The following is a 288358-nucleotide window of genomic DNA, read 5'->3' on the forward strand; positions in this document are numbered from 1 at the left end:
GGTCTGTTTTTTGAATTTGGAGCTTACTGATCAGTTTATCCACTCTTTCAAAAGCAGAATATTCCTCTACACTTCCACAAGAAATGTGTTTGTGATTTCTTTAAGGCCAAAAACAGTCTCACACACATAATATAAACAATAATTAATAATTATATGGTGTTTATTTCCCAGACAAAACTCCAATTCCAGGGACCTGACTACCTCAGCCACTCATTCTTGAGCTACAAAATTAGCTCATGTGGGTTTTTGTTTTTTTTTTTTTTTTTTTTTACAGACCAAGTCTCGCTCTGTCCCCCAGACTAGAGTGCAGTGGTGCAATCTCAGCTCATTGCAAGCTCCGCCTCCCGGGTTCAGGCCATTCTCCTGCCTCAGCCTCCCAAGTAGCTGGGACCACAGGCGCCCGCCACCGCGCTCGGCTAGTTTTTTGTATTTTTAGTAGAGACGGGGTTTCACCGTGTTAGCCAGGGTGGTTTCGATCTCCTGATCTCATGATCCACCCGCCTCGGCCTACCAAAGTACTGGGATTACAGGCGTGAGCCACCGTGCCCCGCCCATGTGGGGGTCTCTTAAAGGGGAACTCCCACATATGGATTAACCTCCTCTAGACACATTCTACATATGCCCTGTCCCCCGCTCACCTAGCACCTTGTGCTTCTCCCTGCCCTGGCACTAGCGCACTGCACAGCCACCCCACACAACCAGCTATTTTAAGGCAGGATCTTAATCATCTGTGGAGCCCCAGTGCCTCCCACATTGCCTGACACACAGTTGGCACTCAATTAACGTGTGCTGTATGAATGAATGAAACAAAGTTCAGGACACCATGTCATGATATTTTAAGTCTGGTGCAAGTCCACAGTGATAAGATGAGGCTCATCTCCTTCATCAACAGGTGTTCTGTCTGTTCTTCCTTCTCCAAATCATTGGGTGCTGTTCTGAAGCCGAGTGAGAGACCCGCGTTGTACAGCCATATGCTCAGTGATTGATCTAGTGTGTAAGCTTCTCTGAATTGTAAGGACTTCAGGGGCAGGGACCACGCCTTGTTTATCTTGGATCCCCTACTGGTTTATAGCAAGTGCTTAATGGATGCGTATTAAATAAATCTGATCTTTTAATCTATAAAACATTATTAGACAGTATGCTTTATGCAATGGAATGAATGGGTCCTCTTAAAATTTATGTGTTGAGAGGCGGGGCACAATGGCTCATGCCTGTAATCACAGCACTTTGGGAGGCTGAGGTGGGTGGATCATCTGCGGTCAGGAGTTCGAGACCAGCCTGGCCAACATGGTGAAACCCCATCTCTACTAAAAATACAAAAATTAGCCAGGCATGGTGGCGCATGCTTGTAATCCCAGCTACTCAGGAGGGAGACAGAAGAATCTCTTGAACCTGGGAGGCGGACGTTGCAGTGAGCCGAGATCAAACCACTGCACTCCAGCCTGGGTGACAGAGATGAGGCTCCGTCTAAAAAAAAAGAAAAAAAGCATATGTTGAAATCCTACCCCCTAACGTAGTGGTATCAGAAGGTGGGGACATTGAGAGGTAATTAACTAATGAGGGTGAAACCTCATGAATGGGATTAGTACACATATGAAAGGGACTCCAGAAAGCTCTCACACCCTCCTTCCATCATTTGAAGATACAAGGAGAAGATGGCAGTCTGCATCTATCTAAGGTTCTATCTATCTAAGGTTCTATTCATCTTTCCAAAGCATAGGAAATTGGAAAGTTAAACTCTTTAAACTTTTTAAAAGGGATATTTTCTACAATAAGATAACATCTTTTAAGAAGACAGCATTCATCAGAACCTGACAGTGCTCGCACCCTGATCTTGGACTTCCATCCTCCAGAACTGTAAGAAATAAGTTCCTGTTGTTTATAAGCCACCCAATCTGTGGTACTTTTTTATAGAAGCCCAAACCGACTAAAATATCTTATAATACAAATGACTGAGAATTCACAATATATTCTTGACTGGAGAAGTGAACAGTGATTCTTCTACTTTTTCCTTAAAAGCCGGCCAGGTGCAGTGGCTCACGCCTGTAATCCCAGCACTTTGGGAGGCTGAGACAGGCGGATTACCTGAGGTCAAGAGTTCGAGACCAGCCTGGCCAACATGGTGAAACCCTGTCTCTACTAAAAATACAAAAATTAGCTGGGCGTGGTGGCAGGTGCCTGTAATCCCAGCTACCCAGGAGGCTGAGGCAGGAGAACTGCTGGAACCCGGAAGGCAGCGGCTGCAGTGAGCCAAGATCATGCCACTACACTCTTGCCTGGGTGACAGAGCAAGGCTCTGTCTCAAAAATAACTAAATAAATAAAAGCCCACTGGTGACATGGCTCTGTGGCCCCAGATTTCTCCAAAAGAAAGATAGAGTGAGATAGAGAGAGGAGGAGAGAAAAAAGGGGGGAGGAATGCGAGAGGAAAGAAGAAAATGAAGAGGAGAGGTTTTTCAAAAAGAAAGAAAGGAAAGAAAAATAAATAAAGAAACCCCATAGCTCTACGTCTAATATGAGGAATGGTGGGATAATAAAGGAAGTGATGTTGATGAATATAAAGTGATCAAGTAAGCACTATTTTTTGAAGATGAGACAAAGCAGGATTTAGAATTCTATTTCCAGCAACATGGCAGACTAATCCCTCCGGGCATAACTAAAATGCTGTATAAAATATTTAAAATGTCATTTGAATGCATGGCTTGGCTGGCAGGAAAATATATGGACGGATTGGAGGCTAGAGATGAAAAGTGTGAATCTAGAAAGATAAGCAAGCAGTAGAGAAGGCATTGAAGACCCCTCAAGTGGCCTGTAGATCATATTTTACTGGGCTCCCCCCGTACAAGTTGGGGCTTTAGCAAAGAAACAGGTCAGATTAAAGAGCTTTGGCATAAAACTGGTTCCTCCAAATATATACATTCTCAGAGTGTAGGGGGAAAATTATTCCACACACTGCAAAGGGAGATGTTTGGCATTTATGCTTCTGTTGATGTTGGCTTTGGATTTGAGTGAAGTAAAAAAATAAAAAATAAATTATACTGTCGCATTAAGGATTTCTAAACACAAGCCTTATTTATGTGAGTTTGATGTCAGAATTTTCGTTGTCTGCGTGACTCAAAAAAATATATATATACTAAAAACAATGTTTTCTCTAAGTGGTCCAGCCATCACATCCACATGCTATGAAGTTGTACACACCAATTCTGGCCAGAACTTAGTCACACGACCACGCTTAGCTATGAAGGATGCTGGAAAATGTAGTCTTTATTATAAGTTCCAAGGTTCTATTCATGAAAAGAAACTGAAGAATGAATATTGAGGGTGGGGAGTGGGAGTAAGCTCTGCCTTGATCTTCAAATTCTGAGACAACTCCCAAAGAGAGAATTAAGGTAATACTCTCTCCTTGGACATCTTTTTGTTTGGTTTTTTGAAATTTATTGTAGAATAAATCAGTTTGGTTTCCTTTCAACTTTTCATTTAAAAAGTATAAAAATATATATTTGAAATTGAAAATCAATTTGTTAAATAATAGGAAAAAGGAAAGAAGAATCCAGGAGCAAGAAATTACATAAAGTGCAGTTAAGTTGAAGTTAAAGTTCTATGTCTAGGGGAACTTTCAGTCCCTAGGGTAGACAAAGCTGATCAGAACCGAAGCAACCTTTCTATTTCTTCTCTGTTTCCTTCATTTTGCTTCTCATAACACAAGTTTCCTCAAAAGAGTGTAATGGTAAAACCCCCCTGCAAAGCTAGCAAAACAGAGAAGTAACTGGTTTCCTTTTAATGGAATGTTGTTTTTGTTCTTTTTTGTTTTTTTAGGTGTCTGACCAAAGCATAGGAAATTGGAAAGTTAAACTCTTTAAACTTTTTAAAAGGGATATTTTCTACAATAAGATAACATCTTTTAAAAACAGACACACAAGCTGGGCAAAGTGGTGTATGTCTATAGTCCCAGCTACTCAGGAGGTTAGGGTGAGGAATCACTGAGTCCAGGAGCTTGAGACCAGCCTGGGCAACACAGTGAGACCCCATATCTAAGAAAGTCATAATTATTATTTTAATAAAATTAAATTTCAAATTATTTAATTCATTCAAAAAATAAAAACACATACAGATAGCTAATGCTCTAAATGTCTTGGTGAAAGATGATTGTAAGTTTCTCTTTATAGGATTAGCTGTACACTATAAAAAAAATCAGAGCACCAAATCTGAAAGTCCACTGGAAGGCCATATGTAATTTCTCAGAAATAAGGAAAGTATTTTATTTTTGTGTAGTGATTACACTAATCTACAAAACAAAAATTAAAACTTGCTGTTGGGCAATTATCAAAATGACAATGACTGGTGGGAATGATTGTCCTGGGTAAGGCAAGAGTGGACTAAATTACTGGCTGATTTGGGGTGCATAGAGAAAACTTCTCCTGTTGAAGCCTCTCAGACATTCACATGATTCTTGCACACTTGTACATACACCCATAGACACACACCTGAATGTGAGTCACTACAACCCACTACATGAGCACAAAAGATTGCTGAATGATTCAGCCCTATTATCTGAAACCTCAGATTTCAGATCTATGCTTAGTCCATGAAAATGGACAGCAATGAATCTTTAATTATTTATTTATTTTTTTTTTGAGACGGAGTCTCGCTCTGTTGCCCAGGCTTGAGTGCAGTGGCGCCATCTCGGCTCACTGCAAGCTCTGCCTCCCGGGTTCACACCATTCTCCTGCCTCAGCCTCCCGAGCAGCTGGGACTACAGGCACCTGCCACCACACCCGGCTAATTTTTTGTATTTTTAGTAGAGATGGGTTTCACCATGTTAGCCAGGATGGTCTCAATCTCCTGACCTCGTGATCCACCCACTTCAGCCTCCCAAAGTGCTGGGATTACAGGCGTGAGCCACCGCGCCCGGCCATGGACAGCAATAAATCTATCACAATATAGTACTGCAAGAGGGAAGAAAGCAAACAAGAAAGGCTCTGCTAGAAATGGGATGCATTTTGAAGGGTAGACATGATCAATATATTTTCATGTGCATTTTAAGTGAATTGAGATTTCTTTAAGTTTATAATTTGGAGCAGATCCTGCAGCAGTCCTCTGCACTCCAGTCATCTTTTCTTTTCCTCTATTTTTGAGACTCCCTGGATCTGTGATAGTAAGGCACCAAAATGTAGAATTTATCCAATGGGCTTAACTTGCTGAAGGATTGGGATTATGAAAAATATTAAAGATATTTCACTAAGTCATGACTTGATACGGGTATATTTTTGAGGATTGTTTTCCATTCAATTTATAGATCCATATAAAAAGGTTTTAACCAAATAGGATTTTATTGTTCTTATGTAACAAGTCCAAGAGTAGGCCATCTTATTCTTTTTTTTTGAGACAGAGTTTCACTGTTGTTCCCCAGGCTAGAGTGCAATGGTGCGATCTCGGCTCACCACAACCTCTGCCTCCCGGGTTCAAGCGATTCTGCTGCCTCAGCCTCCCGAGTAGCTTGGATTACAGGCATGCGCTACCATGCCTGGCTAATTTTGTATTTTTAGTAGAGATGGGTTTCTCCATGTTGATCAAGCTGGTCTTGAACTCCTGACCTCAGGAGATCTGCCTGCTTCGGCCTCCCAAAGTGCTGGGGTTACAGGCATGAGCCACCACACTTGCCCTAAGCCATTTTATTCTATTTCTATCTTTTTCGTCTGCCATTTTTAGCCTTTTGCTATCATCCTCAGGGTCCTCATGATAGTAGCTATTCCTCTGGGCATCGCATCCACATTCCAGGCAGGAAGAAGAAAAAAGTGACAAAGAGGAAAAGGGTGTGCCAGTATCAGGAAAGCAAAACTTCCCTAGATATCCCTATAGAATTCAACTTATGCCTCACTGGCCAGAAGTGAGAGAAAAGCTGCAGGGAAGGCTGGGAAATGGGCTGTTTTTAGTAGACGCACTGTTACCTCAAACAAATCAAGGTCTTGATACCAATGATAAGAAAGAATGGCACGAAATTTAATGCCAAAATTCTAGAATTTCAATCCATGGGGACAGTAATTTGGCTTTTCAGAGAAAGGTGTAATATCATATTTACTTTTTGCTTTCCATGAGCTGACACACAGTATGCAGTCTTTCAAAAACTATTTATTGAGCTCCTATTATGTCCTGTGTGCTATTTTAGATGCTTGGAATATATCCAGATAAAAATTCTTGTCCCCTTAGATCTTCTATTCTAGCAAGCAGAGACAGATTATAAACTATAGTCACAATAAGTAAATAAAGTCTACAGTTTGTTCAGAGTTGATAAAGTCTATGGAAATAAGTAAAAATATAGCTGAATAAGGAGAATTAGTAGTGGTGGGTGGAAGGAATGGGTTGTAATAAAAACAACACAGGAATTATGTATTAATCTGTTCTTTCATTCCTTGAACCTTCTAATTTCTGGAGAGCACAGTGTGTTTTATCTTGAAAAAAAACATAGTTCATTATTTTTTCAACTCCCATTCTTGGAAGCGCTGAATCCACTGCTGTTATTTACACAAGAAATGTCAAGGATTGTTTCAGGCAGTTTGGTAGGCTAGACAATGCTTCACACAGGGGGGACTGTTGGCAATTTACTTAAAGGGTCTAATTCCATAAGGAAGAGTAAAATTCAGTGGGAAAAAAGGAGCAGTCAACAAAGAGAAAATGTTCTCTTGACCTTGAGCCTTTTGAGTGTCAGAAGCACGGTCTTTCTGAGGAATGTGGCTTTTCAATAGGCATAATGCTATCGGATTAACTCTTCTCTGCTTTAAATCATAAAAGTAAGAACTATACACACACGTACACACACATGTGCACATACACACACACGTGCAGAGTTACAGTTTAGAGTTTTTTTTTTTATTCCAAAATCAACAACTCCCAAGGGATTGGGATTTGATTGATTTTATTTAAAGTCTGGGTGGGTTTCTGACCACTAAATATTTGCTTAATTATCCCAGCAATGAAGAGTGATGCTCTCATTAGCAAGGGTTAGAAGCCCATCTGTGTTCTCTGGCGGTTTTTTGTACAGGACTGTAAACCTGCAAATTGCATGTACAGTTGGGGAGTCAGAAAACTGTAATTGCAGCTCTGATACTCATTATCCCATGAATTTGGGCAAAGTAATTTTTCCCCCCAGGTCTTGGCCTATCTGTGCATAAATTGTAGTTAATATTTTATGGTAAGCCAAAAAGCCTTGCCTTGTGTACTTCTCATTGGCAAAAAGTGATGCCCTAACAGATCCTGAAGTTGAAGTTATTACACAGAACCAAAGAAACTGCCACACAATTGGAAGGTACGAGGCATCTTATCACTTTGGAATTTGTAAACACAGAGATTACAACATGCCTGTCCATGTCCCTAAGGAAAACCAAAAGTGAATTCTTCTCCAGGAAGAAACACTGTGAGCTAAATTTCATGGGTGTTTAGGGAGATGAACTAACACAAATCATTTGATAGTTATTCCCAGCGGGAGCAAATCTAGATTTTGTGAGGTCTGAAGTATTTACATTTTTGTGAGGGAAAGGTGAGTACTCTTTAGTAAAAGGATTACTTAATAACTATGTCTTTAGAATGAAAAAAGTCACATTCTAAATTTTTAAAATATTAATAGCACAAATGCTACAAAATGCAAAAACACTTACATTTGTAACTGTCTGATACCCCTCTATATTATTTTTTCTACATTTTTTGGTCTGCATTCTTGACAATTGCTTCACAGAACGACAATTTTGAAAAAGTGTTTCCAGAAGTGGATTTACCATCAAACTTGAGCTTCAGGACCTCTCTCTCCCATGGGTCCCTTGCAAGCCCCTATACCAATCTTCTATTTTCCTCAATTCTCATTTAAAAAGAAAACAAGATGGTGTTTTTATAATTGTACATGTTGCACTATCCGGTTGTATTCCTGAGAAGAAAGATCTTCCATTTACTAGACTTCAATGAGAAACAAATATTCTACTTAGAGCTGACAATTGGTTGAATTTTCCATGTTAGCCACTGACTGTTCATTTCCCTCCATCACTTACTCACTTACAATGCTGGGCTCTAAAAGACATGTTCATAGCGCAAGAAAATTCTTCCCCATATCTTCATGGCACGATACTGGGTTAATTAACACAACAGGCAATAGGAGTATTTCTAGAAGCCATTCCCACATGAGGATACCCATCCTAATTATCATTCTAAATAAACATTCACTACATACTTCCAGAAAGTGACTGTGAACCACATAAACATATCCTGTTAACCTCAAACTACCTGCATTCCCAACTCAACTTCCTCTTACTTGGATTCCCAACACTCATGGCCATTCCAATGCCATCCTACATGAGAGAAAGAGTAGTAAAAGGGAAGTTGGAATGGAAAGAGACTGTGATCTTAAACAATATGTTTTCACTGTGATCTTAAACAATATGTCATACTTTTGCAAATTTTACAGAAACATATGACTTCGCAAATGAGTGGCCCTAATTTTTTTTTGTTTTTTTTTTTTTCTTTTTTGAGACAGAGTCTCACTCTGTCACCCAGGCTAGAGTGCAGTAGTGTGACTTCGGCTCACTGCAAGCTCCACCTCCCAGGTTCATGCCATTCTCCTGCCTCAGCCTCCCAAGTAGCTGGGACTACAGGTGCCCGCCACCACGCCCGGCTAAGTTTTTGTGTTTTTAGTAGAGACGGAGTTTCACTGTGTTAGCCAGGATGGTCTCAATCTCCTGACCTCATGATCTGCCCACCTCGGCCTCCCAAAGAGCTGGGATTACAGGTGTGAGCCACCGTGCCCAGCCAGGTGGCCCTAAAATTTAACCATCATTCATTCCATGATAAACCTTCCTGTGATCCTGAGTCTTGATGTCTCCACACCTGCTCCCATGATGGAGGTGATGCCTTTGAGGAAACAGACTGCTATTAAGGTGTCCAATAGGGTGAGCTTCAGGAGTAGCATTTTGACATTTCTAGCTCCCAAGAATATTGTGATATGGATAGTGTTCCAGACTTCAGAGAACACAAATTATTCATTTAGCTGTGGTTCACTCATATATCTATCAAGTTACCCCCAAAATACTCACTAAACCCTACCATCACTAAAAGACTATGCCAAGAGTTGTGGCTGATTGAAAAATAAGTAAGCCACAGTCCCTGCCCTCAAGGAACCTGGACTAATAAAGGAGACAAAACATACATAACTCATAGTGCAAGGTAGACTGCACTGGAAGAGCAAAGGAAGTAGATGTCTAAGTTAGAGTTCAAATAACCAAACTGTGGGCTTATTCCTGTGAATAGTTTTATAGCCTCTGATTCTCAGTTTCCTCATCTATAAAATCCAAGTAGTAATACTCATCTCACAAGACTCATATAAGAATTAAAGAAGATAAAATTAAGCAAAATTGACTAAACACAAGGTTTTCGGTAAATATAATTCCCTAGAGGTAAAAACAGTCTTATTCTTTTATATATCTATTTATATTCTATTGCCTAATAAACCTCTGTTGAAAGTGGAATTATGAAAAACAGGTGAATGAGATAAAAAAATTAAAAAAAAAAAAATGATGCAAGGGCTTCCCAGAGAATATCTGCCCTTACCCAAAACTTCAAAGAATATATTGGACCTGGGGAAAAAAAAAAAAAAAGAGGAAATGATTGGCTCTAGCTGAAACTAAGAAATCTAAGGGCAAATTTAGCTCTAGGTGGGCAGAGTCTTGGGATGTGAACAATATTCCCGGAACTAGTCTCTCTCCTTTGCTTGGCTCTGCTTTTCTTTGTGTTGGCTTTATTCCCAGGCAGCCTCTTCCCACGCCATGGCAAAAGGTCACCTGCACCTTCAGGTGTAGTGAGCCCAAATCTGCAATCTATGGTAGAAAGAGTCTCAAATTTGGAATATGTAAATGAGCTCACCCCTGGAGATAGTTGGAAGGGTGGCATGCAAATGGGGGAGGCATTTAGCTTAACTGTCCTCATGGGGACTGAGAATGCAAAAGGAGTGGATCCTTACAAAAGAAAAGTACTTCGGCAGCTAAGCAGAAGGAGGGAAAGAACTGCTGTGGAATTCTACAAAGCACGCTTCAGGTAGAGAAGAAAACGGGCAAAAGCACAAATGTTTACTGGGCACATAGGCCCTGGTGTCTGGGAGGATCCAAAGATTTGATTCTGGCCTCAAGCAGGGGAGGTAAGGCTTCTCTGAAAAATAAACAACCATAATCCAAGGGAGGAAGTTAGTAAAGCCCTAAAAGGGTCGATAAATGCCATTCATTCAGAAAAGGCTGAGATCTCTCTGAGCTGGAAGGATTGAAAACTTTTCAGAAAAGACGTAGCAACTGAATTGGATTTTGAAGGAGCTTGTAGGGAAAATAGCATTCATAAATCACCTGAAAATTAAAATATCTCAAAACCAGCCCTAGCCTTGGGCTTTGAAGCTGTAGAGTTATTTAAGGGTCTGCAGAATCAAAACATCCAGTCATTTCTCACATCATCCTCATGGTCAAAGATTAAAGTGGAAACAGAGGCAGATAAGAAAGGTCACAGGGGTGGTTTGTGGCAAGAGCTACACTGCCTAGGCTAAAGTTCCCATTTTAAATGTTAAGTAATTATATCTCCTTACATTTGTTCATTTATCAGTTTAACTAGATCTCCTTCTTTTATTGAGGTAAAATTCAAGATAACATAAAATTAACTATTTTTAAAGGGTACAATTCAGTGGCATTTATAGTACATTAACACTGTTGTTCAATCATCACCTTTATCTAGTTCCAAAACATTGTCACCTCTCCAAAAGGAAACAGTACCACTAAGCAGTCACTCCCTGCTACTCCATCCCCAACACCCCCAGCCTCTGGCAACCACTGACCTATTTTGTATTTCTGTGGATTTACCTAATCTGGATAGTTCATATATATGGAATCACATAATGTATGATTTTTTTGTGTCTGGCTTTTTTCACTTAGTATATGTTCTTGAGGTTAACCAGAACTCTTTCGATGTTCCTTTTCATATTGTGTAACATGGAGCTATAAAGACCAACTCTATACCTAAATTCCATACCCCAGCAGCCCCCTTGTGATGGGTCTTCTACACCCAATGTCCACTGACTCTTGACAGTCCATGTTTCGAGGGGCTATTTCTTAAGAACTCCTTAGGGTTCTTCTGTAGTTATAAGGAAGTAGTTTACTTGATATATAATGACTGGTGGCCGGGCGCGGTGGCTCAAGCCTGTAATCCCAGCACTTTGGGAGGCCTGAGACGGGCGGATCATGAGGTCAGGAGATCGAGACCATCCTGGCTAATACGGTGAAACCCCGTCTCTACTAACAAATACAAAAAACTAGCCGGGCGACGAGGTGGGCGCCTGTAGTCCCAGCTACTCGGGAGGCTGAGACAGGAGAATGGCGTGAACCCGGGAGGCGGAGCTTGCAGTGAGCTGAGATCCGGCCACTGCACTCCAGCCTGGGCGGCAGAGCAAGACTCCGTCTCAAAAAAAAAAAAAAAAAAAAAAAAAAAAAAAAAAAAAAATAATGACTGGTAAATTAGCTGGTTGACTGTTGAGTGTTTGTAGACTCCAAGGTAGATTCTTTGACCAAACAGAACTCTTTCCTCAAGAACAGACAGTCAAGCATAAGAAGTAGGCAGGCAGCAGGGTAAGGGAGCCTGACTTAGGACCAGCTCAGCCTTCCATCCTACCACAGCTTCTTACCCGTTACCATGGAATTTAATATCTGGAAGAGTTCTTGGAGAACATTCATTTTTTTAGATAATGAAACTGAGGCTCTAATAAGTTTTTTTTTAATTATCCAAGATCACACAGTGAGAGCACCAGAGCTCATATAAGAGCTCAGAAATTCTCAGGCTATACTCAGCACTCTGTGATACAATACGGTGTCCAGCAGTTTTCTCTCCAGAAACAAGAATGAAATGTAAGAAAGCAGCAGGTTGAAAGAATACCTCTGGCCAGGTGCAGCGGTGCACTCCTCAGTCCCAGCTACTCGGGAGGCTGAGGCAGAAGGATCACTTGAGCCCAGGAATTCAAGACTGCACTCTAACCTGAGTGACAGAGTGAGACCTTGTGCCAAAAAGAAACAAAAAGAAAGGAAGGAGGGAGAGAGGGAGGGAGAGAGGGAGGGAGGGAGGGAGGGAGAAAGGAAGGAAGGAAGGAAGGAAGGAAGGAAGGAAGGAAGGAAGGAAGGAAGGAAGGAAGGAAGGAAGGAAGGAGGGAGGGAGGGAGGGAGGGAGGGAGGGAGGGAAGGAGGGAAGGAGGGAAGGAGGGAAGGAAAGAAAGAAAACAAACCTCAAACCTCTCTGGACTTTAGAAAAGCTGAGAGGAGTCCTGTTCAGCAATTTTTCAATCTGTACAAATAATAAAAGGGGTGACATCATTGCACTTCACAAGGAAAGAGAAACTGGTATATCATAGCTGAGAGCAATTTTGATCTTAAATTACGAGCATATGAATGAATGGGCAATGCTTTCTATCATGTATAATTTGGAGCTTTCATTGGAGCTATTTTTCCCTGAGTGGGGTGCCTTCTTGTCAACATGGTCTATATCTTACTGCTTTATAGAAATGATGATCTGCATCGGACCATCTCATTTCAGATTTGTTCCCAAGAGTACTGAAAGTAAATGACCCAGTAATGGGATGGGGGTGAGGCTGGTGCCGAGGGGACAATATTTAGGATATAGCAGCACTGAGGGCATCCCACCCATTCAGAGCAACTAAGCTGCCCTTCTCCCTCTTCAAAAATACTGCTCGTAAATGGGAGCTCAGATCCTTCTAGGGAGAAATGCAAGCCTGTAAATACCATGTCAGGGTCTTTATTTTTTGTAACATAAAGTTAATGATGCTTAAAATATGCACAATATGTACCCCTGTGGAACACTGAATTATCTTGATGTCTGAACTTCTGGGGATGGCCTATAAAGAAAATGATTCAGAAGTGAGTAGAAATAGAATTGTAGAATTGTAAAAGGCAACTGGGGATTGCGGGGGAAGCCCCAGATGTATGTGCCACAGAACAGAGGGGAAGAAAAATAATGCTCAAATGCGCTCCTCTTTGTTTTTTAATCTCGTCTTTAAAAGACTGACTTCCTGGATTTTTGCCTTAGAGAGTCATGAGCAGTTCCTTGACATAATTTAGTTTTTCTTTTTAACTCGGGGAAAAAGGTGCTTTCAAAAACAAGCCAACTGGACTGTTTCCTCCCTGCAGAGGTACAACACTCAAACCTTCTCCAGCTAAAACAAACAAACAAACCAAAAAAAAAGAGAAGAAGGAAAAAAAAATCGTCTAACTAATATTTAAGATTTCAAAAGCAGGTTGGCTGCGAGCCTCACTAGGATAATCATTTGCACCCTCCTTCAGCCACATATAATACAGTCTTTATTCAGCAAATAGCAAAGTCGTTTCCCAGAAAGTCAAAGGTCAGTTTTTGCTGTATTAATAGCTGCTCTGGGAGGGTCAGTGTTGTGCTATCCTACATTTTTTCCAGGGCCTGGAGATGCAATTTCCTACAATCTGCAGGCAATTTCCCACCAATTTTCTTGGGGAGCTAATAGGCTGTGACAGGAGATGGAGCTAGCAAGCAGCAGGCGGCTTCAGAAAAGACAAATTGCATCTCTGCCACCTAACTGGGCAATCTAGATCGACACAGTTTATAGCTTTGTAGTGTTATCGGGCCTCATGCTAACAGCAAATCATTCACGCTGCTCGCTGAATTTCATATTCCCTTCCTTCTGAATTTGTTATTGCCACATATCACTTCGTAGCACTTTCCCTGGAAATGGCAGTAAAAACGGGATCACATATATATTAGTGACTTCAATGTCTCTTAAATGGCTTACCAGAAATTATTAGCATTCAATAATTTCTGTTTATAGAGTTAGGGCTAAGCTGGTAATTTTTAAGTCATGGGGTGGGAATGTTGGAAGGAAGAGCCAACATGGAAGGAAGAAGGCACCATGTAACAGGTTGCAACTCTCTGGCTAGCAAATACAGACTTTTCTTTTTTGGAGACAGAGTCTCGCTCGGTCAACCAGGCTGGAGTGCAGTGGCGTGGTCTCTGATCACTGCAAGCTCTGCCTCCCAGATTCACGCCATTCTCCTGCCTCAGCCTCCCAAGTAGCTGGGACTACAGGCACCCGCCACCACACCTGGCTAATTTTTTCTATTTTTAGTAAAGATGAGGTTTCAACATGTTATCCAGGATGGTCTTGATCTCCTGACCTCGTGATCCACCCGCCTTGGCCTCCCAAATTGCTGGGATTACAGGCGTGAGCCACCGCGCCCAGTCGAGACTCTTTCTTATATCTCCTCTGACCATGTCCTTGTGTACAGTGAAATGCATTTCAAAAAAATAACAGAAACATTTGCAAAACATGCTTACGACACTGATTTACGCTTTGCCTAGATTGTTTCTTGAAAGCTAACAGTATAATATAACAATGGAAATGTTTTCATAGAACGAAATAGAAACATCTTTATTTTGTATTTAAATCTTCTCTCATATTACATAAATAATACATGTTCAACCTAAAAGATTTAGAAAGGATAGATAAGGGAAGGGGGGAAAGTCTCATTAAAGAAAAAACGTAATCATTGTACCAACTCAGGCATTTTTTAAAAACTTAATTTATAAAAGACCTACTCTGTGCCAGACCTGGCACATCCTGAGGTTTACAAAGATGAATAAGACAGGATCCCTGCTGCTGGAGATTTCACAGCCTAGTGGAGAAGACCAGCATATAAACAGATAAATTGCAAGGTGTTGTGGCCACAGTCACCTGGATGCTTCTTTTGAAGAAAGGGGGAACAAACTGCCTACAAAAGTAAACTGAGGCGAGAAACAGAACAACTCAGATGGAATTAAACAGTGCAAGTAAATAAACAGCAGAGATTCAGTCAGCTCAGCTATCCTCATGTGGTTGTATTTGAAGGGACGATGGAAGGGTATGGAAATGGTAACCAATGCACTCTGTGGTTATCTGCGTATAGGGACTGTCACTGGAAAAGCAGATCCACAGGAATGTTTTGGACGACCTGATCTATGCTCTAAATTGCTCTCACATTAGGATAATTGCACACTCGTGCCCTAGCATATGGAGACTGGAGTGAGTCTCAAGGTTACAGGAGCCTACAAGAAGGGGTTAAGAGCAGAGTATGTGGCCGAGCGCGGTGGCTCACGCCTGTAATCCCAGCACTTTGGGAGGCCGAGGTGGGCGGATCACCAGAAGTTGGGAGTTTGAGACCAGCCTGACCAACATGGATAAACCCTGTCTCTACTAAAAGTACAAAATTAGCCAAGCATGGTGGCACATGCCTGTAATCCCAGCTGCTCAGGAGGCTGAGGCAGGAGAATCGTTTGAACCAGGGAGGGGGAAGTTGCGATGAGCTGGGATTGCATCATTGCACTCCAGCCTGGGTGACAAGAGCAAAACTGTGGCTAAAAAAAAAAAAAAAACCCCAGTATGTGCCAGAGAGGAATGCAGAACCCCTTGCTAATCTTGTGAACTCCATTTCTGAATAGTATCTATCTTCAAAGAACTTAAAGAAGGCTGAATTTTTTTTAAAGGAAGAAAGAAAATAAAAACTAAAACCATCACTTCCTAAAGATTAGGAAGTACCTAATCTTCCAGGTTAATAAACACTGAGGCAGAAACACCTCTCATCTCTCTGAACTGGATTAGCCTCTGGAAAGAATAGGTAGTCTCTGCTCTATTTGCTGATGTTGCTGGTACCTCTATGAAAAGTAGTATTATGGTGCTTTATTTTTGGCTCATTATCATACCAGTATGCGTAGCGGTACACCAAAAAAGATTACCTCAAAGAGAAAAAGGAACAAGTTTTGGCATGGAAATTTTCAAACCTTGAGATCTGCAGGGTTGATTTAAGCAGATTACCCTGGCTTGCTGGTGTGGACAGGCAGGGGAGGTTTGCCCAAGCAATACAAAAGCAGTAAGGTCTCTGCTCCAAACCATCTCTTCCGCTCGCTGGCTGTGGGATCTGAAGCTTCATCATCCACACTTATTCCTATCCTGAAAACTTATTCTGATGATCTTGAGTCTTGAAGACAGAATGTTTTTAATCTCAAACAAAGTGTCCGGAGCTAGGCCCCTAATAATCCTCCAAAAACACTGATTGACTAAGTGGAATGAAGAGGCCCTGAGTTAAAGTGCTAATACTTTCTGGTATAAACCAGTCGCTATCCATTCGCCCCCACCAGTATTTGAGAAGGTTCCAACTGAATAGGTCTCAGGAAAGACTCCTGGCATCTCCTGGTGAATTCTGCCACACAGCTAGGTTGAAAACCCCTGGGATAGGTATGCGGTGAGATGAATGGAACGGGACACCAAATGTATACCTCATAATGAATCTCTAAGAATGGCAATGACACTCTGTAGAAAAAGCATAGGAATGAACCCTCAATTTAAAGCCCCACTTTAAATCTTACCAGCTATGGGCATTTAGCCAAGTGAACTAGTTGTGACTTTGTTTCCTTATCTGTTACAGTGTAGGTGGATTACAGGAGGTAGTGCTCATGAAGCACCATGGAAGCAGTGCTTATGAAGAGGGCAGTGCTTACTCACCTCAGCCATTATGACCAGCACTGGCAGAGCACCTTATACAGGGTACACTTACAGAAAGCCCCTCCTTCCTCTCCTCCTTCTTCTACTCTTCCTCTTCCTCCTCCTCTTCCTATTCTGTTCATCCTCCTCCTCCTCCATCTCCCAGGTTGGCAACGGATGCTCTGCTCCCCCTGCTTAAGCCACCCCCTAATATATGAAGTGCAAAGCTTCCCCCAGGTCTCAGGTATCACTCGGAATCCGCCTAAGCACTGAGGTATAGTGTTTTCTCTTTGTTCTCCCTCTTCCCTTTCTCTGGCATTGCATGCCTCTTGGGCATAACTTCCAAATGGGTGAGCCATTATAGAACATTCTTGCTCCATGAATGGAGGCACTCAGTTCCTTCTTGTCATTTCTAAATAAAATGGTTTTGAATCAGATTCTGTACTACGCCTTATATGCTACATTCACTTCTCTTTCCATAAGTAACAGAAAAGTGAACCCTATAGTTAATACCATTGGAAATAATACACCAAATGGCACCCTTTGGGCTTGAAAGAGTCAAGGGGCTTCTGTGAGTGTTTTACTTGTTATTTCAAGAGCAGGAATTCGGTCAGGGAGAGAATTTGGCTCATTAAATTTCCTTCAAAGATAAAGACAAGTTAAGGACTTGTCCAAGGTCACATAGCATTCCATATATTCCTCAATCTCAAAATTAAAAGAAAAACTTATGGGGACATTTTCATGACCTTCATAAACTTAGATAACAAGAAGTACAGATTCTAAAACTTTTCTGAGGGCACATAAGAACTAGGAATGAACAGCCGGGTGTGGTGGCTCATGCCTGTCTGTAATCCCAGCACTTTGGGAGGCCCAGCACTTTGGGAGAATCATGAGGTCAGGAGATTGAGACTATCCTGACTAATACAGTGAAACCCTGTCTCTACTAAAAAATACAAAAAATTAGCTGGGCTTGGTGGCGGGCGCCTGTAGTCCCAGCTACTCGGGAGACTGAGGCAGGAGAATGGCGTAAACCCGGGAGGCGGGGCTTGCAGTGAGCTGAGATTGCACCACTGCATTCCAGCCTGGGTGACAGAGCAAGACTCCGTCTCAGAAAAAATAAAAATAAAAACAAAAATAAATACGATAAAATAAAAGAACTAGGAATGAACACGTAGAGGTCATGATGAGACAAAAAAAAAAAAAAAAGCTTTCAGTTATGCTTACCCTTTGATACTAAATGTGTATCAGTTACTAAATCTAAGAATATTTAGAAAGAAATGATGTTGAATAAAATTAGCAAGGTTTGCAATTTTTCATGATATGAATAAGTGAGATAGAATTAAAAATATTTCCTACTTAAATTAACACTGTCCAGTGGGAAAGAAAATTAGTTTATGCTTAGTATAAGGATACATAAAATTTTACTATAATTCAGCCCTAAGGAATTTTTTAATTACCTCAGTAATGAAAAATGTAAAATTACTATAAGCGTGTGTGCTGGGATCTTTCAACACCCACTCCTCAGCTTAAATCACTTGCCATTTTAATATCCAATTTCATAAATACAATATTTCCAAAATGGCCCTTCAGAACAAGGCAGGAGTGAATACATAATAACATCTAGCCATAACTTGCACTCAACAAGAAAAAAAAAAAAGGCAAAATCCATGGATTGTACAACTCCAACTGTGTTTAAATGCCAGCCAGTCATTTCTTCATCAGGAGCAGTGACAAAATCACAAATTCCATTGCTGCTCTGCCTTCAGAATTGGGTCCAACAAATCAAAACTAACAACCTCCACTAGTTTGTGTGGTCTGGCAAAAGATTAAGCCAAAAAAATTAAATATTTTCCCAATCAGCAAACGTTCCTATGAATGGATTGGCCAACAACCCCAAATGCATTTCTTTGAACTGTATCATGCATGCAATCCCATTTTTTCCCGTGATCCATTAGTTAACCAGAAATACTGCACATATTTTAATGGGTTAGGAGACCTTAAGGGAATTGATGCATCTCAAATGAATGCCTCAGGGGACTCTGGTTTATTACATCGAAGATAATTCTTTCCTGAAAAGGAGCAAGCTTCATTTGAAATTAAGATTTGGAGATCATAAATGGAATCAATTGAGCCAAGAAGTCTTTTGTAATGTATGGCCCATGGGAGACAAATAAGCCTTTGCAGCAGGTTATTCGAGTAGTGAGAGCAAGGGCTAGAGAGCGACACAAGCCTCTTCTCCTACCTGCCTCTCGTCAGAGCCTGTAAACACGGTATTTTGTGAAGGAGACTTAAAGGATTTCCCTGGTCAATGTGCTGCACTAAGAAGTTCTTTCTTCAAAGGGGCAGAGAGGGAGAGACAGAGACTGAGAGACAGAGAGAGAGACAGAGAATGAATGTTGGTTGTGTTCCAGAATATCTTGATGCAGTTAACCACAAAATAAGTTATTAGCTTATTGTAAGTGCAGCCAGTTTTAAAGTAATGGAGTAATCCACTGTGGATTGCAGCAAGGAAGTGGAACAAAGGGTGTGAAATGAACAGATGGATTTGATTTTAAACAAATTAGACCCATGACAAGCGATGTAACAAGTCATTTTTTAGTTTTCCATGCTATGGGTTAACTTTGCTTTGTGACCTTTCCAGCCTGTGAGCTCATTATTCCTCTACCAGGAACTCAGACCTTTCTGGGAGAGCAGCTTTCGTGCTCTGCAGTTGTAAACTACTGTCTCTTGCTTCTACTAAACTGATCAAACGAGGCACTACAGGGACTGCCACGACAGAATGCATGATTACTTAATCTTCAAACTATTTGTGCTCTTAATCTCGTACTCATTCTTGGACATGTTGATAAATACAAGAACAAATGTTCCGGAGGTGTCACACCTGTAACCCTGGGTTCTGAGAGCACTTGACAATCCCCTACTGGCATATCCATTCATGTGACTGATACCTACCCCAGGCAGACTTATGACACGGGCCATCTGTGTCCTTTTCACTCTTTCTTCAGTCCCCCATGTGCCTCCCTGTCCCAACTTCATGTGTTCAGTCACAGAAAACCACTGGAGACAGCCCTTCTGCAGTGAGGCATATCCCTCCACCGAGCCTGAACTCCCTCACAGCATCCACTGCCTCAAAACGTCCTACTGTCTTCTCACTGCCTCAGTAAAACCCTCTCTCCTTACTGCCAATGCATCTAGAGCTTTGGACAGAACTGATGGGTGTATAGGAATTCACACTAAGAGGTGAATGATTGGCCCCTTGACCCGAATTACGAATCTCTTGACTCATCCCTCTGCACAGAACCACTAGAGTGAACGATCTAAAATGATGATTCCCTGTGACGCACAGAAAATGTTGAAGTTCCCAACTTTACTCCTCCTGGATCCTCACCCTATTCAACCCATCTTTGCCTAGACATCAACCCTGCTTCTCCCTTTTCTTGTCCCAGAACCCAGATCGACATGATTACCTTTCTTCCAAACATTCTTAATCTAGAACACACTTGCTCAGTCACTACTGTTTAGCAACATCTGAGGCCAAAATCTTAGTTCAAGCATTACCTCCTCTAGAAACTTCCCTGACTCACACCCACCCAAGCAAAGGTGGTGGCTTACTTTTGGTGTCAAAATCTTACCTAGTTCATGACAGCGACTCTCAGCAACATTCACTTGATTTCTGCAAATTCAGCCCTACCCAAATTGTTCCCTTCGTGACCTCTAAAATGTGACTGACATGACGCTTTTGTATGAACAGAAAAACAAGGTAATTCAGTGTGTGCGTAAATGTTATCCAATGAGAGTGTGTGGTAGAGAGACGCCAACACAAAGAGGAGGCTTGCGATTTGTTCCTGTTCCCAGAATGAGGAATCCTGAAGCTGTATCCTTCAGTCTCGTCCCACAGTTACATGCCAGGAGAAAGGCCTAAAGGGACTGAGGTGGAGGAGATGCTACAGGGATCCGGAGATTACATCAACCCTGACAGCCAGATGGACTGGCAAGGACTGCCGGCCATTCACTTCTCCCAGATGTGCCCTCCAGATCCCTCTCCTCCCTACAGAGAAGGCTTTGTCAGCCTAGCTCTGAGTTTGTGGTCATGCAGAATCCAGAAAATGTGTGGCAGGAAGAGTATGAGAGAGGCAACAGGAATGTGGAATGATAACTGCTTGCGGGATTGGTTCTCAGTCTCTCATTTCTGTGAAGAGAAGCAACAGGGCAGAAAGAGCAAAACAAGAAGGTGAATGGGTCACAGGGAGTGAGGAGAGGAGGGAAACTGAAAAGGTACAGGAGTCGAGTCTAAGAGATTCTTTAAGTTTAGCATGGGAGAGGTTTTGAGGCCCTTCAGGGGAGAAAAAACTGAGCAACAGAGAAAGGGGTTGTTGGGAAGTGTTGCTGTGGATTTCACAAGAACATAAAAGCTGACTTCATTCAAAATGGTGGTTGCCCTGGGGTGTGGGTATTGATTGACTGAGAAGGGGCACAAAGGAGCCCTCTGTGGTTCTGAAAATGTTCTCTATCTTGATCTGGGAGGTGTAGGCGTGCCAGATAAAATACAGGATGCCCAGTTAAATATTTGGAACACACTGATACAAACAATTATTTGTTGTTTATCTGACATCAAATATAACTGGCCATCTTGTATTTTTATTTGCTAAATCTGGCAACCTGAGGGTAGTGGTTACATGGTATAGACCAGGGCTTCTCAACTGGGGGTGATTTTACCCCTGCAGACATTTGGCAATGTCTGAAGATATTTTTGGTTGTCACAACTGGGTGGGCATGCTGCTGGTACCCAGAGGGTGGAGGCCAGGGAGGCTGCTAAACATCCTGTATTGCACAGGACAGTCCGCCACAACAAAGAATTATCCAGCCCACACATCAGTAGTGTATACCTATGTAAAAACCCAGCAAGAAGGCACTCGTTCAAAGCACACTTGCTTTTACTGTATGTATATTATAATAAAAAAATTGATGACAAAAATAATTTTAAACCAACAAAACTCTTTACAGTATCAGAGACCTTAAAAGGGGTTAAAAAAATGAATTAGATAATGGGATAATGAATCCAAATAACATCAGAGAAAAATGGACCTCATTTTTAACATTTGTTCATTGGAATGCACTTTAATAAATTTGAGTCCCTGAGGAGACTGAGCAATATACGCTTGATGTGGTTTGACTGTGTGTCCCCACCCAAATCTCATCTTGAATTATACTCCCATAATTCCCACATGTTGTGGGAGGGACCCGGTGGGAGGTAATTGAATCACGGGGGCAGTTTCCCACATGCTGTTCTCATGGAAGTGAGTAGGTCTTACGAGATCTGTTGGTTTTATCAGGGGTTTCCACTTTTGCATCTTCCTCATTCCCTCTTTGCCTGCTGCCATCCATGTAAGAGGGGCCTCGCTCCTCCTCGCATTCTACCATGATTGTAAGGCTTCCCCAGCCACGTGGAACTGTGAGTCCAGCTACACCTCTTTCTTTTGTAAATTGCCCAGTCTCAGGTATGTCTTTATCAGCAGCGAGAAAACGGACTAATACACGGCTCCAGGATTTTTTGAGTTGCATGTTTTTTCAGTACTTACACAAGACCTCCTGGTTCCCTGTGGCTCCCCAGCAAACTCATACAGATACCATGAGATATTTTAAATTCTCAAGAGAAACACAGAGGTACTTAACAACTGCCAGACACTGTACAAACTGTACAAACTGCTAGCCTCAACTAGTTCAACTTTAACATGAGATCACAAAATTCAATAAGAAACAGAAAGTGAGGGATGGTGGTGCTTCCATAGTTTGAGAAGCTGTAAAGTTCTCAACTAGTGTACACAATCTCCTTAGTAAGTATGGTCATCTAAAAAATTTTTTTTCTTCCAATTTATGTGTATTTATTTAAATGTTTACTAAGTAATATATACGGCACAGGTATTATTAAGTTGTTTTAACCTAACTACTTAATAAGCAGAACTGGGCCAGGCATGGTGGCTCACACCTGTAATCCTAGCACTTTGGGAGGTCGAGAGAGAAGAATCACTGAGTCCAGGAGTTCGATACCAGCCTGGCCAACATGGTGAAACCCCATCTCTATCAAAAATACAAAACTTAGCTGGATGTGGTGCTGTGCACCTGTAGTCCCAGTTAGGAGGCTGAGGCAGGAGAATCGCTTGAACCCAAGAGGCAGAGGTTGCAGTGAGCTGAGATCACACCACTGCACTCCAGCCTGGGTGACAGAGCGAGACTCTGTCTCTCTGTCTCAAAAAAAAAAAAAAAAAAAAAGCAGACTGTAGATATTTTCTTTAGGCTTGGAGTGCCATGAAAACATCACTGGGTACCGTGAACAGAGAAAGTTCGGGAACCTCTGCCTAAGAGAACTGAATGATTGTATAAATTTAGCAGTATTTATACAATACATAGCACACTCATTTGCAGCTTTTGAAAGTAAGCGTGTTTCCTCCCCCTTGAAGAAAGGCATTGTCTTAATCATCTTTGTCTGTCCAAAGATAGAGAATGTTTGCTGAATGGCAGTTGAATGAAAGGGGGAAAATTAACAGCTTGTTACCCCCAGAAGAGCATGGCTAACATGTGATTTCAATTGACGGGATAAGTTTTGAAAACCCGCAAAAATAGAGAAGAAAGCGAGGAAATTTTTGTCCCTATCTAAAAATGTGAGGAATGGAGCTTTCCCCTGTGTCCTGACATGACAGAGCAGACACAATGGCCTCCTCTGTCCCTGGGAGTGGCTTGGCCTTCATGTGAACACAAAAGGCATAAGATAAAATTCTTTGGGCTGAACATTAGAGCAGTTGATGTCACCATATCTAGCTCATAATCACCAGTGGAAAACAGCCCATTCGCCTTGAGCAAGCATAGAATTTTTCAGTTGTGTTGAAAGCATTTCCACAGCCATGTTCATTTTGTCACCTGCTTCTTACTTAGTGAAATGCATGAACATCACTGGACTCCTGCGCCTGGCCCGGGTTCAAATTTCCTGGCTTTCCAAAAGGCATGCAGGCCTCTCTGCTTTTGCACAAGGCAGTAGCCCCTTGACCTTTTGCAGTTTTCCACAGTTGTGTCATATCCAGTCACTCACAGGCAAGCACAATTAGTGGTACTGCCAAGTGCCGGTGGAGAAATGCCAAGCCAGTGAGGAAGTGAATCAAAATGAATTGAAATTACCTGCAGAGAACTGATGAGGAGGACTCAGTCTGCCGCAAAAATCAATGAGTTCTAAAACAAAACCAAAAAAAGGTCTGCCTGAGAAAATCAATGAAACCCAAATAGGGTGACCATCGAGAAACATTCTCACATACACACAAGTCATACCTGACCTCAGTTGTGTCCAGCAAATCCAGCTCTTGCCCAGCTTGCTAAAGGGAGCGTAACCCATCTACCCTCTGCAGCAGGATTTCTCAAGCTTCCCTGGGTACGTGAGTCACCTGAGGACCTTGTTAACTTGCAGAATCTGATTTAGTAGGCATGAGGTGGGGCCTGAGAGTCAACATTTCTAACAAGGTTCCAGGAGACATTTCTGCTGCTGGTGTGTGAACCACACTGAGTGGCAGGCATCTAGAGGAGTGTGGTTTCTCAAAGGGTAACCCTTGCACCAGCATCATCAGTATCATCTGGGAGCTTGTTGCAAATGCACATTCTTGGACCTCCACCCCAGTCTAACTGAATCAGAAACTTGGAATAGGGTCCAGAAATCTGAGTTTTAAGCTCTCCAGGTGTTCCGATGCATTCTAAAGTTTGAGAACTGCAAATATTCTAGATTTACGTTTTCGTGTAGGTCCATGTCCATCTCTACAATAAAAATGTTTTATGCTAACCAAACCCTGAGGTCTCTTGCCTTCCTCTGAAATCATCATCCTGTAAATTTCTATTTTATGTTGTTAACTTTTCACACGGTCATATTTATCTCCCAAATAGCTATTGTCTTGTCTTAGAAATGATGTCGAGCTGCTTGAGAGCAGGGGCCATACCTTGTGTAGATCTGTATTTCCAGCTTAGCACAGTGTTTGCCACATGGCATGTGTTCAACAAATGCTTCTTGATAGGCTGACGGGTATTATGTTGAAGTCAAATATGAAGTGACATGCAGAAATTCATTTTCTAGTCTGAGCATCCTTTTCAACTGAATATAAGCATATCTGTGAATGTCTAATGCTCCATAACAAACCACCAAAAAACTTAATGGCTTAAAGCGACAATACTCATGTATTATCTCTCACGGTTTCTGTGGATGAGGAATTCAGGACACATGTGGTTGGCAGTTCTGGCTTGGCTTGGGGTCTTGATGAGGTTGCAGCCAGATATTGGCAGGCTAAAGTCAAGCGAAGGCTTGAGTTCCTCTCCACTGATGGCTGCTTGAGTGACCTCACAAAATGGCAACTGGCTTCCCCAAAAGGAAGCAATCCAAGAGGCCAAGGCAGAAAGTCTGAGACTGTCACTTTGTTTAGTATTCTGTTGCTCACACAGGTTAGCCCCAGTGCAAGGTAGGAAGGGACTGCACGAGAGCGTGAATAGCAGGCGGTGAGGATAACTGGAGGTCAGTTTGGAGGCTGGCTGCTGTAGTGGATATCTTCAGGTAGCCACAGACATTGCTTTTGCTTTCAAGGGGTTTGCATTCCTGAGAAAGACAACAAACAGTAAGCAAGTCCACAAATAGGGATTTAAGACAGAAATACATGTACGAAAAAAATAAAGCAAGCAGGCAACGGGGTGGGGTGGGGGTGTGACTTCAGATAATGAGGCCAGGGACTCTATGAGGTCATGATATTTGAGCTGAACGATGCGAAAGAATCTCCACGTGGCAACCAGACAGAGGGAACAGCTTGTGCAAAGGCACTGGGCAGGAGGCACAAGCTTGGCATGCTTCAGAAACAGAAAGCAGGCAAGTGCAGCTGGAGAGTAGTAAAGAAACAGGAGAGTGCCAGTGAGGAGAAGCCAGAATCCAGGGAGGCGGGAAGGGAGCTGGAAGGCTTTGGTGTCTCCAAAGCCAAGAAAAGAGCGTTTTTAGAAGGACAGAGTCATCCACTGTTCTAAATGCTGCTGAGAGGTTGAACAAGAAGAACATAAAGAATTGGCCAACGGATTTGGCAAGGAGTGCTTTGCAGACCTTGTCAAGAGCAGTTTCCATGGCGTGCTTGGGATTAAAAGCCTGATGAGTGTGTTGAATTGAAGCCGGGAGACGAAGACGTGGAGGCAAGCAGTGTGGAATAATTCTGAAAAGAACTGATGTCATGAGAAAACAAATGAGGCAGTACCTGGGGATGGGGGAGGGGAGGGGGACATGGAGTTAAGAAAACTTTGTTTTGATTTGATTTTGGTTTGGGGCTTTGGGTTTTAGGTTTTGGTTTTTGGTTTTAAGGTGGGAGATGGGACAGCTACATGGGTTGAAATATGCTGAAGAGAATGAGGTAGGATGAGGAAGTCTCTGGAACACAGCAGTCACTCAATACATGCGGTTCACATCATTACCCATGTGACTAAATTGTACTTTGACCCAACTAGCTCGAGATGGCAGACATGGCAATTTGGGAGCCTTCTGTTTACTTGGGAATTGTAGTTGTTTTGTTAACTCTTCTCATATGAAATTGCTACTTACACCTTAGTGTCTAACTTGTAAAGTTTATGGAAGTAGTAAAGCAATCTTTTGTTTCTAAAATATACAATTTTAAATTGCCATTGATTTAGACTTGTCTGCTTCCTTTCACTCTTCTGCTTATTCCTACTGAGTTTTTTTGTGGTTAAATATGATTGGGTGCAGAGACTCACCCCTGGCTGTGCTCTGCCTAGGGTGTTCCCAGTGATCTCAAGGGGTGTTGAATTTTTCCTACATTTTATTGAAACTGTCAACTTTCATTTACTTTAATTAAATATATAAGTTACAAAGAAGGGCTTTTTTTTTTTTTTAAAACAAATATACAAAACATCCCATTGTTGCCTTGAGGCACCCTGGGGAAACCACAAGATCCCCTCAGTGATCCATAGTACTGGCAGCCTCTGTCTTCCTTGTTGTATTTTATGAATATTTTCCTTTTTTGTAAGGGCCATGAACTGCAGAAAACTGGGAAAACTGATTTTAAAACTCTGGGTGGAAGTCACAAGTGACACAAGGCTTTCTTGCTTTCGCCTGGCTCCTCCGTCGTGGGACCCCAGCACCCTCCCATCCTCTATCACCAACTCTGCTTGTCTCTCTTGGAGACTTCCTATCCTCTTTCCATTCACCAGCCTTGTATAGGACCATGTTACACTTACCTTTGAGGCTGCTGCCGGGAGAAAGGGAGGAAACAAATAAAATCAGTGATCCACATGTATGTGCTAGTTAATGTCAATCTCCTCGGTTGCTGTGAGTTAGCACAAGCCTTACTCAGGAATCCCCACTCTAGGGGCAGATAATTAGGAACTGAGGAACCCTAGACAAGAGTCCATTCTCCAGATTCTGCAAATGCTCCAAACAGCATCCTCTAAATCAGCACCAGAAGGCTCCTAAATTAGCATATGGATGTTAGATTTAGGCTTTTCATTGCGAAAATGTTTTCAAGGTGTATAGTTGGCTAAAATGATTATGCATGCACCACCGCCCTGCAGTCCAACACCTTCAAAGCAGTACCCCAGTTACAGAACTCCATGTGGTCCTGAATGGCCCCATTCACAGAGGACTCTGCTGCCTGATCCAGCTGGAAGACTTGCTATATTCCTTCCCCGCTGGGGGCTGTTCTGAATGCCCAAGAAGACAGAGAACAGGGGCTGCACCAAGCCTAGAGAAAAGGTTGCATGATGCTTTTGAACCTGTTTTCTTACAAGTCTCTACATGTGAAAGAATTCTGAGACCGGCTTCCATTTTTAACCTGTTTCACTTATCTGCTGCTATTGACCACCCCCAAACCCAATGGCTTGAAGCGATAATTTAGTATGTTTCATGATTCTGTTGGTTGGCAATCTGGGTCTTTTTTTTTTTTTTTTTTTTTTCAGGGATGGAGCCTCGCCCTGTGCAGGTTGGAGTGCAATGGCATGATCTCAGCTCACTGCAGCCTCTGCCTCCCAGGTTCAAATGATTCTCCTGCCTCAGCCTCCCGAGTAGCTGGGATTATAGGCACCCACCATCACACCCAGCTAATTTTTGTAATTTTAGTAGAGATGGGGTTTCACCATGTTGGCCAAGCTGGTCTCGAACTCCTGACCTCGTGATTCGCCTGCCTTGGCCTCCCGAAGTGCTGGGACTGTCCTGAATCCCATGTCTGGCTGTTGGGGCCAGCTGTTGATGGGGGCACCTCTGTTAATGCTTCCCCGGGAGACAATGCTAAGCTTTGTTACAGCATGATGATCTCAGTCTTCCAAGGGCGTGAGAGTGGAAGCTAAATAGCCTCTAGAGGACTAGCTCAACATCACTTCTGACATATGCCATTGGTCAAAGTGGGTTACAGGCCAGCCAAGATTCAAGGGGGGCAGAGAAATAGACTCTGTCACTTGATAGGACTAGCAGCAACATCACATTGCAAAGAGGCATGGCCACAGGAAAGAATGACCCATGAAAGCCATTATTACATTGATCAGTTCCCTCATCTGGTAGTGAGATGGTGGCAGAGGAGGCAAAGAATTCCTACCCACCGCTGACCATTCAACTAAAGAATCCAACAAATTAGGTTGAAGTACATCCTTTGTCAGAATAGATGTAAACCCTTTTTTTTACAAACCGTCTTCTTGGTAATTTTGAATTTTTCTTTAGGAAAAACTTGTCAGGCCTAATGAAAACCTCACTTTTTTTTTAACCTCATAATTTGGCTGATGAAGAGTTTCAAGTATTCCAAATGGGAAAAGTGTCAGCATAGGCATTTTTGATTGCCTTATGTTTGCATGATTAGTATTATTCAACCTCCAGCTCCATTGCTGGAGGGTTTCTAAGCCACCTATACAATTGGTAACCGTTGCTAAAAATTGGGGAAGCTAATACAGAAATCTGCTTTACCTGAACATGAAATCTGCAACACATCATAATTTGCTAATAGAACACTGTCAACCCCTCTTCACTGTCCCTGCCATCCCTTGAGATACCTTGTGAACTGAATGTGACATGTGTCCTGCTGACATATGGATCAGGTAGGAGATATATTATCAAACCCGCTATTAAATAGTAGTAAGCCTTATTTTATTATTTATTATAGATTTTATATAACGATATATTTATATTTTATAATACATATATTATATATATTATATATTAATTATATATATATATACTGTTTTTTCTTCCTATGCCTCCAGGGATCATGTTTCACACATCTTTGGAGACTATAAAAGTTACCTTCATGCAATGCATAATTTATTACCTTATTTTATAATCGTGTATGTGACATCTACCATACTCAGGACCAGGACTAGGATGAAGAGAATAAGGCATTTGCCATGTGCACAAAATTTAAGGAAACACCAGAAAACCCTGTAATCAAAATAAGTACTATTTTAATGCAATATTTTAAAAATCAAAATAAATGCAAAAAAAAAAAAAATCCATGATGAACACAGTGTGAAAGTTTTAAGACAGCCTCCAACGGGGCCAAGATTAACATTAGGCGAGTGAGGCTGTGTGCAAGTTCAGAGTTGCACAGTCTTTATTCTACATGTTTTTTACTGTGTTCATCCATGAAACACAATCTAAGATACAAGATTTTTTAATAAGAGTTTTTGGATTCACAGCAGTATTGAGTGGAACATACAGCGAGTTCCCGTGCATGCCCCATCTCTACACATGCACAGGCTTCCTCACTATCAACATCCCACACCAGAGTGGTGCGTTTATTACAATCAGTGAACCTACATTGTCACGTCATCACCATTCAAAGTCCATCATTTCCATTAGGGTTCACTGATGCTGGTGTGCATTCTATGGGTTTGGATAAATGTATAATGACACATATCCACCATTATGGTATCACACAGAATATTTCACTGCCCTAAAAATCCTCTGTGCTTTGCCTATTGGTTCCTCCCTCTCCCCTAAGCCCTGGCAACCACGGACCTTTTTACTGTCTCTGTAGTTTTTCCTTTTCCAGTATGTCTATAGCTGGAATCATGCAACATGTGTCCTTTTCAGATTGGCTTCTTAGGCTAGTAAGATATAAATTTCCTCCATGTCTTTTTGTGACTTGATAGCTTGTTTCTTTTTAGTACAAGCTATGTGTGTGTATGTACATACATATGTATATAGGTAGGTAAAGAGGGTATGGGGAAATGGACTGATGATAAGGAATTGGCTCATGCAGTTATAGAAGCTGAGAAATCTGAAGGTCTGAGGTTGGCAAACTGAAACCCAGGAGGTCTGATGGTAGAGATCCAGTCCAAGTTCAGAAGCCTGAGAATCCAGAGAGCCCATGGTGTTAAGTTCCAGTCTGAGACCAAGTCCAAAGGCAGAAGAGACTCATGTTTCAACTCAATGATAGACAAAGCAAATTCTCTCCTGGCCTTTTTGTTCTATCCGGGCCATCAACAGTTTGGATGAAGTCCACCCACACTAGGGAGAACAATCTACTTTGCTCAGTCTACCAAATAAAATGTTCTTCACATCCAGAAGCACCTTCACAGACACCGCCAGAATAATGCTTAATCAAATATCTGGACACCCTATGGCCCAGTCAAGTTGACACACAAAATAAACCATCACATCTACTCACTTACTGTAGGATATCTTGGTAGTTTCCAAGTTTGGGCAATTATAGTAAATCTGCTATAAACATCCATGTGTAGGTTTTGGTGTGAACATAAGTTTTCAGTTCATTTGGGTAAACACCAAGGAGCGAGATTGCTGGATCCTCTGGTAAGATTTTGTTTAGTTGTAAGAAACCAACACACTGTCTTCCAAAGTGGCTGTATTTTGCACTCTCGCCAGCAAAAAATGAGAGTTCTCATTGCTCCACATCCTCATACATATTTTGAACTAATTTTCATTATTTTTAATATTGCAGTAAAATATACTGATCACTGCATTTTTTGGCACCACTTTAAATTTTGAGCCTAAGGCCAATGCCTTCCTCACCTCACTCTAATCCTGGCTCTTGATTTAGCTCCTTCAGGGCAGAAACCATTTCTTCTGATTTTTGAAAATATCTCAAGTAAAGTACTTAGTAAAGTACCTGACATATAGTAAGTGCTGGAAAAATGTTAATCATAGTAATTACTATTCTGAAATAGTGCCTACCAGAGTTATTTGTACATACTAAATGTTCAACGATGTAACTGCTTTTTATATAATTGAAATATCCTTTTACCTTTTACCTTTCACCTATTTTATTAATAAAAGCACATTGTTGCCTATTTTGTCCAGCTCAGCAAATTTGTCATTTGGGGCCTGTCCATATCTTTATATTCACCTCTAACATTTCAAAGGTTGCATTTTTAAAAGTCAAGCCTTGTGCTTTCAGGTAGAGCAAATGCTTCCACTGAATCCTGGAAGGAGAAAAGATTTTCTACTTAGGCTAGAAAAAAGGCAGTTTCCCTTGCTTTCCTTGTTATGGAGTGCAGTGAGGATACGCATTTGCTTTGAGATTCTACTGGTGATTAAAATAACATTATAATTCAATAAAAAGTGCACCAGGCAGCCTCTCTTCCAGATGATTACATGTCACTGTGGTTGTTTTCTATTTAAAGTTCAATAAAATAAAGTATAATTCAGTACTGACTTTAGGATTTGCTCCAATGTTTTTATCAACTGTAGTTTTATGTACAGAGATCAGCATTTATTTCTTCTGATTTTCCTCACATTCTAGAATCATTGAAGAGCTGGTCCAAATGACTTTAAAGATTTCAATTGCTGAGGCAGGAGGATCGCTTGAGTTCAAGACCACAGTGAGCTGTAATTGCACCACTGCACTCCAGCCTGGGCAACACAGCAAGACCCTGTCTCAAAAAAAAAAAAAAAAAAAAGATTTCAATTACTAGCAAATTACAGAATTGTAATTCTTAAAGTAGAAATAGCCATAAACCAGAATTCTCAATGTAAACAATAATGACAATTGAATCTTGTGAAAACAGCCTATGGAAAGGCTGGGAGAAAAATTTCCCATTCTGGCAGGATAGTCACTGATATTTTTCTAACTATGTCAAGAAGCTATCCCCAAAGTTCTCACAATTACATAAGGCGAGCCACTTAATAACCTGCTTTTGAATAGCTGTCAGTTGCCAATATAAAGAATCATATTTACCACAACAAAATTTCTGTTCAAATCAAATCAAAGGTTTATTTCCACACATTTGTGTATCTCCCTACCAAACTTAAAGAAATCACACATGCATCATGGACTTCAGTCAATCCTAACCCCGTTCCCAGTCAATTTGGGTAAAGACAGAAGCAGAGGGGAAAGGAAAAGGGAAAGTGATCGGTTTAATATTTTTTTTTAGCTTGTGATGATATTAGCTCACTGGTGATTTATCTTAATGTTTTCCTGCTCCCAGGAGTGGAGAGAAAGATCAGCAACAAAATCCATTCAGTACTTTTCCTTTTTTTTTTGAAATGGAGTTTCGCTCTTGTTGCCCAGGGTGGAGTGCAATGGCACAATCCCAGCTCACTGCAACCTCTGCCTCCTGGGTTCGAGCGATTCTCCTTCCTCAGCCTCCCGAGTAGCTGGGGTTACAGACATGCATCACCATGCCCAGCTAATTTTGTATTTTTAGTAGAGACGGGGTTTCTCCATGTTGGTCAGGCTGGTCTCGAACTCCCGACCTCAGGTGATCCACCTGCCTCAGCCTCCCAAAGTGCTCGGATTACAGACGTGAGCCACCGCGCCCGGCCCATTCACTAATTTTCTTATGTGAGCCATTCAACCAAGCACCTCACTCTCAGAAATGTGTTCAGTTGTGGCTACCAGGAACGCTTCCTTCAGCTGCTGATGGTAAGAGGAATGTGCCTGGCAAGGACAGTACGGCCATGGTGCTGAGCTCCTCATACTTGTGTGTAGCCTTAGATTTCTCTGACCACACAGGCAGGTCTGTGCTAAAAAAGTATAATTTATATATTCTGTACCACCATTAACAGGTAGCAATTGATACTTACTAAGTGCAAATCATCCATCGAGGTTTAAAACTTAAAGCAGAAAACTTCTAATAGATTTACTTTAAATGATTTAATTCTAATGTCAGTAGAGGAGGCCATAGTAGAGAGCATTCTGAATTGTATTCACTTTAACAAAAGACGGTTGGAAAGGCTAAAACTCATCTAAAATTCATGTGAGTGATCTGGCATCTCTACATGGGAAAGGCCCAGGCTGGAGTGCAGTGGCTATTCACAGGAATGATCAACACACACCACAGCCTTGAACTCCTGGTCTCAAGGAATCCTTCTGCCTCAGCCTCCTGAGTAGCTGAGACTACAGGCGTGTGCCACTGCACTCAGCTTCTTTTCCTTCGTTGAGTCCTTTCTGCTACGAATGTGTCCACGTTACTAAGAAATAATCATCCTTTGTTGAAATACTCAATTGAATTATGGCTGTGATGACACATTAGTATCTCACTTACCTGTGGAGGATTCTGCTCCACAGATGCAAGCAACAGCATAGAGTTTTTAATTATTTAGATGTGTACATTAGAAATTTCTAAATATTACATACTAAAAATCCATGTTGTCTAAAAGTAAAAACATCTAAAGTGGATACAAGCCGGGCACAGTGGCTCACGCCTGTAATCCCAACAGTTTGGGAGGCCAAGGCGGGAGGATTGCTTGAATGCAGGAGTTCAAGATCAGGCTGGGCAACATAATGAGACCCTGTCTCTAAAAAAATAGAAAATATTAGCCGGGCGTGGTGGTGTGTGCCTGTATTCTCAGCTACTCAAGAGGCCAAGATGGAATGATTGCTTGAGCCCAGGAGCTCGAGGGTGCAGTGAGCTGTGACTGCATCACTGTACTTCAGCCTGAGTGACAGAGTGAGACCCTGTCTAAAGTAAAATAAAATAACAAAATAAAATGAAATGGATATAAATTAGCAGACAAGATGACCAAGTTTTTAGGCACTAACAGAGATTTTGAGAAAAAAAGACAACACTAATATTTATGTTCTGTAAACTGAAGGTACAGGAGGTCTGCATCTTCCAAATCTCTGAGTAGATGGTTACCATGTTGCTAAGTACAGGTCCAGAAATGAGAAAGATAAACATGGTAGATGAGGAGTTTTGCACACGGACAAAGTGGATAGCACAAAAAGCAATAAAAGGCGCCTGGGCCATATTCCTGAATTATAATTTATTTGATAAAATGCTAGAAGGACAGACATCTTGGCTAGGTGTATTCTATTTTATTCACTCTTCAAATAAAGGAGTCTTTCCAGCCCAGTGATATGTCATGGGATTGTACAAATTGGCATTTGCGGATATCAAAAGGATGCCTGCCACCTAGAGAGACACGGGAGTTTGCCATCAGCTGCTGGCTGTCAGCGGCCTTTCTGATCTTGTTTCCATGGAAATTGACATTAGATAGGTGAGGGGGAGGGGAGAGTTATGGGTTGCGTTTTTATTTCATTATTTCAAATAAGATGTTTGAATCCTTTACCTTCTTTGCACCCATCTGAAACCGGTTTCCCTGACAATGGCATCAGGGATGCTGCCCTCTCAAGAGCTGAGAGCAAGAACTCTTACTTCGCTGGTCTCAGATGACAGCATTGAAGAGGACAATCAGCCCAGGCTGCAACTCCCTCAATCAGAAGAAGAGGGGGTCAAGAAGAAAAGGAATTGGAAATGACCTGAAACTTTCTAAGAAGGTTAAAAGAAATACAACAAGGTTTCCTTTATTTCAAAACTAGTCTTTCAAGTAAAACAAATACACAGGTAACGAGGCCTGGCTCAGACCTTAAAAACTGCCATCATGTGGATAACTACCTATTCCAGCTGGTCCTCACAGCTCCTCTCTCTGTGGCTTGGACCACCTGATCGTGCGCTGTCTAAGACATCATGCTCACTTTTCTTAGATAGAAAAAAAGAAAGGAAAATTCCAGACAAGGGCTCATTAGGTCATTTTCTTTCCCCACCAATCAATGTTCTTCACACTGAGGGATTTGCTTTCCAAGGAACTACAGTTGTTTTTCAAGGATTTTCACTGCAGAGGGTATGCTAAATGCAGAATGTGGTGGCACTACAATGGCTGTCTGCTTAAAAAAATAATACTATACAAGAAACCATAAGGGAAAGAAAAGAGTGGCCATTAAAGTAAACTATTAAGAATGGTTGCACTCTACATTCCAAATGTGAAGTTATGTATCAGGGCTATTACAATGGCAGAGAGCTGTGCAGTGGATTCAGTAGAATGGCCATGTAAATTGAAAAGCAAACTAATGTCTCTTAAAGCCTGGAAACCACAGGAGGAATTTGCTCCCAAGTGGAAAACTCCAGGCAATCAACCAATGAATCACTCACGCAAAGAACAAGAGCTTTGTCTTTCTCGACTGTCTTTTATGCAGGACACGGGTCACTTCACACAACATCAGAAGAAATCTAGAAGGGCACAGGCTTTGGCATAGGCCGTGCTTGGGTGTTGATGGTTTCTCTAATGAAAAGGGAAACAGTTTGTTCCTTTTCTTTCATTTTGCCGTATAAAACATTCTTAGGAAAGGCTATACCAAAAATGCTTGATAAATAGAAAACTCTTGATTGAGATGCCTGTGTCAGGCAGAGGTAACAAATTTTACTTCTACGTAAGCTAACAACAGAAATGGAAAATAGGCTTATGATATAGTCACACTCTATGATGTAGCAAGCCCATTCTTGTGATTAATGCAAGGTAATGGTTCATGAGAATAAAAAGAAAGTCCTATATATGGAGACTTTAATACAGTATTAGTTATTAGAGTTAAAATAACCATGCAAGGCCAAGCACAGTGGCTTGCGCCTGTAATCCCAGCACTTTGGGAGGCCAAGATGGGCGGATGTCTTGAGCCCACGAGTACAAGACCAGCTTGGCCAACATGGTAAAACCCTGTCTCTACTAAAAATACAAAGAAAATAGCCAGCCATGATGGTGTGCACCTTATAGTCCCAGCTACCCAGAAGGCTGAGATGGGAGGATCACTTGAGCCCAGAAAGGTGAGGCTGCAATGAGCTGAGATTGTGCCACTGCACTCCAGCCTGGGTAACAGAGTGAGACCATCTCAAGGAAAAACAAAACAAAACCATGCAAAATGGCAGTAGTCTAATAAATGGCATTGTATTATTTGATGGGGTCAATAAAAAGTACAGAAGACTATGCAGAAATAAAGGGGGAAATTTTGTGATAGCAAATGGAATGAGTGTTGTGCTTACATATGTATGCATGTATGAAGAAACAGATGTAAGGGAAATACACCAAAAATAGAAATACTAGGACGGAAGAGTTTTGTTTTTGTTTTGAAACAGGATCTCACTGTCACCCAGGCTGAAGTACAGTGGTGCAATCTTGGCTCACTGCAACTTCCACCTCCCAGGCACAAGCCATCCTCCCACCTCAGCCTCCTTAAGAGCTGGGACTACAGGTACCCACTACCATGTCCGGCTAATTTTTGTAGAGATGGGGTTTCACCATGGTGCCCAGGCTGGTCTCAAACTCCTGAGTTCAAGCAATCCGCCCACCTTGGCCTGCCAAAGTGCTGAGATTACAGGCGTGAGCCAAAAGACTATGCAGAAATAAAGGGGAAAAAATTTGTGATAGCTAGTGAGAGCAGAACACAAAATGGTGGTGTATTTACATATGTCTGCATGCATATACAAATAAATGTAAGGGAAATGCACCAAAAATGGAGATATTTTTGCCTGGCAGTTTTGTTTTTTAATACTTTGTAGCCTTTTCCTCCAACAATATATAAAATAAGGCAGTAAACTCAATGTTTGGGCCCTTCCTGCCTCACTTTTGCAAGTGGATTTGCACGTTGGCTGTTGCTTACTTCATCAGTTCGTGGCATGTAAGGTGGGTCATTACACTGGTTACTTCTCTAACTAGACTTAGCATAAGGAAAACAGGACAAATAGTAGCGTATCCTATGCACAGCAAAGGAAATGACCACTTACATCAAGAAATTGCTGAAAACCTAACAATTAACAGGAACATACAACAGATGGAAACTGTGCAAGCCTTAATAGAGCTCACTCATTTTGACAGAAATTAATATAAGTAAGTCTAGCCTTTAAATTCCAAGAGATAAATGCCACTTAACACTTTAAGGGGTATTGAAACATGCATTTTCTTTCTATGGAAAATGGTCTGAACAATCACTGTTCTAGGATAATGAGGGATACCCTCAAAACCTAGTAACTTACTAGGTAACCCATTTAATGACACCATCAGCATCTTTTTATAGAGTTGAGAGAAGCTATCCACAGATTGGGCAAACATAAGTTGATCATATCAGGACTCACACAAGTCAGCTGTAGCCCTACAATCCAGGCATGCTGGAAAGCATTACAAGTTTCTTCAAACATCACCTTTTCCGAAGGTAACATTTGAATGTTTTTTTCTAGGAAAAGATACCAGTTCAGAAAGTCCTGGGTGTTGAGGCCTGACTTCCCAGTCACCACCTTAAACAAACTAAACAAGAGTTGCTGACTGTGCTAGTTACACTTGGTACAAGCTTTTGTTAAAGTCTACCCATTTATTCACCACTCAAGGCAGTCCCAAGTAACAACCAGCTGGGAAGGTCCAGTGGCCAAACTGGGCCCAATGTGGCAACTTCTCAAGGAAATGCGTGACTAGCCCCCATGTTAAATTCTCAAAATGTAGTACCTTGTTTAATTCTGTTAACAGCTCTGTGAGGTATACACTTTTATTCCAATCTTGCAGCTGAAGATCCTGAGAAGGGCTGAGGAAGTTGCTCAAGGATATATAAAAAAGGTAAATACGTATCACACCTGCCATCTGTGCCTGGTCTGGAGTTGATTACAAATGCAGTGTCCTTCTTAACACACCACAGTGCCCATGGCATATTACTCATACAACTACAGAAGATCTTTTTAAATAATACTAATACAGGAGTAGGTTATAGATCCCCGCTCTTAACTTGTTAAGGTTTATCATCATGGGGGTTTCTAAATTACCCCTTTGCAGCAAGCAAATGGTAACAATGAAAAATAATTATCATGATCCTGGAAAACTATAGATTCTTAATATTGAAAATAGAACACACAAGTATATATGATAGAAACTGATCAAGAAAATTAGGCATTCACATTGTCTAAAAGAAGCTATCAAGAGTCTATGAAAGCTTTTCTAGGAATTGTTAATAAGACAGACATCCACTGTTCTTAAGGATGGTGTTAGACAGCCTATGAACTGACTTCAGGATCCTTTAGAAAATAACGAATGGAAGCTGGAACAAAACTAGATGGGAACATGATATATTTATTGCCTATCATTAGGAAATACTTTCTTAGAGTAAGAACATTAATGAGGTTGACCTGAGAAAAGCAGCCATTGCCATGCTTTGCTAGAGACAGTATACATAAGCCCAATATTTCTGGAAAGCAATTTGGCAGTTTACAATAACAAAGATCTGAAATATCTTATCTTTTGATGTGGTAATTCAACTTCTTAGGATTAATCCCAAGGAAAGGAGCAGAAATCAGGAAAGAAAATTATATATGAACATTTTCTTTATAAGGATTATAATATCTTAATGTTTAAAATGGCCTACATACCTAACAAATGAGAAATGGGCAAATTATAATATACCCAACACTGTAAATTTTAAGTAATAAAAAAAAGTGAGAAGCAGGTTATAAAACCTCATGGACAAGAAAGTAGAACAGAATTTAAACTTTGGAGTCTGAACATCTGAGTTAAAATGTGATGCCACAATCTGCTGTGTGATCTCAAGCAAGTTAATCTCTGTGCCTTGGTTTCCTCATCTGTTAAATAAGCATGAACCCAGTAACGACCTCACTGGGCTTTTGTGAAGGTTCAGTGAGATAACACAAAGTGCTTACCTCTCCTTTGGTAAGTAGCAAACACATTATTAATCATCTGTATTATATTTGGCATGATTGGCATAAAAAAGAGTACTTCCAGCCGGGCGTGGTGGCTCACGCCTGTAATCCCAGTGCTTTGGGAGGCCAAGGTGGGTGGATCACTTGAGGTCAGGAGTTTGAGATCAGCCCGGCCAATATAGCAAAACCCCGTCTCTACTAAAAATACAAAAATTAGCTGGGTGTGGTGGCACACTCCTGTAATCCCAGCTACTGGAAAGGCTGAGGCACGAGAATCACTTGAACCTGGGAGGCGGAGATTGCAGTGAGCCTAGATCGTGCCACTGCAGTCCAGCCTGGGCGACAGACTGAGACTTTGTCACTTAAAAAAAAAAAAAAAAAACCGCCGGCTCGGTGGCTGGCGCCTGTAATCCCCACACTTTGGGAGGCCGAGGCAGGCGGATCACGAGGTCAGGAGACCGAGAACATCCTGGCTAACGCGGTGAAACCCCGTGTCTACTAAAAATACAAAAAAAAAAAAAAAAAAAAAAAAAAATTAGCCGGGCGTGGTGGCGGGCTCCTGTAGTCCCAGCGACTCGGGAGGCTGAGGCAGGAGAATGGCATGAACCCAGGAGGCGGAGCTTGCAGTGAGCCAAGATCGCACCACTGCACCCCAGCCTGGGCGACAGAGCGAGACTCTCTCTCAAAAAAAAAAAAAAGAACAGAACAGTTTCTAGGTGAAACAATTACAGTGGGTTTTAATTTTCTTCTTTTCCAGATTGATAATCAGGTGTGTGAACTTTTTGATTTTCTTAAAAGTATCAATAAAAACAAAGAGGACTGTTTTTTATTATGTATATGAGCACATTCAGTAATTACATGCAAGAACATCTGGAAGCCCCTGGCACATTGCCTGGCATACAACAGTGCTTCTACTTGTTGGAATAGCACCATTGGGTGTTCTAACCAAGGGTCAACAATGCCAAAGTGTAATTCACATCCAAGACTGCTGAGAGCTGCCTGCCCATCATTCCTGTTGGTTTCCTTAGGGCCATGCCTCACCACATCCCCTCTACCACCATTAACAGATTCTTCCCCAGCTTCCCTCTTTGGAGTAACTCCATCTTAGTCACCAGCCCAGTGACCACCCTGCTGAAGTCAAATGGCTGATTGACTGAATCTAATATACTTTGAAGGACAACACTCTGTAAAGTCAGCAGCTTCCTGTTTTACACAGTTATGTATTCCAGCTTTCAAGGAATGATTTCTAACTCTGCATCACCACTCCAGTTAAACACCATGTACATTCTTGTGGCCTCCACATTAGGTCCTTGTGATATGTTTTCCAAACCTTTGCAGACTCACACTGATTTATGTCTAAGCAAGAAGCAACATTTTTAAGAACTCAGTTATTGTAAGGTTACTACAGTACTCTGCTTCAAAAGTTAGTTTTGGGCAAAGAGACAAAGAACAGATGTCAAGCAACTTCAAAACAGTAAGCCTTACACTTCATTACCATCTTCCTTTTAATCTTCAAACTCTCAAATACTGAGAGGGTTCCAGTCTTCAGGAAATTATTAATATACTCTCACAGTTTATTAAATCGATGGCTCTGTTGAAAAGATTATGCCAGATCAGTAGTTCTCAAAGTGTGGTCCCCAGTCCAGCAGTCTCAGGATCTAGGAACTCGCTTTAGAGATGCAAATTCTCCACTTTGGGAGGCCGAGACGGGCGGATCACGAGGTCAGGAGATCGAGACCATCCTGGCTAACACGGTGAAACCCCGTCTCTACTAAAAATACAAAAAACTAGCCGGGCGTGGTGGCGGGCGCCTGTAGTCCCAGCTACTCGGGAGGCTGAGGCAGGAGAATGGCGGGAACCCGGGAGATGGAGCTTGCAGTGAGCCGAGATTGCGCCACTGCACTCCAGCCTGGGCAACAGAGCGAGACTCCGTCTTAAAAAAAAAAAAAAAGAAATGCAAATTCTCGGGTCCCATCATGGCCTACTGAATCAGAAACTCTGAGACCAGGGTCCACAAATCTGAATTTTAACTAGTGATGCTGATGCAGACAACAGTTTGACAACTTCTCCAGAAACGTGAACCTGATTAAGAACAAAATATTTAACTGTTTATTAAGTGCTAATTTAAAATATGCAGGCAAATAAGTTTTGGATATCTGGATAGTAAACTCCCCAGGTTAGAAAAAGACCCTTGTATGAGCTTCATCTTACGCAAGGAAGCCTGAAATTGTGGTGATTTGATGATGTCACTGCCATGTGAAGAGCAGACATCCTTGAGAAGTAAACAATCCACACACCCGAGCAGAGTATGAAATGTCACCACTCAACTGCCTCGCCATGGGGACAGAGGCAGCAGTCTCTTGATGGAATTAAACAACATGCTGAAATTAAGAATCTGATACCTTTCTCTGATCTGTTGGAAAATCTGGGGAAAGTCAAAACTATTAGCAAAAGTGTAATCAAAAAAATCCCCATATGGGCTGGGCATGGTGGCTCACTCCTGAAATCCCAGCACTTTGGGAGGCAGATTACCTTGGTCAAGTTCAAGACCAGCCTGGCCAACATGGTGAAATCCCACCTCTACAAAAAATACAATAAAAATAAAACTCCCTTTGTGAATGTTCTCAGCTTTGGGGCAGCTGCTATTTAGCAGTCATATCTTAAAAGAGTTGGTTCATCAAAATCCCATCCATCAGCCACCACAAAAATTAGAATTTATGTCAAACTCCTACCCTACCACCTCACAAATAACAGAAACTTAATAAGTGGTAATTATATTGATGTAATATTTTGTCCTTATTATAAAATAGGTGCTAGAAACATCTAGCTATGAAAAAAGTATTACAAAACCAATCTCACTAGGATTTTGATTTTTCAAGCCAATTCCATAGAAGAGTTACATGGTAGAAACGTACATGTCAGGTATGAGTGAAGACTCTGAGTGATTTAAAAAACCAAGATTAAATACATATGATTTGTTGGTAAAGAACGAGGAAAACAAATATTTGCACAAATTAGGTTATAAATTAGTGAACACAAACATATCTATACACCTAATATTACATAGGAGTGCTACTTAAGGGAACCATGCAAATTATAAATATTTAAAATGAAATGAGGAGGGAATTTGGAGAGCTGGGGGGAAAACAAAAGTCACAGCCCACTCAGCCGGGCGCGGCGGCTCACACCTGTAATCCCAGCACTTTGGGAGGCCGAGGCGGGCAGATCACGAGGTCAGGAGATAGAGACCATCCTGGCTGACACCGTGAAACCCCGTCTCTACTAAAAAATACAAAAAAATTAGCCAGGCGTGGCAGTGGGCACCTGTAGTCCCAGCTACTCAGGAGGCTGAGGCAGGAGAATGGAGTGAACCCGGGAGGCAGCAGTGAGCCAAGATCGCGCCACTGCACTCCAGCCTGGGCGACAGAGCAAGACTCCGTCTCAAAAAAAACAAAAAAATCACAGCCCACTCCATGAAATGTGAAAGAACACAGACAAGGCTCATGGCAGAACCTGCATTTGGTCTGCCCTATGAGGCCACGGGGACACAGCTTCCCTGACCCTTGGTTATATGAGGATAATGATAACCACCTTCTGACATTTTTCTATGCAAAATCGCCACATAGCTCTTGGCACATGGTGACCGAAGAATCTGAATTTGTTGAAACTTACTTTGTAACCCATATTCAGAGCAAAAGGTATATAAATATTTGGCTTACTGGGTCTCAACAATCACATGATTACAATCTCCTGAGGGACAGGAGTGGTGACTCCTACGGTCACAGCGTAGGAAGAAATTGCTCTCCCACTTGTACTCGCATTTGTCAGACAGTCGCCACTCACAACCCTGTTCTCATCCCTCCCGCCATCCTCCAGACCCTGAAAGGTAGACACAAGTTTTACTGTTCCCATTTTCCAAGTGTGAAACACTCAATTGTCTGGGCAATTTGCCTAAGACTCTAACCCTTCTGCAGCTGGGCTTGCACTAGTCATCTCCAGGACTCTTGCCACCAACACAGTCAGAGTCTTTTCCAACGTCAAATAGAAGTGGTTCTGTCAGATTCAAGATGATCTATGAGTTGATAAAGTTTCAGAAAAATCCCATTACAGAAAGAATGTCAGAAGTTTGGGAACTATAAAGTATGAGGGAAAAAGAAGGGAGAAAATCCACTAACAGAAAACAGGAGTATCTCTTTAACCCACACACAAGCATCCCCCTTTTCCACAGGCATATGGCTGCAAAGCAAGACATCGCATTTCCAGTCTCCCTTGTGGCCACCATGTGACAAACTCCCTGCCAATGGACTGGCAAATAAAAGTGATGGAACAAGTTCTAGTCACCTGCTTAAAATCACATCCCTTTCCCTGGACTTCGGCCCTTTCCCAGCCGCTGGCTGGAAGTGGTGGCAACTAGAGAGGCCTTACAGGTGCACAGCCGCATTGTGGCCTGGGTCCCTGGGTTGCAGGTGGCGGGGAGACAAACTCTTATGGTCTTTAAGCTACTTCATTGTTGGTATTAGAGAAAATAGGAAAGTAAGGTGGGGAGGGAGAAAGAACAGAAAAGATAAACACTCCATTAACAAGTCATCTGAGTCCGTCAGATAGAAACCTATTTTGTTATACTAGGAAGGAATGACAGCAACATCAGCTTCAATAATTGGGGGTTTGCCATTCACTTAATGAGAAGTGAAAATATTTAACTCAGTACATAAACTTTTTTTTTTTTTTTTGGCAAAAAGCAAACAAAGTAATGTTTCTGGATATATAAAGAACAAGGTCTTGGTAACAAATGGAAAATATTAAGACAAACTGCCAACAACTCGCTGGATCATAAGAAAACAAGAACATTAAAAATTCCTTAGGTGCTATTTTTAAACAGCCAGGAACACTGCCTTAAAATTATCAGCTATTATTTTAGAAAATAATAGAAAATAACAGTATATAAAAAATGAGCCATGTAGCTTTTTCAGGAGGAAACATGGATGGCAACTTATTAAAAGCCCAGGGTTACAGATTTCATCTAATCAAATTAGTAAAAGCATGTCCACAAAGATAAAGACCAAAGCCTAATGATAGGTAATAGTGGCTAGAGCTACAGGGAGGGCCTTAATGAGAAGAATGGGGAGAAGTGCTGGGTATGGTTGGCTTAACTAAATTAGTATAATAGACCAAGTAAGTACTAATGAAGACAAAACCAGCTGGCTTTCCACCTTTTACAGGTTAATGAACTCTGCAGCTTTCTATGTATCATAGATCATAACACAAAACCCAAGTGAAGCTTGTGAAGAGAGAGAATACAGATTTGGAACTATTGGGGCCAGCATGTAGTTGGTCATGCCTTTAATCCTAGCACTTTGGGAGACCAAGGCAGGAGGATCACTTGAGGCCAGGAGGTCGAGACCAGCCTGGGCAACAAAGTGAGACTCTGCCTCTACAAAAAATGAAAATTAAAAAAAAAAAAAAAAAAAAAAAAAATTAGCCCAGCTATTCAGGAGGCTGAAGTGGGAGGATTGCTTAAGCCCAGGAGCTCAAGGCTGCAGTGGGATGTGATCATGCACTCCAACCTGGGTAACAGAGTGTGAACCCAAATCTTTAAACAAAAAAAGAGAGAGAGAGAACGAAAGAAAGAAAAAGAGAAAGGGAAAGAGAAAGACAGAAGAAAGAAAAGATTGGGCCTTCCTAGGAAAAGGAATATTTTGCCTTCCAATGAATCACCAGAAAAAAGCAGAGTTTTAATTTGTGACCTTGAATCACAACAGTATCATAACAAAAGAACAAATCTTGATGAAGTAATTTTACCTTCCTAAAGAAAACTGTCATTAGTAAACCTTCAATGACTCACAATTCCTAGTCTTGAGTTCCCAGTAACTCAAGCTTGTAAAGGATTAGGTTCTAATGCAAAAGGAGCCTACCACCAAATATATTTATAAAATAAGCAGTGCAGTTCAAAACTTCCTCTACAAATGTATAATCTTTGCTTATAAAACCCACATTGATGATCCCAAAGCTGTAATAAAAAACAAGAAAGAAAAGGAAAACCACTTATTGGTACTAAAGCCTTTACTGTAATAAACCAAATATATTTACAATTTATACAAATGTTTAACCTTCAACAAAAATACAAAAAAACATTTCACAAGATGCAAAACCAGGAAACAAGTTCATTGGAGACACCGCTGCTCTACAAAGGACGGAAAGTGAGGTGAACTGCAAGGAACAGGAAAGGTAATCTCACACTTGGGCAAGGCGTGATCCCCAGATCACCCAGAAAGAAAGAATGGGCTGTCACGTGAGTCGGCCGATTCCGTTCCTCAATCCCACAACCCATGGCCCCTCTGTCTGCCTGGCCTTGGTGCTCCATTTGGTCTATGTAGACAGGTGACTTTCTGCTGATGGACTTGTCGCCTCTTCTTTGTAGACTCAAAGTAGTTTCGTGTCAAGGTTTGGAAACAGGTGTTTGTATTTTTTTTTTTTCTCTTTTAAAGTTACAACTTTTCTATTTCTACAAATTCGAAACATTTTGGCCCAATTCAACTATAAATGTTAAACCACATAATGTTTTCAGTAGATGACTTCATAGACTGTAGCCTTCTTGTCCCCTGAGCCAGTAACTATGTACTTATCATCCACGGAGATGTCACAGCTAAGCACTGACGAGGACTCTTTGGACTGGAAGAGAAAACAATGGACACGTGTTTAATGTGGAACAACGGTACTCAGAGGCCCTGCTCCCTCTGAGGCACCTTCACTCCTGGTTTCAAAGGCAACACTGGGGTCAAATTGTGGATCTAGGTGAGGAGCACTTACTCACCTGGAATATGCTGGCTCCATAGGGGGTCCGCCAAGCATTGAGGAGGTTATCTTTTCCAGTACTCACAAACCATTTACCTAGAATTAGCAAAGGAACATCTAGTTTTCACAAGGTTAAAATTCCTACTATACAATTAGCAACTTGGACTTAATCAAACTAAGAACATTTTTAATGTATGAACCATCATGCCCTAAGGGACTGGTCCATGACATGAACAGTGGTTTTAAATCTGGGCTCCTCAGTGATTTATCAGTGTGATCTTGGGTATAATCTAAGAGGTGTCAGCCTCCTTAGTCACTGGATACAGGACTAGTAGCATCATATCCAACACAGGGTAACCCTCAAATATAGAATCAATGAAGAATGTCTTCTATTTTAGTCAGTCTCCCCATGATAAAATGGGAGCAGACAGGATTAAACATCCAACTTAAGTAAAATGCCAGTCACATCAAATAGTATGAAGAAAAATGTTCAATAAGTGATAGGCACTCATCCATCCATCCATCCATCCATTCATCCGTCTGTCCACCCACCTCTGCATCCTGTGAACAGATATCTGCCCATCTGCAGTGCACAAGAAGGGTCTCCACATGAACTTCTTCCCTCTTCAACCTCACTGTAGAGTGTAACTAAGTGTCTGGGTACACCTAAATATCCGCTTCTCTGACCCTGGATTCCTCATCACGGACAGCTCATGACTTCCACTGCCCCTCCCCCATTCTTCAGTAAATTCCCACCCACCCCTCTACAGAGTGGAAACTCATTGTCGTCTCCCAACCCCCACCGAAACAAACCTGTGTCCAAACCTTGTATTAGGCAATCACACTGCCTGCTGACTTTTCTCAAATTAGCAAAACAAACTGAAACAGACATTGCTGTGCTCTGAAGGGCATATTAAAACAATAGAATTATTGCATCCAGCTGCTCAGAGAACAACACTGTTTCCAGATATGATCTCTACCATATTTTTTTAAGAAGCATTTTCCATTTGGGCCATCAACGACTGCCAGTTTCCTTTCGGCTGAACTCACCACAGTAAGCAAATTTCAGGGACAGCACGCAGCTCTCGTGCAGGTGCAACTGGTACTTGTCGGGCTTGTTCACGTGCAGCACCTCCACATTGCTGCTCTCCATGCCCACTGCCAGCCACTCCCCGGTGGGGCAGTAGCCCAGGGAGAAGATCTGCAAGGAGCAGGACAGGCTCACTCATGATTCCGCCTGATACACTTAGGAAGGGAAGACGCAATGTGAAAGCGGGGGAAAGGAGCAAGAATAGGCAGAGGTAATCATCCGAGTCCAGACTGTGGGGAGGGCCACAGGGCAAGTGATCTAATGCAGATGAACCAAGTGTCAAAACCTTTAGGAAACTGGAAACATTTGAACCCCTCTGTCCTTTGGGATAAAATTAAGAAATGATTCCTAATAATAATGGCATTCGTGTGTACATTTTAAAGGAGGCCTTACCTTTTCGAGACAGTAACTGAAATACAATCATATATCACCTATCAAGGCAGATGTGTTCTGAGAAATGTGTCGTTAGGTGACTTTATTTATTTATTTATTTATTTTTATATTTTTACTTTTTTCAAGATGGAGTTTTGCTCTGTCACCCGGGCCAGAGTGCAGTGGCATGATCTCAGCTCACTGCAACCCCCACCTCCTAGGTTCAAGTGATTCTCCTGCCTCAGCCTCCTGACTAGCTGGGACTCCAGGCATGAACCACCACGCCTGCCTAATTTTTGTATTTTTAGTAGAGACGGGGTTTCACCATATTGGCCAGGCTGGTCTTGAACTCCTGACCCCTGGATCCAACCACCTCCGCCTCCCAGAGTGCTGGGATTACAGGCATGAGCCACTGCGCCCAGTCTTTTAATTTCTTTATTTTTTGAGACGGAGTCTCGCTCTGTCACCCAGGCTGGAGTGCAATGGTGCGATCTCAGCTCACTGCAAGCTCTGCCTCCCATGTTCACGCCATTCTCCTGCCTCAGCCTCCTGAGTAGCTGGGACTACAGGCGCCCGCCACCGCGCCCGGCTAATTTTTTGTATTTTTAGTAGAGACGGAGTTTCACCATGTTAGCTAGGATGGTCTCGATCTCCTGACCTCGTGATCCGCCCGCCTCGGCCTCCCAAAGTGTTGGGATTACAGGTGTGAGCCACCACGCCCGGCCTTGTTAGGTTACTTTATAGTGTGAACTTCACAGAGTGCACTTACACACACCTATCACTCGTAGGCTACAAGCCTGCACAGCATGCTACTGTACTGAGTACTGTAGGCAACTGTAGCATAATGGGAAGTATTTGTACATTCAGATATATCTAAACATTGAAAAGGTACAGAAAAATATGGTATTATAATCTTAAGGGATCATTGTCACATATGAGGTCTGTCCTTGGCCAAAAGGTTATATGGTGCATGACTGTGCTTATGGATAAAATGATATGCTATCTGGAATTTACTTTAAAATAATCCAGTGTTTGGGGATGGGGACGAGAGTTATCACACGGCCAAATAACTTAAAGCTGAGTGATGGGCATGTGGCGTTTATTGTACAATTCTCTGTACTTTCATAACTGCTTGGACATTTGCTGTACTCATATGTATTTGAGAATTTCTCTAAGAAGTTAGAAGAAAAACAAAAAAGGCAGACCAAAAATTGTATCCTACTTATGCTGGGAAAGAGGGAAAACAGCAAAACTCTAAGAAACTCAACAAAATGTTAACCGGAATATGAAATTTAGAAGTATATATGCTTGTTTTGTTTCTGTCCTAGTTTTCTGAGTAGAATTATTTTTATTACAAAACAAGGTAAAAAAAAAAAAAAAAGCCAAGTCATGATCAAAGCAACAAATCTACCACCAGAAAGCATTTAAAACGGCAAACACTGTTTTTTCCAAAACAAGTGTACATTCAGACACTGGGCATCAAAATATTTTTCACAATCTACAAAGCTGCCATTTATATATTATTTCAAAAGTCTGCAAATCTAGTCAGCCATGAGTTCATTTTTTAAAGGATGAGGAATAAAATGGGTATCACTGAGGTATTTCTGCAATTTTTAAAGCTCTCTGGTGCAGGGGAAATAAATGAACTTTCAGAGGAGCTGTGAGTTCTCTCCACTCCTAGTGACATTCTGCACATTTCTCAAGCTCTATTTATTTGGGAATCAAAAAATCACCTCCTACTCCTACATTAGATGGTGAGAATACGTACCACCGATCAAATACTGCCCAAGGAAAACTATATATTCCTCACCGCACAAATCCCTTAAACAAACTCATATATAAATATAACAGCGAACACCCCTTAACCTACAGGATTCTAAAAGCCACTCTAGGAGTTCTGGGGAAGGTAGGGGGGAGGGTCGTGAAGGAGGAGGTGGTGGTCGTTGTTTTTAAATTAGTTATCTCAAATTCAGCCCTGTCTGTTTGTCCAGCCACTAACATCCTGGTAAGGGGGGAGGGTGTGAGGAGGAAGACACACCCCAGCACCTCCCAGACTCTGGGGCAAGCGGAAGCCACTCAGTCACCTGGGAGGTGAAGTCGTGCTGCTGCAGCTGCCGCCCTTCGCGCAGGTCCCAGGACCTGACCGTGTTGTCCAAACCGCCCGTCCAGAGCTTGGTGCCATCATTAGAAATGTCAATACAGCTGGCTCCATCTGTGTGGCCCTGGAATTGCCTGATAAAACAAACCAGATTTAATAATGATTTCCTGCCAGAGCTCAAGGTAAACACTGTTGTGTTGTTAGTTTTGGACCCTGTGTGTGCATGTGTGTGTGTCATCCCGCCAGTGTCTGCTGATGTGCAAGATCAAACTAACCTTCCCCCCGGGAGGAGGGGAAACAGCACCTGCTGATTGTCTTTCCTTTTTTTCACGATCCAGGTGCTAAAGAAATGGAATATGCCACTGCAGGTCACTACCCAGAAGTTAAATACACTACTCTGACAAATCCGTCTGCAAGGTAAAATTCTTGCCAGCTCTGGAAAAGTGTTTAATTGTTAAATAGAAAATAAAAGACAAACACACAAAATCCCAATTGTATTCCTTACGGAAAGATAAAGGTCTGTTCTTTAATCGTACAGGCCTGAATCCATGAGAGAAAGAAATAGGGGACGTTACAAGCACAGAGTGGACAGAAGCATTCCTGTTTCCATGAGTGGATCAACACAGCAATGCCCTACATGCCAACAGAGCATGAGCTCATGTATTTACTCAACCTTGCTTTCTGTGTTAGAAAGAGCCCTGCATTAGGAAATCTGGACTCGCAGAGACAAAGGGTCACGCATGCCGGCCTCCTGACCTCACAGGCATTGGGCAGAGACAGAGGTAATTGCCATGGGCACCTCAGCAAGACTCTCCCTCCAAGCTGAGCACAAAGTTGTTCTTTAAAGCAGAACCTTGTGCTTCATTCAAAAATCGCCACCAGAAACAATCAGCCAACAGGGATCTGCTGAGCACAGACGCTGTGCAAGGCAATGACCAGAGCGGCTGAGGGGAGGTCAGTGTAAGCCCCAGCAGGGACGGTGACCGTCCTGGACTCAGTTCTGCATGCTGAGAGGGAGCTGGTGGGGGAGCAGCCAGAAAAGGTGAACAAAGTCTAGACCCACCCTCGGAACCAGGCGGGATCCAGTAAAGAACGGCGTGGGGATTTCAACACCGAGAGGAAAGTTTCCATGCTGCTTCTTCCTCCAGGATCCCCACACCTTATCATTCCCATAGAGCTCCAAACTTTTAACCTGCGCTTGGATTTTAAAGAGTGGAAGGGAAGGAAAAAGCACCACTACTGTCCTAAATTCTAAGCCAAGATGTGAACCAACACTTTAAACATCTTCTCTCTGCAAGCCATTCCCAACTTCTGCACGTTAGGATCCAGGCTGAGTCCGCTCTCCTCTACTGCGACTGTGCAGGTGGACCTCAAGTGTTTCTGCTTGCTTCCCAGACATCCCCACAGAACACCCAGGCTTGGAGCAGTCGCTGCGTCTCTTGGTGAAAGTCTTGCTTTTCTTCCCTTCAAACAGCTCTGGAAATCCAGTGATCTCTTGACCCTCTGACTTCTTTGGACCTTTCTAACTCATTAAACGCTGTTCCTCATTGACTGAAAACACCTTCCTCTGCTGACATACAGTACCTGACGGCTGCCCCCCATCCCTCTGCCCTCTCTCCACCCATATACTTCAGCATTACTCTCAGGCACATCCTATGACTGTTCAGAACGTGCTGGGTTACGGTGGATACAAAGACATGCAATAGGCTGTGCCTGGCCCTGTTACACGCGGCAGCCACTAGCCACCTGTGGGCGGTCCAGAGAAAGATTTGTAAGATGCTACCCCATCCTATCCAACAGGTATTTACTCCCCAGGAGCCGGCATGGAGCAAGGGATCGCAGCACAGAGAAGACAGCAGAATGCCTGGGCCCCAACTTGGCTCCACCACATCCGACTGTGCAACCTGAAGCCAGTAACTTACCCTCTCTGAGCCTCAGGCACTTCATCTATAAAATGGGGCAAATAGCAAGACAGTGTCATGAGGACTAAGTGGAGGAATATTTGAAAAGTGCTTGGAATTGATATTTTGAAAGTGCTACTTATGGAGTTTTAAAAAAAGAAAAAACAAGTCACTTTTGCTAGGATAAAAGGTTGAGAGGGCGTTCGGCTCTGGCTCCATTATTCCATTTTGCTCACCTACACTACTCAGCAAACGGAAGAGGAAAATAACTGCCGCACCGTCGCCCACATGCAGGGACCCGGCCCGGCTCAATGACACTTAATGGATTTCTACAGTGGAGGTTTGAAGAGAGTGAGCTGTCATGATGACTGCTGGAGCCCGTGCCTTCTCTGTGCAGCATGAGTGGGGACTTACCAAACAAGCCATGGACCCCAAACTGCACCATCCGCAGGGACGGCTTCCCAGCGAGGATGAAACAAGAGTAAAACACATGCTTCATTTTACCTTTCATGTTTCATTCGTGCTTACTTTAAAAAGACTTTTTGAGAACAGTTCTGGTGTGAGCACTGACTTCTGAAGGGGGCATTTGGTGGGGGAGCTGAGGAGAGACACAAGGGTACCAGAACTGCAGCTGCTGCTAAGGTGACAGGGCCGATGCCAGGACGCGAGGCAAAACCCTGCGGGATCCTGTGTGGAACCACCCCTGGGCAGGTCTCCTATTTCATTATTGAGATACTTTAAAACCATTTTGTGGGCGAAATTCATGGAATCTCCTCTTCTCATGTCTCCTTGTTGATTTTCTGTTATCTTTTATCAGTTGGTTCTTGTCTGCACCAAGTTCTAGCCAAAGCCCAAAACATCTAGTAGCAAGGGACCTTTGTGCTGCCGTGTAATCCACACTAGGCCACCCCTTGGCAAAAGCCAGAAGTATTTTTAGAACAAGTTTGGAGTCTGTATGTGGGCTGACATACAGACTGCAGGATATACAGACTATCTACAAGGAGATAGAACGTCTCGGTGACCCCAGGCATAGTAGCAAGACTGTAAGCCCCCCAAAGGCAGCAACACGGTTGTCTTTGTTCCCCCATCATCTAGCCCCACGCCTGGCATTCAAGAGGCTCTTACTGTGCGGGCCGCGGGCAGCCAGAGAGAAGCAGAGGTAATAGGCCCAGCTGCTCAAGAAGGGAACCCCTCCTTAGACGACTATCTTTGCTCACCTCACTAGTGTCTGGTTGTGCAGATCCCACACAGCGATGTTGCCATCGCTGCAGCATGAGAAGCAGACCTTGGAATCTGGGCTGATGGCCAGGGCGTAGCAGGCGGGGGCCGAGGACGTCAGCTCCGCCTTGATGCGTGGGGTCGGAGCCGCCAGGTCCCAAATGGACAAAGTACTGGCTTCCCCTCCCACTATGAGAGTGCACCCATCAGGTAGCAATTTACAGGAACGGATATAATTGTCTCTGTTCTGTAAAATAAACATAATTCATTGCTATAATGAATTACCGAGCAATCATAGCACCATGTTCTCTAATGGCTGTCTTGGTTTTTTGAGTTAAAGAGTGGCATTTCACGGACACTCTAACAGAGCAAGAGATCTCTAGTCAAGATTGGGGTCCAAGTACAACTGTCTCCTTCAAAACAGTAAACAAAACAAATTCACAGGAGCTTAGATAACTGTTTCTGGTGTCCTGCATCACAGAGCTGAAACTATCTAGGTATGAGGTACAGGTGTACACACAGTTCCCTGAGAAGAAACCACTTTTCCAAAGCTAGTTTATACATCTGCCTCATCACCCTGCATCATTTACTGCTTGGAAACTGCAGGCCCCCGTCTATGTTTTGGTCTTCATTATGCTGAGCACATTACTTCATTAGTCAGAGGGATTCTTGCTAATAATTTACCAGAGCTGCTTTCTCAAGTTGTCATGTGGCTGCTATTATATTTAAGCCCCAATGCAAAGGCCAAAGAACCTGATAAAAGCAGGCATCTTGCCATCAAAACCAATACATATGAAGGGGGTGGGGGTGGGGGACCCTCATAAGATCAACCCCTGAAAGATGCAGATATGGCTAAAGTTTGCTTACGTGCTTTTCACGATGGACTGTCTTTCAAAGATTAAAGAAACCTTAAACACGTGACTTCAACAAAGGATATTCCTACTGCTATAGAATGTTGGGCCATATTTAAATACAAGTTTCATGAATGAAGACATTTTGAAGTTATTTGTGTTTTTTTAAAAAGGCACTAATCACTACTCTAAAAACAAGTCTGTGTTTCAGAAACACTGCCACTCTGCTTTTTGGAAACACTCTCTCCAGAATCCTTACAATTTTCCAGGCAGGGAGTGGGTACACGGCACCATCTGCAACAGCAGAGTGCAGGCAGACCCCATGGCCAGGGCAGGGCAGGGCAGGGCAGGGCAGGGCAGCTCGGAGTCTGCTTAAGGCCAGTGGTATGTGCTCTGTAAATCCTGGGGTTACGGTTTAGAGACTGGAACATGTCCCAACATGTTTTATGTCCCTGAAAAATGCAAAATGGTATTCTCAAGCTCTGAGCGGACATGGCTTAGGTACTCTGGGAAAGCATTCTCACCGCTCTATTTTGTTGATGGCTGCCCCCGGCCTTTGCAGTGACAGCCTTTAACCCTTTCCTGAAGTGAAGGTCATAAAACCTAACCAGCCCTCTCAGGTCTCCCTTAAAAACACAGATCTTACCCTGTTCAGAATGGTTTTTATGCCATGTTATCAAATATTTACTATTCTATATTTATCTAAAGGCTATAGGGAAATTAAAAACTGAGTGGATGGCAGGGACCAGAGTCCAGGCCAAGCTGTGCTTTTGTCCATTAAATGGGAAACCCCCTTTTGTAATGTACATCCATACACAAGGAGAGCCTCTGTAAACCACTGTAAAATATTTTTTAAAAAGAAATCCATCAACTCTGGGATGTAGCCAGTACAACAGCAACAAATGAAACCTTCACATTTAAACGGGGGGCCGAGGGGGTTAAATACCCAACACAGGAAACAGAAGGGGCTTCTATTTCCTCATAATGGGAATAAAACCCAGGCCCACACAGCTATTTCCTTATTGAATCTCCAGGGAGAAATTGCCCTTGTGCACCAGTTCCTGTCCACTCACCAGACAGTCGAGCTGGGAGACAGGACTCTTATTGCCAGGGTGGCTGATGTCCCAGACCTTGACGCAGCCCTTCCCGCCCGTGTACACGTGTCTCGTGGGGTTGCTGATGGTCACCGCGCATACCACCTCCCCGTGGTTGAGGGTGTTGATCTGGCGAGCATGCCGGGGGATTCCGGGTCCGATGAGGGCGTCGGGGGGAAAAGGGACAGGCTGCATCTGACCATCTGCGGTAACGTGGAAGGAGTATGCACTTTTGGAAAAACGAATGGAGAGAAGACAGAAAACACATTTACAGAGGAAGCAGGCATTACCTCGGCAATGTGCTACGACTATGAAAACGATGAAAAAAAGGAAAGATTCTCTTGTATATTTTCCTTTCAAAACAATACAAGTTGAAGTATTTACTGATGGTGCAAATTTAAAATATTTAATAGCAGAAATCTGGCGTGTACCAAATGACATATACATAGAACTGTATTAAAACATTTTTTAAGGTATTTAAATCGTTCTTATCCATTCTATAAAGCATTCCCTCAAATCTCCTTATAAAACACTTAACGCACTTCCAAATGAACATAAAATACCTCCTTCCATGTATCTTGTGTAATTTTATGATTTCTTAGTATAATTTTAAATGATTATTTTCCCTGCTAAAGATGAAGCCCTTAAGAACTAATAATAATTAAACAGAGTAGACAGTGTATTTCAATAGCAAACACACCCCCCCCCCAAAAAAAAAAACAGCTTTCTAAAAATACCAGTTTATGGTTTGGACTTCAACTTTCTTTTGCTTAAGGAAGAGAAAATAACAGATTATTTTATATGGCTTTAAACAGGATTTTAGGTTTCCTACTCAACAATCTTCCTCGCCTACGTTGGTCAGGAACGCCATTATATAAGGCAGCAAAGTGCCCAGCTAAAAAAACTACTCTTCCTCACCCTCCTTTAGCCCGGCGTGCCTATGTTCTGACCAATGAGGTCTAAGAAGAAGCTGCTGGATGGCATTTTGAGGAAGTTCTGAACTTGAAAGAGAGGAGAGGGATGGGGGATATGGGAACTCTTCTGTAACTTTCCAATCTATTTTGCCTGGAACCCATAACTGCTCTAAAAAAATAAATAGGGAGGGAGCACACCTGCCCTCTTCTCTTCTTCCTTCCCACTGCCTGAGCTAAGAGGGATGACTGGTGCTCCTATGGCCCCTCTGGGCCACAGGTTGATTTCAAAGACAGAAATCAATTGCTGGATAGCAAAGATGTGGAACCAACCCAAATGCCCATCAATGATAGACTGGATAAAGAAAATGTTGCACATATACACCATGGAATACTATACAGCCATAAAAAAAAGGATGAGTCCATGTCCTTTGCAGGGACATGGATGAAACTAGAAACCATCATTCTCAGCAAACTAACACAGGAACAGAAAACCAAATACCACATGTTCTCACTCATAAGTGGGAGTTGAACAATGAGAACACGTGGACACAGGAACGGGAACATCACACACTGGGGCCTGTCAGGAGGTGGGGGGCTAGGGGAGGGATAGCATTAGGAGAAATACCTAATGTAGGTGATGGGTTGATGGGTGCAGCAAACCACCATGGCACGGGTATACCTATGTAACAAACTTGCACATTCTGCACATGTATCCGAGAACTTAAAATGGAAGGAAGGGAGGGAGGGAGGAAGAAGGAAGGAAGGAAGGAAAGGGAGGGGGGGGAGGGAGGGAGGGAGGGAGGGAGGAGGGAGGGAGGGAGGGGGAAGGGAGGGAAGGAAGAAAGGAAGGAAGAAAGGAAGGGAGGGAGGGAGGAGGGAAGGGGGAATGGGGGAGGGAAGGAAGGAAGGAAGGAAGTGGGGGGAAAGGGGGGAAGGAAGGAAGGAATTGCTGGGGGAGATAGAACAGAAAGACAGGATGCAGAGGCCCTGGTGACACTATGGGGCTGTCATACCTGCCCTGAGCTGCTGAGAGCGAGAGAGTAATAAACTTCCACATTATTTAAGCTACCATTTTATTCCCCTGTTAAATACAAACAAACCTAATCCTAGTTACCCACTTCTACTTCTACACCAAAATTCAAAGCATATTTTTTCCTCCAACAAACTTAATTTAAACTCCAAGAGCTAAGATCCTAGGGACATGATAAAACATAAACAAAGAAAAGACACTTTAGAAGATAGAAAAAAGAGAAGTGCTAATGTTTTCACTCTACATCAACTGATAAAATGATGCACATTCGGCTGGGTGCGGTGGCTCACACCTGTAATCCCAGCACTTTGGGAGGCAGAGGTGGGTGGATCACCAGGTCAGGAGTTCAAGACCAGCCTGACCAACACGGTGAAATCCCGTCTCTACTAAAAATACAAAAAATAGCTGGGCATGGTGGCACGTGCATGTAGTCCCAGCTACTTGGGAGGCTGAGGCAGGAGAATGGTGTGAACTCAGGAGGTGGAGCTTGCACTGAGGCGAGATCGCACCACTGCACTCCAGCCTGGGCAACACAGCAAGACTCCATCTCAAAAAATAATAATAAAATAATAATTTTAAAAATAAAAACAAAAGTAAAACAATTGAGTTGCACATGATTTATAAGGATGGTGGTTAAGGTGGGGAAACTGCTTCTCAAAGATCTCGGTGCTATGAGAGAAATGACATGTGAGGATTAGTTTCTCTCTGTGTACCACAAATCAAGCTGGGTGCCTCCAGGTAAGGCCGGGTTTCCATCAGGCACCCTTTCAGCAATCCCAGATTTTTCAGCGAAAGGAAATTTTATCTTCCTTCAACTGGAAGCCTGCTTATCATAGAGTTAAATGTTCCAGATTAAACAGATGCACCGAGTAACAGACGGGAGATCTGTCTGATCTTTGGAAGACACCCACTTCTCTCCCAGGTGTCCTCTTCTTTAAAACGCACAGGAGGCCTGCAATCATCATACGGAGGCAATTTAAAATTGATTCACAATGCAGCGAGCTGCTGTCAGAAGCTGTGAACACTCATCCGTCCCAGGGGAAACCCATATGGATGTTAATACATCAGTCACAGGGGGCCCCCGCAGGAAGCTGGTGCTGCCTGCTGTGCTGGAGAGCCAAATCAAATGCACACACCAGAGCAACGCAAAGGGCAGATGGGTCTTTAGGAGGGATCGACTGGAAGGAAAAAACCAGGGGAGGAAATTATTCACCTATAATAATAACAGGGCTTTTTCGATAAAAGGCCACACTGAGGGCTCATCGTGACAACTGTGAAGGGATCCCAGAAGGAAACTTAACTTTCTCTACTGGTTGAGGAACTAGGAAAAGTAAAACCAATCAGAAAGAGGAATGTATAAACAGATAGTGAGTATTCATGAATATCGCTCACACCTGAATTCCGAATGCAGCCAGATACAAAAGAACGGACATGGAAATGACTGCATTTCTAGAATTTCGAACACAGGCAAAATTCATCTGCAGTACTGAAAGTCAAGGTGGTGGTTAACCTTGGTGACTGCAAGGGGCATGGGATGGGTTTCTGGGCAATGATCCTGCTCTGCTCCTTGATCCAAGGGCTGGTTACACAGGTGGCTGCCTTTGGTGAAAAGTCGCTGAGCTAGACACATGTGATTCATGAACTTTCTGTATGTGTATGGTATTTCAATGTTTAAAGTTTAGATTCATTTAGTTATTTAGAGAGAGTCGAGGGGAAGGCTCTTAACCAGTTACCACATTAGATTAGGTCCACAGCCAAATCAAGTGCCCAAACTTTGCTGTTAAATGAACCTCTCTCTGGCTCTCTGGCCACATCAACCGTGGTCTTGCCAATCAGCCAGCCTGCAGTCTAGAATGTGTCAGTTTCGTGATCCTTAAGACAGGAATAACAATAAAATATAGAGGTTGCAGGGGTTGCTGTAAGGATTAAAGTGGTAACAGCTGCAAAACACTTAACACTGCACTTGACACCTGCAGTGAGTCTTCAGGAAATGACAGTATTGTTATCGAACCACCACGACTGAAAATGCTAAGTGAAGATACATTGAATTGAGGGCTTTATCTCAACCAGTGGACAAGTATGTGGGTCAGGGAATGCGGCACGGGAGGAAGACGCAGGGTGGGAAACCAGGAAAGCACAAAGGCAGTGACGAGGCAACGAAAAACACAAAATTCATAAAGCATCAAAGGTGAGAGTGGGGGAAATGGCATTCAGTAAAGACTAGAACGAACGCCCAAAGAGTAGAGATGGACGTTTGGATAGAATCGTGGCAAACTGCAGGGCAGAAAGTCAGTCCTGGATCCCTCGCTAGGGGCCACACAGTGAAGCCCACCTGCATCTCGGAAAGCCTCAGAACTGAGCCCCAGCCCCCACCTAGCTTTCTGAATCAAGCTCCTACAGATTAGGATTGTGTCTGATTCTGAAGTCCGGTGTCAGAATCAAAAAGAATAAAGCCCACTCGACTTCACAGATTCAAACATTGAATGAAATAAAAACCCATTAAGAGCAAGGGGCTTTTCATTTACTGGGCACACAGCAGAGGTGAAGGAACTGAAAGCAAAGAGTCCCCACTGGGCTCCTTCGCAGCCGCGGTGAACTGAAAAACAAGACTGTGTTCCAAGGGGGCAGGTTGCTTTTTCCTAGCAGACCAGGCTCCTCTTAATAAAACTATGCTGTGTTCTGTGGTCATAGGAAAACAGGTGTTTACAGGGTTGTTGGTTTGCTGGAAATAGGAACTGCAGTGGCAGAATCAAGTAAACAATAATGAAGAACCACAGACCCCGGAGATGACGGCTGTGGTCCAGCCCCGCTGCCTATGGATTTGGCACTCTGGATGTGACATTGTTAGCTATATCAACAAGGATCAAAAATCCGATCATGTCAAAAACCTTCATTCGCTCTTCAAGCTCTTTAGGGCTCATGAAGCCCTTTACAATTTAGTGTCAACAAGTCTTACTTCATGTGACCTTAAACTCCCAGCCACGTGGGACAACAGGCCAGTCCCCTAAAATACCACATGCTGTCACATCTCCGAGTTGTGCACAAACTGTTCCCTCCTGCTAGAACAGCACTGCCTGCCTCCCAAGTACACGCACTTCCTCCCTCCCTCTGACTGCCACGACCTCCCCAGCCTTGATGATTCTTTCCCAGGGTCCTAACCTTTCCTACTAACCTCTCTAAGAGTATTTCTCACACGGTGAACATTTCTGTCTTTCCCATTCCAGAGTTCTTCAGGGGTAGGCAGAGGGTTTCACCAGCCGGCACTCTCAATGGATCAGAACACAAGTTGTCTACTGTTACCTAATCACTTATATATTGAGACAGGAAAAGTTGCCATGGTAAGGAAAATCTGCTAAAAAAAAAAAAAGCTGGGCATTCCTCTCTAAACCCCTGGGTTATGCCAGCCAACTTTTCCCAGGCAATGTCTAGCAATTAACCAAATGTCACTAAGAGATGGTAACAGTTTTCCTAAGGGGGAAAGGCAGTCCCTGGAGAGCTGACTTAGACCACAAAAAAGACAATGAAAGCAATGACAATAATGAAGTGAAATCCATAGCTTTACCCTAAGTCAGCTAAATCCAGTGGACACTGGGCCCTTCCCAAGCAAGCTGTGGCAGAAGCAACCACAGGTCACATGGAACAAGCTCCATCCTGCATCCAGGCCTTGGAAAGCAGGACCCACACGGTCAAGTGCAAGAAGTCAGGAGGCACAAGCAATTGCTTCAGTTTAGTGACTAGTAACATGTGGGCACCATGCCTAACTAACTTGAGCCTCATTTCCCCATTTTTACAAAGTGCACTGACAAAACTTAGCCTATGAACAGGACCGCTGAGGTGTGAAGTAATGAAGCCACATGGGAAAGTACTTCAAGAAAACTATGAAGCGCAATATAGTCAACCTTTGCTTGCCACATCACAGGAGGGGCTCACTATCCCTTACTGTTTAGAGATGAGGGAAGGTGGCGCGGAGAGTCTAAGTAACTCGCCCATAACCACCCAGCTAACAAGCGGTAGAGCCAACTCCAGCTCAGCCCAGCTGCAAAAGTGGAGCTGTTAATCTTTACCTTAGCTTCCACGTCAGCACTACCTGTGACGTTATCCCCTCAAGAGGGACAACGTGGGACCCACCAGGACAAAGACAATTACCCCACACATCGTGAGCAACATGAGGCATATCCACATTGTGAGCGTGACTGTGGGGGCTGGGGGAACCGGGCTCCTTATAGAATGGATGAGAATAATGTAATTTATGATTCCAGAAGATACTCTTAGCCTGAAAACTAATAAAGGTGGTGGCTGAGGGGAATAGTGACATGGAGCTCATAAGAAAATCAGAGTCTCATTATTCTAAGATTTTAGAAGAAAGTATAATTTACCTGCTATAGGTAAAACCTCCCTCTGTCAAATTTTTTTAAGGGTCTGCACATCTAACCCATAACATCTACAAAACTTTTCCAGTTTTGCCATTCGCGTATTCTTCCAAATAGAAAATATGCAGAACGGGTATAATTCCTACCTTACTTGGAAGACGGCATTTCTATGTTAACAGAGGGCTTTATTACCAACTAACTTGTAAGTATCAAACTTCAAAGCATTAGGTTGGGAGACTCTTTGTTTCCTTGTTTAGATGCATACACTCTATTTTCATATATTTTTTTAAAGGCAAATACAAAACTTCCTAAAATGGATATGTAGAAGAAGATTACAAGCAAAGAAAACACGAAACAGATGACCTAAGTTGATAAACAAGGAGCTATTCCAGCCAAAGTCAACATTTAAGATTCTGAGTTCTAGGACCTAACTTCCTCTATCCATTATACATTTCCAAACTTCTCAGTGTGCTGGAGCAGGAACAAGGCTCCTCAACAGGGCAAAGATACAAACGGAGAAACTCTTGGATGAAAAGTAAAACAAAAAGAGGCTTAATATATCGCTATTTCAAAGCTAAACTAAAAAATTCCAGCAAAGGAACTATCACTACAGACAAAAACGAGCATCATCCAAGCAAGAAATATACACACTATATTTATATCCCATAAACCAAATGTCATTTCTGACAAGGCGAAGAGGGAGAGAGAGAAGTCCAGTGAGGAGTTATTGTAGCTAAACACAACTGACATCAAAAGGAGGGTCTTCCCAGCTACTCAGGAGACTGAGGCAGGAGGATCCCCTGAGCTCAGGAGTTCGAGGTCACCCTGGACATCCCCATCTCATTTTTCTTTTTAAAAAGGAAGGGCCTCACCTCAACTTAATCTCAAAAAATTAAACGGCATATTCCTATATTATCAGAAGGTAGAAAAACAGAAATTAAACTAATACCCACATGGCAAAAATAAGGAACAGAATGGGCATGTTATTTTTAGCATTTGATAAAAAAAAAAAAAAAAAAAAAACCTACCCAAATATCACTGAGATGGTCAACTTTATATGTCAACTTGATTAAATTGACTAAGGGACACCAGAGTGGCTGATAAAACATTATTTCTAGGTGTGTCTCTGGGGCTGTTTCTAGAAGAAATTAGCATTTGAATAGTTAACCTGAGTAAAGAAGGTCCCCTCACCAATGCAGGTGGGCATCACTGAGGGCCTGGACAGGACAGAAAGTTAGAGGAGTAGCAAATGTGCCCTTTGCTTGAGCCGGAACATCTACCTGCTGCTGCTCTCGATCATCAGTGCTCCTGGTTCTCGAGCCCCAGCCTGGAGTAGAACTACACCAGCTTTCCCAGGCCTCCAGCTTGCAGACAATAAATCATGGGATTTCTCAGTCTACACAGTCATGTGAGTCAATCCCTCCAAATAACTCCTTCTCCATATCCATATCTATGGTTTATTCATTCTATTTCTCTGGAGAACCCAGAGTAATACAACCCCATCAAATAAAAAGAGGGCTGAATCAATGTTCAAGTCCACTAAATAAGCGAGCTGTGGAATCTAGACACAAACAGAGAAACCGGAAGGCCAGAAACAGTAAAAGTGGGGTGAAAGGGGGAAGCCCCTGGCCACTGAAACTTTTTCTTGGCTAAAAGCCTGGAAAGGGTCTCTAATCACTGCTGCAAGTGTTTTCCTATGAGGCAATTTTACCCCAAATGTAGTTAAGATTTTTCTTTTCCCTTTAGGCTCTAAACCAAAAAGGTACTTTAAAGATTTATTTAAACACTAAACAAGTGGGTAGAAGATTTCTAAATTACATGTCTGGCATTAAAACACAGGGTGAAAGGACCTGTAACTACCCCAGACTCTTAAGCCAAACTATGATTAGCCTGAGTTATTACTGACCTCTAGGTGCTAATATATAAGGCAGGTAGAGCACAGCCCCCAGGTATTTAGAGGGAGAACAGCAGCGCTACAGTGCCAGGAAAAAAAAAAAAAAAAAAAAAAGTCTAACTAAACTTTGGAATTTCTCTTACCAGTGATCTCCGCAGAGCTCAGGGGAATAAATGTCCTAAAACCAAAAATGAATTCAAGTTATGCTGAACTAAACAATACCAATTAAATCCAGCCTTGAGGGTGTGAAAACAAGCCCAGCGTTACCTCTTATAAACCAACACTACTTAATAATTCGAAAATGCGAACCAAGGATCTCCTTGAGAAAAGAAGGAATCACAGGGTCTTACACAATCCTGGACCTGTCTCCCACCTATTCAAGGCAATGAACATTTGTTTCCTGGGTGTCTGTGCTCAAGGGACAAGACTTTGGGAACTTCCATCCTCCTGGGGAGGAAGTAGATAGAAACATGGCCTGTACACGATTATAATCCAAGCTCAAAGTGTGAGAAGTGTCATAAGATGTTTCATGGAGCAACTGGAGGGGGACCATAGATGGGAAGGCATCCATGAAAGCTTCATGAAGGAGGCAGCAACTCAAGCCGGCTTTGAAGGACAGAAAATACTTCAACAGGAAGAGACCAGTGAGAAGGGAAGCTGCTCCAGGGAGCAGGGGCTGGAGTCATCAGGGAACAGAGACTCGTCCCATTGGGTTAGCACAGGATGTAAAGCACACAGGACAGGACACCGGAAAAGCAGGCTGGGGCGATATTACCCACAGGCCTTGAATGGCATGTCGGTTTATACAGGTCGAACATCCCATATCCAAAATGCTTCAGAACCAGAAGTGTTTCCAGTCTCGGAATTTTTTCAGACTTCGGAATATTTACATAAACATAAATGAGTTATCTTGGGGATGGAACCCTATCTAAACACAAAATTCATTTCTGTTTCATACAGACCTTATGCACATAGTCTGAAGGTGATTTTAGTTTTCCCTTGGGGATGCCGAATAAACCGTGTGTTGTGTGTTTTGACTGCACCTTGTCACATGAGGTCAGGTGTGGAATTTTCCATGTGTGGCATGTCGGTACTCAAAAAGTTTCAGATTTTGAAGCATTTTGGATTTTGAATTTTTGAATTAAGATGCTCAATCTATATTCAACTTTTGAAGACCTCTGTGCAACACATGGCCCTGACAAGTGCTTTACAATAAAGAATAAACTGACAGCAATTTGGTGAGGAAGAAAGATAACACTCATCTAGGACTTTACTGACAAAACTGGGCATGAGAAAGGTGAGAATTTTAACAAAGAATAAGACTATTAAAAAAAAAAGTTAAATAGGGAAGAATCTAACACTAAAATTTGGGCTCAGATGTCAGAGGGAATGGGAATGATGCTTTAACAAAAAGAAGTCAAGGGAGGCTGGAATGGGTATGAGAGAGGAGGGAAGGTGACCAGGGTGGTTGGGAAACCCTACTGAGATCTTGTCATCTTAACATTGGAAACAAGAGTGTGGAATGCTAGCACTGCAAGTCATCTGCTCTGTTCCACTCTGATTGACAACAATGTGAAGCCACAGGGCCTTTGCACATGCTGGTCTCTCCACCTAGAGGTTCAGCCCCTGCCCCTGTTGGGTTAGTGCAACTCTGAAAACCCTTCGGCAGGGAATCCCTGCTTGACCCTCCCCAATGGGATCAGTCCCCCATGCCCTGTCATAGGTTTTCTAGAACAGTGCTCCTCTGTAATAGCTCTGTGGTAGCATGGGGGTCCACAATTCTGCCTTTGATTTTGTGATTACTTAACTCATGTTCCCCTTGAAGGAGTTCAGGATATGCCACAACCAAATATGCCCCTTTGGTATATTGGTTATTTTGAGCTGAAAACACCTGAGAAATGAGAGATCCAGGAAAGACTTCCTGACCTCTTTCTATACAAAAACAGGTCATAAAATTTCCCATGAGAAAGGTGCCCTCCCTGTACCAGAAACAGAAGAAGAACAGCCTTATCACCAGAGTCTGGGAATCAACACTAAAAGGGATGTGTACAAATAAACTTACCAAAATAACCTTTGTCTCCCACAAGTTTTCTGCCAATATATCTATCTCTTAGTTACCTAACCACAATTTACTGCCTCCATCCCAAAACTCTTTCTTGTTATGTCTTCACAAATTTGTCATTTCTTTGTATAAAAGTGATACAAGGCTGGGCATGGTGGCTCATGCCTGTAATCCCAGCACTTTGGGAGGTCAAGGCGGGTGGATCACCTAAGGTTAGGAATTCAAGACCAGCCTGGCCAACATGGTGAAACCCCGCCTCTACTAAAAATACAAAAATTAGCCAGACATGGTAGTGTACGCTTGTAATTCCAGCTACTTGGGAGACTGAGGCAGGAGAATCGCTTGAACCCGGGAGGCAGAGGTTGCAGTGAGCCAAGATTGGGCCACTACACTCCAGCCTGGATGACAGAACGAGACTTTGTCTCAAAAACAAAACAAAACAAAACAAAAACAAAAAAAAGTGATACAAGCTGCCTGCTCTGGACACTTCTTCGGGTCTTCATTTCCTTGTGAAGACTCCCATGTACACCAAAATTCTTAGTAAGACTTGCGTGCATTTCTCCTGTTAATCTATCTTATGTCAGTTTGATTCTCAGGCCCAGCTGCAGACTCAGAGGGCAAAGGAGAATTTTTCCTTCCCTGCACCCCATCCTAGGCTGTGAACTCCCAGTGGGGCCCCCTATGCCTATGCAGGAGGTCTCAATAAAATCCGTGAAAGTGTGGATGGAAAGGAAGTGACGGGGTCTAGATCTTAGTGAGCAGATGATGTGGGAACCCTAAATCATGGCCCACGAGAGGGCTGAAGCGCCAGACAAATTCTAGCCAGAAGAGAAGCCTCAGGGTGGTGTGGGGGTCTCCAAACACTGAAGAGCTGCCATGGGGATGACGGATTAGCAGTGTGCTGTGTGGTCTCGGGGGGTAGGAAAGAGCCAGGACTGATGGGGTCAAAGTTCCAAGGAGACAGATTCAGCTCAAAGGCTAGAAGAGTTTTCACAGAGCCATGGAAAATGCATTGCTCTGGGCAGCAGCAGGTCCCCTGTCCTTGGACAAACGACACACACGGTCAGAGGCACATAGTCACTGTACGGGTTATCTTAGCAGGCTTGAACCATGCATGAGCATTTATACTATGTTAAAGTCCCTCCTGCCCCAACTGAACTCTTCTGGCGGTAACACTCAGGAGGCACTCATCCATCTGCAAGCTCTCTCTCTCATTCCTCAAGCTCTCTCTCTCATCCCTCAAGCTAGCTCTCTCTCTCATCCCTCAAGCTCTCTCTCTCATCCCTCAAGCTCTCTCTCTGTGCATGACCCAGACTGTCCCTCCCCAGTTCCCTGGGAAACTTAATGCTTCCTGCATGTGCTTCAGCTTCAGCTCCACCCCACGGAAGTCGTTCTGACTCTAATTTTGGTCACTTATTTACATGTCTCCCTATCACCCACTGCTCTGCCTCAAGAGCACGTATCACAAGTTAAACTAGGATATTTACTCTTCTTTTAATGACATCATCAAGCCCCCATGGGCAGAGAAGGCTGAGAGCACCCTCTTTCCTGGAGCACGCCTGGCATCGCACATAAAGCCTGACAGTTCACACTCAGTCTATGAAAGGCAACTGTGCCTTCTGTCTGCCTCACCCAAGCATTCTTTCCATGGGTATTTTTCAGAGAATTATTTGTATAACCTTTAACGCCTTGTTCACTCTACCCTGGACACACGAGTTTGTCCTCATCTCTCTTAAGTGCCTCAGACCAGCCCTACTCAACGTGTGGTCAGCAAACACTGGCTACTGTTTGCAGTGAGATGAGTGTAGTCATCCAGAGTACGCACAGCAACCTGAGGACTTAGGGCTGTTGACTCTTGTAACAACAAAAAATGGACTTAGATTTTGTATCTTTTTCCTCCTACTCACTTGTATTGTAGGTTACAAATGTCTCCATCTTTGATTTACTCAGGAAAAAACTGGTCACCATAAATGGTTTGAGCAGCACTGCCTCAGGCAATATTACTTTACTAAATAGTAAGAACAGCAAGTTCTCTCATACTAATTAATAGATAAATATGGGCAGTCATATGTAGAAAGCTGAAACTGAATCCCTTCCTTACACCTTATACAAAAATTAATTGAAGATAGATTAAAATTTGAAACGTTAGACCTAAAACCATAAAAACCCTAGAAGAAAACCTAGGTAAGTACCATTCAGGACATAGGCATGGGTAAGGACTTCATGACTAAAACACCAAAAGCAATGGCAACAAAAGTCAAAATAGACAAATGGGATCTAATTAAACTAAAGAGCTTCTGCACAGCAAAAGAAACTACCATCAGAGTGAACAGGCAACCTACAGAATGGGAGAAAATTTTGCAATCTACCCATCTGACAAAGGGCTAATACACAGAACCTACAAAGAACTTAAATTTACAAGAAAAAAACAACCCCATCAAAAAGTGGGCAAAAGATATGAAGAGACAGTTCTAAAAAGAAGACATTTATGCAGCCAACAGACACAGGAAAAAATGCTCATCATCACTGGTCATCAGAGAAATGCCAATCAAAACCACAATGAGATACCATCTCATACCAGTTAGAATAGAGATCATTAAAAAGTCAGGAAACAACAGATGCTGGAGAGGATGTGGAGAAACAGGAACACTTTTACACTGTTGGTGGGAGTGTAAATTAGTTCAACCATTGTGGAAGATAGTGTGGCAATTCCTCAAAGATCTAGAACTAGAAATACCATTTGACCCAGCCATCCCATTACTGGGTATATACCCAAAGGATTATAAATCATGCTGCTATAAAGACACATGCACACATATGTTTATTATAGCACTATTCACAATAGCAAAGACTTGGAACCAACCCAAATGTCCATCAATGATAGACTGGATTAAGAAAATGTGGCACATATACATCATGGAATACTATGCAGCCATAAAAAAGGATGAGTTCATGTTCCTTTGCAGGGACATGGATGAAGCTGGAAACCATCATTCTCAGCAAACTCTCACAAGGACAGAAAACCAAACACCGCATGTTTTCAATCATAGGTGGGAGTTGAACAATGAGAACACTTGGACACAGGGTGGGGAACATCACACACAGGGCCTGCCAGCAGGTGGGGGGCTGGGGGAGGGATAGCATTAGGAGAAATACCTACTGTAAATGATGAGTTGATGGGTACAGCAAACCAAAATATCACATGTATACATACGTAACAAACCCGTACATTGTGCACATATACCCTAGAACTTAAAGTATAACATATATATATTTTATATATATATAAATTATATATATATATATTACACATACACACATAGAAAGAGAAAGAGAGAAAGAGAGAGAGAGACACAGTAAGATTTTATACAGCCCAGACCCTGGCAACAATGGCAAAGCTCACTTTTCCTTCTGATATTAAGTCTATCTTCCTCACATAATATGGCTCAAACATGAAAGAGAATTCTAAAAAATATATCTTAGGCTGGGCACGGTGGCTCATGCCTGTAGTCACAGCACTTTGGGAGGCCATGGCAGGAGAATCATTTGACCCCAGGAATTCGAAACCAGCCTAGGCAACCCAGGGAGACCCAGTGTCTCTAAAAAATAATAATAATAAAATAAAATAAATTAATAAAATAAAGAGAGAGATTTTAATTATTTTAGAGAGAGCAATGATTGCTCAGATCCAAAGGCCAACGGCCACTTTGACCAAGATGAGAAAAGTACCCTGACATAGTCTCACAACATTGGCCACTGTGTCCACTGTCCTTGTCCTTAGGCACATTGTGATTCTAGTTTGCACAGCTTTGAACCCAAAGAAATGCAAGGTGCTCACAAGCCAAGGACATCAATACTTAACTCTAATAAGCACGATGCTAATTCTATCTTACAACTGATCCTGTTAACACACACACACACACACATATAAGGAACAGAGTCCAATTTAACTGTGCCCACCTATCAGCCTTCCACCCTAGCATCACAGCTCATAGCTCTGCTCACCCGCCTTCCCTCACTGCATCTTCAGTTACACCCAAGGTAGGGGCTTAGCAGCTGAACACACACCCTGTACCTCTAACTCTTGAAGCTAACTTTCCCTAAGGGTCAGCTGAACTTGGCCTTATTTCCCTATTATTCCACCAAAGGTTCATCAGTTACTGGTATTACTGCTTCTCATCACAACTTTACCGGTTTGCCCTTTATCCACTCACCAATCAGTAGAACACAATAGCTACAACACCGCTGGCAACCACAGACAGGAAATGCTCACAAGTGCCCCAAGGACCTCCCAGGCTGGAAGCAGGGGGGCATTCCCAAATCCCCAAGAAAACACACCGGGTAGTAACTAGTCCATGGGTACTCAACTGGAAGAGAACTACCAGCTAAGTGAGCATTGAGCAATACTACCCCTGACTCCCTTCACTGGGCACAGATGTCATCTTAAATTCCTAACATCGCTACTGATTCCTAGTGTAGACAAAAACCTCATTTCATCATGAATCAAATTATTGTGAAAGAGATATTATAATACATGAAAAGTAGTGCAATGGGAATCGCCTTTCCTATCCTAAAAAGCAGGTGACAGGGTAAGAAATTCAATTTTATCTCATGCTGGTGGTTTATTTGAAACAAGGCTCTTATCAAAACCACACCAAGGATGACAGGGCAGCTGAGTGGACTGCTCAAAATAATTCACCATACTGGGTGTAGTGGCTCATGCCTGTAATCCAAGCACTTTGGGAGGCCAAGGCAGGAGGACCGTGTGAGGCCAGGAGTTTGAGACCAGCCTGGGCAACACAGGGAGACCCTGTCACTACAAAAATAAATTTAAAAATTGGCCAGGTATGGTAACAGACACCTATAGTCTTAGCTACTCAGGAAGCCAAGATAGGAGGATCGCTGGAGCCCAGGAGGTCGAGGTTGCAATGAGCTATGATTGTGCCACTGCATTCAAGCCTGGGCAATAGAGCAAGACCCTGTTTCTAAAAATAAAAAACTCACTAATGTGACGTGCAAGTGACGTACTGATAAAAGCTGAAAGCAACCACATGAAGGCAAGGGTATGACAAAAACAAACTGAAGGCCTAAGACATGTAGCACCCGTACCTTTATTGAAAAAAAAATCGGCTGGGCGCGGTGGCTCACGCCTGTAATCCCAGCACTTTGGGAGGTTGAGCCGGGTGGATCACCTGAGGTCAGGAGTTCAAGACCAGCCTGACCAATATGATAAAACACCATCTCTACTAAAAATACATTGAGCCAGGCATAGTGGCTTGTGCCTGTAATCTCGGCTGCTTTGGAGGCTGAGACAGAAGAAATGCTTGAACCTGGGAGGCAGAGGTTGCAGTGAGCAGAGATCGCACCATTGCATTCCAGCCTGGGCAACAAGAGTGAAACTCCGTCTCAAAAACAAAACAAAGAAAAGAAAAGAAAAGAAAGAAAAAAAAGAAAAGAAAGAAAAGAAAAGAAAAGAAAAGAAAAACAACTAAATTTGCAAAGACCTGCCATTTTTTCTTTTCTTTTCGAGACAGAGTCTCCCTCTGTCGCCCAGGCTGGAGTGCAATGGCGTGATCTTCACTCACTGCAACCACCCAGGTTCAAGCGACTCTCCTGCCTCAGCCTCCCGAGCAGCTGGGATTACAGGCACATACCACCACGCCCAGCTGATTTTTGTATTTTCAGCAGAGACGGGGTTTCGCTACATTGGCCAGACTGGTCTCAAACCCCCAACCTCAGGTGATCCACCCGCCTCAGCCTCCCAAAGTGCTAGGATTACAGGTGTGAGCCACCGTGCCTGGCCTCTGCTATTTTCTATCTTAGGAGAAGGCAGAGTTTTGCTGCTAAGCAAAGCAGACCTTCACATTTCAATTCTGCTGTTTAAAAAATGTGAGAACTTTAGGAATTCTTTGAAACCACACTTCTAATTACTAACAAGATGAAAAGGAAGCAATTTTTAAAGTGACCCAGGAAGAATAGCCAACTGAGTTTTTTCAAATTCCAATGCTTTTGTGCACTGAACACAAAATGAACGTCAACTTTTCCTGCTTCCCCACGAAGCCACTTTGCTTTTTATAATTCTAGATCTCTCGGAGCACTCATCAAAACTTTACTTGGGGGTAAACCCGGGGTGCTGGCATGCAACACAACCTACCCTTCAAGTAACTCTCATTTGCACTAAAATAAGAAAAAGGTGGCACGGAGCTGGGTAAAGAGATGACACATTTCGAATGTCTAAGCCTGCAAGAGTTCGTGACAGCTGACTGCCCACAGCACAGCACAGCTGGGAATCTCCATCAGCTGCCCTCTAACCAAATGGCAGAGCAGAGCAGCTTTCTGAGGGGTCAAGCAAAGAGGGCCAGACACCTCCAGCGCTTTCCTCCCACCTCGTCCTCATCTCCAACAGTTTCTCTCTAGAAATAACTGAACTTAGGAGATCACCCCCAGGGAGAATACAGAGGCATGACACCTACAAGTTGCCTATTTATAGAAAGTGTTAACACTCCTCAGGAAGACACCAGAAATCTCCTTGGAAACGCCCAAGCCTGTACTCCCTTTGGAATTCTAGTCTGCTAATACCAATGACTGAGTAACCACCTTTAAAACAAAACCAAGGTCTTTGAGGTACTTACGGTTTCCCCCCTGGGATTCCTGCCAGGTTTGGAGGAATGGTAGGTACTCTCATGTGAGGGGGAGGATCAAACCCCACCTGGAGACAAAAATAAGGCATTGCAGACTCAGTTTATTGCAGCAGGCACTTTGTGAACATCAATACCTTTCATTAGAAACTCATAGATCCCCAAAGCAACTTCAATGGGAACAATAAATTAAAATAAATTAAAAAGAAAGACAATAGTGTTTTTCTTTTTAATTACTATGCAAGAGGTAATATAAGCACCTCTGAACGCCACAAGACCCACTTCCTTTTTGGGAGGTAGAGAGGAGATGTGATCTATTTGCGCACTGAGAACCACTTCCCCATGGTAAATACCTCCCTTAGACTGGCAAGCAAGTTCACAGAGCAATATGTTGTATTAAGATTTCTCAACCTCAGCACTATTGACATTTTGTGCCAAACAGTTCTTTTCTTTGTTGGGGGCCATCCTGGGCATTGCAGGATGTTGAACAGCATTCCTGGCCCCTACTGTTGATGTGCCAAGAGGAATCCACACCTGCCCCCTCCCACCCCCAGTTATGATAATCAAAGGTGTCTCCAGATATTATCAAATGTCCTCAAGGAACAAAATCATCCCCAGTTGGATACCACGGGTCTAATTTAATGCTTAAGCATTCATACATGGATTCCCTACTTTGTGCAGCATAAGGATAGCATCTAGTCTCTCAGCTGACCACCTTACTTTTCAACACTTTTGCCCGCCACTGCACAGCCTCTCCTGCAAGTGCAATATCAGGAAAAACCAATGAATCTTAACATCACCGCAAACTAGTGAAGGTAATGCTATGTGAAGAGGGGACCAGAGAGAAAGGTGCGGGGCGTTTTTCAAACAGCCAAGAGAAATGATGGTGGGATTTTATGCCCTTAATGCAATCAGTGATCGCAGAGCCAATTCTCCCCTTCAAATGCAGTTTTGTGTCTTCTTGGTCAAAAATTAGACCATTTGCACAGCGGTAAGAGGCAGGGCAAACAGGCCAACCTGTCCCTGTGGTTCAGTCTGTCCAGAATTCTACCTGTTTACAGAGACCACTGCTTATACATCAATCACGCTATTGGGTTTAAAGTGTAGCACAGGCATAGAAAGAGAAAGCAATGGCTTCTCAGACATTTTTTCCTAAGGTTTAATGAGGAAAAAAAAAGTTCAAGAAAATGAATGAAAAGGCTTCTCTGAACCACTTGAATCATTTCATCACCTTCAAATAAAAAAAAATCGACTTTGGTGGGAGAAAACCAGATGTCCCCTGAACCACTGAAGGAGCTTCTAAACATTGCCTTTTTCATCCACAAAAACAGTAAAACAAAAAAAAACGTTTGGCTCTCATTTAATGAAGCAGCGTGCTGATGAAAGCTGACAAGAGGAAGGCGAGTGTGTGGCTGGGACACTGGGCGTCTTTGTCTCCGAGGTGTGTGGGGCTGGCTGCTCCTGCCCATGCAGCACAGAGAGGCCTGGCCCCAAACCTGACAGCGCTAAATGGAGCATGCAGCATTCCTACCCCAACCAGAGCCCACCCCACAGCTGCCTACCATGGGGGAGCGCCCGTAGGCCACCACGGCGGCCGCGGCAGCTGCGGCGCTCATCTGGGGTGACATGTTGTGTAAACTGGCATAGGCAGCGCCTGGGCTGGTCAGCTCGCCGTTCATGCCAGCGTGGGGGACCATCCCAAAAGGAGCAGGGTATGGGCCGGGAACTGCCAGGGGTGTCCTCAAGCCAGCTGCTGAAAAGAAACACAAGCCACACATCACTCAACTGACCCACTCCATCAAACCTGACCAGCAAGTCTGGCCTCGTCATTTGTTAGTGTCACTCACGGGGAGAGAGAAAGAGGGAAGGCTTCTGGGGGAGGGGGGAAATCACCTCCAATTTTTATACACTGGATCCCTCCTTCCCCAGAGTGGAATTCATCTCCAGGAAAGAAAAGACTCCAGGGGAAGCACAACCCACACATTTTCTTATTCGTGTAAGTAGCAGCACCGGAAGCCAGGGGAATTAAGCGTATTACCATACCCAATTTACAGAGGGCAAACCAAGGCACAGACACTAAAGTGTTTACCTGACTTAATCTCAAAAGAAGATTTTCTCGATAAAATCCAAGATTTCTCTTTCAGTCCGAACTTTCCATTCCCTGGTACCAATTCCAAATGAAAACCCAATCCTGGATTTACGTAAACCAAAGCACGGGTTTAGGAGGAAGATTCTGTTGCCTGTTTTCCTGTGGGCCCAGGTTGGTGCTTTTTTCCTTTCCCACCGGGGGATGTCAGGTTGCAAATTATGAGTTTTTTAAGGGCTGGAGTCGCAGGGAAACCCTCCTAATTTCTACTGAAGGAGAGACCACTGATTCCTGAAGCCTCCCCTGGCAGAAAACCAACCAACTACAGTCTGCAAGGAGCACGGTTGGGCCGGCCAAACCACTGTTTCAGCCAATATTAGCAAAGTCAGACGCACAATGCTAGTTAGGTGGGGAGGCTTGTGTTCAAAATAATTATCAGAAACTTTCCTGAAGTCCCTAGGATTTGAATTATTTAAAAATAAAAGAAGGCTGGGCAAGGTGGCTCATGCCTGTGATCCCAGCACTTTGGGAGGCCGAGGCGGGCAGATCACCTGAGGTCAGGAGTTCGAGTCCAGCCTGGCCAATACGGTGAAACCCCGTCTCTACTAAAAATACAAAAATTAGCCCAGGCATGGTGTCAGGCTAATTTTTAAGCCTAGCTCTTTGGGAGGCTGAAGCAAGAGAATCGCTTGAACCCAGGAGGCAGAGGTGGCAGTGAGCTGAGATCCCGCCGTTGCACTCCAGCCTGGGCAACAAGAGCAGAGACTTCGTCTCTAAGAAAAAAAAAAAAAAAAAAGAAAAGCTGAATGTAAACAGTTGGAGACCGAACAGAGTGCAGCTGCTGAAACCCAAGGACAAACATCTGTTTCTTATCACGGCTTTTTCAGAGATAGGAAGGAGGGTGGCCCTAAGTACATTTCATATTTGTAGGGCAATTGCATCACAACATTAACAGACAACAAATCAAGCTGGGAATGGGAGAAACCAAACAAAGCACAACAAGAGGCGATGCTCTACCCGCTTGGTTAATGAGGGGGTCTATGGCTGGAGGCTTGCCGAGGCCTGGACGGAGGCCTGGAGTGGCGCTGGTGCCCGGCGTTGGCATGTCGCTCCGAGGCGTTGGTGTGCTGGATTTCAGAACAGGCGTGCTGGCTTTTTCATGCTGGTGTCATTAAACAAATTAAATGAGTATTATTTTTAATCCAAGCCATATTACACAATTTATCACAACAGCAGCTGGGACACTGGGCACCTTCTAGCTACTCCCTCAGCCAATTTTCATAAATCCACACAATGTTGACAGCATTAACTTGTGAGCGAGAAATGTTGACCTTTCCTCTTCCTGCCAGAATTAAAACTCGAGCTAGAGACACAGAACATGATCACACTTCTTCCTCCGCAGATTTTATTTTAAAAGTATTTTCCATCAGGCTGTGGACTTTGGGTCGACGCCAAGTTAGAAAGATGACCACCCAGAGAATATTTCCCAGGCACTCAGAAACACATGCCCCGGCCGCCAAGAAAGTCCAAGGAAGACCCCTTTTCAAGTCTCCTTTTTAGGTAGCCCTGGGGTTGAGACTAATGGTGAGAGAGAGTGGGGCCAATATCTCAGAGACAAAAGACCCAGGGCTAGCCTTACCAATATGCCTAAAAAGAACGACACTTTGGAGTTAAGTGTCACCGCCCACTTGCCTACATAACCGAAGTGGACCCACCAGTGCAGAGCAGAGACGGAACACCAGTAAGGAGCCTTTCAGAGTCCAGACAGTAACGGGGTTACAGTGCACCTTCTCTGGCTTTTCAACCTTTCATGTGCTTTACAACACAGTCCAAGAACCAATACAGTGTGGCAAAGAGCACAGGCTAAAGAGAGCTCTTGCTGATCATGAGCCACAGCTGTGTAGCCTTAAGTTATTCATTCTCCACAACCGGTAAAACGGGATAATGCCTACAGGGACCAGGTAAGGATTAACTGCAGGGTTGTTATGAAATGTTATTGTTAAAAGATGACGCAGTCTACCAAGTTTGATTGAATGAATGACCACGAATGGGTTCTGATGCACCAGTTCCTGGCTTCCCCTGGGGCCTCCTTTGTGCATCACTGATCTGACGAGCTCCATAACATCGGGGCATGCTCTATGACATGCCCTGATATTAGGGATCAGTCTACCAGATAAATGGTCAGCCTAAGAAAATGAAGACTTAAGAATCTCGGAAGTTTGAGGCCAGGTGTGGTGGCTCACACCTGTAATCCTAGCACTTTGGGAGGCCGAGGCGGGCAGATTGCCTGAGGTCAGGAGTTCAAGACAAGCATGGCCAACATGAAACCCTGTAACAAGCCGAGATTGTACTGCACTCCAGCCTGGGTGACAGAGTGAGACTCTGTCTCAAAAAAAAAAAAAAAAAAAAAAAAAAAGGAAGAAGAAGGTAATGAACATGGATGTGTGTATACCCTCTCTAATGCGTGGTGGTACCAGGCGTGGGGCGTGGTGATGGGCACCTGTAATCCCAGCTACTGGGGAGGCTGAGGCAGGAGAACCGGTTGAACCTGGGAGGCGGAGGTTGCAGTGTGCCGAGATCACACCACTGCACTCCAGCCTGGGTGACAGAGTGAGACTCTTATCTCAAAAAAGAAGGCGGCAGCGGCAATGAACACGGATGCGTGTACACCCTCCCTAATCGTGGCTGAAAAGAGATGACTCAGAGGGGAAAAAGTAAACCCTGAATGATGACAAAGAACAGAAGGATGAGTTTCACTAGTAAACTCTTAAAAATACAACCCTCAAGCAGCAAAACCCCTACATTTCCAATACTTCAGGATCCTCCAGTCCACAATGAAACATCCACGGCCAAACAGGCAAGTGTCCGTTTTCTTTACCTACCAAGCTCATTTCTTTGGATTTCAAAGAAGTGGAACTTGCTGAGGAGGCCGTGGAAGCTGGGCTGCTAGAAGCATCCTTCTTTAGCAGGCGGTTTTTGTCGATTCCATTTTCCCGGGGCGAGTGGGCAGGGCTTGCTCGCGGAGAAGAAGGGTCCTCAACAAGCATAATCAAAAGTTTTCGTGATTTAGCTTGTAACAGACAGACCTTTCCTTTTCCACACTCATTCTCTAAATTTAAGGACAGTGCTGAAAGTCCTTCGGGTTGGGGGTGTACAAGGTGACCAACACCACGTTATAATGAGCAGCGTGGTCTCCGCAAACATACCCGCAAACATGCCATAAAAAACAACCCCACAGTCATATCCCTCTTTGTGCCTCAGGCTTAAGAACTTTGCCTAGAGGGCATTGGAAGGAAAGGGGAGCCAGACATCCAACTCAGGCATTCAAAATGTCTACGGAAATATCTTTTTTTAAAGGAAATAAAACTCTGTGTCAGTTAGACCATTATTGCTCCATACATGAGCAACCATTAACTTCTTAATGCAAAAAGTTGCAAGAGGTCCCCCCACTGAGGGGCTCTACTTCCTTCATTCACTGTTAGATTATTTTCATAACATTATTCAAATCATTCTGAAGATACACTTCGATGAAAAGAATGGTTACCTCATTAGACACATCCACAACTAAGTTGTCATCACTTTTGTCACCATCACTGTCCTGGAAAAAAGAAACATTAACGCCATTTACTAAAAGCTAAGAATGGGTTTGGGGCACAGTTAGATTTCTTTCTATAGTTCTTGGTAGCAGACAGACAAAAAAACTACCTGGGACAGGCCTGCAGGCTCTCTATCAGTTTGCCAGCCCTAGTAATTATTATCATCTTCCCGCTCTTCTCATCTGACCTGGGGCTATGCAAAGCTTCAGGCAGGAATTCTGTAGCAGTAGCAAACCAACTATCCAATCACAACTTGTTTACAGGTGATGGCAAGTTGCAAATACTTGGCAGGTGGTAAGTGCTCAGTAAATGGTTGCAACAGCTGAATTTCTCTTGAGGGCTGAAATCTCTAATTTGAAATATGCATACCTTTATATCAGAGTCTTTCCATATGATTTCAAGGTAAAGCATTTTCCCACGGGATTATTAGTTAATGCAAAAAAACAAAAACAAACAAACAAACAAAAAAAAACAAAACGAATCCAGCAAAGCTAGCCAGTGGATGGAATAAGCAAACAAAACCCAATCTTTTTCTCTTAAGTAACAAAAAAGTAAATTAAAAATAAACCTTTTTAGCAATCAGCTTGAAGTATTTTTGGAAAGATAATAGATGGCAATATTTGAAAGGCACTGGCATTCTGCAATAGGGCTCTCATTGTCCCTTCATAAAGCTACAGGATGTACTAATCAGAGGAAACTCCAAGGTAGCACTGGGTTTGGAAAATATTCGGAAAAGCTGTTCAGCCGGGCATGGGCATGGTGGCTCACGCCTGTAATCCCAGCACTTTGGGAGGCCAACGCGGGCAGGCAGACCACTTGAGGCCAGGAGTTCAAGACCAGCCTGGCCAACATGGTGAAACCCTGTCTCTACTAAAAATACAAAAATTAGCCAGGCGTGGTGGCGCATGCCTGCAGTCACAGCTATTCAGGCAGCTGAGGCACAAGAATCGTTTGAACCCAGGAGGTGTAGGTTGCAGTGAGCTGAGATCATGCCACTGCACTCTGGCCTGGCCGACAAAGCAAGACTCTGTCTCAAAAAAATAAATAAAATAAAGCCTGTTCAATTTAATGATGTGGGCCGGACGCAGTGGTTCATGCCTATAATCCCAGCACTTTGGGAGGCTGAGGCGGGTGGATCACGAGGTCAGGAGCTTGAGACCAGCCCGACCAACATGGTGAAACCCCATCTCTACTAAAAACACAAAAACTAGCTGGGTGTAGTGGTGTGCATCTGTAATCTCAGCTACTCAGGAGGCTGAGGCAGGAGAAATCGCTTGAACCTGGGAGGCGGAGGTTGCAGTGAGCCGAAACTGTGCCACTGCACTCTAGCCTGGGTGACAAGAGCAAGACTCCATCTCAAAAAAAAAAAAAAAAAAAACAAGAAAAAAACTATTCAATGATGCAATCACCCCCTCCATCAAGTTTGAGGCAGGCTGAAAAAGTCTTCTTTCTTAGCCAAAATGTCTCATGTCCTTTAGGGCAGAGTAATACATTATACAATGTAGGTATATGGGAAAAGCAGTACATCTCAATGGGTTTGAATTCTTGGAAAGGAAGAGGTCCCGAATTTATGATCTAAACAATGCTCGTACTGATATTGTTGTCAATGACGAATATAGAAATAATATCTGAAAAGTTATTAGTACAAACAAGTGCAAATATTATCCACATTGGCCTTCTGAAGTAGGCCCACAAATCTAGGCTAGAAAGTTTACCCTCAACTCTAAATTCAAGTCTTAAATGATTTGTTTCCTAATCATACACAGAGCACTACATGTGGGAGACCCAATTTATTTTCTTCAATAGTGTGTTACAAGATATATTTTAGCCATGGTTACAGGGCACCATGCAATTCACTAGTAACAATTAAAATTACAACCAATGAGGAAGCCTGGGTAATCCTAAATAACAGTCTACTGAAATAAATATTTTCATGCAATAAAGAACAAAACTAATACTAACGAAAATCTGTTTTCTCTTGGTAAAGCCCACAGCAAAGCACAAATGTTTCCAGGTATTAAGGGTGGTGGTGGTGAAAAAATATAAACTAAAAGAGTTTATCTTCTAAAAAGAAAATAATAAAAATGGCTAATTTAGTACACAGACGGAACTAGCAAAAAGTAGCGAACAATTCCTTTATTACAATGGAACTCTGAAGTCAGTTTACTGTAATTTAAATCTTAGCTTTGTACTAAATCTTACCCTTTGTGCAAAAGGTACTGCAAAGGACAGTACATGTCTGTCATCAGTGATCTAAGATCTGAGGCCTTTGTCCCAGACTCTCCAACATACTCTCCACACACAGTCCCTAACCATCTATCCAACCAGACAAACCTAGTACATGCAGGTTACAAAACTACCATGCCAAGCTTTATGGATTCTAGAGCACTCATTACTAAATAACTTACTATACACAACAGCCTCATGAAGGGCAATTCAGAATTCTCCATCAGCAAATATCTGCATGTCATAAACCTTCCAACTTGCTTAGTAACATCAGAATTCTACCTCGGCAAATACCTGCATGTCATAAACCTTCCAACTTGCTTAGTAACACTGAATGTCACAATGAAAGTACATGCATGGGACATCGGCTCTGGGCAACAGACAAGGGGAGAATGATATGTGGTAAAAAGTGTTGGGTTAGGATGGGGAGAACCAACAGCTTTGTTTCTTAGTATGTTATTAAAGCATAGGGCAAAGTGCGAACCAAATAGAGGATCTCTGGTAAAATAATCGAATACTGGAGCTGGCTTTGGGCATCTTAGCATAGTGTCAAAGAGCAGAGATACTAGAGCTGGCTCCAGCAAATCACTGGGATGTTATAAGAGTTAAATGAAATAATCCGTGTAAAAATCACAAGGTACCTGGCACCAACTCCAGGTGGTGCTCAAAAAGATGTTACCTATCGTCAGCTACAGGCTTGGGCAAGCCAGCAGGAGACACTATCGTCTGTCTAGTGTTTAGACCTCCACATAGCCTGCACAGTTGACGCCTCTTCCTCCAAGGGCATCAAGGACGTAGCCCCAATTCAGCAACTCTGCTTTCATACTGTTCCTGAGAATGCATCCATCCTGAAACAGACACTCGGGGACACACAGGCAACTCCAAGTCATACATCGGCTGCAATGTTTATAACCCTGAGACCAGAGCCAATGGCCATCTGGCTTGGTTTGGTTTCCTTTTGAATGTGGTTTTAGCTGGATCTGTGACAAGAGTCCCCACTCCATCAACCAGTAGAGTGATCTCATCTACAGAATTTAAACAAGATGCCTCTGGGGTTTCTTCCATTTTCACCAAGAACTTAGTTCACTAGAACGCTCACTATGGAAAACGCTGAGCTCTGCCTTGAGAAGTGGTATGAGCCTGTATCATCAGAACAGCATCCACAAAGCTTCTGTGACACTGTAATTTTTACTCTATTTTAGCAGAAGTGGCTACTAAATTCACAGAGTCCAGGACAAAATGAAAAATGCAGAGACCTTATTCAAAAATTGAGAACGCAAAGATAGTGAGATCTGAGCGTTACACCAAGAGAGGGCAGGGGCTGGGGGGGCTCCTAACAACAGCAGGGCCCTGAGCAACCGCACAGCGCACAAAGGCAGCCCTGCATTTTCATATTCCCTTTTGAGTAACAAAGGCAGGAAGTCCAAAGCGTAACACTGAGCCTGGCAGAAGCATAATTTACTGCCCCAAAGGGAAATAATATCCTACAATGTAAGAACCTCTCCTCTTTATGTTATTATTTTTAAGGACATGGAATTATCACTAAGATCTTAGAGTATACTTGGATACTCACTCAGGTGAGCAGTAAGCAAACAAATACTATTTCAAGTCCTTTAATTACTTACATAGTGGCTGGAGTCCTTATCATCCACCTTCCTTTTCTTGATGTCATTGGAAAATTCAGGCCCATTTCTGCGTTTATCTGTGCCTCTTAGACTGTCTGGGACCAGAAGGGAATTACTCTGCAAGACAGAAAAATTAATCAAAGATTTCTTCCCAAGCCTCTTTGTACACATGAAAACCCAACCTCGATGTGAGAACTATTTTTGAAAGGTGATACCTACACAGCCTTTCATTCCATTTAATTCATCTCATCTAAAGACTTTGATGGCAAACATATCTACAGGTTTACACACTTAAAAAGGAGACCCTGACTTTGCAATTAAACCATCCAAAGCTAGGTGGATTCTTCAGGCCTCCTTGGAAATGTGTTTCTGTTCTCTTTACTGTTTGAGAAATAGGAGCTTACTGTGTTGTATGTGGATGTGTTTTTATTCTTTCCCACTGCGACTTCCTGGTCAGGAATGCGAATGGCCTATGAGCAAATCTTGAGATTACTCTATTAGACATATTCTTTAACTGTAAGAGTCAATGTGTACCACTCTAAAAAGGCACAAAGGAAGCGGTGGGATTAACAGCATGGTTTCCTAAAAGGCAAATCACATTTTCCACAGCAACAATGAAGGAACTCTTTTGAATTCTTTTAATTTATTGTTGAAAATAAGACTTGGTGTTCCTCGCCAATAGCGCTGAAATTTAAGACTCAAGGGGGGAATTTCGGCCAGTGAATCTTCAATAGCAAGGCCAGCTCCCACGCACAAAAGCAGGAACAAGGACTAATCTTTTCCACAAACCACACAGGATACTTTCATTCGCATATGCTGAGTAGGAACTGTTGACCCAAAGAAAACAGGCATTTTAGATATTTTGGGGTCACATGACATGATCTGACATCTCTTCAATTCCCATCTCCCCTCGGGCTAAAGCATCAGAACATGTTACAATGAGTTCTTTTAAGTGTGGGATTAGCATATGCAAGGGGGCAATTTGTTCAGTGATGTGTTACTGCCCTGAACAATGTTGAATGAGCTGTGCAAAAACCTCCTTTCACAAAGCCCAGATAACCCCAATCCCTGAAAGATGTTTGAGAACTAACAGGGCGGTGCCCAGGGCCAACAGACAATTATGTTACCTTTCTCTGCCACAATTTAAAACAGAAGGGACTGGGGGATACCTTTAAGTTAGATGACATCTAATGGACAGTATACAACAGGAGCAAATACTTTATGGTACCTTTTTAAAAGCCGTGAGTTTCATTCCTAACCAGCCAGAGGTAATGAGCCAGGTGGCCAGCCCTCAAAGCTCCCCCTGAAAACCATGGACCCCACCATGGGAGGGTTGTTCCCAGCTCAACCATATGCAGGAGGAAATCAAAACTGGGGACCAGAAGGCAATCCCAAGCCTCTTGGCCCTCCTCAGGGACTGACTCTAAAGGAGCTGGGCTCTTTTATTCATGACTGTTCAAGCTACACAAATGCCAGGAGGCTTAGATAAAAGCAGCTGGGAGGGACCAATGCAATTCAATATAGAGAAGCTCAAAGTAATGTCTTTACCACAGTGTTTGGGGCTGAAAGGTGAGCCGGCTGGATCCCTGAACTAATTACCTAGATAAATGTCCGCTAAAAACTAACCCCTCCAACCCAGACCCACAGCTGACAAGGCTGCAGGAGACCTAACTCTTGCAAAGTGCTAACACGCCCTCTGAAAAGCTGGGCTGGAGCAGCAGCTGCTTGTTCACACATGGGAAACATGTTTAAATACATCTCTCTCTTCTAGTTTATTTCAGCCCTGAGGTCTCCTCCTCCAGACTCTGAGCAGCATCCAGGGCAGGGCTATGTCTTATTCAACTTTAAATCCGCCCAAGTCCCCAGCAAAATGGGGCATAGAGTCGGTGTGTGCTGACCAGTCTCTCTCCACAGTCTTCCAAGCTCTCCTGCTGTCATCAGCACTGCATGTCCAAGCCACAGGGCCATTCCAAGACAGCTTCTTAATGTCTTTTTTTTTTTTTTTAACGATGTCAAGTAGTACTGTGAACGTCAAAGTAAACTACACTTCTGTTAGAAACAATACAATTTCTGTTAGAAACAATAACCTTTCTATGACTGGACATTTAAGACTGTCAAGCTTTGAGGCCTCTGCGTCTATGTGTTCAAAGTTACTACTGTAATTTCCGCTTGAGCAGCTTAAATGAAGCTTATAGTCTGAATAGGTTTTGAAAAGCTCTGAAAGTTCCTCCAAATGTGGTGGACAGGGCTAGTAATTAGCAGCGCTGCTTATCTGAAAATGGACCCCATTCAACAGCAGACTTCAACAAGTTACAAAACAAGATGCCTCATCATACCTTTGATGCTGTAAAATTGACTCAAAACAAGGCAGCAGAGAGTGTGGGCTGGAAAGGCACAGGAAAACCACACTCAGACCCAGGGATCCCTGGCCCATGCAGCTGCCGGACGCCCAGCCGGCTTTCTACCTAAAGGCTACCCCACCAAAAAGAGACCGCTTCCTTTTACTCTTGTTCCTGTGAACCCAGTTTTCTGTGTATAACTGCCCCTGACTTCTTCCAGCCCTGATGCTGCTTTCATTGTTGTTCTTGATATGAGCAAATAGTTCCAGCCTAATGAGCTTCACTGGCAGCAACAGCAACCATTCTGGTTTTTAAACTACTGCCTGGGGGACCCTTACCTTCATGATTCCCTCATTTGTTTCCAGAAACCCAAAAGTGACTTTGTGGGTACTGCATTTCTTGAGGTATTTTTCCCTCACACTGTGATTTCTCCTTATGCACCCCCTTCTGTGTGTTGCTTATGGCTCCAGGGTAGAACACAGTCATTTTGATGGCCATGAAGAGCCACTTTATACATATTTTGAGAATTCAGAGATTAAACCTGGGTATTGACTAAATTGTCATTTTGATCCTCCAAAATTCCGAATGCTATGTTGTCTGGGTCCACATCTAACAAATCGAGGCAACATTTATGGGGATACCATTTGCAAAAGAATGAAACAGAGGTTGCTTTGCATTAAGCTATTTAAAAATGGTTATGAGGCGGGGTGCAGTGGCTCATGCCTGTAATCCCAGCACTTTGGGAGGCCAAGGCGGGCAGATTGCCTGAGGACAGGAGTTCGAGACCAGCCTGGCCAACATGGTGAAACCCCATCTGTACTAAAAAAAAAAAAAAAAAAAAAAAATACAAAAATTAGCCGGGTGTGGTTAGCAGACACTTGTAATCCCAGCTACTTAGGAGGCTGCGGCATAAGAATCACTTGAACCCAGGAGGTGGAGGTTGCAATGAGCAGAGATTGTGCCACTGCACTCCAGCCTGGGTGACAGAGTGAGACTCCACCTCAAAAAAATTAAAAAAAAGAAAAATCAAAATCAAAAAAAAAAAAAAAGTCATGCATTCTAAACACAGAAAATAATTAGAAACAAACCTGAGTAGAGGCCAAAGCAACTGCCGAGACATTTTGTTCCTCCTCCTCCTCCTCCTGCTCCTTTAATCTGGAGGACTAGGATATCCCAAGACAGAGGTGATTTGCCTGGGGCCAAGCGGCTCTGTCCACCACCTGCTGATTCCTATTACAGTCAAAGTGCCTGCCTCCTCTCTCAGAAGCGTGATTTTTAAACTCAAGTTTATATACATGGAACACTTGTACCCAAAAACTTATTTGAAATTCAGCCTGGCTCTTTAAACTACTGCACTTAACATTCTAATGTGACATAATACTTGATGCATGGTTTCTCTGACCCACCTCCTAACCAACGGAATGCCTTGGTTTAATCAGGTTAGATGCGTTCCATACCAAAAATAGAAACGTGTAATGTTTAAATGAACATTTTAAAGCCTACTTTAAAATGAACTAGGAATAGTCCCAAATTCCTGCCGTGCCACTCAAAACCCAAAATTAACACTGAAAAAGGCCTCAGCAGAGAGTGACAAAGCAGCCCAGGTACACAAAGGCTTCATGGGATGCCAATCACCGCAGGTAATCATCCTACAGACCTATTTGCCACTGCAGACACCTCTTCCTAAGTCTATATTTTGAAAGATTTTAATCTACCAAACAGGATTCATCAAGTAGAATTCATTTTTCAAATATTTATTTGCCAAATAAATATTTAATTGAGAATCAGCTTTTTGATCAACATGAGAACCAGTGTTACTATACTGACTGATATACTCTAATTCCAGCCAAGAAACCCAATGCTTTCTTTCACCTTGCAGCTGGTAAAATTTAAATATCTGCCAGGATTTTTTAAAGACTGTAAATGTTGGGCAGACTTCTATTACAAGTATCCCAAAGACTGAGGTTTCTTGACTGTATAAGTTTTCCTTTATTTAAAAAAATTTTTTAAGAAATAAACAAAATCACCTTCTTTATGTCTTCTACAGAAACTCAAAATAGAAGTTATACAGCCCACGGAGGACACTACAAACCTGGGCAAATCAGTTGAAAACATACTGTTCAAAACAAACTAAAATTCCAAAACCAAATAATTTTCTGCACCTACGTGTGGCAGGGTCAAGTAAAACATAAAGGGAGAAGCATATCCGAGAAGTCTAAAAGAAAAGATCCTCCTAGAATGCTCAGTATCAGATACAGAAAGAGGGTTCAAAAATGGGCAGAACGGGCATAACTTTTATATAGAGAGTACATGAGATGATTAGATGAGGTGCAAGAACAGAGAAACCATATACTCCACAAGAAGGGACTCTCTCTCTCTCTCTCTCTCTCACGAAAATCTGGAATTCTGTGAGAATGCCAAATCTCAGAGGGCATCTTCACTGGCAACAAGCAAATTACTATTTATTAATATATGCTTCCTAAGGGTTACATCTAACTTGCACTAAAAGGATGACAGAATAGAATGGCTATGACAGCAAAAAAGCTGGTCAGAAGAAATGAGGAATGGCAGATCTTCCGATATTACAGCTTGTGTGCATTCTGAGACAAATTCTGAGCACAATTTCCTAACTGTGGGAACCATGTTTTATTAAACACACACCAGGATCTTTCCCTGCGGTAGCTCCATGGCCTCAGGGTAACTAGATAATTGGCAAAGTGTCTGAATTTCCTGGATGCGAGAGGCCAATATATTCTTTTAAAATAAAGCAAAAATAAACACTCCAACACAATTATGAAACCATACCTTCATATAAGAACTTACAATGTAAGCAGATGGGTTGACTGAACCTCAGAGAGCACCCAGTGGCATCAAAAGAACATATTAAGACTGGGACTCTGTATTCCTTTATCCTGACCATTCAGCACAAGTGATGTGTCTATTTCATGCTCCAAACACCCATTCAAGACAAAAGCAGCAAAGACCCAGCCACTTCAATAAGGATAAAAACCAGTCTTTATAGTTTTGTTCCAATAATCTGACTTTTCTTCAGCAATTTAACACTAATGGTTGTTCACATCTACTAACATGTTCTGAAACGTAACCCCAGAAACTACGGAGAAAAAAAAAAAAAAAGCAACTTTAATAAAATGCTGCCTTGTCAATGCTACCAAACACTAGTTACAGAGGCCTTCATGTATCCTAAGACCTCCAAGCAACTTCTCTGCCAACAAGTTCAAACCCTGAAACCACCAGCAGCAAAACTGAAAGGAAAACCCATTCATGCACACAGCAAAAGCAAGACAGGTTTCCCTAATGCAAAAATAAAGCACATTATTCAAATGGATTTCTTTAGCTGCCATGCTGATTCCCCTTGGGAACTTTCTCCTCCCCGCAGGAAAAGTGTTTGTGTCAGAGGTACAGATTAGAAACTCGTGACACCTCATTTATCCTCAGTTACACTAAGGCAGTAGGAACCTAATTTACTAGCACACTCCACACTGACAATTAACTTCTCGGTGAACATTAAAACAATTAGGTAACGACGCACCCCATCACATCTGTGTGCCGTCTCCATCTACACCTGGTATCAATTAAGCCATCACCCTGCGCTGTACTTTTTGCTACGGTCCAATTGGTCATTCACGTACTCTGCCCAAAACTTCGACTACTGCATTTTTAACCCATAAAACTAATGAAATCCCCACTTGTTAACAACATGACAAAGTTGAAAATCTGTCCACTGGCAATCACATCACATCTCACAACTCTGCCTGTGCAGCCCGTCTGAAGGGCACACATTGATGTTTCACACAGTTTAAATGCAAACTATGGGGAAGAACCAGTGCCTTCCTGCACCTTGATTTTGCAACTCATCGAGTCAGGAGGACTCATAGAAAGGTAGCCGTGCAGGTGACATACAGGGCCAGTTAATGTTGAGGATGGACAGGGTGCTAAAACCACAATGCCTTCGTCGCCACCCTCTCATTTGTAGCTGGCCCTTCTACCCTCCTCCAGGCAAAGCAAAACAAACTCTGGAGCAGACAATAAATACAAATATTTAAAATTAATTTTTAAATAACCTCATGACACTGCCATTCCCCATCTCAGGACCTAATCACAGCAAAACCAAAACCTCTATGTCAAAGCATTTTTGAAAGCATGGCTTCTAAGAGCTGCTTACCTGTTTCTGTGCCTCTTTGCTCTCCAGCCCCTGTTGAGATAATTGCTAATGCAAGAAATGGCCCTGAAACTACAAAGCCATCACGTCAGGACTTGACTAAGTCATCTTGTATCCGACAGCACTTACATTTATACCTCCTTATCTCAAAGATGAGGACACAGAGTTTGTCGTCCACCTATGTTCCAGTGAGGAAATGATAAAAATGATTATGGGGCAAAAACAATCGCAGGTTTTCTAATTACAGAGCACAAACTCAAAAAAGAGGTTTCGGAGGGAAAAATTGTTCTCTCGCTTTTTTTTTTTTTTTTTTTTTTTTTTTTGAGTAAAGATGCTCTATTTTCACTGTAATCACAGTGAGATAAAACCTGAACATTAATCCGGTCCACCAAGGCCCCGATATCTACCTGACTTATTGCATCCACAGTCAACAGACGCCTCTACCTGGTACAGGCTCCTGACAATCTAGAAACCACCAGGGCTTTCAGGGGTTCACCCTACTCACAGCAGTGTTGCCAACATTCTCAAAGAGGATCTGTTTTTTTAAAGCAGAGTTTTAAACTTGGCCAGAAGGGAAATCTGCCCAGGAGACTGCTTAAGAAAACTTAAGCGTTTTCCACTGTGTCCAAAAATTGAAATTTTACGTGACTCATCTCAGTTTTAGCCTTTATTTCCAGGCAACCTCTTAAAATGTCAGGTCAAGATTAATTCATAATTATTTAGGCAAAAACAGCACCTCCAAGGCTGTGTCTACTTTTGAGAAATTTGATTATCAGGAAACTGATCAAGTTAATAAGCAGCTGAGATGAGTTTCACAGTGCTGACATGCTGAGAACCATCAGTAACTGCCACATTGGCACGTGGATCCTTATTTTCATAACTGCCTGTGTAATATGTACTTTAAAAAGGGAGAGAAAACCAAGGCTGGGTGCAGAGGCTCACGCCTGTCATCTCAGCTCTTCGGGAGGCCAAGGTGGGAGGATCACTTGAAGCCAAGAGGTTGAGACCAGCCTAGGCAACATACTGAGACTCTGAGTGCACAAAACTTAAAAGAAAAATTGTTTTAATTAAAAAAATAAATAGGAGAGAAACCCAGAAGTAACTGCATGAAGAGTCATGAATGATGCATTTACTGTTGTCTTGCTACTCTGCCAACGGCAGTGGGAGGAGGGCATTCCCTAAGCACCTTCCATGCTGTCTGCTATCCTCCCACCTGAGGCTCCTAACCCCCTCCCTGTGAGGCAACCACTACTATCACCTCTTATAGATGGGACTAGGAAGGTACAAAAGAATGAAAAAGCTTTGCCTGTGTAGCCAGAATTCCGCTCAGGTCTGCCTTTGTACAAAACTCATGTTCATTCTACCACTTGATGCCACCACGGTTCCCATGGGCATCTGGGAGTGAAGATGATATTTTTTTCCCCAGAAAAAGACCAACAGTATTCTTTTCCAAAGTAAGTCCCACATCTTAACTCCCCCTTGCCTTCCATAATGTTGTCATTTTGAGAAAAAGTGACGGATGGGTGGTCCTAACTAGGATTTGGTCCTGCCTCTGACAATTAACTAGTCAAGAACAGCTAGAGAAGAGTAACAAAAGAAAGAAACCACCTTATGTAAAACAAGGCGATGTTTGTCGTAATCATCGCTAGGTAAGCTCTAAATACAAACTCCTGGTGATTTTAGAAGTCAATTACAGAGTGACAACATGGTCCCTCAGATTACTAACTCGCAATCTCTGTTAACTAAGTAACTATGTGACCGGATGCATCCAGCCTCCTTGATAAAGGAGTTTTATGGTGCTGTGCCATATGACCTGAAAGACAGATGAGTGGTGCTTAGACTGTTCTGAGTCAGGAACCCCTTTTTGAGAATCTGACGAGTTATAATCTCTCCCCAGAATTCTGCAAATGAACACAGACCCACCACAATCTGCATATACTTATACAGTCCATCCATGAACGCCACTGCGTAGATCCACAAACTGTCTGCTCTGGAGTCTCCCCCAGAGTCTCCTCCCTTTTCCAAACAGTGATCACACTGGCTAGGTATTTCAGTGCCTTACATTCAACAAATGTTTAACTGTGACATAAAAGGGATCGCTGCAAAATGATAGCAAGTATACGCAGTACCTCAAACAGTACTTGGCCACATAGTCAGGGCTCAACAAATATTTGTTAAATGACTCAAAGTATTTAAAAGCATGACCTATTATACATTTTTTTAAATCATACAACTTGTTGTCAATTATCTCTTTCAAGCAGATTAAAAATAGCATTCCCTTCGGCCACAATTTAATGTAATTTATCTTTAATTAAAATATCTAAAGTTATGTTTTTATTACTACTGAATGCTACTAAGAAACAATGGCCCTTTTTAGGTCATTTCATATTTCTCTGCTCAAGAGCTGCACTTATGTAAGAAAAAACAGATATCAAAATTTTAAAACAGCCAAAAAAAACCTTTAAACCAACGCAAAACCTCTATAAAGTTGCTAGCTTTATCATTCATCCCTTTCAGAAATAAGAAACTTTAAGGTAGTTTCCATAAAAACTTTCACTCTTAGAACAGCCATGTGTCACTGAACAACAGGGATACTTTGTGAGAAAGGGATGTCAGGCAATTTCATCATTGTGCAAATATCGAATAGTGTGCTTACACAAACCTGGGTGGTATAGCCTACTACACACCTAAGCTACTGCTCCTAGACTACAAACCTGTACATGTTACTGTCCTGAATATTACAGGCAGCTACAACACAATGTAAGTATCTGTGTATCTACACACACCTAAACATCAAAAAGGTACAGTAAAAAAGGTACGGTGTTATACTCTTACGGGACCACCATCATATGTGCAATCCACTGTTGACGCAAGTGTTGTTATGCAGTGCACTGATTGCACTTCTGTTTTCTAGGCTTCACATTAAAACAGATTGCTTATTTAAGGCTCATTTGTTTTCCTACCATAAAATCTTTAACTAGCAAATTAATTTCTGCCACTAAAAATAAACAAACTACCTACCAACCAGTTTTAGGCTCACAGATAAAAATCCATACACACCCACATTCCCTGTGGATCCCGTCAGTCTCTGATTTCTGCACTTGGTATAAATAATATGTTCAATATAGAAAGAAAAACAAGAAGAGAAAAAAAAAACAACAGTAAGGAGTTAGTCTTATTCATGGCCAATCTTAGACTTTGGTCCAAGGATCCCTTAAGGGTCCCAGAGACCCTCGAAAATCTATGAGGGCAGATTTTCTTCCTAAACTTCAACTAAATACCACAAAAGAGCAAATGCAGAAGAATCCAGCTGTCCTCTTTAAAACTAAATAAACTACAGGACATTCAAGACAGTTGTAGACATACCTAACAATGCCACTCTTCCCACTATAATTTTTTTTTTGTTTTGGAAAAGTTATTTTTCACTAATAATGTTATTTGTATTAATACAATTTAAATTAAGTAGCTCTTCATCTGTTTAGGTGATTTAATTTTTTTTTATTTCTTACCCAGTAAATACCAAAAATCAAAATATTAACCGAGTAAATATCAAAATATAACCCAGATAAACAAAAAGTTATTCAGGGTCCTCAATAATTTTATTTCTAGGGTATCAAGATCACGAGGCCATAAGGCTTTGAAAATCACTGGCCTGTAGCAACTGCTCTTAACCTTTCACTGGATTAAAAAACAGCAGCAAACAGCAATTGGCTGACTCGATCTGCCAAGTAAAATTAGACTTTCTGATTCAAACCACTTTATTAAATAGATAAGTACTATAACATTTTAGGCACTAATAGTACACATAATCTCATTATCCACTGCTTTTCATACTCATTTTTACACAAAGTTTGAAGAGCTATTTAATTTTATATAACTGTAGCAAAATCCCACTTATGTGGACAGTGAACAATTTCATTCCTCTCTATGGACTGAATTAAATGTTGAGGTTACAATTAGTGTAGTTTTCCCATTTTAATCATCATTGCCCAACAGTTTTCTGTAGTCATTAGGCAGAAAACACAGCACATATACTTGTTCTGAAAATATTCATTGAACTGATTAGAACTTGTCAAAAATTTGATATAAAAAAGGACACATGCCCAAAACACGTAAATCCACACTTGAACTAGAAAGTTGGTTGACTGCTAACCCTAACTTACAGACTTAAAAATAACCCACAATTGCCTGAAACTCAAGAACTGCTTCATACTTCTTGAAGGGGACAACCAAAAACCCTCCCTCCACCCACTCCAATGAACCCATGAATGAAGCACTCGCATATATTTTTTCAGTCAAAAATACCAACAAGAGGTTATCAGACACATTCGGAAATTCAGAGAGACACAGAGGTATATATAAAATACATCTCTACTAGCTGAAGCATACAAACCTCTGCCTATTCACAGCCCTGGCATTTCAGAGAGGCACATACCAATGGCATCAATTCCACAATTCCGATACCAGTAAGTTACAGAACTTTTGCTGACACCTTCTCCAGTCTTGCGTCTTTTGGTAACTGTGTCACTCACTCCTCCTCAGTTCTCTGGGCAAGGGCTTTGCTGCGTGCCTACATACCCCGAACTGCAGATACATGTCCCACAGTGCCTTACGTCTATGGTATGCACTCAATGAACACAGCCATTTAAGGTGAAACAGGAGTACCGAGGAAAACATGTTAAACTGAAGTCCCAACGCCAGAAAAAGTTCACTAGATTTAACACACGTAACAGCCTAAAGGGCATGGGCTCTCCACAAATTTCTTCTGTGATTTCATCCAGGGTTAGGTTTTTTAATTTGATACTCTACTGAACAGACATAAAAGATGACCATCTCGCTGGGCATGGTGATTCAAGCCTGTAATCCCAGCACTTCGGGAGGCTGAGGCGGGCGGATCACCTGAGGTCGGGAGTTCCAGATCAGCCTTACCAACATGGAGAAACTCCGTCTCTACTAAAAATACAAAATTAGCTGGGTGTGGTGGCACATGCCTGTAATCCCAGCTGAGGCGGAAAAATCGCTTGAACCCAGGAGGTGGAGGTTGCAGTGAGCTAAGATAGTGCTACTGTACTCCAGCCTGGGTGACAGAGCGATATTCCATCTCAAAAAAAAAAAAAAAAAGACTATCTGTAGGCACCCTGGAATGGCTAAACAATAAGGCTTCCTCCATAAACTAAAGCCAGTTTACTTATCTGTACTTTGTGTGTAGAATATTTCCTAGCTATAATTTTTTGTCCCCCCAATCCCCTCCCAACATTTTCCGGAGAAATTTGTAGGACAAGAACTTTAAAACTAGCTACCCTTTCCTTCAACCATTCCCCACTCCTCCAAACACATCCAGCTACATGAAATATACCAAGATCTGTCTCAAAGACAATTTTTAAAGTAGCTACTATTCTACACAGAAGAGGGTTTAAAAAGAAAAAAACCCTGAACCTTTTATCTTTCCCCCAAAACTTAGACCAAAAAAGTTATCAGAATTATTTAAATGTTCAGTATCCCTTTTTTTTTTTTTTTTTTTTTTTACCATATTAAACATGGTCAAAATACTGCTATGTTCACAAAGAAGGAAAGGAGGCAAAACCTGCAGGATATCCCAGCTGAAAAGGGGCCAAATTCTCTCTATTTGCTACACAACATTTGAGGCACACTTTAAGTACGGGTCTCCCCCGAGCTAACTGGCAGATGCATGTACGGATCACACACGCACATGAAAAATGAGTGTGACTTAGACGGTGAAAACATGAACTCTCTATGCACACAGCCCTGTCCGCTGAATTTCCTTCTTTTTAAGAGCTTACTGGTATGCTCAGTTCTTATGTCTAAAATAGATATAAGATCAAGTTCACATTCCAAGGGCAATTATGCAAAGAAAACAAGATATGGAAACCTAGCAACTAAAATGCATTCGCAGAGGATAATGACTGGTTTAGGTAGAAATAGTATATTACTAACCAACTTCACAAAGGGATTGTGATCTCTTGCCTCTAAAACTGATTTAAGATATAAAAATGAATATTCTTTTAAACTACAGCCAACCAGACTTAGAATGCAACTATTAATACTTTTAAAGTGAGGTGGAGGCATATATAAATCAAAGTGTATTTCCAAGTAAGTAATCACAGCAAACAATGTTGCCTCCAAATTATGCCCCTCTTGTCTGATGCAAGTTTTATAAAAAGACAAGAGCAGAGCAAACAGTCATGTAAGAAAAAGAAATTTTAAAGGAAGAAAAAGTAAAAGAAAAAAGCCAAGTCACTGAAAGAGACAGGGGGAGTGTGCATGTCTGTCTGTGCCCATGTAGAGAAGTGTTGTCAGAAGGGGACAGTATGTGCATGTGTGTGTGTGTCTGTGTGTGTGTGCAGCAGGTGTTTGAGTACTTACTGTGCCCGGCTCTCTGTCTGCTCCCGAGGTTACCAAGAAACGCACAGACATGCCCGTTCAGACACAGAGGCAAGAACAGAAATAAAAAAAAGGGGGGAATAATTAGAACACAAGCCCCAAACAGTTTTAAAAATGGCTTTTATTTATATAAGTCATTGCACATTCCTAATACAGTGATTTCCTGAAAATTACAGTATTTTGTAAACATAAGATTTACAGTTTAACCATACACAAAGCCTATTTTTTATTTCTTGACAGAATAAATTACTTTTCTTCAAAAAATTAGTCAAGTGCAATTTTGCCCAATATTTAATGCATACTAGAATTAAAGCCTATGAAACTAAGTAGTAACAGATGCAATTATCAAACCTTTCATTTGAACACATTCACTTTCAAATTTAACTTCTTATTTCGCCCCATTTAACAACATTACTTTCTTTGAAAATTACCCAATTAAGCAGTTAACAGTTTTCCATAATATGGTACAGGCCACTGGCATTAACTAGGCAGTTGCCAAGATGTCAAGATGCCTGCAATCTAACGAGATCGAGAAATCTACAGATGCCCACAGCAAACCCTGCAAACTTCCAGGGTGACCTGTGTTTCAGTGGAAAGCTTTGCGACAGTTCCTCTTATCTCATTGTTTGCTCTCTGTATAGGTTGGGGCTCTCTTTAGCGATGCACACAACTTTGCAGCACTGTAAGAGTATGAGGACAAAGTCCTAATCTGGCTTGCCCGGCCTCTCACCTCTGTGGTGCTCTGCATCGTGGTGCTTCTTGTCATCTTTTATTGCCAAGTGAGACTGCCCACTCAGAGCACTAGACAGCGCAAGAAGGCCGGCACTGCCCCCGAGGGGCGGGATTCCAGGAGGCTGAAGTCCCGAAGGGTGAGGCGTAAGGGGAACTGGGGGTCCGTGGCCATGAGAAAGATGCTGAGCTTGCAACTGCTGCTGCTGTTGGTGGTGGTGAGAGAGAAAAAGGAAGAGGAGGAGGTAGTGGTGACAGTGATGGCGATGGAGGCGGCATCCAGGGAAAAAACAGACATGACAGGAGGGGAAGGAGGAAACAGAACAGGAGGTTCAACAAACACACAAAGGGAGCCAAGAAAGAGAGGGAGGAAAGGGGAAAAAATGTGATTAGTGCTTTCAGTTCATCAAAAGCTTTCACCTGCTCAATTACCTCTCCCACCTTCCCAAAATATAATCCTCACATCTACACTGTCACTTTCTGGTATCACTCACCCCAAGACGGGAGCTGTTTATTATTAAGCAAGGCTGGCTACATCAGTAAGTAAACATGAGCTAGTTCTTCTGTCTCTATGCGCCTCCAGGGAGATCCAGCATGTCACTCAATCTAAGATGCCACAGATTTTCAGACTCATGCTGTTTTTGGAGAGTTTAAAATGGGGGTGGCGATGCATCCTACAATATAGTAGCCATACTCTCAACCTGTCACCAGGTAACTCCATTCCACCCTACATCCTTGCATTGACTTACCACAGTAGTATGATGAGACAAAACCAAAATACTATCACTAACGAACAGAATTTGGAAAGATGGGTGTCTCATGCACCACCCAGGCACTTGTGCCCCCTTATTCCTTCAAGCCCTCTCAGTACTGTGAGGAAGTATTGCAATTCCCATTTCCCAGAAGGAACAAAGGCTCAAAGGCATTCAGTAAATTGCTGAAACTCTCTCCCTAGGTGGGAGGGGACTGCAGTCAGTATAGGAACAACTCTTACAGCTGCTTTTTACCATACGGTCATAGACAGGAGAGAGAATCTCAGGGAGCCAGGCTTGTGGCCACTGGAAGAAACATTAGAGATGAAACTTTGTATATGCTTTCCTTTCTACCAAGCTCCACCCCTCAAACCCACTCTTTGTACGTGACTCATGAAAATACTGAGACCTAGAATGGGTAGGACCATGGATGAGGAAAGCACTTATGTGTGGGACTCCAGCCAGTGAGCCAAGCCCCTGTTCCCAAATGCCTTTTCCATGATTGCACTTTGCCCCCATCGTTTAACCCATTCCAGAAGTTCTAAGTCAGTTCTCATTACACAGTAGCATTGCTCTTACACATTATATTTAAAAGCACATTGTATAAAATGAAAAAGTATCCAAGAAATGGCCCCTGCACCATGAATCTGACCACATTTCAGCTGTCCAACATAAAACTTATTTTTGATGAGGCAGTAAAAACGATTAAGGCTCAATTTCTAAGGTGTAATGTTAGAAAATTCTCCAGATTCTGATTTGTGCTCACTTCCCTGGGACTCAATTACTCATTTTATTTATTATCCCCTTGCGTGCACTGAATATATTAAATCTTCATGCCAGATCTTCAGTCATTTCTACCCAGCCCACTGACTTTTAACGGAATCCCAAACACACTTCCCAACCTCAAAAGTTAGAGAAAACATCATCTTAAGGCCAGAAATCAGTGTCTGTGGAAATTTTACAATGAATTTTCCAGCACTCCAATCTTTCTAAAAATGTTTAGGGTCAGGCACAGTGGCTCACTATAATCCTATAATCCCAACACTTTGGAGGCCAAGGCAGGAAGATCACTGCAGCCCAAGAGTTTGAGACTGGCCTGGGCGACACGGGGAGATTCCATCTCTATTTTAAAATAAATAAATAAAAACATCTAAGGGCCAGCCAACCATCTTTACAAACTTGCATTCTGTTCAAAGAGAGCACAGTTCTAATTAGAAGCAAAATGGGAAAGGGGGTGAGGTCAGAACAGGCAGCATTCATAGCATTCTTGGAAAGTATAAACTACTCATTCACCATTTGAGATCATAATAACAATTTCTTTATGCATAAAATCACCTTCCTGTCATTCCAAAGACACTAATTCTTGCTCTGTCACCTTTTAAGAGCTTGGCAATAGTGAGACATAAAACTGAAGAAGCTTGCAGTGGCATCACGGTCCACCAGGCATGCTCATTAGCACTTAATTAGGAACTAGACACCTGCCATAAGAAATGTGCTTGGAGAAGGATGAGTAACAGGTCTGCCCTACCAGCAATTACTATCATTACTTGGAGAGTAAGAGCTATGTCCGGCTTCTGGGGGGGAAATGCAATGATGCATACACAAGCAAGTGCAGCGGGTAATTAAGCACGGCACTAATTAAAAGAAGATGCGAGAGACTAAGCTGAGGGGAAGGAATCTAACCACAGGGTGGAGGACGCCACCCTCTCACCCCTCTCCCTGCTTCCCCCACTCCCCTAAAAATCTAGAATGCAGTCACCAGAAGATGACTTCAGAGGTGGGATTCTTATGTCAGACCAAACATACTCCGGTAATATTTAGATACTAAGAAAGTAAAGACTTCCGGCTAGGCACAGTGGCTCACCCCTGTAATCTCAATACTTTGGGAGCCCAAGGCGGGTGGATCACAAGGTCAGGAGTTCAAGACCAGCCTGGCCAAGATGGTGAAACCCCGTCTTTACTAAAAATACAAAAATTAGCCAGGGGTGGTGGCGGATGCCTGTAATCCCAGCTACTAGGGAGGCTGAGGCAGGAGAATCGCTTGAACCCAAGTGGCAGAGGTTGCAGTCAGCTGAGATCACACCACTGCACTCCAGCCTGGACAACAGAACGAGACTCCATCTCAAAAAAAAAAAATTTCCCCTCCCAAAATCCAAGCTAGCTTTCAGAAAGATAAACTGGGGAAGGTGGATCATGCCTGTAATCCCAGCACTTTAGGAAGCTGAGGCAGGTGGATCACTTGAGGTCAGGAGTTTGAGACCAGCCTGACCAACATGGTGAAACCCTGTCTCTACTAAAAATACACAAATTAGCCGGGCGTGGTGGTGCATGCCTATAATCCCAGCTACTAGAAAGGTTGAGGTGGGAGAATCGCTTGAACCTCGAAGGTGGAGGCTGTAGTGAGCTGAGATCGCACCACTGCACTCCAGCCTGGGTGACAAGAGTGAGACTCAGTCTCCAAAAAAAACAAAACAAAACAAAAAGATGAACTGGGAGCAGATTCTGGTACCTTACTGTGAAGAGGTGTTGGCTTACATAATGGGGATTTGCCACAGCTGTGAAGTAAACCTTTGTGGTTAAACCAACAGTTTGACTAATATCTAGCAACAGCAACATTCAACAGCCTAACTGGCCATGGGTAACTTCCACCTCTACCCTAATCTGACCTTCTAGGTCCCCTGAACAAACAGCTCACTGTCTATTATTAGAGGTAACTGGGTTCTTCCATCCATTGCTTGGCTACAATGAAAGCTGCTTTTTTTTTTTTTTTTTTTTTAAGTAAAATCCTATCAAATTGAAAGGAGTATTAAGTAACAATCAAATGGATCACAACTGCTGAAGATGTCGTGATTCTAGGAAACGTGGCCATTCCACTTCATATTCGACTTCTTGTTTCTGCAGGGCAGTGCTCCTAGATAATATGTAAGTGTCCATCGTCTGGCACAAGCTTAGAACACATCTGAGGCAGCGAGGGTAGGTATCATGGTTCCCATTTCACAGATGATACTGGCTCAAAGCCAACAGGCTTACTACAGGGCTCAGAGCCAGAACGAGGGCTACAACCCTTTTGTTTCCTAGGACAACATTTCTCGTGTAACCCCAGCAGCTCAATCATGTTCTCAAGAATAAGAAAGGGGGCAAAGTCGTTCTCTACTGAAGACTTCGCATTTCTCCCACTGCTCAATTACCAGATGCTCAAGAACGTGCCATACTATGTACCCAGAGACAAATCCACCCTCACCGACAGGCCTAATGGCAGTGACAGGGGGGAGTTTATGCTTAGACTGCATGAGTATCATCTCCTGTCCCCCCTTCTCAATGCCTGTCATACATCTGCAAAAGGACGCTATCCCCTGCCCCCAGCTCCCTTCCAAAGAAGTATGTCAAGAACAATCAAGCCTAACAGTGCTGGCTGTGGCTTTTCTCAGAAGTACATTCTTAACATTATAAACACAAAATGTCATTTCTAAGATAAAATATTCATTTACATGAGTAGCGGGGCCAAATCTACAAGAGTAAAACAGCTATCACCAAAAGGACAGCGCTCCTCTGTCCCATCTGTCTTTGGAAGCCCATTTGCTCTCAACAAGGCTTACCTGAGACACTGGTACTTACCGCCTTCAACAAAAGGAAAAAGCATGGATGCTACTTGAATATATTTTAGGAAAAAGTGATACTGATATTACCATACAGCCAAAATCCAATAGCTCTGCCAATCAGGAGAATTTATGCACTTTTTTTTTTTTTGGACAGTCTTCACTGTCGCCCAGGCTGGAGTACAGTGGCGAAATCAAGGCTCACTACAATCTCCTCCTTCTGGGTTCAAGCAATTCTCCTGCCTCAGCCACACAAGTACCTGGGATTTCAGGTACGCACCACCACACCCAGCTAATTTTTGTATTTTTAGTAGAGATGAGGTTTCACCACATTGGCCAGGCTGATCTGGAACTCCTGACCTCAAGTGATCCGCCCACTTCGGCCTCCCCAAGTGCTGAGATTACAAGCGTGCGCCACCACACCCAGCCCATACATGCATGTTTTTTTAGGCAAAGTCTCACTCTGTCACTCAGGCTGGAATGCAGCAGCACAATTATGGCTCACTGCAGCTCAAATGCCTGGGCTCAAGCAATCCTCCCACCTCACCCTCCTAAGTACATACTTAGCTGGGACTACAAGTGTGCACCACTACACTTGGCTAATTTTTTTTATAGAGATGTGCTCTCACCATGTTGCCCAGGCTGGTCTGGAACTCCTGTTTTCAAGCAATCCTCCCTCCTCAGCCTCCCAAAGTGCTGGGATTACAGGTGTGGGCCACTGTGCCCTGGCCATAGCTTGGCTAATTTTTTTATAGAGATGGGGTCTCACCATGTTGCCCAGGCTGGTCTAGAACTCCTGACTTCAAGCAATCCTCCTGCCTTGGCTTTCCAAAGTGCTGGATTACAAGCGTAAGCTACCATAGCTGGCCTGCATCCGTCCTCTCTAACCAAAACCTGCCCCTATCATTTGGAAAACTGCAAGATGTTTTTTTCAACAAGACAGGAAGGATGAGGAAGTTTATTCTTCTAAGCATTAGTTTATAGTAATTAGGAAATTTATTTAAAAGTCAAAATGCTTGTACATTTATACAATTTAGAACACACATGCGAAAGTTTGTAAAGTGATTAGAAAAAGGTTTTTTTTTTTTTTTTTTTTTTTTTTTTTGAGACAGTCTCACTCTGTCGCCCAGGCTGGAGTGTAGTGGTGCAATCTTGGCTCACTGCAACCTCCGCCTCCTGGGTTCAAGCTATTCTTGTGCCTCAGCCTCCATAGTAGCTAGGATTACAGGTAAGCACCACCACACTCAGCTAATTTTTGTATTTTTAATAGAGTGGGGTTTTGCTATGTTGGCCAGGCTGGTCTCGAACTCCTGGCTTCGAGTGATCCATCCACCTCGGCCTCCCAAAGTGCTGGGATTACAGGCATGAACCACCAAGCCCAGCCGAGAAAAAGCATTTTTGATAATCAATGACGGTTTCTAGCAATATAGCTGGTTTCTCAGGCTATGATTCTAGACCACTGGTTCTCAAGCAGAACCAATTTTGACACCCCTCCCCTCCCGGCTTCAGGGACAGGTGGCCGTGTGTGGAGGTCACTGCGGAGAAGGGAAAAGGATGCTACTGGTGCATCTAGTGGGTGAAGGCCAAGGATGCTGTGAACATCCTACAATGCACAGGACAGCCCCCACCACAGAGAATTATCCTGCCCAAAACGTCAACAGTGCCAAGGTTCACTAACTTGAATTTAGACCTAAGCTGAGATTCTGTGCCATTAATGAGAATTCATGTTCTTGTATGCTAAGTGACTTGCCAAATTCTTGTTTAAAAAATAAAAATACTATTCAACATTCAATCACATTCACTGTCCCTTCATCGCCATCTGAGTACCGTCACAACACAAAAAAATGAACATCTGCTTTCTTAAGCTGATTCCACTAACGATTTCAAAAATTAAAAAAAAAAAAATCCTTGTATTTTACAAACCAATTTGAGAAAGGACTACACTGGGAAATTTTACATACTGGTGTTCTGGGGCCCTAAAGGGAATGACAAATGTTCAGATTTGGGGATAAAGAGATCAATGCACTTGCTCTAACTAAAATCATTTGAATAGGCTGAGAGTGAGACAAATAAAACAAATGCCAAACCCTGAGTTAATGATACTGAAAACCCACAAGGAATAAAGCGATCTCATCCATGTCAAACAACAGCCACGCATTGAGAATTTTAATTCACATTTTACTTAAGTGCAGCTTGGGTCAATTATATTACTATAATGAAACTGACTTTGCTGTTTACATTCAGAGTATTATTGTAATGGTATGGTTTCTACACACAGTCACAGCACATGGCTTATCACCATGTTGTTGTAGCCTCTAACAACTGGGAAGGACACTCAGTATGAAAACACAGGCCAATGCCCACCTTCTCCTCACCGGATCCTAAGCTCCTTACCACCAACCATGGAATCAACTTTAATTTCTGAAACTTCACCTGCTTTATAACCCCAAGAAAAACTATGTCATAAAAATCAACAGACTTAACCCAACCCAAACTAAAACCATGCCCCTAAAGGGCACCTCTGATGCTAAGAGTGACAGTAAGTGGCATTTATAGCACTCGGTATTTAAACACATTTTTTTAAGGGGAAAAAAACGTGAAAAGGAGCGTTTGTTGACAGTTCTCTCCAAATCACTCTTCCTTGATTTCTGCTATTTTCCTGTTCTTAAAACACTCAAATCCTATCTTGGGAGACGAAAGAAAGAAAAGAAAGAAAAGAAAGAAGGAAGGAAGGAAGGAAGGAAGGGAGGGAGGGAAGGGAGGGAGGGAGGGAGGGAAAAGGAAAAAGAAAGAAAGAAAAGAAAAGAAAAGGAAAGGAAAAGGAAAAGAAAAGAAAGAAGGAGGAAAGAAGGAGGAAAGAAGGAAAGGAAGGAAGGAAGGAAGGAAGGAAGGAAGGAAGGAAGGAAGGAAGGAAGGGAAGGAGGGAGGAGGGAGGGAGGGAGGGAGGGAGGGAGGGAGGGAGGGAGGGAAGGAAAGAAAAGAAAAGAAAAGAAAAGAAAAGAAAAGAAAGAAGGAAGAAAACTGGTATGCTACATAAACAAGAGGGAAAGAGCTGTCTGGCAGCAGAAAACACCGAGGACACTACTGCAGGAGTTATTGCAATACCTCCCATCATGTGAATGGCCTCTCACGTAAAGAGGGGCAAGGGTGATAAACTGGGAGAAACTGCTTACAGGGCCAAGAATTCTCCAGCCACTCGAAGACAATAATAAAAACTTAAGTAACAATCCATTAAAGGCCCCATCTCAATGCAGGAGCACACAGAAAAGGATGCATGGGCAACCTAAGGGATGGGAGAAAATATATGCAAAGCATACCTCAAAATAAGAGGTTAACATCCAAAAAACTCAATAGTACAAAAATAAAAAAAATAAGTGTCCTAATTTAAAAATGGGCAAAGGACCTCCTAAACATACATTTTTCAAAGAAGACATACAAATGGCCAACAGATAAACGAAAAAATGCTCAATACAATTAATCATGAAGGAAATGCAAATCAGAGCCACAGTGAAGTATCACCTCAGGCTGGGCATAGTGGCTCACGCCTGTAAACCCAGCACTTTGGGAGGCCGAGGCGGGCAGATCACCTGAGGTGGGGAGTTCCAGACCAGCCCAACTAACATGGAGAAACCCAGTGTCTATGAAAAATACAAAATTAGCTGGCTGTGGTGGCGCATGCCTGCAATCCCAGCTACTCAGAAGGCTGAGGCAGGAGAATCGCTTGAACCTGGGAGGCGGAGGTTGCGGTGAGCGGAGATCACGCCATTGCACTCCAGCCTGGGCAACAAGAGCAAAGCTCCATCTCCAAAAAAAAAAAAAAAAAAGAAAAGAAATATCACCTCAAACCCGTTGAGATGGCAGGTAACAAAAGACAAGATATGTGTTAGTGACGGTGTGGAGAAAAGGTAACCCTTGTACACTGTTCTTAGGAATGTAAACTGGTACAGTGCTGATGGAAAACAACAGTATAGAAGTTTCTTAAAAAGTTAAAAATAGAACTACTTTCTCAAAAAGGTTAAGTATCCCTTTTCTGAAGTGCTTGGGATCAGCAATGTTTGGATTCCGGATTTTTTTCAGATTTTTAAATATGTGCAATATTCTTACTGGCTGAGAATTAGAATTAGGGCTGCTCAATCTGTATATGATCCAGTAATCCCACTTCTGGGTATATATCTAAAGAAAATGAAATCAGGATCCACGTGCGGTGGCTCACACCTGCAATCCCAGCACTTTGGGAGACCAAGGCGGGTGGATCATCTGAGGTCAGGAGTTCAAGACCAGCCTGGCCAACATGGTGAAACCACATCTCTACTAAAAAAAAAAAAAATTAGCCAGATGTGGTGGGTGCCTATAAACCCAGCTACTCAGGAGGCTGAGGCAGGAGAATTGCTTGAACCCAGGAGATGGAGGTTGCAGTGAGCCGACACAGTGCCACTGCACTCCAGCCTGGGTGACAAAGTATTCTCCATCTAGAAAGAAAGAAAGAGACAGAGAGAGAGAGAGAGAGAGAGAGAGAGAGAGAGAGAGAGAGAGAGAGAGAGAGAGAGCATGAAATCAGTATATCAAAGATACATCTGCAATCCATGACCACCGCAGCACTATTCACGAGAGCCAAGATATCAAACAACCCAAATGTCTGTTGATGGATGAACAGATAAAGAAAATGTGGTACATACCAACACAATGGAATACCATTCAGCCTTGAAAAAGAAGAAAATCCTACCACTTGTGACAACATGGGTAAATCTGCAGGACAGTAGGCTAAGCGAAATAGGCAGATTCAGAAAGACAAATAGTGCATAATCTCCCTACTATGTGGAGTCTAAGAGTACAACTCACAGAAGCAGAGAGTAGAATGGTGGCTGCCTTGAGGGGTAGGGGAAAATGAGGAGAGGTTGGTCAAAGGGTGTTAAGGTTTCAGTTACCCAAGATAAAGAAGATCTGGATTTCCAAGGTACAGCACGGAGACTATAGTTAATAATACTGTATTGTATACTTGAAATTTGCTAAAATGGTACTTCGGGGGGTGTTTGTTGTTGTTGTTGTTGTTGTTGTTGCTTTGAGATGGAGTTTCGCTCTTGTTGCCCAGGCTGGAGTGCAATGGCATGATCTCGGCTCACCGCAACCTCTGCCTCCTGGGTTCAAGCGATTCTGCTGCCTCAGCCTCCCGAGTAGCTGGGATTACAGGCATGTGCCACCATGCCAGGTTAATTTTGTATTTTTAGTAGAGATGGGGTTTCTCCATGTTGGTCAGGCTGGTCTAGAACTCCCAACCTCAGGTGATCCGCCCACCTCAGCCTCCCAAAGTGCTGGGATTATAGGTGTGAGCCACCGCGCCCAGCCCTTTGTTTTCTTAGAGACAGGGTCTTATTTGGTCACCCAGGTGGGATATAGTGGTGTGATTTTATCTCATTGCAGCCTTGAAGTCCTGGACTCAAGCAATCCTCTCACCTCAACCTTGTGAGTAGCTGGGACTACAGGCACGCACCATCACACTCTGCTAATTTTTTTGATGTTTAGTAGAAAAAAAATCTTGCTATGTCGCCCAGGCTGGTCTCCAACGCCTGAGCTCAAGCACTCCTCCTGCCTTGGCCTCCCAAAGTGCTGGGATTCCATGTGTGAGCCACCATGCCTGGCCTGTCTTTATTCTTTCTCCATTTCAGCCAATCCACACAGGCCAACTCCTCCCGCACGACTACTGCCTTGCTCATCCCGTTTCCCCGTAAGGCCATTAAGGCTATGACAAGCCATGTGAAGGTAGATCCATTATAAAAACTACGCAGGTTTTGGTTGAAAAGATGCTCAACATCACTAGCCATCAGGAAAAGGCAAATCAAAAACAGGAGCTGCTGCTTCACACCCACTAGGATGCATAGAATAAAAAAGGTGGACAGTAAATGGCAGAGATCATATAGAGAAGTTGGAATTCTCATACACTATTGTGAGAATGTAACATGATGCAGCCGCTTTGGAAAACAGTCTGGCTGTTGCTCAAAAAGTGAATAAAGTTACCATAGACCCAGTAATTCTACACCCAGAGACAAATCCAAGAGAAAACATGCCCACACAAAAACATGTACACAAATGTTCACAGCAGCATTATTCATAATAGATAATCAGTGGAAATCACCTAAATGTCCATCAACTTAAGAATGAATAAGCAACTGTGGTACATTGATGAAATGTTAATTGTCAATAAAAAGGACTAAAATACTGGTACATACTACAACATGGATAAACCTTGAAAACATGAAAAAGCCAGGCATACAATGCTACGTATTACATGATTCCATTCATATGAAATGTCCAGAACAGGCAAATTCATAGAGATGGATAAGCACATTGGTAGTTGCCAGAGGTTAGGGGAGGAGGCATGAAGAATAAATGGTAATGAATATGGAGTTTCTTTATAGGGTGACAAAAACGTCCTAGAAAAATTTTATAGTCGTGATGTTGTACAGCAATGTGAATATGCTAAAACCCACAGAAGTATATGCTTTTAAAAAGGTGAATTTGGCCAGGTGCAGTGACTCATGCCTGTAATCCCAGCACTCTGAGAGGCCGAGGCAGATGGATCACCTGAGATCAGGAGTTCAAGACCAGCCTGACCAACATGGAGAAACCCTGTCTATACTAAAAATACAAAATTAGCCAGGCATGGTGGTGCATGCCTGTAATTCCAGCTACTTGGGAGGGGAGGCTGAGGCAGAAGAATTGCTTGAACCCAGGAGGCAAAGGTTGTGGTAAGCCGAGATTGCAACATTGCACTCCAGCCTGGGAAAGAAGAGAGAAACTCCATCTCAAAAAAAAAAAAAAAAAAAAAAAAAAACCTTAATAATTTAATTGTAATTTTAAAATTACTAAAAGAGTGTCATTAGATTGTAACACAAAAGATAAATGTTTGCCAGGTGCAGCGGCTCACACCTATAATCCCAGCACTTTGACAGGCCGAGGTGGGCAGATCACCTGAGGTCAGGAGTTCCAGACCAGCCTGGCCAACATGGAGAAATGCCGTCTCTACCAAAAATACAAAATTAGCCAGGCATGGTGGCACATGCCTGTAATCCCAGCTACTCGGGAGGCTGAGGCAGGAGAATCACTTGAACCTGGGAGGCAGAGGCTGCAGTGAGCCGAGATCGTGCCATTGCACTCTAGCCTGGGCAACAAGAGCGAAACTCCGTGTCAAAAAAAAAAAAAAAAAGATAAACGCTTCAGGGGATAGATACCCCATTCTTTATGATGTGCTTATTAAACACTGTATGCCTGCATCAAAACATCTCCTGTACCTCATAAATATATACAGATAGTATGTACCCACAAAAATTAAAATTTTAAAAATACACAACTGTAATTTCTATAATGGGGTACTCTATTTTCTATTCTGAAGCTTTCTTCCTCCTTCTGGAAAAAAGAATAATATATAATGCTTTATTCCAGGGAATCAAGGAAAAATCACAGGAAACTATGTGGGTGTGTTGACAGGCTCAGCAATCACTGCACATGTTTACCTATGTAACAAACCTGCACATCCTGTACATGTATCCCGAAACTTAAAATTAAATTTAAAAATTTTTTTAAAAGGAAAGAAATATGTGGGGAAATTAAAAAGTAAATGCTTCAACACTTTTCTAATAACTACAAAGCATGATGACGATAATCCGGACACTGAGGAAAAGTTCTGCATTTGTCAGGCGCCTAGTTGCGCCCTCAGTAAAAACAGACAAACTTAACCAAAGGAGAAATGGGCTGCAAAGACTTCTTTGCAATATTGCTCTTTCCCTTTGGAAATTTAATAAAAGGGCTAGATTGTTGTAATTTAAGCAAAGAGTACGTCACTAAATACAAGTTAGTAGAGCTAGAAGATCCATGTTTGTTGCAGCTATTTAGTCTTTTCTCGGTAGCAGGCTATGCATTATTCTCCTAGGGAGAATTTGTTTTATAAAGAAACTTACGGCTGGGTTATTGATGGCTTTCCAGGGATTAACCGCATACTCATAAGAATAAGAGGCTAACCTCATCCTCTTAAACTTTACACACTACAATCCCATAGATAGCTGACAGCTATGGCCAAAGGAGAAAAATAATCCAACATTTTACTAATCCTTAAACCAATCATCTCATGCAACAGTGGAGGGCCCTTTAGGTCTACAACTCAATCTCTTAGGGACAGACAGGCTCCTTCTACAAATGTTTTAGGAGTTTGGATTCACAGCCATCCCCTACACGAAAACATCTAGTCAGACATCACAAACTACCCTAGACTTATTTTTAATTTTATACTAAGTTGTTTTAAAATATACAGAATCAGATATTTGCCTATACAGGAGGAACACAGAAATCTGATCAATAAACAGATTCCCATATAAGCCCCATATGCCTTGACCAAGGTTGTGTTCATGAAAAATAAGTCAGACTACATCCAAATAAGTGAGAAAGAAAAATCAGGTTGCCTAAACCCAAATTTCTTTTTCTCTTCTCTCTCTTGTACATAGGTTATATGTAAACAAATCCAAATTTCTTGATCTCCTAAAGTTCTCAGGCATTACCGTGGGAAACTGCTCAAATTGTGTTGTACCCAACTGTCAGCTTTGAGGCCACAAATAGAAACCTGTCATTTTGTGGAAGGGAAGGACAATCCCCACTGGTCATCTGGCCATCTCTTCTAACTCTCTTCCCTCCCAACTTCATCAGAATGATTCCTATAACCTCTCTGTATCAACAATGGCACTGTCTGCCTTCTTCTTCATGTTAGGTAAGGAAGTCAATGATGTCTTCACATTTTTGCTCTCAATTCTGTCTCCATCTGTTCCCCAAACTTAACTTTTTTCTTGTGGTTTTGAACTTCTAAGTTTGTACATCAAAAGCTAAATGGCCGTCCTTTTCCACTATTGTGTCCCTGTCATTCATGCACAACAACTGAATGGCAGGAGCAGAGCATCTGGCTGGGTCCAATCTCAAACACCCACATCCCTGTAACCACTAAAGAAGACAAAGGGGTGAACTGCTGCTTCGCACAACCACCCCCGACCAGGGCTTGACCAACTGGACCTACGGATCTGCTACAAGCACTTAGGAAAACCAGGCAGACAAAACTGCAGTTCAAGGGGTCAGGATCACATGTTCACTGAAGACTGCCAGCCAGGGTCTTATCCCCACAAAAGCAGGGAAGGTAGAGACGGTATTACCATCTACAGATGGGGGACACTGTAGAAGTTAACTGACTATATGAGGTCATAAAGCTAATAAGACGGCAGCTAAGCATCCTCCCCAAGTCCATCTGATCCCAAGGCCCATGCTTTGTCCAAGGCAACACAATGTAAATATTCTTATGTGAATTACCAAAAACATCATGAAATGGAACAACAGGTGGTTAGAAATAAAACATACAACTGTGCCATTGTTTACTATTAATATTTTTTAAAATGTAATTGACTGATTCTTTTTTAACTTTTCAGTTAAAAAAACAACCATCTTTATGGCCAGGTACGGTGGCCCACACCTGTAATCCCAGTACTTTAGGAGGCTGAGGCAGGTGGATCACCTGAGTTCAGGAGTTCAAGACCAGCCTGGCCAACATGGTGAAACCCTGTCTCTAATAAAAATACAAAAATCAGCTGGGTTTGGCGGCGCATGCCTGTAATCCCAGCTACTCGGGAGGCTGAGGCAGAAGAATTGCTTGAACCTGGGAGGCAGAGGTTGCAGTGAGCAGAGATCATGCCACTGCACTCCAGCCTGAGTTACAGAGTAAAACTCTGTCTCCAAAAAAAAACCCCAACCATCTTTAACTCTTCTTTCACATGCCAAAAGAAAGAAAGAAAGAAAGAAAGCAACTATCTTTCTTTAGGAGAAGGGGAAAAACTGATAAGAATAATGGAATCCACTGGGGTTCTGGAAACCACCCCCTTACTGTGGTTTACCGGGTATACATAGGTGTCAAAAATCAAGCTGTGCATTTCACTATATTACAATTAGACATCAACTGAAAAAAACAAATCTATATGTGTACCGATATGTATCTCTCTATATTATCCCTCGATTATCTGTGATGTAAAGAGAACACTAATTATTTGAAATCCCAATCCCAACTGAAATCAATTATTCAGTACCTATCAGAGCAGGTAGAAGAGAGCTTTTAGTTCCAAACTCCCCAAATAATAAAGTGGAGATGTGGTGTTGAAGAGTCTTTCAATCAATTCTCCCTGCATTCAGGCAGCCATTAGCCATTCCACAAATAAGATGTTACAATGTTTAATAACCAATTTGTTTTGACCATTCTTAATAGAAATTTAAAAAAACAAACAAAAATGTTGCTTATGGTGTAACAACGATCATGATCTAAAAACACAAGGTCTCAAATGAGTAAGTTCCCTTCTCACAATGCAACTTGTTTTCTAAGGTCTAAGTGAGCTATGTGTCAAACCAAATAAACCTTGTACAAATTTTGTACACCTTTGCACTATAAATTAGCCTTTTCACTGTGACAAGACTACAACACATTTAATAGCAAAAGAATTGGTAAGAAGTAAAATTCAAAAAGTAGGACCGTAGTTATTATTCTGCCAGTCACCAGATTTGCTGTCAAAGCTGTTTAAAAAAAGGTCTACAGAAATATTTCAATAGTCTCTCCGGTATCAAGTATCTAAGAAGCTTATTTTTCTTAAATACCGATACTCTATGTAAGTTGAAGGCAGGTGCTACGGTGAGAAAGAATTAAAATTCAGTATTTTCTGCCAGACAGGAGAACTACTCTACAATTTCTACGCTGGTGAGAAATGGAGACTCTGCTAATTCACTCAACAAGCACAGACAAAATATAACCTCTCTCTGCCTCCTCAAAGAGCACCCGCAGGCCCAAGACACACCTCGAACTAACCTAGAAGGTGGATGTCCTTGAGAAGATTTACTTTTTCCAGGTTTGATAAAGAGAAATATCTTTAGCCCTGTCAAGCAAGCAGTCAAGCTCCTTGATTGTACCTTAAAGGGAATGAGAATGTTTCGGCTCATTTGCATTTTAAAGGGTACTCTTTCATGATCTTTCACACTTGTAATAGATGTCTAAACCGTTAAATTACTATTTCTTTTCTTAGCCTGAAAGTGGATGCAGACTAAGAGCGTGGCCTCTCCCATTGTTCTTTACCCTAAGTCGGCCCCTGAACAATACTGACAGCTGCTATCAAACCAGGCTGCATTTACTCTGCGCGCAGCTGCTGCTTGTAGGAACAGACAGTCTCCCGGTACCTCCTCCCCTCTGGGGAGACAGGTTGACACACTGCATGTTCAATGAAAGGGTGCAAAGGTCCACTGAATTGTCAACCCAATTTTATGCTACTTCGATTTTCCAGGACGCACACAATTCCTTTCAAGCAAAAATCAAGCATATGCCACAGCATGAAACTTAAGGTGTGGGATAATTATTGATCACTACAAACTTGAAAAGAGCCTTCTGACATAAATTCATATACTAATCCAAAAATTACAATGATAAAAACCACACATGCCAGTATGCCCAAGACACGCAATGGGCGTTAAGTCTCGTTTGCCTTGCGCCTGATTCACCACTTTGGTTTATTGTTGCCAAGGCACCCAGAGCTAACCTGCCTTTATAATAACCTCCACAACATTTTTCCTGGACTAAAGCCATTTGTAAAATTAGAAATTCATTTGCCCTTCGAAAAAGATCTGCTATTTTTATTCTCCGATTCAGCTCAAACTGGGTATTACCTATGAACATCTGGTTAATACGATTTCCTCCTTCCTAAAGTGTAGGTGCGAAGGAGATTCACAAGAGCTGGGCAGCGCCTTTGAGAATGTAAACGTCAGAGTTTTACCATCAAGAAATTATATGTCGAAATTTAGAGTCTATCAGAAAACAAACATGTTCCACAAAGTTTAACTGGGTACTTGAGAACTGCTTTGCATATGTTTTCCTTTAATCAAAACAGGCTTTTCCATCCTCATTCATTTGGGTGAAAAAATTCTGTGCTTGAGTTACAAGTACAATTCACTATTAGTCTTTGCTAATCAAACACAGTACATGCGAAAGTACCAGTGAATATTTGATTTGATCTCTGAAATAAAGCAATTCATTACACAAGAAAAGGGTACAGAAGGCAGCAGACAAATGCAGATGTAATTGTGTTTTTTGTTGAATGTGATTAGAGAGCCCACTAAGTAACAGTCAAAAATGTGATACTGAAGGAGGGGGAAGGCAGTGCCTGGATCTGGGGGGAAGAGGAGGGAGAATTGTTTATGCAGAGCTAAGCTGTCAAGTGTAATAAAGCAGCTTGAATAAAATTTAAGCTGAAAATCCACTGAAGCTCCCCATTTCAGGGAGGAAAAAGCTATTAAAAGGAAATGAAGGTCACCCTCCTAGTTTATTTCACCTAATTGACTGCCAATAGCTTACCACAGACAACCCAACTGCAGATCTGCAATTGAGAAACTGATGAAAGGAGAGTTTTCAAGCTGAGGCTCGTTCTTTAATCCTCCTTGGCTCTTATGTTTTTTCTCCATCTCCAGTTGGGATGTAATTTTAAGCTCTGATGGATTAACTGGTTCCATTGTCTGTGGCCGTCATTGGACTATGGCGCTCTTAATCCGTACAGCAGCATGTCTAATTATCATTACAAAGTGTCTGAGGGAACTATAAAGACCAGCAGGGCATCATCTCACAAGCAATTAACATAAATTGATAAATGAGTGATTTGAATCTGCTCAAGGCACTCACATATGAATAAAATCAGAAAGGATGGTCCCTTGTTTCAGCTCCTTCTTTGGCTTAGTCTGGAAGGGGAAGAACACATGAGAACCGTCCCAGGTCCTGCAGTGGGGGGTGGGGAATGAACTCATGCAGGGGATGGAATGCACGGTTCACCAGATTCATTAATGCAGAGCAAATGACTTGTGATTGACAACCAGTGGCCAGCACGGAGCACTAACTGAACTCAACAGAGGAGAGCAGAACCCCAGTGAAAGGCCAGGGAGCACTAGGGCAATTAACACTTCTTCCACAGCAAGAGAGTGCTCTTTTCATTGGTTTGTCACTTAAAAATTCATGAAAGAGGCACAAGAAAGAACAAGAGCCAACAGTTACGTAGGTTCGAATACCCCAGAAAGCAAAAGGCAAAAAGCAAGGATAACTAAATGAAACGATAATTCCGAGACCCATTTTGACCTCACTGTGATCTCATATTGTAAGACAGAAGTGAGGAAAGTATTTAAAATTCTAACCTAAAGCTTTTACTAGACTAATGAAGCAAGGGTGGTTTAGGTGTCACAGGATGAACTGCATTTATTTTCCCACTTAAAAGTAGATTTAAGGACGGGCAAAGGGGTGCCTGCCCTCGGACCCAGCTACTCAGGAGGCTAAGGCAGGAGGATCACTTGAGTTCCAGGCCAGACTAGACAAAATACCAAGACCCCGGTCTGTTTAAAAAGAATGTTTTTAATTAATAGATTTATTTTTTGTCCCCTCCTAAAATGCTTCTCCTGTCATCTTCCTTACGCTAAGCCCTCTTCCTCCATATACCTTAGCACACCCCAAGTCTCTTCCTCCCACCCTTATCAAATAGGTCGTTAAGCTACACAAATACATACACACACACACACATATATATATATAAAGCCATCAAATTAATAAGAAATGAAAGCTGGTTATACACACTGTAGGAGGTAGACCTGGTAGGCCACGTACCCCGATGATGGCATTCAACTCTGCCATGGTCACCTGTTTGGCACGTTCGACAGCCTGGGCCACCTGTTGTTGATGCTTTGAAAACAAGGAGAAGAAAGGGCATTAGCAACAGCCAAGAACTTCATTGTATATTCTAACAACAAAAAGTCAAATGCTGTGTGCAATGCAGGCTGAAGTAGAGGGGTTTAAACGTGGAATTTCTCAACCACACATTATTTTCACAGAACACAGGGAAAAACTGAGAATGGCAGTGCCCTTTATTTCTAAACAACACCAGTCACTACTTCTGGCTGTAAATTTTGGCTTGGAATGGTAAAAACAAAAAAGGACATAAAGAATGATAATATAGGACCTTAAAAAATAAATAGAACAGAATTTGGAAGATCGTCCTTATTCACAGAAGAGGTTCACCATGATAAGTTTGGCCTTAAGTTTACAGCAATTTTAAAATATTCGTTTTACAGCCGGGCGCAGTGGCTCATGCCTGTAATCCCAGCACTTTGGGAGGCCAAGACGGGGTGAGCCCAGGAGTTCAAGACCAGCGTGGGCAACATGGTGAAACCTCTATTTTTAAAATAAATAAATAAAATACCCATTTTAATACCTAAAACTTTAACATTAAATCTGTTGATCACTTGTCTGATCAATCAACCTTGACACCCCCAGTCATTTTCGGAAACTCCTGGAATTCCTCTCATTCTTTTACAGCCTTTTGATTCTTTACCCTCCACAAGGCAAAGGAAGGACTCCAGCCTCAGTTCAGAGATGGAAACTCACCCCACACCTCCCAACTCCAACCACAAATAAAAACAAAGCCATACATTTACTTTGGGAGGCATGAGAATGTAACATAGAGCCCTGGATCACTGAAGTCTAATAACTACTAATACATTCAAACGGCAGACAAAGCTACTATCATATCAGACAGACAAAGGTTAAACTGGAAGAGGCTGTTACAACAATAACGAGATGGTGACCATCCAGCACGGAGCAACAGATGCCAACCAGGATACCCAGTATTCCAACTCCCGGGCCAATAAGCTTTCCACCCTGTGTGAAGACGCATTCATCCCGTGCACACTTAGAACACATTACAGCATTTACTAGCTTATATCCAAAAGGAAGGTAAACTCTTCAAGGCAAAGCTAAAATACAATAGTCTTGAGTCAATTTCATAGATTACTCATATAAAGAGATTTCCCCCCTCAAAGAATGTTAAGATTAAACTTCTATGACTTTGTAACTAAACAAAATAGCTTACACATGAATATGACTCAGTAAGTTAATGTATTTTGGACTATTATCATCTGCCCCTTCAAGGACAGTATTAAGACAACTGCCTTGATACGTAAGTACAAAAGAACTACCTGCTTCCCTAGTAAAGTCTACCTTGATGGAACCATTTTTAAAAGTCAGTATGAGAACAGCTTTCTATTTAAAAGATAAAAAGGACACCTGAATTTTCAGTAGCTCTCAAGCTTATGCTACTTAAAGAAAGCAAAACTGTACATTGGATAGTCATTTTGCAGTTTTCCAGAGGAAAAAAAAAATTAATTTAGAGGTTGAGCTATTGTCACCATTTCCACAGTGTGCCCTCAGATGTGCTGGATAGACTAGCAGGGGGTTTACACACTTCAGCTGTAACAGATGTTCTTCACACTTGTTCCTTGTGATAAAATTAACATCTTAAAACTAGCTAATTTGCAAACAGAGAAGCAACATAATTGCACTTTAACAGCTGAACAGTTTTACTTACTTCCTGAGACAGAAATGGGATGACTTGTGCACAAATCGTATTCAATCTCTTGGCGATTTCAGTCTATAAAGACAAAGCCATACAAATATTTAGAATACTTCACAAGCAGTTTAGAAAGGTAAAACTTCATACCTCTAACACTTTAGTCCTCCTCTCCCTCGCTCTGGAAAGGCGCATAAAAAGGTTTCCCCAGGTTATGTTACTAATACTTATCTTGAGATAAACAGTAGATATTAATCCCACTTGCAAAGTAAGCCACAACTGCACACTTTATTGGTCACATAATAAGAGATAATGAGTAGTTTAATTTAATTGGAAAATCTAGGCGGTTTAAGGCTACATGATCATTTAATATGGTGACTATATACATATATATATATATACATTTTTTTTTTTTTTTTTTTTTTTTTGAGACAGAGTCTCACTCTGTCGCCCAGGCTGGAATGCAGTGGTGTGATCTCGGCTCAATGCAAGCTCCGCCTCCTGGGTTACGCCATTCTCCTGCCTCAGCCTCCCAAGTAGCTGGGACTACAGGCGTCCACCACCACACTTGGCTAATTTTTTTTTTTTTTTTTTTTTGTATTTTTAGTAGAGACCGGGTTTCACCATGTTAGCCAGGATGGTCTTGATCTCCTGACCTCATGATCTGCCTGCCTCGGCCTCCCAACGTGCTGGGATTACAGGCGGGAGCCACTGAGCCTAGCCAAGTGTACTTTTTCAGTGATGGCACACCATGACACGTTTATGTCATTACTGCAAGTTCATTCAAGCTGGTGTCAGGAGCCACTGCAGCCACAGCACTGTCAAAGCAGTCCAGCTTTCAAAGACAAGGCCTAAGGTGACAGAGTAGAAGAAAGACCTGCTGACCTCTTTGCCACTTGTCCCAGCTCATGTACAACTGAAACAGGATTTTATTGTTCATAGGCTTCCCTAAATCTCAAACTTTCAACAAACCAAGAAAACATGACTAAAAACATTCCATTCTAGAGGGTGATGGTCAAGTCATGATATCCTGGGTATTCTGAAAGTTTCACCACAGTTCAATATCAAACTCAAAGGCTTCACCGACAGGGCCCAGGGGTCAGCTAAACAAAAAGGTGTCCTCAGTGTCTACAGCACGGTCTGTTTTAAAGAAGGCAGGAAAGGCCGGGTGCGGTGGCTCATGCCTGTAATCACAGCACTTTCAAAGGCCAAGGCAGGTGGATTACAAGGTCAGGAGTTCAAGACCAGCCTGGCCAAGACGGTGAAACCCCATCTCTACTAAAAATTAGCCGGGCACGATGGTGGGCACCTGTAATCCCAGCTACTCGGGAGGCTGCGGCAGAGAACTGCTTGAACCCAGGAGGTGCAGGCTGCAGTGAGCTGAGATCACGCCACTGCACTCCAGCTTGTGTGAGAGTGAGACTCCATCTCAAAAAATATAAAAAGTAAAGAAGGCTGGAAAAACCTTTGCTCTGCTCCACATCCACAGCAGTCCCTCTGCTACAAGGGACAAAAACTGACAAGAGAGGCAACAGAGGGTACTCTACTTCTAGCCCAGGGGAGGATCCACCTGCAGCACCTCCAACACCCTACAGCAATGCAAAGCAGTTCTGCTTTCCTCTATCTGGGAAGAACCAGTTCTGCTTTTTTAAAAAAGAAAAAAAAAAAAAGGTCATCTGTAAAGAGGCCCATCCTTGACCTTATTTATTTCATCATTTTGTCAATGCTTACTAAATGCCACCTATATTACTGAATTAAGCAATGAAAAGGATCACAAGAAAAAAATTTAAAAGCACACAGTCCATGACCTTGAGAAATAGAGAATGGAAAAAGACAAAGTAGAAACCCCAGGAACGAAGTTGAGCCTGCAGTGAGCTGAGATCGTGCCACTGTACTCCAGCCCAGGCGACAGAGCAAGACCCTGTCTCAAAAAAAAAAAAAAAAAAAAAAAAAAAAAAAGGAAACAAAATCCCAGGAACTTTACAATCAAGCATATAAAAAACAGTAGCCTTGTATCTTCTAAGATTATTTGAATTAACTAAACAAAGTCTTTGGTTTTATAAGATTGGATTGAGGCTGACCCAACCCAATTCTACCTGACCACCAATGAGACAAGGTTACAGACAGACCATGCCTTGGACAAAATGTACTAGAAGGGGAAATGACTGGTAAAGAGAGGAAGCCCATGCATGACCTTGCTTTAGACAGCGAGGCAGATATATGCAAAAAGGGTGCAGCTGTACCAGGTACAAAAACAGAACTGCGTCAGCCCCACCCAGTTCATTTGATTACAGCCACCCACTCAAGCTACCTCAAGGTCATGGCTCTCCTCGAAAGCATGGGCAAGGCTTTCCTCTCCTTTGCAATAGGGTTCTGCACTATCTATTTGAGTGCATGTAAAGGAGTAGAGATGCCTTTGGTGGGTATCCTACTTAGGTCCTTGCTCCCAACTCCCTACCTACCACATATTCCTGCAACATTCTGTACATTCCCCTTCTTGGAAATTCACACTTAAGGTTTCCAATTTTTAAAATGATATATGCTCACTTTGAACTCATATACATGCACACAGATGTATATACAGAAATATAAAAGAAAGTCCAAATAACCCTGAGTCCATCATCCAAGGATAAGCATGGGTAACATATTGATGATTTTAGGGTACCATCATTCCAGGTTCTCACTTATGTGCACAGAAACCCACAGTAAGAGAGACACATTTTAATACCAAGGGGTTTCCGTTATATACCCTGCCTTTCTAAAATTTGTTACTCAAACATGTGTCATGGACACCATCCCAGTCAATATAGATTAACAAGTACCTTGAAATATTCCACCATATAAGCATAAAGATGTTTAAGTACTATTGACACCAGGGAATATTTATGTTTCATTTAATTTTGCACAATTAATAACTCTGCGTCAAATAACCCTCCACACAGATCTCTAAAAGGAATCCCTAGATGTGAACTGCTGGGTCAAAGTGTATGCATATTTTAAGTTGCAATGCATGCTGCCAAACTGCCCAGCAGAAAAGCTGTACCAGGCCGGGCGCGGTGGCTCATGCCTGTAATCCCAGCACTTTTGGAGGCCGAGATGGGTGGAGGTCGAGACAAGGTCAGGAGATCGAGACCATCCTGGCTAACACGGTGAAACCCTGTCTCTACTAAAAATACAAAAAAATTAGCCGGGCTTGGTGGCGGGCACCTGTAGTCCCAGCTACTCAGGAGGCTGAGGCAGGAGAATGGTGTGAACCCAGGAGGCGGAGCTTGCAGTGAGCCGAGATCGCGCCACTGCACTCCAGTCTGGGAGTCACAGAGAGACTCCGTCTCAAAAAAAAAAAAAAGAAAAGCTGTACCAATTATTGCAAGTTTAGGAGGGTGCCTGCTTTCCCACCCAGTGTCAATATTGGGTTTTGTTGACCTTTCTTTAATCTTCATCCATCTAATGTATTAAAAAATGACCTCATTTTTATTTGCGTTACTTGAATTCTTCCTCTAGTTAAACATCTTTTCACGTATTTATTGGTCCACTCTATGTTTCCCTTCTCCATTCTTCCGTTGTTGTTTTAATCATTTTTGTCTTTTGGTGGTGCTTCCTTGCATGAGACAAATATTAACCCTTTATCAGAGTTTGCTCAGCTTGCCACTTGTCTTTCAACTTTGCTTAATATGAATGTTTTGCTGTACAGAACTTTAAGTTACCAAACGAAAGCATTTTCTTCCTATGCTCCTGGCCTTTAGATAAAGATTAGAACACACCAATATCATAAAAGCCATTCTTACTTTTCTTCTAGTGTGCTATGGCTGCATTTTTATACTTAACTATTTGATTTAGCTGGAATTTATTTTGGTTTAAGAAAAGGTGCCCTCATCTTTATGATAACAACTATGTGTTACTACCTAGAATGGCATCAAAGTAGACTTGAACATGGTCGGAGGACAGTTAAGATCGAGTCTGAATGAAATGAACTTGTAAACCTTTAATAATATTAAAGTTATCAAAAATAAAATAAAGAAAAGAAATACATACGAAAGCAAAGGCAATGATACAGTGGTCTCTCGCTGTCAGTGGGGGATTGGTTCAGAATCCTCCATGGAAACCAAAATTTAAGGATGCTCAAGTCCTTTATATAAAATGGTATAGTATTTGCATATAAGTTATGCACATCTATCCATACACTTTATATCATCTCCAGATTACTTACCTCAATACAATGTAAATCCTAGGTAAATGGTTATTGTATTATTTAGGAAAAGACAAGAAAAAAGCCTGTACGTGTTCACTACAGACTCAATTTTTTTTTTTTTTTTTTTTTTTTTTTTTGAGACAGAGTCTCGCTCTGTCGCCTAGGCTGGAGTGCAGTGGCAAGATCTCGGCTCATTGCAACCTCCACCTCCTGGGTTCTAAGGAACTCTCCTGCCTCAGCCTCCCAAGTAGCTGGAATTACAGGCACATGCCACCACACCCGGCTAATTTTTTGTATTTTTAGTAAAGACGAGGTTTCACCATGTTGAGCAGGCTGATTTTAAACTCCTGATCTCAAGTGATTCACCTGCCTTGGCCTCCCAAAGTGCTAGGATTTATAATCCTAGCATGAGCCACTGTGCCCGGCCGATGCAATGTTTTAAAAAAAAAATATTTTCAAACCATGGTTAGTTGAATTCACAGATGCGGAACCCACAGATACAAAGGGCCAACTGTACTATGTAAGTTGGGTTAGACTGGATAAGCCTGAAACAGGAGGAAGAAAAGTTAGAAATCAAAGCTCAACCTGATGAAAAACATCAAAAGCTATATCATATGTTCTGGAAATTCTACATAAATGTTCTGGAGAAGCAGCAAATAGGAGCAATAAAGGAGAGTGTTACAAGACTTCCCCTCGGTCTGCCAGGTCTCTAAACCCTGATCTTAAAACTATCCTGACGAGCCAGCTTGACTTTTGAGTCAGAAAATCTAAATCCAAGTCTTGGACTGTTCTACTAACAAGCTGGTTTACCCCAGAAAATGCGCTGATGTCCTCTGAAATACCCTGGCTCCTCCACCTGCACAACCTACCTCCTGGCAGGTGAGGGTACAGAGCTTACCTGACAATGCTCTGTGAGTCCTAAAACATCACTAGCTCCCCAAGAGGCTTCATGAACATCTTCCCTTCAAATATTCTGGACTGCAGCAGCATAAAAACTGGCAATAATTCTTGGTATTATCTCTTGCTTCAACAAAAGAATATTCTGATAAGATTCTTAATTTAGCACAAATTAACAAGTCTCGTAGTGACTTTATTTTAATGTATTTCCTTATTTATTTATTTTAGATGGAGTCTTGCTCTGTCAGCAGGCTGGAGTGCAGTGGAGCCATCTCGGCTCACTGAAACCCCTGGTTCAAGCAATTCTCCTGCCTCAGCCTCCCAAGTAGCTGGGATGACAGGCACGTGCCACCACGTCCAGATAATTTTTCTGTTTTTAGTAGAGATGGCGTTTCACCATGTTGGCCAGGATGCTCTCCATCTCCCGACCTTGTGATCCGCCCGCCTCAGCCTCCCAAAGTGGTGAGATTACAGGCGTGAGCCACTGCGCCCGGCCTCTCATGACTCCTACCCGTGCTTCTATTACTGATCGGAGTGTGCTGGCAGATTAACCCGGGTATTTGACCATGCTGCTTTCCACCTCTTGCAAAGGCTAGACAGCTCCAGTGAAAAACTGAGGGCTAACTGTATTTCCTACCTAGAAATCATTTTCCTATCCAATGATGAAGACTTATTTGGTACCTGCTAAGTCATAATGCTTATAAACTTTCCCTGTGCCTAGATTTTTGATACTGTATAAGGCAACAACAATAAATCTGCATTCAAGAGCTATCCACAAACCAAATCTGTATGAAACCCTCCACCCAGAAATGTAAGCAGCAGGATGAAGGCTCCAGCAACAAGCCTTTCTTCATGGATGGCCACCGCCTGCTGACACAGCAGGAAGCAGGAGTCCAAATTACCTGTCTACAACAGTCTTTCATTCTCCTTACCTATGCCAGCTCTCCTCACTGATTTGCATATGGTAATACATTTAGCCCTCAGCATCCAAAAATTGGTTTTTAGATGATGGCAATCTACTTGGCAAACTACTACGTAAGGTGTTCTATATTAAGTCACTTAAACCACTGGGTCCCACCCAGGTGTCTTACTTAAAAGGATTACCACCAATCTACTTCAGAGTTTCATCAAAATTGAGTGAGCTGATGAGCTGGTATGTAAGCTTAGGTATACTATTCCACAGTGCTATACAAACATGAGAGCTCTTCCCAATCCTTCAAGGTCCGCCTCAAATTCACTGAGAAGCTGCCTTTCCCCCATAACACCAATAAACACACTCTTCTCTAGGTCCTTCAAGATCCTCCACAGCACTTACTGTCATTTGGTAAACTAAACCTATGTGCTTAAAAATCACCATGTCATACAAAGAAAGCTTCCATACAGTTTCTTAACCGCTTTCTACATAAAAGCCTTCTCAACACAACAAGATGGGAAGCATTAGGAGAACACGACTCCTACTAAATACTGTGACACATTTCTTTGCTGTACCTCCCCTACTAAAACTGATGTGAGGGTACATACTTAACATACTTTCAGAGTCATGCCTCAGTGAACTAAAACTTAAATCTCCATGCACCCCTAAATTCAATGGCCAAGGTGCACCCACATAAACCATTACTAAACAGTGCTAGAGAAAGGCTGTTCACAAAAAAATAAAAACAAAATCATGTGTTGGTAAGTATACAATTCATGTACATGTACGGTTTTATTTTTTTATTTTATTTTATGAGACGGAGTCTCTCTCTGTCGCCCAGGCTGGAGTGCAGTGGCGCGATCTCGGCTGACTGCAAGCTCCGCCTCCCGAGTTCACGCCATTCTCCTGCCTCAGCCCCCGGAGTCGCTGGGACTACAGGCGCCCGCCACCGCGTCCGGCTAATTTTTTTGTATTTTTAGTAGAGACGGGGTTTCACCGTGTTAGCCAGGATGGTCTCTATCTCGTGACCTCGTGATCCGCCCATCTCGGCCTCCCAAAGTGCTGGGATTACAGGCGTGAGCCACCTCGCCCGGCCTTTTTTTTTTTTTTTTTGAGACGGAGTTTCGCTCTTGTTGCCCAGGCTGGAGTGCTGGGAGTGCAACGGCGCGATCTTGGCTCTCCACAACCTCCGCCTCCCGGGTTCAAGGGATTTTCCTGCCTCAGCCTCACGAGTAGCTGGGATTACAGGCGTGTGCCACCATGCCCGGTTAATTTTGTATTTTTAGTAGAGACGGGGTTTCTGCATGTTAGTCAGGCTGGTCTCAAACTCCCGACCTCAGGTGATCCGCCCGCCTCGGCCTCCCAAAGTGCTGGGATTACAGGCGTGAACCACCATGCCCAGCTACAATGTATGTTTTAACTGAGCTGAAATATGGCCAAGGACCTCAGAGACCAGCAATCAATCAAACGCTAGTGTATTCTGCAAGACTTTTAAATTCAATATATGGCCGAGCACGGTGGCTCACGCCTGTAATCCCAGCACTTTGGGAGGCCAAGGCAGGTGGATCAGGAGGTCAGGAGGTCGAGACCATCCTGGCTAACACGGTGAAACCCCACCTCTACTAAAAATACAAAAAAAAAAAATTATCCTGGCGTGGTGGCATACGCTTGTAGTCCCAACTACTCGGAAGGCTGAGACAGGAGAATTGGTTGAACCCGGGAGGCCGAGGTTGCAGTGAGCTGAGATGGCGCCACTGCACTCCAGCCTGGCAGAGTGAGATTTGGTCTCAAAAATAAAATTAATTAATTAATTAATTAATTCAAGATATGGTCTTCTAAGTAGCTTAACTTAAGAGTTTAGGATTCTATAATTCCTTAAAGTCTCACCACCTTTTCCTACTTCTCACACTTTGTCTAATTGCAATGCGGAAGAGCCCCACTCCTCGGCACCCGGAAGAGCCCACTCCTCAGCACCTGCACACTTCCCCACTACACATACAGTAGTGCAGCATAATGAGTGCTGTTTGTAGCTCAAAACAGGGCGAGGACTGCTTAAGAGTAATTGCCCATGGGCCTCAAAGCAATCCAATGGCACCTTGCCCAAAGTCAGCTTAGGGAGGGGAAACTCCACCAGCATTAAATTGCAAATTGATGGATCATAAAAAATGGTGCTTATGCTGAGGGCTGGCAAACTGATCTTCTGGTTTCTTTGAATCAAGCGGGAAGCCAAGATAAAAACACAGTGGAGTGTTGGTAAGAAGTGTCTGGCAACAGATACATGGGCAAGAACATGAAAACAAAGCACACAAAGGAAATAAACAGATAACCTCTAAATCCCTTCTGACTAGAAGTTTCTGAGTCTGTGAAACTGACAACCTTAAATCCAAAAAAAAAAAAAAAAGTACACAGAAACCTCACCGGCAAACAAACAAAAATGTAAATTTTGTTGTAAGTAAGGTAGGTCATTCAGAAACGGGTAAGGCACTTTTTAAAAAATTAACGAAATTCAATGATGATGCATCCTCAGGGAAACTGGAACAATCGTACGTTACTGATGACATTAAATTGGTAGCGCTGTCTTGGAAAGCAACTGGGCAATGTGTTTCAAGAGCATGAAATTATTCAAACCCTTTGGTAAGGCTTCCCACAGCTAAGAATTTATCCTAAGGAAATAGTTCAAATGAAAAGCATTCCATGCATGAAGCTGTTCACTGCAGCACTAGTTTCAAAGGGAAAAGAGAAAAAGCCAGGTAAAGATGTAACAGCAATTCAACACATCACAACCATCTGCCCAGTTTTTGAGAAAGTTAACATTTGCCCTCCTAATAAATCAGTTGTCTAATACTAAGAGAACAGTTAAATACACTACACACAACCCACAGGCATGGCGAGCAGCCATTAAAGTCATATTTATGATAATGATGCTAAAATGACCAAGACATTCACTAGATGACACAGGAGGGGAAGAAACAAAGACACAGTGTTAGTATGCCTGTTTTTTTTGTTGTTTTTTTTTTTTTTTAAGGGCCAGGCGCTGAGGCTCTTAAAAAAAGGCTCACACCTGTAATCCTAACACTTTGGGGGGCAAAGGTGGGCAGATCACCTGAGGTCAGGAGTTTCAGACCATCCTGATCAATATGGTGAAACCCTGTCTCTACTAAAAATACAAAAAAATTAGCCGGGCGTGGTGGTACATACCTGTAATCCCAGCTACTCGAGGAGCTGAGGTGGGAGAATAGCTTGAACCCAGGAGCTGGAGGTTGCCATGAGCGGAGATCGAGATCGCAACATCACACTCCAGCTTGGGCAACAAAAGTGAAACTTCGTAACAACAACAACAACAACAAAATTAGGAATGTGGCCAAGCACCTTAAGTTGATATCCAAAATTAAAAGAGTAATTATGCTGAGGTGGTAGGGTTTTTAGTGACCTTTTTTTCCTCCCTCTAGTGACTTTGAAATCATTGCTCTTGACTTACTGTTCAAACGTTTGTTGTTGTTGTTTTGAGTCAGGGTCTAACCCTGTTGCCCAGGCTGGAGTGCAGTGGCATGATCTCAGCTCACTGCAACCTCCGCCTCATGGGCTTAAGCGGTTCTCATGCCTCAGCTTCCCGAGCAGCTGGGACTACAGGTGTGCACCACCACATGCAGCTAATTTTTACATTTTTAGTAGATGGGGGTTCACCATATTGGCCAGGCTGGTCTGGAACTCCTGACCTCAAATTAACCACACACCTCGGCCCCCCAAAGTGCTGGGATTACAGGCACAACAAGCCACTGCACCCGGCCAACTTACTGTTTACATTTATTACATCAGGAAGAGAGATAAGGACCGCCAGGCCCACCACGTTTGCAATCAACAGTGGCCCTGAGACACAACAATGCTGGCAAACCTGGAACCATTTGGGTACCCAGCCCTCTTACAATCCTCAGATCACACGTGGGGAAACAGAGGTCCTAAAGGAAATGATTTGTCCAAGATCATAAAGCAAGATTAGAAGCCACATATTCCCTGCCTAGTTCTCTTTTTTTTTTTTTTTTTTTGAGACGGAGTCTCACCTCTGTCGCCAGGCACAGAAGTTGGGAAGTGGGAGATACTCACGACAAGAAAGAGCTGATGAACTCAGCCCTGTCTGCGAAGCAATGCAGCTGCTGAAAAGCCATACAGTCCAAACAGGGCTGCAGCAGCACAAGGCCAAGTCGGCATGATCCCTCAGCCAACAAAGGGACTACAGAAAGTGCCTCTCATCTGTCAATGACAGGGTCACCGTGCCCTTGCTACCCTAGCAGAGGTCTCTGCACAGAATAGACAGTTTATAAGGGACCTCAATTATAAATTGCAAACCTTAAGTAAATGAGTTGTAGCCAAACTCCACTTTAATATTCTCCTCCACAGGCAGAAAGAATGATCCATCAACCCTAACATCAGACCATCTGGCCCACCAGCAGAACAAAATCCACAAACACATCTCTAGTTCCCGAAGATGACATCTTATTTTTATACCTAAAGAAAATGAGGAGCCAGGCATGGTGGCTCATGCCGATAATCCCACCATTTTGGGCGGGATGGATCACTTGAGGCCAGGAGTTTGAGACCAAACTGGGCAACACAGCAAGACAGTACCTCCACAAAAGAAAAAAAAAAAAATTTAATTAGGGATGCATGCATAAAAACTGTGTACCAAAAATGATACACACAAAACACAGCAAATAATCTTCCAATACTCCTTTTCCCTTCATAGGAGAGGAAGAGTTCCTTTGCCAAGAGACCTCCTTCAGGATATCTGCTACTCAAGAGTCAAGATTTCTCCCATCACAGTGTCTTGCTCACCAATAGCTCATGAAAAGGTAAATTCATCTTTAAATCTAATATGTCTGAGTAGCTTTTGTTTAAAATGTAATTACGCCGATAAAATGACTAATCACATTTTTGGGAAATCCAAATTTTAAAAATGTGGGGAGGTCGGGCACAGTGGCTCGCGCCTACAATCCCAGAACATTTGGGTGGCCGAGGCAGGAGGATCCCTTGAGCCCAGGTGTTTGAGACCAGCCTGGGCAACATAGGGAAACTCAGTCTCTCTTTTAATAAAAAAAAAAAAAAGGTGAGGTACCTTTAAGTTGACCTTATAATGGTTAGTGAGGCTATCAGTGGTTCTCAAACTCCAGTGTACACTAGGATGGCCTTGTGCTTGTTAATACACAGATGATTAGGCCCACCTGCAGAGCTCCTGTTGGAGTCTAGGCCTGAGAATATTCATTTCTAACAAGTTCCCAGGTAATCCTGAGGCTCTTGGACTGGAGAACACACTTTGAGAAGCACTGCCATCTATTTCAGCAGCATCTACTGCTTAGCACCTGCCAGGTGCTCTGACGCCCACTCTCTAATCTTCATGTGGTCACCAAGTGCCCCAGGAGAATAGACTAAAAGGTTAAAATAACTTGCCTAAGGTCAGACGGAGACAGTGGAGAGGAGAGGTCAGGCCTGCCTCTCTCCAGAGCCTTGCAGCAACATGAGGGCTGCCCTCTCACACATTTTTACAAAACACTGAGGCAAGAACAGAAACCGGGGGTGTAGGAACACATTTGCCTTCTGTGGAAAACCTCGCACAATATTCATTTAAGTTATTCCACCCATGGCAATGTATCTCGCCCCTTCTTCAAGCCTGTGATTAAAACAAAACAAAGAGTACCAGACGACAGAAACCCTTTAGTGGCTCAACTAATCAGAACACAAGTCACCAATTACCGGCAGATAATAACGTTTATGTTCCATCTCCCCCTCACTTGGCAGCTCCTGCAACATTCTAAATCTGAGCTCTCTCCAACTGGGTCCAGATACTATCCTTTCACTCCCCATCTTTCACACTCGCAGCTTCTCTGAAAACAAGGAGGGGTTAAAAGAAAGGAAGGAAGGGGGGGAAAAAAACCATGCTGAAGGCTGCTCGGCAGAGATAGCAACACTAATTGCTCCCATTCTCTAGCTCCTGGTGAGGCAGATTGCAGGGGCCTGCATCTCCGGAGAAAGCTCTCCTATCTTCGCAGCAGCTCTCAGCAGAGCAACTCAAGTGCCCTTAATTGTTTATGTTCTTAATGCAGAGCCTCTTGAATGCATTCATTTTTAATAGCAGGCTTGAGTGTGGGGCCCATCAAAGAATGACAAAGCAACTCTATTCATTGGTTCTCCTTCCTGCAATGATGGTCTTTTGATTTATTTGCAAATGACAAGCTTGCCAGGCCCCACTTGAGGACTGCCCTCATTTTTTTTTTTTTTTAAGAATTCAGTTGCATTTTCCAAGATGAAGTTGAGTCTGCAATGCTGTTTGTGTAAATTTTTCCCCCTTCAGTTCCTTCTAATTAATGACTTAAATGTTTTGACCCAACTGTTGCCAAGCAGAGCATTTGGGCTTTAATTTGTCATTTCGGTAAAGATGCATCTTTGACAAAAGCATCACAGCTGTTTTAGTTCCTAAATAGCACATTTCCATTATTCAGAAACCCTTGTTATGGAGTTCAGAAAGGGTCTGTTCACAGGAAATTGTATTGACTTGTCCCAGGACAGAAAAAGGACAGCTTCTGGTGGCCTTAAAGGAAAATGCACTCTGTGGTGGAGAAAGAAATCTTTCTCCAAACTCTGCAGAGTGAATCACAGATCATCACCGTGAAGTCATCACCTACTCTCCTGTGGAAAGAAAACAAGCCTCTCCCTGGGCCACACCCCAAGCAAGCCTGTACCTTTAACTCTCTTCACAGATCTTAGTCATTAGAGAGCTCATAAGAAATGAGATAATACCATACAATAGCAGGATTAGTGGGAGGAAAAGCAGACTACATCATCATCATCATCATTGGATGAAGGTTAAAATTACAATTGTGAAACGAAAATATGCCTGTATAGCCAGGCACGGTGGCTCACTCCTGTAAGCCCAGCACTCTGGGAGGCCAAGGCAGGCGGATCACGAGGTCAGGAGTTTGAGACCAGCTTGACTAACGTGGTGAAACCCCGTCTCTACTAAAAATACAAAAATTAGCCAGGCGTGGTGCTGCACACCCGTAATCCCAGCTACTCAGGAGGCTGAGGCAGGAGAATCGCTTGAACCCGGGAGGTGGAGGTTGCAATGAGCCGAGATCACGCCACTGCACTCCAGCCTGGGCGACACAGCGAGACTGGTCTCAAAAAATAAATAAATAAATAATAAAATAAAATATGCCTGTGTAAATAAAGACAAAGGCCTGAAGCACTGCTCACATCTGTCAGAGCAAGGCAGGAAGATCGCTGGAGACCAGGAGTTCAAAACCAGCCTGGGCAACGTAGTAAGACCTCATTTCTACACAAAAATTTAAAAAATTAGCTGGGTGTGGTGGTGTGGCCTATAGTCCTAGCTACTGGGGATGCTTAGGCAAAGGATCACTTGTTCAGAGTAATCCTTAGTTCAGAGTTTGGAGTTATGATTAAGCCACTGCACTCCAGCCTGGGAAACAGAGTGAGATAAAAATATGCAAAAATCAGCTAGGCACAGTGGCTCACACCTGTAATTCCTGCACTTTGGGAGGCTGAGGCAGGCAGATCACTTGCGGTCAGAAGGAGACCACCCTGGCCAACATGGCTAAAAATACAAAAATCAGCTGGGTGTAGTGGTGCACACCAGAAATCCCAGCTACTCAGAAGGCTGAGGTACAAGAATGGCTTGAAGCCGGGAGGCAGAAGTTGCAGTGAGCCAAGAGATCACTCCAGCTTGGGTGACAGAGAGAGACTGTCTCAAAAAAAAAAAAAAGCAAAAATCAAGTTACCTCTGAATGTTTCCCTAACACATTGAAATCTTCAGCCAATCTAGATGGTAGAAAAGGAACTTTGTACACAAGGTTTCCATGGGCCATGGCTACAGCTGAATAACACACATACATGAATAACGGCTGCCACTCTACTTCCTGAGCAACTTCTTAGGGAAAGCAGCTCTCTGCAAGGAGGTCTAGGCCCCCAATCCACATAATAGCTCCAAGTTTGATATATGTATCAAAGCTATTCCTGGCCCCTCAAACTCAGTGCCGAAACTTCAGCTGGAAACTCTCAGCCCCTAAGCTGTATTCCTGCTCCCCCAAGCTGAGCTGCTGGGGAGAGGTGGTCCTTTGGGAAGGAAGATAAGGTTGCTGCCTTCCCAGATGGAACCTGAAATTATGTTTTTAATCAATATCACATGCCAAAAAACCTGCAGTGCTCCACAACTTACTCTCAAAGTAGCGAGGATACTCAGACCAGGCATGGTGGCTTCACACCTGTAACCCCAGCATTTTGGGAGGCCGAGGTGGGTGGATTGCCTGAGGCCAGGAATTTGAGAACAGCCTAGCCAACATGGTGAAACCCTGTCTCTACTAAAACTACAAAAATTAGCCGGGCGTGGTGGCACATGCCTATAATCCCAGCTACATCAGGAGGCTGAGGCACAAGAATTGCTTGAACCCAGGAGGCAGAGGTCGCAATGAGCCAAGATTGTGTCACTGCACTCCAGCAGCCTAGGCGACAGAACCAAGACTGCATCTTGAAAAAAAAAAAAAAAGAAGGATGTGTAAAGGAAGCCGGAAGTTGTGGTGGGCAAGGGTAGGGATTAAAATTTGAAGCCACTGAGGCAGAAAAATAACTTGTGAACAGTTAACAGTTAAGAAGTTTTATTTTCTCAAAAGCATTGTAGTCACGATTAAAATGAATCTGAGATGCTGGCTAAATTTTTCAAAGCATAACCTTTGGAAAAGATTATTTTAAGTATTTAGAAGAGAGTAAGCAAAAGGATCCTAGATGACAGGTGCCATGGTGTATGGATTCACAGAATATTGACTCAGCCATGCATGTGGAGGCAAACAAGAATAACATTTTAAATACAAATTACTTCTTTACCAAAAAAAAAAAAAAAAAAACCCAATCACTGCATCATTATACAATCCACAGAGGAATCTAAGTAAGAAAAAAATAATCACCATTCCTCCAAGATAACAATCAACCTACTTTCAGGATGGGAAAAAAAAGTGTCGTATGAGACAATCTATTCAGGGTTACAGGGACTGACCAAGAACACACATAATTAAAAGCGTGCCAAAGAAAAAGGCCTTCATCCTCTTATGCTCAGTCACGTCAATTTATAACTTTAAAATTATAAAGACTTACAGTATTGTCTAAGACATACTAGGGAAGCATTAAGTAAGAAGGTGAGAGGAACTGAAGATAATGGAAGCAAGAACGATTTATAAACCAGGGGCCACCAGAAGTTACCACTCCTGTAATTCACAAGTTATTTTACAAGTGGACAAATCCATTTATGTGCTCCTGTGTGTTTTTAGAAAACATCCTAGATATTCTTCCATTAATTATGTGGGTTCCAGGACATGTCAATTCTCGTTTCCCAGAGCACCAGAAACCAAATTTAACCCACGTATTTTGTTACACTGGTCTGCACTTGTGTGGTTCCCACAGGGCTGGGCTGGCTCAATAATGCTGCACTCCTTCTGGAAGAACAGAATAGACTTCCTGCCATTTGGACTGTGAAACACAGTAATCCACCAGGGAATAAAGGTCAATGTTGCACTTTTGGTCATTACTGAATCATTTGAGATGATCTGTGGTGAGGATGAGAGGAAAATCGAAGGCTGTGAGAACGCTGCAAATGGCTTGCCCTCAGACCAATTTTCATCTCCATCTGTCTAATAGACATGTGGATAAAAAGCCCTCCCTCCTTCTGGGCCACTCGGCTGTTTTCAAATCCGTGGCACAAGCCAGGAACCAGTTAAACAATATATTAATGAGGGGAAATAACCTTCTAAGCCACAGACTAATGCTTATTCAGGTTTTAGATCATCAGCTGAAGTTTGGAACGCAATTTTCCAGTCTGCAAGCAGTACTGCAAAGTAGAAATTTTAACTAATACAGAGAATCATCTGCAGTGTAGGGGCATGTGCCAAAATCTCCTTACTTGTACATGCAAATATATGCATGCTTACACCTCCACCCCCCGCTTCACCAAAAGACATGCACACAAAGAGGAACGGCAGTTCCAAAAATTGCGTGTTGCTGCTAAATAAATCTTTTTTTTCCCCCAAATGTCTAATTAAAGCTGCTTAATCATTATTAAGGCATTTCAATCCTTAGATACAAAATATTCTTGGGAACCCAGAGTCTAATCATCATTTAAGCCGTAGAATAAATAAATGTTAATATCCCTCACTTTATACCAATACTCCCCTTTGCTGGTTTGGCCGAGCTACTTTTTAAACATAACGTTGTGCCACATATAAGTTTAGGCCCCCACAGTATATCAATGTCAAACAACATCGTGTCAAGCTAAGATTCAATTCAGGTAAGTGCCACTGCCAAATTTTCTTGTTCCCAGACGGGCTTTAAGATTATTTTATTGCTTAAAATTTAATTTGTTCCAACTCGTGTCTCCATGACAACGTTGGCCAACCCTGCAAATCATTTGGGTAATTGGATATCTTATCTTTCTATTGCTCTCAAATCGAATGATTCTGCTAGAATTGTAACAGCCAATCAAATTTACAGTCCTCCTGAGTAATAGACTTGGAAAAGTGGCCACATTCATCTCCTCTTTACAGCCATATTAACCACTATGCGCAAACAGTAGAATCTGGTCTTCAAACTACACTCCAAATTATAAATGGTGTCAATACCAATATTCTCACAATGCAAAGTCTACACAAAAGCCCCCTTCCTTTTTTTTTTGAGGCAGTCTGGCTCTGTCGCCCAGGCTGGAGTGCAGTGGTGCAGTCTCAGCTCACTGCAACCTCCGCCTCCCGGGTTCAAGTGATTCTTCTGCCTCAGCCTCCCAAGTACCTGGGGTAACTACAGGTGCCCACCACTATGCCCAGCTAATTTTTGCATGTTTAGTAGAGATGGGGTTTCACCATATTGGCCAGGCTGGTCTCAAACTCCTGACCCTCCTGACCTTATGATTCGCCCACCTCAGCCTCCCAAAGTGCTGGGATTACAGGCATGAGCCACCTTTTATACTGCTTTAATTTGAGAAGCAACAATTGTTACTCATTCCTTATTAACTTTGAGCAATTTCAGCACTTTGAGAGTTCCAGAAGCTAATCAGAAAAAAAAAATTAAAAATAAACAACAACAACAACAAAAATCATAGCTTTTCTTGGGTATTTGATCTTGGAATAAAAATGATAACCCAAACAATGGCTGCGTAAGGTCAGTGATGCACTGACATTGATCTGTCTGGGGCCCTTTTGGTAGGTAAGCCATATTTAATAAATTAGTCAAGAAATAAGAGTGCGGTGGCTCATGCTGGTAATCCCAGCACTTTGGGAGGCCAAGATAGATGGATCACCTGAGGTGAGGAGTTCGAGACCAGCCTAACCAACATGGCAAAACTCCATCTCCACTAAAAATCCAAAATTAGCTGGGCATGGTGGCGAGCACCTGTAATCCCAGCTACTTGGGAGGCTGAGACAGGAAAATAGCTTGATCCTGGGAGGCAATGACTACAGTGAGCTGAGATCACGCCATTGCACTCCAGCCTGGGCAACAAAGTGAGACTCTGTCTCAAAACAAAAAAGAAATAAGGATGAGTACAGATTTAACAACCAGTTCAAAACCAATGTATTCTTAGGCTGGGCATGGTGACTAATGACTATAATCCTAGCACTTTGGAAGGCTGAAGCGGGCAGATCACTTGAGCCCTAGAGTACAAGACCAGCCTGGGCAACATGGCGAAACCCTGTCTCTATTTAAGAAAAATGAAAAAAAAATCAACACTCAGAAAAATCCACAGTCAGTATTTGAAACCTCCTTATACTTCCATTTAATTCACAAATATCATAGCATCTAGGGTCGTCAATTATAAAATACAGATTTCTTACAAGATTCAAATGTCAGCAGCTCCCCTCCTAAGTCAGTGGTATGACTTTGGCCTTTGGTCAGCTAAAAAGTACAGAAGTTGGATACATTTCAATGGTCCAATTCCAATCTCCTCAGTAGCTATGCAGAGACACTGGCTCTGAGGGAGCTCATGGCCCAGGCACTGTAAAAGAGCCAGCCCACTTACAAATGGAAAAGGTTCTGGGACTCAGGCCAACTGGCAGGCTAGGGGGTTGTCAAGAACCTAGTGCTTCCCCTACAGATCCTCAGGGTGTCAGGGCCACTTCTCAAGCTAAGCAGAAAAAGCCATGAACGCGGAGCTTCTCAGCACACCCAGATCAGAAGGCAGCCAACTTTGGAGCTTGTTTGAGAGCAGGTACTGGCACAACTTGTTTCAGCTGTGCCCTGCTTTATCTCAAATACTTACAAAGACACACAAGAAGTTTCTATTGCATTGTGCTTGGGATTAAGAGTAAACAGCCTAAACTTCCAGTTTGACCAATCCCAACGGCTCTGCTTTTCTCCCTTGCAATAATTTTTTATTTTTTTTTGAGACAAGAGTTTCACTCTTTTTGCCCAGGCTGGAGTGCGATGGAGCAATCTTAGCTCACTGCAACCTCCGCCTCCCAGGTTCAAGTGATTCTCCTGCCTCGGCCTCTCAACAATTTTTTTCTTTTCTTTTTTTTTTTTTTTTTTTTTTTTTTTTTTGCTTCCCCAAATGAGCACATAAGCAGCAGCTGTGAATGTTGACTATCAACAAAAATCTCAAGCCCATGAAGTAGACAGAGAAAGACAGCACCACAACTACTCTCCTCAAAACTTATGCGCAGTACTTTACAGAGCAAAAAGAAAACTACATGCACACACTCCCCACAGGTGTACATACCCCTCATCGAAATGAAATTTTTTCTTTCTGTAACCAAGCAACAACTTGACCTTCTAATTCCATATACCCTGCTTGTTTTCAAAATGACAAATTCTCTCTTTAAGAGTTGGATTTTCCATGTCACATTAGAAAGAAAAACTCTGAGCCGGGCGCAGTGGCTCAAGCCTATAATCCCAGCACTTTGGGAGGCCGAGACGGGCGGATCACGAGGTCAGGAGATGGAGACCATCCTGGCTAACACGGTGAAACCCCGTCTCTACTAAAAATACAAAAACTAGCCGGGCGAAGTGGCGGGCGCCTGTAATCCCAGCTACTCGGGAGGCTGAGGCAGGAGAATGGCGTAAACCCGGGAGGCGGAGCTTGCAGTGAGCTGAGATCCGGCCACTGCACTCCAGCCCTGGCGACAGAGTGAGACTCTGCCTCAAAAAAAAAAAAAAAAAAAAAAAGAAAGAAAAACTCTGAAATATACCTCCTACTCCTTATTCTGCCAAAACTTACTTTGATAGAATGAACCAAATCCTTTGTTGTTCTTCCATCCCTTTAAATGAAAAAACTCAACACAACTTTATTCTCACTGTTATATTAATTACCTAAAGCTATTGTCTTCCAAGGACACATTCTGCTGTTTGGCCAAAGAAAGACATTTTACTTAGACAGTAAAGACTGCCAACAAGGCCAGGCGCAGTGGCTCACGCCTGTAATCCCAGCACTTTGGGAGGCCAAGGCGGGCAGATCACTTGAGGTCAGGAGTTTGTGACCAGCCTGGCCAACATGATGAAACCCTGATTCTACTAAAAATTTAACAATTAGCTAGGAGTGGTGGCACACACCTGTAATCCCAGCTACTCGGGAGGCTGAGGCAAGAGAATCGCTTGAACCTGGGAGGTGGAGGTTGCAGTGAACCAGATTGTGCCATTGCACTCCAGCCTGGGGTACAAGTGAGACTTCATCTCAAAAAAAAAAAAAAAAAAAAAGACTGCCAACAAGTTGTTTTTTTTTTTTTCTCCTTTTGAGCCTCAAGATAAATGCTTATGATCTTAGAAAGAAACAAATAAAACACTGTAATGGGAAAATCAGTTCAGAGGTAGGAAGGAAGATGGGTTTGCCAAAACAAAATGGAAGTGTCGATGAAGCATGGCCTAGAAGTCCAACAGCAGGGGTAGAGTTTTAAAGGGACTGCTATTTAGATCACAGCTATACCTCAGAGTACCCCCATGCCAGGAAACTACGCAACTGCTTCTGCATATGGTAACTCACTTAATCTTGGTAACTACCCTGTGGGGCAGGTGTCATCCCGTAATCCTACTTTCTCTTTTTCAAGGTGGAATAATTAGTATCCACACAAAGGGAGACTGGGAAGGTTAACAGGGGGCTCCTGGCGGAACAATGCCTAGGGCAGGCACTTGGGAGCTCCATGGATGAGGTTATGACAACTCTAATATCCTGGAAAAGCTTACTATAATAATAAACGCAAGAGGCCGACTTCTGAAAGCCAAAGAGCTGAGAAAGACAACTATGTGAGAATGGCGTGTGCACCTGTAGCTGCAGACTGCATGGGGACTGGATGCCCTTTCTCCATCCGTTGGTCCATCCTTTATTTTCTCCATACCAGACCAAGATGCAGATCAATGTTAAGACCCCCTTTCCTAAACCAAAAGCAACCTTTTTATTTTCACTCACTAATCCATAGAGGCCTTTCAAATGGCACAAATAACGGCAGCTGCATTTTGTTCTCTAAATCAGTTTTCTCCCCAGCCATCAACTAGATGTTCCCACACAGAGAAAGAACAGCCCTTCCCTTCTAATTCAAAAATCCATACTGCCATTGCCCTTGCAAACTGCTAAACAAGCAGTATCGGCAAGTCACTTGTGTTCTGTAATATATTTACTGCAAATCCCAATGGCTTGCCTCCTAATGCAGTTTTCTATTGTGTCTGTGCGTGTCAATACACTGGCCGGCCACCGTACTTGTAAGGGGCTCCAACCCACTATTTGCTCAAGACATCAAGAGGGCACCGAGAGGGAACAAAGGCTGTGCTCCTGAGGAGCACCCTGAAGGCCACAGCCTTGGAGGGCCTGGCTCCACACACTGGGGTCCTCAATCGGGTTTTGTTTCTGGTCCTTTACACCCCATTACCACCCAAGGCCCCTGAGGCCAACTGAAAATCTCCGTCAGGACAATTCCATACACACAAAGTTCAAAATCAGAGTCCTTCTGCAGAATTAGATCTACTTTCCTACCTATCAATGCTAACAATATTTCCCCCAGCAAATATACTGGTTACATCTTAAAGGTAAAGTATAAGTCAAGTTTCATTAACGGGTCAGAAGGAATGAAGAGAAGAGGGGACTTGGTAAGGGGAGTCCAGCTTTTCTGTGTTAAATAAAATCTCAAGTGACAGTTGAGAAAGAAAGCACCTACAAACCATGTAACGGTGGATCACCTAATACAACCACACCAAAAGTACAAAGAGCAAGTCTAGGAGGAAAACCTTATAAAAACAGGTGAAGACAGAATTCCTAAAATGTACATGGACGCCAGGTGTGGTGACTCACACCTGTAATCCCAGCCCTTTGTGAGGCTGCAGTGGGAGGATCCCTTGAGCCCAGGAACTTGAGACCATCCTGGGCAACACAGTGAGACCTCATCTCTACTGAAAAATATAAATCAATCAATCAAAAAATAAATTTTTAAAAAAGTACATGGAAATCCCTGCTTCGTGTTATCAGTCTAAACCGAGGTCGGTAGCTAAAGAAAGGCCTGATCCTCTAGAGCAAGCCCTTCCAAGTTCACCATATTATTAATTTATTTATTGCTGTTTGGGGAAGGAGGAGCCTATGGAAGCTATATGACAGGTAGATATTACAAAATTTTAATTTATAGACCCAGGTATAATACAGGTGGGTATGATATGGGTATGCTGTGTATTTCTTTTATTCTGTAATTTGAAGTTTTTCATAATAAAATGGGAGAATGGAAGACACTATGTAAAGACTTTAAGTAAATAATCAATGGTTATACTCATTATTACTAAGAAATGTGGTGACAAGTCAAGTTTAATACCTTGAGGGAAGTTTGTAATGCAATTCATCTACACTCTATTGGCAGCTGCAGTTCCAGCGACAGTAATGCCTGCACATGCTCAATTCACACCAAACCTAGACCCCGGCAACATGCTAGTTTTGTTTATCTCTCTTTTTTAGTCCAAACCCAAACATATTACTATAATAAAACTCCTCCCTAAGAAGTCTCAGTGGTTACTGACTGCAGATCACTCTTCCAAAAGAAAAACTGAGCAAAATTGGTTAAATTAGGTTATTAGAACTGAACAGATTTCATTTTTAATTTTAGCATAAGCAGTCACACTGGTTTTCTTTTTTTTTTTTTTTTTTTTTTTTTTTTTTGAGATGGAGTCTCGCACTGTCGCCAGGCTGGAGTACAGTTGGCGCAATCTCAGCTCACCACAACCTCCGACTCCCTGGTTCAAGTGATTTTCCTGCCTCAGCCTCCCAAGCAGCTGGGATGACAGGTGCCCTCCACCACGCCCAGCTAATTTTCATATTTTTAGTAGAGATGGGGCTTCACCATGTTGGCCAGGATGGTCTCGATCTCCTGACCTTGTGATCCGCCCGCCTCGGCCTCCCAAAGTGCTGGGATTACAGGCGTGAGCCACCACGCTGGGCCGACCCACACTAGTTTTCTTGATTTGAGTTTTTAATCTGAATTCCATGGACTTGCTGAAGGATCCTGAGATGCACACAAACAGCCAAAATTGTTAGGCAAAGCTATCCTGGGTATTTGTGTGTAAAAATGTGTTCAAACTTTTCTTGCGAAGCAGCTTTCACCTGATTTTCAGATGTTCAAGGTCCAAAATGGGTACAAGTACCAGTACACATAAGGGGTACCCAAAACACAATATAATCAATGCCTACTCCATATAACTCATTGGGAAGGGTAGATGGAAGTCACTCAGCTTCAAGCAGACTGCAACCTAGTCGGAGTAAGCAAAGAAGCACACGAGAAACCATTGTTACAGGACACTGAGCAAAACAAGTGCTGTGACCGCCTGCCACTGGGCAGTCCCTGGCCACCTTGAAGTCAACAGGTGGTGGTGTTTGAACTGGGACTTGAAGGAGACTGAGGAAGGCCATGTGAAGGTTGATACAAAGGCCTGGACTTTTTATAAAGAAAACAGGAAAACTCAAAACATACTTTCGGCAAGAAAAAACCTGTTTGGCAGGATAAAAGGAAATGCAGGAAGAGAAAGAGGCAGTGGCCAAGATGGGAAGGGAAAGTACTCAGGGGCAGACACAGCAGGCTGTGAGGCACAAAGAGGTCATCAGAGGGGGAAGTCAAAATGTAAAAGAACACACATGCAGGATAGGATGGATGTAATCCCAAGACCCTGAAGACAATTCGCATCTACTATCTTTAAGATGCCCAATGGAATGTGGGCAAGCCAATGGAATGTGCGCTGAGAATAGGAACACTTCATTTTACCACTGTTTAAAATGTCCATTTATTTTAAATGTATACAATACTGTAATACAACAATGTATGTACATAACTTACAAATAAGGCCGGGCGCGGTGGCTCACGCCTATAATCCCAGCACTTTGGGAGGCCGAGGCGTGCAGACCATGAGGTCAGGAGATCCAGACCATCTTGGCTAACATGGTGAAACCCCGTCTCTACTAAAAATACAAAAAAATTAGCCAGCCTGGTGGCAGGCGCCTGTAGTCCCAGTTACTCGGGAGGTTGAGGCAGCAGAATGGTGTGAACCCAGGAGGCGGAGCTTGCAGTGAGCCGAGATGGCACCACTGTACTCCAGCCTGGGCGACAGAGCGAGACTCCGTCTCAAAAAAAAAAAAAAGTAAGCAACTCAGGTAAATGCACTCAAGCTTTTTACCAAGAGGTTGTACATATACCTAGACTAGTATAGTAGACTAGTAACCTACTTAGATCAGTCATGGTGCTAATACCAAACCCAGTCTCATGGTACATGTATTTCAGCAGTTTGACAAACTGCAAGATTTGAACGTGCAAGTTCAAACACACCTACATTCTCAAAGACTGATTCCACTTCATCTAATGGAAAACGAATATCCATTAGTACACTGGGAATAGATTTCAGGGATGATGAGCAAGCTATATATACAACTCTATCCCTTCCAGTGTACAGTGGTATACATCTAGCACACTGAGTAGTTTTTTCTCTATTTGGAAGATGAAAAAGTTAATTCAGAGGATAGAATTTTCAGAATTTGTTTTTTCCTCCCAGCTTTTTCCTTGTACCAAAAGTGACTTTTATCCTACCCTTTTTCTGCTAACGTATTTTGTGGTCAAAGAATGACTAAGTAGCAAATACTACTACAACAAAAACTAAAAAAAAAAATAGTTGTTTTTTATACCTACAATGAGAGCAGCTTACAGGGGAGGGGATAAATAATTGTGTTCACCATTATGATTTTTATATTGCTTCAAAGAAGGTAAATAGAATAAAATTTATTGTGTATTCTGAGACAGGGTCTTGCTTATGTCATCCAGTCTAGAGTACAGAGGTGTGATCACAGCCCACTATAACCTCCCCACTCCTGGGATCAAAAGATCCTCCTGCCTCACTCAGCATTAGTACCAGCTAGTACTACAGGTCTGTACCACCAGGCCCAATTAATTTTTTTTTTTAATCTTTTTCTGTAGAGATGGGGTCTCACGATGTTGGCCAGGCTGGTCTCTAACTCCTGGGCTCAAGTGATCCTCTTGAGCTGAGATTATAGGCATGAGCTATCGTGCCTGGCCTACAACTTAGTAATTACTAAAAACTTAGGGGCTGGGAGCAGTGGCTGACGCCTGTTAATTCCAGCATTTGGGAGGCTGAGGCAGGTGGCTCACTTGAGACCACAAGTTCAAGACCAGCGTGGTCAACATGGTAAAACTCCGTCTATACTAAAAAAATACAAAAATTAGCTGGATGTGGGGGCACGCGCCTGTAACCCTGGCTACTTGGAAGCCTGAGGCAGGGAAATCGCTTGAACCCACACACCTGCAATCCCGGCTACTCAGGGAGGTGGAGGTTGCAGTGAGCCGAGATCGAGTCACTGCACTCCAGCCTGGATGACAGAGCAAGACTCCATCTCAAAGGAAAAAAAAAAAAAATTAGGGGCTGGGACCGGTGTCTAACACCTGTAATTCCAACACTTTAGGAGGCTGAGGAAGGTGGATCACTTGAGGCCAGGAATTTGAGACCAGCCTGGACAACGTGGTGAAACCCCATCTCTACCAAAAAAAAAAAAAAAAAAATTAACCAGGTATGGTGGTGCACGCCTGTAATCCCAGCTACTCCAGAGGCTGAGGCAGGAGAATCACTTGAACCCAGGAGGTAGAGGCTGCAGTGAACCAAGATGGTGCCACTGTACTCCAGTCTGGGCGACAGAGTAACACTCTGTCTCCATTTAAAAAAAAAAAAAAGGGAAAATAATTAAATGTTAAATAATAAAACATGTAATTTTGCTAAATCACAGGTTATTCAATAAAATCATGTATCAACACTTCCTGGATTTTCATTAAAAAATATTATGGTGACTGGGTAGTCTACAAACAGTACTTTAAAAAATTTTTCTCCCATGTTTTTCTTTTTTTTTTTCCCTTGGGATCCCTGCTCAGGAAGAAATACAAGCAGCAATTCTGAAATCATTCCTTTGCAAACAATTTTAGAAATCACATTTGTGTTAAATCAAGTGAATGGTAATACATGAATATCTTAATTTATGTTAAAATTTCAGTGCAAATTTATTTCACTTTTCAGATCAAACCACACCTCGGGGGGGGGGGGGAGATCAGAAAACCTCTCTCCCCTGCCCATACCTGTGCACACTAGCTCCACTTAAAACACCACACCGTATTCACAGAACAATCCTCTGGTGAGGAGTACTTTGAAGGTACAAATGCCTAATTTTGTCAAATAAGCCCACCAACAAAAACAGCTGTCTAAAATTTACTTAAAAACCACTATACTAAATACCCTGCAGTAAAGGTACTAGTTGTGAGAATTTCCATTTTTAAAAATCAGAGGCAACAATAAGCAACGGGGAGTAGGAAACTGAATCAGTCAAAGCTTTGAGGAAAGCCAGTAAGTTTCTCAGTTTCCTCCCATTTAATCCGCTTCTGGAGACCACAAAAGGTTTAATAATAAAATAGCAAAGACTCAGATCCATGGAAACTTAAAATGGTTCCATGAGCTAGTAACTGAATATATTTTTAGTTTAACTACCACTCAAGATGATTTATTTAAATATTTACTAAAGAAACAGATTTTCTTTCTGTTTCTTAATAAACACTATTTGGGAGAACATCTTAAGCCCTCTGGCGAAGGACGCTCCTCAATTTGCACGCACGAGGTGCTGGGTTCTGCGGCTGTATGCTGGGATGGCTCCCACCATGTGAGGGAACAGACAGACTTTTGTCTAGTCTAACCCTCATTACACAGAGAGGGGAACTGAAGCCAGGGAACATGTTCACGACTTGCCCAGTCCCTAATGGAAATCCCCAATTAAATGACTTCAATGAACTACAACAGAACCAAGTCAGAGCCTACAGTTCATGGCCACTCCCCACAAGACAGGTAATCAAAGGCAGAAAGACGGGGAGGGGAGGCAAGGGAGGTGCTGTGGCCCTGCAATGGCCTGACTCTACCTCCTTTCCTCATCCTACTCCCAACCCCCACTGCTGGATCCTGCTCTTACACAAAATTTCGATATTTTGTTCCTTGAAGATTTGGGGGGCATTCAGTTTGAATTTTCAAAATATTGGTCGTGATAACTATGTTTTCTGATGGTGCCCTCTTAAAATCCATGCCCAGGGCCTCCCTTGCCTTACTCCAGTGCCAAGTCCAGGACAAAAAACAGCCACTGCTGAAGGGTGGGGAAGGTGACTGAGAGGTGAGAGATCAGTCCTGTTGGCTGATAAGAAACAAAGGCTAATCTTGCACCTCGGAATCTAGGCTCTAAATGCACAGAGAGCTTTATCTCTTTTCACTTATGCTTGCAAAGAACAGGCCTGGCTAATGAAGTTAGGGACCACTCCAATCTTGATGACAGCTACCCTCTTTGTATAACAAGGTTATTAACACCTGCTGGAGCTTAACTCTAAGTGTCTATACTCTAGTCATTTCCCTGTGTGAGATGTTGACTTAGGGGGAAAAGAAATCTCAAAGTGAGAAACTATTAGACAAAAACACACATGGTTAAAGAAAAAACAAAAAACACTAAGGTAAAATTTGCAAAGAGTAAAAGAATCACATCTAAGGAAATACCCCACAGTTGAGTCCCTAACAGTCCCATCTAAATACTTTTTTAAAAACCCACTAAAGAACAACGCATTATTCCAAGAGAAATTTTAAAGCACACATCAAAACTGCAAAAGCAGTTTCACTCCAAAATTTACATGGCCTGAGACATTGCTTACTGAAATATCACATGGAGCTCTTTCCCCTTCCCAAACCAGGATTGCAGACTATATCATCCTTTCTTTAAGAGCTAATCCTTTCATTTATTTCTAAATGCTTCACCATCAGATGGGCACAGTGGTTCACGCCTGTAATCTCAGCACTTTGCGAAGCCAAGGCGGGCGGATCACTTGAGGTCAGGAGTTCGAAACCAGCCTAGCCAACATAGTGAAACCCGGTCTCTACTAAAAATACAAAAATTAGCCAGGTGTGATGGTGGACTCCTATAATCCCAACTACTCGTGAGGCTGAGGCAGGAGAAACGCTTGAACCCGGGAGGCGGAGGTTGCAGTGAGCCAAGATTGGACCACCACACTCCAGCCTGGGCGACAGAATAAGACTCTGTCTCAAAACAAAAACAAAAACAAAAACAAACTTCTTCACCATCCTGGAGAGCCCAATGCTCTCACTCTGCCCACTCCTCAGAACCCAGGCCCAGAGTGACCGATCAAACTCCCTCCCCATCACTGAGTCTCCACCAGAATTCCTGACTTGTTTCTTCTTCAACGTACTTTAACCTGAGGACAGTACTGCTCAGTAGGATACAACTTTTTACCTACCCATGGCCTGTAACCCTCCTCTCCCCGAAAAGACCAGTCAGCAGCACTGCTGATCTTCCTAACTTTCAGAACATACATCCAGCCCTGACATGTCTTATAAATCATGAAGTTCATCAGCATAAAGACTGAGAACTGAAGAGGCAGGCACTAGGGAGACATGGTCCACCTCATCTTGCATGGCAGCATGAGGGGACAGGAAGAAGCACAGACAGGCCGGGTGTGGTGGCTCACGCCTGTAATCCTAGCACTTTGGGAGGTCAAGGAGGGTGGATCACTTGAGGTCAGGAGTTCAAAACCAGCCTGGCCAACATGGTGAAACCCTCACTCTACTAAAAATAAAAAAATAAAAAAAGTTAGCCGGGCGTGGTGGCGGGCACCTGTAATCCCAGCTACTTGGGAGGCTGAGGCACAAGAATCGCTTGAACCCAGGAAGCAAAAGTTGCAGTAAGCAGAGATCGCACCACTGCACTCCAGCCTGGGGGACAGAGCAAGACTCCGTCTCAAAAAAAAAAAAAAAGGAAGAAGAAGCACAGACAACCCTGGAGGAGGCAACCCAACTCAAGTTTCAATAGATGCTTGGCCTTGAGCAAGTCCCAGACTTTGAACACATGCCCACAGCTGTGGATAGAGCAAAACACCTACCCAATCTATGCCGGAGGATGCCTATGGAGGTCACAGAAGACAAATCACATTGAAAACTGTTCATTACTGTGCAAATTAAAGCCACCAATGACAATTTATAGCATGGCTTCATCAGCATGCTGAAGAGATACACGAGTGGGCTAAAATAAGGCTTATGTGTGCATTTACAGTACATCTTGTTCCCAAAAATATCAAATGAGGTAATATCAAGCCATATGACAGATAAAAACATTTAAAGATCACGCCACCACACACACTAGGCATAGCTAAGCAAACCACCAGGCTCACATCAACTAGTTGTTTTTTATGCACCCTAACACTCTGATGGTATCAGAACTGCCTCAATTTTTCATGAGACACTGTCTACCTCTACTGTATAGAGGTATCTAGAGTTTACCATCCACACAGATAAAGACGGGCAGGCAGGGATCTATAAAAGGCTCTAAGAAAAAAATATTCTTAGTGCTACCATAAAAGATTTAAGTATCTATTACCATTCCCGTTTCATTACCTTTTCGGTAACCCGCCACAAATGGGAGAAGAGAAAGTTAAGGGGAAGGCTTATCAGGAAGTGTTGACACAACGTAAACATGGGCTGTGTGGGCACCACACCAGGGAAGGAAACCACAATTATACCATTCTTGATTTGGATGCACTTTCACTTTAAAACTTCCAGACGGGAAAGTCAGCAGTGAGATTTGACACTGAAATCTCTAGAACTCACTCCTTCGACAAACCCGTTGAAAGGTGGGAAGGGAGAGCAATCGTCACACTGGAGACAAATCTTAACAGCATTAAAGCTCTCTGTACAGAAAGTTTCCCCTTCACTGCTTTTTTTTTTCCCCCAGTAACAAAGATGTTGTCAGAAATGACAATTTTTTGTGTCCCCTGATGATGCCTTGCTAGCATTTGGTTATAAGCCATAAAGCAGGAATAATTTCAGCCTGTCAGGAGTCTCGCTAATGCCCAGTTTCCCCCTAGAGAGAATTCCTGTCAAATCTAATGAGCGCTCCAAAGGCCCTCTCTACAATATAATGAGCACTTAGGCCATGCTGGTGATCAGGCGGCAAAAAGCATCAATTTGAGCCTGGCTACACCCTGGGGGCCAGACGTCACCAGTTTTAATAAGAATTATGATTACTAGCTGCACCAAATGCCTCCTCAGAACTTATTATTAATGTGTGACATTCAGAAGGATGTTTTTCAAATGTAAGGCCACTTTAAACTGAATTATAGCACTACTTTGCACACCACTCTAGTTAAGGGTCTGTCAGCATTTCCAATATCAACTAAATTTCAGGGGGCTCAATACCCTACTATGAGGAACATGGTGTCTCTCAGCTTTTCACGTTTTTCAAATTGCTAAGCCAATTAAACACAGCATATTATTAATGCATACAGGCTCACGGACAGACAGCATATACCCACAAATGCCTCACGCTGTATAGAAACTCATTAGAAAACTATTCTCACACCATGGTGCTTCTGACCCACTTCACCCCTTCTCCCTACATGATAAAGAAGAGGCCATGCCACCACATAACCTACAGGAACCCAGAAGAATTACACACCTATTTTAGCTCCTCCAATAAACCCAGCACCAGCATATAGCATCACACCGAGGGGGTGTTTCCTTGTAAAAGAGTCAATGAGGTTATTAAATCCTTTGAGTTCATGGATTTAAGAAAAAGCTCAGTCTCCTCTTGCTCTTCCATAATGTGTTATCCAAAAAAAAAATGCCCTTCAGAGTAATTAAAAAAAAAAAATTAAACAGCCTAGGCCAAGTTCATTTGCACAATTCACTTAAATGAGGACAGACGTTAGCCATAGATCTTCTAGCCCATTTACTATCAACAAGTTACAAGTGCCTGAATAAGGCACTAGCCATTGAGAAACACACAAAAACAAAGGCACAAACCCAACATAAAGTAGGCTATCAACTTCGCAAATCATAGTAACATCTGCATTTTTAAAGGCCCAATTACAATACTAATAAAAGGCCCTGAACATCACAATCTCTTTCCAAACACATATCTGAAAACAGATCTAATGTACACGATGATAACTTAACATTATGAAATCTATGATGAATTAAAAATCAAAGAGTGTAGAGTTACAAAAGCAGAATTCAACTCTGAAACACACTTGCTTAATGAAAGTCTTTGAATATAAGGAAGATCTGAAGGCTGAACTAATCAATTTCTCCACTGTGCCCCAGCCAGTCAGCCATGCTCTTTAATTTAATGAAACAAGGGTTTGAGATGAAATAGCACATATACATCAAGTAAGAATTGTATTGTTGCACTTTGAAATGTGTCCAACTGTGCAACTTCATCTGATGATAATTTTTTAAGAGGCAATCGATTTCTAAAAGACTTATTGTACCAGCGTCTTGATGAAAAAGTGAATGTCAGCATATCTCCAGAATACTTACACCCTGCCATTAATGCTTTCTTTGGCAGACAATGACTACTCAATCGAGGGTCCTTTGGGCTGAGCAATCATTTAGCTTTTCTTCTCTTATGAGGTCCTTAGTGCCTTGTTCCAGCTCAATACTCTTTTTATACACCATTATAGTAGCCATAAGTGTGAATTTTATGGGAACTTGCAAACTCATAGTCATTGCTAGAGCTTTCCAGTCACTAATCTTTTCATGCTTTTAAAACCACTAGGACTGAAGCAACTCCCAACATATGCTCTGGCCATAAAAAGATGCTTTTTTCACATCCAAACCTGCAATAACTGAGAAATTTTTCAAAAATGTGTTTGCTAATAAGCCACTAATCCTGACTGTTGCTTCAAGCAGACCCAAAGCATAAAGAATACTCCACAGATAGTCATATACCTTGTTTACTATGATTAAAGAAACTCCTAAATACCCTTCTTCCCCCCCCACAGGTCCACACGTCCTCGCAAAACAGCACAAAAACATTAACTATTCTAAATTCCAACAACTCTATAAGATACCCAGCCCTTTCAAGAGAATAAATCTATACAGGTGGAAAAGTAAACTCAAGTCTCAATTCCTATCTGCCAATAAACAGGCTAGTTGATATTTCCAAAACACCTCTCTTTCTCCTAGTCATTTAAACACTCGTAATTATCAGGAAGCAACTCTTGCTGCAGAATACTACCATCAATCCACAGGACAGGAAACCAAGGCAGAAAAATAGCATACAAACCCCCACCCCTAGAGCCCACTACTGAGAACAAAGCCAGTATTATAAAATCATATGAACTGATTTCTCATTTCAGCTTGAAGTTCAACTAAAGCTTACCTGTTTATGCATTTCAATGTTTAATCCATATGACATTTCGTAATACTGTAAAGAGAAAAAAGAATCAAGCATTTCATTAACTCACGTTTTTTATACTCTGCTAACACGTTTGCTAATATCATACGAAAAGGGAAAAAGTCCACTCTTTGATACCTACCATCACATAGTGCCTCTGCATTTCTGTCTTTTCACTTGCCAGTTTCTCACATTCCAATTTAAGGCTATGAAAACAAAACAGGCAACTTAATGTAAACATTATGTCACTTGTTTTAACATCTGCCTCACATATTTGCACTTCAAGTAAAAACACGGACCAATTTGGAAAAGCCATAAACTATCTAAGTAAACACCCAAAAGCTTTGTCCTTGCATTTAATAGGGAAAAGGAATAATGTGAACAATACAAGGTGTCCATTCAGCTACCATTCTTCTTGGTGCCTATCTGGTTAGAGGACAAGAATGCAAAAAATCTGTCAGAACCTCTAACAGATTCCTCCTCACGGTCGTCTGCTCCCTACCTTCCTGCATCAGTTTCTCTGGACTCCACCAAAATCCGGCCCTTGCACAATCTTCACTCTTACACATAGTCTGTGCCATCTTTGCCAACTCAAACGGTCTCTAGGTTTGAAAATCCTGTCTGTTAAGTTACTCCTACAATTGCTGGTCCCTTTCAAAACCTTTAGTTTTTAAATCCCTGCCAAAATATGTCAAGTAGCTACTGCAATAAAGTGGGTTGAAGTTCTCCCTGCTGGGTAAACACGGTGTGTGCAAGTATGCCTCAAGCTGCAGAGATATTATCTACAAGTAGACAAAAGGTCAACAATCAGAAAGCCCCTGACAAAGTAAGAAAATTCACACCCAAGCCACTTCGCCTCATCTGTGTGCTTTTTCTCAAGCATGACAAAAGCAAAAAATGTCAATACAGTTATTTCTGAGTTAGAATCAGGTAAAACTTCATAGCAGCAAGGGAAAGAAACTAACCTTTCTGGGAAGTTCACTATTGGCAGAGGATCTTACAAAAATGTGTAAGTCCTTTGGAGGCAAGCCTCATTACTCGAAGAAACTAAGGCTGAGATGGATATAAATGTGACTCCACTCTCTCATCCTACCCAAACCAACCCGAAATAACGCCAAAGCAGGTGAGCTTTCTTCTGCACACTATTATACCCACCTCCCTCACCATCGCCAATGATGGGCAATGTTAAAAGCATCTAGCCTTCCTTAATGAACTTTGCCTCAAAAACCCAATTTTCTAGTATGGCAAACAGCGATTTCAACATGGCTTTGCTTCCCTGAACCCACACTCCAGGACTGAGACATCGATTGAACCAATGTTTCAACTCAGTCTGTTGAAAAATAAATACATGAAGTGCAAATATTGACGATTCTCATGCAACTTCTAAAGACACGAAAAAGGACTCCCTGGAACAGCAGCAAACCAGCAAAAGGGAAACAATGGGAGGAGGAGGAGACAAGAGAAGAGGCGGCCCGGGAAGAACCAGGAAAGGGGGTAACTTGAATGACAGGTCTTAACTGAGACTCCACACGCCACCGCCTGGACGCAAGAACTAAGTACAGGCGCCGCTGCCACCTGGCTGGGCGACAAGGGGCACGGGGACGCCCGCGACCACTCGCCTGGCGCGGCCGGACACGCACCTGTGATACTGCGCCTGCAGGAACTGGAATTCCTCTTTAATCCGGTCCAGGGACTCCGGGATAGTGAACTTGAAGGGCTGGCCTGCAGCCTGGTGCGGCGTCTGGGGGCGACCAGCGAGGGGGACCGAGGGACGGGAATGCGGGCGGATGAATAAAGCAGTAAGTCAGAGAAGGAAAGAACGGGTGGGACATAAACAAAAAATAAAGTTAGAAGTGGCTGAAAATGAGGCCCCAAACTCGAGTTTGCCCTTCACTTGGGGGAGAGGGAAAGTGGACCCTCCCCGGGCCCCGGCTTCTAAAGAGGCTCGGAAGCTCTTCCCAGTCTCCAGGGCGGATCGCGTTAAGTGCGCCCGGGTCACCAGGCCAACGGGAAGGGGGCTCCCCGGCGGCCGGGGAAGACCAGGCCAGATTGTCGGTGTCGCCGCCCCTTCCCCCACGGGGGCGATAATGACCCCGAGGACCAGAGAAGAAAAACAACTCCTTTTCGCTACCCATTCCCAGAGTCGCCAGGGCCACCTCCAGACGCACCGGAACCGGGGCCGCATTGACATGTAAATAGGCGAGACGAGAAACAAAGGGGGGGCGCCCTGCCCCCCTTGGGGAAGGTTGGGGGGATATGGCTGCAGGAGAGAAACCCCAGCCTTCCCCAGCGCCCCTATCCGCTCAGTATAGACGTCAAGTAGGAAGGGGCCCAAAGGGAGGGAGAAAATTCAGAGTTTTGGCCCACTCCCCACCCCAGGAGGAGAGGGCCCCGGCCATCCCCAGCCTTACACCGCGGAGGGCGAGAGGGTCCGCCGGGCCGCAGAAGCCACCAGTCTCCCTACCGCCCGGGAGAAGCGCCTCCCCAACGCTCCTGCCCCCCCACCACCCAGCCGCGCCTCACCGGGTGCCGGCTCTGCGGGAACATCGCTCTGGAGGCGGCCGGGGCTCTGTTCCCCGGCAACTCAATTCTCCGGTCAATTTCCAACTTTAATCCCGCCGAGGAAAATTAAGCAGGGAAGCCAGGCAGAAGCGGGGAGCGCGCTGGCCACGCACGCAGGCGCGCTCGGCCGGGCGCACTGGCCACTCGGCGCCCGCAGCTGCTCCTGCTCCCACTCCCGCTCCCGTCGGTGCGGGCTCCGGCCCTCAGGGCCACATTGGTGGACGCCCCAGGCCCAGCTGCTTCGAGAACCTGCGCGGAGACGCCGGGCGCTCGGGGACTGTGCGCGGGGGCAGCGCTCCAACCCCCCGGCCTCAGCCGCCGGGGCGGGGAGGCGGGGGCGCGGTGACTCCGACCGCACTCCCCTCGGCGATCCGCGTGCGCGGCGCCAGTCCTGGGCAAACAAATCCAGACGAGCTGCTTTTCTTTGCTCTTCTCCTGGTCCGCCTCCTCTTCGGGTTTTCCCCGAGGCGGCGGCTGGCGAGATGCAGGTGGCGCGGCGGCCCCCGCTAACCCCACACAAACAAACCCGACGCTTTCGGGGCGACTCCCGCAAGACTCGGCTGCGCCTTCGGCCAGGTGCTCGCAGGCTCCCGGGACGCAAAGGGGAGCGAGGCTGAGGAAGCGGCGGAGGCTCCTGGCCGGGGAGCTAGGGATGACGAGGCGGGGAAAGTGCGGAGGGCGCGCCGGGAGGCGGCTCGGCACGCCCCGTGCGACCAACACTCGGTGTTCTCCGCGGTTGCACAAACCCTCAGGGACCGACGGGGCTACTCCACCTAGAGCAGTCCAGCAACTGCCCGCTCCTCCTCGAGCCCGGGGAGCATCAGGGCGCCGCGCCTGGCGCGCACTCGCCCTGCACGGCCGGCTCGGCCGCTCTGGACCCTTCTTCCGAGCCCCTTCTTCCTCGGTCTTCTTTCTTTCCTTCTTTTACCTTCTTGTGCTTCTCCGCAAAGGGCGCTCCAGCCCGCTGCAAAGTTCTCTCACCACCCGAAGGAAGACATCCACGAGATGGTGGGGAAAACAGCAGCAGTGCGCTCCGCCAATCGGCCACCCTACCCGGCGGCAAACTCTGCGGGCGAATCCGGAGTAGTCACAGCGGTGGGGCTAGCGGGGGTTTTGGTCGCCGCGGGACGACGGAGGTCCGGGCTGGTGGCGCGGGTCCCGCCCGGCCGTGCGAGGGTGGGGTGGCGCAGTCGGCTGCCTCCGGGACGCGGGGCACAGAGTACCCGCCGCTGCTGCTGTTGCTGCTGCTCCTGCAGCCGACGCTCCCACCGCCGCCGCCGCCGCCCGCGCCTCTCGCGCCGGTTACATTAACACGCGGTTTCACACTCCGGAGCTAACCAGCGCCGGCCCCGCCCAGCCCCGCTCGGGCGGGGGGCGCGAGCGCAGAGACGGCGGGGGACGTGGGCCCGGGAGGTTGTGGGGGTGGGGGGGGGGGCAGGAGGCCCTCATCAGCCAATCGCGTGCGCTGCACCCAACGTGGGGCCTGACGCGCGCCTCCCCGGAGCCTATGGCAGGGCAGCGCCGGACGGGCCGTTCTCCCGCCCCCGTCCTCTCGCTTCCTTCTCCGCGGTCTCCTCGGTCTCCCCTCCCACCCCGGCCCCTCCTCCGCCAGCCGCGTCCTCCCGGGCTTGGTGAGGAACTGTTCCTGGAGGAGCCGCGGGACGGCAAAACCATCCAATGGGAAGAGGCGATTCGCGGAGATTGGCACTGAAGATGGGAAGGTCGGTGGGAAGGAGAGCGGCGGGGCTGGGCTGTCAATCAAAGTAACGTGGGGCTGGCTAGAGAGCGCGCAGGAGCGCGCTAGCGGGAGGGACTGGTGAGCGTGCAGCCGAGGAACCTGGGGGCTCGAGTTAGCAAAAATCCTGCCACTTGCTCACTTTTTCCTTTAATGAAAATCCTCAGATCTAAGTGAAAGTAACTCAAAGACTAGCTGCGTAGTTTCTTATTGGAGGCGGGGGGGGGGGGGTGGTTGGTAATTCCAGCAAATGTGTTTTTCAGTGCTGGACCCCCTTGTTTGATGCTACTCTGAAAGTGAGGCCACATTCAAAAATGTATCTGACGTTTGTTTTTCCTTGAGCTGTATTTTTACGGATGTACGAGAGGGAGTGGACTGTGCACTTAGTTGGAAATGCGTAAATGAGCAACGGCACGGTTGGCGTAGGTACACCAGCCGCAGAGACGACTATGATGTCCTCCCACCCCACCCACCCCCTTTGCACCCAAAGTGGTAGGATTTGGTTTTTATTGCAGGATTTCAAGCCTCTTTGCAAAAAGATCGTCCTGCCCCGTTTGGCGGGAAGGATTCCCAGGGTGCTGCCAGAACAAGGCACGCGTGTCCGCAGATGAGACGCTTTGCCCGGGGCGTGAAATGCCAGGTCTTCGTCTTAAAAGTTCAGACTTCGCTGTTAGGAGAGGAGGGGAGCGGCTGAGGTTTTTAGGAGCCTCTCAGCTACAAGACCACGAGTCTGTTTCCAATTCCTGGGAACAAAGAGAGACAATGTAATAAACCAGCACTGAGACTTGCAAAACCTGTCCCGCACACCCCACCCCCATAGTCTGGGTGGTACTCCTGAGCTGAGCTGTGTGAAGAGCTAAATGGGAAGAGTTAGGTAAATGACGTGGCTAAGGTTCTTATGAAGTGGAACTTGAGTTAAAAGGGATTTTGAGATTGTAATAATCAAGACATGCTGTATAATTAATGCTGAGAGTCTTCGGGTTTTGTGTATGTCTCTAAATACACCCACAGCAGAAAACCGTCAGTATTGCTGCATTTATACTTTTGTTTAGAACAGTCCAATGGAGCTACTTCCACATGAGCAGTGAGTGAATAATGCTGGTTTAGCCAAACGGTGGTAACTTTTTCTATAAGGGCATATCTTGGACAAGTATTTATCTTATGTTGGAAACTAGTTAAGTTTTTGGTATTAATAACCCCCACGTTCCCATTATTTTACTTTCAAGAGCCTTATGGGAAGGAGCTTATTTAAAGAGACATACATTTTATTTAAAGATGTGCTTTTACAGAGATCTTTTTCTTGAAATAGTTTTAGAAGTTGTTTTAGATAATACGTTTCACTGTTAGAGTTGTTTTTAAATATGTATGATATTGATTTGTCTATAATTGCATCACTCCCAAATATCAATTATAAATGAAAAATAAAAAAGCGATTTTAGCCTGTCTGTACGAAGCCATAGTAAATTCTTAAACAAGTTGGGCATTGTAGCTTTGTGGTGTTCTCATTAAGTACAGTTGGGAAGGCGGCTGTGTTATTCATTTTGCTAACATGGAGAACAAAAAAGAAGAAAGTACTGCCTCACTTTCTTTGGTTAAATTTGGTGATGATGAGAGTTTTGCTCGACATACAGGACTTTTTGGAATCATAGGACCCCAGGGCCTTTAGCAACCTGTTTTCCTCGAAATCATCTAATGTACGAGCCACATATTCCAGTCTGCGGCCAGTTCATCCCATATCAGCTCCAGGACTGGATAGAAAGTGCTTGGATGCCACAAGTATGCTTGTATACATGCTGTGACAACTGGAGCAACTGATACTCCTCCGCAGCTTACCCAGGCTTTACGTGATGCCTATATCTTGAATAACTGGCACACTCTCATTAAGTTTAAACAGAGCCATTAAAATATGCTTTGAGAGGGGGCAAAAGTGTTGCTACTTCTCCTTTCCCCACCCCACTGCCCTCAAAATCAATTCTAAGGCATCAAATGTCCTCTAATGTATCTACTCACAGACAATGTGTCTGCTCACCATATTTCCCAGTTTGCCATGAGTAAACACTGGAAATTCTCTTTTAACTAGTCTTTCCTTGCCAATAGAGTTTGAAACACCAGGCCTTCTGATTTCCTTATAATGTAGTATCTATAGTATCTACAGATCATTATGAATTTAAAATTGGAAGGCCTTTAATTGTGTGCATAATAATGGTTGGTTTTGGTTTTTGAAGCCTTTTCTTCCCATTTAGAGCATTGTCTGTCAGAGTGGGTAGAAGGCTCTGCCCTTTTCAAGGTCATATTTTCTCCATGATTGTCATGCTGTAATAATTATACTACAAAACTCTCATCAAACTGCATTACAAATGATGGTGTTTAAACAGTCAAGTAGCTTTAATCTTATGTTTTGAATAAATAATATATGTGCAGATTGCCTACAGCCTGTTTAAAAGAAAATAGTCCTCCTTATGAAATCTATAATTTTGGTCTTCCATTTAAAGCCTGTTAACTGTAATCTTCTTTACCTTTAACATTCGTATGTCAATGATGTTTTTACGTGAAATGTATGATACTTCCACTGGAAATTTTCTCTGAAAAACACAGTACCCTTTTTGTGCTCTGCAGAGAAACAGAAAGATTGTCGGCTTGTTCATTTTCTTTTGATGTATATGTGGGTATATTCCCATTCATTTGTTGCTTATTATCAAATGTTCAACTCAGCAATAGCCTAAGTAATTGCAAAAGCTAGATGTTATCTAGTACAGATACTAAACAAAATAGGAAAAGTTATGGATGCTGATTGTAGCAACTAGACATCTTTTAAATCTATTACTTTTTTATTTGAAATCATAATTGTAATTTTTTTTTTTTTTTTTTTTTTGGAGACGGAGTCTCCCTCTGTCCCCCAGGCTGAAGTGCAATGGCACCATCTCAGCTCACTGCAACCTCTGCCTCTTGGGTTCAAGATTCTCTTGCCTCAGCCTCCCCAGTAGCTGGGACTACAGGCATGTGCCACAACACCCGGCTAATTTTTGTATTTTTAGTACAGACGGGGTTTCGCCATGTTGGCCAGGCTGGTCTCGAACTCCTGACCTCGTGATCTGCCCGCCTCAGCCTCCCAAAGTGCTGGGATTACAGGCGTGAGCCACCACGCCTGGCTAATATAGTTTTTAAAAGACCACTTTTGTTGTGTTCTCTTCATTTTAGCTGAGAATTATTGCTAATTTCCTCGTTTGATTTTTTTTTTTTTTTTTTTTTTTTTTTTAGTCAGAGTCTCTCTCGGTCACCCAGGCTGGAGTGCAGTGGTTGTGATCTCAGCTCATTGCAACCTCCGCCTCCCAGGTTCAAGCTATTCATGTGCCTCAGTCTCCTGAGCAGCTGGGATAACAGGCCTGCACCACTACGCCCGGCTAATTTTTGTATTTTTAGTGGAGACAGGGTTTCACCATGTTGGCCAGTCTGGTCTCGAACTTCTAATATCAGGTGATCCGACCGCCTCAGCCTCCCAAAGTGCCAGGATTACAGGCGTGAGCCACCCCGCCCCACGTTTTCTTTTTCTTTTTCTTTTTTTTTTAATTGAGAGTTTTTTTAAACCTAAGAATGTAAAGTCCAGAAGAATTGTTCCCAGCATTGCTTTGTAATCTTTTTCTCCCCCACCCCTTTATCAAAGAAAAGGGCAAGATGGACGTGGAGGTGGAGGGAAGAAGGCAGAGAAGGAAAAAAAAATCAGTAGCAGATCCATGCAGCAGTAAAACCTCAAATAAAATCACTTCCAAAGAATCTCTTGCGGTTTCACACAATATGGTAAAATTAGGGATTGCAGGAAACCAACTAAATTAAACTGGGAGCATTTGAAGAGAAATGAGCAGACTTTATGAAAATGACACATTGACTGACCAGTATGCTTTTTTATCAACAATTTCTTTGTTAAGACGAAGATCAAAGGAACCTGCATATGTTTTCATTTTGTTCTAACTAGAAAATTACATCCAGATGTTTAATAGGCATTTGGTTAGTTTTTCAGCATTGATTAGATATGTTGGTTCTGTTTGCTTACAAGTGCAGCCGGATCATTAGCTAATGCAAAGAAATGTTTGCTGTGAGTTGCTAATTAGGGCTTTTGGAAACCCTCCATGCTCAAGAACAATTTGTACAGTGGCCAGAAGAACTTGTGGGACTTGGGGAAGTTGTTCTCCCTTCTCTGTCAGAGTGGGGAGAAGCAGACAGTCCTATTCCCTAATCTCCCTTTGCCTAGGGGGATTGCGATGAGATCCTCAAGGATTGGAGTGCAAATAAATTAGGAAGAGACCACACAGGCACTCCCAAACACGGAGAGATAAATGTTCTCTTTCTGGAACCACCACTGTGCGGTCTTTTGAGGTGGGGGGAGCGAACATCTAAAACGCTGGATATTAACATGTGGAAGATGCTTGGTGCTAATGTTATCAAATACACAGCATTTTTAAGTATACTTTAGAGACAGATAGGAAAGCCCTTTATGATAAACGAGTGTACTTGAATTCATTACTGTAGTACTTATAATTAAAAATGTCTCCTTTGCAATTTCAGTACTTTCACAGGATACGAGAGACCAAGCTTGGGAACTAGAAGGCTGAGGAGAGCGAAAGGAGTGAGGGAGAGGAATTTTGGAAGCCAGGGTGAGCCTGGGAGGAAATGCAGTGTTTACTTTCACAGCCCACCCATTCGTTTACCTTGTTAAAGCCCCAGAACTTGTACAAGATTAGCTATTCACTCAGTATTCAAATAAACTGTTTGGGAATTTGAGGAACCAGGCGGATAAACTTCTTAGCCCACCAATCACGTTTTTAAAAATCCTTGACTGTGTCTGAGGCCTGCAGAAGAACACCACCTCAGCTGTGGCCGAACTTTTGTTTATTTAAGTCTATATTTCAAGAAAGATGTCAGTCCAAAATAGCATGTGTTTATAAGCAATCATAGGAGTGCAGATATAAATCCCATTGTACCATGTTCTTCTGCCTATTAATGCCCCTTCTACTCCTAAGTCTGTTTATATCTCCCCCCTCCCCCGCCGCCACCCAACAACGGAGTCTTGCTCTGTCACCCAGGCTGGAGTGTAGTGGTGCAATCTCAGCTCACTGCAACCTCCGCCTCCCAAGTGCAAGCAATTCTCCTGCCTCAGCCTCCCAAGTAGCTGGGATTACAGGCACCCACCACCCCACCCGGCTAATTTTTGTATTTTTTGTAGAGACAAGGTTTCACCGTGTTGGCCAGGCTGATCTCGAACTCCTGACCCCGTGATCTGCAACTCCTGACCCCGTGATCTGCCTGCCTTGGCCTCCCAAAGTTCTGGGATTACAGGCGTGAGCCACCACACCCGACCAAGTCTATTTACAACTAATGCACATGTGCGGCACACTCCTATGTGTTAATGTTACCTGATTAATTTGGGATTTTCACACTAATAGGATATATTCATGATTAGTTTCTTTGAAGTAGTTCAAGCAGAGAGCCTTTCTGCCAGAGCTTTCCCTGTCTACCAACGAGATGCCCCAGAAAAGCAAGAACAGTATTTTGGGGCTTGATGAAACACTGCCTGGAGTTCAGACCATAATAAAAGATCTCAGTGAAGTTTGCCTCCCGCTCTTTTTTTTTTTTTTTTTTTTTGTGACGGAGTCTAGCTCTGTTGCCCAGGCTGGAGTGCAGTGGTGCAGTGGCGCCATCTCAGCTCACTGCAACCTCAGCCTCCTGGGTTCACACCATTCTTCTGCCTCAGCCTCCCAAGTTGCTGGGATTACAGGTGCCCGCCACCACGACTGGCTAATTTTATGTATTTTTAGTAGAGACGGGGTTTCACCATGTTAGCCAGGATGGTCTCAATCTCCTGAGCTTGTGATCCGCCCACCTCAGCCTCCCAAAGTATTGGGATTATAGGCATGAGCCACTGTGCCCAACCTCCTTTTTATTAACCTGTTCTACAGTCTGAGAAAAGTTGGGATCATACATTTTTTTTAATTCATTCAGTTTAGCATTTAGCTCGACTGAAGCTGAAGAGCATTTGGTAGACAAAAGAAAAAAGTAAAGGAAGCACCTTTGATGCTCCTTCCTACATATTCACATAACAAGAGCGGACCTGGGCCCCTTAACATTCTCTGCTGAGCCGCCTTTGCTGCAGGCCTAGGACTTGCTGGGAAATCAACTTTAAACTGAGACATCTTTCCTTTCCTTTAAACGCTTTCACTTTAGCAGTATCATTTAAATAACTTTTCTTCCTGAAGCAAGCTGTATCATTGAAGGGTTAAAACTTGAGTTCAACTAATTGATGATCTCTAGATGGTCTTCACAGCTGAGGGCAGGTGAACTCTGGGGATGGGAGGGGACTAGAGTGCAAGATATTCCAGATACCTTCACGTTTCCAGAATGGAAAGTTTAAGTCTAGATGAGCAAGTTAAATGGAATAAATACAGAATGCTGGGACATTCTACAAGACAGCTAGCCTGAGCTATTTAAAAAGTTAATGTTGGGAGAGACAGAGAGGAGAGAAGTGGGGAAGGACTATTCCTTAAAAACAAAGATATATAATGAAAATGCAATGTGTAAATCTTTATTGGCTCCTGGATTTAAAAAAAAAAAAAACATGCAAGATGTCTTGGGCAACTTTAATTTGGACTGGATATTTATAGATAGTACAGAATTAGGGTTGTCTTTTTTTTGAGTTAGAGTATTGTGGTTATTTTGGAGGATGTTATTCTGAAAAGATAAATGGTGAAACATGCAACTTCAAATAACACCCGCAACTGCAAATAAGAAGTGTATGTAGAGAGAGAAAAAGAAAGCGAATTTGGCAACGTGTTAACCATTACAGAATTTCAGGATAATGTCTATAGCTATTCATTTTACTATTCTTTCAGTATTTCTATGTTTGAAAATTTTTAATGATGAAAAGTCTGGGAAAATAATTCTAGGTTCACTGTCTACATCTCTTTTTTTTTCATGTATTATAATGGAATTCACTTCATAGTTAAAAGATTTACTTGTAATGTTTCTAGTAAAAAAAAAAAAAAAGTATGAGGCAAGCCGCAGTGCTCACGCCTGTAATCCCAGCACTTTGGGAGGCCGATGCTGGTGGATCACAAAGTCAGTTCAAGACCAGCCTGGCCAACATAGTGAAACCCCGTCACTACTAAAAATACAAAGAATTAGCCGGGTGTGGTGGCGGGTGCCTGTAATCCCAGCTACTCGGGAGGCTGAGGCAGGAGAATTGCTTGAACCCGGGAGGCAGAGGTTGCAGTGAACCAAGGTCGTGCTACTGCACTCCAGCTTGGGTGACAGAGCAAGACTCCGTCTCGGAAAAATATATATATATTTCAATATATATATACACGTATATATATATTTCAATATATACATACGTATATATATATTTCAATATATATATGTATATATATTTCAATATATATATACGTATATATATATTTCAATATATATATACGTATATATATATTTCAATATATATATATGAAAAAATGATTTTTTTCCCCTGACCATGGGAAAACTGTCATACTAATAACCAAAGTATTACCCAGTGCTTTTGCTCTGGATCTTTTAGTAGTTCTATTATTTACGCTATTTTATTTTTGCTTGATTTTCTTCAGGAGTCCCAAATGTCCATTAGTTACCAATTAATATAAAATGAAAATCTTTAAATACATTAGGGCATTACATTAACAATCCTCTAAAGTATTGTTTTATGATCCATAAATCTCAGAATCACCAGAAAATCTGTTATAAAATAAAGAGGAAAACTGTTTTATGTTAAGAATAAGGCAATAGCAAATAAATTTTAATTCCTTTATTCCTTTTTTTCTTTCTTTCTTTCTTTTTTTTTTCTTTTTTTTTCAGACTGAGTTTCACTCTTGTTGCCCAGGCTGGAGTGCAATGGTGCAATCTCTGCTCACTACAACCTCCACCTCCCGGATTCAAGCGATTCTCCTGCCTCAGCCTCCCGAGTAGCTGGGATTACAAGCATGCACCACCACACCCAGCTAGTTTTCTATTTTTAGTAGAGATGGGGTTTCACCGTGTTGGTCAGGCTCGTCTTGAACTCCCAACCTCAGATGATCCACCCGTCTTGGCCTCCTAAAGTACTGGGATTACAGGCATGAGCCACCATGCCCGGCCTTTTTTTGTGTTTTTTTTTGAGATGGAGTTTTGCTCTTGTCGCCCAGGCTGGAGTGCAATGGCGCCATCTCAGCTCACTGCAACCTCCTCCTCCCAGGTTCAACTGATTCTCCTGCCTCAGCCTCCCGAGTAGCTGGGATTACAGGCATGCAGCACCACACCCGGCTAATTTTGTATTTTTAATAGAGACGGGGTTTCTCCATGTTGGTCAGGCTGGTCTCAAACCCCCAACCTCAGGTGATCTGCCTGCTTCAGCCTCCCAAAGTGCTGGGATTACAGGCATGAGCCACCGCACCCAACCCCTTTATTTCTATTATGAATAGTTGTTTTGCTAGCCTTTTCATCGTTTGACCTAGCAGTGAAACTTATAAATTGTTAGTTTGATTTTTAAATTTCCTTAATATTTTGAAATGTAATGCTGATACAGATTATTGCTGTGTACCAAGCTTTAAATATTACTCATGAAAAGAAATGAAAATAGCACTAAATCTTGGACACTGAAGTTGCGCTCATGCAGAATCACAAGGGCACATATTTATGATGTGCTAATAAATAAATAGTTTTCCAGAAAAGTTGTGAAAAACGACAAGGCATAATCTGAGAGGTGACAGTTGAGATATCCCGTCTATCAATTCTTTTTCCCTTTAATCATAGCTTTTTAGTATGTTGTGTTTTTCCTATCACCATTATGTTTATTGAAGGGAAAACGTTCTGTGACATTAGTAAACAGATTCTAGCGAGTGAACAGATTAAATCCTCAATTTGTGATGTAAAATTTGAGTGCCTAAAAGGAGAGGCAAATATGAAAATATTGGGAAACCAGGACTTTTCACACATGGTGATAAATCCATCCATCCAATATTTCGAGACACCACCCACATAGCTAATTATTATGTAAAACGAAACCATGAAAAGAACTGATGCTTCTCCATGACAGTAGATGCCCCAGGGCAGCAGAATTCCCATCCTGTTTCCCCCTTTTGCAGCCTCCACACTTCAGAGGAACTAGCAAGTTACAATTGGCGCTTGAAAAAGTGTTACAAAACACTGACAAGTATTAGGGAAACGTTAATTAATGTAAACAGCCTGCCCCAAGGAATGATAGTTTCTTAAGAAAACCAGTTTTCAATTCGCATTTGTATGTGCAGGTAAATGCAGTGAGTGTTTGAAGACAAGTGATTTTTGCCTTTGCTGGAGAGAAGCGAGGATTATCATATTTACATCTTAACTTTCTGAAAATTTGAAAAAAGAATTGACAGACTGAAAGTCAATAGGCCCCAAAAAATGACGGAAATTCTGACATATGCTACGACATGGATGAACCTTGAGGACGTTATGCTAAGTTAAATAAGCCCATCACAAAAAAGCAAATGCCAAATGCTTCCACTTACATGAGGGGCCTACAGTAGTACATTCTTGGAGGCAACAGTAGAATGGTGGTTGCCCAAGGCTGGGAGTGGAGGTGAAGGAGAGTTCTTATTTAATGGTTACGGAGCTTCAGCTTTGCAGGGTGAAACAGTTCTGTGGGATGGCAGTGATGGTTGCACAACAACATAAATGCACTCGGTGGCACTGAACTGTATGCTTGAAAATGAGTAAGGCCGGGCGCGGTGGCTCAAGCCTGTAATCCCAGCACTTTGGGAGGCCGAGACGGGTGGATCACGAGGTCAGGAGATCGAGACCATCCTGGCTAACACGGTGAAACCCTGTCTCTACTAAAAAATACAAAAAACTAGCCGGGCGAGGTGGCGGGCGCCTATAGTCCCAGCTACTCGGGAGGCTGAGGCAGGAGAATGGCGTAAACCCGGGAGGCAGAGCTTGCAGTGAGCTGAGATCTGGCCACTGCACTCCAGCCTGGGCGATAGAGCGAGACTCCGTCTCCAAAAAAAAAAAAAAAAGAAAGAAAGAAAATGGGTAAGATGGCCAGGTGCAGTGGCTCACACCTGTAATCCAGCACTTTGGGAGGCCAAGGCAGGTGGATCACTTGAGACCAGGAGGTGGAGACCAGCCTGGCCAACATGGTGAAAACCCGTCTCTACAAAAAAAAAGGTAAAAATTAGCTGGACATGGTCCCGGCTACAAGGGAAGGCTGAGGTGGCCGAATCGCTCAAGCCCAGGAGGCAGAGGTTGCAGTGAGCCCAGATTGCACTGCTGCACTCTAGCCTGAATGATAAAATGAGACTCTGTCTTTAAAAAAAAAATTAATAAGATGGTAAATTAGGCTGGGCGCAGTGGCTCCCACTTTGGGAGGCTGAGGTGGGCGGATCACAAGGTCAGGAGTTGTATACCAGCCTGGCCAACATAGTAAAACCCTGTCTCTACTAAAAATACAAATATTAGCCGGGCATGGTGGCACATACCTGTAGTCTCAGCTACTCGGGAGGCTGAGGGAGGAGAATCGCTTGAACCCAGGGGACAGAGGTTGCAGTAAGCTGATATTGCGCCGTTGCTCTCCAGCCTGGGCAACAAAAGCAAAACTCCATCTCAAAAAAAAAAAAAAGTGAGATGGTAAATTTTATGTTATCTATATTTTACCACAATCTAAAAAAAAAAAGATCAATGGGATTCCTTTTTCTCATGTACCAGTTTTATTTTAATTTGGATTCTCATCCTATTCATTTTCTATTTATTTATTTATTTTTGATATGTAGTCTACCTCTGTCACCCAGACTGTGCAGTGGCGCCATCTCGGCTCACTGCAACCTCCCCCTCCTGGGTTTAAAGCAATTCTCCTATCTCAGCCTCCTGAGTAGCTGGGATTACAGGCGCATGCTGCCATACCCCGCTAATTTTTGTAGTTTTAGTAGAGACGGGGTTTCACCATGTTTGCCAAGCTGGTCTCGAACCGCAGACAAGTGAGCCACCCAACTCGGCCTCCCAAAGTGCTGGGTTTGCAGGCATGAGCCACCGCACCCGGCCCCTATTCATGTTCTAAATTTATGCATGACTTTTTTTTTTTTTTTTTTTGAGACAGAGTTTGCTCTTGTTGCCCAAGCTAGAATACGATGGCGCAATCTCAGCTGGCCGCAACCTCTGCCTCCGGTGTTCAAGCGATTCTCCTGCCTCAGCCTCCCGAGTAGCTGGGGTTACAGGCGCCCACCACGACAGCGGCTAATTTTGTATTTTTAGTAGAGACGGGGTTTTTCCATGTTGGTCAGGCTGGTCTCAAACTCTGGACCTAAGGTGATCCACCCGCCTCGGCCTCCCAAAGTGCTGGGATTACAGGCATGAACCACCACGCCCAGCCTGCATGACATTTTTAAAAGATTTGTTTTGTTTTGTTTTGTTTTTGTAGAGATAGGGTTTCTCTAAATTACCCAGGCTGATCTGAAACTCCTGGCTTCAAGTGGTCCTCCTGCCTCAGCTTCCCAAAGTGCTAGGTTTACAGCATTAGCCATCATGCCCAGCCCCTAGCCTATAATTTTTTATTAGGCACTTACTATGTGCCAGATGCTGTTCTAAGTAGTTTACGTGTTAATATGACCTAATTTACTGTACACATCATTTCTGTTAGGTAGGCACTGTTATCATCCCTATTTCACTGAAAAGGAATCTGGGGCCCAGTACTTTCCTAGAGTCACAAGCAGAAGAGCTGGGTGTCCCATCCTGGTGCTCTAGAGAGCTCACTAGCAGCCAGTAGCCACAGCTGACTTCTTAGCTCTTCTTCCAGTGCCATTTCTTCCTCTGTTCTCACATTCACCATGGATCTACTGATAGAAAAATGTATGTATGTATTTTCCCCACAAGCTTGGTAGGATTTCTCCTGGTACTTTTGAGGTGAAGTTGATACTTTTAAGAATTCATATACCTGCAAATAGAACTAACAGCTGCCTCAGGGCTCTAGAACTGTGTCTGCCAGTGGAAAAACATGGCCACCTTCAGTTGTGTGCTTTCTGGCAACACCCAATTCATGCCCTAAATTTCAGTTCCACAAAGAAAAGAAGGCTGATTTACAACTTTGTAAATGCTACAATTAAGGAGTGGGGTTGGGGGGGGGGGGGGCGGGGGGAAGCAGAATATTATCTGTCATCTATCTATCTATGTATTTATCTATCTATCTAAAGTTCTGCAATTAACAATGGTTTGGGATGATCTTGGTAATAGTAGACATGTAGTCTGAGTACTAATGTCACATTTGGAAACATTTGGTCTGCTGAATGTCAATGGATGTGTTTCTAGCCTGCAATGCCCTCTTGAAATCAATAGCTTTAAAGATCTTTAACCATGAACTGTAGTAAGAAGTAAATTTTAGGCTGGCCGTGGTGGCTCACTTCTGTAATCCCAACACTTGGGGAGTCCGAGGCGGGCAGATCACCTGAAGTCAGGAGTTCAAGACCAGCCTGGCCAACATGGTGAAACCCTGTCTCTACAAAAAATACAAAAACTAGCCAGGCATGATGGCGGGTGCCTGTAATCCCAGCTACTCCGGAGGCTGAGGCAGGAAAATTGCTTGAACTGAGGAGGCGGGGGTTGCAGTGAGCCGAGATCACACCATTGCACTCCAGCCTGGGCGACAGAGCAAGACTCAGTCTCAGAAAAAAAAGAAGTACGTTTTAAACATCTCAAATGAATCTTGTGCACATATACACACAAATACAGGTTACAATACACAATTTTAAAACATTCCTTTAAATTATGCTATAGGATTTTTCAATTTGATTATTAACCCTCTAGCTTGGAAAGCTATTGTCCTCAAAACCAGGTTCTCATGGAAAATGGCAACATAGTGTGCTCAGTAATGTCAGAACAGATTTTTCTTTCCTTTATCCCTTTTGCAATGAGAAGTCGTAATCCCTGCCTTTGGTGAAGTTACCCTTAAATTCCAAATCAGTAGGATTCAAAGCTCTTCAGAGAATTTCTGAATAACTCTGTAGTCACTCCCTTCCCTGCTGGCTCTTTTCTGCCTTGAGGCCCCCACCTGCACCCCCAATCTCAGCACCCATCTCCTGTCTGCCACATCTCATGGCATCTCTCAGCTGCCTCCATGCCCATCTACTCACCCCAAGCCTAGAGTGGTCCAAAAAAAGAGAACCAGGCTCGGAGACAGAGGGTCCTGAAAAGGAATTCCTCCCTACCCCTTACTAGATTGACCTTGGACAAACGACTGCTGCTCTCTGGGCTTCAGTTTCCTCACTTATAAAATAAGGATAATAACACAGTCTCTCAAGGTGGTTTCTTGGACTGAAAGAGGAGAAGTGAGATACGATAGTAAAGTAATTAACACAGTGTTTAACTTGGTGAACATTATTCCCTTTCCTTTTTTTTGCCAGAGGCATGTTGAAGGCCCTGTCTGAGGTCAGCAGGTGCTGGGAAAATAACACCCTTACTAGAGATGCATCCTGGACAATCACAGGGCAGCATGGACTCCAAAAGTAATGTTCTGTGAAACTTTAGTCCAATCATGGCCCAAAACTACAGCGTCCAAGAAAGACATCATCATGGTATTTCTCGGGGGCAGGATAAATGGATCTCAGGGAAAGGCAGGAGCCAATGACCTTGAATACCCTCCCACCCCCTATCCATTCATAGACTGTTTCATACTCATGAAAAAACAGCACTAGAGGCTGGGCACAGTAGCGCATGCCTATAATCCCAGCACTTTGAGAGGCCGAGGTGGGTGGATCACTTGAGGTGAGGAGTTGGAGACCAGCCTGGCCAACAGGCAAAACCCCGTCTCTACTAAAAATACAAAAATTAGCTGAATGTGGTGGCACATGCCTATAGTCCCAGCTACTTAGGAGGCTGAGGCCAGAGAATTGCTTGAACACAGGAGGTGGAGGTTGCAGTGAGCCGAGATTGCGCCACTGTACTCCAGCCGGGGCGACAAAGCCAAGACCTTGTCTCAAAAAAAGAAAGAAAGAAAGAAACTAGAAATGCAAACTTTCAAACTTTGGGTGAGAGGGCTATGAAAACAAAGAATGAACAGTATACATCAGCTATTTTTGGTGGCTACTGCCCTGAGTTGCCCATTTACATAATATAATAAGAACAAAATGGTGCTAATCTGAGAGGTTAATGGAATCAGATCTCACATATGCTGTCCTTGAATGTCATGCCATCTCACCCAATGAATATTAAGTTGTATGTTAGAAAGAGCTTGAGAAACACATATAGAAATTAGGAAGTGAATTAGATACCAGCTGGATTCTTTTTAGGAATATGATCTGGTCTAGTATTAGTTTTGAACTGGGAACTTCCATTTTTCCTCCTGGAGACTTTCCTTTCACATCATCAATTTTATTAGTGATGGTTGAGGTCTCTCAAATCTGTGAATAAGGTTTAGTGAGAATTGATGCCCTGGTTAAATAAGAATTCTAATGGCTATGGGTTGCCACTGTGTGGTAGAAGTCAAACTCAATTATTATATATATTTTTTTGAGATGAAGTCTCTGTCACCTTGGCTGGAGTGCAGTGGCGGGATCTCAGCTCACTCCAACCTCTGCCTCCCAGTTCAAGCGATTCTCTTGCCTCAGCCTCTCAAGTACTTGGGATTACAGGCATGCACCACCACACCCGGCTAATTTTTATATTTTTAGTAGAGATGGGTTTTCACCATGTTGGCCAGGCTGGTCTTGAACTCCTGGTCTCAAGTGATCCACCTGCCTCAGCCTCCCAAAGTGCTGGGATTATAGGTGTGAGCCACCACGCCTGGCCTAACCCAATTATCTTTGGATTCAACAATTCTCTATCTGGAAGACTCCCTAGAACCTCTTCTAGTGTCTTTTTTCATTTGAAATCTTTCCTTTGAAATCAGGCCTACTTTAGAAAGACCAAAAAAAAAAAAAAAAAAAAATCAAAATACAAAAACTTCATTTGTGAAAAATGAAAGAAAGGGAGAAGGGACTCTTCTCTCTAGATCTAGCTTTTTTCAGTAAGGAAATATTAGACCATCAGGTAATCAATCTTGGCTACACAGTTCAAGCAAAAAACAAAACAAACAAAACCATAGTTTGCTTAGCATTGCTGTATCCCTAGACAAATTCTACCAGCTTTTACATTGCTATTACTCTCCTTCCCCACTGCAGCCGTTTAAGAAAAGCTCTACTTGGGAAGATAGAACAAAGCCTATCTTTATGCTCTAAGCAGTGCCTAACTCTCAGAGTTGGAGGAGGGAAGAGAAAGGAATAAATGAACTAGGAGGAGGAGAAGGTGGTATTTAGTTTCTTCTTAAATTTCACTTACTAAGAATTCCCTCAGTGTCAAATGGGGAGGCATCTTTAGGATTTACAGTTTATTAAATGTTATCCAATGTTTTCAGATACATTCTTTGGAATACATTCCTTTTTTTTCAGTATGCATATTCACATAATAATACATTAGCAGGCATTAGGAACAGCATGGACTGGAAGGTCCACGATTGTACCAGGCTAGAACTAGGAAACTATTTATTTATTTATTTATTCATTTATTTATTTATTTATTTATTTTTATTTTTATTTTTATTTGAGATGGAGTCTCGCTGTTACCAGGCTGGAGTGCAGTGGCGTGATCTCAGCTCACTGCAACCTCTACCTCCCGGGTTTAAGCAGTTCTCCTGCCTGAGCCTCCCGAGTAGCTGGGATTATAGGCATGCACCACCACGCACAGCCAATTTTTGTATTTTTAGTAGAGATGGTGTTTCACCATGTTGGCCAGGATGGTCTCTATCTCTTGACTTTGTGATCTTCCCGCCTCGGCCTCCCAAAGTGCTGGGATTACAGACATGAACCACCACACCCAGCCTACTTTTTAAATATATATACAGGGTCTTGCTCTGTCACCCAGATTGGAGTGCAGTGGCACAGTCATAGCTCACTGCAGCCTCGACCTCCTGGGTTCAAGCGATCCTCCCACTTCAGCCTCCCAAGTAGCAGGACCACAGGTGTGTACCACCAGGCCTGGCTAATTTTTGTTTTTTTTTTTAGACAGAGTCTCACTCTATAGCCCAGGCCTGAGTGCAGTGGTACCATCTTGGCTCACTGCAACCTCCACCTCCAGGGTTCAAGCAATTCTCTTGCCTCAGCCTCCTGAGTAGCTAGGACTACAGGCACATGCCACCATGCCTGGCTAATTTTTGTATTTTTAGTAGAGACGGGGTTTCACTATGTTGGCCAGGCTGGTCTTGAACTCCTGACCTTGTGATCTGCCCGCCTCAGCCTCTCAAAGTGCTGGGATTACAGGCGTGAGCCACCGCGCCTGGCTTACTTTTTGTATTTTTTGTAGAGACGGGGTTTCATCATGTTGCCCAGGCTGGTCTCAAACTCCTGAGCTCAAGCAATCCACCTGCTTTGGCCTCTCAAAATGCTGAGATTACAAGTGTGAGCCACCATACCCAGCCTAATTTTTAAACTTTTTGGAGAGATGAAGTCTCACCATATTGCTCATGTTGGTCTTGAACTTCTGGGCTCAAGTGATCCTCGTCTTCAGCTTCCCAAAGTGGTGAGATTACCGGTATGAGCCACTGCACCAGCCCTAGGAAGCTCTTTCATAAGGAGGGAATATTCTCTTCCCCATCATCCTTTTGGGTTGAAGATAGCAGCCAAGATGGTATTAGGGAAAGGTAGGAAGATAGTGATGGTGGTGGTGGTGGCAGGTGGAAGGGATTAATGTTGAGAATTGTTACTTCCATTGCAAAAAGAGCCTGATGTGTTCCTTTTGTGAATACTATTATACTCATTTCTTGAAAAATATTCTGAAAGGATACTGCCTAGTTCTACAATCTCAACAGATAATTAATAAGAATCCCAAGTTGGAATTAGTTTCGCTGAGTTTAGCTCAGAGATCTGTATAGAAAAAAACAGTTCTTTCACAGGTAAAAGGAATGGTAGGGACGCAGCCTCTTAAGTTGGCTTTGGGACCCAGAAAAGTGCAAATAGTTTGCAGTTTGCCAGTGGCTAGATGGCTTCCAGCAAGCCTTTAAAATAAATAGAATAAATAGGCCATGCCATCCTGAATGTGCCCGATCTCATCATAAAATAAATAGAATTTCTGGCCGGGCGCGGTGGCTCAAGCCTGTAATCCCAGCACTTTGGGAGGCCGAGACGGGCGGATCACGAGGTCAGGAGATCGAGACCATCCTGGCTAACATGGTGAAACCCCGTCTCTACTAAAAAATACAAAAAACTAGCCGGGCGAAGTGGCGGGCGCCTGTAGTCCCAGCTACTCGGGAGGCTGAGGCAGGAGAATGGCGGAAACCCGGGAGGCGGAGCTTGCAGTGAGCTGAGATCCGGCCACGGCCACTGCACTCCAGCCTGGGCGACAGAGCGAGACTCCGTCTCAAAAAAAAAAAATAAAATAAATAAATAAATAAATAAATAGAATTTCTTTGGTGAAGCATTTTCTCCCCAAAAGCTATGACAACTCTTTTAGGGGCTAATGACCTTCTCATCAAAGTTCAGCTGTATACCTCTCATGGTCCTCCTGGAATTCAAACTCCTGAGCTGTTGGTCCTTAGTTGATGTACATTGTCTCATCCCTTACTCCTCAAGATTTAGCTGCCCCATATCCACTTTCAAGGATGGGCGTGTGTGTGTTAATGGAAGTTAAAGTTTTCAAGCATAATCTGTTCCAGGTAGTAAGTTATCAGCCAGTATTTATTTAGATCTACCAAAAAATACAGTTCTCTTCTAGGTATTGAGGACATAAGGAACTATTTACATAAATGTTCATTCTTCTCTCAAAACATACAGGATAGCCAGAAATTCAAAACTCATACTTTAAATTATGAGTAATGGTAAAAGACTATCACAGAATATATGCTACGGGTCAAATAAGGGTTAGCTTCAGAGAGCCCTGGATGAACTGGTGGGGCCATGTGACTTGAAATGGTGTCATGAGCGTCACTGAGTCTTGATGCTGTCCTCCTGGAAGAGCACAACCAGATGAAGACTAATTTTACTGGTGGAAAATGGCTCTCCTATCTACGCAGTCTAAAATAAAAACCACGGATACATCATCACAAAACATAACCTGGCTCCTGTGCTAGGCCTAAGCAACTGCTTCTGAAGTTTTCCAATAATACTTGTTTTCTACGTATTAATTCTTTCCAAACACGTATTAGCACTAAAGGTATAAAAACTTATGGCATGAAAATTTAAATTTAAAATTTCTATTTGTTAACCTAATTTGGGCCCAGTGAGGTGGCTCACACTTGTAATCCCAACACTTTGGGAGGCCGAGGCTGGAGGATCACTTGAGGCCAGGAGTTCAAGACCAGCCTGGGCAATAATAGAGTGAGACACTCATCTCTACAAAAAGAAAAAGAAAAAAAAAATTAGCTGAGCGTTTGGTGGCACACGCCTATATTTCTAGCTACTTGGGAGGCTAACACAGGAAGACGGCTTGAGCCCAGGAGTTCGAGGTTGCAGACAAAGTGAGACCCTGTCTCTAAAATTAAACTATAAATAAATAAATAGAATAAGAAGAAAAGGTCAATCGGAAGATATTAGGATCTCTATGACGCAGGAGCACTAGAAAAGCCTGGGAAGGAAACTCTCTCTCTCGAGCTCACAGACAGTAGAAGCCACACAGTATTAGCACATGTTAGATAAGTATAAGATTTGTCAAGTCGAACAATATATGGTCTGGTTCTTACCTAACATATTTTTCTTCACGTCTAGTCCTTAAAGATGTTGAAACAGGCTCGGTGCGGTAGCTCACGCCTGTAACCCCAGCACTTTAGGAGGCCAAGGTGGGTAGACCACAAAGTCGGGAGGTCAAGACCAGCTTGGCCAAGATGGTGAAACCCCGTTTCTAATAAAACTAAAATTAGCTGGGCGTGGTGGCGGCCACCTGTAATCCCATCTAATCAGGAGGCTGAGGCAGAGAATTGTTTGAACCCCGTAGGTGGAGGTTGCGGTGAGCCAAGATCGCGCCACTGCACTCCAGCGTGGGTAACAGAGCTAGACTTCTTCTCAAAAAAAAAAAAAAAAAAAAAAAAAGATATTGAAACAGCTTGAAGCAAGACCTGTTCTTTCTAGGGCTCTCATCTCTTTTGGAGTTAGTTTCGGTGGGCTTTGCCACCGAAAGGGAGAGGTAAACATGGCTGGAGGGTATGCCTGGCAGTAGATTTGGGAGAGGGAATTTCTTCTCCTGCACATCTAAAATGGTTCTAGGAGAGCCCGCTTTGCCGTCATACTTCTGTCCCCTTTGTACTTTCCTCTTGACTACTCCCTCACCACCCTGCATTCCCTTCAGTATACTAACCTGGGCCACATTTGTCAGCATGTGTCATTACTGTTCATTAAAGTTCAGAAACCACATTCCATTTTTTTCTTTCTTACCTCCTGCCACCCCAAAGGATCAGGCTAGCCTTCCTTGTACATTCTGATGCTGCTTAGACTCAGGAAAGAAACAGAAGTGGAATGCCCTGCTCAGGACTTCCAGCCTTGGCCATGTCTTCCCCTAAAAATCAACCAGAGTTGGCCGGGTGCAGTGGCTCATGCCTGTAATCCCAGCAGTTTGGAAGGCCGAGGTGGGCAGATCACGGGGTCAGAAGTTCGAGATCAGCCTGGCCAACATGAAACCCTGTTTCTACTAAAAATACAAAAATTAGCTAGGCGTGGTGGGTGCCTGTAATCTCAGTTACTCAGGAGGCTGAGGCAGGAGAATCACTTGAAACCGGAAGGCAGAGGTTGCAGTGAGCCTAGATCAGGCCACTGCACTCTAGCCTGGGTGACAGTGTGAGACTCCATCTCAACACACACACACACACACACACACACACACACACACACACACACACATAAAATTAACCAGAGCTGCACTAATTTGGGGAGGAGGTAGAAGTCGAGCTGTTTATGCACTTACCCAGCTAGTTCTTTATTCTCCCTCTGGCTCTAGTTCAGAATGTGTCTCTTCAGCAAACATCCCTAGAGGACCAGAGAGGGGAATGACAGGAGCTGTGCGTCAGAACTGTTCTCTGAAGCTCTCACATTTGAGGACACTGTCAGCCAATGCTACTGCTTTAATATTAGTGACTGACACTAACAGGCGAAGGAGAGGCAAAGGAATACAGTCCCAACAGAGCCCAGCGGTGGACTGGCTGTACCTTTGTCAATATTGAGTTCAGAGCCATAAAATATTTCACCTTTCCTAATTTAATAATCCCACTGTTGGAACTGCATCCTGAGAAAACAGTTCAAATTAAGACAAGAGAATTCTAATGATACCTAGTGCCAATATCTTAGTATCTGAATGTCATTACCCATGAGAATGTACCCAGAGCTCCTTGGAGACACGGCTGATTCAGATCTGGGGCAAGGAAACGTTGTGGTGTGTGTCAGAAAGAAAAATGATACTTAGAGGAGGAAGAGTTTTGGGTAGAGAGGTATTGAATTCTGTTTTGGATTGAGCTGTAGGTACCTGGGAGATGTACAGCTGGAGATGATCAGTGGGTACTATACAGATGTGGATGCGGATGTATACCTATGTATCGAATCAGATAATCAATGTTGAAAATTTTCTTGTGCCACCTTGCAGAAGAATTCTCTGTGATGCTTGGTGAAAATGCAGATTTATGGGTCCCACCTCAGAGGATGAGGCAACTGCATTTTACTTTATTTTATTTTATTTTTTGAGACGGAGTCTCACACTCTCCTCCAGGCTGGAGTGCAGTGGCGCCATCTCTGCTCACTACAAGCTCCGCCTCCCGGATTCACACCATTCTCCTGCCTCAGCCTCCCAAGTATCTGGGACTACAGTCGCCCGCCACCACGCGCAGCTAACTTTTTTGTATTTTTAGTAGAGACGGGGTTTCACCATGTTGGTCAGGATGGTCTCGATCTCCTGACCTCGTGATCCGCTCACCTCGGCCTCCCAAAGTGCTGGGAATTACAAGTGTGAGCCACGCGCCTGGCCCACAACTGCATTTTAAAGATGTTCTGATGTTCTCCAAGTAACTTTTTTTTTTTCTTCAGATGGAGTCTTGGTCTGTCTCACTCTGTTGTCCAGGCTGAAGGGTGGTGGCATGATCATAGCTCACTGCAACCTCGAACACCTGGACTCAAGCTATCCTCCCACTTCAGCCTTCTGAGTAGCTGGGACTACAGGCATGCACCACCACACCTGGTTAATTTTTCTATTTTTCATAGACACAGGATTTTGCTGTGTTGCCCAAGCTGGTCTCAAACTCCTGGGCTCAAGTGATCCTCCTGTCTCAGCCTCCCAGAGTGTTGGTTTTACAGGTGTAAACCACCACGCCTGGCCCTATTTATTTATTTTTAATGTTTAAAATTTGGCGCGGTGGCTCAAGCCTGTAATCCCAGCACTTTGGGAGGCCGAGATGGGCGGATCACGAGGTCAGGAGATCAAGACCATCCTGGCTAACACGGTGAAACCCCGTCTCTACTAAAAAATACAAAAAACTAGCCGGGCGAGGTGGCGGGCGCCTGTAGTCCCAGCTACTCGGGAGGCTGAGGCGGGAGAATGGCGTATACCCGGGAGGCAGAGCTTGCAGTGAGCTGAGATCTGGCCACTGTACTCCAGCCTGGGCGACAGAGCAAGACTCCGTCTCAAAAAAAAAAAAAAAAAAAAAAAAAAAAAATTTTAATTTTTAAAATTTGAGATGGGGTCTTGCTATGTTGCCCAGACTGGTCTTGAACTCTGGGCTTCAAGCCATCCTCTCACCTTAGCCTCCCAAAGTGCTGGATTACAGGCTTGAGCCACCATACCCAGCCAGTAGAGAATTTTGTAAGCTTAAAAGTAAAGGAAGAAAACAACACATTTCCGGATTTGACTACATGAATGTTAAATACTTTGACATGTCAAAAACACCATGAAAAAAATTAAAATGAAAAATTAGAGGGAAATCCTACAGCATAAAAATTGCTATTTTATGAGCAAATAAAGTAGTACCATTAATACATGAAGTTTTTATAATCCATGCAAAAAACTACCACTATTTCAGTAAAAAAAACTGTGCAAACAGGTGAATATGCAATTCCCAAAGAAAAAACAATTTTCTCTCTCTCTATATATATAGAACATGAATATGAAATACTTATTAAAACAAAAATGGAATGTCATTTTTAGCTCCTCAAATTGGCAAATACTTGTACGAAAAAGTATGGCTCAGGGAATCAAGGAAATAAGCAAAATCATTCACTGTTAGTCGAAGTGAATTTCATATCACTTTTCTTTCATTGTTGTCGAGACAGGTTCTCACTCCCAGGCTGGAGTGTACTCCCAGGCTGGGATCTTGGCTCACTGCAGCCTGTACCTCCCTGGGCCCAGGTAATTCTCCCAACTCAGCCTCCATAGCTAAGACTACAAAAAGACCACCACACCCAGCTAATTTTTTGTATTTTTAGTAGAGGTGGGTTTCCCCATGTTGCCCAGCTGGTCTCGAACTCTTGGGTTCCAGCGATTCGCCAGCCTTGGCCTCCCAAAGTGCTGGGATTACAGGCGTGAGTCACAGTACCTGGCCTAGTATCACTGTTCTGAAAGGCATGTGTAAGTAATATCAAAAATTTTAAAATATTTCTACCCTTTGAAAGCAATTCTGCTTCTGGGAGCTTATGTTTTACATTTATGTAAAAAAAAAAAAATTGTTCCAGGCCGGTTGTGGTGGCAGGCACCTCTAATCCCAGCTACTGGGGAGGCTGAGGCACAAGAATAGCTGGAACCTGGGAGGCAGTGGTTGCAATGAGCCGAGATGGTGCCACTGCGCTCCAGCCTGGGTGACAGAGCAAGACTCTGTCTCAAAATATACATATATATAAAGGCTCGCTGGCCTTTGGCGACCTTGCACTTATACCGTTGCCAAGAAGTGTGTGGAAGTGTGAACCACTGAGAGTTTCCGTGTTCTACGTTTTGAGAGTTTTATATCTTCTCATCTGTAGATGTGCACTTTAATACAGACAGCTACATGATGAGCATGTAATACTGACTCAAGGCTCCAGCAGCTCTGTTAGTTGAAATAGTACACATCTGTACCCTCTACTTCAGTTGTTCAAATGGCCTTATAAAAATAGTTATGAAAAAGTGGCTGTTCTCACAGGTACACAGGCAATCTTAAACATCAATGAGTTGGCTGTTTTCCCCTTAGCCTGAGAATGGCAGCCAGTCACACTTTGGAAGTCAGGCCAGCAAATCTGGGAATGCAAATAGATTCAGAAACCTGGAGTGCTTTTATTTCCTTCACAGACTCATCTAGCAAAATGGATTGCTTTGCAATTGTGAAGAGGGGAAAAAAAAAGAATAAGGAAGAAAAGAAGAATGTGTTGGCTTTGTGAGCCCTGGTTTGAGTACAGGATGATTTTTTTTTTTTGGATGAAAAGTGGGATCTTAATGGACACTCACAGTTGGCTCAGGCAGCCTCTCAAAGCTCCCCCTTGTCAAACAGCACCCTAGATAGAAGGGCCCATTGTTTTCTAAGACTAAAGTTACCACGCTTCCCTTTATCCTTTCTTTTGTACCTTTTAGCGTTTGCTTAATCAGAACCTTTTAATCCCTAATGTGGTGACTCGGTGTAATTTATCTCATTAAGCCTCTCCTATTTTCTCCTGTTTACATGACTAATATTGTTGTGTTTTATAGAGCTTATACCAACAAGCCACTCCTTTGTCCCATTGTTTCAGCTCCAGGCCAAAAACCAACAATGAAGTTTTATCTTTCCAATCTTGGACCTCACCTACTTGTCATTCAGATTGTATAGATTGCATGAAGAGCGTGTTCCTTTGAAAACAAAGCAAGGATTCATTTTTATGACCTAAAAACAAACAATTACCTTTCTCAAAGGTCCTGGTCATCTCTTTTTATGAGTATAGACTGGCAAAGACTCACCTTAGAAGAGGAAAGAAGTATATACTTCCTTGTGGGCTGAAAGCCCAAAGTCCCCTAGCAATAATGCCCTGTTCCCTAACTTATATTTCTTTCCTAGAGCATAGAATATCCAGAAGCAGAGAATCTGAGCAGTGGAGGGCATCTGGCGAGGTCGTCCAAACCCCTGCCCTTCAGCAAGACCACACCCAAGCCAGACAGAGGAGAATCGATCTTGTTTTTCAACCCTTACAAAGCAGAGCCTTCTTTGAAAGTCCCGTATTTGAAATATCGGGTCAGAAAATTTCTCTTCTAAAAACCCAGCCTAGTAAAAGCTTTTCTTGTCATTTTCTCAGTTACTCTTTTTCTTTTCTAGGCTGAAAACAACCAGTTACCATCCTCAGGGAATCAGCAATTTAATGAGCAATAACTTCTGGTGAGGCCGTGGTTCTCAAACATTAGCCTGCATCAGCGTCACCTGGAGGGCTTATGAAAGCACACATCGCTGCACACCCCCGGTTTCTGATCTCAGAGGTCCAATGAGGGCTCTAGAATTTGCATTTCTAGAGAGTTCCCAGGTGATGCCGATGCTGTTGGACTGGGGACCCCACTTTGAGAACTGCTGCTATCAGGCCTAGTGCTAGGAAATCTGAAGGATAGAAATATGCAGATGCTTAAGAGGTGGGAATAAGTGGAGTTAACAAGTCAACGGGTTAACCTCCGTATGAAAGTGCCAAACGCCCATCACATAAGCCCTTTGCTAGCTCAGGGTACAGTGTGGGAGGCCGACATGAACTGTAGTTTAGGATGTTAGTCATTCACACCAAGAACCAGGTGGGCATTGAAGGGGAGCACAGCTTCCTGCAGAACTGGAAGCATCAGGAACCATTCTTGGGTGGATTTGTTTTTTTGAGGTGGAGTTTTGCTCTTGTCGCCAAGACTGGAGTGCAGTGGCACTATCTTGGCTCACTGCAACCTCCACCTCCTGGGTTCAAGCAATTCTCCTGCCTCAGCCTCCCAAATAGCTGGGATTTGCAGGCACGTGCCACCCACCTCTGCCTCCCAAAGTGCTGAGATTACAGGTGTGAGCCACTGAGCCCGGCCTCCTAGGTGGATTCTTTTATTTATTTATTTATTTTGCTTTTGGAGATTCCTCTTTGAAGGTTTTTTGTTTTGTTTTGTTTTATTATATTATACTTTAAGTTCTGGGATACATGTGCAAAATATACAGGTTTGTTACATAGGTATACACGTGCTATGGTGGTTTGCTGCACCCATCAACCCATCATCTACATGATGTATTTCTCCTAATGCTATCACTCCCCTAGCCCCCCAACCCCCTGACAGGCCCCAGTGTGTGATGTTCCCCTCCCTGTGTCCATGTGTTCTCACTGTTCAGCTCCCACTTACGAGTGAGAACATGTGGTGTTTGGTTTTCTGTTCCAGTGTTAGTTTGCTGATAATGATGGTTTCCAGCTTCATCCATGTCCCTGCAAATTACATGAACTCATCCTTTTTTGTGACTGCATAGTATTCCATGGTGTATATGTGCCACATTTTCATGGATTCTTCAAGAAGAGAAGGTTTCCAGACAAAGGGGAAGGGCAAGGCATGTGCTCTTCCAGCAGCGGAACAGCGTGGAACTGAGGAGGGGACGTGGAGTGTTCACAGAGCAGCAAGCCATGCAAGTGTCCCCAAGGGGAGCGTGCAAGTGAGGCAGTGAGGACAGAGTGCAGAGGCGGGCAGGGCAAGATCCAGAGGGCCTGGCAACGCAGCGGGAGGAGTCCGGGCGATAATTCTGAAGGCTCCTTTGACATCAAGGACAGAGGAAGCTTTGCTAAGACTCATATAAGGGGTCATCAGAGACAAAAGGAGAAGTAGGAACCCAGCTCTCCCCAGACCTGTAGGTCCTCCACAGTAGGACTTATCTGCCAGGTTCACTATGGTTTCCCGCTGGTATCAGGGCTCTGCTAGCCTCCTAGCCTAGGTGCAGGACTCGGCTTTCTCTTTCCTTTTCATTTTGTTGAATGATTTGGGAATTTCACAGAGGAAAATTTGTAGACATTGGGCAAACAGAACCAAAATGAACACGAAGGGAATACAGAAGTTGGGTCTAGAGATAAGGCTTCTAGTTCCACCTTTTGCGGGCTACATGACCTTGAGCATGTTACTTAATTCCCTGTGCAATAGTCTCTGTATTTAAATAGGGACCTTATCCCCTAACAAGATCCACAAGACCTTATAGGGCTTGGCACTCCCTGCTGTTTTCAGTCTGAGCTCACACTCACTGACTTTTTCTGCCCCAACTATATAAACCTCTTTATTTATTTATTTATTTATTTATTTATTTATTTATTTATTTATTTTTTGAGATGGAGTCTCACTCTGTCACCCAGCCTGGAGTGCAGTGGCAAGATCTCGGCTCACTGCAACCTCTGCCTCCCGGGTTCAAGTAATTATCTGGCTCAGCCTCCCAAGTAGCTGGAATTACAGGCACCCGCCACGACGCTCAGCTAATTTTTGTATTTTTAGTAGAGATTCACCGTCTTTGCCAGGCTGGTCTTGAACTCCTGACCTTGTGATCCACCCGCCCTCGGCCTCCCAAAATGTTGGGATTATAGGCATGAGCCACCGCACCAGGCTTATAAACCTCTTTTTTTTTTTTTTTTTTTTTGATATGGAGTTTCGCTCCTGTTGCCCAGGCTGGAGTGCAATGGCATGATCTCGGCTCACCGCAACCTCTGCCTCCCAGGTTCAAGCGATTCTCCTGCTTCAGCCTCCCTAGTAGCTGGGACTACAGGTATGTGCCACCACACCCAGCTAATTTTGTATTTTTAGTAGAGACAGGGTTTCTCCACGTTAGTCAGGCTGGTCTCAAACTCCCGACCTCAGGTAATCTGCCTGCCTCAGCCTCCCAAAGTGCTGGGATTATAGGCATGAGCCCTCCCGCCGGCCCTATAAACCTCTTTTAACTTGGGTTTACTGTGCTGCTTTCTGCCCCAGGCCTTTGCACAAGCTGTTTCCTTTGTCTGCAATAGTCTTACCCTCACCTCACTAATTAACTGCTACATTAGATCTAAGACTTACTCCCTCAGGGAAACCTCTAATCTCCCTGAATAGGTTAAATCTCTCTGATTATAGTGTTTTTTAGTATCAGGAACTTCTGCCTGATGTCACTTAATGATTGCTTTTTGTGTAATTATTTACTTAATGTTTGTCTCCTACTAGAACAGGGGTCAGCAAACTGTAGCCAGCTTTGGCCTGAAGCCTATTTTTATAAAAAAGTTTTATTGGCACGCAGCCATACCTACTTTTTTACATATTGTATGTGGTTGCTTTTGCACTACAGTGGCAGAGTTGAGTAGTTGCAGCAGAGGCCTTATGGCCCACAAAACCTAAAATACTTACAATCTGGTCCTTTACGGAAAAAAAATTTGCCAATCCCTGTATAATCTCCATGAAAGCAGGCACAAGGTCTATTTTTGCTTACTTGCTTATCCTCAGCATCTAGCATAGTGTCTGCCACATAAAAGGTGCACAATATTTATTTTTAAAAAATGAATGCAAGAAGATTTTTTAAATGATTATTTTACCAGAGTGTTGAAAGAGTTAAATATTTAAGAGACAGTATGATTTTTTAAAAACCAGCAACGTATGCCTAGAACACAATAGGTGTTTAATAAAAAAAAGTTAGCCGTTTTTTTTGTTGCTGTTGTTATTCTTAGACTTTCCTTAGTCAGTGGTTTTTTTTGTTTTGAGACAGAGTCTTGCGCTGTCACCCAGGCTGGAGTGCAGTGGCACAATCTCAGCTCACTGCACCTTCACCTCCTGGGTTCAAGCAATTCTCGTGTCTCAGCCTCTCGCCCGAGTAGCTGGGATTACAGGCACGTGCCACCATGCCTGGCTAATTTTTGTATTTCTAGTAGAGATGGGGTTTTGCCATGTTGGCCAGGCTGGTCTCGAACTCCTGACCTCAGGTGATCCACCTGCCTTGTCCTCTCAAAGTGCTGGGATTACAGGTGTGAGCCACCACGCCTGACTGTCAGTGCTTTTTAGTCCTCTCTGTGGTACTAGACCTAAACTGTCCTGTGACCCTGGTGTACTCCTGTCTTCCATATCTTGTCCTCTGGCCTTGGTCTCCTGAAGGAGAAAGGCATTTCCATTTCTGTCTCCAGGACTCCTTCCTTGGACCCAGATTAGACATTGTTAGCAATGTCTTCTCCACCTTTCCTAGAGATTTCCTTTTATGATGTGCAATCTATTTGAAGCGTATTATTTGCAAGGCTTGTCATAGTGTTTGGGTAATACCCCTTAAACCTGTCCTTGGGGCTTTGCTTCACCAGGGTCATCTAAATGATGGCAGTTCCATCTTTCTTTATGGCCACCTCCTGCAGGGACAGCAGACAGCAGCTTGTGGTTGGTCAGGAGATGCTGGAAGACTGGAGGAGAGCTCCTGATGGGGCAGCGATGAGCAGAGGCTTGTGGACTGGACCTGTGTGGTTTCGTAGGTAAGAGGAGCGGGCAAAGGAGGGCAGGCTCAAAGCCCGACCTAGAAGCTGTTTAATCTGGAGTTGGCCCAGCTGGATGTAGAATCCAAAAGAAGGGAAGGTTTGGTAAAACTAGGGTCAGCAAACTGTCACCTGCAGGCCAAATCCAGCCTGCCTCCCGTTTTTATGTGACTTTTATGCTAAGCATGGTTTTTACCTTTTTATATGATTGGAGAAAAGAAGCAAAAGAAGAATAGTATTTTGTGACACATAAAAATTTTAGGAAATTCAAATGTCAGTGTCCATCAATAAAGCTTTACTGGAACACAGTCCTGCCCATTCACTTATGACTATGGCTACTTTCTTTTTTTTTTCTTTTTTTTTTTTTTTTTTTGAGGCAGAGTCTCACTCTGTCGCCGGGGCTGGAGTGCAGTGGCCAGATCTCAGCTCACTGCAAGCTCCGCCTCCTGGGTTTACGCCATTCTCCTGCCTCAGCCTCCCGAGTAGCTGGGACTACAGGCGCCCGCCACTTCGCCCGGCTAGTTTTTGTATTTTTAGTAGAGACGGGGTTTCACCGTGTTAGCCAGGATGGTCTCGATCTCCTGACCTCGTGATCTGCCCGTCTCGGCCTCCCAAAGTGCTGGGATTACAGGCTTGAGCCACCGCACCCGGCCTGACTATGGCTACTTTCATGTTACAACAGCAGAGTTAAGCAGTTGGCTACAGAGACCATATGGCCCGTTAAACCTGAAATATTTACTGTCTGGCCCTTTACAGAAAAAATTTACCAACCCCCAAGTTATACTGTTAGCCTGAGCTTTGACCCAAGCCCATCAGAACACCTTCCCTGTTCAGTGTTGCGTGACCTGTGCAAACCCCACCAGGTCCCATCCTAGGAGCGGGAGGGAGAGAACAGGTTAATTAGATGGGTTAATTTGAAGAACTGTTCTTTCAAGAGGTGAGAAGGGATGAGATCAGAGAATGCAATGCAGTTAAGACCATGGGCTCTGATTCAAATGTTGGTTTCACCACTTACAGCAGTGGGACTTTGAGCTAGTGTCTTAACCTCTCTGAGCAGCAGTTTCCATGTAATAAAATGTGAATAATTATATGGTCAAATATATAGTGTCATTGTGAGGAGCAAATGAGCTACTGCATGCAACAATGTCTGGCATATGGTAGACACTCAATATATATTCACTACTATTAATTACTATGATTAGATGGAGTACAGCAGTGGAAGAGTTGGCCTGGGAGAGGAAAAAGCTGTCTTTCTTTGAGCAGCATGTGGAGTAGAGTAAAAACAATAGGCATTCAAGATAAACAGACTTGGGATCAATTCCCTTTGTTAGTGATGCTGTGTGACTTTAGTGAAGTTGATTAACTTCTGAGCCTCAGTTTTCCCCTCTCTACAGAACTCAGATGTCAACGGGTGGGGGTGGGGGTGGGGGACCTTCCTGCTCTTGAATTTAGGAAATGTACTTCCTTTACAGGTCTGCCTGTCACCATCTCAGGTGAAACACACGTGGCTTTGTTTCACCCTATACCAGAAAACACATTCAAAAATTTTCTTTCAGCATTTCATGAGCTTAGTAAATTTATTTGAGATTTTAAGAGATATGCTTTTGAGGGTAGGGGCATATTGTGCCACCCAAAGCCTTTCTCTAAAGCTCCTGCTCTTTTCTTGCCTCTGCCCCTCCCCTCTTCTTTCTGAGTGAGGAGCCCACCGTCCCTTCACCCTGCCCATTCCACACACATTTCCTCATCTCTCTCCCCTCCCTCCACACTGTCCAAAGAGGCTGATAAAGGCATTTTCCCATGAAGATGATTCTCTCTCCAAGATAAATTCTTTTTTTTTTTTTTTGAGACAGAGTCTTGCTCTGCTTGCTCTGTCCCCAGGCTGGAGTATAGACTGCAATTTCCACCTCCTGGCCTCAAGCTATTCTCATGCCTCAGCCTCTTGAGAAGCTGGGATTACAGGCGTGCACCACCACACCCGGCTAATTTTTGGTATGTTTAGTAGAGACAGGGTTTTGCCATGTTGGCCAAACTGGTCTCAAACTCTTGACCTCAAGTCATCCACCCTCCTCGGCCTCCCAAAGTGCTGGGATTACAGCCCCGAGCCACCACGCCTTGCCCCCAAGAGAAATTCTCATACCAGCTGCTAAAAGAATATGATTTCCTCCATCCCCTAACAAGCAAAACAGGGATAATTATGCCTACCTCACAGGGTGTTTGTGGGAATTAAATGAGGTAATGTTTCTGCAAGCTGCTGGCACACAGCAGGCAGTCAATAAATGTTAGCTCCCTCCTCCTTTGATTCTTCCTTTGTGACGTGAAGGAACAAAGAGAGATGTTGGGAGATATTTTGAGGTGGGGAGGAGGGTAGATAAAGCAGCCAGGAAGGTCATCTCCTTGACCATCACCCTCCAGTAAAGTGGAAGAGATTATTTGCCAAGAGCAACTGGAAGAGGTGGAGGGGCTCAGGGCGGAAGCTAGACAAGCCTGGTTTATCTTGGAGTCCATCCAAAAGGGTTTAGTTACTAGAACAGCAGTTCCTCTACATAAATCCTTCAGGTTCTCGAAAAATGTTATTAAATCACTTCTGCATCATAAATAATCCTAATTTTATTACTCTGGCCTCTTAGGCCAAGGTGTGAGTCCTGCAAGGTCCCTCTCCTGCTGAGCTGCAGGCCCAGGCACACAGCTGAACAGGGCAGGAGCCCAGGCTCGGCTGAATAGGCTCCAGTGGCCTGGATCGTCTGCTGGCTTTCTCTGATGTTTTCCAAGCTGTTTCATTTTTTTTTTTCTTTAAAAAAACTTTCTTAAAAAAATATGGAATGCTTCACAGATTTGCATGTCATCCTTATGCAGGGGGCAGGTTAATCTCCTCTGTATTGTTCCAGTTTTAGTATACGTGCTGCCAAAGTGAGCACTCCAAGCCCTTTCGAAGTTGAATTCTTCTTAGTAATCTTTCCTTGACGTGTAGGACTCCAAATGGGAGGTTTATTAGCAAGGTCCTGCGTGCAGAGGCATGGGAATTTGGGAATTCTGTTACTTGTCTATTTAGATATGTCTCTTGTCCTGTTTGTTTGTGTTAGTTAGCTTTTCTTTTTTTTTTAAACCACGGATTTTTTTTTTTTTTTTTCCCTGAGACAGAGTCTCGCCCTGTTGCCCAGCTGGAGTGCAATGGCGCAATCTTGGCCCACTGTAACCTCCTTCTCCCGGGTTCAAACAATTCTCCTGCCTCAGCCTCCTGAGTAGCTGGGATTACAGGTGCCTGCCGCTACACCTGGCTAATTTTTTTTTTTTTTTTTTTTTTTTTGTATTTTTAGTAGAGACGGGGTTTCACCATATTGGCCAGGCTGGTCTTCAACTCCTGACTTCGTGATCCACCCACCTTAGCCTCCCAAAGTGCTGGGATTACAGGCGTGAGCCACCGTGGCCAGCTAAACCACGGGATTTTTTTTTTTTTTTTTTTTTTTTTTTTTTTGAGACGGAGTATGGCTCAGTCGCCAAGGCTGGGTGCGGTGCCGATCTCACTCACTCAAAGTCCGCTGGCATCCTGCTCCGCCTCCCAAGTAGCGTGGACTACAGGCGCCGCCTCGTCGCTGGTCTAGTTTTTGCTATTGCTGTAGAGACGGGTCCCCGTATGTAGCAGGATGTCTCGATCTCCGACACTAGTTCCCCCGTCTGGCCCCCGTTATTACGGCTGAGCACCGCGCCGCCACCACGGAATTTTTTTTAAAAACTTCTCCAAAGAGTGAGATGCTTTCGTCCATTCTGCTGTGGGCCCCCATGTAAAAACAAATAGTTGTGATTATTCAATACCAAATTGTATCCTATACCTTAAGAAGTCCCTGATGTTCTCCTCAGATGTCCTCATCTATATCTATGTATCTTTTCTTTTCTTTACTTTTTTTTTTTTTTTTTTTTTTTTTTGAGAGGGAACTTCACTCTTGCTGCCCAGGCTGGAGTGCAATGGTGCGATCTCGGCTCACTGCAACGTCTTCCTCCTGGATTCAAGTGATTCTCCTGCCTCAGCCTCCCAAGTAGCTGGGATTACAGGCTCATGCTACCACAGCCAGCTAATTTTGTATTTTTAGTATAGGAGACAGGGTTTCTCCATGTTGGTCAGGCTGGTCTTGAACTCCTGACCTCGGGTGATCCACCTGCCTCATCCTCCCAATCCAAAGGATGGCTCCCGTCCTGGGATTACAGGCATGAGCCACCACACCTGCATCTGGCCCTGTATCTTTTCATTTATCTTTTTTTTTTTTTTAATGTTAGAGACGGGGTGTTGGCTGTATTGCCCAGGCTGGAGTGCAGTGGCTATACACAGACTCAATCATATCACTCTACAGCCTCAAACTCCTGGGCTCAAGCAATACTCCTGCCTTAGCCTCCTGAGGACTGCAGTTACTTGCCATTGCGCTGGGCTCTGTCTGTAATTTATTAACCCAGAGATTTCATGTAGCTTTTCTTCCCAGAGCAAAGTAAGTTGAAAAGTAGCAACACCAGACAGGCATGGTGGCTCATGCCTGTAATCCCAACACTTTGGGAGGCCGCGGTGGGCGGATCATGAGGTCAGGAGTTTGAGAACAGCTTGGCCAACATGGACAAACCCCGTCTCTACTAAAGATACAAAAAATTAGCCGGGCATGGTGGTGCGCACCTGTAATCCCACTCTGAGACAGGAGAATTGCTTGAACCCAGGAGGCGGAGGTTGCAGTGAGCCAAGATCGTGCCACTGCACTCCAGCCTGGGCGACAGAGCGGGAGTGTGTCTCAAATAATAATAATAATAAATTCATTAATTAATTTTTTCAAAAGTAACAACACCTGTCGCTATTATGTGGCATTCTGGGCTTTAAAAAACCCAAATAAGTAGAGTTTAGGAAACATGGATTCAATTCCTAGTTCCTCTCAGTCCACTGTATGTCTTCTGAAGGATTCTTTCTTTCCTTAAATGTTTTGGTTTTATGACTTAATGTTTTCCCCAAATATAAAAACTGTGTGTGTTCCTGTGTAAAACATGGAAGGCACCAAAAAATATAAAGAAAATGTAAACAAAAACCATGCTTACGTTCCACCCTCAGAAACTCCACTGTGAACATCTTGATACATTTCTCTAGGGTTTTTTCTCTGCGAATGTGCTTACATAGTTACCAAATGTGATCCAATTGTAAACAGTTTTGAAGCCTGCTTTTCTACTTCACGTTTATTTCATGAGCGTTTCCTAGTCATTAAAAATTCTTCAAAAGCCTATTTCTGCACCATAACATATTTAATCATTCTCAGATTGTTCCACACTTAGGCCAGTTTTTCACTTCATAAATAATACTGCAGTGATGCCCTTTGTACCTTGGATTTGCATATCTGAAAATTCCCTTAGAAGGTACTCCTAGAGGTAGGATTTCTAGTAAAATAGCATCCTGGACCTCACTTTAGTCATCACTGTTAAGTCAGCCCAAAGTGTTTCATCTTGAGTCTGATAAAGTATTTAGTAACTAGAATAGAAAAAGGACTTGGTAACTTTTGCCTATATGGTGGTTTCATGGCATGCAACTGGAGGACAAAATAATACAATGATGTTCATCATAATTATGATTTGGAGCTGTTTAAAGGAGATAATAATAACAGCTAACATTTATTGGGTGGTTTATGTGTGCTAAGCTGTGTTTTAACTGTTTTTCACATACTAACTCCTTTAATTTCATCACCACTCTAGAAGGCAGGTACTATTGTTATCCCCATTTTACAGATGGGGAAGCTGAGGCACAGAGAGGCTAAATTACTTATGCAAGGTAAATGGCTGAGCCAGGACTCAAAGCCAAGCACTTTGGGTGCCAGCCCATGCTATTCACTATGCTGAATTCTGCCCAGAAACAATCAAGTGGGGAAGGATCCTTACCTCCCACATGCCGGGATACATGGCACAGGGCTGCCTAACCTGGGGGGAGACAGTCCCTCCCTGCTCACTGCGGAGTTCCTGCCTCCTCTACCCCTGCTCTTCTTCCTTTTTTTTTTTTTTTTTGAGATGGAGTTTCGCTCTTGTTGCCCAGGCTGGAGTGCAATGGTGCGATCTCTGCTCACCGCAACCTCCTCCTCCTCAGTTCAAGTGATTCTCCTCCCTCAGCCTCCCGAGTAGCTGGGATTACAGGCATGCGCCACCACACCCGGCTAATTTTGTATTTTTTTTTAGTAGAGACAGGGTTTCTCCATCTTGGTCAGGCTGGTCTTGGAACTCCTGACCTCAGGTGATCTGCTCGTCTCGGCCTCCCAAAGTGCTGGGATTACAGGCATGAGCCACTGCACCCAGTCTCTTCTTCTTTTACCAGCTGTGTCCCTGTCGGGTATGGACAGGACAGAAGCCCAGCTGCAGAGCACCCAATTCTCTATCTGGAAGGGAAGATAAATGCGTATCAGGCTGTTCTCCATTAGCTGCTTATTCAGGAAGGAAGGATGGAGGGAGAAAATGAATGCAAAAACACTGCTTTAGGACTTTGGAGTTGTAGTTTCTTTTCAGTTTTGTTTTCCACAGTTGTGAGAACATTAGCCTTGCCTATTTAGCAGTAGTATTTCCTTCACAATTTTCCACAAGTTCCTTTTCAAGAGGTTCTCAGCTCATCCATTGGTGCAGTGCTAGATGTGAACAGTAAAAATAGGAGTTATTAAGGACAACGGTGACAGTGAATTCTGAAGGAGGTGACTATTGTTTTCGATACTGTCCATAGCAGATTACCTTGGTTACAAATGACCTCCAAACAGTTGTTCAGCTTGGACGCTCCATGCCCCATTGTATATAGAGAGAGTTTGGGGCTTAAGTTCTAATTAATGGCCATTTTCTCTTGTCCCACCTCCTAATGTTGACTTAAAACAATACCAGTGTCACACAAGACTATACAGGTTGTTTCTGTTTAGGTCAAGTAGACTGGCACCCCGGTGAAACACAACACGATATCCACAACAAGAAAGAAACACAGCCTTCATCGCCTTCCTCTTTTTTATCTTGCCAGGTTCCTCTGATGAGAACCCCACCAGAGATAATTTGCCTGTGTGTTCACGCACTGGCTCACGACTGAAATCTGTAGAACTTCCAATAGCACCAGAAGTGAACGTGGGGAGAAATGAGCCACAGAACCTTTGGGAAATGCTACCAGCATAGAATCTTCCCAGGGGTTTAGGTCTCTGCAGTAGGGGACTCTGTACAGTCAGAAACATGCTTTAAGCATCCACTCTGTCCAGATTTGAGCCTGGTGCCTGGCCCATAGAGATGCCCAATCATTATAAACTGAATTGAAGTGAGTTCTGTTGAGTTGGAGTGGGTGGGATAGTAAAAGGTAGAAAAAGGGATGCTCTCTTCTTTGATTTTCAGATAGTCTAATAACAACAACAATAATAATAATTAATATCTATGAAGAGTTTACTATGGGACAGGCCTGTTTTCAAGCACTTTACATGCATTATTTTTAAAATTCATACAATATTCCCATGAAGTAGTTATTTTTAATATTTCCATTTTAGATAAGAAAGCTGAAGTTAAATCACTTTCCCAAGGTCATAATACTAGCATGCAGGCTAGGCATGGTGGCTCACATCTATAATTCTAGCACTTTGGGAGGTGAAGGCAGGAGGATTGCTTTAACCTAGGAGTTCAAGACCAGCTTGGGCAACATAGTGAAACCTTGTCTCTACAAAAATAAAAATTACAAAATTAGCCAGGTGTAATGGTGCACACCTGTAGTTCTAGCTACTAGGGAGGCTGAGGTGGGAGAATCACCTGAGCCTGGGAGATCAAGGCTGTAGTGATCACGCCACTGGACTCTAGTCTGAGCAACAGAATGAGACCCTGTGTCACCTGGTGCGGTAATTCATACCTGTAATCCCAACACTTTGGGAGGCTGAGGCGGGTGGATTGCTTGAGGGCAGGAGTTCAAGACCAGCCTGACCAACATGGTGAAACCTTGTCTCTACTAAAAATACAAAAATTAGCTGGGCGTGGTGGCAGGCTCCTGTAATCCCAGCTACTCAGGAGGCTGAGGCAGGAGAATTGCTTGAACCCAGTGAGAGGTGAAGCCAGCTGGACTTCCCGGGTCAAGTGGGGACTTGGAGAACTTTTCTGTCTAGCAAGAGGATTGTAAAACGCACCATTCGGCGCTCTGTAGCTAGCAAGAAGATTGTAAAATGCACCAATCACCGCTCTGTAAAACGCACCAATCAGCAGGATCCCAAAAGTAGCCAATCACAGGGAGGATTGAAAAAAGGGCATTCTGATAGGACAGAAACAGAACATGGGAGGAGACAAATAAGGGAAAAAAGCTGGCCACCCCAGCCAGCAGCAGCAACCCACTTGGGTCCTCTTCCATGGTGTGGAAGCTTTGTCCTTTTGCTCTGCACAATAAACCTTGCTACTGCTCACTCTCTGGGTCCTCGCCATCTTTAAGAGCTGTAACACCCACCTTTAAGAGCTGTAACATTCACCGCAAAGGTCTGTGGCTCAGTTCTTGAATTCAGTGAGACCACGAACCCACCGGCTGGAACCAATTCCAGACACACCAGGAGGTGGAGGTTGCAGTGAGCTGAGATCGCACCATTGCACTCCAGCCTGGGCTACAGAGCAAGACTCCATCTCAAAAAAAAAAAAAGGTTGAGACCCTGTCTCAAAAACAAAACAAAGGGCAGGCACGGTGGCTCACACCTGTAATCCCAGCACTTTGGGAGGCTAAGGTGGGCAGATCACCTGAGGTCGGGAGTTCGATACCAGCCTGACCAACATGGAGAAACCCTGTCTGTACTGAAAATACAAAACTAGCTGGGTGTGATCGCGCGTGCCTGTAATCCCGCTACTTGGGAGGCTGAGGCAGGAGAATCATTTGAACCTGGGTGGCAGAGGTTGCAGTGAACCGAGATTGCTCTATTGCACTCCAGCCTGGGCAACAAGAGCAAAATTCCGTCTCAAAAAAAAAAAAAAAAAAAAAAAAACCTAGCATGCAGTAGAATTGGAGCCCCAACAGTCTGACTCTAGAGCCATTCACTATTCCACTGTCACTCAAATGGAGTATTTTAGGGGCCTGAGTTTTCTATGAGAGGTAGTATATCTATACAGCATCCTGAAGAAATATTACAATGGAGTTTGCACCCTAACAAACATGTATGTATTTATAGAAGATGTTATTTGTACTGTTAAATCATATGTATATATACCATGTATTTTATCTATATTTCTACAAACTGATCAGCAACATGTGATAGTGAAGCTGATTTGAGCGATCTTTTATAATTAGTGAAGTATATTTAAACATGTATTGAAGGATAATATACCTACAGAAAAATGTACATAGCATATGTGTATAGCTTCATGAGTTTTCACAAACTGGAATACACTCGTTCATCCACCTCCCAGAACAAGAAACAAAACATTCTCAGCACTCCAGAGACCTGGTCCAGTCTCTCCCTCCCCTGGGGGCAACCTCTATCCTGATTTCTGACACTACAGATTACTTAGCAATGGGAAATTCTAAAATCTTTTTCTTTTTTTCATTCATTTTTTTTTTTTTTTTTTTTTTTGAGATGGAGTTTCGCTGTTGTTGCCCAGGCTGGAGTGCAGTGGTGCGATCTCAGCTGACTGCAACCTCCGCCTCCCGGGTTCAAGTGATTCTCCTGCCTCAGGCCTCCCAAGTAGCAGGGATTACAGGTTCCTGCTACCATGCCCTGCTCATTTTGTGTATTTTTAGTGGAGACGGGGTTTCACCATGTTAACCAGGATGGTCTTGATCTCCTGACCTCATGATCCGCTCGCCTAGGCCTCCCACAGTGCAGGCATTACAGGCGTGAGCCACCGCGCCCGGCCAGCATTACATTTTAAAACGAACATGTGGCCAGAATGTATATTAGGTGGCCATCTTTGGAAAATACAATCAGTCATACTTGTAAACAAAAGAATGTTGATTAACATGTGGATTAATTAGCTGAGTGTGGTGGCGCATGCCTGAAGTTCCAGGCTAAGGTGAAAGGATCACTTGAGCCCAGGAGATTGAGGCTGCAGTGAGCTATGATCGCACCACTGCACTCGCGTCTGGGTGACAGAGTGAGACCCTGACTCGAAAAAGAAAAAAAAATGTGGATTAATCCCCAAAAATAAAAAAGGCATTAGAATGCCTAGAAAATTATCAGTGTTGTGATGGGAAATGGTTGGTGGGTGTAATAAGAATTCTTTCTTTTACCTCCTGCTGTGAATTGATGAACATCAAACTCATCTGTAGGTAGTCTCACTGAATTCTACCCAAGAAGCAGCATTTTAAAGATGACTAGTCTTTCGTTCTGTAATTGTCTTGTGTTTTATTTTACTACATAATTTGGCATGAATCAAGTTTAAATCCCTTGTTATTTGTAATGAAAGGTTTCTAGTCATGTTGTTTTCAAATGTTACTTGTAAGCATGTATTAGTTCCTTCTTGAATTGCTACAGTGAAACACTGGAGGCCGGGTGTGGTGGCTCATGCCTGTAATCCCAGCACTTGGGGAGGCCGAGGTGGGTGGATCACGAGGTCAGGAGATTGAGACCTCCTAGCTAACACGGTGAAACCCCATCTCTACTAAAAAATACAAAAAAATTAGCCAAACGTTGTGGCGGGCGCCTGTAGTCCCAGCTACTCGGATGGCTGAGGCAGGATAATCCTTGGAATCTGGGAGGCGGAGGTTGCAGTGAGCCTAGATTGCGGCACTGCACTCCAGCCTGGGCAACACAGCAAGACTCTGTCAAAGAAAGAAAGAGAGAGAGAGAGAGAGAGAGAGAGAGAAGGAGAGAGAGGGAGGGAGGGAGGAAGGAAGGACTGGAGACTCGGTAATTGGCTCATGATTTCACAGGCTGTATAGGAGGCAAGGTGGTTTCTGCTTCTGGGGAGCCCTCAGAAAACTTATGATCATGGCGGAAGATGCGGAGGGAAAGCAGACACCTTACATGGCTGGAGCAGAAGCAAGAGCTGGGGGTGGGGGAGGTACTACACACTTTTTTTTTTTTTTGAGACGGAGTCTCGCTCTGTCCCCCAGCCTGGAGTGCAGTGGTGCAATCTCGGCTCACTGCAAGCTCTGCCTCCCAGGTTCACGCCATTCTCCTGCCTCAGCCTCCCGAGTAGCTGAGACTACAGGCGCCCGCCACCACGCCTGGCTAATTTTTTGTATTTTTAGTAGAGACGGGGTTTCACCGTGTTAGCCAGGATGGTTTCTATTTCCTGACCTCATGAGACCCGCCTCGTCCTCCCAAAGTGCTGGGATTATAGGCGTGAGCCACCGCGCCCGGCCAGGTGCTACACACTTTTAAACAACTAAATCTCATGATAACTCACTGTCACAAGAAAAGCCCCGAGGGGATGGTGCTAAAGCATTCATGAGAAACTGCTCCCATAATCCAATCACCTCCTACCAGGTCCCACCTCCAACATTGGGGATTACAGTTGACATGAAATTTGGTCAGGGACACAGATTCAAACCTTATCAAAGCATACCCTTTCTTGTTTGTATAAGAAACAAGACATGCGGTTTCCCTCCAACTGGAGCCTTCTCAATCTCCTCATAAATAATCCAGATTTTCAGGGTTCAAAATACTCCAGAGCTATAAAGTAGGGACTGCTGAAAGGTGTATTAACTCCTCCAGGCCTCCAAGGTGCTGTTTAAAATGTTACTGCTTCATATCCCGTAATAGATGCTGAAACCTTATTGATGGTCTGTCTCCTGATTGTTTGTATGTGGAGGTTGAAGGTTTGGAAACAAAGAGTTGGTGAACTAGAGCAGGACACTGAATTAACTCTTTCAGCAAGGCTTAAAATAAAGGAGTTTAGTCATATAAACTCTAAAGCCTAAAAGATACTGAAGCTTCCAGAATGAATCAGTAGCTAAGACAGTGTTATTAGATGCAATAATTACTGGAGGGGTGAAAACCTTGTTGATGCTGACTGAGAACAGGTACATTTAATACTTCTTTTATAGCAACATTTCCAATACTGTACTAATATGAATATTAACCTAGTGTCTGTGTATTAAAATATGCATATTCTGGTTATATAGAAGAAACCTCAAACTGCCATCTTTTTATTATTAATAAAAGGTTAATCAGGTTTATGTTAACATCTTCAATTCATAGATTGATCTGTTTGCAATAGGGAAAGAAATGAGACCATCAGTGGCTAGTTTAAAAAATTCTACCTATAATAATAAACAAATATGCATGAATATAGAGGCAACCTGAATAGTAGGTATATTTTGGATCTGGTGTAACTAGATACATGGGAAGAAAGCCCTGATTTGTAGCATTTGCCAAGCTATATGGTGCAAATATTTCTACCGTGGCTGACTTCTAGCTACCCACATGGCATCTGATATTGCATTTGGAGCCATTCACGATATAAAATGTCTAGAGAATGAACCTCTATGCAGAGGAGCACCAAAGTGCCAGACATAAGCAAAGAAGCATCTTTACTTCAATCTCAGTCAAGCTTCCTAAGCACCCCAGACCCAGTCACCATCTGACCACAACCACAGGACAGACTCTTTTGTTGGTTCACCATCCAGAACATGTGACTTCTAGCTACTTGGGGCAGAGGAAAGAAATCCTGGGAAACTCATAGCTCTTCAGTACCTGTGGACCAGAACTAGTCATGTGCCCCCTCACTCCAGCTACAAGCAGGCTGAAAAATTGCGGGCAGCATGTGGGCATTTGGTGATTAGTAAATGTCTTGGTCATAATGTTATGTGGGATTCTTGGCCTCTTTTTTTCCTCCCTTCCCCTTATCTCATCCTCTGTAAGAAATTTAAAAGAAAGAAAGAGAGAGACAGAAGGAAGAAGGGAAAATAGGGAGGGAGGAAGAAAGGAAGGAATGAATGAGGCAGGAAGGGAGAAAAAATGGAAGGAAGAATACCAGAAGGAATTTGCTCTATAGGATGTAAAATGCAACCACTAAAACTACCAACAAAACAACACTCTCAGCAGATACTGCTAAATAAAAACTATTAACAAAGAACTGTAATAGCAGAGGCTTTCACTGTGTTTTTAACCTGTTTCATTTTTCTTTTTAATCAGCAATGATAAGGAAACTAAACTGGATTAAGTGCTATCATCTTGGAGGTGCAAAGGCAAACAAGGAGAAAGAAGTGATTGAAGAGCACTTCAGAAAGCCTGGTGCATTCAAATCAGCAGGGCTTGATTACTCGCATCCCAGGACACTTAAGGAATTGGCAAATATAATTGCAAGACCACCAGCCTTTATTTTAGAAAATGAAGGTTGGACAGAAGAAGGTCCTGACAAGTAGAATCAGCAGATGGAGTACCTGTTTTTTAAAACAGGGAAAAGGACAGCTGTAGTAATTATAGACTATTCAGCTTATCTTGGATACCTGGGAAGATACAAGAGCAAATCATCAAACAATCAATTTGCAACCACCTAGAAGAGCACAAGGTACTGGGTCGTAATCAACATGATTTTGTGAAGTGCAAATTATGCCACACCAATTTAATTTTATCTATGATAGAGTGATGAGCCTGGCAGAAGAGGGGAAAGAAATATCTACAGCCGGACTTCAATAAGGTTTTCTATTTTTCCATTTTTATTTAAAATATTCCATTTCCTGGCATTTTCAGTATCCACCTTCTGAGAGGATGCTATCTGAACAGCAGTTGGGTAGGTATGATGCTGGGTAAAACACTCAAAATGGTAAAAACAAGGATTCTACTCCAGGCTGACATAGTTAGTAGTAGTAGTTGTTATTATTATTTTAATCAATTGATGTAGACAAAAGTGACAGTAGTGAGGTGAAGATGGCATTCTCCATCACTGATGAGACATATGACAGAAAATAGGCGATGTAACAACCCATTGAAGAGGTCCAACAGCTAAGTAATATGAGATCCAGAAGTGGAGAACAGACAAAATGGCATAAGGGACATTACTAGAGAAATTATATAAGAAAATTTCCGAGAAAAGGACACATTTTTACATTACAATAACCCTCTAAGTGCCAACAGTGATAAATGGGGAAGATAACCCACTTGGACATAATTTTGTAAAGTTTTTAGAACTCTAAGAATAAACAAAAGTTTTAGAAAGCTTCCAGAAGGAAAAATTAGGCCAACTATAGAGGAATGTAAACTGAACAGCCAAATTCTCATTAACATCTCTGGCTGCTGGAAGATAATAGAGTAGTCCTTTCAGTTCTGGGGGAAATTAAGTTTGAAACTAATTTACATATCCAGCCTACCTATCAATCAACTGTGAGGGTAGAATGTAGGTATTTCATACAAACCAGGGCTTGTAAAATTTACTTGCAAGGACTCCTTTTTTAAGTTATTTGAGCATGTATTCCAGCAGGATGACGAAGTTATCCAAGAAAGATTAAGGCAAAGGATCTTTCTAACACAAGAAAGGAAAGTAGTGTGTGATTAAAAAAAAAAAAATCCATTTTAAAGTAGGAGGACAAAGAGTTCCGAAGAGAAGGACTCTGGGGCAGAAGTATTGCATGCAGTCCATAGTGTTACTAGGAGAACAACAACAAAAGTTTTAGTATAGGCCCGGCGTGGTGGCTCACGCCTGTAATCCCAGCACTTTGGGAGGCCAAGATGGGTGGATCACGAGGTAAGGAGATCGAGACCATCCTGGCTAACATGGTGAAACCCCGTCTCTACTAAAAACACAAAAAATTAGCCGGGTGCGGTGGCGGGCGCCTGTAGTCCCACCTACATGGGAGGCTGAAGCAGGAGAATGGCGTGAACCCGGGAGGTGGAGCTTGCAGTGAGCTGAGATGGCGCCACTGCACTCCAGCCTGGGCGACAGAGCAGAGACTCCGTCTCAAAAAAAAAAAAAAAGTTTTAGTATAAGATAAGCTATATATTTAGTCAATAAAAAGATAGGAAATTAATAATTCCAGAAAAACCAAAAGCTAATTGAGTATATGGCCCAATTTAGAAGAATAATGTATAATTTTCAGTAATTTAGGGGGTGTGAGAAAAAGACTAGTACATGGTGCTAAGACATTTTTCATTGAATATATGAAGGGTATGGTAAACATATGAAGGGTATGATAAATATATGAAGGGTATGATAAATATATGAAGGGTATGATAAATATATGAAGGATATGACAATGGCCCATAGAGAGGAAAATTGCATTCCTAATATGCTACCTAGTTCAGCAGTGCACAATATTGATGTAGTCTTACTAATGTAATTACTTTTTGTTGTCGTTGCTGTCTTAACTACAGTCACCATCCTGTACATTAGATCTCTAGAATGTATTCATCTTCTAAGTTAAAGTTCATCCTTTACACTCAACTTAAGGACAAAGTAAGGAAGATCTTGGTTATGTTGCAAAAAAAGGCAAGCATTATTCTTCATAATATAAAAGTATAGGTAACAAAAGGTGGGAAATGGAAAGTTAAGGAAATATGAAGAGAAGGATAGTATCATAGATACCTGCAACTTCTATAATCTGAAGTCAGGATACTGACTCAAGTTTTTGGAATGAAAAATTGAGGTGTAACATACTATTTAAAGTTAAAGGGTAACCACAACAAAACTTAAAAATAATGACATAACTACCTAACACTGAAGGAATTGGGAGGATGAAGAAAACATAAATGAGCTAAATTCTTATCTTTTATACCTGCAGGCCATTAGATAACCAAGAAATTGGAAAGAAGAGTGATTTTTCCAAACACTTCTTATATTCAAAGCATGCGTAAGTCATGAGTAGTTTTTTTGTAGGCAGATCTGTATGGTCGTGGGGGTATAATCTCAGAGCACAGGTGCAGACAATCTCTGTAGCATAGGGACACATTGTGTTAGGAATGATCTTGCAGCCATAGCATTTTTTCAGTTTCATTATCCATACCCAGTTATAAGATTGTATTTGCAAACTTAAAGATGTATTTGCTTTAATACTCTCTTAAATTTTCCTGGAATTATCTTTGATATTTCACAGAATACTGTCTCCAAAATTTAATAGCTTGGTACATGGCCATGTGGCTTTATCTAGTGTTTTATTGTCTCTGACTTCTGTTCCAAAAGAATATATTTTCAAGATTGGGTTATTGTTCTCACTGAATTAAATGCTCACTGGAACTTGCTCCTTAGATGACCTTGTTATAGAATAAAAACTATTTAAAAATTATAACTCTAAACATTAAAATAATAGGCCAGGGGTGGTGGCTCACGCCTGTAATCCCAGTACTTTTAGAAGTTGAGGTAGGAAGATCACTATAGCCCAGGAGCTTGAGACCAGCCTGGGCAACAAAGTAAGACCTCCTTTCTACAAAATATTATTATATTTTTTTAATTTGATGAACTTTTTTTTTTGAGACAAGTTTCGCTTTTGTTGCCCAGGCTGGAGGACAATGGCACGATCTCGCCTCACTGCAACCTCTGCCTCCCAGGTTCAAGGGATTCTCCTGCCTCAGCCTCCTGAGTAGCTGCCATTACAGGCATGCGCCACCATGCCTGGCTAATTTTTGTATTTTTAGTAGAAACGGGGTTTCACCACGTCGGTCAGGATAGTCTTGAACTCCTGACATCATGATCCACCTGCCTCAGTCTCCCAAAGTGCTGGGATTACAGGCATAAGCCACCCCACAGGGCCGATTTATTTATTTTTTGAGATAGAGTCTCGCTCCTGTCACCCAGGCTGGAGTGCAGTGGTGCGATCTTGGCTCACTGCAACCTCTGCCTCCCAGGTTCAAGCATTTCTCCTGACTCAGCCTCCCAAGTAGCTAGAACTACCGGTGCCCACCACCACGCCTGGTTAATTTTTGTATTTTCAGTAGAAACAAGGTTTCACCATGTTGTCCACCACGCCTGGTTGATTTTTGTATTTTCAGTAGAAACAAGATTTCACCATGTTGTCCAGGCTGGTCTTAAATTTCTGACCTCAGGTGATCTACCGGCCTCGGCCTCCCAAAGTGTTGGGATTACAGGCATGAGCCACCTCACCCGGCCTAAAAAATTACTCTTGACTGGAGTTAAATAATTTCAAATTTTGCACAAAACTGGGACTTTCTTATTTTTAAAACATATTTATTTATTTATTTATTTATTGAGATAGAGTCTTGCTCTGTCACCCAGGCTGGAGTGCAGTGGCATGATCTCGGCTCATTACAAACTCTGTCTCCTGGGTTCAAGCAAATCTCCTGCCACAGCCTCCCAAGTAACTGGGACTACAGGTATGTGCCACCACACCTGGCTAGTTTTTGTATTTTTAGTAAAGACGGGATTTCACCACGTTAGCCAGGCTGGTCTTGAAATACTGACCTCAGGTAATCTGCCCACCTCCACCTCCCAAAGTGCTGGGATTACAAGCATGAGCCACTGCGTCCGGCCAATTTTTTTTTTTTTTTTGACAGAGTCTCGCTCTGTTGCCAGGCTGGAGTGCAGTGGCATGATCTCAGCTCACTGCAACCTCTACCTCCCAGGTTCAAGAGATTCTCCTGCCTCAGCCTCCCAAGTAGCTGGGACTACAGGCACGCACCACTACGTTTGGCTAGTTTTTGTATTTTTAGTAGAGACGGGGTTTCACCATGTTGGCCAGGATGGTCTCGATCTCTTGACCTTGTGATCCGCCCGCCTTGGCCTCCCAAAATGCTGGGATTGTAGGTGTGTGCCACCATGCCCGGTCCATGTTTTTAATTTAAAAAAATTTTTTTTCAGAGATGGGGTCTCACCATGTTGCCCAGGCTGGTCTTAAACACCTGGGCTCAAGTGACCCTCCCACCTCAGCCTCCCAAAGTATTAGGATTACAGGTGTAAGTCACTGTGCCTGCCAAAGCTGGGACTTTCTTAATAGGCCGGTTATACTATTTCAAATATTCATTATTCTTTGTTTGTTTTTGAGACAGGGTCTTGCTCTTTTGCCCAGGCTGAGTGCAAGTGGTACGATCAGGGCTCACTGCAGCCTTGACCTCCCAGGCTCAAGTGATCCTCCCACCTCAGCCTTCCAAGTAGCTGGGACTACAAGCACACACCACCACGCCTAGCTAGTTTTGTTTGTTTGTTTGTTTGTTTGTTTTTTGTAGAGACAGTGTCCCTCTATGTTGCCCAGGCTGGTCTCGGACTCCTGCAGTCAAGCTATGCTCCCACCTCAGCCTCCCAAAATGCTGGGATTACAGGTGTGAGTCATACCACTCTTGAGAGCCTTGTTATTCCAACTTATGTAAAATATGAGCATATCATAAAAGAGCAGTATTTATTTTAAAAGTTTTGGGTAAGAGAGCCTCTTTACAACTAGAAAACTAAAAGCAGAAATGTTTAACAGAGCCCGGGCACAGTGGCTCATGCCTGTAATCCCAGCACTTTGGGAGGTTGAGGAGGGCAGATCACCTGAGGTTGGGAGTTCAAGACCAGCCTGGCCAACATGGTGAAGCCCTGTCTCTACTAAAAATACAAAAACTAGCCAGGTGTGGTCATGGGCACCTATAGTCCCAGCTACTTGGGAGGCTTAGGCAGGAGCATCACTTGAACCCAGGAGGCAGAGGTTGCAGTGAGCCAAGATGGTGCCACTGCACTCCAGCCTGGGTGACAGAGCAAGGCTCCATCCAAAGAAGAAAAAAAAAAAAGAAATGTTTAACAGAAAGTCTCACACAAACCCACAGCTAACATCATACTGTATGGGGAAAAGTTGAAACGTTTTCCTCTAAGATCTGGATCAAGACAAGGATGTCCACTTTCATCACTTTTATTCATCATAGTCCTAGAACTGCTAGCCAAAGTAATTAGGCAAGAGAAAGAAATAAAAGACAAACAAATTGGAAAGGAGGAAGTCAAAGTGTCCCTGTTTGCAGGTGACATGATATTATGTATAGAAAACCCTAATGACTCCACCAAAAAAATGGTTAGAACCGATAAACCAATATAGTAAAGTTGCAGGATGCAAAATCAACATACAAAAATCAGTAGTGTTTTTTTATACCAATAATGAACTATCCAAAAAAGAAATCAAGAAAATCCCATTTATAATAACTAATATATATATATATATATATATATATATATATATATAATCTAGGAATACATTTAACCAAGGAGGTAAAATATCTCTACAATGGAAACTATAAAACACTGATGAAAGAAATTGAAGAGGATACAAATAAATGGAAAGATATTCTGTGTTCATGGACTGAAATAATTAATATTCTTAAAATGTACATACTACTCAAAGTGATCTGCAGATTCACTGCAATCCCTGTCAAACTTTAAATGACATTCTTCACAAAAAATAGAAAAAAATCAATTCTAAAATTTGTATGGAACCACAAAAGTTCCCAAATAACCAAAGCATTCTTGAACAAAAAGAACAAAACTGGAGACATCACACTACCTGACTTCAAAATATACCATACAAAGCTATGATAACCAAAATAGCATGGTATTGGCATAAAAATAGACACATAAACTATAGACACACTATGCAAATGGCACTAAATAGGGAACACAGAAAGAAATCCACACACAGCCAGCTGATTTTCTGTGATGGTACTAAGAACATACATTGGAAAAAGGACAGTATCTTCAATAAATGATGTGGGGAGAACTGAATGTCCATATGCAGAAGAATGAAACTAGACACCTACCTCTCACCATATGCAAAAATCAGCTCAAAATGGATTAAAGACTTAAATGTAAGATCTGAAACTATAAAACTACTGAAAAAAAAAAAAAAACATAAGGGAAATACTTCATGACATCGATCTGGGGAAAGATTTTTTGGATGAGAACTCAAAAGCACAGCCAGGCGCGGTGGCTCGTGCCTGTAATCCCAGCACTCTGGGAGGCCAAGGCGGTGGGTCACCTGAGGTCAGGAGTTCAAGACCAGCCTGGCCAACATGGCGAAAACCCATCTCTACTAAAAATACAAAAAAATTAGCCAGGCATGGTGGTAAGTGCCTGTAATCCCAGCTACTCAGGAGGCTGAGGCACAAGAATCACTTGGATCTGGGAGGCAGAAGTTGCAGTTAGCCGAGATTGCACCACTGCACGCCAGCCTGGGTGACAGAGTGAGACTCCTTCTCAAAAAAAAAAAAAAAGAAAGAAAGGCCTGGCGCAATGACTCACGCCTGTAATCCTAGCACTCTGGGAGGCTGAGGCAGGCGGATCATGAGGTCAGGAGATTGAGACTATCCTGGCTAACATGGTGAAACCCCGCCTCTACTAAAAGTACAAAAAATTATCCGGGTGTGGTGGTGGGCGCCTTTGGTCCCAGCTACTCGGGAGGCTGAGGCAGGAGAATGGTGTGAACCCAGGAGGTGGAGCTTGCAGTTAGCTGAGATCACGCCACTGTACTCCATCCAGCCTGGGCGACAGAGTGAGACTCCCTCTCAGAAAAAAAGAAAACAAACAAACAAACAAAAAAAAACAAAAAAAGCACAAGCAATGAAAGTAAAAATGGACAAGTGGAATTACATCACACCAAAAACCTTCTGCACAGCAAAGGAAATAATCAGTAGAGTGAAAAGACAACCTACAGAATGGGAGAAAATATTTACGAACTGCATCTGAGAAGGAGTTAATATCCAAAATAGATAAGGAATTTAACTCAATAGCAAAAAATAAATAATCCAATTTAAAAATGGGCAAAAGACCTTAGTAGACGCTTTTCAAAAGAAGACACACAAATGGCCAATAGGAAAAATGTAAGCCAGGCGCGGTGGCTCACGCCTGTAATCCCTGCACTTCGGTAGGCCAAGGCAGGCGGATCATGAGGTCAAGAGATTAAGACAATCCTGGCCAACATGGTGAAACCCCATCTCTACTAAAAATACAAAAAGTTAGCTGGGCGTGGTGGCGGGCGCCTGTAGTCCCAGCTACTCAGGAGGCTGAGGCAGGAGAATGGCCTGAACCCAGGAGGCGGAGCTTGCAGTGAGCCGAGATCGCACTACTTACACTTTAACCTGGGCTCCATCTCAAAAAAAACAAAAACAAAAACAAAAATTAGCCGGGAGTGGTGGCAGGTGCCTGTAGTCCCTGCTACTCGGGAGGCTGAGGCAGGAGAATTGCTTGGACGCGGGAGGCAGAGGTTGCAGTGAGCCATGATCGCGCCACTGCACTCCAGCCTGGTGACAGAGCAAGACTCTATCCCCCCCCCCCAAAAAAAAGAAGAAGGAAAGAAAGAAAGAGAGAGAGAGAGAGAAAGGAAAGACTTCAAGGAAAATATTTGTTCTTGAGGAGCTAAGAAGATAACTAGATAAACATATGCAACTCTGTTTCTCTGTCTCTTGCATACCCTTCTGTGTAAGGGAACAACAATTCTTTTCAACATCCTTTAACGTATGCCACCTCTTGAACACACACTAGCTAAGAAAATCTGTTCAGTTTTAAAATTAATGACAATGAGTGGTTTCTTAATTATGTAGGGAGAAACATTTTGAGGCTGTCTTTGTATCTTGTTTTGGTGGTGATCATTTTTTTTCATTCCCATGACTGCAGGAATATTGATCTCAGCGTTACTTTGACCATTAATGAATTATGATGGCAATAAGCAAAGATGCGCACCTGTAGCCTCTGGGGAGCTTAATCTTCTGCTACAACGTTTGCATTTGTAAGTCAGCACCTGTGTAATCTATATTCTATTTGTTATTCTCCTTTAATTACATATTGGTAGTGGTCCATTTGCAGGCTGGGAGCAACCAACTGGAGCATCAAAAAGATTATTAAAATATTGACTTTAAATTAAAAGGCCAAAAAGGAAACAAGACAGGGTTTGTTTCTACCCATTCCGTTATGATGGTTCAGGAACAACTATTTCCTTTCATCTCAAGTTTCAAGAATTGTGCAAGGAACTCCCAAATGCCCTTTACATTCGTTCATTCTTTATATCTTGCCCCACTCGCTGTGTTTCTTTGTATTATCTATGTAATCCATAGTTCAAATGTAAATTCAGATTTTCTCCATTGTTAAAATGATGTCCCAATAATTAATTATAAACGATTTTTTCCCCCAGATTAGGATCCAGTGTAGGATCCTGCCTTGTACTGAGTTCCCATGTCTCCTTTGTTCCTTTAATATGGAGAAATTTCTCCGCCTTTCTTAGTTTTCTTAATTTGACTTTTTTTTTTTTTTTTCTTTTTGAGATGGAGTCTTGCTCTGTTGCCCAGGCTGGAGTGCAGTGGCGCAGTCTCGGCTCACTGCAGCCTCCATCTCCTGAGTTCAAGCGATTCTCCTGCATCAGCTTCACGAAGCGCTGGGATTACAGGCATGCACCACCACACCCGGCTAATTTTTTGTATTTTTAGTAGAGATGGGGTTTCACCATCATGGTCAGGCTGGTCTTGAACTCCTGACTTCAGGTGATCCACCTGCCTTGCCCTTCCAAAGTGCTGGGATTACAGGCATGAGCCAAGGTCATGCCATTGCACTCCAGCGCGGGCAACAAGAGCGAAACTCTGTCTCAAGAAAAAAAAAAAAAAATTGACCTTGATATTTTTTGCCTGGTCATGTATAGCTCTTTTTGAAATAAGAAAAGTCTTGCTATTTTATAAAAAATGGACTGTCTTTGGTTTGGTAGTATGGCATAAAATATCTTAGAAGGGATGAGTTATTCATTCGGTTCTAGATATTTTCTAATTTCTTTTGTGATTTAGTCTTTATACTACAAAATATGTAAAACTGGGTCACTTAATTTGTGATTTTTTTTTTTTTTGAGATGGAGTTTTGCTCTTGTTGCCCAGGCTGGAGTGCAATGGTGTGATCTCAGCTCACTGCAACCTCCATCTCCCAGCTTCAAGCAATTCTCCTGTCTCAGTCTCCCAAGTAGCTGAAATTACAGGCTCATGCCACCACACCCGGCTAATTTTGTATTTTTAATAGAGATGGGGTTTCATCATATCGGTCAGGCTGGTCTCGAACTCCTGACCTTAGGTGATCTGCCCACCTCGGCCTCCCAAAGTGCTGGGATTACAGGTATGAGCCACCACCCCAGACGAATTTGTGAATTTTCTAGTTACCTTTTTCCTAATGGTATCTATATTTCTTTCTTTTTTTCTTTCTTTCTTTTTTTTTTTAGAGACAGGGTGTCTCTCTGCTGCTCAGGCTGGAGTGCACTGGTGCAATCATAGCTCACTGCAGCCTCGACTTCCTGGGCTCCAGTGACCCTCTCGCCTGAAACCGTACTCCCCCTCAAGCAGCTGAGACTACAGGTATGTACCACCACACCCAGCTAATTTTTATTTTTTGTGGAGACGGAATCTTGCTTTGTTGCCCAGGCTGGTGTTGAATTCCTGGCCTCACGCAACCCTCCCACCTTTGCCTCCCAATGCACCGGGAGCCACTGTGCCCCGCCCTGTATTTCCATTACAAGTGATGTTTTAGCATCATTCTGTGAAGCCCAGGGAACAGATTCTGTATGATTTCAGTAATGTGAAAGTTGTTCAGACTTGCTTTATTGTCCAGCATACATCAATTTTATAAATGTTCCAAATACACTTGAAAAGGAAATGTTTTCTGTGGTTGTTGGTGGGAGTGTTCCTCTTGTCAATTGTGTCAAGTTTATTAATCTTGTTCAAGCCTTCTGTATGTTAATGATTTGCTTATTTTTTGCTTGTTTTGGGTGTTTGCTTATTCTATCATTTATTGAGAGAGGGGTGCTAAAATCTCTCACTGAAAGTATGACTTCATTTCTTTCTTCAGTTTTTGCTGTATACATTTTGAGGCTAGGTTATTAGGTTGAATACAAATTTAGAATTCTTATATCTTCTGGTAAACTTAACCTTTATCTCATAATAAAGTTTTCCTATTTATCTCTAGCAATACTTTCTGCTTTAACCACTAACTTAATATTAATATAGCGACACCTTCTTTCTTCTGGTTAATATTTGCATCGATTTTGTTTGTTTGTTTGTTTGTTTTGTTTTGTTTTGTTTTTTGAGACAGAGTCTCACTCTGTCACCCAAGCTAGAGTGCAGTGGCGCCATCTCGGCTCACCGCAACCTCTGCCTTCTGGGTTCCAGCGATTCTCCTGCCTCAACCTCCCCAGTAGCTGGAGCAGCTGGGATTACAGGCATTTGCCACCACGCCGGGCTAATTTTTGTATTTTTATTTTTTTTAATTTTTTTTTTTTTTTTTTTTGAGACGGAGTCTTGCTCTGCCACCCAGGCTGGAGTGCAGTGGCCCCATCTCAGCTCACTGCAAGCTCCGCCTCCCAGGTTTACGCCATTCTCCTGCCTCAGCCTCCCGAGTAGCTGGGACTACAGGCGCCCGCCTCGTCGCCCGGCTAGTTTTTTGTATTTTTAAGTAGAGACAGGGTTTCACCGTATTAGCCAGGATGGTCTCAATCTCCTGACCTCGTGATCCGCCCGTCTCAGGCCTCCCAAAGTGCTGGGATTACAGGCTTGAGCCACCGTGCCCGGCCGTATTTTTAGTAGAGACGGGGTTTCACCATGTTAGCCAGGCTGGTCTTGAACTCCTAACCTCAGGTGATCCACCCACCTCGGCCTCCCAAAGTGCTGGGATTACAGGCATGAGGCACTGAGCCTGGCCCATCCTTCTTTAATCCTTTTCCTTTTCCTATCCAATTACTTTCAATCATTTCGAACATTTTATATGGCTTTCCTTAATTTTTAAATATTAATTTAATAAATAATTAATTAAATACTTAATAAAATATTTAATATTTTAAAATATTCCTTAAATTTTAATTTATAAAAATCATATTTTTGCTGATTTTTAAAAATTAAATTATAGACATTGTGACTATTCAAACCAACATATCTCCAAAAATAATTCCCTAATATCATCTAACACCGAGCCCACACTCAGCTAACTCCAGTTGTTTATAACGTGACTTTTAGAACTGTGTGTGTCAGCTGGGGGCGGTGGCTCGCACCTGTAATCCCAGCACTTTGGGAGGCCGAGGTGGGCAGATCATGAGGTCAGGAGTTCAAGACCAGTCTGGCCAATATGGTGAAACTCCATCTCTACTAAAAATACAAAAATTAGCCAGGCATGGTGGTGCATGCCTGTAGTCACAGCTATTCCAGAGGCTGAGGCAGAAAACTGCTTGAACCCGGGAAGTGGAGGTTGCAGTGAGCCAAGATCATGCCACTACACTCCACCCTGGGCGACAGTGAGACTTCATCAGAAAGAAAGAAAGAAAGAAAGAAAGAAAGAAAGAAAGAAAGAAAGAAAGAAAGAGAGAGAGAGAGAGAGAGAGAGAGAGAGAGGGAGGGAGGGAGGGAGGGAGGGAAGGAAGGAAGGAAGGGGAACTGAGAGAGAGAGAGAGAGAGAGAGGGAGGGAGGGAGGGAGGGAGGGAGGGAAGGAAGGAAGGAAGGGGAACTGTGTGTCATTGCATTTAACTGTATGGCTCTTAGTCTTTTAAAATATAAAACAAGCTAACTTAATTGATAAATTGTTATATCAGGAGTGACCATAGGCAATGAAACAGATATTTTAAAAATAACTCTTAAAAATATATAAGGAATATATTCAGTACATCCCCTTTATAAGAAAAATCAGAAAGGTACAGAAAGTAGAAATAAGAAAAGAAATTTTTATGGCTTTTACCAATTGTGAGCATGACTACCTTCCTGATGCATTTATCTGTCTAGCTCCTTATCTGTCAATACTTTTACATGGTAAGACCATTCTGTATGTAATTCTCCATTTACTGTAGGCAGTTTTATATCTTGCTTTATATCTTTAAAATTAATATGATTGTAATTTTTGTTTTTAAGAGACAGGGTCTCACTTTGTTGCCCAAGCTAGGCTGGAGTGCTGTGGCATGATCATAGTTCACTACAGCCTTGAACTCCTGGATTTAAGTGATTCTCCTGCTTCAGCCTTCCAAGTAGTTGGAACTATAGGTGCACACCACTGCACCCAGCTCATGAAAAAAAAAATTTTTTTATAGAATGGGATCACTTGCATTGTTGCCCAGGCTGGTCTCAAACTCCTGGCCTCAATCTGTCCTCCCACCCTCAGCCTCCCAAAGCACTGGGATTACAGGCGTGAACATTTGGAGTGTTTTGCAATTGTAATAGTTAATAAAAATAAACATATTTTTGAAGAAATTTTAGTCTGCTTCACATTATAGCCTAATCCTAGACTCTGAAAAGTGGAATTTCTCCCCTCCCTTCCTTCCTTCCTTCCTTCCTTCCTTCCTTCCTTCCTTCCTTCCTTCCTTCCTTCCTTCCTTCCTTCCTTCCTTCCTTCCTTCCTTCCTTCCTTCCTTCCTTTTTCTTTCTTTTTGAGACAAAGTTTTGCTTTTGTTGCCCAGGCTGGAGTGCAATGGCGCAATCTTGGCTCACTGCCACCTCCGCCTCCCAGGTTCAAACAATTTTCCCGCTTCAGCCTCCTGAGTAGCTGGGATTACAGGTGCCCGCCACCACACCCAGCTGATTTTTGTATTTTTAGTAGAGATGGGGTTTCACCATGTTGGCCAGGCTGGTCTCCAACTCCTGACCTCAGGTGATCCACCAGCTTCGGTCTCCCAAAGTGCTGGGATCACAGACATGATCCACTGTGCCCAGCAATGAAATTTCTTAACACAAAGGCTTAACCTCTTTTAAGGCTTTCCAGAAAATTGTTCCAAACTTTTAAAATTCCAGTGAGCTACAGTTTACTACATTGAGATTAATGTCCTCGTCATAGCAGACACAGCCTGTCAGGCTTCACGGATACTTGTTTTGGACACCTGTCCTGGAAGCTGAAGATGTCAGATACTTTCCCAGGATCTCTTGAAGCGGGGGCACTGCCCTGCGACCTGGGATAGACCAATCCAATTGGCTCCCTCCAGACTGCGGCAGAGGCTGTTTATACAAAGAGGCACAGTAGAGAATCCTTTTGGGGGATGCCTGTAGTGGCAGGAGCTGAGGGGTGCTGCATCTGATGCACAGAGCTGAAGTGGTGGCCATGAGGTCCAGCACTCAGCACTGGTGGCAGTGGTGTCCTCACCAGTAAGGGCTTGGGCATGATTTTGGCTCTGGCTGTGGCTGATTCTAGTTTTTCTTCTTCTTGCCTATTTACTGAGCCTGGTTGTCTAGCCTTTCCTGATCTTCTTTCAAGTCCCAGTATCCTTCAATAAATTACTTTTCTATTAAAACTAGTCAGTTTGATTCTATTGCTTACAAAGAAGAATGTGATGAATCTTCTATACAGGGATTCTTCTTCTGTGTAGCAAGGCCCGTTTCAAATAGCAGGAGAACTGGCATGCTGAGGGAGTGCCAGGGCGATACAGAGAGCTCAGCATGGTCACGTGTCAGGGCTGGGAGTTGGAAGAGCCCAGGTCAGTGAACTGGGACAATATTGGAATCTGAAGGTAAAAATAGCTTCTTAAGAAGTTAACATCAGCCAGGCGCAGTGGCTCATGCCTGTAATCCCAGCACTATGGGAGGCCGAAGCCAGTGGATCACAAGGTCAGGAGATCGAGACCATTCTGGCTAACACGATAAAACCCCACCTCTACTAAAAATACAAAAAATTAGCCGGGCATGATGGCATGCACCTGTGGTCTCAGCTACTTGGGAGGCTGAGGCAAGAGAATCACTTGAACCCAGGAGGCAGAAGTTGTAGTGAGCTGAGATTGCACCACTGCACTCTAGCCTGGGTGACAGAGCAAGACTCCATCTCAAAAAAAAAAAAAAAAGAAGTTAACATCTATGGCCGGCCACGCCTCCACAACTTTGGGAGGCTGAGACAGGTGGATCACTTGAGGCCAGGAGTTTGAGACCAGCCTAGCCAACATGGTAAAACCCTATCTCAACTAAGAAGACAAAATTATCTGGGCAGGGTAGTGCATGCCTGTAGAACCAGCTACTTGGGAGGCTGAGGTAGGAGAATCACTTGGACCCAGGAGGTAGAGGATGCAGTCAGCTGAGGTTGTACCACAGCACTCCAACCTGGACAACAGAATGAGACTCTATCTCAAAAAAAAAAAAAAAAAAAAAAAAAAAAAAGTTTGATTCTTGGGCATGCAGTCTGTATGGTAACAGAGTGATTCGGGGGCTGATTCAGGAATCCAGCTCTTGTAAACGTGTTACTAGAAACCAGGTCTGGGCCGGGCGCGGTGGCTCAAGCCTGTAATCCCAGCACTTTGGGAGGCCGAGACGGGCGGATCACGAGGTCAGGAGATCGAGACCATCCTGGCTAACATGGTGAAACCCTGTCTCTACTAAAAATACAAAGAACTAGCCGGGCGAGGTGGCGGGCGCCTGTAGTCCCAGCTACTCGGGAGGCTGAGGCAGGAGAATGGCGGGAACCCGGGAGGCGGAGCTTGCAGTGAGCTGAGATCGCGCCACTGCACTCCAGCCTGGGTGGCAGAGTGAAACTCCGTCTCAAAAAAAAAAAAAAAAAAAAAAGAAACCAGGTCTGGTAAGGTGCCTAAACATTAAGCCTCTGAATGGACAAGAAGCCAGGCAGCCTAGGTTGGAGACGGGTGTTGGGTCTGAGACTATACATGGGGCGGGGGACAGTGGTAGATGGAGCTGTGCCGACGTGGAGTGGAAGCTAACCACCATCGGGGAAGGCCATGGCAACCACTTAGGAATTTCTTTATGGCTATTTCTTCAGAACCAATTTCCAAGTAATATGACAAAAGCAGCCTCATAATGTAAGAGGTAAACTCTGTTTCTGACCAAAAACAGTATTACTCAGTTTGATATCTTTCCCGTAGGGATGGGCTTTGGTAAATTTTGGCCATTTCAAAAATCCAGAAAACCAAGTCTGTAACCACTAGGGACATTTAAAAGAACATCGCCAGCTTTAAAGGCGATCTTTAGAATAGTTATTTATTTAGGCTTTATGTGTTTCCAAACTGAACCAGTGTTTCACATCAGCTATCTTCTCTAACCCTCTCAACAACCTGAAAGGTAGGTATTAGTAATCCCATTTCATGGATGAAAGAACAGACTGAGAAGTTAATTATCAGATTAGATTGTAAATGAGTGGTAAAGCAAGAATTCAAACCCAGATCTGGTTCGCTTTTCTGTAGGCAGTGTTTAAGAAGGATCCAGAAATACTTCAAGCAATGCCAGTGATAGTGTTGCCTCCTCAGAAGACTGCTTTCAGGGGAACAGTATACATCTGCCCTGTAAATTCTGGATGGTAAATATGACAAAAACTCTCTGCTTGACCCAGCTCTAGTGAGACTGCTCCAAGCCCTCTTCTCAACATGGCTCAAGCTTGGGCTTCAGTGTACATTTTGTTGGGCCTGCATTGCTCAGTTTTAGCAAGAGTCCGGTTAAGTTAAAGAGAATGTCACCTTTGATATCAGATTCTTCCATATCTGATCAAATTCCTTATCCCCTACCTTCAATATCTGATCATTCTGCCCTGTCTGCACCAAGAATCTCCCCTCACCCTTGGTGTCTCCTCTTAGTAATTTTCCATCCACCAGTCTCTTCCCACTCTTCAAGCCTACTCCTTGGCTGTAACTCCCTACCCCTCCTTGTCTTATTTGCAATTGAACTCTGTTCTACACTGAGGTGTCTTTTTCCTGATTGCAATAGTTCCTGAATAAAATCTGTTTTTACTGCTTTATCCACTGGCTAGCTCTGGTTTTCTTTACCAGAAGTCACAGTTAACACATGTGAAAACCCATTTGCAAAACAAATCCATAGGACTCAGTCCATGTGCTGTGAAGTCTTTGATTAAGGGCTTAAAAACAATGAAAAGTAATAAACAGATCTGAATGCAATTCAGGTAATAAAACACTTTCATTGGTTTTCATACTCAGCAAAAGTATTTTTACTGATTAAAAGATAAATAATCCTCACTCTACTAACTCAATGACACATTGAAACATTAGCCTAACTTGTGCACCTTTCAGCGAAGCTACTCTCTTTGCGTAGGCACAGCCTTTTCCGCCAAGGTACAGGAGAGCAAGCCCACACATGAATTCCGTTCATCTCAGGGCATTTCTTTCTGTAGTTCTTAATGTGTCTTTGTGAAGGAATGCACACTCACAACAGCTGAAAATCTAACTCTCTAGATTTCATTTAGCTAACATTAGGCCAGTCTTTGGACTGAAGGTAATGCCTACATATAGGAGGAAGGGAGAGGAATCTCTGAATTGCAACCCTTTTAGACTTCCTCCATGATGAAGCAGAGAGGGGAGGACTATTGTTTGGGAGATGTGTGTGGGAGGTGAAGATTTCAGATTTTCTTTAAAGTAATAGTTGGCTGCACAGGCAGCAGCAAAGCCGACCTGTACATTGCGGGATTGTCTCTGTGTTAAGAGGTCTGGCCAAGCTGGGGGGCCTCAGCAGGGGATTGCTCAGTTGATCAAGTCTTAATTTGTCTCTTCCACTCAGGGTGGTGCTGTCTGTCCCTTTCATCTCCCAATCACCGACATGGTGAGAGATGTTGAGGGCAGTGCTGTGTTATCTTAAGGTTTCCTTCAAGAAAGCAAAACCAAACAAACAAGCAAACATGTTTTGCTTCCCAACTGTGCACCCCTAGGGGAGATTCAAAGGCTCTTCTGAACCAGACAGGTGCTGATGTCTCTGCTGCAATTTGGATGTGGGTTTGGCGAGGGTGGCAGGAGTGAAGGGAAAGCAGAGGAGTGAAGGGAAAGCAGAGGGGTGAAGGGAAAGCAGAGGGGTGAAGGGAAAGCAGAGGAGTGAAGGGAAAGCAGAGGAGTGAAGGGAAAGCAGAGGAGTGAAGGGAAAGAGTTAGGCAGAGGGATCTCGATTGCCATTTCTTCCTGTTGCAGTTGCTTCAGACGGTTCAGCTTCCAGCCAGACAGTTCCTAATGGACCTGCACAGCATGCAAAAAAACCCTTCTTTGTAAAAATAACTCCTTTGATTTCTCCCAGCCTTGGGCCCTGTTTAGTTAGGGGCAATGACCAGGAGGCAAGTCGTTCCGGGCCTTGCTGGTACAGTGAGGGGGAGATCGCCCATGGCTTCCCCAGCTGCACTGCCTGTGGAGCAAAGGGTTCAGAAGCAGAGAATTTTTAAAAATATAATAATAATAAAAAGAATGAAAGAAAGAAGCCCTCTTTGAAAATCCTTACTGTTTCCCACTATCTCCTACAGCGATTGCCCTTTCATTAGTGTGGAAATCCAACAATGTGGAAATCGAGTTTTGTGTGTGTGTGTTTTTTTTTCTCTTTGATATCAGCCTAACCCTTGAGGCTAAACTTGTGGTAAGCCACCTGTCCACGTTAGCTAAAATAAAGTTGTAGCTGGAATCTCCACCTAGTCCTTTAGCTGTTGTACATTTTCATGTTTATCCTTTGAGGCCTGAGACAATAACCACATATTGCTTTATTATTCAGGATCCCGTGGGTTGCTGGCAACCGAAACCCAAACTGAATTTGTTTAAGAATAAGGGAGGAATATATTGGGAGAATATTGGGATATTTTAAGTAACTGAAGGAGGGGTTAAGAGGTCAATCTATGAGAAAGACAAGGAACCAGGCAGAAATTTAACAATAAAATGAAATAAAATCGGAACCAGGACTCCCAAGTGCCCCCTGGATTCCTTCTCTCTCTGTCTGCAGCTCTATCCCTCCTGGCATCCAGGCCTTTCTCTCTCATTGTAGATCTGAGTCTCACATACTGTGGGTTAAAACACCAATGAGGGGCTGATTTTGTTTCTTTTTTTCTTTTCTTTTCTCTTTTTTTTGAGATCGAGTCTTGCTCTGTTGCCCAGGCTGGAGTGCAGTGGCGCCATCTCGGCTCACTGCAAGCTCCGCCTCCCGGGTTCATGCCATTCTCCTGCCTCAGCCTCCTGAGTAGCTGGGACTACAAGCGCCCGTCACCACACCTGCCTAATTTTTTGTATTTTTAGTAGACACGGGGTTTCACCGTGCTAGCCAGGATGGTCTCGATCTCCTGACCTTGTGATCCACCCGCCTCGGCCTCCCAAAGTGCTGGGATTACAGGCGTGAGCCACTGCACCCGGCCCTGATTTTGTTTCTTAATTCTAGATAGAAAAGTCTTGGGGAAGGCTCTGACTGTGTGGGCTTCAGGCAAGGGCGCCAGCCGGGTCCAGACAACTCTAGTTTGGTGGAGGCGGGGTCATATAAGAACATGGCCACACTCGCCCCATCCTGGTGAACCACTTGTTTATAGGGCGGAAAGGAGCAATTCCAGAAAGGGGGCTTCTTTCTTGGAAGGATGGGTTCTAATCAAAGCAAGCAGCAGCCATTTACTAAACATACATAACATACTTGCGTAATGACCTGAGAAATGTTTCTTAGGGATTTTGGCCATCTTGGTAATAATCAGAGTCTTGGTAAAAGTCAGAAATCAGAAACCTAATCAGATGCATCTACGTGGCAAAAACTCTTAAGATTCTTTGGTTTGTTTTTAACTCGAAACTCCAAAGAGGACAGAATATATTGAGAATGACTGGACCCACGCTCTAAAGCAAACTAAGTACATAGCAGTTACACTCAGATTTATATGTACCATAGTGCACGGGACTTCAGTGAGTTCTTATATTCACCTCTAGTTTCTCCTCCCTGCGGAAGCAGTGACCACAGCAGATTGAAGCAGCTAAGGGGGTTTTCTAGGCTTACTTGGATTGAATTCTCTTTTGCATGCTCACTGTTGTTTTTTACTTGCTTGATTTGGTCTAAGCTGAGATGTCCACTCTTTAGGGGAGGACTGTTATTTTGGAGACTTGCCTCTGCCAGCTCACTGGACGGGCTGTGCTCACTGTGGCCTCCTGACCTGGATGAGTCGGTCAGCACACTCTCAAGGGGTCCTGTCTCTTTCTGCATGGGTGGCTGTCTCTGCAAGAGCCGTGATGGTGGGTAAAATGTTCAAAGCCCCATAGGCAGGATGAAATGCACCATTGTCTATTTACTTAACTCAGTGGTGTCTGACGTAAGACCACAGAACACACCTTCTTTCCATCGCCCATCTTGCCTGACCCTACCTGCTGGCAGTATGTTGCCAGCAACCTGGATGTTATTGTTAATTAATTCATGCCTAACATGCAGTGGCTTATACTTGGTATTGCTGAGTGTCTAAGAATAGGCACAGCCTGGAATTGAGAAGTGAAAACTGCAAAATGGCTGGGTGGAAAAAATGATGGGACATAGAGCAGGCCTTTTGGTGTTTTCCCTGTAGTTATCTTTTACAGGTTAAATAAGATTAATATTCATGGTGAACCAAGAGCAATTAGCTACTTTGCATGTGTTACTGCTTCTTAGCCTATTCTAAACTCTGTTTTATGTATTTATTTTAAAGGACTTTGCCTTGATTAGGGCCAATCGTATAAGACCTTGTACTTTGCATATTTGCAATCATGTTTGCATGTTTGCATTTCTAAAGTTTTGAATTTCAAATCAGGCAACGAGTTTCAGCAAATATACTTCAGGTACACATGACCATAATCAGGACATGAGACTATACTACAATAAAATCCCAAAATGGCCTCTAGGGATAAAATATTTTATGTTTTCTATTTATAATAAAAATTTGGGATGAGGGTTGGCTTTATTTTAAAAACAGAATAATTCAGAATATAATTTAAATGCAAAATTGCAAACTAGTATTTTTTCTAATTATTTTCAAAATCTGAACCCCCTGATAGGGGCAAGGGAAGGTTGGAATATTCTTATCCATAATGATGACAGAACAACAGGCCTTTCCCCTTTTCTTTCCTCTTCTTCCCTGGGACAGCAGTGCCCGCTGTCACGCACCTATCACTTACTCTCATACTGTTTTCCAGGATACTTGGCCAAGGCATCTTCTAACACGTTCTAAGATGATTTCAGAAATAATTTTTATCAGATCATCGCTAACCTTTCTAACAGATCTATGAGGTAAACATCCCAGGCCCACTCGCTATAAATTTTAGGGCTCCAATTTTTATCCAGATTTTTTTGACTTTTAATCAAGGACCTTTTTCACTTCATTTATATTTCTCAAATTAAGATCTGAAGATCCTTGAAAGTCTTCAGTCATATTCTCAAGGGGCCTTGAGTTCTCTATGAGAATTCAATTTTGCATTTTCATTTTGATGCTAATAATCAGGGAAGATCAACATATTTTGGTTCATTTGGCTGATCAACTTAACGGAGAGCTTCCACATACTTTCGGGGCCTGCATTTTTATCTGTGTGTAAGATTTTCTTGGTGACAGGGAGTGACAGTTTCTTTGTCAGAAAAATCATTGTAAATGATTAAAAAAAAAACAAAACACACAGACATGTGAATGTTGTGTTCTCACCAAGTGAAGGCCCGATGACCTCATCACAGGATGTACAAAGGAAGGTTCTGCGTAACGTAAATAGAGACAAGCAGTGGAAGCATTGAGTCACTGTGAAGCATGAGGCCAGCAGGCTGAACTCAGGAGAGCCTGGGCAGGGAGCACCACTTTCACGCTGTTGAGGGGGAGTGAGCATTCTGTATTTGTTCCATTAAATTAAAAGTATTCATTTGAATTGTATGACTTTTCTACATTTGTTGACCTATAAGTTTGTTTTAGTTTTATTGTGGCATGATGTCTATATGCAAACATTCTTTATATCTAGTTTTAAGTTTATATATATTATAACGTTTTAATAAAAATCACTTAGGATGACATCAGAGGTCCATGAGAATGTCTTTCCCCTAAAGACAGTCACACATTATTCCATCAGCACTCCATCATAGGCTAAGTTTCCAAAGAAGTTTTAGGAAAGAGGAAAGTATATTTGAGGTTTTTGTTTGTTTGTTTGTTTTGTTTTGATTTTTTACAGAGTTTCACTCTTGTTGCCCAGGCTGGAGTGCAATGGCGCAATCTTGGCTCACTGCAGGCTTCGCCTACTGGGTTCAAGTGATTCTCCTGCCCCAACCTCCCAAGTGGCTGAGATTACAGGCTTCCACCATCATGCCTAATTTTTTGTATTTTTAATAGGGACAGGGTTTCACCATGTTGGCCAGGCTGGTCTTGAACTCCTGACCTCAGATAATCCACCCGCCTTGGCCTCCCAAAGTGCTGGGATTATAGGCATCAGCCACCGCACTGACCCATGTTTGAGTTTTATGCAATTTATGTTGGCAACTTGTTAACAGCACCAGAGGCCCTACCTTCAAAATATATCCAGAGTTCAATTGCTTTTACTCCCTCTACTCTTAGTGCCTGGTCTCGTCACCATTTCTCAGCTGCCTGGATGACAGCCACAGCTCCCAGCTCCTGCCAACCCCTCTGTCCATTCTCAACCTGCAACCAGAGGGAGGCTGCTCAAGCCTGAGCCTGAGCCTGTTGCTCCTCTTCTTCCCACCTGCTAATGGCTCCTCGCTCTCTCAGAGTGACTGCCAAAGGCCCCCTGACCAGCAGGCCCTGCACCAGCCCCTGTGCCTCTCCACCGTCTCCACGGCTCCCACTGTTGCAGCTGCACTGACCCCTCCCTGCTCCTGGAACACACCAGGCCTACTCCTGCCTCGGGACCTTTGCACTTCCTTTCCCACTGCTTGGGAAGCTTTTCCCTAGACACCCAGTGGCTGCCTGCCTCCCTTGGCTCAAGTCTTCTCTCAAATCTCATGTTGGCAGTGATGCCTTCCTGACCACTCTGTATGAAATTGTAAACCCTAGGCCAGGCACAGTGGCTCACGCCTATAATCCCGGCACTTTGGGAGGCTGATGCAGGCGGATCACCTGAGGTCGGGAGTTTGAGACCAGCCTGACCAACATGGAGAAACCCTGTCTCTACTAAAAATACAAAATTAGCCGGGCGTGGTGGCGCATGCCTGTAATCCCAGCTATGTGGGAGGCTGAGGCAGAAGAATCGCTTGAACTCAGGAGGCAGAGGTTGCAGTGAGCTGAGATCGTGCCATTGCACTCCAGCCTGGGCAACAAGAGTGAAACTCCATCTCAAACAAACTAACAAACAAACAAACAAAAATTGTAAACCCTACCCCTCCAGTGCTTCCCCTTCTCTTTCTCTGCTTCATTTTTCCCACATGATGTATCCTCAAACACATTATTTAATGTATTTATATATCTGATACAGTAAAGGCAAAAGTTTACCCATTGCCTAATGACCCAAGGGACTTTTTGTTTATATTTTCTTTTAATCTTCTACTGTGTACTTGTTACAAAATTCAAAAGGTACAGAAGTGAATAGTAAGTCTTTCTTCGTCCCACTTTCTATGCTGTACTTTCTATGTATTTATCTTTTTGTTTTGTATTAATTATGACATCAGCTTTGTTATAAATTAACATATAATCTTAGTAATATTATTTCAAATTATTGTATTGCCATTACTTGACCTTTTCAGCATATGACAACTATTTGCTATTGTAAATAACACTGTGATAAACATATTTGTACTTGAAACTTTTCCATGTTTGGGTGATTCCCTTATGATATATTCAAAGAAGTGGTATTCCTAGGCCAGTCCCTTGAACGGACATTTTTGAGATTCCTTATTCATATTGCTAAGTTAATTTTGTAATAAAAGGCCAGGCACAGTGGCTCACGCCTGTAATCCCAGCACTTTGGGAGACTGAGGCAGGTGGATCACAAGGTCAGGAGATGGAGACAATCCTGGCTAACACGGTGAAACCCCGTCTCTACTAAAAAATACAAAAAATAAAATAAAATAAAGAGATAGGCGAGGTGGCGGGCGCCTGTAGTCCCATCTACTCAGGAGGCTGAGGCAGGAGAATGGCGTGAACCCGGGAGGCGGAGTTTGCAGTGAGCCTAGATGGCGCCACTGCACTCCAGCCTGGGTGACAGAGCGAGACTCAGTCTCAACAACAGCAGCCGGGCACAATGGCTCAAGCCTATAATCCCAGCACTTTGGGAGGCTGAGGTGGGCGGATCACCTGAGGTCAGGAGTTCAAGACCAGCCTGGCCAACACAGCAAAACCCTGTCTCTACTAAAAATACAAAAGTTAGTCGGGCATGGTGGCACATGCCTGTAATCCCAGTTACTCGGGAGGCTGAGGCAGGAGAATTGCTTGAACCCAGGAGGCAGAGGTTGCAGTGAGCTGAGATCACACCATTGCACTCCAGCCTGGGCAGTAAGAGTGAAACTCTGTCTCAAAACAACAACAACAACAACAACAGCAAAAGTCTATAAAAATGTGCCATTCAAGGCCAGGTATTGTGGTTCATGCCTATAATTCCAGCACTTTGGGAGGCCAAGGCAGGCGGATTACTTGAGCCTGGGAGTTCAAGACCAGCATGGCCAACATAGTGAAACATCGTCTCTACTGAAAATACAAAAGTTAGCCGAGTATGGTGGTGAGTGCCGGTGGTTCTAACTACTGGGGAGGCTGAGGCACGAGAATCGCTTGAACCCAGGAGGCAGAGATTGCAATGAGCCAAGATTGGGCTACCACACTCCAGCCTGGGCAACAGAGCAAGACCCTGTCACACACAGGCACACACACACACACACACACACACACACACACACACACACACGCCATTCAAACAGCAAAATCTGAAAGATTTTAACCAATTTATTTATTTTTTTGAAACTTTGTTTCACTCTTTCACCCAGCCTGGAGTGAAGTGGCACAATCTCGGCTCACTGCAATCTCTGGCACCTGGGTTCAAGCTATTCTACTGCCTCAGCCTCCTGAATAGCTGGGATTATAGGCACCCACCACCACGCCTGACTAACTTCTGTGTTTTTAATAGAAACAGGTTTCGCCATGTTGGCCAGGCTGGTCTCACACTCCTGACGTCACGTGATCCACCTGCCTTGGCTTCCCAAAGTGCTGGGGTTACAGGCCTGAGCCACCATACCTGGCCTTTTTTTTCTTTTTTCTTTTTTTTTTTTTTTTTTTAATCAATTTTTCAAATGTACCTTTAACAGACATTTTTTTTTTCAGACGGCCAGAACCAACTGTGCGTTCTTTTAGAACCTCTTCTCCAGCTACCCGGGTGGCCAAAGGTGGGGAAGAGGGGACAGGAAGAGTCAGGGCATAAGGGCCCTGAGAATCTTTTGGTTTCTGGCTCCACTTCTCTTTTGTAGGGTCTGCTGAGGCTTTGCTAGGCCCAGAGAGATACAAGCAAGGGGTTGGGGCTGTGGAGACTGGAATGGAATATAAATAACAATCAATAATCATATGCCTAAAAGTGTTCCCTTCATGACCTTTCAGCCTTGGTCAAATCATTTTGGGTTTTTTTTTGTTTGTTTTTTATTTTTTATATTTTGTAGAGATGGGGTCTCCCTGTGTTGCCCAGGCTGGTCTCAAACTCCTGGGCTTAAATGACCCTCCCACCTTGGCCTCCCAAAGTGCTGGGATTATAGGTGTGAGCCACAGTTCCTGACTGGTCAAGGCATTTTGTATTGAAGATTTCCCTCTTAGACATAGACTGAATCATACCTAACACTTACACATGTAATAGGATGGACTTGGGTATTTAATGCTCCTTACATGGCCAGTGATATGTAAGTCTAAAGAATTGTCTACTCCAGCCGAGTGCAGCGGCTCATGCCTGTAATCCCAGCACTTTGGGAGGCTGAGGCAGGCAGATCACCCAAGGTCAGGAGTTCAAGACCAGCCTGGCCAACATGGTGAAACCCCGTCTCTACTAAAAACACAAAAATTAGCCGGGCATAGTGGCGGGCGCCTGTAATCCCAGTTACTTGGGAGGCTGAGGCAGGAGAATCACTTGAACCCGGGAGCCAGAGGTTGCAGTGAGCCAAGACTGTGCCATTGCACTCCAACCTGGGCAACAAGAACGAATCTCCGTCTCAAAAACAGAAAAAAAAAAAAAAAGATAATTGTCCACTCCATTTAGTGATTAGTAATATTTCAGTGGAAAAGACCTCAACTAAGGATAATTGTTTGGATAAAAATATTTCAATTCCCATAGCAAAAAAAAAAAAAAAAAAAAATTCAGTTCCAAATTCTATTGCTTCCCCATTTAAATGAAAGTACAGAAATCCATTAATTCTGTAGCACATGCCCGAGAGCAGATAATAGTCCAAAGGGTGCCTTCTAAGGAAGGGTTGTTGGTTCTTTCATTCTTCGCATTATTGAGAAAACTGAAAAATGTTAGTCTCTAAGATGATTTTTTTTCCATTAGAAGAGAACAGAAGTAAATATCAGAAACAAGTAATATTTGTAGTCTCCAGAAAGGGTATGGCTTAGAAACTGGGATGAAGAAAGACTTACTCTTCATATCTGTACCTTTTGAATTTTGTAACAAGTAAATGCATTACTTTTATAACAACGCATCTGTCAATAGAACAACAACGAAAGGTGCACCTTATGTCTCCTGACACTGACAAGAGGTCCTATCTCTATGGTCTTTGCTTTTCAACCAGGTGATCCCTTCAACCAGGTGAACACTACAAATCCCATTAATAGGGCTCTACCAAAAAACACAAAAATTAGCCAGGCATGGTGGCACATACCTGTAGTCCCAGCTACTTTGGAGGCTGAGCTGGGATGACTGCTTGAACCCAGGAGGCAGAGGTTGCAGTGAGCTGAGATGGCACCACTGAACTCCAGCCTAGGTGACACAGTGAATCCCTGTCTCAAAAACAAACAAACAAACAAAAAACTAGTTTCACCTGTTTCTTTCTATTTGCATAATGTGACTACTAGAAAGCTTAAAATTAAAAATGTGGCTCACAGTATATTTCTCTTGGACAGCACTGTCTGAAGTTTACTGTGAGCCCAATGTGTCCAAGGACCTAAAGCTACTAGAGTGTAGTTAGCATATGAATGGCAAGGAGGTTGTGGCAAGGACAGGCCTGGATATAGGCAGTGATCGCAGCAGGCATGATTGCCCTTGGAGGTCATTTCAAGGGTTCAGACCTTCCTAAGAGTATAGGAAGCTACTGGGGAGATTTCCTCAGGGCAATAATAAGAACAGACCTGCATTTTAAAAAACACTTGGCTTTTGTAGGAAATTCATAGGAATGACTGCTGCAATCACCTATAGCTGTTCTGTGCACTTAGACGAAAATCCAAATTCCTCATCTCAGCCTCCAAGGCTGTTTGCATTGGACTCCAGCGTCCTGCTGCCACCTCATCAAATGCCATGACCTCCTATTGTCTCTCTGAAACAGGGCAGAATCTTTTCCATCTCAGGACCTTCTCACTTGTAAATTCACTTTGCCTGGAATGCTTTTCCTTGGTTCATCTCAGAACTGGCTCTTTGTAATCAGAGGTATTTTTTTTTCAGCTTCTGTGTCACCTCCTCAGAGAAGCCTTCTCTCACCCCCCTTCCTAAAATATCCTCCTCCAGTTAATTATTTCCTTCATTGCACTTATCACTGTCTGAACTTATCTTAGGATTTATTCGTTTGCTTGTTTATTGTCTGTGTTTGCATATTAGGTTGTAAACTTCTGGAGATCAAAGGCCTTGCTAGTCTAATTTGCTCTTTTGTATGACGATGGATGCTTTGAGGATGGAAGGAGTACAAGGAAACCTGTAGACCAAGTGCAGCAGAAGGCCCAGGATAGAACTCTAAGGATGGTAAATGTGCAGGAGGTGAATGACGGAGGGAGAGCAGGCGCTGGAGACTGAAGGAGCATCCAGGCAGAAAGAGCTGCGTCCTGCCACGGAGGGCCATGGAAGAAAGGGTTTTAGGAAGGAGCTCTTGGTCAATAGCAGAAAGTGATGCCTAGAGGATAAGTATAGTGTCCACTGTCTACAGTGAGTTGGGGGCATTGGTAGCCTTGGGAGAAGTATGTTCTGTGGAGTGATGGGATGGAAGGCAGATAGCAGTGGGCAGAAGCACAAGGAGGAGTTGGTGAAATAGAGGGGGTGGATGTACACACCTCCACTCCTCCATGACATGTGACAGTGGGAGATCCAGGGATGGGGCTGGAGTCGGATATGGGGCCTTTGGAGGAATTTTTTTTCTTTTTTTTTTAATCAAATGGGAGACAATTGAGCTGATAGGCTGAAGCTGGAAAAGTTAAAGGAAAAGGAGAGATAGGAGATGATATGCAACCTCTGCTTCCTGGGTTCAAGCGATTCTCCTGCCTCAGCCTCCCGAGTAGCTGGGATTACAGGTGCGTGCCATCACACCCAGCTAATTTTTGTATTTTTAGTACAGACAGGGTTTCACCATGTTGGCCAGGCTGGTCTTGAACTCCTGACCTCAAGTGATCCACCCACCTGGGCCTCCGAAAGTACTAGGATTACAGGCGTGAGCCACTGCACCGGGCCAGGATATTTACTCAACACTTGTGATTGGCAGACAAGGAACATGGTCCCATCTCCAGGAGGCTGCAGTGTGGTTGGAGTGGCAAGACATGGCAACAAAGGAGAATAACTCAGTGTGTGAGAAGCCTACAGGAAATGAGTGCTGTAGTATTTCAGAGGAGAGCAAGATTAACTCCTGATGCTGTGATCAAGGAAGTTTTCATGAGAAGTGGCATTTGATTTGGGACTTGAAAGCAGAGGAGTATTTTACTAGCTGGAAATATAAGTGGCAAAAGAAAATAAAGGAGAAGGAGAGTGCATTTCATGTAAATGGACTGACAAGAACAAATAAAGGAAATAATGTATTTTAATCAGTTTATCCTTTTGGCAAAGAAACAGGGACAATTTTTTTTTGGGGGGGGGTCTATACTCTGATAAAACACGGCAATTTAGGGTAAGAAAGAGACTTTAGGCCGGGCGCGGTGGCTCAAGCCTGTAATCCCAGCACTTTGGGAGGCCGAGGCGGGCGGATCACGAGGTCAGGAGATCGAGACCATCTTGGTTAACACGGTGAAACCCCGTCTCTACTAAAAATACAAAAAAAAAAAAAATTAGCCAGGCGTGGTGGCGGGCGCCTGTAGTCCCAGCTACTCGGAGGCTGAGGCGGGAGAATGGCATGAACCCAGGAGGCGGAGTTTGCAGTGAGCCGAGATCGCGCCACTGCGCTCCAGGCCTGGGCGACACAGCCAGACTCCATCTCAAAAAAAAAAAAAAAAAGAGACTTTAGAGATTATCTCATCAAATGTCCTTATTTTTCTAGGTATGAAAACTGAGGTGCAGAAAGAAATAACTATTGAAAGTCACAAACTGGTAAGTGACAGAGTTGGGCTCACAAGTGTAGCTTCCACAATAACATAATTGTACAGGTTTTAAGCATAGAATATATTTAGTAAAACCACATCAAATTTTGTTGATTTATATCAGAAGTGCAAAGGAGTGAAGACTAGATGAATTTTTAGATTTTTTTAAAAAAAGAAATATAGTTGTAATCCCAGCACTTTGGGAGGCTGAGGCAGGAGGATCACTTGAGCCCAGGAGTTCAAGACTAGCCTGGGCAAAAAGTGAGACTTCCTCTTTACAACCAAGCAAAAAATTAGCCAGGTGTGGTGGTGCACCTGTCATCCCAGCTGCTTGGAAGGCTGAGGTGGGTGGAGTCCACTTAAGCCCACGTGGTTGAAGCTGCAGTGAGCCATATTCACACCACTTCAGTCTCAATAACCAAACGAGAACTTGTGTCACAAAAGAAATACAGTTATGTAGTCATAGTGATTACAATTCCAACAAAGTTTTGCTACACAGACTTGTCATTGCAACCTATGTGAATAGAGAGACAAGAATGATTTGTTATTGAGAGATTAACTGATGACTTCCTGCTATTCACCAGACTTATTCTGGTCTCCTATGTCATGGCCAAATTAAGCCCCAATTGGCCAAAAGTGAAATTGAAAAAAAAAATCCATGTTAACTCAAAGTATGAATTCACAAAAGAGCGAGAGAAAGATGATGAGAAGGTATTAGTTTCCTATGGCTGCTATAACAAGTTAGCACTTTGGGGGCTTCAAACAACACAGATTTATTATTTTACGGTTCTGAAGACCAGAAGTCCAACACAGGTCTCACTGGGCTGAATCAAGTTTTGGCACAGCTGCATTCCTTTCTGGAGGCTGTAGAGGAGAATCTGTTTTCTGCCTTTTCTGACTTCTAAAGACTGCCCACTTTCCTTGGCTTGTGGCCAGTGACATTGCACCTCCCTCAGGGAACTTGATTACCCCCTGACCATAGCTGAAAAAGGTTCTCTGCTCTTAAGACTCATGTGATTAGACCGGGTGCAGTGGCTCACACCTGTAATCCCAGCACTTTGGGGAACCGCGGCAGGCAGATCACTTGAGGCCAGGAGCTCAAGACCAGTCTGGCCAACATGGCAAAACCCCATCTCTACTTTAAAAATTACAAAAATTAACCAGGCAGGCCCCTATAATCCCAGGTATTTGGGAGGCTGAGGCACGAGAATCGCTTGAGTCGGGAGGCAGAGGTTGCAGTGAGCTGAGATCATGCCACTGCACTCCAGCCTGGGCAACAGAGCAAGATTCCAGTCTGAAAAAAAAAAAAAAAAAAAAAGACTCATGTAATTATGTAATTGGATTCAGTAATTGGATAATTCAGGCTGCTCTCCTTATGTCAAAGTCCTTAGCCTTAAAGTCTCATCCATAAGGTCCCTTTGTCACAGAAAGAACAATTTCACAGGCTGGCATTAGGATATGGACATATTTGGGGATCCATTATTATTTTGCTTAATACAAAGAAGGAGGAGGAGGAAAAGACATACTGTGAATTATTAGAGAGATGACTTATACATAATTAGAAAAGAAAATGAGCATCGAGAGCCAGTATAAATTCATTAAATCATAGCAGATATTTTCTTATGTAACAGAGTTACTAGGCAAATAGATTTGGGGGATACCAGAGACAAATTGATCCTCCAGTTTTTCTCTTAGGATTTGCTTGTGGAACGATAATAGCATTTGTGTAAGGTGTCAGTGCAGCACATCTATTCACAACTCATTAAACAACTGCCGAAAACTGGGAACAGGCATAAACCTGATGAAGGTCTCCTAGTGTGTCATGGGACTGTCTGTCCTTGGTCCCTCTATTTGCAGCGTTATCAGTAACCAGGATGAAGACTTAAAGGTCAGGTGTATCCGATCTGCAGGTGACACAACAGTATTCAAATCTAAAGAAAATCTCAATAACTGGGAAGAGAAGATGAACACACACGAACTGTTACAATAACAAACGTGAAGTCTGAAATGTCAGGGAGAAAATCAGTTGAATAAAGGAAGGATGGGACTGAATTTGATGTCAGTTTCTGGAAAATTAAAAACAAGGCTGGGTGTGGTGGCTCACACCTGTAATCCCAGCACTGGGAGGCCGAGGTGGGTGGATCACCTGAGATCAGCAGTTCAAGACCAGCCTGGTCAACACAGTGAAACACCGTCTCTACTAAAAAATACAAAAAAATTACCCGAGCATGGTTATGGGCACCTGTAGTCTCAGCTACTTGGGAGGCTGAGGCAGGAGAATCACTTGAACTCAGGAGGCAGAGGTTCCAGTGAGCCAAGATCACACCATTGCACTCCAGCCTGGGTGACAAAGAGAGACTCTGTTTCAAAAATAAAGCAATTTCTGTGTCTGTGAAAATAAAAATGATATTAAGGGCATCAATTAGCAATTTTTTTTTTCTTTTTGAGATGAAGTGCAGTGGTGCTATCTCTACTCACTTCAACATTTGCCTTCCGGGTTCAAGAGATTCTTGTGCTTCAGCCTCCCTAGTAGCTAGGACTATAGGCATGCACCCCTAGGCCTGGCTAATTTTTGTAGTTTTAGTAGAGATGGAGTTTCACCATGTTGGCCAGGCTGGTCTTGAACTCCTGACCTCAAGTGATCTGCCCACCTCAGCCTCCCAAAGTGCTGGGTGTGAGCCAATACGCCCAGCCCAATGGCAATTTTTTGAGCATCTACTATGTACCAAGTATTGTGCTAAGGAGCTTTACACGTCATATATTTTCACCCTCACCAAAAAAATCTATAAGGAAATAATGATTATCTCTGTTTCACAGATGAAGTTAGGGTTCAGAGACGTGAAGCAACTTGTTCAAGATTACAAAATCATCTATCTATATGAACTTGGGTCTGACTCCAAAGACCATGCTCATATAGCAGAATGACGGAAGTGTTTTCAAAGGCCAATGAATTGTAGTTGCATTAGAAAAAGTCAGTATCCAGCCGGGTGCAGTGGCTTACGCCTGTAATCCCAGCACTTTGGGAGGCCAAGGTGGGCAGATCACCTGAGGTCAGGAGTTAGAGACCAGCCTGACCAACATGGAGAAACCCCATCTCTACTAAAAATACAAGATTAGTCAGGTGTGGTGGTGCGTGCCTGTAATCCCAGCTACTCGGCAGGCTGAGGCAGGAGAATCATTTGAACCTGGGAGGCGGAGGTTGCAGTGAGCCGAGATCGCACCATTGCATTCCAGCCTGGGCAACAAGAGTGAAACTCCGTCTAAGATAAAAAAAAAAAAAAAAGTCAGTGACCAGGTCATTCTAGAAAATAGAAATAGAAATGTGATACATTTTCTATTTTGATCTCACTTTAAGAGGGGCTTTGACAAACCTGAATGTGTTTAGAGGAGTGTGACCAGGGTTCTGAGTGTTTTAGATGCTAAATCATATGAGGAGTAATTGAGTGAACTTCGTATGTTTTGCCAAAAAATCTTGAGGTCAGGGTGGACAGCACAAAAACTTAATACTCCCTAAAAATATTTGAAGACAGAACCAAATTTTCTCTTCTGGAAGTAGTGCAGAGGCAATTTCAATTCAAGAGAACTTGATCATAATGATTTATGTCATGAAGTCACCATTCAAGGACAGGCTTAGTGTGAGTTTCTTGGAAGTAACAACCAAAGTGCTTTCATCTTTGGAGTTAAATAAGTGGTGCTTGGCAAGAACAGGTGCTCAATTTGTGTCTGTTGAATGCATGAACAAGCGACTTTGTCAGGGACATCATACAAGATGTTAGCAAATGGAGAAGCAAGTTAGAAGAGGTGAACTTTAGAGTTATTTCGAAGTTCGGGATTTTTCTTTGATTTCAGATTGTTGACTTGAGATAAGTAGGGGAAACAAGCTCTGGGTCTGCTGCCTTTTTTTTTTTTTTTTTTTTTTTTTTTTTTGCCTCATTGGTAAGTCAAAGCAAAATTCTAACACCGTGATTGACACTGAGTTCTAATGACCTGAATATCAACATCAAAAGTATTTCATATTTGCATTACGAATAGGTCTCTTTCTAAACACGTTGACATTTTAATTGTTCCTTAAAACAATTTCTTTTTGGCTGGGCACAGTGGCTCACGCCTGTAATCCCAGCACTTTGGGAGGTCAAGGCGGGCGGATCACCAGGTCAGGAGATCGAGACCATCCTGGCTAACACAGTGAAACCCTGTCTCTACTAAAAATACAAAAAATTAGCCAGGCGTGGTGGCGGGCGCCTGTAGTCCCAGCTACTCAGGAGGCTGAGGCAGGAGAATAGCATGAACGCAGGAGGCGGAGCTTGCAGTGAGCCAAGATCGCACCACTGCACTCTAGCCTGGGCGACATAGCAAGACTCCGTCTCAAAAAACAAAAAGGAATTTTTTTTTAGAGACAGGGTCTCACTTTGACACCCAGGCTAAAGTGCACTGGTACCATCATAGCTCTCTGCAGCCTCAAACTCCTGACCACAATTGATCCTCCGGAATCACAATATTACAGGCACAAGCTATTGTGCCCAGCTGACATTTTAATTGTTCTTGAGTTGCCCCCACTACTTTTTTTTTTTTCTGCATTCTTGCAGCGTTGATTGGCTAAACCATAGAAAAACAAATTAAATTTGCAATCTAGCCAATTTCCATAAACAAGCTGGCAGTATAAGGGTCCTGAGGGGTTGTCGCTACGACAACAGCTGCCTAGAATGAAGTAGAATCTGTTTAGAGGACTTATGTAGGAAGTGAGTCATACATTGTGGAGCAGTAAAGATGACCAGGAGGATACAGACAGGGAAGGGGATATCACAGAAGTGGCCCAGAGTCAGTGTGACCTACATTTTACAATCTGAAGAACTCCAATAAAGGCCACTGTCCAGCTTGAATGTATTCAAAATAATGTTGAGGCCATATACATATATGTCAAAATCCTATCTTTAATACAACCGAATATGTTAATATTACTTCATTGTGGTTCCAATGGAGCAGACAGCTGAATTTCTCTTAATATTTTTGCATATCTTTTGTGCTATGTTGATGCTCAGCTGTTGGACCCCGTTCATTGGATCCCATTAAATTAGCAAGATTGCTATCCTTTTAGATCCATCCCCCACACACCAGTATTTCATACTCAGTTATTTGGAACCCCTGCCATTATTAACTCTTACAAAGTTTATTATAATATGAGACTATGTCACCACAGGCACTTAGAAGTGACTTATATGTAGTGTTATTTAGCCCTTCGGAATATGCCTCGTTGGAATTTAATCCTTAAGAATTTCCAAGTTGTTTGCCGTTACATTTATTCTAGCTATCAACCACTTCCTCCTTCGTCCTGGTGCCTGAAATTTCCACTTTTAGGGTTATTCTTTAGTTTTCAGATAACTCTGTTTACTTGGGAAGAGTAATCTACTAAGGCACCGTGATAGAGTTCGTTTATCAGATTAGTTTGCCTCTCTTTCCTAGCATCCTTTGTTTATCACTCAGGGTCTCTTTAGGAAAATGATGACATTTTCAAGCTGAATAATTGGGGAGATTTTATTTATTTATTTATTTATTAATTTATTTATTTATTTATTTATTATTTTTTGAGACGGAGTTTCACTCTTGTTGCCCAGGCTGAAGTGCAGTGGCACGATCTCGCCTCACCGCAACCTCTGCCTTCTGGGTTCAAGTGATTCTTCTGCCTCAGCCTCTGGAGTAGCTGGGATTACAGACATGTGCCACCATGCCTGGCTAATTTTGTATTTTTAGTAGAGATGGAGTTTCTCCATGTTGGTCAGGCTGGTCTCCAACTCCCGACCTCAGGTGATCTGCCCACCTCGGCCTCCCTAAGAGCTGGGATTACAGGCATGAGCCACCGCGCCTGGCCGTAATTGGGGAGATTTTAATAAAAGAGTTATTTAAAAAGTGTGTGTGGCTTAGGAAAAGTAAGAAGGACCAGGACAGTACCCCTGGCCAGTATCAGCGAGGCTTCCTTACCATACCTGGCCCTGATAGATAGGGAGGGCCATTGCTGGAACTTGGAGAGGTAGTTGGTAAAGGGATGAAGCAGAGAGTGAGCTGGAGAATAAATACCTGGATGTCATTCTCCTCTCTCCTTCTGTCTACTGGTAGTCTTTCTCATGAACTAAACCAAAGCAAAACTAGAGGGCAAGGAAGCCCATTGGCGTAGTCCATATAGGTCAGTCTCCTGGGGTGGGATGGACAGTGGATCTGGAGGGGGCAAAAAGAAGAAATCTAGCCCACCCTGTAACAAAGTTGATGTTCCCAGGGCACTGTGCTTGACCTCTTCCTTACACCAACTATTCCCCCATGCCTTTTTTTTTTTTTTGAGATGGAGTTTTGCTCTTGTTGTCTAGGCTGGAGTGCAATGGCGCGATCTCGGCTCACACCATCCTCCTCCTCCCGGGTTCAAGCGATTCTCCTGCCTCAGCCTCCTGAGTAGCTGGGATTACAGGCATGTGCCACCATGCTTAGCTAATTTTGTATTTTTAGTAGAGAAAGGGTTTTTCCATGTTGGTCAGGCTGGTCTCAAGCTCCTGACCTCAGGTGATCCGCCTACCTCAGCCTCCCAAAGTGCTGGGATTACAGTTGTGAGCCACCGCGTTCACCCTCACTATGCCACTTCTTTCTTACTTGTTTCTTTTTCTTCTTTCTTTCTCTGCTTTCGTTCTTGGTTCTTCGTCTTTTCGTGTGTCTTTCTTTCTTTCTTTTCTTTCTTTCTTTACTTTCCTTTCTTTTTCTTTCTTCCCTTCCTTCCTTTCCTTCCTTCCCTTCCCTTCCCTCTTCCTTCCTTCCTTCCTTCCTTCCTTCCTTCTCCTTTCCTTCATTCCTTCCTCTTTCTTTTTTTTCTCTCTCTCTCTCTTTCTTTCTTTCTTTCTTTCTTTTTCTTTCTTTCGCAGTCTTGCTCTGTCACCCAGGCTGGAGTGCAGTGACGTGATCTCAGCTCACTGCAAGCTCAGCCTCCTGGATTCACACCATTCTCCAGCCTCTCAAGTAGCTGGGGCTACAGGCATCCGCCACCATGCCTGGCTTATCATGCCATTTCATTTATGGTTTTTACTACTCCCCTCACTCCATATGCCAAAGTCCAAATAAGTCCACTTGGTCTTTCCATATGCACTTCATCCTCAACGTGCCCTGAGCAAACTCATTAAAACTCATCGTTGTTTTGCCCTTTATCCAATTTGCTTCTCGTCTCGTATTGTATCCTAGTTAAGATATCGCTATCCTGGTGCCCAAATCAGAAATCCAAAAATTATTTCATACCATAACCTTTCCCTTAGCCCCAATATCCAATCATCAATTCTGCTGATTTTACCTGTAACCTATTTCTCCATATAGCTACTTTTTTGCCACTCCCGCTTTTCTGGTTTAGGTCATCACTGCCTCTTATAACACGTCTCTTGGCCTCTAGTGAGTTCCCTCTTGAAACAATTAGTCACATTGCTATCAGAGGGAACATTTAGAAATAAAATATATTTCATTCATTCATTTATTTGGAAGTGATGTTGTGCTAAGCATTGGACATTTGGAAATGAATAGATATGTTCTCTGCATTCAGTTGTATCTCGTGATAGAGAGACAGAAGTACAGATTGATAGGTGCAATGACAAAATTACAAAGAAAGCATTTAGCTTATAATAGGGGTAAAGGTGGTGGAGAAAGCAACACATATGTTAATCCCTGAATGACTAACAGGGGTTAACCAGGTGAAGAGAAGGAGAGGAGAGACAGCCAGGGAAAGAAATTTCAGACTATGTGGGCAAGCTGGTTCAAGTTCTGGAGTGAGAGAGGGCATAGAGAGCTGGAGGAATTGAAAGTAATATATTGTGTGTGAAGCAGAAAGTGTGAAATCAGTATCAGATGATGAATTTTATTGAGAACTTTGGACTTTATCTCAAAGATTACGGAGACCCCCTGGAGGACTTTAGGTTGAAGCTTGATATGATCATATGTGTGCTTTGGAGGGATTGTTCTTGCAGTTATTTGGTGAATAGACTTGAAAGGGGATAAGACTAGAGGCAAATGAGCCAACTGTAAAGAGCTCTGACTGAACTAAAGAAGTGGCACTGGCTATGGAGTGATCAGAAATATATTAAAGTGAGATTATTTATAGGACACATTAAAAAAGACTGAATTTGGAGTGTAAAGGAGTGAAAGGAACCAAGACTGATGCTTAGGACCCTAGCTTGAGCAATTGGGTGGACAGTGCTAGTATTCAGTAAGGTAGGAAATTTGGAAAGATGAGGTGTAGGAGAGTCAGGTGATGAACTTGATTTTGGACATGTTGAATTTGTGATTCCTTTGGGCCATTTATGTGGAGATGAGTTGGATGCTCATGTCTAGATTTTCAACTATGATAGAAGATGAAACTTCTCAAGGAATGCCTATTGAATGAAAATAGACTCCAGGAAGGACCAACATATAAAGCTTATTGGAGGAAAGAATGAATAAGTGTTTAGTAAACGAGGAGGAAAAATTTTCAGTTCACTTTATCTATCGAATCAAGGCTAAGTTCTTAAGTTAAAAACTTTCTCTTCAACTTCATCTCAGGCCCATTCCCAACTTAACATTTTAAGCTCTGTTAGTACCAAACTGCTGCTGATCCTCCATGTATATTGCGTCTGTTTCTTGGATGTCTATTTACTGCTTGCTTTCAGTGTTTGCTATGCCTGAAATACCTGTTCCTCCTCCTCCTCCTCCTCCTCTCTTCTCCTCTTCCTTCTCCTCCTCCTCTTCCTCCTCCTCTTCCTCCTCTTCTTCCTCCTCCTCCTTCTTTCTCTCCTTTCTACTTTCCTTTCTTCTCTCTTCTTTTTTTTTTTTTAGAGACAAGGTCTCACTATGTTGCCTAGGCTGGTCTTGAACTCCTGGCCTGAAGTGATCCTCTCACCTTGGACTGCCAAAGTGCTGCGATTTGGCAGCACTGAGCTAAATCCCAAGCATGAGCCACTGAGCCTGGCCTGTTCTTCCTTCTTTATATGCTTATAAACCTTCAAAATTATCTCAAGATTACTCACTCCAGGAAGAACTTGAGCCTCAGTGATTGAATTGGTGTACTTCTCCTCCCTTCCTATCGCTTTTTCTTTATGTGTCTATCCTAGCACTTCTCACACAGTATTGAAGTCATCTGTCCACCTGGCTCATCAAACAAATTGTTCCCTGAGTTCAAGGATCATGCTGCATGCTGGATTGCCCAGGAAGCTGCTTCTGAGATGGAGTTTAGTGACCAAAATATGTATGTGGGCCTTTGGATCATCACCTGTGGAAAGGAAGACAAGGAAACAGGAATGGACCTAAGGTTAAGTGAAGCTCTGATGCAAACCTGACAACTATCTCACCTGACACCGTGAAGAGCTCTGGAGCTGGAATGGCCTTTCGTTGTTCTGAATTGGTGTGAGGTAGCTAGGTCTTCACACCCCTGCCACCACCCATTGTTGCGTATGGGCCAACCAGGAAGGGGCATGACCATGAGTGATGCAGCTCTGCAGCTGAAGCAGTACCTGAAGAGGCTGACAGCTGAGGGCCATCTGCTGACAGCACTCCCTGCAGCTGGGCAGCACATCCTTTCTCAAAAGGGGATTAAGGCAGTCGCATCTCCATGTCCACCATGGACTATATATTTTTTCTTTGAATTCTTAGGGCTTCCCATAGTATATGGCACATAGTAGGCAAAACTGGAGGTCTGTGTGGCAAATTCAGCTAGTAGATGAGTATTGTTTTTTCACCCACAAAGGGATTGTTAAAAATTAGTTGTCAACATTTAAAAATGAAAAGATTTCATATTGAAATTATCATATTTTCTAGCTTTTCTTGAAAAATCAAAACATCTGGCCAACACTAGATCTTTTTCTGAGATGGAAACTGTGGGCTGGAGCTGAGCCAAGATTGTCCTCAGACAGGCTTGTGAGCTCAAGGTCTCCAGACACACACCTTCCCCACTCCTTGAGGCATGGAACCCTGCCTGCTGCATGCATTTACGTTACCTGTTACCTGTAGTCCTTTGAGTTTGCCACCCCTATTAGTTATTAAAGAAATGTTTATTGAACTGAGCAAACATTAACATCACTGCATTACACTTCTCAAGGGATATTCATGTACATTCACTTATTTAATCCATAAAACAACCCTGAAAACTAGGTGGTATGATCACCCCCATTTTACAGATGAGGACACTGGATCCCAGAGTGGCTGTGACTGCCCAAGGTCTCTAGCTGGGAAAGTGGTAGGATTATGACTTGAAATAAAATAAAATGTTTTGATTTAAATCCTGTAATCCTCCCACTGTGACACCTGGGGGCCCTGGGATGTTACTGCTGGAGGAAAATTGGGTAGACCTAGGTTTTAACTAATCTTGGCTAGGTGGGAAGAAGAAATCTTCTTAACAAACTAAAAATACTCAGCAAGAAACAAATTGAAATATTTCTAAGTTGGCAGCAATGACTGGAAAGGAGACTATTCTTTAAGGACCTTCTTTTTTTCCAGATGGTTTCAAAGGAATAAAAAACAATTAGAGCTGCAAGGGAGAGTGGGAGACAAGACAAGGTTGGTGATCAAAGGGGAGAACTGTGTAGGAAAATAGCAACATGGCAGCATTTCACACATAGCCACACACACTGAAAATGTGTCAACAGCGCCAGGTCATTGGTAACTGCCAAGAATAAGACTGAAATAGATTGTTAAATGAGACACAGTATTGCCGAGGCTGAGTTGTTTGCCTTCCTCAAAAGGACAAAATTCTGAGAGGTGTAATGAAAGAAAATTTAACCAATTTACTAGAAACATGATGACTCCAGTGCCAGATATGGATTATACTTTTTTCATTACACTAAACTTGAATAGTTAAAAGACTTTGAAAATAACATTTTTCTTCTCTACATAATTTTATCTCTTTCCTTTCCTTTTCTTTTCCCTCCTTCCCTCCCTCCCTCTCTCCCTCTCTCTCTTTCTTTCTTTCTCTCTTTTCTTTCTTTCTCTTTCTTCTTTCTTTCTTTCTTTCTTTCTTTCTTTCTTTCTTTCTTTCTTTCTTTCTTTCTTTCTCTTTCTTTCTTTCTTTTATTCTTCCTTCTTCTCTCCTCCTTCCTTCCTTCTTCCTTCCTTCCTTCCTTCCTTCCTTCCTTCCTTCCTTCCTTCCTTTCTCTCTCTCTCTCTCTCTCTCTCTCTCTCTCTTTCTTTCTTTCTTCTTCTTCTTCTTTCTTTCTTTTTTCTTTCTGAGACAGGGTCTCATTCTGTTGCCCAGGCTGGAATGCAGCAGCACAGTCACAGCTCACTGCAGCCTCTATCTCCTGGGCTCAAGCAATCCTCCCGACTCAGCCTCCCAAGTAGCTGGGACTACGGGTGCATGTTACTATGCCTGGCTAATTTTTTAATTATTTTATTTTGTGGAGATGGGGTCTCACTCTGTTACCCAGGCTGGTCTCCAGCTCCTGTGCTCAAGCAATCCTCCTGCCTCGGCCTTTCAAAGCAGCTTGGATTGCAGGTGTGCTCTATCTACCTAATTTTAAATAAAGGATTTTGTTTTTTAAAAAGACATTTCCCTTTTATTAGAAATAAAGTTCTTGGCTTCATTCCTTAAAAAAACATTTTTACGGATATATAATTGTACCTATTTATGGGGTACCGGTGATATTTTTCTATATGCATTCAATGTGTAATGATCAAATTGGGATAATTGGGATATCTCTTACCTCAAATAGATATCATTTCTTTGTGTTGGGAACATTCCAAATGTTCTAGCTATTTTGAAATATATAATACATTATTGATAACTATAGTCACCCTGCTGTGCTATTGAATACTAGAATGTAGTCTCTCTATAAAACTATTTCTGTACACATTTACAACTTCTCTTCATCCCATCCTTACACCTCTAAAAAATATGTTTTTTTTTTTTTTGGACAGGGTCTCACTATGTTGCCCAGGCTGGAGTGCAGTGGCACGATCTTGGCTTACTGCAGCCTCTACCTCCTGGGCTCAACCAATCCTTCCACCTCAGCCTCTTGAGTAGCTGGGACTTCAGGTGTGCACCACACCCGGCTAAGTTTTTGTAGAGACAAAGTTTCACCATGTTGCCCAGGCTGGTCTCAAACTTCTGGGCTCAAGTGATCTGCTCTCCTTGGCCTCCCAAAGTGCTGGAATTACAGCTGTGTAATCCACTGTGCCTGGACTAAGAAACATTTTGAAGTTTAATTCGAATGATCACAGAATACTTATTTCAGATGGGAGAGATTTCAAGTATATGGATATAAAGATGAAGAATATAAAATTGTATAATCATAATTTCCATCATGTTGTGTAAATCATATAATGAAGTCTCAGAGGTGACTTTACTACTTTGTAATTTGAATTCACATGTAGATTTTTTAAAACTAGAGCTTGGAAACAGTTCTTAAAAACATGATTAATATGAGTTTCTGGTGGAGGATATAGCACAACTATTAAGTGGAAAATTACTAATAGCAATTTCCTTAGGTTTCATTAGTTGATGTAAATATAATATAGTTAGATAATCTTTTACCACAGTGTAACTCTATCTATCTACCTGCCTACCTGCCTATTTATTTGCCTGCCTATATTTTAGGGATACATACTCTTATGGACTGAATTGTCTTCCCCGCCAGATTCATACATTGAGGCCCAAACCCCCAAAGTAACTGTATTGGAGATAAGGCCTATATGGAGGCGATTAAGGCTAAATGAGGTCATAATGTGAATCCCTAATCTCACAGGACTGGGGTCCTTACAAAAACAGGGAGAGCTACCAGAGTGCTCTCTTTCTGTCTTCCTAAATGCCCAGAGAGGAAAGGCCATGAGAGAATGTAGCAGGAAGGCAGCTGTCTAAGAGCCAGAAGGAGAGGCCTTAACCCAAACCACCCTCCTGGCAACCTGATCTTCGGCTTCTAGCCTCCAGAGCTGTTGTTTCAGCTACCCACTATGTGGTGTTTTGTGATGGCGACCTGAGCAGACATATATAGCAGAAGTGGGAAGACATGCATCGGGGTGATAAACACCACGTTAAGATAGGGCCTAACTCTAGGGCCAAGAACGGGAATGAAACAGAAGACAGGTAAGTATGGGGACCTGAAACATGGCAGAGTTTTAAAGCTAAACATGATCCAGTTCCTACTAAAATTCTTCTTTTTTTTGGTAGGGGGGTGCAGACAGGATCTCACTCTGTTGCCCAGGCTGAGGTACAGTGGTGCAATCTCGGCTTACTGCAACCTCTACCTCCCAGGTTCAAGCGATTCTCCTTCCTCAGCCTCCTGAGTAGCTGGGATTACAGGCGTGTGCCACCACACCTGGCTATTTTTTGTATTTTTGTAGAGATGGGGTTTCGCCATGTTGGCCAGGCTGGTCTCAAACTCCTGACCTTAAGCAATCCACCCGCCTCGGCCTTCCAAAGTGCTGGGGTTACAGGCATGAGCCACCACGTCTGGCCTTAAAATTCTTCTTTAATCAAAACAACCAAAGTATACTTCGGCTCCTATATGAGAAATAGTATGAGGCCAGGTGCGGTGGCTCACGACTGTTATCCCAGCACTTTGAGAGGCTGAGGCAGGTGGGTCACGAGGTCAGGAGTTCGAGACCAGCCTGGCCAATGTGGTAAAACCCTGTTTCTACTAAAAATACAAAAATTAGCCGGGCATGGTGGCAGGTGCCTGTAGTGCCAGTTACTTGGGAAGCTGAGGCAGAAGAATCGGTTGAACCCAGGAGGCAGAGGTTGCAGTGAGCCGAGATCATGCCACTGCATTCCAGCCTGTGCGACAGATCAAGACTCCATCTCAAAACAACAACAACAACAAAACAAAACAAAACAAAACCAAAAAAAACCCCCCAAAATGGAAATAGTATGAACAGGGACCCAGTGCAAGAAGAAACCAGTAAGGAGATGGTCACCTTAGTGCAGGTGAGATATTATGGTAGCCTGGACTAGGGTGCCAAGAATTCAGAGGTGAAAAGTAAACACATTCAAGATATATTTTGCAGGTAGAGTTGGGATGCTGATGGATTGGACGTGGAGTGTGAGGATAAGAGAAGAATAAAGGATGACACTAAAGTTTGGGGCCTGCACAATTGGTTGAATGGTATTTTGAAAGCAGAAAACTATGATAGAAAGAGTGCTGGTTTGCTCTGAAATTTAAAATGCCTATGAGGCCACTCGGTTGATATACTAAGTTTGTAGTTTGATATACAAGTTCAGACACCAGTGGAGGGGTCAGAGACAGAAATACAACATATACCAATGAATCAACGATGACATTCATTATAAAACAGCCTGGGGACAGGCGCGGTGGCTCACGCCTGTAATCCCAGCACCTTGGGAGACTGAGGTGGGCGGATCACAAGGTCAGGAGATCAAGACCATCCTAGCTTACACAGTGAAACCCCGTCTCTACCAAAAATACAAAAAAATTACCTGGGCGTGGTGGCAAGTGCCTGTAGTCCCAGCTACTCGGGAGGCTGAGGCCTGAGAATGGCGTGAACCCGGGAGGCGAGAAGCAGAGCTTGCAGTGAGCAGAGATCGCGTCACTGCACTCCACCCTGGGCACAAAAACCAAATATAGAGAACTTGAAACATCTATTTAACTAATTAACAGAAAATGTGGACAGAAAACCAACAAATATACAGAACACCTGAGCAACACTATTAACCGGTTCCCATTTATAGAAAACCTCACACAACAGCAAAATACACTCTTTTCGCTTTTTTTTTTTTTTTTGTCTTTTTTTTTTTTTTTCCTTTTTGTGGAGAACAGGGTCTCGCTATATTACCCAGGCAGGTCTCGAACTCCTGGGCTCAAGCTATCCTCCTGCCTCTGCCTCCCTGAGAGCTGGGATTACAGGCATGAGCCACCGTGCCCAGACAATACACTCTTTTCAATTGCACCTTGAGTATTCACCAAGATATAATATAAATGTATGTTTTCTGTTCATAACAGAATTAAACTAGAAACTAATAATAAAGATACCTAGAAAACCATTAAATATTTGCAAATAAAAATATACTAAATAATTTATGTGTCAAAGAAGACACCTACTAGGAAATTATACAATATTTTTAACTGAGCCAGGCATGGTTGCTTGCACCTATGATCCCAGCTACTTGAGAGGCTGAGGCAGGAAGATCACTTGAGGCCAAGAGTTTGAGACCAGTATGGGCAGCATGGTGAGACCCCATCTACAAAAACCAAAAAAATTAGCTGGGTGTGTGGCATATGCCTGTGTTCCCAGCTACTTGGGAGGCTGAGGCAGGAGGATTGCTTGAGCCCAGGAGTTGAAGGCTGCAGTGAGCTATGATTGCACCACTGCACTCCAGCCTGGGTGACATAGTGAAATCTCATCTCTAAGAAAAAGAAGATCTCAAGTCAGTAATCTGTTTTCACCTAAAGAAACTAAAAAAGGCCACTGTACTCTCACATAATAGCAATAAACAATAGGAAAAAAAATCAAAATTAGTACCATTTACAATACCTAGAAAATGGAAAGAAAAAATATATTTAGATATAAAGTTATCAGGATCTCTATGTGGAAAACTACAAAACAGTGATGAAATAAAGAAATATTATTTTCGCTGGGCATGGTGCCTCATGCCTGTAATCCCTGCATTTTGGGAGGCTGAGGCAGGTGGATCACTTGAGGTCAGGAGTTCGAGACCAACCTGGGCAACCTGGTGAAATCCTATCTCTACTAAAATACAAAAATTAGCTGGGCGTGGTGGTGTGCGCCTGTAATCCCAGCTACTCTGGAGGCTGAGGCAGGAGAATTGCTTGAGCCTGGGAAGCGGAAGTTGCAGTGAGCCGAGATCACACCACTGCACTCCAGCCTGGGTGACAGAGCTAGACTCCGTCTCCAAAAAAAAGAAAAAAAAGAAGAAGAAAGAAAAAGAAATATTATTTTCATAATTGAAAAATTCAATATAGTTAAGATATCAGTTCTCTCCAGTTTGATGTGTAGATTTGATGCTGTTCCAACCAAAATCCCAGCAGGGGTTTTGTATCTATTGACAAACTGATTTTAAAATTTATATGGATGGCTGGGCGTGGCGGCTCATGCCTATAATTCTAGCACTTTGGTATGCCAAGGTGGGCAGATCACTTGAGGCCAGGAGTTTGAGACCGCCTAGCCAACATGGTGAAACCCTGTCTCTTCTAAAAATACAAAAAATTAGCCAAGCATGGTGGTGCTTGCCTGAAATCCCAGCTATTCATGAGGCTGAGGCAGGAGAATCTCTTGAACCCAGGAGGCGAAGGTTGCAGTGAGCCAAGATTGAGCCATTACATTCCAGCCTGGGCAATATACTCAGACCCTGTCTCAAAAAAAAAAAAAAAAAAAAAAAAAAAAAAAAAAATGTATATGGAAAGGCAAAAACGTGGAATATCCAATACAATTTTGAAAATGAGCAAAGTTGAGGGACTCATACTACCTTATTTCAAGTCTTGGAATAAAGCTACAGTCATCAAGACAATGAAATATGGGTGAGCAGATAGACACACAGTTCAATAAAATGGAGTAGAGACTTCATATAGATTCACAAAAATATGGTCAGTTGATTTTTGGAAAAGGTAAAAAGCCAATTCAATAGAGAATGAATACTGTCTTCAAAAACTGGTGTTTGAACAATTGGGCATCCATGTGCGAAAAAAAAGAAAGAAAAAAATGAACCTTGACTTATACTTTAGTTTATACAAAATTACCTCAAAATGGATAATAGACTTCAATGTAAAACATAAAGGTTTTGAAGAAAATCTAGGAAAAAAATCTTAATGGTCTTGAGATGGCAAAGATTTTCTACATATGCTACCATAAGCAAGATTTATATGAGAAAAATGGATAAATTAGACTACCATAATTAAAATTTTTGGCTTTGTCCAAGTTGCTGTTAAGAGGATAAAAAGACAAGTCACAGGGTGGGAAAAAATATCTACACATCGTATATTTGACAAAGGGTTTGAACTTAAAACATATAAAGAACTCTCAAAACTCAACTATAAGCAAAAATAAAGCCAACTGAGCACAGTGGCTCATGCCTGTAATCCCAGCACTTTGGGAGGCTGAGGCGGGTGGATCACCTGAGGTCAGGAGTTCAAGACCAGCGTGGTCAACATGGTGAAACCCCATTATTTACTAAAAGTACAAAAATTAGCGAGGATTGTGGCACATGCCTGTAGTCCCAGCTACTCAGTAAGCTGAGGCACAAGAGTTGCTTGAACCTGGGAGGTTGAGGTTGCAGTGGGCAGAGATCACTCCACTGCACTCCAGCCTGGGTGAGAGCAAGACTGTCAAAAACAAAAAGGGAAGGGAAGGGAGAAAAAGAGAGAGAGGAGAGAGCGAGGAAAGAAAGAAAAAAGAAAGAAAGAAGGGAAGAGTAAGGATAGGAAGGAAAGAAAGGAAGGATGGTAGAAGGAAGGCACACGCGATAGGAAAACAGGAAGGAAGGAAACCCGGATCAGGAAGGACAGGAAGGAAGGATCTGGAATGATTCACACGAGAGCAGAGACGAGGATAAGAAAGGTGAAAGATACGAAAGAAAGTAAAGGATACAAGCAAACAGATAAGCAAGAAGAAAAGAAAGAAAGAAAGGAAGAAAGAAGAAGATAGAAAGAGAAGAAAGAAAGAACAGAAAGGCAAGATTCAAGATCCCAAAGATAAACCATTGAACAAAGAACAAGAAACGACAGAAAAGAGAAAGAAAGAAAGAAGAAAGAAGAAAGAACAGAAGAAAGAAGCAGAGACGAAGATGAGCTAGAGAGAGACGGAAAGAAAGAAAAGAAAAAAGAAAAAAGAAACGAATAAGGAAGAGGAACGTAAAAGGAGGAAGGAAGGAGGAAGATAGAGGAGGAAGAAAAGGAAGACGGAAAGAAGACAATAAAAGAACAAGCGAGAGAGAAGGAGAGAAGAGAAAGAAAGAAAGAAGAAAGAAAGAAAAGAAACGCAAAAAGAACGTAAGAAAGAAAGAAAGAAAAGAAGATGAAAAGATAAGACCTTAAAAAAGAAGCGAAGAAAAAGTAAAACGAGCAGAGAAAAGAAAAGGAGAAAGACGAAAGAAAAGAAAAGAAAGAGAAAAGAAAGAAAGAAAAGAAAAGAAAGAAAGAAAACGAAAGAAAAAGACAAGAAAGAAAAAAGAAAGAAAAAACCAAGAAAGAAAGAAAGAAAGAAAGAGAAAGAAAGAAAGAAAAAAAGAAAGAGAGAGAGAAGAAGAAAGAAAGAAAGAAAGAAAGAAAGAAAAAGAAGAAAGAAAAGAAAAGAAAGAAAGAAAGAAAGAAAGAAAGAAAGAAGAAAGAAAGAGAGGCAAATTTCAACAGTTACTTTACCAAAGGAAACACATAGATGCTATATTAGTTCATTTTCACACTGCTATAAAGATGCTACCTGAGACTGGGTAATTTGCAAAGAAAAGAGACTTAATTGACTCACTGTTCCACATGGCTGGGGAGGCCTCAAGAAATTTACAATCATGGTGAAAGGTGAAGGGGAAGCAAGGCATGTCTTAACACGGTGGCAGGAGAGAGGCCAACAAAGAACTGCCAAACATTTTTAAAACCATCAGCTCTCATGACAACTCCCTCACTATCATGAGAACAGTGCGGAGGAAACCACCCCCATGATCCAATCACCTCCCATCAGATCTCTCTCCTGACATGTGGGATTACAATTCGAGATGAGATTTGGGTGGGGACACAGAGCCAAACCGTATCAGATGGCAAGTAAGTGCATCGAAAAATTCTCAACATCATTAGGCAGTCGCTGTTAGGAAAAGGCAAATTACAATCACAGTGAGATATACTATACATGTATTAGAATAACTAATATAAAAAACAGACAAGTGACAATATCAAGTCTTGATGAAGTTGCGTAACAACTGGAATTCTCTTATTGCTATGGGAATGCAAAATGGTACAGCCGTTCTGAAAAAGTTTGACAGTTTCTTTTTTTTTTTTTTTGAGACAGAGTCTCACTCTGTTGCCCAGGCTGGAGTGCAGTGGCCGGATCTCAGCTCACTGCAAGCTCCGCCTCCCAGGTTCACGCCATTCTCCTGCCTCAGCCTCCCGTGTAGCTGGGACTACAGGCGCCGCCACCTCGCCCGACTAGTTTTTTTTTTTTTTTGTATTTTTTGTAGAGTCGGGGTTTCACTGTCTTCACCAGGATGGTCTCGATCTCCTGACCTCGTGATCCGCCCGTCTCGGCCTCCCAAAGTGCTGGGATTACAGGCTTGAGCCACCACGCCCGGCGACAGTTTCTTATAAAATTAAACATATATTTACCATATGATTCAGCCATACCACTCCTGGCTGTTTATCCTAGAGAATTATAAGCTTATGTTCACACAAAAAGTTGTACAGGAATGTTTATAGCAGCTTTATTTGTATTTGCCCCAAAGTGAAGTGAAACAACCCAAATGTTCTTTTTTTTTTAAGACAGAGTTTCACTCTTATTGCCCAAGCTGGAGTGCAATGGCGCAATCTCCTCTCACCACAACTTCCACCTCCCCAGTTCAAGCGATTCTCCTGCTTCAGCTTCCCGAGTAGCTGGGATTACAGGAATGTCCCACCACGCCTGGCTAATTTTGTATTTTTAGTAGAGACTGGGTTTCGCCATGTTGGCAGGCTTGTCTCGAACTCCCGACCTCAGGTGATCCACCAGCCTCAGCCTCCCAAAATCGTACTGGGATTACAGGCATGAGTCACCATGCCCGGCCCAAATGTTCTTTAATGAGCAAATGGATAGCCAAACTTTGGTACCTTCATGCAGTAGAATATTACTCAGCAATAGAAAGAACAAACTTTGATATATGCAACAACATGAATGAATTTCAAAGTCATTATGCTAAGTGAAAAAAGCCAAATTCCAGAGTTTGCATACCATGTGATTCCATTTATATGTCATTCTGTATAAGCTGAAGATACGGAGATGGAGAATAGACCAGTTGTCATGGTTGGTTGTATGTGTGTGTGTGGACGTGGAAGGCAGTTTGACTAAAAACAGTCTGAGGAAGTTTGGGGAAGTAATGGAACTCTTTTGTGCCTTGATTATGGTTTTGGTTATATGTCTTGTCAACCTGAAATAATCAAAAGGATCAGAATCCAGTTTTTAAAAGTTTATTCAAGAGAAAAGCTGGGAATGGCCCTCCAGGAGATATGGACATCAGAGAAGTGGGGGTCAGTGCTCCAGAATTAAAACTTAACATCGGCCGGGCACAATAGCTCACGCCTGTAATCCCAGCACTTTGGGAGACCGAGGCTGGTGGATCATGAGGTCAGGAGTTCCAGACCCGCCTGACCAACATGGTGAAACCCCATCTCTACATAAAATACAAAAATTAGCCAGGCGTGGTGGCAGGCACCTGTAATCCCAGCTACTCTGAAGGCTGAGGCAGGAGAATCACTTGAACCTGGGAGGCGGATGTTGCAGTGAGCTGGGATCGCACCACTGCACTCCATCCTGGGTGACAGAGCAAGACTCCATCGCAAAAAAAAAAATTATGTTAATAAATAAAACTTAACGTCTTTCATATATAGGCCAAAAACAAAGAAATTTAGTAGGATTACAATTTTTTTATTTAAAGCTGGTTTATAAGTGACAACAATTTAGTTACAGTTTTTTTTAATATGGCTTTTTTTCTTTCCTATTGAAAAGCACATGTTTAACATTCCATCCTAGACAACGTGACAGTCACAAAGTCTTTATGTGAGAAAGAAGAAAGTTAATCTATAATAAAGATCAACAGTGAAGAGAAATGAGGTATCCCCTGGTGCACTTAAGTCATTCACAACATTTTACAAAACAATGTATGTAAGGAAAAGGACTCATCTATAATCAAAGAAACAAAGGTTACAGCTGCCCAAGTTACAGCTGTCTGTTTACACGACTCACGTTCCATAAACACATTCCCTTTAGGTTCAAAATATTACCAGCTTAGATTTTTGAATTACTTATTTTCACAGTCTCTATGCATTTGTCAGAACTCTTAGAACTATATATCAAAAAAGTAAATTTTATTGTATATAAATTAGAAATAGAGTTTTAAATAGTAAAAAGATGGCTTGAGGTTGAAAATCACACAAATACAGTAAGCTTGGAGGAGAGGATCTAATCCCTGTGCCGCTTGACCTAGTGGAAATTACAATTGTTTTAGAAAAGAATGTAGATACCTAATCAAGTGCATGGTGCTGGCAGGACTATATAGTAGGGGAACATGAAAGGGTCTGGGCTGGAGAAAGCAATGAATAGTTAGAGAGGACAGTTAAGGAAGATTCAAATGTGTGAAAGGGATACAAGTGGCCTGCTTGAGTTCTTTTTTTTTTTTTTTTTTGAGACAGAGTCTTGCTCTGTGCCCAGGGTGCGTGGCAGTGACGGATCTCAGCTCACTGCAAGCTCCGCCTCCCGGTTTACGCCATTCCTGCCTCAGCTGGTCTCGATCACCTGACCTCGTGATCGCCCGTCTCAGCCCCCAAAGTGCTGGGAACAGGCGAGCCACGGCCCGGCCCGCTGCAGTTGCTTGAGCTGAATTGCCCAAAGGGTTACGTGATGGGAGAATGGCCAGCCGTGCAAGAAAGACTAAGGGGGCCAGGCAGGGGCGCACACCGTAACCAGCACTTGGAGGCCAAGCGGAGATACGAGGTCGAAGATGAGACCATCCTGGCTAACGTGATGAAACCTCGTCTCTACTAAAAATACAAAAAATTAACCGGGCGTGGTGGCACAGGCCTCTAGTCCCAGCTACTCGGGAGGCTGACGCAGGAGAATAGTGTGAACCCAGGAGGTGGAGCTTGCAGTGAGCCGAGATAGAACCACTGCGCTCCAGCCTGGGTGACAGTGCAAGACTCCATCTCAAAAAACAAACAAACAAACAACAACAACAATAACAAAACAAAGAATAGACTAAGTGGAATAAAAGTTTCTCTGAAGTTCTAACGTTCATAACAACACCCTTGTCCCCTCTTCCTTGTTCATGAATGACGGAGGATGGGTCCATCAGGCAAGAGTCTCTGGTATTTTTTTTTTTTTTTTTTTTGACGGAGTTTCGCTCTTGTTGCCCAGGCTGGAGTGCAATGCCACAATCTCAGCTCACCGCAGCCTCCACCTCCTGGGTTCAAGCGATTCTCCTGCCTCAGCCTCCCGAGTAGCTGGGATTACAGGAATGAGCCACCATGCCCAGCTAATTTTGTATTTTTAGTAGATACGAGGTTTCTCCATGTTGGTCAGGCTGGTGTCGAACTCCCGACCTCAAGTCATCCACTGGCCTCAGCCTCCCAAAGAGTTGGGGTTACAGGCGTGAGCCATTGTGACCTGTGAGTCTCTGTATTTTGTTTTGTTTTGTTTTGTTTTGTTTTTGAGACAGAGTCTAGCTCTGTCGCACAGGCTGGAGTACAGTGGTGCGATCTCTGCTGGCTGCAAGCTCTGCCTCCTGGGTGCACGCCATTCTCCTGCCTCGCCTCCCAAGTAGCTGGGACTATAGGTGCCTGCCACCACGCCTGGCTAATTTTTTTTTTTTTTTTTTTATTTTTAGTAGAGATGGGGTTTAACCATGTTAGCCAGGATAGTCTCGATCTCCTGACCTCGTGATCCACCTGCCTCAGCCTCCCAAAGTGCTGGGATTACAGTCTGAGCCACCGCACCCGGTCCAAGTCCCTGGTACTTTTTATACCAAGATCTCTTTTAGACTTTTAGCCACTTTTAATACTGTGCACCCCATTGGGACATTTGCGAATTAATACCCTTATTCATTAGGGACACATTAAACTATAGCAAACAAATAAACAAAAGAACCCAAACCCAGTTATCCACTTTTTCAGTTAAGATTAGTTAGAACCAAAAGTATACGTTGAATATTAAAAACACACCCCAAATTATGAATGCAAGTATTAAAAGATAAATGAAATAAAAATCAAGCAAACTTATTGGATCTCATATAGGCCCGCCTTCATAAATACACAACTTACGGCTTCTGATCACAAATCCTTTAAGGAAGGAATACTGGTTTTCCAAAATCCTATGGAGGGAGAAATGAAGCTAAAAATGAGTGTTCTCAAAAAATAACAAATACGGCCGCGCGGTGGCTCACGCCTGTAATCCCAGCACTTTGGGAGGCCGAGGCAGGCGGATCATGAGGTCGGGAGATCAAGACAATCCTGGCTAACACGGTGAAACCCCATCTCTACTAAAAAATACAAAAAATTGGCCGGGCGTGGTGGCGAGCGCCTGTAGTTCCCGCTACTTGGGAGGCTGAGGCAGGAGAATAGCATGAACCCAGGAGGCAGAGCTTGCAGTGAGCCGAGATCACCCCACACCCCACTGCACTCCAGCCTGGGCGACAGAGTGATTCTCCACCTCAAAAAAAGAAAAAATGAAATCATCAAGTAAAATTCATGTATTTATAAAGAATATTTATTGATTTCCCACCTAATATTATTAGTTAAGTTTCCAGTTTTTCTTCCTGACAGGAAAAGCAGCTATTCTGGGTTGTTGATTCAATTCCTTTGCAGTGCAGTGCTTAGTAATTGGCAACGTTGGTGGTAAGATGGACATTCTTTTGTGAAAGTTAAGGAACCTGATGTTGACACACACATTTTATCTTTTTTTTTAAAAAAAGATCTCACTCTATTGCCCAGGCTGGAGTACAGTACTGTGATACACTCCAGCCTGGCCAATAGAGCTTTGAGGTTATAGCTTGCTGTAACCTCAAACTCCTGCACTCAAGCAGTCCTGTTGCCTCAGTCTCCTGAGTAGCTGGGACTACAGGCATGTGTTATCATGACTAACTAATTATTTTTAAATGTTTTATAAAGACCAAGTCTTGCTTTGTTGCCCAGGCTGGTCTTGAACTCCTGGCTTCTAATGATACCTCCTTAACTGGGCTCAAAGTTGAGATGCAGAGCACTGCACCTGGCCATGTTTTTAACTAGAGGGTGGAATGTGTGAATAGCCTTGAGTATGACCCAGCTTTTTCTAATGCCGTACTTTCATGTTGGTTTTTATATACAGGTGCATTTATAGGTGGTCCAACCTTCCCCATTCACCTCGTGGAGTAAGGGTGGCTAATATCTGCTGTGTGCTCCACCGCTCTGCTTTCATGCCTTTGCTCCCCACTGCCAGAATCCTTTTAAATGTAGCGCTGCACGCAGCCAACAGCAACCACTCAGTGTATTAGTTTTCCAGGGCTGCCGTAACCAAATACCATAGAGTGGGAGGCTTAAACAACAGAGATTTATTTTTCCCAGCTCTGGAGGCTGGAAGTCCAAGCGCAAGATGTTGGCAGTTTTGATTTCTCCTAAGGCCTCTCCTTAGCTTTTAGATGGCTGCTTTCTGGCTCTGTCTTCACACAGCCATTTCTCTGGCTCACATATCCCTGGTGTCTCTCTTCCTCTTCTTACAAGGGACACCAGTTAGATTGGATTAGGGCCCACCCTAATTGCCTCTTTTACTTAAATCATCTTTTTAAAAGACCTTTTTTCCAAATACAGTCACATTCTCAGGTATGAGGGGTTAGGGCTTTATCATATGAGTTTTGGAGTGACACAATTCAGTCCCTAGCACTCAGATATAATCTATTTGCTATCTCTGCCACAAGAGAAGATACCCTACTTAAAAGGAAATAGCCTGAAAATGTTTGTCAACCTCCTGACTAAAGTTCATTGCTTTGAGCATGAGAGTTCATTGCATAATCTCATCTTCAGGCAGCCTTCTGAGCTTTTAGGGCAGTGCAGGGGGAGGTATCCAATGTAAGCAACACTCCCCTAAAGGATACAGCAGGATAGTCTGGAAATAGGTTCTCACTGGAATTGGTGTCCAGGCATTGCTGCCACCCAAGACAACCAAGGCCAACAGCCAAGTGGGGACTGCCCCTAAACACTGAGTCAGCATCACTGCACTTGCGAGGGTTCTTCTACCTCCTTAGCCTGGAGGACTGTAAAACCTAAAGAATTTGAGCCACAATGATTCTATGTTACTGGAAAATATTGCAGTTACATTTGCACACACATGCACATAGATTAGAAAGGTATTTCGCAACAATCTTCATCTAACATTGTCATTGGAGAGCAACAGTAATTCCTTATCACTTAAGACCAATACCCACAGGTTGAAAGCTAGGAACATTCCCAATATTCTGTATGTAAGAGTCAAGGAAATTTCACTGAGAAAAGCGAGGAAGGGACGTGCAAATGTTACAGATGGGCATTCAGCAAACAAACTTACATATGTTTCTCAGGATTGGTGCATTCTCTGGGATTACACAACAGATACTGGCTGAAAACACTATTCCTGGACCGGAGCAGTGACTATGTTCTGGCTACTTACTCTTACTTTTTTCTAGGTAATACATAATATTCTTTTTATCCTTTTTGGCGGGTGGGGGTATGACAGGGTCTTGATATGTTGCCCAGGCTGGTTTCAAACTCAGGCTCAAGTGACCCTTCCACTTTAGCTTCCCAAGTAGCTGGGATTAGAAACACATACCACCATGCCCAGCTTATTCTTTAATTTGAGATGCACATTTTAGCATGTCTGCCCTTGGACTTCAGTCTCGCAATAAATATAAAATGTAATGTGTTCTTTCTCTTCCTTCTCTTCATCCTCTTTTCCCTTTTTTTCTCCTCCTGGAAAACCCTTATTAAAGAGCAGGTGCATTTTACAGTTGGCGTCTTGGAATTGAGGTAATGCACTTCCAATTTGTTTGAAGTCTAAGTTGAATAAAGTCTTTAATAGTGTCTCCGTTTAGTTTTCCCCATTTGGTTGCAGAGTAGACATTAATAATTTGCCCCTCCAAAACTGGAAGGGACCTCCGTGGGTCTGTGCACTGACGTCCTCTTCTATCTCAGATCTTAGTGGGACTCCTACCAGAGCTGTGTTCTGATAAAGCCCTGGGAGGGCTAAGCCTGACCAAGGCCACGTGATGCTCAGGCAAGTGCCACTTTCCAGAAATGAACACAATGTCTTTGATGGCAAGGCGATGGCAAGGCGATGTAATCTCTCTTTGCGCCAAGTCTATGCAAATTTAGGCTTCATTTCAGAGAAAACCTCTGTTTTGCAAAGAAAGGTACTGTTGTGTGTGTGTGTGTGTGTGTGTGTGTGTGTAATCTCCAACACAAGAAGTAAAAGCCACCATCTTATGGTAAGTTAGAATAAAAAACCATTAGCTCTTAAATCACTGGAATACATTAAAGACTAATTACATCAAGAATAGTCTAGAAGTTAGTCTTCTGGAACAATCTGCTTCATAGATTAGCATGAGAGCTCATTTACATATATGCTATAGACATTTAAAAGAGAGAGTGTATGTGTATATATAGCATATATGGCATATATAGCATTTTCAAGAGAGTAAACATCATGCTAATTCCTGTGGCAAAAGACAATTTCAGTGTTTTTGCAACATTTGACAATCACTTCATCTTTGTAATACCATCTAAATTAGCATTTTAAAAAATCCCATATATTACTTAACAGAAAAGGCCTAAGTGGTATCAAAAGAGACTGGAAGCAAATTAAGTTTCCTTTTGTCCAACTTTGTGTCACTTCCTGCCTCCATAAATAGGGAAAGCAAAATATCTGTGCTTCTTATTCATGTACATCTGCCAAACCAATTAACACCTCCTGAATGTTATCTTAATTGCATTTATTAACATAACATTAACATAGCAGGGAGATAACATTCAGGAGGTATTAATTGGTTTGGCAGGCACTCTTGAATGGGGAGCACTGAGAAAGGCCCTTCTCAGTATCTTACTTTTCATTTTTTTAAATTTTTGTGGTGAAGAGGAAATGAGATTATGCTGAAAGAGAGAAAATATATCTTAACCAAAATGGTCGCGACATTCCTTGATTCTGCCTCTTTGTCAGCTTACCCAGTTGCTCTCTCTGCAACAGTGTCTCTCTGCAGTCTGGTTAAGATGGCTTAAGTTATGCTTCTTGGGGAGGCACCAGACTACAGTGGTGAATATTTACAGCATTTCAACTGCCTTACAAATAATGCAAATACGTTCCGCTGATGAGAATTTAATAGGGCTTCTGCCCTTATAGAATCATAGAACTATAGAATGTTATAACTAGATTCATCCATTCATTAACTCATTCATTAGGCATTATTGAGCTTCTAGTTTAGTCCAGGGACTGTAAACTGCTGGTGGAAAGAGATAAACAGGATTCAATACCTGGCTCAAGAAGTCCAGCTGGCACAGGAATTGGACATGAGGACAATAATTGCATGTGTTTGGCATTGGTAGATGCCTGCTACATATTGATTGAGTGGATGAATTAATTAAATGTGATTATTTTGTTTCTATCCGATGGTGGTATAGAGGGTGGTGAGTGTGGGTTGTAGGGATATGTGTAAAAGAAGACAAAAACTGAAGACAAAGAGATGATTGTGAAAACATTTGAAATCATCAGGGGCAGAACTAAGACAGAAACCTTAGGTATGAAGAACAGGGGGTAGATAAAGAAGTCCACATGGGGCCGGGCACGGTGGCTCACGCCGGTAATCCCAGCACTTTGAGAGGCTGAGGCAGGCGGATCACGAGATCAGGAGATCAAGACCATCCTGGCTAACACCGTGAAACCCCGTCTCTACTAAAAACACACACAAAAAATTAGCCTGCCTGGTGACAGGCGCCTGTAGTCCCAGCTACTAGGGAGGCTGAGGCAGGAGAATGGCGTGAGCCCGGAAGGCGGACCTTGTAGTGAGCGGAGATCCGGCCACTGCGCTCCAGCCTGGGCGACAGAGCAAGACTCCGTCTCAAAAAAAAAAAGTCCACATGGTAAAAATAGCTACTAACATTTGTTGAGGATTTTCTTTGGGCCAGATAGTGTTCTTAGCATTTCATATGAATTTAATTTTCTCAAGCACCATATAGGGCGTACTTGTTATTACACCCATTTGAAAGATGAGGCAGTTGAGCCGGGTGCGGTAGCTCACGCCTGTTATCCCAGCACTTTGGGAGGCCGAGGCGGGCAGATCACATGAGGTCGGGAGTTTGAGACCAACCTGACCAACATGGTAAAACCCTGTCTCTACTAAAAATACAAAAAATTAGCCGGGCACAGTGACGGGCGCCTGTGATCCCAGCTACTTGGGAGGCTGAGGCAGAAGAGCTTGAACCCGGGATGCGGAGGATGCAGTGAGCCGAGATCGCACCACTGCACTCCAGCCTGGGCAATAGAGCAGACTCTGTCTCAAAAACAAACAAACAAACAAACAAACAAACAAAAACGAAAAACAAAGATGAGGCAATTGAATGTGGTAGTCTGAATACTGCTGCCCTCATCCCCCAGGCTTCCACACCCTAATACCAGAACCTGTGAATATATTGCATTATATAGCAGAAGGAACTTCGCAGATGTGATTAAGAATTCTGACTGGGTGCAGTGGCTCACGCCTGTAATCCCAGCACTTTGGGAGGCCGAGGCGGGCAGATCATGAGGTCAGGAGATCGAGACCATCCTGGCCAACATGGTGAAACCCCATCTCTACTAAAAATACAAAAAATTAGCCGGGCGTGGTGGTGGGCGCCTGTAGTCCCAGCTACTCGGGAGGCTGAGGCAGGAGAATGGCGTAAACCCGGGAGGCGGAGCTTGCAGTGAGCCAAGATCACCCTACTGTACTCCAGCCTGGGTGACAGAGCAAGACTCTGTCTCAAAAAAAAAAAAAAAAAAAAGAATTCTGAGACAAGGATATTATCCTGGATTATCCCTGTGTGCCTGATGTAATCATAGGGCCTCTATATGAGGCGGCAGGAGGATCCGTGTGAGAGCGAGACTATATAAGGACAAAAGCAGAGATCAAAGAGGAGAGAAGATGCCACACAGCTGGCTTTGAAGATGAAGGGGCCTTGAGCCCAGAAATGAGGGTGGCTTCTAGAGGGCTTTCCCTGGGCAGTTTGTGTAATGAGACTCATCCCAGTTACTCACCCTGTTCACTTTCTCTCCCTTCCTTTCTTTTCTTTTCTTTCCTTTTGTCTTCTTTCTTTCTTTTCTTTTCTTTTTTCTTTTCTTCCTTCCTTCCTTCCTTTCTTCTTTCTTTCTTTTTTTTTTTTCAGAGTTTCCCTCAGTTGCCCAGGCTGGAGTGCAGTGATGCAATTTTAGCTCACTGCAACCTCCGCTGCCCAGACTCAACCGTTCTCGTGCCTCAGCCTCCCAAGTAGCTGGGATTACAGGCCCATGCCACCACACTCTGCTAATTTTTGTGTATTTTTAGTAGAGAAAAGGTTTCACCATGTTGGCCAGGCTGGTCTGGAACTCCTGACCTCAGGTGATTCCCCCAACCTTCGCCTCCCAAAGTTCTGGGAGTACAGGCATGAACAACCACACCCAGCCTCACTTCCTTTAGAGTGCTTATCTCTATGGGAAACTACTTTGTTTAATTGTATGATGATGATGTTGATTATTATGTTTTAAAGTTTCCCTCATTAGATTGTAATTTCGAAGAAGGCTATTTCTGTATTGTCTGCCTTTGACCCAGTGCCTGACATAAAAAATGTGCTCAATAAATGTTTACTAAAAGAATATAGGAAGGGAAGAAGTTCTCAAACTTGCTCAGGGCGGCATATTTCCTGGCTGTCAGGGTGTCCTCTGAGGATGTTGAGATATTGAAATACAGACTTATGCAATGGCTCACGCCTCTAATCCTATCACTTTGTGAGGCTGGGGCAGGCGGATTGCCTGAGCTCAGGAGCTCGAAACCAGCCTGGACAATACGGTGAAACCCCATCTCTACTAAAAATACACAAAATTAGCCAGGCGTGGTGGCATGTGCCTGTAGTCCCAGCTACTTGGGAGGGTGAGGCAGGAGAATTGCTTGAAACCAGGAGATGGAGGTTGCAGTGAGCTGAGATTGCACCACTGCACTCCAGCCTTTGTGACAGAGTGAGATTCCATCTCCAAAAAAAAGAAAAAAAAAAAAGGAAAGAAATACGGGCATGGATTTGTGGCATGGAGGTGCACTGCTCTGATTCCCCTTCATTGAGGAATGTATCGGCTCAGCTGCTGGAAGCGTGGTGCGCAGACAGTCTTTAGTTATCAGGGATTATCTCAACTGCAGAAAACTGCCTTGCCCAAGTACACCGTTCTCGCGATGGCCCACACACAGTGGGTGGTTGAGATGGGTATAGAGGCCTGGCCATTTCAGTCTAGCATGGGACAACCCTGACAGGCTGTTTTTAGCTCCAGAGCACCTTGTGGGGTTGTCCAAGGCTGTCATTGGCCCACATTGCCTTTGACCTCTGCCTCACCCAGTACTGCTTCCACTGCCTTTCCACAGATGTTGATCCCAAGGACTCTCCTTAATAAATATCCTGCACATTAAACTCTGTCTTAGAGTCTGCTTCCTACAGACCCCAATCTTGAACACTCACTAAGCATAGAATTTTATCTTGAGCTAGATAATTGTAAACAAGCAGAAACAGAATATAAAACTTAAGAAATATGCGTGGAAGAGCTTGAGATTAAGGAAATCCTATCCATTAATTATTATAATTTCACTGATTTAGAAAAAGACAGCTATCATTAAAGACATCGCCGGGCATGGTGGCTCACGCCTGTAATCCCAGCACTTTGGGAGGCCGAGGCAGGTGGATTACCTGAGGTCAGGAGTTTGAGACCAGCCTGCCAACATGGAGAAAACTTGTCTCTACTAAAAATACAAAATTAGCTGGGTGTGGTGGCACATGCCTGTAATCCCAGCTACTTGGGAGGATGAGGCAGGAGAATCGTCTGAACCCGGGAGGCGGAGGTTGCGGTGAGCTGAGATTGTGACATTGCACTCCGGGCTGGGCAACAAGAGTGAAACTCTGTCTAAAAAAAAAAAAAAAAAAGACTCATCAGTGGAAGCCTTTAACACACTGATGTCCCCCCAGCAACGTGGCTTGACAGCTGGCAATTTTGATTTTCAGGAGACTGTTCACAGCCAGAATTTAACATGTCATCTTTCTCTCTAAATCTGATCTCCTTGCTGGGCTTTCTGTGCCCATGAATGACACCAACATCCTTTCAGCTGATCAGGCCCAACCCTGGGAGTTGTCTTTCAGACCTCCCACCTCCCTCTCCTGTGTTCCCTAATAAATCACCAAGTCACAACACACTGTCTCCTAAGTATCTCTTGAACTTGTCTCTCTGAGCCATGACCATCATCATTCTTGATTCAAGCCACCCATTCCTCCTCTCTTGGCTTAATGAACAACTCTCTTGTTCTCTCGTTTTATCTCTTTCCAATTTGTTTTTTTCTGTGCTGGGATGGTCATTGCCCAACTTAAAGTTCTTTGAGTACCTACTCATCACACTAAGCATGAAGTATAATCCCCTAACAAGACATCCAAAGCCCTCTCTAATCAGGTTTTCCCCTATTTCTAGATATACCTCTGATATGTCCTTGTTAACCTTGCCCCCTCTCCACTGCCTCCTTTGTTTTGGTTCTGATAAAATTCTCCAAAATATCCATGCTTGTGCAGAGTCCCGTTATGGCCTAGATTCTCGCTGGACTCCAGTCTTTAATTTTGCCATCATCCCTTCTTCCTAGTCTTAGCCATACTGAATAACATGCAGTTCCTCAATATGCCTTGTCTTTGTTTGCCTTTGGGCCTTTGCACATGTTGTTACCTCTGTCTGTACCATTTTCCCCTTCTCTGCCCACCCACCTCCCCAGCCTTCTTCACCATGTTGATTTCTTACTACTGCCACCCTTCTTTGATTCCATGAGGATAGACTTGGTGCCCCTGCTCCTATGTGCTCTTATAGCACTCTGTGCTTGGTTCTTTTGATAACAGTTGTACTATGTGTAACTGCCTGTAAACCTGGCTGTCTCAAATACTAGATGAAACTCCTTATATATTTATTTACTTATTTATTTATTTTTGAGACAGTGTCTCACTCTGTTGCCCAGGCTGGAGTGCAATGATGCGATCTTGGCTCACTGCAACCTCTGCCTCCCAGGTTCAAGTGATTCTCCTGCCTCAGCTTCCTAAGTAGCTGGGATTACAGGTGCCTGCCACCACGCCAGACTAATTTTTATGTTTTTAATAGAGACAGGGTTTCACCATGCTGGCCAGGCTGGTCTCGATCTCCCAGCCTCAGGCGATCTGCCCGCCTTGGCCTCCCAAAGCACTGGGATTATAGGCATGAGCCACCGCACCCGGAAAACTCCTTATTCATAGCAGTGCCCCAGCATTAACACAGTGCCTAGCACAGAGAAGGTACTTGGGAAACATTTGTTGATGAATGAATAAATGAACGTGTAACAAGTCTCATAAAAACCCTAATACATAGGCAGAGTAGACATTTTGTGGCCACGTTTTAGAAATATGGGAATTGAGGTTGACTTAGCCAAGCATATATTGCATTTGGGTCTTCTGATTGCAAATCTAGTTCTACTTACAATAAACATCTCCATTTTTCATTCATTCCACATTGTAGTATCCCACAGTTACCTGAAAGTTTGCTCTGTGTCAGGCTCTTTTATAGGTGCTCCATTGTCTTTCTTATAGTGCTTACATTCTTGAAGGAAAGATTGACAATAAACAAAGGCTGACAAGTAACAAAATAATTTTGGGTAGAGGTAGGTTCTATAAAAGAAGTATGGATAAGGTGATGTGACAGAGTGGATGAATATGGGTGAAGGTGGTTCTTCAGAAATGGGGTCAGGGAAGGTCTATTGGAGGAAATAGCAGTTGAGCTGAGATCTGAATGAAGAGAAAAAACCACCCATGAGACAAGCCAAGGAAGAACCTTCCTAGCAAAGGGAAGAGCATGTGCAAAGCCCGGAAATAGAGAACTCAATGTGCTCAAGGATCAGAAAGAAGGCCAGAATGTTCAGATCACAGTAAGCTAATAGATCTGTTTCCCATTATTTGGAGACAGTGAAGGAAAATGTGGTCAGAGATAGCACTGGTCTAGATCATCTTCCTGGCTGGTAGATCCTAGCCAGGAATTTTTTTTTTTTTTTTTTCTTTTCCAAAATGAAATGAGAAGCCAATGAAGGATTTAAAGCAGGGACTGACAGTTACTTAATCCAGAATATGATAGAGTCAGAGTCCTAATTATGTAGGAGAGCTAGATGATTAGAGTTTCAGAAAATAAAATCCCATGTAATTGGGAAAATGGAGTCTAGTGTGATAAAAGCTCTGGAAGCAGTGTGGACCTGGTGACCATTTTCCCTTGAGAATTATAGGTACTTTTAAAAGCCACAATTATGGTTTTGACCAATACCTTCATGCAAATAAATTCCAGGTCTGAATTTCCAGCCTATTTCCAGTTTTCTGCTGGACAGATCTTCTACAATGTCCTGAAATTCATGTCTAAAGGCAGATCTATTTGCTTGCCCACCTAGTCTAAGGTTCAGTCGTATGCTCTACCTTTATTAGTGATTTACTCAAGTTACAGACATCCTAAATGACAATCCAATTACAGAAGCCCAGATGATCACCATGTCCTGCTTCTTCTACCACCTAAATATTTCTCAGATTTTTTCATTATCTCTGCTCTCTTCAGGTTATCATCAGCTATTACCAGGACTTTTGTAACAATCTCCTACCTTATCACCAGCTTTCTTTACTCCAAACCCTACTACCAGGACTAATCTTATTTTTTATTAAAAATGCTGGCCTTTTAATGTTTTATCTCCACTGCAAAAGTAATAACTTCATTATTGTTAAATAGCCAAAATTCTGTCACCCAATGAAAACCCAATGTGCATTCTCCTAGAACTTTCTTCTATGATTATACAGATATACACAACTTTGTTCTATTTTTATTTTAGCAAAAATTGGATTTTATTATAATTCTGTTTGGTAATCTGCATTTTTATTTAACAGAGCATGGGTATTTTTCTAAGTAAGTAAACATGTTACATCAATTTTGGTGGCTTGAAATTATTTCATTATATGAGTGTACTATAAGTTATTTATATGATTTTCTTTTGATAGATGGTATGGTTTGGCTGTGTCTCCACCCAAATCTCATCTTGAATTGTAGCTCCCATAATTCCCATGTGCTGTGGGAGGGACCTGGTGGGAGATAATGGAATTATGGGGGCGGTTTCCCCCATACTGTTCTTGTGGTAGTGAATAATTCTCACGAGATCTAATGATTTTATAAAGCGTTTCTCCTTTCTCTTGGTTCTCATTCTCTCTTTTGCCTGTCACCATGTAAGATGTATCTTTTGCCTTCCACCGTGATTGTGAGGACTCCTCAGCCACATGGAACTGTGAATCCATTAAACTTCTTTTTCTTTTTCTTTTTTTTTTTTTTTTTTTTTTTTGAGACAGAGTCTCGCTCTGTCGCCTGGGCTGGAGTGCAGTGGCCGGATATCAGCTCACTGCAAGCTCCGCCTCCCGTGTTTACGCCATTCTCCTGCCTCAGCCTCCCGAGTAGCTGGGACTACAGGTGCCTGCCACCTCGCCCGGCCAGTTTTTTGTATTTTTTAGTAGAGACGGGGTTTCACCGTGTTAGCCAGGGTGGTCTCGGTCTCCTGAACTCGTGGTCCGCCCGTCTCGGCCTCCCAAAGTGCTGGGATTACAGGCTTGAGCCACCGCGCCCAGCCTAAACCTCTTTTTCTTTATAAATTATCCAGTCTTAGGTATGTCTTTATCAGCTGCGTGAACACGGACTAATACAACAGCCATTCAGGTTATTTTGCTTTTATGAATGATGTGTTCAATATCTTTCTAGATTTACCTACATATATCTCTGTCTTTCTGTTTCTTAGGAAAAAATTCCTTAAAATGGAATTTTTTGGCATATAAATACAACTTTAATAAGAAAATATTTCATATCTGTTTACTAATCTCTCAATGTAAAATGGAATTCTTGATCACATACAATTTTAATATTTTTGTAGTTTTGTGATTTATAATTAAGTTTTACATTTTTTATTTAGAAATCCTTGGCATGAGGTATGAATTCATGGTCTGAACTTCGTTTTTCCTAACATGTTTGACCAGCTTTCTCAATGTTATTTGTAGTTAAATGCAATCTTTTTCCAATGATTTGAAGTGCCGACTCTGTCATACACTAAATTCTTATATATATCTTGGGCTTCTTTCTGGGCTTTCTATTCTAGTCTATCAGCCTGGCTGCAAATTTAAACAAAAATGCCTTGTTGTTTTAAATGTAGTAGCTTTATTTGGTAGGCCAAGTCCTCCTGTTTTGCTCCTCCCCTTTCATTTATTTATTTATCTTCTGGCAGAGGCTTTCCAATGTTTCTTTCCCCACATTTTATTTTCAAATATAATTTATACTATTTTATTTATTGTTTTTAAAGAAAACAAACGTACTGAGATTTTTATGTTGATTGTAATACATTTATACATTATTTTGGATGAGTTCGGCATCAGCAGAACCATCTTTTTTTTTTTTTTTTTTTTTCTGAGACGGAGTTTCGCTCTTGTTGCCCAGGCTGGAGTGCAATGGCGCAATCTCGGCTCACTGAAACCTCCACCCCCAGGTTCAAGTGATTCTCCTGCCTCAGCCTCGCAAGTAGTTGGGCTTGCAGGCACCCGCCACTACACCCGGCTAATTTTTTGTATTTTTTAGTAGAGACGGGGTTTCACCATGTTGGCCAGGCTGGTCTCAAACTCCTGACCTCAGGTGATCCACCCACCTTGGTCTGCCAAAGTGCTGGGATTACAGGCGTGAGCCACTGCACCTGGCCCAGAACTATCTTTCTAAAATAAACCAAGTTCATTTATATTCTGCTTAAAGACCTGTTTAACTCCTACTAAAGGAAAACTGTCTCTTGGCATGGCATTTAACACCTTATATATTTTGACCTCTGCATACCTTTTTTTTTTGTTCTTCAAAGACTTAGAAAATAAGGTGAATTCCTTAGATTACAATACTTCGAATAATACGGAGTCATTATTATTATTATTAGAATTTCAAATTTGGGGAAGGGGGTTGGGTGGTAGAGAATGCATTGGCAGATTGAAGATATGATTTGGAAATCTGTACTTACCTCATTTGCAGCTGGAGCTGGAGCCAAGGGCCCTAGGCTTGATAGCATTTTGGCCTATAAATACACCCAGTGGAAGAACATCAGTGCTAACCTACAAGCATTCCAAGAATATGTGCATGATCAAGGCTATCTTTCTTTTAAGTCTTGGGAAAACTGTGACTTTCTAAAAGTCTGGCTCCTGCCTCTTGACATTGAAGAAGAAAATTCCACTAACTGCAAAATAAACAATTTGGCTGCTTTGTGTTTAGTTTGCAGCATAATCTCCAAACCCTGGCCCCAGTAAGTTTCTGTTGGCTCTTTTGTTCCTCCTCACCCTTCCTTGTTCTCCGCGTGTTTCCCTCTTCTCCACCATGTACAAATCTAGTGGTGGAGATCTGGGTCAGTGATAGTGAATGCTTAAGAAGGAAGTGAGAGGGAACAGGGAGAAACGTCAAGAAAACTAAACTTGGCAATGTTAAAACGTGCTGAGAAAATTAACTTTTTTAAATTAAAAATTTATTTTAAAATTTTAAAAATTATTTTAAATTAATTCATTCTTCAACTGTTCTTTGAGACATTGATAACATGTAAGAATTCGATGCAGGCTATGATTTTTTCAGACATCCAGCTAGAATCCCAATACTCACGGGGTACTGTTTATATATACCATGTTAGCTGAAAAAATCTCATACACATTCAGTCACAGTGTTTGAGTATCGGATTTTGTGGTTATCTCGCTAACACTGAGCTATAAAAATGACCCCTTCATTGACTCTAACATTGGGAGAAGAATAATTGGCATGGGTCTTCAAACTCCAGAGTTTTCATTTTGGTCAGTGGCTTCAGGTTTCCTTCCTAACAGTCTCATTGGTGAGATACTAAAGCGTATGCAGTAGATTAGCTTGTGTTTTTTTTTTTTTTTTTTTAACCATTATTTCTTGACCTCTCCTTTACTGAAGTTGATATTAAGCAATAAAGTATTGAAAAAATGAACAGAGCAAAAATAGGACTTGAAGGTAGGTACAATTTATAGATGGGATTATCACCATTGAATGATTTTTTTTTTTTTTTTTTTTTTCCTTTTGAGTTGAAGGTTCGCTCTTGTTGCCCAGGCTGGAGTGCAATGGCACGGACTTGGTTCACTGCAACCTCTGCCTCCCAGGTTCAAGCAATTCTCCTGCCTCAGCCTCCGGATTACAGGTGTGTGCCACCACGGCCAGCTAATTTTTGTATTTTTAGTAGAGACGGGGTTTCGTCATGTTAGCCAGGCTGGTCTAAAACTCCTGGCCTCGTGTGATCTGCCTGCCTCGGCCTCCCAAAGTGCTGGGATTACAGGCAAGAGCCACCGCGCTTGACCACCATTGAATGATTAAAAAGCTTGGCATCATAGTCCATATAAGTTGAAATTGAATTGCCATAAGGCAAAATTATGCCAAAAAGTTTCTAGACCTTTATTTCCAATGTATGTTGTTTTCAGGATGTCCTTTGTGTGTTTGTGCAAAGACAATATCCCTACTTTATGACTATTTTTAAAATGAAGCTGCAAAACTGTTACTATTAACTGCTAGAGGAATTGACAAATTTTTGAGAATCATTTTTCAAAAGTCCAGAATAGCTATTTCAAACTAGTAAAAACGTGGTCATAATGTAAATGTAACAATAATTAACCATAAAAAAAACAAGGGAAATACAGAAGACATGTATGTACAGTTTTCATCCTAAGAAATGTTACAGGCCAGGCGCCGTTGCTGACGCCTATAATCCCAGCACTTTGGGAGGCCGAGGTGCGTGGGTCACCTGAGGTCAGGAGGTTGAGACCAGCTTGTTCAACATGGTGAAACCCTGTCTCTACTAAAACATATACAAATTAGCCGGGCGTGTTGGTAGGTGCCTGTAATCCCAGCTGCTCTGGAGGCTGAGATGGGAGAATTGCTTGAACCTGGGGGCGGAGGTTGTAGCGAGCTGAGAGTGCGCCACTGTACTCCAGCTTGGGTGACAGAGCAAGATGGAAAGAAAGAAAGAAAGAAAGAAAGAGAGAGAAGAAGGAAGGAAGAAGGAAGGAAGGAAGGAAGGAAGGAAGGAAGGAAGGAAGGAAGAGGGGGGAGGGAGGGAGGGGGAGGAAGGGGGAGGGAGGGGGGGTTGGCGGGGAGGGGAGGGGGGGGGGAGGGGGGTGGGGAGAGAGAGGAAAGAGAGGGGGGGGAGGGAGGCGAGCGAAGAAGGAAAGAAGAAAAGAAAAAAGAACGAAAGGAAGGAAGTGAAGGAGCGCGGCTGGGGCGGAGAGGGAAGGGAAGGGTGATGGGATGGAGAGAAGAGAGAGTGGGGAGGGAGGGCCAGACAATGGAAAGACGAAACAAGAAGACGAAGTAAGACGGAGGCAAGTAAGGAAACAAAAGACAAGAGAAAGAACATCGCGAGAAAGAAAGGTTACAAATGCACCATCACCCTGGTTTCTCCTTTTGAGTGCAGAAGCTTAGTCATCTAAGCAGGAATTTTTTTAAAAAATCAACCAAGCTACTCACCTCTCCCAAGATCTGATCATGAATTATAGAGCTTGAGATTCAAGGACACTAATTGCCCATGCAGCCCTGCAGGGAGTTGAACTAAGCTCGGTTGGAGGTCACAGCAGGGCAGCAGAGGACAGAGGTAATGAGATGTCTGGGCAGTAGGGCATTGGCTCATTGGCTGCTCATCTGAGGAATCCTGGTGTATGGATGAGGACCAGACTCTGAAAAATAATGAGGCAGATATGACTCATTGGTTCAACTTGAAGCAGAATAGTGAAAGACAAGGAAGGGGACCAAAAAATAACTCAAGATGGTAGGAGACGTCGAGATGAAAAGCAATCTTTACAGGGGCATTGTCTTACCAGGGCTAAGAGTTAGAAATGGGCCTTGATCTGCTATTTGTCCACTTACTTGAAAGGAATTTCTGAGGCCTCACATAGCAGTACCAGTGCATGCACACACACATTAATGAGTTACATCCTTTGCATAGGGAAGAAGCAAAGTTATCAAACATTCTCGAACTTACATTCAAATATAGAGACAGACTTCTGGAGTTTTTTTCTATTAATAAAAGAACACTTCAAATATACAAAGAAGTAGAGAGGAAAAACATACTGAACCTCATGTTACCACTGCCCAGCTTCAACAATTGTCAACATTTACCTTTTCTTCCTTAAATACAGCTGCACTTGGGAAGATTTTTTTCTTTTTTTTGAGAACATGGTCTCGCTATATTGTCCAAGCAGGTCTCAAACTCCTGGGCTCAAGCTATCCTCCCACCGCTGCCTCCCCCAGAGCTGGGATTCCAGGTGTGAGCCACTGTGCCCAGCGATTTTTTCTTTTTTTGATGAAGAGAGTTGGCATAAGGAGAAGAGACCTAGAAGGTAAAGCTAGTTTGAAGAGGGGGAAGCAGAAAGCTACATTGTAAGCACGGCTTCCTAAATCTCTCCAGTGTGACATTATGATAGCATTACCTGCATTACTTGGTAAATGAAAGGCACTAACTCCGTGAATAATCAGGTAATCAAAAACTAGTTACTGCTTTGACTTTTTATTATAGGTTCTTCAGCCACTTACATTTAAAATTTTTTAATATATTATTATTTTAAACACACATCATTATTTTAATTATATCCAATTAAATATACCTGCATCTCCTCAGCATGCATCATTATGTACTTTACTAAAAAGCACTTTGAATCAAATTGCATACCAACGTTCTTTATTATAATTTATGTGCACATGTCTGCCGCAGATTTATACATTTTAGAGATTAATTATAAGAATTTTATTTAGAGTTTTAATAAATGTGCAAGTTAACTTGAATTTCAATGTACTCTGGTATTTAGAATTCTATAATCTTATTCTATTGTCCTGTAAGACACCATTTTGGTTTTCTTTCTGAGAAGAATATGCTGCAGGTACATGACTAGCAGAAGTTATTATGGTTACCAAAACCATTTGTGCCCAGATCCTTAAGTTATTCATCTCTTTTGTGTCTGCTGAAATTCACAGTCTTTTTAGATTCTGCCAAATAGTGGCCCAAAAGGCTTCCCAAGACTCAGTCCCAATCACATGAAAATAATATTACTAGGTTAAGGAATATAAAAGGTATAGCCCTTAGTGATTGCTTCTCGTTCTAGTTGAAGGATTTTAGCTCCTTTTACCCACAGATCTGCAACTTTTTTTTTTTTTTTTTTTTTTTTTTTTTTTTTTGAGACGGAGTCTTGCTCTGCTGCCCAGGCTGGAGTGCAGTGGCCGGCTCTCAGCTCACTGCAAGCTCCACCTCCCGGGTTCACGCCATTCTCCTGTCTCAGCCTCCCGAGTAGCTGGGACTACAGGCGCCCGCCTCGTCGCCCGGCTAGTTTTTTGTATTTTTTAGTAGAGACGGGGTTTCACCGTATTAGCCAGGATGGTCTCGATCTCCTGACCTCATGATCCGCCCGTCTCGGCCTCCCAAAGTGCTGGGATTACAGGCTTGAGCCACCGCGCCCGGCCGATCTGCAACTTTTTATATCTGCTCTTGCGTCACTCAGAAGGCCTAAGAAATTTGCTCTACTGATTCTGACACATGAGAGAGTGGCACAAAGATCTTTAAAATAAAATTTGTCATATAGTATTTGTACTTTAGCCAGCTCTCTGCCATCAGTTGCCACCCCATCCCACTGGCTGTTTGCAACAAATGGATCCACTAAATAAACTCCCAAAGGAAAGACCTAATCTCTCGCAGTGCTAGAGGCAACTAGTTGGTTCAGTTTGACGCGAATGTCTTGATTGGTTCCCATACCCTAGATCCTAAATCCTTGGATTGAATCTATGACTTGAATACTTGCCTCTTCCACAACCCATATCCTCTGGTTTTGGCATATTTCCTTACTTCCTCCAGTATTTAAACAAAAGCATTTCTGTATAGCTTCTGGATTATCTCATCTGTCAGACCCTGGCATCTCTTGTTTTCTCCAGGGTGGACTGGCTGTTATCAGAGAAGCTCTGTGCAGTCCCCTACTCTGCCTTTAAATGGAGTTTGGGAGTTCAGAATTGGGTTACTTTATGACCTGGGGTAAATCAGTTAGATCCCCTTAGTCTCAGTTTCACCATTTATACATGTCTTAGGTGGTTCAGGATGCTATAACAAAATACTATAAACTGGGTGGCAGAAATTTACTTCTCACAGTTCTGGAGGCTGGGAAGTCCTAGATCAAAGCACCAATAGATTTGTTGTCTGATGATGGTCTGTTTTCTGGCTCATAGATAGTGCCTTCTCACTGTTATGACGTGGCAGAAGGGACCAGGGAACTCTCTGGGGGGGTCCCTTTCATAATGTCACTAATCCCACTGTCCATCCTCATGACCTTAATCACCTCCCAAAGGCCTTACCCTCAAATACAATCACATTGGGGATCTCGTTCCAACATATGAATTTTGGGGGGACCTACACATTTAGTCTATGGTATTACAACTGGGAGATTTGGGACTAGGTCATCTCTAATAGTCCTTTCATTGTTAACATTCTGTTTTGTTTATGATTTTTGCCTAATTCTTTTTTTTTTTTTTTTTTTTTTTTTTTGAGACGGAGTCTCGCTCTGTCGCCCAGGCTGGAGTGCAGTGACCGGATCTCAGCTCACTGCAAGTTCTGCCTCCCGGGTTTACACCATTTTCCTGCCTCAGCCTCCCAAGTAGCTGGGACCACAGGCGCCCGCCACCTCGCCCGGCTAGTTTTTTGTATTTTTAGTAGAGACGGGGTTTCACCGTGTTAGCCAGGATGGTCTCGATCTCCTGACCTCGTGATCCACCCATCTCGGCCTCCCAAAGTGCTGGGATTACAGGCTTGAGCCACCGCGCCCGGCCCCTAATTCTTAAATATTACACAATTAATATATGATTACATTCTCACTGTAAAAAGTGTTTTTCTTTTCTTTTTTTTTTTTTTTAAGTCAGAGTCTCACTCTATTGCCCAGGCTGGAGTGCAATGGCATGATCTCAGCTCACTGCAACCTCTGCCTCCCGGGTTCAAGCAATTCTCCTGCCTCAGCCTCCTGAGTAGCTGGGATTACAGGCACCCGCCACCACACCTGGCTAATTTTTGTATTTTTAGTAGAGACAGGGTTTCACCATATTGACCAGACTGGTTTCGAACTCCTGACCTCGTGATCCACTCGCCTCGGACTCCCAAAGTGTTGGGATTACAGGCATGAGCCACTGCACCTGGCTGTAAAAATTTTAGATAGCACACCAGTATACAAGCGTACAGAAAATGGCTGTAGAGTCCCTTCAGCTTCGCTGTCTTTCCCACCCCTCCTTCCACAGCCAAAGATAACTACTTACATGAACACTCCTTGATTAATTTGTGTAATAAAATTTTGTCATGCAAACTTGCTTCTTTGTGACCTTTCAGCTGCTATGATTTGTGCATTCTATTCTGTATGCTGTTAGTCATTTAAGAGGCCGGGCTTGTGAGGAATGGTGTGGATAATCTCAAAAGCAAAAGCCTTCAGCAGAAGATCTGAAACATGAACAATGAATTATTCTCCTTGGTTTGAATAAGAGTCTGTGAAGTTAGTTCTTTACTTTTTGAATGACAAGAAAATTGGAGAGGAAGGAGGTGGTAGTGAGAAGAGTGAGGGAGAAAAAGAGTGTTCTCTGTCATTTTATAGATTTCAGTGTGTAAAACTAGTCTTTCAGAGATTTTCTTTCTTCACTATGCTCATGAAGCTTATGTGGTTAATAATTTTTTTGGGATTTTGTTTTGTGACTTCAGTGAGTAATTTGTCCATTGACTAGAGTAATTGAGGACATAGATTTTGGTTAAATTCTATGTAGATAGACACAATATTTCTTTAGAAAGATGTTCTCTCTTAAGATGATAAAATATGACAATTTCTACTGCCAAATTATTGAATTAACAGCAGGGTACTTAAGAGCAAAATTTAAAGAAATACAAACGCATTTTTATGATCTGGTTCCTTTGTTACTAGCATTACCTATTATCAATAGCTAACTATTTGAACAACACTACTATTGTAGAGAACAATTTTTTAAAAAATTTTTTTGAGATGGAGTCTCACTGTGTTGCCCAGGCTGGAGTGCAATGGCGCGATCTTGGCTCACTGCAACCTCTGCCTCCCAGGTTCAAACAATTCTCCTGCCTCAGCCTCCCAAGTAGCTGGGACAACAGGTGCCTGCCACCACACCTGGATAATTTTTGTATTTTTAGTAGAGACGGGTTTTGCCACTTCAGCCAGGCTGATCTAGAACTCCTGACCTCAGGTGATCCACCCCACTTCGGCCTCCCAAAGTGCTGGGATTACAGGCGTGAGCCCTTCCAGAGTGAACGAAGTTCCCAGGCTTTGAGAACATGATTAGCAGGCACATGAAGCTCCTGCAGTTTCCTTCCTACTGTGAATCTCTTCACTGTTAATAGGTGGTACTTAGAACTCATTTTACATTTATAAGGGTGAATTCCATTTTCAATCTCGGTTTCTTCCTTTCTTTGCCCCATGTAAAATTAGAAGAATGGTGAAAAGTCTGGCAGGGTGGCTCATGCCTGTAATCCCAGCACTTTGGGAGGCTGAGGTGGGCAGATCATGAGGTCAGGAGTTTGAGACCATCCTGGCCAACATGGTAAAACCCTGTCTCTACTAAAAATATAAAAATTAGCTGGATGTGGTGGCAGGTGCCTGTAATCCGAGCTACTTGGGAGGCTGAGGCAGGAGGATTGCTTGAACCCGGGAGGTGGAGGTTGTCGTGTGGCGAGATCACATCACTGCACTCCAGCCTGGGTGACAGACCCAGACTCTGTCTCAGAAAAAAAAAAAAAAAGAAGAAGAAGAAGGGGGCGGGGAGAAAGGCAATTCTCATATGTGTTAAACATCAACCTCAATAATATTAGGTTGGTGCAAAACTATTCGTGGTTTACTTTCAATGCCAAAAACTGCGATTACTTTTGCACCAACATCAATATATTTTGCGAGCAGAAAAATTGAGCACATTTTCTTCTCACTGTTTTTGAAACCAGTGACTAGGTGCAGAAAGCTAGAATACTAACAATTATACATTCCTTACAGCAACTAATTTTGTACTTCAAATTCTATACCCAACCAAACTTGTGTTCCAGTGGGAGGACAAAATATGCTTTGGGATATGACCACAGACCTTCTTCAAAAGTAATCTTCAAAACACATTGCTGTAAAACAGCAAGAAAAATAAATTTTATAAGTTTTATATTCTTTGTTTTATAAGTTTTATATACTTTGTTTTATAAGTTTTATATACTTTTTTTGTTTAGTTTTTTTGTTTTTTTTTCCCCCAAGACTGAACTCTTGCTCTGTTATTCAGGCTGGAGTGCAGAGACCCGATCTCGGCTCACTACAACCTCTGCCTCCCGGGTCCAAGGGATTCCCATGCATCAGCCTCTCAAGTAAGCTGGGATTATAGGCGTGCACCACAATGTCCAGCTGATTTTTGTATTTTAGTAGAGATAGAGTTTCACCATGTTGGCCAGGCTGGTCTCGAACTCCTGAACTCAGGTGATCTGCCTGCTTCGGCCTCCCAAAGTGCTAAGATTACAAGTGTGAACCACTGCGCCCAGACACATGTATTTTATGAATAAAGCAATGGGAGAGATGTGGGTCGAAAAACGTTAAAAACATAGCTAAGTCTAAAGAACTGTTGATGCATAATATAGAAACAATTGTTAATATGGAACTAGAATTTCAACCTGTAAGTAGAAGATATGGGAGTACAGAGATTAGAGAACAGGAAACAGAAGTGGAGTCAGAATTAAAATCTTTAAAATTCATGCCTTAATCAAGATGACAATAGAGGCCCTGATTATTTCTAGACATTGATAAGATACAGATATTTAAATGTGAGTATTAAAATGTAAAGGCAATTCTTAAGAAGAATAGAAAAGGATACAGTTTTTAAAAAAATTTTTAGAAAAGAAGAGAAAACAGAACAACAACTAGATTAATCAAACAAAAGATAGAGAATAAAAAGAATGCAAAAGGATGATAAATAAAAACATACAAATAAATGGTGAAAGGCTGGCCGCAGTGGCTCACACCTATAATCCCAGCACTTTGCGAGGCCAAGGTGGGCGGATCACCTGGGGTCAGGAGTTCAAGACAAACCTGACCAACATGGAGAAACACCGTCTCTACTAAAAACACAAAATTAACCAGGCATGGTGGCACTCCCCGTAATCCCAGCTACTCAGGAGGCTGAGGCAGGAGAATCGCTTGAACCCGGGAGGCGGAGCTTGCAGTGAGCCAAGATTGTGCCACTATACTTCAGCCTGGGCAACAGAGCAAGACTCCACCTCAAAAAAAAAGAGAGAAAAATCATTTGTTCATCCTGATAGTGCTAAAAGCAGTTGATATATGTCAACACCCATTTGTGATTTAAAGTAATCATAATAAAATAACTTCTAACATAGAGAAGAAAACTTTATTAACTTGGTAAAATGTGAAAGAGTTATTGATCTGAAGAGAAACCAAAGTTGTTGTTTGTTTGTTTTTTTTCTGAGACAGGATCTCGCTCTGTCACCACCTCCTGGATTCAAGCAATCCTCCTACCTTAGACTCCCAAGTAACTGGGATTACAGGTGTGCGCCACCACACCTGGCTAATTTTTGTATTTCTAGTAGAGATGGATGTTTTGCTATGTCGGCCAGGGTGGTCTCGAACTCTGGACCTCAAGTCATCCGCCCGCCTTGGCCTCCCAACGTGCTAGGATTACAGGCATGAACCACAGCGTCTGGCCAATACATAGTCCTTTTTTTCTTGTGTTGTTTTTTTTTTTTTTTGAGACGAAGTTTCACTCTTTCACTCAGGCTGGAGATGGGAGTGCAGTGGCACAGTCTTGGCTCACTGCAACCTTCGCCTTCCGGTTTCAAGCGATTCTCTAGCCTCGGCCTCCCGAGTAGCTGGGGTTACAGGTGCCTGCCATCACACCCCACTAATTTGTTTTCTCAGTAGAGACGGGATTTCACCATGTTGGCCAGGCTGGTCTTAAACTCCTGACCTTGTGATCCACCCGCCTTGGCCTCCTAAAGTGCTGGGATTATAGGCACGAGCCACTGTGCCCAGCCTATAAATAGTCTTAATAGCAGTACCTATTAAAATTAAAGCTGGATATTTCTTTCAACTCAGGATTACTTTCAACAAAGTAATACATACATGAATGTTTATGGCATTGTTGCCCATGATGGCCCCAAACTGGAAATAACCTCAGAGTCCTGAGGTTAGAAGAATTCATAATAATTTATGGAACATCTACACACATAATATTAGAGGAAAAAATAAAGTGGCAAAACCATGTGTAAAGGTTTTTTTTTTGTTCTTGTTGTTGTTTTGTTTTTGTTTTTTAGAGTTTCGCTCTTGTTGTCCAGGCTGGAGTGCAATGGCACAATCTCGGCTCACTGCAACCTCCGCTTCCTGAGTTCAAGCGATTCTCTTGCCTCAGCCTCTCAACTAACTGAGATTACAGTTGCCTGCCATTACGCCCAGCTAATTTTTGTATTTTTAGTGGAAACAGGTTTCACCATGTTGGTCAGGCTGGTCTGGAACTCCTGACATCAGGTGATCTACCTGCCTCGGCCTCCCAAAGTGCTGGGATTACAGGAGTGAGCCACCGCGCCTGGCCTAAAGTTTGACCTCATCTATATTGTATGTTAAACAAAACTAAACTACATATTACATGCCAAACTGTAAATCGATTATCCTGTGGATTTGGGAAAAAAGGATTGTTACGGAGGGAAGATGTACTTTCATTGCTGATGTTAATATAAACTTGTGAATAATTTGAAATGCATTCTTTGTTGTATTTTGAAAAGCCTCTATCTCCTTTCATATTTCTAATTATAAAGGGGAAAAGTCATGATTCCGCCAGTTTATGATGGATATATTTTGTAGATGACGTTCCATTACAAAAGAGAAACACTGTATTTTTATTATGTGTTATGCTAATTATTTTTTTCACTCAGTAATATTTATTGGTGCTCAATTTGTGCATTAAACACTCTATGGCTGAGAGTGGGCATGTTCTTATTCCTGCATTGCTTTGGTTGATTTGCCTGAAAGACTGCATGTCTCATGACAAAGCCTAGAAAGAGGCATAGAGCATCTTCCTCCAGTACTTTTGTGCATCTCCCTACTGTACGGAACAGAGATTCCTTGGTGATGGTGGCTAGGCCAGTGCTATTTTGTGTGTGGCAGAGGAAAAAGTCACTGGGACCAAGAACTTCTCTGAATTTCACATGTAAGGGATCACATTTGGAATATTTGCCCTTCTGTGTTTACAAGATCTGTTTTTCACAGAAGAAAGTCAAATTATCTGAAATAACTTTCTCTGCAACTAGCTGTGTTGGTGGCTATTTGTGCTTTATATTCTTCCCTGGAATGGTAACGAATTTAAACTGACCAGTGTACAAACCTATTTCTCTCTCTCTTAAAAGATAGGTATTTTACATGCCCATTTTATATTTTCAGTTACATCCTTTTCTGCCCATAGTCCCTTTTTTTTTTTTTTTTTTTTTTTTTTTTTTTTTTTTTTTTTTGAGAGAGAGATTCTCCCTCTGTCACACAGGCTGGAGTGCAGTGGCACTATCTCGGCTTACTGCAGCCTCTGCCTCCCGGGTTCAAACAATTCTCCTGCTTCAGCCTCCTGAGTAGTTCGGACTACAGGTGTGTAGCACCATGCCCAGCTAATTTTTGTGTTTTTAGTAGAGATGGGTTTCGCCATGTTGGCCAGGCTGCTCTAGAGCTCCTGGCCTCCTGTGATCCATCTGCCTTGGCCTCCCAAAGTGTTGGGACTATAGGGGTGAACCCACACGCCTGGCTGCTGCCCAGTCTTAAACCAAATAGTAACTTCAGATCCTGACAATTTGAATACATGCAACTTCTAAAAAAACACCTCTCTGCTATTCTTTCCCTCTGCATCCTTGAGTTCGAGCAGAGAAGTGACACAGAAAATGGGATGCACTAGGAGTCAGAAGACTGAGGTTTGAGGCCTGCCTTCCGGAACCTTTTGCAAGTCTCTTCTAGGCTTCACTTTGTGTCAGCTGTCAAATGGAGAGGATGGGGAAAATTGGGGAGGTGGGTGTAGGTGATAAAGAAGAAAGGGTTTTGAAAGGCATAAAACATCAGATCAGCATGAGACTTCATACAAGTCCGTTTCTCCTCTTGTGCACACACAGTCACACACACACGCGCGCACACACACACAGCCACAGCTGCATGCATGCTCTTTGGGTTTCTTTTTATCTTTCACCTGTGTTCCCTTTAAAAGTAGGCATTTGAATCCCTCCAAGCACAGCCAGCTCTGTCATTTGTCACATGCACCCATTGATCTCCCTAGTACCTGAGGCCTTGAATTGACTTAGTTCTCCCTTTTAGGCAGTACCTGTTTTCTCCCAGAAGAGCATTTAGCTTAGTGTTAAAAGCACAGTGTGTTCCCTCTTTGTTAACTTAACCTCTGTGTTGTTTTTTTAAAATCAGATTTGAAAGAACAGGGACCCTAGAAAGCCTGTGATATGTAAATATTTAGCCAGGCAGATAGGGATAGTAAGCATTTTCTCTCTTAACACAAAACATGATTTTATTTGCTAAAGCTGTAATCTTGTTTGATAATCCATCAGTTTATTATCAGCTATGTGGTGAGACATAATGCTACAGGGAGATAATCAAGAACCTTGCCTGACACTACAGGGTTGATTACAGTGCCTAGAGAAGAGAGAGGCTTCTGGAGGGGATTATGTTAAACATAGCCTTTCTATTTACAGTTGATTTCCTCCGAGCGCTTTAACCATTCTGCTCCCAGCCTAAGTAAGTAGGTCATCCGAAAACCTTCAAGGAAGAGGAGTCTTTGCAGGTGTGAAAGAATGAGGCATGTCTCTTTACCAACCCCCATTAAGACATTGTTTCATGCTCAATGCGTTTCTGAATCGAAAAAAGAGATATAGTGGTGCTTCATTGAAAACACCAAAACCAAAGAATAACAGGAAACCAAAGAACCAAGAGCACAAAGTGGTGCTTCATTAAACAAACCAAAACCAAAGAACAACAGGAAAGTCCAGGCTGAAAACAGAACAGGAAATCCTTCTACCCCGCAGGTAACACTGGGACTCCAGCTCTAAGTATTAGGTCCAATAAGCTGCGTTAGTAAAATGAAATTTGAATATGACATTGATTGATAGCACTCTCTAAGGCTGTAATCAATCTCTGGTTTCTGAACCAATGACAACACACATGTAGGGCATCCTCAGAGCTTCTCCTGGTCAGGGCAGTTGGAATGCACAATCCCAGAGGCAGAATTCACATGTATTGTAACGAGAGTGGTGCCATTGGATTACTGCAAGAAGGCGGCACTACTTTTCCATTCCTTAGTGGGGGGCAGAAGAGCATTTTTTTGCAACTCTTTTTTTTTTTTCTTTTGAGATGGAGTCTCGCTCTGTCACCAGGTTGGAGTGCAGTGGCGCGATCTCAGCTCACTGCAACCTCTGCCTCCCGGGTTCAAGCGATTCTCCTGCCTCAGCCTCCTGAGTAGCTGGGACTACAGGCATGCACCACCACGCCCAGCTAATATTTGTATTTGCAGTAGAGACGGGGTTTCACCATGTTGGCCAGGATGGTCTCTATCTCTTGACCTTGTGATCCGCCCACCTCGGCCTCCCAAAGTGCTGGGATTACAGGCGTGAGCCATTGCTCCCGGCCTTTTTTGCAACTCTTATCCTTGTCTACCCCATTCTTCTCTTTCTTGAAATTTATCTCCTCAGGATTACCCACTATGCAAAATGTGCCCACCACCTACTGCTAATTCAGCCTTCAAGTCACAGGCCTGTGGTTACCTGACTGATTTCTGGCCACTGAAAATAGAGGCTGCAGTACTCTGCAATTAAAGTGCCTTCAGGTACATTATCTCACCGGTTCTGCATGACCTTGGGCAAGTTTCTTATCTTAGTATGCCTGCCCTCAGTGGTAAAATGAGGATAACAATATTATCTACTTCATATGGTGATTGGGAAGATAATAATAATACAAGTATACTAATTCTAATACTTAGAACAGCGTCTGGCACATAACAAAGATATAGTAAGTCTTAGTCATTATTATTATTGTTGTTTCCTTCCATTCTTCCCTCATCAAATATTAATCATCTTCTCTCTGATGAGCATTAGGCTAAGCCTCAGGGCTGAGTCAGAGATGTCCCTGTTCCCTGGAACTCACTGTCTGTGAAGGCATAGGCCATCAGCTAACTACAGGAGATGTCATGGTGCCATATAATCCCACATGATATGTTTGATGCCCATGGTTAGCTGGGAAGGCCTCATGGAGGAGACCAGGCATTGGAGTTGAACATTGGAGATCAAGAAGTGTTTACCAGGCCAAAAGTCAAGGGATGTGCACATCGGCAGAGTCATCAGTATGCATGAAACGAGGGGAATGAGAAGTTGTATTATTTTTCTCTGGTTGCCTATAACAAAAGACCACAGATGGGATTGCTTAGAAAACAGAAGCGTGGCCAGGTGCGGTGGCTCACACCTGTAATCTCAGCACTTTGGGAGGCTAAGGCGGGCGGATCACAAGGTCAGGAGATCAAGACCATCCTGGCTAACATGGTGAAACCCCGTCTCTACTAAACATGCAAAAAATTAGCCGGGCATGGTGGTGGGCGCCTTAGTCCCAGCTACTCAGGAGGCTGAAGCAGGAGAATGGCGTAACCCAGGAGGCGGAGCTTGCATTGAGCCGAGATCCGGCCACTGCACTCCAGCCTGGGCGGCAGAGCAACACCCCATCTCAAAAAAAAAAAAAAAGAAAACAGAAACACAAGGCCGGGAGTGGTGGCTCACGCCTGTAATTCCAGCACTTTGGGAGACCGAGGTGGGTGGATCACTTGAGGTCAGGAGTTCGAGACCAGCCTGGCCAACATAGTGAAACCCCCTCTCTACTAAAAATACAAAGAAGTTAGCCAGTGGCAATGTGCCCCTGTATTCCCAGCTACTCGGGAGGCTCAGGCAAGAGAATCGCTTGAATCCAGGAGGTGGAGGTTGCAGTGAGCTGAGGTTGTGCTACTGCACTCCAGCCTGGGCGACCGAGCAAGACTCTGTCCCCCCCTCCCCCCAAAAAAAAATTAAAAAAGAAAAAAAAGAGCCTGGGTTCGGCGGCTCACGCCTGTAATCCTAGCACTTTGGGAGGCCGAGGAGGGCAGATTGCCTGAGCTCAGGAATTTGAGACCAGCCTGGGCAACACGGTGAAACTCCGTCTCTACTAAAATACGAAAAAAGAAGGTCGGGCATGGTGGCTCACGTCTGTAATCCCAGCACTTTGGGAGGCCGAGGCGGGTGGATCACAAGGTCAGGAGATCAAGACCATCCTGGCTAACATAGTGAAACCCCGTCTCTACTAAAAATGGCGGGCGCCTGTAGTGACAGCTACTCGGGAGGCTGTGGCAGGAGAATGGCGCGAACCCAGGAGGCAGAGGTCACAGTGAGCCAAGATCATGCCACCGCACTCCAACCTGGCGCCAGAGTGTGACTCCGTCTCTACAAAAAAAAAATAAATAAAATGAAAAAAAACCAAAAAAACAAAAATGTATTTCCTCACAGTTCTGGAAGCTAGAAGTCAGAGAACAAGGTGTTGGCAGGATTGGTTTTCTGAGGCTCTGTCCTGGGCTTCTAGATGGCCACCTTCTCTGTGCTGTGTCCTCAGGTGCTCTTGCCTCACATCCCTGGTGTCTTAATCTCTTCTTGTAAGGACAGCAGTTGGATTGAATTAGGCCCACCTATGTGATCTCATTTTGCCTCAGCAGCCTCTTTAAAGGGACTTTCTCCAAATACATTCTGAGGTACTGGGGGTGGAGGATTTCGGCATACGTTTTTGTGGAATACAGTTCAGCCCATAACAGAAGCATCTGTGAAGGAGAGCCAGGGTCAGGCCGTGTGGATGCGTGTTCTGGGATGAAGCCAGAACGCCAGCATTCTGCATCTTGAAAGGCCTGGCCTCTCATCAGGCTGAGGAGGATATTGGGGGATGGACACTACCACCATATGTAGGCTCTGCTGGCCCCACAGGCTGCCGCGTGAGGGGCGGACTACAAGGAGCCACCCTGTACTCTGTCTGATGAGATACGGATTTGAATTCGAGTTCTCTTCCACCACACCCCAGGGTCTCCATAGCAGTTTAGGGGAGGCAAGGATTCCCCAGTAGCAAGAGTGTCCATGAGGACAAGGACGTGTGTGGTTGTAGGGGGCAGGTGGGTGGGGCAATGGAGGCAGCAACAGCTCATCGTTTGCCTGCGGGAGCAGCCCGTTGCCGTGTGAAGTCAGTGGACAGCTTTCCAGGCGGAAGGTACTGCAGCACAAGCAAGTGAAGAAGCACCAGATGACGGGATGAAGCCAGCTCTGGTGTTTTCTTTTTGCCCAGAAGCCCCCTCAAGTGTTCCTAACATAATCACATCTCTTACTACTGTATTGTGTAAATGAGAGAACAGCCTCCCTTTCATTCTCCTGCCAGGTAGAAGCACACAGTAGCTCCTGGCTGTTAACAGTCAGAGAATGAGATAATTACCCTTCTCCATTTTTAGATTCCTGCTCAAACTCAAGCATTTTGGTGCAAAAAGAGACCACGCGTTGGGAGGAGCAGCCTTGTTTTGTGTAGCTCCCGTTTGGTTCAGAGGCCTGAGACAGAGGCGCCCTGCTCTGCTTTTACTCGCTTCTGATAAGGCTGCTTGAGCAGGTCACTTCCTCTACCACTTGGGCTTCTCTTTTACACAATGGGGATAATCATATATAAATGACCAGGATAATGGTGAGGATTCACCAAGAGCCCTTTGCAGTCATTGAAGCGCTATGCAAATGTTAGTCCTGGGGATTAAAAAAAAAAAAAAGGATTCACCTTACTAGAAAGAGACAAGGTGTTCGCATTTTGTAATTTTGGTGACTTGCCGCCTTACTAGAAATAAACGAGCATTTTCGATTCTCAGCCCGGCTGTGTCGTTGCATGTGAGGCATTCGGAAAACCCTGCTTGTCGGGTACAGCTTTGTAAAGTGGGAAGTGGTCTCTCTCGCCTTCAACTCTTCTTCTCAGGGAAGCTGTAAGGATTAATTGGATGGTGTCCGTGCTGTCTGCCAGGAAGACAGAAAGTGTGAAGTATCATCTGGATGGGTTTGGTAAGCACTAGATTCCCTTTCCTCTGCTTATGACAAACAGAGTGACAGCCCAGCGCTGTGTTTAAACAAGTTAACATGTATGTTCCTTGACATAAGGAAGCGCTCTAATCATGAAATACAGCTTGCATGTCATTTGGTTTTGAGATGTTATTGAGTACTACTAATCTTGACATATTTTGGTTGGCACCACATTCTTGGTATAGTGGGTTAGCGGTTGAATAGTTTGCAGACTTTGTGAAATAAAATCCTCGTTTAATGGTTTAGTTTGGCTGCATTTCGAAAATATACAAAAACATAACGTGCTTTTATTTTATAGGGAATTTTTTTTCAACTTGTGGCTTTGGTTTTGTTTTGTTTTTCTTTTCCTCACTGCCCTTTCTTTTCTCTCTTCCCTGTCTCTTTGTCTCTGTCTCTCTTTTTAATGTTCCAGTTGCAGCAGCCTAGGAGGAAAGCAGCAGAGAAAGATAAGCCTGTGACCCGACTGAGCTGCAGGCAGAAGAATCTTCTTTGTACTGCTCGAGGTCAAGAATGTGTTTACACCCTGGCCTAATGGTCTGAACTTTTGCATCTGAGTGCAGGACTTCAGGACCACTGAAGGCCACCACGCGGTGGAATGAAGCTCCTTAGCAGAAGCACCTGGATTAAACGTGCAACAAGACCAGTCCACACCAGCCCCCCAAGTCACTGAACTCAATGACATCATGCCCAGGCAGGGAAAGTCAACAGGCCTCTGGCCCGGGTCCCCTCCACTCCTCTCATTTCTTCTGCCTCTCGCTGTTCTTAACCCAGGGACAATATTTAGAAAGCAGAGCGGGTTCAGGCAGCCCTCTCAATTACTTTGGCTGGAACCTTCCTGAGTACATTTTGCTATCTCTTTGTGATGTAAACAGGGGCATTCACAGTTGGCAGGGGATGCTCTTTCTGTTTTAATTACACACGGCATAATTATAGTCCCAGGGTCTGGAAACAGTGCAAAGTTCTCTGGAGAACTTCATAGGGATTTTTCTGTTATGACATAGTTTATCAGGAGAAAAAAAAGTAAAGCAAAAGACATTTCCAAAGAGGAACTAATAACACTATTTATGCTAGCGTTCCCTTCCATAATAAGTAGATCACAAAATTGGAGTAGACTTTTTTTTTCTGGATGCGGGGGTGGAATTTCAAAATTTTGGACTCATGGACAGTGGTGGCAAAATCTAGATAAATACTAATGAATGGATGTGGGTGGAGAAGGATATACATGTAAATGCTTTTTACTTAGGAATGCAATAAGAAGGCATCCAGCTGTATCTGAGGGAATTTGCACGTACCCTGGACCCTGAGGATATGGAAAAAGATCCTACCACAGTCATAGTAATCTGGCCTAAACCTGAGTCGTAAAATTCTCTCTGCCCCCAGATGTGCAGTATGAGGGCACTTGGTTACTCCGCTGATGTAGTGAGAAATTGCAGAACTGCCACAGTAATGGAGAGTACAGTGACAGAGATGGGGAGAGAGGGCTGTTTCTCTGTTATGAAACATGTTTTTATAGGTAATTCTGATGTACAGTAGGTATTAAATAGAGCAACGAAAAGATGTTTTATTTTAGATTAGTGCTAGAGTGATATTTCCCCCATGGCACTAATAATCCGGCTGCTTTCTAAAGCCTATTTCCTCTCCCAGTTTCTCATAGACTCCCAGCACTGTTTTGGCAGAAGGGTAAGCCATTGCTTTGAAATTTCTGCCTTTGAAAAGGAGAAGATCAACTTTATATATTATGCATTTTATAGTTAGACAAGAGGGACATGGTGCATTTTTTTTTTTTCTGGTGGGGAGGAAGATATTAAATAAGTTCTGTTTTTGCAATGTAGAGATAGGGATATATATAGGGGGTAAAAATACTTCAAGAATGGCTTTTTGTAATTGAGTGATTTTTTTTTTTTTTTTTTTTTTTTTTTTTTTTTTTTTTTGAGACGGAGTCTTGCTCTGCCACCCAGGCTGGAGTGCAGTGGCCGGATCTCAGCTCACTGCAAGCTCCGCCTCCCGGGTTCACGCCATTCTCCTGCCTCAGCCTCCCGAGTAGCTGGGACTACAGGCGCCCGCCTCATCGCCCAGCTAGTTTTTTGTATTTTTTAGTAGAGACGGGGTTTCACCGTATTAGCCAGGATGGTCTCGATCTCCTGACCTCATGATCCGCCCGTCTTGGCCTCCCAAAGTGCTGGGATTACAGGCTTGAGCCACCGCGCCCGGCCTTTTTTTTTTTTTAAGACAGAGTCTTGCTCTGTTACCCCAGCTGGAGTGTAGTGGCACGATCTTGGCTCACAGCAACCTCCACCTCCCAGGTTTAAGCGATCCTCCTGCCTCAGCCCCCCAGTAGCTGGGATTACAGGCATGTGCCACCATGCCCAGCAACTTGTATTTTTAGTAGAGACAGGGTTTTGCCATGTTGGCCAGGCTGGTCTCGAACTCCTGACCTCAGGTGATCCACCTGCCTGGGCCTCCCAAAGTGTTGGGATTACAGGCGTAAGCCACTGCGCCCAGCCTTGAGTGATCATTTAAGACACCCTTGTATGCACGCGTGCTGGTTTGAAATCCAGGGGACACACCATGTCAGCCTAGCCTCTCTGCTGTCTGTATCACGCAGGACTCACAAACCTAGTTTAATTGTATGCTTCTTACATATTTCAAGGCTGACACAGGAACAACAATAAGAGGCCTGTTATTTGAAACCACATCGTTTTCATCGCAGTGAAAAAAAAATAAGGTCATTGCAGGTTTGGGGCATGGTTAGGTTTGAGCCTGCCCACATTATTTTATTCATGTTAAAATATAAAGAGATGAGAAACGTATTGAACGAGAGGACAGAAGCTAATTTATTTCTGGGCCTTCCCACTCTACGATATCCTCCCACCCACTTTTAGCTGGAGGGTGAGTCCTCTCCGCCAGCCCCTCTCCCCCTCTCCCCTCCACCTTTGGGGTTTTTTTTTTTTTTTTTTCAATTTGTTAAGATGCTGAAATCTGCTTTGTGTGATTTATGAAGGAACTTGAAGCGATTAGTTTCACAGTGCATGAAAATTCCTCAGGTTCGGGGGCGGGGGATGGCCAATCTGTTACACTGTTTGCCGTGGACTGGATGGGAACTTGAGCAGCTCGGAGCCATAAGGAGATTGTGTTGAGTTATTAAACACTTGTGGTAAAGCTGCTTATTGTTAATTCCCCGATGTCCTGCTGAAGCGATAGGATAAAATCAGATCGGATTAGATCAAAGAGCCTGGGAGCCAGCCTTTGGAGCAGATTCATTTAATCAATAAAGAGACCTCCTGAGAGACAGGGAGAGAATGGGCAGCGCTGGTGGCTCAGGGATTAAGACCGGGTTGGGGGAGTTGTGGGAAAGAAACAACATTTTATACATAGATATTTCCCCCCTTTTTTAGAGGTGTATTTCTCTTCTCAAATATTTTAGCCACACTCACCAAAGGGTATAAACATTTCTTTTAAGATTTCATGACTCCAATCCTCCATTGCTACAAAAATGCCCTATAAGTCAGGAAGTTAGAAAAAAAAAAGAACTTCTGTTCCATAAAAGGTATTTCAACAAAAGCAATTTAGGCTTAAGTGATTTCCCAAGAAACATTAATCCCTTATGAGTCAATCTGCAAAATTTCCTATTGTCCTTTTGTGAGGAGAAATAATAAAGAACCACCAAAAGGCCAAAGTCTAGCTCCACCCCGCTCTTTGTATTCTCCTCACTGCCCACCTCCCAGCCCCTGCCAGTAATTATAAAGCATTGTGTTTTAAGAGGTATGATGTGGCTTCCTTCATCCATGATTAACACTTATACCAATGCATATTCATTCATCTCTTAGTCCTACCAAACCCTGCTAAAATGAGGACTTGCCAATAAGGAAGTGACACCCATTAGAAAGTTAACCACGGAAAATGAGAGAAAAAATGAAGGATAGAGCAAATTAAGGATGCGAGTCCCTCAATGGTTATTGGCCTTAATGGTGTTATAAAAATGATGTCGGCTTTTACCAGGAATAATTTATATTCTGAATTAAATAAGGATATGTATCTATAAATCCATTCTATAAAACTTAATTTTCCATCTAGATATGCTGATTACTTCGGGCTCGGCATACCTTTACCGGTTGTTAATTACTGCGGGATGGTTTAACACTATTTTCCAAATCAGCATGCATGCATAAAATGACTGCAATCCAATTTGACACATTATTAGTGATGATTATTGTCATAGATAAATTAGATTGAACAGAAAATAACCTTCATCCTTAGCATGTTTTAGCTCTCAGAATTAATGTGATTTGGTGAACACATATAAATAAAAATCTGATGAGTCCCTGCTGACTGCAGGGCCTGTTGGTACTGAAGTGTATCAATTTCATGCAGATGATGAATTCCTTAAGCATTCAATGATAATCATGCTTGATTTGACAAGACTTTCTCATGCTATTTTAGGGCCTTAATTTTCTGTGAAGTTCTGTCAAGTGCTCATCAAGCACCCACTTATCTCCGTATCTTAACCTGGCAGCCAATCACAAGGTTGCCTAACAGTACAGCTACGGAGTGCCAGCCCATTAATATTCGGATCACGTGACTGTCCAAGGAGAGAAACCAATCAATGGCTGATTAACATTCAGGTCACATGACTCCTGAGGAGAGTAAATGAGTTACACAGTAAGACATCAAACAAATTTTCATCTTGAAAGAGTGATTGCTTTTTCTGCTGCTGTGATGTTTGTCAAATTCGCTCTAGCCTTGTCCAATTAAGCTCCATGAGCTGAATTAATAATGAAGAGATGTAAGAACTGAGCCAGCGTGAGCGCTGCGATCTGTGCCACGAAATAAGAACTGCTAAAAAAAAAAAAAAAATCCTCCAATGATTGAAAAATCACATCTGGATAACTGGAATAATTGCTTTTGCAATCTTGATGCTGTTTTGTAATCTCCAGTGCGAAGTGTGAACTGGAGTATGCTGGGACGTGGCACTGAGCTGGCGTTGTACTTCAAAGATGAATGTGGTATTGAGATTAGAATGATTTTAAAGGTATTACACAAATACATGTTAATTGGATTATTGTTTGTGACCATGGTAATGAATTTCATTTGCACACTCAATTATGCTCTGGGGCTTTCTGGAGGTATGACCTTTCAAGATTTTTTAAACTGGCCGAGCGTGATGGCTCACACCTGTAATCCCAGCACTTTGGGAGGCCGAGGTGGGTGGATCACAAGGTCAGGAGATCGAGACCATCCTGGCTAACACGGTGAAACTCTGTCTCTACTAAAAATACAAAAAATTAGCCAAGCGTGGTGGTGGGCACCTGTAGTCCCAGCTACTCAGGAGGCTGAGGCAGGAGAATGGTGTGAACCGGAGGTGGAGCTTGCAGTGAGCTGAGATCACACCACTGCATTCCAGCCTGGGCGACAGACCGAGACTCCATCTCAAAAAAAAAAAAAAAAGGGTTTTTTAAACTGTCAGAAGAGGGGAAGGAAATTATTCTCTATTCTTGTATCCTGGGTGAAGAAAAGACTGAACTAAGTCCTCAGAGAGAATTTGAGTGTTGGTGTGGGTGTGTGGGTGTATGCTTCTCATTTTAACATTCAGAAGTTGATAAGTTAAATTCACTGAATTATTTCAAAATGCACATGTGAACCCAATGAAAATTTTCAGAAAAAGGCAGATGCTCTCTTGCTGTTGATAGCCAGTGACAGCTTTCTTGTAGTTTCAGGGAACGTTCTATTCAATCACAAAGTCAATTGCATTTCAGCGCAGATGCGCTACTAAATTCAGGTGACATGTTTAGAATAGAGACCCTCTGACTAATAAAGCTTTCATTCCTTCCCTGAAGGGAGTGAGACTTGACTAATGGTTTATTGGAATTATCAAAGAGTGTCAAATCCCACTTAATAAGTTCCAGCATGAAATTAGCTAAATTCCCAAAGGCCTTTCTAAAACAATATAGTCAAATAAAAGGTGTTGGGCGTGCTGGAAAGAGTGTTAAAACCAGTTACTTGGAAGTGATGAGAAATAAATCTAACTGTAGGCAGGAGGCAATGTTTATGTATACAGTTAATAACCTTCTTAATGGGACTTCTTGGCTTGGTGATTCCCGGATGGGGAGGAAAGTGAGATGTGGAGCACAGGGTAGGCAAAGGGCCATAAGTCAATTCCCAGCACTGTTAGTCAAGGATGGAAATTGCAAAGAGAGAAGCAATGAATTTAAAAGCCCCAGCAAGCCGAGAGAGTGGAGGGAGAAGATGAACTGTGCATTTAGGGGAGGAGGGAATGGTCGCGAGTCCACACTGGACCGTCATAAAGTAATTAAAGCCGATTTAGTCGAGAGAACAAGGAGCTCCATCATTTTTTTCAGCGTTGTCTTCTTATGGTGAGTGAGGCTTGAAGGAGAGCATAGTATAGAAGTGGTTTTATTCAAAAAAGCTAAAGTTGAGACCCCAGCCACTAAGACTCAAATGGAATTTCAGATTCTTGTGAAAACGCAGTCCTGAGTTGGTATGAGAAGACCTGACATGCCCAAGGTAATGTAAGTTGAATGAACAGTGCTTTTCCTCAATATTTTACCTCTAACTCGCTTTGCAGTGAAGTGGCAGCCTAGAGCTCTACTTACATGCAGCTCACACGCCATGGAGCCCCTTCCTACAAGCACCCCCACTTCCTGGCACTTGAGAGGCATGGAATGGAAGGTGGCTCCACGTTGTCCTCATCAGTCGGCTTTAGAAGGCCCTGAATAAAAGAGTATTCCACTTTCTGCATAACTTTACATAATTAATAGTTTTCCATGCAAACTATTGTTTGCCGTAATTGTTGTTTCAACAGCTGTTTTCATTAAATTGTAAAGCCCGCTGTGTCTAATCCTTTGAGCCTCACTATTGATAACAAGAACAGCTCTGAAGCTTGCTCTGGAGGAGGGTTCCCTGCCAAGCTGCAAAACCGTCATGAAGTTACTTGAAAAATAAGGCCTACAGTGGGACTGGTTGTGTAGCTAATCCATTAGGCTTTTCAAAAGAGCCATGCTCTGTCCCCTTATGGCTAAATTGACCCAACAACCAATCAATGCCTTTATTTGCTGAGTGGCTGCTCCCGAAGGGTCTTACAGCTGGGTCCAAGTCGTAATCAAAGCCTCCATCAGTACTGGGGCCCTGATGACATAAATGGCCCAACTTTCAACGCAGCTGGCCCGAGTCCAGTCACACCATTTTGAAGATACAAAGAGGCTGTGTTGCACGGTGGAATTCATTTTCTTGTTTACTTCCTCCCGAAACAAGAGCATCATCAGCGCGCTCAGTGCATCGGATCAGACCGCAGAGTTGTTGACAGAAGCTTGGCGAGGCCTGCCAGCTTTCCACATGAAACGCTGGCTTTCTTCTCATACACCCCCTACCGTTTGTGTCTCTGCCAATTGTGGCACGTCAGAGCGGCCATTGAGATAATGACCGTGAAGTCTCATGATACACTTTGATGAAGTGTAACATTTTTTAAAGGATTTTTGTCTGTGCCAAAATGATCGAGGCAGCTGACTAAAAATCACCCCATCAAAATCAGGACTGATGAACAGCAGGCGGAGGCAGGAGTCTCCCCAGAGAAGATGGGGGGATTTCGCAGCCAAAGTGTCTTTCTTTCCATGTCTGTGTGCACCACAGATTCCTTTATAAAAAAGTTGTCTTTGTTTCAGATGAATATATGTCAGTTGCTGATGCTTCAGCCTCCAACATGTTTTAATTCTTCTTTTTTTTTTTCTTTTTTTCCTATCAAACCCCAGAAGATGCAGGGACTGATTCCTTTCTGACAGGTCCTTACTAATGACTTAGAACATAATGTTATTGTTAATAACTCCATCTGGGTTGGGAAAAGTATTCCGGAGCTCATCAGTGCAATCGCAGAGGTTTTCAGTCGGAAGCTGACTCTAGATTCATGTCCACGTAACTTTTCCTTTCTCTAGTTTAGCAGGAATTGAGAGTAGGATACACAAAGTGGTTCTCAGCCAGGAAAAAAACAAAATTAAGCTGGTGAAACATAGACAAAGATTCTGAGATTCTTTGGGAGAAAAATCATGTGTTTCATGTACTGCCCGGTCCATCACGACTACCATTTGTTGAACACCTGCTGAGTGCGGTGAGTGATAGGTGATAGTACCAGGTGATTTGGATATTCACATAGTGTCCCTGACCTGCAGGATAACTCCATTTCACAAGTGAGGAAACCAAGGCCCAAATGAGGAGCCTGAGTTGGGGCAATGTTAAGTGACTTGGCCAAGCCCAAACCAAAGAGCTGAGAAGTGGGAAGGCAGGTCTGACTCGTACACTTCCTTACAAGATGTGATCCCTTTCTATCTGTGGTTTGCTGTTTCCATTGTGCACCTGATATGGCTTATTCAATGGTGTTCAGTGGGAGAAAACAATTTGTGGTTGAACTGGTAAAGGCAATGAATCAAATGAATTTACAGTCTGCCACTCTGACCTCTTAGCTTTCTCGAAGGAAGACATTAGCTATGTGGCATCCTTTCATAGGAGTTAACAAATGTAGGCTCAGAAACCAGGTTTGAGTATGAAAGAAGCAGCAGTGAGGTTTTGGCTACCCTCTCTCAATCTGTAGTTTACCTTCTTACTCAAGGTTAAAGCTTGGGACAGTTCTTACCCTTGGGAGGAAATGGGAGCTGTGAACTCTAGGACTTCGCTGAATGTCATAATTAAAGAGACACCTGTACTTAAGTAAGTTTATGCAGAAACGACAAGTGGAAACCACAAGGGGGTTACGGGTCAGTTGCCTTTAGAATCTTTGCTTCTATATAAGAATATGCATGCACATATATATTCTTGGCTACAGGACTATGTGTCAGAGTGGGGCAGAGGGTGGTAAATTAGGGGAAGAGTGAAGGTAAAGGAAGTCGGGGTAGCTGGCTTAATCTTGATAAAAACACTTGTATTTGCATGTGCAAATGAGATTCCCTTGGGCTTCTTTTAAATGCCTTCATACTGTTCCCTAAGTACAGTCAAATAAAAGGTGACAGAAACTCAGACAACAGAACAAAAGAACCAAGCTAATTTTGTGCACACACTGCAAGCAGTAAACTGCAGAGCTTCACTACCGTCTTTCTAAAGAAAGCATATTTCAGGAGTCAAGATGGGTTCATCCCCAGTTTGCATTTAGATTTTGTTTTACTAATTATTTGGATTTTAAAAAGGAATGGTGTCCCAAATCCAAGTTTTGCAGACAAGTTTAGGCAGCCAAATGTGTACACCGGAGACATTGTGAAAGAAAAACGGCAACAGTCTCTGTGGAGTTGGCGGAAGTGTGACTAAGGCTTCTCATCACATAGAAGCCAGGAAGGAGCTACATAGGTCCACTTGCAGAGGGAAACTTGTCTAATGGACTCAGAGATTTTCTGAGAGTTCTTTCAGCCTCCCTTCTATGCCAAAGTATGGGCATATGCATTGTATAACGGGAGAGTATTCTATTGGGAGAATCCATCACAAACTATCTCATTTCAAACAGAAAGCACTAAGACTCCAAAGGCAAAGAGGCTCTTTCTTTCTTCCAGGAGCTCCTGAGTGAGGGAACCACACAAACCCATTTAACTTTAAAGAAAACTTCTACGATCTGTTTCAGCCTGTTTTCTTTCCCTCACTTTGCTCATTTGTAGAATGATGGGTTTATATTCTCTGAATGCCCCCCAGCACCAAAAGTTTCTAATTTTTAAAGATTCATTAAGTATAGACTAATGCCTTTCATTTCCACTGTTTCTAAAAGGATCAGGAAACTAACTGAATCAGTCCAAATTGACAAATAAAAAGATATATTTGCTACTTTCCAAATATGCTGTACTTCTGAACCTTTACTCAAGTCTGCGTTTCTCAGAGTGCAGTCCCTGGACCCAGGCCATCAGCATCACCTGAAATGCAAATTCTCAGGCTCCGTCCCAGACTTACTGAATTCCTCTGTCTCTCAGCCCAGCCACCACGTAAACAAGCCCAGCCATCCTGCTAGAGAGGTTCTGGGGTGAGGCTGCGAGGAGAGGTGCCTTGATTTGAAGCCTTAAGAGTGACCCTGAGGTAGAACCACCCAGTTAAGCTGCGTCTCCATTCCTGAGCCACAGAAACTGTGAGATGATAAATCTTTATTGCTCTAAGTTGCTAAATTTGGGGGTAATTTGTTATGCGCCAATAGATAACTAAATACACAGGGCTTGCATGTTTTTGTATTCTCTAAAACTCGTAATGGGATGCTTTGCTCATAATAGGAGTTTATTATATGATTGCTGGAATTGAAGGAATTTTGCCTTGAGAAATTTTCAAGAGTAATTTCTCTGTTTAAAAGGGATATATTCACTGTAGGTTCCAGGGAAAAGATAGGCCTGAATAAGTTACAGGAAAACAACAAAAAGGGTGGGGGTTGGAGGAACACAGAATGAAAGGAAGAAGGGAAAACGTGGTAAGTTTGAGGGAAACTGTCTATTAGGCTTCTCCACGCTTTGAGTTTTCCTGCAGTTTCTCCAACTTATAAAATAAGGGATAATTTTTTTTTTTTTTTTTTTTTTTCTTTATCACCCAGGCTGGAGTGCAGTGGTGTGATCCTAATTTACTGCAGCCTGGAACTTTTGGGTTCAAGCAGTCTTCCCACCTCAGCCTTCTGCCTCAGCCTCCCGAATAGCTGGAACTACAGTGCCACCAAGCCCATTATTTTTGTAGAGACAGGGGTCTTGCTTTGTTGCCCAGGCTGGTCTGAAAATCCTGGCCTCAAGCAATCCTCATGCCTTAGCCTCCCAAAATGTTGGGATTACAGGTGTGAGCCACCACACCTGGCAAGAGACTTTTTATGTTACCATTTTAACAGGAATGAGGCCCAACTACCCAAATAAACATCTTCAGTGCAATAGAGGAAGTCCAGAAGCTCCAAACTGCCAGCCACAGTCCACCATTTGAAGATAAAGGGTGACACTCAAGAGGCTGAGCCTGGATTTAGCTGTGACAAGTATCCGAATGACCATCCCTCACTTCTAGTCTTTCCTGCCACTACATTCATACCTTTGTTTTAAATTTTGACCAATAAAAACTGTGTATATTCGGCCAGGCGTGGTGGCTCATGCCTATAATACCAGCACTTTGAGAGGCCGAGGCGGCTGAATCATTTGAGGTCAAGAATTCGAAACCAGCCTGGCCCACATGGTGAAACCCCGTCTCTACTAAAAATACAAAACAGTAAGCCGGGCATGGTGGCATGTGCTTGTAATCCCAGCTACTTGGGAGGCTGAGGCGGGAGAACTGCTTGAATCCAAGAGGTGGAGGTTGCAGTGAGGCGAGATTGCAGCACTGCATTCCAACCTGGGTGACAGAGCAAGACTCTGTCTAAAAAAAAAAAAAAAAAATTGGGTATGTTTTTACAATTTGTGTAATGGTGTACAACATCATGTTTTGAAATATGTATGCACTGTGAAGCCATGCATCTCTTTCTCTCAACATCCTAACAGTCACATTTTCTCCTCGTCAGTTCCAGAAATTGCCATGAATAATCTGGAAGGTAAAACAACATCCTCTGGATTTGTGAGTAGCTGGAAGTTGGCCTTCCTTATTTTATGCATGTGCCCTTCTTGCCTAGCTCAGTGTCACCTCAAGTCCCTTTCTTTCTTGCTTGTTTTCTTGCTTTCTTGCTTTCCCTCCTTCTCTTTCTTTCTTGCTTTCTTGCTCTTTCTTTCTCTTTCTTTCTTTCTTTCTTTCTTTCTTTCTTTCTTTCTTTCTTTCTTTCTTTCTTTCTTTCTTTCTTTCTTTTTCTTTCTTTCTTTCTTGCTTTCTTTCTTTCTTTCTTTCTTGCTTTCTTGCTTTCTTTCTTTCTTTCTTGTTTTCTTTTCTTTTTAAATTTTGAGACAGTGTCTCCCTCTGTCACCCAGGCTGGAGTGCAGTGATGTGATCTCAGCTCACTGCAACCTCTGTCTCCTGGGTTCAAGTGATTCTCCTGCCTCAGTCTCCAGAGTAGCTGGGATTACAGGCACCTGCTGTCATGCCTGGCTACTTTTTTGTATTTTTGTGGAAACAGGGTTTCACCATGTTGGCCAGCCTGGTCTTGAACTCCTGACCTCAGGGGATCCACCCACGTCAGCCTCCCAAAGTGCTGGGATTACAGGCAGGAACCACCGTTCCCAGCCTCTCCTCAAGTTTCTTTCCCTTTCTTGTCTAAAGGAGGGCTGAACATGCCTGGGAGGAAAGAGGGGTGTTGAAGACAGGTGAGCAGCCCATCTGCTGGTACAGCCACAGCAGCTTGTCCACACAGTGTTTGGCGTGGTACTTATTCTACCCTTCAGGACAATGCTTTCTTGGTACTTCTGAATGCTGCCACTGGCTCCTGCAACCACACACACACACACACACACACACACACACACACACACACTGTGTATGTGTGTGTAATGCACTCCTCTGAAAAACTCCAATCTCAGACAGAATGCAGCCAGCTGAAACCAGCAGTGGAACATCCTTCTCCGGATACTTCAGGACATAATGGAGACTGACTTTCTGGGAGATTGCTTGGCTGGGTGGAGAATGAAGACTTTAATTTCAAACCATCTTGTTTGCAGTTTCCTTGAGAAAAAAATCTTGGTTTGGATGACACTCGGTATAATATGATTTATTTGGTGTAAGTGCAAGAATTTTTCTCTTCATTTTAATTTTCTCATTTCCTGAACATAGGGCCTTTTTTTGAGATTTTTTTTTTCTTTCCACTGTTGTTGTCATATTTGGTTTCATTTTTAAGAGCAAAAAATTATTTAGGAGAAAGGCTCAATTAAGTTTTATGGGGATATTAGTTTGGTGATTACTTGTGTTACTTAACTAAAGAAAAGCCAAATAAAACAATATAGCTATGATTTCAAGGCACAGCACTTCAGAATAAGCGTCAGACAAAATTCTTTCTTGTTATGATCTGGGGAGTGGCCTACAAAAGTTGTTTTGAGTTTGGAGGAATTTTGAAGTTGTTGTTTTATGCAAATTATGATCTTTCTGGAGAGATCTTCCAGGCTCCACATTCTGTAATTTCTTTTCTTTTTTTTTGAGATGGAGTTTCGCTCTTGTCACCCAGGCTGGAGTGCAGTGGTGCAATCTCTGCTCACTCCAACCTCCACCTCCTGGGTTCAAGCAATTCTCATGCCTCAGCCTCCCTGGGATTACAGGCATGCGCCACCATGCCCAGCTGATTTTTTGTATTTTTACTAGAGGCAATGTTTCACCATGCTGGCCAGGCTGGTCTCAAACTCCTGACCTCAGGTGATCTGCCCGCCTTGGTCCCCAAAGTGCTAGGATTACAGGCGTGAGCCACTGTGCCTGGCCACATCTGTAATTTCTTACTTGTCCCTTTCTCCACATGCCTGCCTCACCCTTCCCAGGAAATGTTCTTTTCTGAGGTGTGTTGGGTAGAAATGGCTGTCTCCTCTCCCTGAGTCTGGGGCTGTCCCCAGCGAGAGGGGCATGACTTTTCTGACTCTGAGATGATGAATGCTCCATGGCTACCAGTGCACAAGTTCAGCTGAGTGAGTGAGTTGATGAAATTGATGCTCACACGTGGCCGGTTTCTCTCTCTTGATTCTCAGTGGATCTGAGTCATGCTGTATCTCCATGCATGTGAGTTAGGATCAATGACTATTGCTCTGCAAACCTCTCTCTCTCCTTACAGGCTTACTAAAGACTACATTTTGAGGGAAGGAATAAAAATTTATCTTGACCTCTGGTCCAAGTAGTGATTGCTAAGCATATGTGCCAGATATGAGAAACAATATCTTGATGCCTCTCCCACTCTGGCACCCATGTCTCCATTGGCTGAGCAATCCAAGCCCGGACCTCAGCCCATACCCTAGTGAGTGCTGCTGCTCCGTGGGCTCATTCTAGCTCCCCAGATGGCTTGTTGTAACCTAATTTTGTCCTGCAGTTTCCAAACTTCTCTATGACCCAACCTTGATCCATTTGGTCTCGGAAATGCTGGGATGGGTTCTGCTCTTCCCCATCCCAGACTTCTTTTTTTTTTTTAATTTATTTTATTTATTTTATTTTTTTTTTGAGATGGAGTCTTGCTCTTTTGCTCAGGTTGGAGTGCAGCAGTGGTGTGATCTTGGCTCATTGCAACCTCCGCCTCCCAGGTTCAAGCAATTCTCCTGTCTCAGCCTCCGGAGTAGCTGAGATGCACGCCACCCATACCTGGCTAATTTTTGTATTTTTAGTAGAGATGGGGTTTCACCATATTGGTCAGGCTGGTCTCGAACTCCTGACCTCACGTGATCCACCCGCCTCAGCCTGAGGACTTCTTCCAGCTGAGGAAGATGCTGAGCCCAGGCACAGGCCAAACAACGGCAGAGCTCAGTGACAGCACTGAAGGAGCACTCCGGCCTCCTCCCTCTGTTTATCCTTTTGTCAACGTGGACGATGTTTGCCAGGGTAGAAAAGCCACGCATTCTTGGTATAATTGATGGGGCACTGTCAAGCCAACAGTATAAGTGGTTTATTTTGAAGGAGGTTATTACTGGCCACAAAACTTCAAGTCAGCTGTTTGCTGGGAACCCTCGTGAAGGAAGCCCCTATTTTGCTGTCCACCCTCAAAAGCATCTCACAGAGGGCTTACTGTACTTTTGCACCCAGCCACATGTAATCCATTTATAAGACCCCTTTGTCTGAGATGCCTTACCAGAGGAAATTAATGTAGGACATTGCAGACAGCTTTTAAGAATGTCTTTTCTATAGCACTGTGTAGTTCTGAGAGCAAAGTGGGTTTTTCCCCCCCCCCCCACATTGTTATGACTTGACATCTCCAATGTGGAATGTTTCCAGCCAGTTATGATAAGAAAGGGCTGGACTTTTTACTCTTGTGGAAACCACAGCAGAAGAAAGCCATTATATGATCTATTCACTTACTCTCCTGTAAATATAAATGCATTTAAGAAATTGGTCCTCATTAGGGGATGTGAGGTGGCAGCACTTAAAAGTCAGGCAATGAAAAATGGAAAGTTTGCCCGGATGCGGTGGCTCACGCCTGTAATCTCAGCACTTTGGGAGGCCGAGGCGGGCGGCTCACCTGAGGTCAGGAGTTTGAGACCAGCCTGACCAACATGGAGAAACTCTGTCTCTACTGAACATACAAAATTAGCTGGGTGTAGTGGTGCATGCCTGTAATTCCAGCTACTCGGGAGACTGAGGCAGA

General features: G+C 43.1%; 1 protein-coding gene, 1 long non-coding RNA gene and 1 other non-coding gene across 11 annotated transcripts; 1 reads left to right on the plus strand and 2 right to left on the minus strand.

The window, feature by feature from the left end:
• Window positions 1–44517: 44517 nt before the first annotated feature.
• TLE1 (TLE family member 1, transcriptional corepressor) lies at window positions 44518–149489 on the minus strand. Of its 6 annotated transcripts, none has more exons than XM_010353437.2 (20): window positions 148040–149489; window positions 147157–147257; window positions 145659–145722; window positions 145502–145546; window positions 113780–113842; window positions 111994–112098; window positions 93984–94188; window positions 93236–93252; window positions 80333–80449; window positions 76430–76483; window positions 75768–75920; window positions 73903–74047; window positions 72362–72552; window positions 70794–70870; window positions 53871–54120; window positions 51946–52193; window positions 48814–48961; window positions 46318–46468; window positions 45287–45363; window positions 44518–45144 (listed from the first exon to the last, which is right to left on the minus strand). In XM_010353437.2, exons 1-20 carry the CDS (start codon window positions 148061–148063, stop codon window positions 45037–45039), a joined length of 2343 nt encoding a protein of 780 aa, XP_010351739.1. In that variant the 5' UTR covers window positions 148064–149489; the 3' UTR covers window positions 44518–45036. The 6 variants fall into 6 exon arrangements, with proteins under 6 accessions (XP_010351739.1, XP_010351740.1, XP_030775523.1 ...); XM_010353438.2 differs by having other exon boundaries at window positions 112024–112098; window positions 148040–149387; XM_030919663.1 differs by having other exon boundaries at window positions 72362–72549; window positions 148040–148181.
• Window positions 149490–149676: 187 nt separating this feature from the next.
• Window positions 149677–229867, plus strand: LOC115894002. 4 transcript variants are annotated; one of them, XR_004054052.1, is made up of 9 exons: window positions 176444–176502; window positions 178097–178210; window positions 191266–191641; window positions 193848–193916; window positions 199649–199760; window positions 201225–201357; window positions 207145–207257; window positions 220040–220089; window positions 229181–229867. It is a non-coding gene; the product is annotated as an uncharacterized LOC115894002 (long non-coding RNA). The 4 variants fall into 4 exon arrangements; XR_004054050.1 differs by lacking the exons at window positions 176444–176502; window positions 220040–220089; window positions 229181–229867 and adding an exon at window positions 149677–149799 and having other exon boundaries at window positions 207145–207760; XR_004054051.1 differs by lacking the exons at window positions 220040–220089; window positions 229181–229867 and having other exon boundaries at window positions 191266–191770; window positions 207145–207761.
• Window positions 181019–181125, minus strand: LOC115894142. Its single transcript, XR_004054177.1, has one exon. It is a non-coding gene; the product is annotated as a U6 spliceosomal RNA (small nuclear RNA).
• Window positions 229868–288358: the final 58491 nt, after the last annotated feature.

Source organism: Rhinopithecus roxellana, chromosome 16 (assembly GCF_007565055.1).
Source record: "Rhinopithecus roxellana isolate Shanxi Qingling chromosome 16, ASM756505v1, whole genome shotgun sequence".
Classification (NCBI taxonomy): domain Eukaryota; kingdom Metazoa; phylum Chordata; class Mammalia; order Primates; family Cercopithecidae; genus Rhinopithecus; species Rhinopithecus roxellana.

Excerpts from the sequence above, each read along its gene's own strand:
- TLE1 (XM_010353437.2), bottom strand. The coding sequence starts at position 148,063 with ATGTTCCCGCAGAGCCGGCACCCG. Across the intron at positions 76,484-80,332 it reads ATAAGGACTCCAGCCACTAT|GACAGTGATGGTGACAAAAG; the intron begins GTAAGTAATTAA and ends TCTTTTTTCCAG. Across the intron at positions 45,364-46,317 it reads CCTGAAATTTGCTTACTGTG|GTAAATGGTTTGTGAGTACT; the intron begins GTGAGTTCAGCC and ends TGCTAATTCTAG.